The sequence below is a fragment of the Sminthopsis crassicaudata genome, chromosome 1 (genome assembly GCF_048593235.1).
Source record: "Sminthopsis crassicaudata isolate SCR6 chromosome 1, ASM4859323v1, whole genome shotgun sequence".
Classification (NCBI taxonomy): Eukaryota; Metazoa; Chordata; class Mammalia; order Dasyuromorphia; family Dasyuridae; genus Sminthopsis; species Sminthopsis crassicaudata.
In genome coordinates this window covers 520,278,347-520,566,704 of record NC_133617.1, presented here as the reverse complement: position 1 = coordinate 520,566,704, position 288,358 = coordinate 520,278,347, and the positions used below count along the sequence as shown (strand labels likewise).

General features: G+C 33.4%; 1 pseudogene; it reads right to left on the bottom strand.

The window, feature by feature from the left end:
* Window positions 1–85,644: 85,644 nt before the first annotated feature.
* On the bottom strand, window positions 85,645–87,997 carry LOC141550739 (pre-mRNA-processing factor 6-like; annotated as a pseudogene).
* Window positions 87,998–288,358: the final 200,361 nt, after the last annotated feature.

Sequence of the window (288,358 nt, the reverse complement as noted above, 5' to 3'; positions counted from 1 at the left end):
ACTCCGTCTTGGCAGCAAGCCAGGAGCAACAAAGAAGGTTTAATTGCCCGAGGTAAAGAATAAAACCCTGGAAAGCTAGAGTCTCTTGGGACCAGCCACTCCCCCCCCCCCCCCCCAGAGTGACTCAGCCCATTCTTAGAGCCTCAGAGCACAGATGCAGCATAGCCATAGCTGTCCTGCTAGTGCCTCACTACTGGCTCCCTCAGTCTGTAAAGGAAGCCCAGTAAAACCATCCAGCACCATCCCCCCAGAAACAGACCAATTGTTTCTCTTGTCAATTTGTTTTCTTTGATTCTGCTCTGACAAAATGAAGAAAAAATTAAAAAGGGCTCTAACCATTGATAGCTTCTATATATAGAGAGAGCAGACTTCAAATATTGAGGGCCCTACAAGCAGACTGTCTCCAGAAGAATTCCCTAAGGGGGATATGAGCTGCTCCTCAATACAAAAGAATTTCATAGAGGAAATCAAAAAGGCTCTCACAAGAGAATTAGAAGAGAAATGGAAAAAGGAATGGGAAGCTTGGCAAGAGAGCCTGGAGAAGTCATTCCATGCATTTAAAGACAGAGTGGATAAAGAAAACAAATCATTGAGAAATAAAATTAGTGAATTAGAAAAGGTAAACAACTCCAAGGAAAACAGGATTAGTGAGCTGGAAAAAGAAAACAGCTCTCTAAAAAAATAAAATGGATGAAATGGAAAAAAAAAATTCCATAGAAGAAAAAAACTCACTTAAAAACTCAATTGGACAATTACAAAAAGATATAAAAAAAAAGTGAGTGAAGAAAATACATCATTGAAAATTAGATTCGAACAAGTAGAAATGAATGACTCAAAGAGAAACCAAGAAGTAGTCAAGCAAAACCAGAAAAACAAAACAATTGAAAAGAATGTCAAGTACCTTATTGGAAAGACAACAGACCTGGAAAACAGATCCAGGAGAGACAATTTGAAAATAATCAGACTCCCTGAAAAATGTGAGAAAAAAAAGAGCTTGGACACTATTTTCCAGTAAATTATCAAAGAGAATTGCCCAGATGTTTTGGAAACAGAGGGTAAAATAGACATTGAAAAAATGCATCGATCACCCACTGAAAGGGACCCTAAAATCAAAATGCCAAGAAATATATTTGCAAAATTCAAGAACCGTCATACAAAGGAAAAAATACTGGAAGCTGCTAGAAAAAAGCAATTCAGATATGGAGGAGGCACAATAAGGATAACCTAGGATCTAGCAGCATCCATGTTAAAAGAACAAAGGGCCTGGAACATGATATTCCAAAAGGCTAAGGAACTTGGTATGCAGCCAAAAATAACTTACCCAGCAAAAATGAGCATGGTTTTCCAGGGAAGAAGATGGACATTTAACTAAATAAATGAATTCCATCTATTCTTGATGAAAAAACCAAACCTACACAAAATGTTTGATCTTCAAATACAGAACTCAAGAGATTTCTAAAAAGGTAAAAGGAAATCATGAGAACTATATTTCTGCCATAAAGATATATAAAGAACACATGTATAATTTGTCCTAGAAACTAGAGGTAGAAAGGAAATTATATCATAAAAAAGAGTAAAGTGGTGGTATTACATCGCATGAAGAGGCAAAGGTAACCTATTATATCTGAGAGAAAGAAAAGAGGGAGATGAACATAGTGTGTATCAATAGACATATTCGATTTATGGTGAAACTTCTTCCACTTCATTGAAAAGTGAGAGGGAAGGAGTAAGCTAAGGGGAAGGCAATACAGAAATTGTGAGGAAAGGGGGTAAAATAGGAAGAGGAACTTTAAGGTGGGGGAGGGATACTAAAAAGGGAGGGCTATGTAAAGCAAGTGGTGTTCACAAGTTTAATACTGGGTAAAGGGATAAGAGGGAAGGAAAGGAGAAAAGCATAAGCAGGGGTTAATAGGATGGCAAGCAATATAGAATTAGTCATTCTAACCATGAATGTCAATGGAGTAAACTCCCCCATAAAGAGGAATTATTTAGCAGACTGGATTAAAAGTCAGAATCCTACAATATGTTGTTTACAGAAAACACACCTGAAAAAGGTGATACATTCAAACTAAAAGTAAAAGGGTGGACCAGAATCTACTGTATTTCAGGTGAAGCCAAAAAAAGCAGGGGTAGCCATCCTAATCTCAGATCAAGCAAAAACAAAAATTGATCTAATTAAAAGAGATAAGGAAGGGCATTATATCCTGCTAAAGGGTAGCATAGATAATGAAGCAGTATCAATATTACACATATATGCACCAAGTGGTGCAGCATCTAAATTCTTAAAAGAGAAATTAAGAGAGCTGCAAGAAGAAATAGACAGCAAAACTGTAATAATGGGAGATCTCAACCTTGCACTCTCAGAATTAGATAAATCAAACCACAAAATAAATAAGAAAGAAGTCAAAGAGGTAAATAGAAAAATAGAAAAGTTTGATATGATAGATCTTTGGCAAAAGCTAAATGGAGACAGAAAGGAGTATACATTCTTCTCAGAAGTTCATGGAAGCTATACAAAAATTGATCATATACTGGGACATAAAGACTTCAAAATCAGATGCAGTAAGGAAGAAATGGTAAATGCATCCTTTTCAGACCACAATGCAATGAAAATTACATTTAATAAAAAGCCAGGGGGAAATAGACCAAAAATAATTGTAAACTAAATAATCTTATACTAAAGAATGACTGGGTAAAACAGAAAATCCTAGACATAATTAATAACTTCACTGAAGAAAATGACAATAATGAGACATCATACCAAAATGTGTGGTATACAGCCAAAGCAGTAATAAGGGGAAGTTTTATATCTCTCGAGGCCTACTTGCATAAAAAAGAGAAAGAGAGGGTCAATGAATTGGGCTTACAACTAAAATTGCTAGAAAAGGAACAAATTAAAAACCCCTAGAGAAACACGAATCCTGAAATTCTAATACTTTTCTCAACTTTATGCCAATAAATTCGATAACTTAAATAAAATGGAAGAATACCATCAAAAATATAGCTTGCCCAGATTAACAGAGGAAGAAGTAAGAAATCTAAATAGTCCCATTTCAGAAAAAGAACTGGAACAAGCTATTACCCAAATCCCTAAGAAAAAATCCCAGGACCAGATGGATTTACATGTGAATTCTACCAAACATTTAAAGAACAACTAACTCCAATGATATATAAACTATTTGAAAAAATAGGGATTGAAGGAGTCCTACTGAATTCCTTTTATGACACAGACATGGTACTGATACCTAAACCAGGTAGATTGAAAACTGAGAAAGAAAACAATAGACCAATCTCCTTAATGAATATTGATGGTAAAATCTTAAATAAGATATTAGCAAAAAGACTTCAGAAAATCATCCCCAGGATAATACATTATGATCAAGTAGGATTTATATCAGGCATGCAGGGCTGGTTTAATATTACAAAAACTATTAGTATAATTGACCATATTAATAATTAAATTAATAAAAACCATATGATCATCTCAATAGATGCAGAAAAAGCATTTGATAAAATCCAACATCTATTGTTACTAAAAATCCTTGAGAGTATAGAAATAAATGGACTTTTCCTTAAAATAATAAGCAGCATATAATTAAAACCATCAGTAAACATCATATGTAATGGCAATAAACTGGAACCTTTCCCTGTAAGATCAGAAGTGAAACAAGGTTGCCCATCATCACCATTACTATTCAATATAGTACTAGAAACGCTAGCCTCGGCAATAAGAGTCAAGAAAGAGATTCAAGGAATTAGAATAGGAAATGAGGAAATCAAACTATCACTCTTTGCAGATGACATGATGCTATACTTAGAGAACCCTAAAGACTCTGCTAAAAAGCTATTAGAAATAATTTAGAACTTTAGCAAAGTTGCAGGATACAAAATATATCCACATAAATCCTCAGCATTTTTATACATTACCAACACAATCCAAGAGCAAGAGATACAAAGAGAAATTCCATTCAAAATAACTGTCAATAGTATAAAATATTTGGGAATATATCTACCAAAGGAAAGTCAGGAATTATATGAGCAAAATTATGAAACGCCACAAAAATAAAGTCAGATGTAAATAATTGGAAAGATATTGCGTGCTCTTGGATAGGCTGAGCAAATATAATTAAGATGACAATACTCCCTAAACTAATCTATTTATTTAGTGCTATACTAATCAGACTCCCAAGAAACTATTTTCATGACCTTGAAAAAATAACAACAGAATTCATATGGAACAACAAAAGGTCGAGAATTTCAAGGGAAGTAATAAAAAAAAAAAACAAAAAAAAACAAAACATTAAATGAAGGTGGTCTAACTGTACCTGATCTAGAACTATATTATAAAGCAACAGTCACCAAAACCATTTGGTATTGGCTAAGAAATAGACTAGTTGATCAGTGGAATAGATTAGGTTCACAGGGCAAGACAGTGAATAATAATAGAAATCTAGTGTTTGACAAACCCAAAGATCCCAACTTTTGGGATAAGAATTCATTATTTGACAAAAACTGCTGGGAAAACTGGAAATTAGTATGGCAGAAATTAGGCATGCACCCACACTTAACACAACATACCAAGACAACATCAAAATGGGTCCAAGATTTAGGCATAAAAAACGAGATCATAAATCAATTAGAGGAACATAGGATAGTTTACCTCTCAGACTTGTGGAGGAGGAAGGAATTTGTGTCCAAAGGAGAACTAGAGATCATCATTGATCACAAAATAGAAAATTTTGATTATATCAAATTGAAAAGCTTTTGTACAAACAAAACTAATGCAAACAAGATTAGAAGGGAAGTAACCAATTGGGAAAACATTTTTACAGTTAAAGGTTCTGATAAAGGCCTCATCTCCAAAATATACAGAGAACTGACTTTAATTTATAACAAGTCAGCCATTCTCCAATTGATAAATCGTCAAAGGATATGAACAGACAATTTTCAGATGATGAAATTGAAATTATGTCCACTCATATGAAAGAGTGTTCCAAATCATTATTGATCAGAGAAATGCAAAATTAAGACAACTGTGGGATACCACTACACACCTGCCAGATTGGCTAAAATGACAGGAACAAATAATGATGAATGTTGGAGGGGATGCGGGAAAACTGGGACACTGATGCATTGTTGGTGGACTTGTGAAAGAATCCAACCATTCTGGAGAGCAATCTGGAATTATGCCCCAAAAGTTATCAAAATGTGCATACCCTTTGACCCATCAGTGCTACTACTGGGCTTATATCCCAAGGAAATACTAAAGAAGGGATAGGGACCTCTATGTGCCAAAATGTTTGTGGCAGCCCTTTTTGTAGTGGCTAGAAACTGGAAAATGAATGGATGTCCATCAATTGGAGAATGCCTGGGTAAATTATGGTATATGAATATTATGGAATATTATTGCTCTGTAAGAAATGACTAACAGGAGGAATACAGAGAAGCTTGGAGAGACTTACATCAACTGATGCTGAGTGAAATGAGCAGAACCAGAAGATCACTATACACTTCAACAACAATACTGTATGAGGATGTATTATGATGGAAGTGGAAATCTTCAACATAAAGAAGATCCAACTCACAATATATTAGGACATAAGACCCTCAAAATCAAATGAAGGAAGAGAGAAATAGTAAATGTGCTTTTTTCAGATCATGATGCAATAAAAATTTCATTCAATAAAATGCTAGGGGAAATATAGCAAAAAGTCATTGGAAACTAAATAATCTCATCCTAAAAAATGAATGGGTGGGGGCGGCTAGATGGCAGAGTGGATAGAATGCTGGCCCTGAAGTCAGGAGGACTTCAAATCTGAGTTCAAATCTGACCTCAGGCACAATACTTCCTAACTCTGTGACTCTGGGCAAATCACTTAACTCCAATTGCATCAGGGGAAAAAAAAAAAGAATGAATGGGTGAACTATTGGCAGATTGTATATTTTTTGAAAACAAAGTCACTTTATTATAAAATTTTTGACAGTATATATGCATGAGTAATATATGGTCAACTTTTGTATAGGTTCCATGAGTCACTGAGAAGAATGTGTATTCCTTTCTGTCTCCTTTCAATTTTCTCTAAAGATATACCATACCTAACTTTTTAGTATTATTTTTACCAGCTTAACTTCTTATTTATTTATTTATTTATTTATTTTTGGTTTGTTTTATCTAGTTCTGAGAGAGCAAGGTTGAGATCTCCACTATTTTAGTTTTGCTGTCTGTTTCTTCTTGTAGCTCTCTTAACTATTTCTTTAGGAATGTAGACACTATACCAGTTGGTGCATATATGTTTAGTATTGACATTGCTTCATTATCTATGGTACTCTTTAGAAAGATATAGTTTCCTTCCTTATCTCTTTTAATTAGATCATTTTTGCTTTTGCTTGATCTGAGATCAGGATAGCTAACCCTGCTTTTTTTACTTTACCTGAAGCATAATAGATTCTGCTCCAGCCTTTGACCTTACTCTGTATGTACCACTCTGCTTTAAATGTGTTTCTTTTTTTAAATTTTTAATTGATTTATTTACAAAGCATATGCATTGGTAATTTTTCCAACACTGACCCTTGCAAAACCTTTTGTTCCAAATTTTTCCTCACCTTCCCCTCACCCCCTTCCCTAGTTCACAGGTAGTCCAATACATATTAAATATGTTGAAATACACATTAAATCATACACCCACACACACACACATACACACACAATATTTATACACACATATTTGTACAGTTATCTTTCTGCAAAAGAAAATTCAGATCAAGGAGTTTCTCCAGCCAGCACAAAGACTGAAGTGGGAATGAATGAGTATGGGGTTGTGGATTTCTGCCTTGTGAATCTCCCAGAAGTCAATCCTAGTTGCAAATCTCCTGGGAGCCCATGAGCAGGCTTTTCCTTTAGACTTGTGACTCTCCTGGACTTGTGAATCCATTGAATCCTGGCTCTGAATCATCTCTCACAGAGTGAGCTTGTCTTTAAAAGTATGAAGTCTAATGTGTAAATCAATGAGCGAACTCCTTTAAAGGTGTAAACTACTTTAAATGTTTGAGCTCCTCTAAAGATGTGAACCAAGTACATTACCTTGTCTCAAGTTCTGGCCCAAAACATCTATAAGAATCCTAATAGCCGTGTATAATGATCTCCTGGTTCTGCGCATTTCTTTTAGCATGAGTTCATGCAGGCCTCTCCAAGCCTCTGTGATAGTTTCTTACAGAACAATAGTTAAATGTGCTTCTTGTAAATAACATTGTAGGGTTCTGGATTTTAGTCCATTCTGTATCCAATTCTGCTTTATGGGAGGGTTCACCCCATTTACATTTATGGTTAAAACTACTAATTCTGTATTTCCTGCCATCTTATTGATCTCAAATTATACTTTTCTCTTTCCTTTTCCCCTTTTCCTCCTCCCCAGTTTTTTTTTTTTCCTTATGAGCACTACTTGCCTCAAGCAGTGCTCCCCCTTTAGAATTCCTCCGCCTTTATTATAACTTTCCCTATTATTTCCATTTTCCTTTCTCTTTAGCCTATCCCTTCCCTTTTCCCCTTTCTATTCCCACTTTTCTATCCAGTGAGAGAAGTTTCTCTGTGAAACCAAATATGTCTAATATTCTTTCTTTGAACTAAATCTAATGAGAGTAAGATTCACACAATGTTGATTCTCCTCCTTTCTTTCTCTCAATTATTATAGGTTTTCTTTGCCTCTTAATGAGATGTAATTTCCCTCATTTTACCTACACTTTCCCCCTTTTCCAGTACAATTCTCTTTTCACCTATAGTTACATTTTTATTAATCAAATTATATATGCACTTTCTAAGTATGCCCATAATAGAAATAAAGTTGTCAAGGGTTCTCTTCTTTTTACCTTTCTATGCTTCTCTTCAGTTGTATATTTGGAGTTCAAATTTTTTATTTAGCTTTGGCCTTTTCATCAGAAATAAATGGATTTCAACTATCCACTGATCACCTCCTGAAAGAGATCCCCAAATGAAAACTCCAAGGAATATTGTAACAAAATTCCTATTTGGTCAAGGAGAAAATATTGCAAACAGCCAGAAGGAAACTATTCAAATATTGAGGAGCCGTAGTGCAGATCACATAGAATCTAGCAGAAAAAAAATGGATTTGTCAAATGTCCATCTTCTTCCCTGAAATAAAATGTTCAGTTTAATGGGATAGTTTATTCTTGGCTGCATTCCAAGTTTCTTTGCCTTTTGGAATATCAGATTCTAGACCCTTTGATCCTTTAAGGTGGAAGCTTATAGGTCGTGGGTAATCCTTATTGTGACTCCTTGGTATTTCATTTTTTTTTTCTTCTGGCTGCTTGTAATATTTTTTTCCCTTGGCCCAATTATTCTGAAATTTAGCCACAATATTCCTTGGAGTTTTAATTTTTTAGTCTCTTTTAAGAGGTGTTCGGTGCATTCTTTCAATGACTATTTTACCTTCTGATTCTTTCACATCAGGGAAGTCTTTTTTGATGATTTCTTGGAAAAGTGTCTAGCTCTTTTTTTTCATCATGGTTTTTAGGAAGTCAATAATCCTTAGATTGTCTTTCCTAGATCTATTTTCAAGATTCCAGTTGTTTTCTCGAGTAGGTATTTAATATTTTCTTCTATTTTTTTTCACTTTTTTTGTTTGACAGATTCTTGATGCTTCATTAAATCATTCATTTCCATTTGTTCAGTTCTGATTTTTAGTAAATTATTTTCTTCATTTATTTTTTTAACTTCTTTTTATATTTGTCCAATTGAATTTTTAAATGAGTTTTTTGTTCTATGGATTTTTTTTTTCCATTTCACAAATTCTGTTTTTCAGGGAGTTGTTTTATTTTTCTATTTTGTCATTAAATCTACCTTTTAATGACCTTTTAATAACTTCTATGCTTTTTCCATTTCACTAAGTTTATTTTGTAGTGAATTTACTGCAGATAATTAGTGTTGCCTTTTCCAAACTCTTTTGCATAGTTTTATTTCCTTTTCCCATTTTCTTTTAACTTTCTTTTAAGATCCTTTTCTCCTAAGAGACCCTTGTGTGGTGGGGACTAGATTATATCATCCATTGGGGATTCATCTGTAGACAATCTGCTTTTAATCTCCTCAGTATTTGAAATCTGTTCTTCACTGTTCTTCACCTAAAAAACTATCTATGATTGGAGTTCATTTTGTTTTTGTACTCATTTTTTAAAAGTTGAGATCTGCTTTTAAGGCAAGGGAGATTTCCCAAGTTTTTACTATAAATAGCAGTGGCTACACTGGGTCAGTACTGACTGTACTGAGTCAGTGCTTACTGACTTCTTGTGGTGGCTGAGTGAGGCCGGATCCCATGAATTTCTGGCATTTTGGGCTTCACTATTTACCTTTTGTATTTGTGTTGGATGTTTTTTAACTTCTCTGCTGAGCTACTGACTTGCACCCAGGGCAGAATGGCCAACACTGCTGTGAATTTCTCACAATACATTCCCTTGGCATGGGGAGCAATCACAACCCCAGTGTATGCTTTCTGCATTCAGCTTTTTTGCTTGGCCTGCTGGTGCTTGACCTGCCTCCCTCGGTACATGATTGCAACAAAGCTTTTCTGAAGAGCTTCAAAATTATATTTTGTTGCTACCTTGTTACACTCTCAATATTCATGAGTTCTGACATTCCAGAACCAATTCAGAGGTTAGATTTGGTAATTAGTTTGAGGCATAAGAGCAACAGTCAGAAATATGTATCCTCTCCTCCATCTTGGCTCTGCCCCTCTGTGTGTGTTGTGTGTATCTGTGTGTGTGTGTGTGTATACATATATATGCATATATATGTATATATATATGCATATATATGTATATATATATATATACATGTATACACACGCAGAGGGACATGTATATATATATATATATATATATACACACACACACACACACACATATAAAATAATAAAATAAAAGTGCATAGAAGAGGACAAAAGATAACATAAAAGAAAGCAAAATAGGGCAGTTTTGAATCCAATGGATCATTATTATCATTATTATTATTTTATATGCACTCCTTACATGCACTCATTTTTAGTCCTTTTTTATGTTCTGTTGTACACATGAGAATTTTTTTCTTTTTTCTCTTATTTTATTTTTCTATTTTGTTTTCTTTCCATTTTTATTTGTTTTTAATTTAAAAAGTAATTATTGGAGTACCTGAAAGCCTTGATCAAAAATAATAAATAAATAAATGGGAGTCTGAACAGCAGCTTTCAAGAAATCATCAAGGAGAAGTGCTGTGATATCCACAAATCAGAAGGCAAAATAGTCATGAAAAAAATCCACTGATCACCTCCTGAAAGAGATCCTCAAATGAAAACTCCAAGGAATATTGTAGCAAAATTCTTATTTGGTCAAAGAGAAAATGTTGCAAACAGCCAGAAGGTAACTATTCAAATATTGAGGAGCCATAGTGCGGATCACATAGAATTTAGGAGTTTGTACATTAAAGGATGAGAATGCCTGAAATGTGATATTATGGAAGGCAAAGGAGTATGGACTACAACCAAGAATCAACCACCCCAAAAAATGTAACATACTTTTTTCTGGAAGAAAGATGGATACTTAAGAAAATAAGGGATTTTCAATAATTTCTGATAAAAAGACAAGAAGTAAACTGAAAATTGGATCTCCTAATACAAGATTTAATAAAAACATAAAAAAGATGAATAGGAAAGAAAAAAATTGTATAAAAGTTAAACAGTTTACATGACTACACAGGAATATGATAATAACAAGTCTTGAGAATTGTTTCATTAATAGGACAATTAGAAGGGGTATACATAGAGAGTGTAGTATAAGTTGACTTTGAGATAAAATAAAAAATAAATTAAAGGGTGGAAAATAAGCATTGTACTGGGAGAAGAGGAAAAGGGGAGTAAAATGGGGTAAATTACATTACACAAAAAGGTACAAAAAATCTATTACATTAGAGAGAAAGAAGGGAGAAGGATTAGCATTGTTTGTTTGTTTGTTTAAAGCTTTTTACTTTTAAAACGCATGCATGGATAATTTTTCAACATTGGCCCTTGCATAGCTTTGTGTTTCAAATTGCCCCCTTCTTCTCCCCACCTTTTCTTCAGATTGTAAGCAATCCAATATGTTATTCTTGTTAAAACATATATTAAATACTATCTATCTATCTATCTATCTATCTATCTATCTATCTATCTATACACATTTATAAAAGTATCTTGCTGGATAAGCATTACATGAACCTTAATCTTATCAGATTTGACTCAAAGAAGGAATAAAATACAAACTCAGTTAGTTCTAGGAACTTATCTTACTCTAGAGGGAAGTGGAAGAAAAAAAAGGAAAGAAAATAGAATGGTTGGATAAAAGTGAGAGCAAAAATAATAGTCAAAAGGGGAAAGAGAAAAGATGGGGGTGATGAAAGGAAGGGCAATTGGAAGGAAGTGATCATTAGAAGCAAATTATTTGGAAGGAAGGAAGGGGTGAAAAGAGAGACAAAAGTATAAATAAAAAATAGGATGAAGGGAAATGCATAATTGTTAATCATAACTGTGAATGTCAAGGAAATACACTCTCCCATAAAGTGGAATCAGAAGAGTGGATAAGAAAGATATACACAGTGTAAAGGTAAAGGTTGGATCAGCAATCCCAATCTCAGATAAAGCAAAAGCAAAAATAGATTTAATTAAAAGAGTTAAGGAAAGAACCAGATCTTACTAAAAGATATCAGAAACAATGAAATATTATTTATATTAAACCTATATGCACCAAGTGATATAGTATCCAAATTCTTAAAGGAAGAGAAACTGACTTATAGGAAGAAATATATAGCAGAAAGTGATCTAGTGGGGTAACTCAACTTTCCTCTCTCAGAATTAGATGAATCTATCTAGAAAATAAACAAGAAATAAGTTAAGGAGGTAAACAGAATTTTAGAAAAGTTAAATACTATAGGTGTCTAGAGAAAATTGAATGAGGTATAGAAATAGAGAAAGAAGAGATCTAAAAATTGAACATGCAATTAAAAAGTTGGAAAAGGAACATATGAAAATGTCCTGATTTAATACCAAATTAGAACTTCTGAAAACCAAAGGAGAGATTAATAAAATTGAAAGTAAGAAAATTATTGAACTAATGAATAAAACTAGATATTAGTTAAATTTGTTTAAAACACTTTATTTTAAATATTTTAAAAATATTTTTACTAAAAACAATACAATTGTTATTTTTGGATACTTTAAGAAAATCAAGGTATAAGTATCAAAAATATAAAAAGTGAATTTACTATCAATAAAGAGTAAATTAAAACAATCATTATGAACTTTTTAACTAATTGTACGTGAATAAATCTGACAAACTAAGTGAAATGAACAAATAATTACAAAAATATTAATCATCCATATAATAAGAGTAAATAAAATACTTAAATAATATCAATTTAGAAAGAGAAAATGAATAAGTCATCAACAAACTTCCTATAAAAAAATCTTTATGGCCAGGTGGATGTTCAAGTGAATTCTACTAAACATTTAAAGAACAATTAATTACAATAACATTAACTAATCTAAAAAAATAGATGAGATAGTGCTAATAAATTATTTTTATGACATAAATATAATGAAAATACCTAAACTGGGAAGGATTAAAAGAGGAAAATAAAATTATAAACCAATCTTTTTAATTAATCTTAATATAAATATTGAAATAAGATATTAGCAAAGAGATTACAGTAATTTATAGCTAGGATAATATAGTATGACTAAGTAGGAATTATACCAGGAATGCAAGGCTGCTTCCATATCAGAAAAAAAAAAACATTAAGAGAATGGACCACATTAATAAGAAAACCAGTAGAAATCTGATGATTATCTCAATAAGATACAGAAACAACATTTGACAAAAATACACTACCTACTCCTATTAAAAACACTAGAGAACACAGAAATAAGTGAAGTTTTCCTTAAAATGATAAGCAGTAACTGGGTGAAACCATCAGCAAACATTATATGTAATTAGGACAAGCTAAAAATCTTTCCTGTAAGATCAGGAGTCAAGCAAGGAATAACCATTATTATTCAATATACTAGTAGAAATTTTAGCTTTAGAAACAAGAGAAGAAAAATATCTGTAAGAATTCTAATAGACAATGAAGAAAAACTATACCTCTTTGCAGATATGATGATATATTTAGTGAATCCTGGAGAATCAACCAAAAGTCTCCTTGAAATAATTAAGTTTTCCCAAGTTGCGGGATATAAAAATAAACCCACATAAATCATCATGTCTAAATATTAGTAACAAAACACAGCAGCAAAATATAGAAAGAGAAATTCAATTTAAAATAACTATAAAGAAAACATACCACTATAACTATGTAACTATGGAGACAACAATGCAAAACCTATGGGATAGAGTCAAAGCAGTTCTTAGGGGAAATTTTTCAACATTGCCCATTGCAAAAACTTCCTTTCCAACATTTCCCCTCTTTCCCTATACCCCTTTCTCCCCTACACCCCCTCCTCTAGATAGCAGGTAGTCCTATACATGTAAAATATATTAAAGTATATGTCAAATGCAGTATGTGTATACATATAAGATTATGTGTATACATAAGATTATCTTGCTGCATGGGAAAAATCGGATTTAGAAAGAAGCTAAAAATAATCTGAGAAGAAAAGCAAAAATGCAAGCAAACAATAACAGAAAGAATGTAAATGCTACGTTGTAGTCAACACTCATTTCCCAGTGTTCTCCCTGGGTGTAGCTAGTTCTGTTCATTACTAATCAGTTGGAAATGATTTGGATCCTTTCATTGTTAAAGATAGCCACTTACATCAGAATTGATCCTCATATAGTATTGTTGTAGAAATGTATAATAATCTCCTGGTCATTTCACTTAGCATTAGTTCATGTAAGTCTCTACAAGCCTTTCAGTATTCATGCTGCTGGTCATTTCTTATACATCAGTAATATTCCATAACATTCATATACCATAATTTATCCAGCCATTCTCCAATTAATGGACATCCATTCAATTTCCAGTTTCTAGCCACTATGAAAAGGGCTGCTACAAACATTTTTACACTTATAAGTCCCTTTCCCTTCTTTAATATCTTTGGGATGTAAGACAAGTAGTAACATTGCGGGATCAAAGGATATGCACAGGTTGATAACTTTTTGAGTATAGTTTCAAATTGCTCTCCAGAATTGTTGGATCCATTCACAACTCCACCAGCAATGCATCAGTGTCTCAGTTTTCCCACATCCCCTCCAACATTTGTCATAATCTATTCCTGTCATCTTAGCCCATCTGATAGGTTTGTAGTAGTATCTCACAGTTATTTTAATTTTCATTTTTCTGATCAATAGTGATTTGAAACACCCTTTCATATGAGCAGAAATAGTTTCAATTTCTTCATATGAGAATTGTCTGTTCATATCTTTTGGCCATTTGTCAATTGGAGATAGGCTTGATTTCTTCTAAATTAAAGGCAATTCTCTATATTTTGGAAATGAGGCCTTTATCAGAACCTTTAACTGTAAAAATATTTTCCCACTTTATTTTTTCCCTTCTAATCTTGTCTGCATTAGTTTTGTTTGTACAAAAGCTTTTCAATTTGATATAATCAAATTACTATTTTGTGATCAATAATGACTTCTAGTTCTTCTTTGGTCACAAATTCCTTCCTCTTCCACAGGTCTGAGAGGTAAACTATCCTATGTTCTTTGGACTTATTTATAATTTCTTTCTTTATACCTAGATAATGAACCCATTTTGACCTTATCTTGGTGTATAGTATTAAGTGTGGGTCAATGCTTAGTTTCTGCCATACTAATTTCTAATTTTCCCAGAGTTTTTGTCAAACAGTGAATTCTTATCCCAAAACCTGGGGTGTTTGGTTTGTCAAGACTAGATTATTAAAGTTATTGACTATTTTGTCCTGTGAACTTAATCTATTCCACTGCTCAACTAGTCGATTTCTTAGCCAATACCAAATGGTTTTGGTGACTACTGCTTTATAATATAGTTATAGATCTGGTACAGCTAGGCCACCTTCAATGCCTTTTTTTTTTTTTTTTTTTTTTCAGTAGATCCCTTGAAAGTCTTGATCTTTAGTTCTTGTAGATGAATTTTGTTCTTACTTTTTCCAGGTCTTTAAGATAGTTTTTTGGGGGGGAGTCTGATTGGTATAGCACTAAATAAATTAGTTCAGGTAGTATTGTCATTTTTATTATATTTGCTCGACCTATACAAGATCACTTAGTATTTTTCAGATTTACAAAAGGTTTATTTATTTTATTGGTTTTTTTTCATAAAACCAAGTATTAGTTTTATTTATTAATTAAATAGATTTTTTTTTTACTTTAGATTTTATCAATTTCCCCTTTTAATTTTAAAATTTCAAGTTTAGTATTTGATTGGGGGTTTTTAATTTGCTCTTTTTCTAATTTTACTAACTTAACTAACTTTCTAACTTGCAAGCCCAATTCATTAATCCCCTCTTTCTCTATTTTATTCAAGTAACACTATAAAGATATTAAAATTCCCCTTTTTACCACTTTGGTTGCATCCCATAAATTTTCATATGTTATTTCATTGTTGTCATTCTCTTGGGTAAAATGATTAATTGTGTCTATGATTTCTTGTTTCACACATTCATTCTTTAGAATGAAATTCTTTAGTTTACTTTTTTAGTTTACTTTTTGATATATTTACCTCTAATGTTTCTTTTGAATGTAGTTTTTATTGCTTTATGATCTGAAACAAATGCATTTACTATTTCTGCCTTTCTGCATTTAATTTTGAGGTCTTTATGTCTTAATATATGGCCAATTTTTATAGGTTCCATGAACTGCTGAGAAGAAAATGTATTCCTTTCTGTCTCCATTCAGTTTTTTTTCCAAAGATCTATAATACCTAACTTTTCTAATATTTTATTTACCTCTTTAACTTCTTTCTTATTTGTTTTGTGGTTTGATTTATCTAATTCTGAGAGTGCAAGATTGAGATCTCCCACTAATATAGTTTTGCTGTCTATTACTTCTTACAACTCTCTTAAGTTCTCCTTTAGGAAGTTAGATGCTATACCACTTGGTGCATATATGTTTAGTATTGATATTGCTTCATTTAGTATTGATAAAGTATACTGCTACTCTTTAGCAAGATATAGTTTCTTTCCTTATCTCTTTTAATTTGATCAGTTTTTGCTTTTGCTTGATCTGAGATAAGGATGGCTACCCCTGATTTTTTTTTTTTTTACTTCACCTGAAGCATAAGAGATTTTGCTCCAGCCTTTTACCTTTACTCCTTATGTATCAACCCGCTTTAAATGTGTTTCCTGCAAACAATATATTGCAGGGTTCTGGCTTTTTATCCAGTCTGCTATCTGCTTCTGCTTTATGGGAGAGTTCATCCCATTCACATTTATAATTAAAATGACTAATTCTGTATTTCCTGCCATCTTATTATCCCCAGATTATGCTTTTCTTTTTCTTTCCCTCCTTATCCCCCTCCCCAGTATTAAACTTATGGGCACCACTTGCCTCATGTAGCTCTCCCTTTTAAGAATCCTGTCCAACCCCTTTGAGTCCCTTACCCTTTCTTATACTCTTCCCTTATTACTCTTTTCCTTTTCCCTTTTCCTCTCCCACTTTTTAATGAGGTGAGAGAAGTTTCTCTGTAAACCAAATATGCTTATTGTTTTTTTCTTTGAGCCAAATCTGATGAGAATAAGATTCACAGAATATTCCTGTCGCCTACCTAAATTCCCTCAGATATGATAGGTTTCCTTTGCCTCTTCATGGGATGTAATTTTCCTCTTATTATCTCCCCTTTTCCCTTTTTCTGATACTATCCTCTTTCTACTTCTACTTCCCTTTTCATATTATATCAGTAAAATCAAATTATAATGCACTATTTATGTAAATCCATAACAGAATTACAGCTCTCAAGAGTCCTTCTTCCCTTTTTCTGCTTCTCTTGAGTCCTATATTTGGAGGTCAAATTTTTTGTTTAGCTCTGGTTTTTTCATTAGGAATAAATGGAATTCACCAGTTTAATTAAATGTCCATCTTCTTACCTGGAAGAACATGTTCAGCATAGCTGGGTAGTTTATTATTGGTTGCATTCCTAGTTCTTTTGCCTTTCAGAATATCAGATTCCAGGCATTTTGAGTCTTTAATGTAGAAACAATTAGATCCTGAGTGATCCTTATTGTGGATTCTTGGTATTTGAATTTTTTTTTCTGGCTGCTTGTTATAATTTTTCTGTAGTCTGATAGTTCTGAAATTTAGCCATAATATTCCTTGTACTTTTTTATTTTAGCAGCTCTTTCACAAGATATTTGATGAATTCTTTCAAAGCCTATTTTACCTTCTTATTCTACCATCTGGGCAGTTCTGTTTGATGTTTTACTGTTAAATGGCATCTAGGCTCTTTTTTTCATCATAATTTTCAGGAAGTCCAATAATTCTCAGATTTTCTCTCTTAGATCTATTTTCCAGGTCTGTTGTTTTTCCAAATAGATATTTAACATTTTTTTCTATTTTTTTCATTTTTTTTTTTTTTGGTTTTGCTTGACTGATTCTTGATGCCTCAACAAATCTTTCATTTCTATTTCTTCAGTTCTGATTTTTAATGAGTTATTTTATTCATTATCTTTTTTACTTCTTTTTGTATATATCCAATTGAATTTTTAGAGTTGTTTTGCTGTATGGAATTTTTTTTCCCATTTCACTAACTTTTTTTTAACTGTGCTATTTTCTTTTTCCAATTCAAAAATTCTACTTTCCTGGGAGTTATTTATCTTTTCCAGGTCACAAATTCTGGTTCCCTGGGAGTTCTTTACCTTTTGCAATTCACATTTCAGGAAGTTGTTTTTCTTTTCCACTTTATCAAAATTTTCTTTTAGTGAATTATATGTCTTTTCTGTACTCTCTTGCAGATCTTCTCTTTCCTTTCCCCATTTTTCTTCTATCTCTTTTTTAAGATATTTTGTAATTTCTTCTTGGAAAGCCTTTTGTGATGAGGACCAGGTTACATCCCTAGTTGGGGTTTTGTCTGGAGACTGTCTGATATTAGTCTCCTTAAGGATGAAAACCTACTTGCTTTTTGTAAAGAAGCTATCAATGGTTAGAGTCTGCTTGGCTTTTTTACTCCTTTTTTAAAAGCCCTTAAGGTCTGTCTTCAGGGCAAAGTGCTCACCAGCTTCCTCTACAGAACAGGAATAGATATATAGACAGTAGCTGTCCTGCAATCGGGCTGCAAAGAGCTGCCAAGCTGTGGAAATACCCTGTGAAAAACCCCACAGAGGAAGTGTCTCTGTTTTTGGAAGCACTGCCTGCCACACTGTGGAAGTTCTACTGCCCTGGGCAGAGCCCTCTCCCTTCTCTGCTATGCAGAAGTGTGGCTGCCCTGGGCAGACCCCCCCTCATGCACAGAAGTGTTGCTGCCCTGGGCAAAATCCCAGCACTGCAGAATGCAGATGCACAACTGTTCTGTGGTCCATGCTGTATCACTTTTGGTGCTGGGTAGGTATAGCCAGGCCCTGTTAAATTCTGGTGTTTTTTGGAGTACACTCTACCTTTGGCATTTGTGTAACTTCTCTGCTTTGCAACCAAAACAGAGCAGTCAAGCTGTGATAGAGTCCTCTCTACAAATTATCCACCCTCAGAGACCACCCCAGCCCCCAGTCTGCTCAGTGTGCTAGCCTCTGTGTTCTGCCTCCCTGAAAGCACTGCCCTTTTCCCACTGATCAGGACAAATCTTTCTGGTGATCTTCCCAATTACCTTCAGCTGGTGATTTGTTGTCCTCCAAATATTCATGGATTTTACCAGTCAGGAACTTTTTCTGAGGGTGAATTTGGTAATTAGTAGTGAGCATAGAAGGGGAGCTTAGAATGGCATATTTGTCTTCTCCACCATCTTCCAAATAGTGCATTTATATCCCCAAAGTTGGGATCTTTGGGTTTGTCAAACACTAGATTTCTGTAGTTATTGACTATTTTGTTCTGTGAATCTAACTTATTCCACTGATCAACTAGTCTATTTCTTAGCCAATACCAAATGATTTTGATGACCGCTGCTTTATAATATAGTTTTAGATCAGGTACAGCTAGGCCACCTTCATTTGATTCTTTTAATTAGTTCCCTTGAAATTCTTGACCTTTTGTTCTTCCACATGAATTTTGTTGTTTTATTTTCTAGGTCATTAAAATAGTTTCTTGGGAGTCTGATTGATAATAAATAGATAAGGTTAGGTAGTATTTTCATCTTTATTATATTTGCTTAACTTATCCAAGAGCACTTAATAGTTTTCCAATTGTTTAGATCTGACTTTATTTATGTGGAAAGTGTTTTTTACTTTTGCTCATATAGTTTTTGATTTTTCCTTGGCAGATAGATCCCCAAATATGTTATACTATTTACAGTTATTTTAAGTGGAATTTCTCTTTGTTATCTCTTGTTGTTGAATTTTGTTAATGATGTACAAAATTGCTGATGATTTATGTGGATTTATTTTGTATCCTGCAACTTTGTTAAAGTTGTGGATTTTTTCTAATAGCTTATAATAGGTCTGTGTGAGGCAAGTGGTGCTCATAAGTTTAATACTGGGCAAGGAGGGAAGGGGAAATATAAAGATTAAAGCATAATCTGGAGATAACAAGGTGGAAGGAAACACAAAACTAGTAGTTTTAACTATAAATGTGAATGGGGTAAAAAACCTCATAAGACAGAGGCAGATAGCGGACTGGATTAAAAACCAGAATCCTACAATATTTTGGTTACAGGAAACACACTTGAAGCAGGGCAATAGTATAAAGATAAAAGACTGGAGGAAAATCTACTATGCTTCAGGTGAAGTAAAAAAAAAAAAATAAAAAAAAATAAAAATAAAAAGTAGGAGTAGCCATCCTGAGCTCAGATCAAGTAAAAGCAAAAATTTAGTTTAATTAGTAGAGATAAGGAAGGAAATTATAACTTGCTAAAAGGTAGCATAGACAATGAAGCAATATCAATACTAAATATATATGCACCAAGTGGTATAGCATCTAACTTCCCAAAGGAGAAGTTAAGAGAGTTGCAAGAAGAAATAGACAGCAAAACTATAATAGTGGGAGATCTCAACCTTGCATCTCAGAATTAGATAAATCAATTCACAAATAAAAAAGATGTTAACAAGGTAAATAAGAGCATTAGAAAAGTTAGGTGTGATAGACCTTTGAAGAAAACTAAATGGAATCAGAGAGAAGTACACTTTCTTCTCAGCATTAGAAAAGTTAAGTGTGATAGATCTTTGAAGAAAACTAAATGGAATCAGAGAGAAGTACACTTTCTTCTCAGTAATTCATGAAACCTATACAAAAAATTGACCATATATTAGGACATGAAGCTGTCAAATTCAAATGCAGAAATGTAGAAATATTAAATACATCCTTTTCAGATCACAATGCAATAAAAATTATATTCAATAAATGCCCGGGCAAAATAGACCAAAAAGTAATTGGAAACTAAAAAATTTCATCCTAAAGAATGAATGGGTGAAAAAGCAAATCATAGACACAATTAATAATTTCACCCAAGAGAATGACAACATACCAAACTGTGTGGGATATAGCCAAAATGGAAATATAGGGAAATTTTATATCTCTAGATGCTTACTTGAATAAAATGAGAAAGAGAAAATCAATGAATTAGGCTTGCAAATTAAAAAAAAGCTAGAAAAAGAACAAATTAAAAACACAAAATCAAACATCAAACTAGAAATTCTAAAAATAAAAGGAGAGATTAATAAAATTGAAAGAAAAAAACAAAACAAAACAAACAAAAAACAACTATTGAATTAATAAATAAAATTAAGAGTTGGTTCTATGAAAAAACCAACAAAATAGATAAATCTTTGGTAAATTTGATTAGAAAAAGGAAAGGAAAGAGGAAAATGAAGTTGTTAGTCTTACAAATGAAAAGGGAGAGCTTGCCACTAATGAAAAGGGAATTAGAGCAATAATGCAAAGTTACTTTGCTCAACTTTATGCCAATAAAGAGCTGTTCTCTGTGCTCTCACTGACTATCTGCCTGAGTCTGTGCCTGGCCTAGCCCTGTTCTATCCTGACAATGAACAAAAACAGACTTTTTCTGGCGAATTTTGAGGGTATCTTCTGTTGGTAACGTGTTGTACTCTTACTATCCTAGAATTCTGACAGTCCAGCAGTAATTCAGAGATTGAGTTTTGTAAAATAGTTTGAGGGTAGAGGAGAGGTCAGACAGACACTTGTGTCCTCTCTACCATCTTGGCTCTGTCCCCGTGCCCCAATTTTATATCTTTAAATGCTTATGTGAACAAAATAAAGAAAGAAGAGAACCATAAACTGGGCATGTAATTAAAAAGCTAAAAACTAAGAGTTGTATTTCAGGGTGCAGGAGGGAACAATAAAATAAATAAACCTTTAGTTAATTTGATTTTAAAAGGAAAGAAGGTAACTAAATTACCACTATCAAAAATTTAAATGGTGAACTTATCATCAAATAAGAGGAAATTAAATCAAGAATTGGGAGTTGTTTTGCCTAATTGTATGTGAATAAATCTGACAATCTAAGTGAAATGGATAGCTATTTAGAAATGTATTAATTGCTCACATTATCAAAGGATAAAATATAATACTTAAATAAACCAATTTAGGAAAAGAAATTGAACAAGCCTTCAATGAACTCCTAAGATAAAATTTCCAAGGCCAGATGAATTTACAAGTAAATTTTACCAAAATCTTTAAAAGTAATTAATTCTAATAGTAGAGCAACCATTTGAAAAAAAAATATTTGAAGAAATCCTACCAAGTTATTTTTTATGACAGAAATTTGGTGCTGATTCCTAAACCAAGAAAGGGCAAAACAGAGAAAGACAGTTACAGACCAATCTCCCTAATGAATATTAATGCATGACCAAGTGAGATTTATAGTAGGAATGCAAAGAAAAATGTATCACATCAACAACTGAACCAAAGGAAATAATATATAATATATAAATATAATTATTTCCCAAGTGACAAATGGTCAAAAAATATGAACAATTTTCAGATAATGAAATTAAAGCCATCTATAGTCATATGAAAAATGTTCTAAATCACTATTAATTAGAGAAATGCACATTTAAAAACTAGAAATTAGAATGGCAAGAAGTAGTTATTGAACAATATCTCTCACCCTATACCAAGATCAGGTCAAAAGTGGAAATATAATAAAGGTTAATAATACCATAAGCTTATTAGGAGAGCAAGGCACAATTTACCAGTCAAATATATGAAGGTGTTAAGAATTTATGACCAAACAGGAAATTCAGAACCTTATGAAATACAAAATGGATAATTTTAATTATATTAAATGTAAAAGGTTTTATACAAAACCAATTCAACCAAGATTAGAAGGAAGTAGACAACTGGAAACAATTTTTTTTTTTTTTTTACAGCTACTGCTTTTTTAATGAAAGCTTCATTTCTAAAATATATAAAGAATTGAATCAAATTTCTAAAAATAGAAAATTGATAAATGGTCAAAATATATTATATTCACTTTTTTCTTTCTCATTATTTTCCCATTTGTTCTGAATCCTCTTTTACAATATGACTAATATGAAAATATATTTGGTATATACAAACTATACATGCTATATAACATATATATCATGTAACATATATACCTATGTCTTTGCCCATAAATTATAAATCTTCTGTAACCATCATTAGTTTGTTACATATCTATATCTCATGTACTATGTGAAGTGAACAGCAAATCACTTTAGGCAACTGTTTCATAAATCAGAACTAGAAACAGAGTAACAGGTTTGTGAAGTGTTGGGCCATTCATCGAAGCATGCAAGGGAGTCATATTGAATTGCCTTAGGTTGTTTAGCCTTTATAAATAGCAACACTATTGCTTTTATTGGTTTCTTTGTCCACATTGGAAGAGTCTGAGTGTCTTATTTTAAAATAGAGATAAAACTTCTTTTCTTCAATTTTCTTCTCTCTCTCTGATTTCCTCTATTGCAGGTAGAAGGATTTGAACTGGCATGAGTCAGTTCAAACTCAGGGCTCCCCCTTTTTAAAAGTGAAACTGACATTTCAACGACTTCACTTACCTTTGGTCAATATATCTTTTGGACTTTTATTTCTCATTTTTTGTTTTTTTCACATTGGCTTTAAATAACAAATTCTCAAAAGTGATGATTGAGTGAATAAGCCATCAAATAATTAATTAGTATTTCTTGAGCATCTCTAATAGATCTAACTTAATTTCAGGGGATGCAAAAGAGAGATGATATAGCCTTGAGTATAGAAGAATTTATGATAATGTTGAAAAAAGATTAACTACCATGAACTAAAAAATTTTAAATGAAACATTACAAGCAAAGTATTGAATTATGTGGACCAAATAAAATGCTCAGCAGTAAAAATATCAAAAAGATTCCTTTTGGTTATGACATTTCTATAAAAAAAGCACTTTTGTAACTGATATTTCAGGAGCTCTGCTAATATAGTTATTCTTTGGGTGACCTGTGGCTTACTGATCTGATAAAATTTATAGCAGTTAAAATTTTTCCAGTGTTTCAGAGAGAATATGAACAAAACTATAGATGTAATTTAATTCATACAAGTATTATATAATCAACTTACCTTTCCTTCCTTTAATTTGAATCTACTTGGGAGTATTGTTTTTCCAAGGGTTTTTTAGTTTGTTTAAATTTAAATAAATTTTATTGTATGCCTGCTAGATTCTTAATACAGTGGTTTAGAGCACTGAGTTTGAAATCAGAGACACTCATCTTCCTGAATTAAAGTCTGGTCTCAGACAATTTTTAGTTCTGTGATCCTAGTTAAGTCATTTACCTTGTTTACCCCATCTGTAAAATAATCTGGAGAAGGAAACTGCAAACCACTCCTGTATTTCAGTTAAGAAAATCCTAAACAGGATCATAGAGAGTCACACTTGACTGAAAAGAAAAACACAACTCTTTCTCTTTACTAACTAGTTTCTAAGAATTCAAAGATAGAAAATGAGAAATAGTCCTTGGAGGGATGGATATTCATACTGGGAGAAATATCATGTAAAAATAAGGAAATACAGGAAAATTTGAGGAAGAGAACATGAACAACTTAGGGAGAATGGAGAAAGCTTCAGGTACAGTTAGAAACTGAGTTGAATATAATTATAGTATTATCATAAGCTGAATGTTATTGTAAATTAATCATTATATAATAATGTAAGACAGCTTGTTCCAAGGCACAGAACTAGGGCTCAGGAATGTTAAGTTTATTATCTTGTGAGAAATACAATGCAATGTTGTTTTAGAGGCAACTAGATATCCCAGTAGAAAGAGAACTGGAACTGGAGTTACTAAGACCTGAAGTCAAATCCAGCTCTAGATAACTAGTTGCTTTGTAACCCTGAACAAGTCACTTAAACCCCTACTTCTGTTTCCTCATCTGTACTGTGCATATAATGATGGCATCTATTTCACAGAATTAGTGTGAGGATCTATAATGTGCTGTTGTCTCCAGAAGCTGCCGCTCGCTCTCTGGGAGGAGATCTGCTGTGTCAACTCAAATCTCTCAGACAGATTCTTCTTCCTGTAGAGAACCGTTGTCTCCAGACAGTTGCCATTAACTCTCGTCCAGAGAAGTGACTTCCCTTCCTGCAGAGAGCCGTGTCAAGCCTGGTCTAAAGCAGAGACTGACTATCTCTGGAGTGCTGCCCTCTTTATCCTCCCAGAGAATGGGTGTGGGATAATGCAAGGGCTTCTGGGAAGAACCACTTCAACCAATGAACTTGCTCCTCCCAAGCACACAAGCTCTTCCCCAGGAATTCACAAGTCAAACTACCAGGAAAGGCCAGAACTAGAAAACTGTCAAGTACTGACTTAGCACTTAGTAAAAACCCAATATCTCATTATCTCATTAGCACTTAGTAAGAACCTAACAAGGATCAAATGAGCTAATATTTAAAAATGCTTTGCAAATTTTAATGGCTTATAAAAATGATATATATATATTTTTTTCTGTTGAATCTTTGTGTTTCTGATATTATTAAATATTTTGATCCATTAAAAATGAAAAGTTTAGATAAGAGCAAAGAGAATTGTTTAGTTATAGCAAAGATTCTATGAGGGAGAGTAAACTTAATTGTGTCTGGAAAGGATTGTGCTAGTTGATGTACCTGCCTCAAAGTGCTCCCCATGCCAATTTGTTTTCCACTCAGCTGTCAATTTGATCTTCCTAAAACACTCTCTCAAAGCATATATTGAATAATATAGAAGTATACATTATTACCTCCAGAATCAAGTATAAATTCATCTATTTGGCTTTTTAAATCTTTTGTGACCTGGCCCATTTCCATCTTCCTACCTCTTCTTTCACTCTTTTCCCTTTCATGTACTTTGCAAGTCAGTGACATTGATTTCCTTAATTTTTCAAAAAAATGCATTTTAGGTGATGATTAGAAATTTATATTTTATCTTATGGGAAATTTCTGAAGATTTTTGAGTATGGTCAGAAGAGTGCTGAAATAAGATTACTTAACTAGCTGTGTAAAGGTTGTCTTAAAGAGGGGACAAACTGAAGGTAGAGAGATCAATGACAATGCTATTGCAAAGGTAAAGGTAAGAATTGATTATAAATGTCTGAAAAGAAGTGATGTCTATGAAAATGGCAAAAAGGTGATGGTTATGGATGTCATGGTGGTAGAATTTGTAAAACTTTGAAACTAAATGTTGATAGGGAATATCAAAAAGGGAAATGTCAAAAATAAATTGTTGATTTGTTTTTGGTAAACTGGTGGCTTTACTAAAAAACAACAAGTTGATTCTATTAGTTTGTACCATTTTACCCACTTCTTTTAACAAAGAACACTTTCTAGTTGTTTTAAAATTATATAGATATATGATTATATTATTATTAATTTATTTAGTGCATTAAGGTTGGCCAAGTAATTTATAAATATTTCATTTGATCTTCACAACAACTCTGGAAGAGAGATGTGATCATTATCCCCATTTTATACATGACAAAATTTAGGCAGATGGATATTAAATTACTTTCCCAGTATCAAACAACTAGGAATTATTTTTGGCTACATTTAAAGTCAGGTCTTTCTTACTTTTGTTCTAGTAATCTATTCACCTATTTGCCATTTAAGTGTCATGAAAAATATCACAAGACAGAAGTAGGTAATAATGTAACAAAATCATAGTTATAGGAAATAATCTAAACTTTTCATTTTACAGATAGGTTTGAGATTCTAAAATCTGAATTAAGGATGCACAGTAGAACAAATTGAAAGTCAGATGTTCTTACTCTTAAGTTAAGTTATCTTTCCATTATATAACACTTCTTTCTGAGTAACTGTATTTTTATTATTTTAATAAAATAATCCCCACTGATAAAGATATTATTCATTATTCAGAGTATTGTAGAACTACCACAAATTTAGCTGACCTAATTCCCGCTATAATTTTAAAGAAAGAAAATGGGAATGTGAATCTTCAACCAAAATTGTTGTAAACATTTCCATCAATAATGCATCTTATTAAGTGAAATGCTTAAATTTTGGTCTGTCTTCAAAGTCACCAGAGGTTTGATTGAAACCACGAAAGATATAAACAGATCAATACTTAGAGTACTAAGAAATGAACATTACCACTGTGAGGTTTTCAACATGAAGACATAATTATTCTTACCTACTATAAATTATTAATAACATATCCTTGGACCTTGGAGCACTCCTACCTAGTAATCATGTGCTATATCTCACCTTAATAATACTCCTAAGGAGCATGCAAGTAGAAAGCACAGGAAAAGAAAAAAAGAAAAACCAGTTGTGGAAAGGAATCAAAAAATGAAAGTCTTTTCTTCAATTTGAAACTGGTAAAAATAAAAATTATATTCTGTATAATTTATCATAACATGATAAGTCATTACCGAAATGCATCTATGAGTTGTTTTAACCACATCAATCAAATATACAAATGTCAGCAAAGTGTTAATATTGTCTTTCTTCTCTCTCTCTCTCTCTCTCTCTCTCTCTCTCTCTCTCTCTCTCTCTTCTCTTTCTCTCTCTCTCTCTCTCTCTCTCTCTCTCTCTCTCTCTCCTTCTCTCTCTCTCTCTCTCTCTCTCTCTCTCTCTCTCTCTCTCTCTCTCTCTCTTTCTCTCTCTCTCTCTGTCTCTCTGTCTATGTGTGTATATATATACATACATATATATATATTGCTTCAATATTCATTTCTTGATTTATATGGAGATGTTGTGTGTGTGTGTTTTTAACTGATAAAATTATGTTTTTATGTAGAAAAAGGAAAGGCAATTAGATCCAGAAAAAAAGAAAAGCAGAATTACAGAAATGTAGTGTACTTAAGGAATATATTTGAATCATATCCAGAACATATCATGGGCTATAAATGTTTTAGCCCCTTAGATAAAGCTTTAAGGTGTTAAAGTCTAGTGGGATCATACTTGGTCAGTAGAGGCTATAATCATACTGAAACTTTGTATCCTTGTATCACTGATATATTAGACTCTAGCTGTCTCTTCCTCCCTTTTTAATTCTCAAAAAAGATATCCCATATCTTCAACATAAAGAAGATCCAACTCACTTCCAGTTGATCAATGATGGATAGAAATAACTACACCCAGAGAAGGAACACTGGGAAGTGAATGTAAATTGTTAGCACTACTGTCTATCTACCCAGGTTACTTATACCTTTGGAATCTAATACTTAATGTGCAACAAGAAAATGGTATTTACACACATTAAAAAAAAAAAAAAAAAAAAAAGATATCCCAGTTGTAAAATACTTGGGTATTTAGTGACACAAAGAAAGCTTGTTTCTAAATGTTTTACTTCTTTCTTCAAACATTAAATAGGAGAAAGAGTAAATTGCCTTCAATATTCCAATTTTATCTAGGTCTTTAGATGGCACTAAACTTGAAAAGAATCAAGACAAACCCACAGTCAAACCCTTGTCACTGCCCAATAGATTGTTCTTTTCTGGAAAAGCCACTTTGATCAATTAATACATACATCTTCATTTTCTTTGTAATTTTCCCTCAAAGTTCCATTTTGCTTTTTTTGACATAAAATTTGACACTTGCCAAGGAACTCTTACTACTTTGTCACTTTGACTTTTTCTCTTCAAATTTTAATTCAAATTTTAAATCACTTAAGACCCAAACTGAACAACTTCTAGGAGAAGAGATAGCTTATTTTAATATTATTTTGCATTTTTCTAATCAAAATTTTGCATTTGTCTGATCAATAGTAACATTTTCATATGACTAGAAATTCATCTGTTAAATATGATTTTTAAAATTTTAATTTACCTCTATTCCTACATTGACAGAATATTAATATAAGTATTGATAACTTAAGGTTGGAGGGTATTAATATTTATAATAGTACTTATTATATGGGAGATAGCATGCAAAGTGCTTTTTATAAATATCATATTAGAGCTTCACAACAAAAGGTGGGTACAATTATTATCCCCATTTTATAGTTGAGAAAACTGAAGCACAGATCTTTTTGACTCCAGATCAAGAGCTCTATCTACTACATTTCTAGTACACATATAATATTTAGAACAAAGGCCAAAGCCAAAATGATTGATTACCTTGGTTGTAGTTACACAAATACCAAGTTATTTAAAATATTTTATACTATTTTTCTCTTTATTATTATTAGTATTAGTATTATATCTTTTTATTTGCAAAACATATTTATGGGAATTTTTTGAACATTGACGCTTGCAAAACCTTCCATTCCAAATATTCCCCTCCTTCCTCCCACACACTCCCCTAGATGGCAGGTAGTCCAATACATGTTAAATATGTTAAATTATATGTTAAATCCAATGTATGTATACATGTTTATATAGTTATATTCATGCACAAAAAAATTGGATATAGAAAGAAAACAAACAAACACTTGAGAAGGAAAAGCAAAATGCAAGCAAACATTAACAGAAAGAGTGAAAATGTTATGTTGTAGTCCACACTCAGTTCCCGTAATTTTTTGTCTGATTGTAGCTGACTCTCTTCATTACTGAACAATTGGAACTGGTTTAAATCAACTCATTGCTGAAGAGAGCCACATTCATCAGAACTAATCACCATATAGTCTTTTGCCATGTATAATGATCACTTGGTTCTGCTCATTTTGCTTATATGCTATTTTTTTCAGTGAGAATAAACCTTTTTTTCCCTTTCTTTTTTAATTTTAATTTATTATTATTTTTTTTTTATTTTTACAAAAAATTTATGCATAGGTAATTTTCCAGCATTGACAATTGCAAAACTTTTTGTTTCAACTTTTCCCCTCCTTCCCCCACCCCTTCCCCCAGATGGCAGGTTAACCAATACATGGTAAATATGTTAAATTATAAGTTAAATACAATATATGTATATATGTTCAAACAGTTATTTTGCTGTACAGAAAGAATCAGACTTTGAAACAGTGTACAATTATCCTGTGAAGAAAGTAAAAATGTAGGCAGACAAAAATATAGGGATTGGGAATTCTATGTAGTGTTTCATAGTCAACTCCCAGGGTTCTTTTGCTAGGTGTAGCTGGTTCAGTTCATTACTGCTCTATTAGACCTGATTTAGCTTATCTCATTGTTGGAGAGGGCCTTGTCCATCAGAATTGATCATCATATAGTATTGTTGTTGAAGTATATAATGATCTCCTGGTCTTGCTCATTTCACTTGGCAGCAGTTCATGTAAGTCTTTCCAGGCTTTTCTGAAATCATCCTGTTGGTTATTTCTTATAGAACAATAATATTTCATAATATTCACATAAAACAATTTATTCAGCCATTCTCCAATTGATGGGCATCCACTCAGTTTCCAGTTTCTGGACACTACAAAGAGGGCTGCCACAAACATTTTGGCACATACAGGTCCCTTTCCATTCTTTAAAATCTCTTTGGGATTATAAACCCAGTAGTAATGCAGCTGTATCAAAGGGTATGCACAGTTTGATAACTCTTTGAGTATGGTTCCAAATTGCTCTCCAGAATGGCTGGATGTATTCACAATTCCACCAACAATGTATCAGTTTCCTAATTTTCCCACATCCCCTCCAACCTTCTGCATTATCTTTCCCTGTCATTCTAACCAATCTGACAGGTGTGTAGTGGTATCTCATTGCATTTCTCTGATTAATAATGACTTGGAGCATCTTTTCATATGGCTAGAAATAGCTTCAATTTCTTCATCTGAGAATAATCTGTTCATATCTTTTGACCATTTATCAATTGGAGAATGGATTGGTTTCTTATAAATTAGAGTCAATTCTCGATATATTTTGGAGATGAGGCCTTTATGAGAACCTGTAGCTGTAAAAATGTTTTCCCAGTTTATTGCTTCCCTTCTAATCCTGACAGCATTAGTTTTATTTGTACAAAAGCTTTTTAACTTAATATAATCAAAATTTTCTATTTCATGATCAATAATGACCTCTAGTTCTTCTTTGGTCATGAATCCCTTCCTTTTCCACAGGTCTGAGATATAAACTATCCTATGCTCTTCTAATTTATTTATAATCTCATTCCTTATGCCTATGTCATGAACCCATTTTTACCTGATTTTGGTTTATGGTGTTAAGTGTGGGTAAATGCCCAGTTTCTGCCATACTAATTTCCAATTTTCCCAGTAATTTTTCTCAAACAGTGAGTTCTTATCCCAAAAGCTGGGGTCTTTGGGTTTGTCAAACACTAGATTATTGAAGTTATTGGCTGTTTTTTTTTTCCTTTGAGCCTAACCTATTCCACTGATGAACTCGTCTATTTCTTAGCCAGTACCAAATGGTTTTGGTAATTGCTGCTTTATAATATAATTTTAGATCTGCTAGAGCTAGGCTACCTTCATTTGATTTATTTTTTTTTTCATTAATTCCCTTGAAATTCTTGACCTTTTGTTTTTCCATATGAACTTTGTTGTTATATTTTTCTAGGTCATTAAAATGGTTTTTTGGGAGTGTGATTGGTATAGTGCTAAATAAATAGATTAGTTTAGGTAGTATTGTCATCTTTGTTATATTTGCTCACCCAATCCAAGAGCATTTAATATTTTTTCCAATTGGTTAGATCTGACTTTGTTTGTATGGAAAGTTTGTAGTTTTGCTCATATAGTGTCTGATTTTCCCTATTCAGATAGATTCCTAAATATTTTATACTATCAGTAGTTACTTTAAATGGAATTTCTCTTTCTAGCTCTAATTGTTGGATTTTGTTAGTGATATGTAAGAATGCTGATGATTTATGTGGGTTTATTTTGTATCCTGCAAATTTGTTAAATATATGGATTATTTCTAATAGCTTTTTAGTAAAATCCCTGGGGTTCTTAAAGTATACCATGATCTGTAAAGAGTGATAAATTGGTTTCCTCATTACTTATTTTAATTTCTTTAATTTCTTTCTCATCTCTTATTGCCAAAGCTACCATTTCTAATGCAATATTGAATAGTAATGGTGATAATAGGCAACCTCGTTTCATTCCTTATCTTGGAAATGGTTCAAGTTTATCCCCATTACATATGATGCTTACTGATAGTTTCAAATAGATGCTACTAATTATTTTAAGGAAAAGTCCATTTATTCCTATACTCTCAAGTGCTTTTAATAGGAATGGATGTTGGATTTTATCAAATGCTTTTTCTGCATCTATTGAGATGATCATATTTTTTTTTTGCTAATTTGGTTGTTAATATGGCCAATTATACTGATAGTTTTCCTAATATTGAACCAGCCCAGCATTCCTGGTATAAATCCTACTTGATCATGGTGCATCATCCTGGGGATGATTTTATGTAGTCTTTTTGCTAATATCTTATTTAAGATTTTAGCATCAATACCCATTAAGGAGATTGGTCTATAGTTTACTTTCTCCATTTTCAACCTACCTAGTTTGGATATCAGTACCATGACTGTGTCATAAAAGGAATTTTGTAGAACTCCTTCATTCCCTATTTTTTCAAATAGTTTATATAACATTGGGGCTAATTGTTCTTTAAATATTTGGTAGACTTCACATATAAATCCATCTGGTCTTGGGGATATTTATTTAGGGAGCTGATTAATAGCTTGTTCTATTTCTTTTTCTGAAATGAGATTATTTAAGCAATTTACTTCCTCCTCTGTTAATCTGGGAAGCCTATATTTTTGGAGGTAGTCATCCATTTTACTTAGGTTATCAAATTTATTGGCATAAAATTGGGCAAAGTAACTCCTTATTATTGCTCTATTTTCTTCTTCATTGGTGGAAAATTCCCCCTTTTCATTTTTAAGACTAACAATTTGATTTTCCTCTTTCCTTTTTCTGATCAGATTTACCAAAGGTTTATCTATTTTATTGTTTTTTTTTTTTTCATAAAACCAACTCTTAGTTTTATTTATTAATTCATTTAATTTTTCTTTCAATATTATTAATCTCTCCTTTTAATTTTAGAATTTAAGTTTAGTATTTAATTAAAGGTTTTAATTTTTCTTTTTCTAGCTTTTTGAGTTGCAAGCCCAATTCATTGATCTTCTCCTTCTATATTTTATTCAAATAAGCCTCTAAAGATATAAAATTTCCCCTTATTACCACTTTAGCTGCATCCCACAGATTTTGGTATGATGTCTCATTATTTTCATTATCGTCAGTGAAATTATTAATTGTGTCTATAATTTGTTGTTTCACCCAATCATTCTTTAAGATGAGATTATTTAGTTTCCAATTACATTTTGGCCTATTTACCCCCAACTTTTTGTTGTATGTAGTTTTTATTGCATTGTGATCTGAAAAGAAAGCATTCACTATTTCTGCCTTTCTGCATTTAATTTTGAGGTCTTTATGTCCTAATATATGGTAAATTTTTTATATAGGTTCCATGAACTGCTGAGAAGAAAATGTATTCTTTTCTGTCTCCATTCAATTTTCTCCAAAGATCTATCATACCCAACTTTTCTAATATTCTATTTATCTCTTTAATTTCTTTCTTATTTGTTTTGTGGTTTGATTTATCTAATTCTGAGAGTGCAAGTTTTAGATCTCCCACTATTATAGTTTTGCTGTCTATTTTTTCTTGCAACTCTCTTAATTTTTCCTTAAGGAAGTTAGATGCTATACCACTTGGTGCATATATGTTTAGTATTGATATGGCTTCATTGTCTATACTACCCTTTAGCAGGATATAGTTTCCTTCTTTATCTCTTTTAATTAAATCAATTTTTGCTTTTGCTTGATATGAGATAAGGATGGCTACCCCTGCTTTTTTTACTTCACCTAAAGCATAATAGATTCTACTCCAGCCTTTTACCTTTACTCTATATGTATCTCCCTGCTTTAAATGTGTTTCCTGTAAACAGCATATTGTAAAGTTCTGACTTTTGATCCAGTCTGCTATCTACATCTGCTTAATGAGAAAGTTCATCCCATTCACATTTACAGTTAAAATGACTAATTCTGTATTTCCTGCCATCATATTATCTCCAGATTATGCTTTTTTTCCTTGCCCCCCTGAACCTCTTCCCCAGTATTAAACTTATGGGCCCCACTAGTGTCACACAGCCCTCCCTCTTTAGAATTCCTCCCTCCTCCCTTTAAGTCCCTTTTCCTTTCTTGTACCCTTCCCTTATTACTCTTTTCCTTTTCCCTTTTCTTCTCCCACTTTTTAATGAGGTGAAAGAGAATTCTCTGTAAAACAAATATGTCAATTATTTTCTCTTTGAGCCAACTCTGATGAGAGTAAGATTCAGCCAATGTTCCTCCCCCTCTCTAAATTCCCTCAGATATTATAGGTTTTGTTTACCTCTTTGTGGGATGTAGTTTCCCTCTTTTTATCTTCCCTGGGGTGTTTGGACTGTCCTGGGATAAAAGGGGAAACAGGGCCAGATCCCAAATTCCTACCAGGGAATAAAACGCTTGGGGGCCAGGTCAACCCCTCTGGTGTTTGCTGTCATGATGAAAAGGCAGTTCCTCCTGCTCGAACTCAGGACAGAGACTGAGGTCTTCTAAGGCCTTAGTCTGGAAGAGATTTGCATTGATAAGGCACCTTTGCTCTGAGTGTCAGGAGGTAGAAGTTGCCCTGAGAAGGAAAGAGCTGAGAGCTCAGGTTAGAGTTCAAGAAAAAAACCCAACAACTGTTTCGAGGCTGAGGAGGTAGGTGAGTCCTAGTTCTCATTAGGCTGGAGTTTTTCAGCTTTGAAAGAGACTAGTCTACTGGGTGTCTCTAGATAGCCACTTTTTATTATTATTATTATTATTATTTTATACAGTTAGAACAAGACAAGCAACCCCAAACTATTAAGAGTCATGATATCAAAATGCTAAAATAGTAATTAAGGAACTGGGGTAACAGGAGGGGAGAAACAGAGCAGAGAGACTGCCAGTCCCAGGACAGGTGTCTGATTTCTGGTTGTTTCTAAATAATCCCCAAAACTGAGTTTGCCAGGGAAATTCTAGCAGAATAAGGGAATTCAAAATTAAAACATAAATCAGCAAATCATAGTCCAATAAACTTTAAGCAAGGAATAAAATAATTTCCAATTCAATCTGAACTAATTAAATAGGGGGCAGAGCAGAAGTGCCTAAGAAAAATACATCAGTTTCCCAATTTTCTGACCAGTTTCAATCAGTTTCTTTCCTCCCCTCTTTACACAGAAAAGAAATTAACAGATTACCATTCCACATATAAATCCCAAGAGTGAATCAAAATTCATATACTGTAGCAAGCTGTCATCTCCAGAAGCTGCCGGATCGCTCTCTGGGAAGAGATCTGCTGTGTCTACTCAAATCTTTCAGACAGATTCTTCTTCCTGTAGTGAACCGTTGTCTCCAGGCAGTTGCTGTTAACTCTTGTCCTTAGAAGTTACTTCCCTTCCTGCAGATAGCCCCGTCAAGCCATATGTAGTGCAGTCTTCTCCTCTTCCTGGAGTGCTGTCCTCTTTTATCCTTCCAGAGAATGGGCGTGGGATAATGCAAGGGCTTCTGGGAAGAACCACCTCAGCCAATGAGCCTGCTCCTTCCATCAAGTCAACCTGAGTTCTCACCTTGTAATTGTCCAAACAACCTTTCTCACCTAGTAATCCTAACATCTCCCCCTTTCTTTTGATTTAGAACATAGGACAGTCATGATCTTGAAACATAAATCCATCAATATGGGAAGTATTACAGATAATTACATAAATGACCTTGAAACATAAATCCATCAATATGGGAAGTATTACAGATAATTACATAAATTACATAAGCACATAGTAACATAGTAACGTAACACATGCTAGAAGTATATAACATAATCATAAATTGAAAATTTATAAATGTCCATAAGTCCATTGTCCATTAGTCTCATCTTGTGTGAGGAAGTCCAATGATTCCTGCTGGTTTTAAAGTTCTTTAACAGTCTTCTTATTATCCATGCTCTTTCAGTGTAAGATGTTTCTTAGATCTTCTCCTTTATTTTGAAGTCTTTCTCTTTTTCTGTCTCTCTCTGATGGACAAGGCGAATATGACTCGTTGGCACCCATCTAATTCCTTCTCCTGCTGAAGAAATACAAGCAAACTCTCTCTCCCAGGCAGTTAACCTATCTAATTACCTTCTATTTACCACTTTTAAAATCTCTTCTCATCATCTGGCAATTACATTGGAGTTGTTTGCACTGGACACAGCCCTGTTGGTTTAAAAGGCCTGTATTCTCCCCAAGTGTAATCCATTTTTGCAATCTGATTGCCTTTTGGCTCACTTATCAGGTAATCCCTTTCTGCCATGTGATTGCTTTTCTGCTGGTTGATCAAATCAGAGTCCTGACCTTCTAAAGGCTCTTTGGGTGTAACATCAGCTGCCATCATGCCCCAAGTCTTTTTTGCCAGGGGCCCTGGAACTGGGCCCCTCATCCCATTTCCCTGAATTATTCTACACTCTGATGCCCAATGGAGTCCTCTGTTGCATTTTGGACATGGGGTTTTAGGTCTTCTTTCACCCTGTCTTCTCACTGTATCTCCATACCTACACTGAGCTCTTAGATGTCCAATTTTTCCACATTGAAAACATCGCCGAGTTTCTCTAGAAGTCCCTTGCCAGGAGGGACCCTGTCTTTCCACATTCATCATTGTCCGGGTGTAAAAAGCATTTGTTCCCACTGTAGCACAGCGTCTTATGATCTCCTCTAAAGGAGCATCTTTGTCTAATCCCCATATAATTCTTTTGCAAATCTCATTGGCATTTTCCTTAGCCAGATGTCTGGTCATTATTTCTGTAGCTGAATTTTCTCCACTAGTTCTTTTGACAGCAGTTTGCAAACATCCCACAAAATCTGCAAAAGGTTCATTGGGACCTTGCTGTATTTTAGTGAAAGCCTCTCCACGATCTTTCTGTCCAGGAAGGACACCCCAAGCTTTTATTGCAGCCTTAGCAATTTGTTCATATATTGTCATGGTATAATGAATCTGTTCCAAATTCTCTCCATACTGACCTTCACCAGCTAAGTGCTCAAAAGTGAATTGTGTGTTAACTCCTATTTCCAAATTGCATCTGACTTGAATTTTACATAATTCATGAAATTCCGCAAGCCATAATAAATTTTCTCCAGGTTCCAGACATGTCCTTGCTATGGATTTCCAATCATTCGGGGTTAGGACTTCATAAGACAAACCATCTAGTAACATTTTGACATAAGCTGATGTAGCCCCATAAAGGGTACAACCTTTTTTCAAATCCTTAATTTTATTCAAATCTAAAGGTGCATATCTTCTCCTTTTTTTACCTACAGAGTCAATATTTTCAATCACAGGATATGCATGTATAAAATCACTTATATCCTGTCCTTCTCTCTTAGCTTTAACCAATGCTTTTTCTAATCTTGTCATAGGCTTAGGCTGCTTCACAGGCAATTCTGTTTGTGTTTCTGCCTCTTCCTCTCCTCCTTCTTGCTCCACCCATGAAGGGTTAATTGAGGGAGGAGATGGGAGGTGCTCCTGTTGCTGTTGCTCAGAATTGTACTTAACTTCATTGTTATCTGATTCATCCTTTTCACCTAGTTTAGTTGACACCTCCCCATTTTGCTCCTTCATCTCTTCCTTTAGAATAACATTTTTTAAAGCCATTTGGATTAAATTGTAGGTATGAATTGTATCTTTGGAAACTGAGTTTGGTCTGGAACCAAAGGGTAAAATGTCACAAAGACAATTGTAGTGTTCACCTAATTGCTCTCCTACTAATTTCCACTCATCTGGATCCAATTCTTTTTCCAGAGAGAAACAAGGATATATGACCTTCACAGTTCTTAAAAGTTCAGTAATCTCTTCCAAAATTATAATCAATCCTTGGCTTTTCATAACCTTGATGATGCTCTCTAAACATTTTCCTTGAACAGAAGGTGTTTGCCCCATTTCACTAAAAGAGATTCCTGGTTTAGCCCTTAACAAGTTAAGTTCCTTATTTATCTATTAGCACGCTCACTTAATCTTTAACAAAGTTTCCTTGTTACTCACGGTTCTGGGTCAGAGAGACTGAGATCTGGATGGGAGGCTTTTCCACTGGAATCAGGACGTGTCTGTCCCTGTTCGGGTGCCAATTGCGAAGGTCTGGTCTAGCTCCTCTTGTCAGGATAAGCAAAAGTCCTTGCCCCACGTTGGGCGCCAAATGTAGCGAGCTGTCGTCTCCAGAAGCTGCCGGATCACTCTCTGGGAAGAGATCTGCTGTGTCTACTCAAATCTTTCAGACAGATTCTTCTTCCTGTAGTGAACCGTTGTCTCCAGGCAGTTGCTGTTAACTCTTGTCCTTAGAAGTTACTTCCCTTCCTGCAGATAGCCCCGTCAAGCCATATGTAGTGCAGTCTTCTCCTCTTCCTGGAGTGCTGTCCTCTTTTATCCTCCCAGAGAATGGGCGTGGGATAATGCAAGGGCTTCTGGGAAGAACCACCTCAGCCAATGAGCCTGCTCCTTCCATCAAGTCAACCTGAGTTCTCACCTTGTAATTGTCCAAACAACCTTTCTCACCTAGTAATCCTAACAATATACATAACAGACTAGTAAATTTCCTAAAATCCCTCAAACATATAGCAATAGTTAGTTTCCCTCATACAGCAATAGTTAAAATTTTCCTCAAACATACAGCAATAGTTAAACAGTTTTAACAAGTCCAAGTTTTAATAAATCTTAAAAATAGATCAATTAACTTAAAGGCGGGCCTATCTCTTGAAATGTTTTGTCAAAGCCAAGCCTCTGTGGAAAGGAGGCTGGAACCCACTTAATGAGTGTGGGGGGATTCCATGTGGCCGCCCTTTCCCCCCCCACTCCACTTCCCAAGAGGCAGAGGGGGAGGGAAGACATCTAACCTTCACCCCAGGATAGCTAGGTGCAAGCAGAAAGCAGTGAGTGAACTTAAGTCAAAAGATCCCTACCCCACCCAACCTTTAGTGGGTTGGTTGTAGGGGTGTTGAAGCTTTTAGAAAAGTTGGACCCTAATTGGAGATATGTGACCCCTTTCAAGTTAGTTAACAGAAATTCACCCCAACAAGTTCTTAAGATCTTTCGTTCAAAGATAACCAAATCTAGCCTGCAAAGGAAACAGTAAAATTATTTAGACTCCGTGATACAGTTAGAATGTTAACAATAATTCAACCACTTTCCCACTCCCCAATGTCAGTTCAAAGAGCAATGATCTTCTAAAGTGGTTAAGGAGTTTTCAAACAGGTTCAATCTTTCATTCTAACTCAGTTTCTGCTGCACTCAGGAATTGAGAAGGGAAAAGAAAGAAAGAAGCTATCTTTACTCTCTTAACAAAGTAATTTGTCCTGATTCAGAATTTTATTCCCCAGTCATCATTCCAAAGGTCTTTCTTGAAGCTGCAACCTGGCCAGAGTTGTAGCTTAGAAAAGAAATATTTAATTGTTGTCAGGGGCATAGAATACCAATCCAGAAAAATAGGAGAGTGTGCTAAGAGCAAAAGGTCTTAGGAATGAAAACATTAGGAGTGAAAAAATTCCCACCTCTAAGGTTAGGTAGGTAAATGAGAGAGCAAGAGTGAGAGTGAGAGCAAGAGCAAAAGCCAGAGAGAGAGATAGAAAGAAAGGGAGAGACAGAGACAGAGAGAGACAGAGACAGAGAGAGACATAGACAGATTTCAGAAGATAGCTAGGCTATTACCTCTCCAGGAGCAGGTGAGGAGAGGTTTAAGTAAGTGCCCTGAGGCCAGGAAAAAAACAGAACAGTTTGAAATCCCCTGCCTTTGTAGACAGCTTCATTAGCATGCAAAAGTGTAATTTTGAGGCTTCTACAGTTAAAAGGCTGTGACAGGAAGCACTGCTTTAAGGCAGGATGACTAAATCATGGAAACAGAGCCCCATTTTAAGATGTATGGGACAAGCTTGCTTTCCCAGGGCTGGAAGCTGTGGTTCTTAAGAGACAAAAAGTCTGAGAGGCTGTGGCCTGCTTGTCCAGATTGCTGGTTTTAAAAGTTTTAAAAGTTGGTGGAAAACTTTTCTGGAGATTTGAGAAGATTAAGATTGAGTCCCCAATCTCCCCCCTGTATAGTACCCCAAGAAGGGGACAGGATAGGAGCATTTAAATGGCAGGTTGCTAAATCATATGGGAGAGGTCTGAAAAATGCCTTGAGTTCTGTGATCCCCACTCCATGGGGGAGGGGGAGGAAAGGCCAGAGTGAAGGTAGGGGAGAAAGAGATGCCATCTTACCCGGTGGGGTGTGTCCCGAATGGCAAGGACTCCTCTAGAGATTTCATGCTGAAACTTGAGGGCATGTAGCTTGTCCAAGCTCCCCACATCTTGCTGGAAGAGCAAGACCCCACATATACATGTTTACATACATAGACCAACATACATAAATATCAACATATACTCAGAAAACACAAACATACATATAGATAGATAGATAGATAGATAGATAGATAGATAGATAGAGGTAAATGTGAGATATATATAGATATAGATATATCTATATCTATATCTGTCTATCTATCTATCTATCTATCTATCTATCTATCTATCTATCTATATCTCACATTTACCCGTATGTAAACATGCATTTAAAAAAATTTTAATATGGTTGATATATAATGTAGATTTCTCTTTTAATTGCATCTTTAAGTTTGACTTTGTCTAAGATCAAAGATCACTAACCATAAATTTTTCTAGTAAATTTTACTCCTGATCCTTATTGTAGTATTTGTTTTATCTCTTCTTTCCTATCCTTGCTAAATCTTCTGCTTTAATTTTGCTCCTTAATTTGCCTTACTATTACTTATTTTCCCCCAACTCATGGATCCATACCTTGTCTTCTTCTCCCACCCTTTGCTTCTCCTTTGATCCATCCCTTCCAGTTTATTTCCTTATAGATGCTGGAAGTTGCTATATCTTTCATAGTATATCTGTAGTATTACTTATTTAATCCATTCATGAAGTAAATAAGTTTTCAGAATTACAAGCCCTATTCTCTCCTCTAATGTCTCTGTGTCTACTCTTCCTTTATATCTCATTTTTATTACATAATTACTATTTTATCCTGACTTTGTCTCATCTTTGTTTTGAGTTATCTTATTGTTGATGTCAATCTTAAACATAAACAATTTTTCCATGGCAAGTTCTTCAAAATTGATAAAATGAAATATTTATAAACAAACACTGAAAGGGTTTGTGGTTATTCAACAAGAATAAACATTAAGAACTACTTGAGTTGATTTGAATGATTGTAGCTCCCTTACCTAAATTTACATGATAATCCATTAGCCATGCATTAGAGTACCTGAAGTCCTTCAGGAATACTTGTACTTTAGTTACCCTGAAGTGATGTTAATAACCTGATCCAGCCAAGAATTGATGGTGATGTCATTACCTTTTAGAACAAAACTATCTTATCTTACATATAAGGACAAGAGTTATAATATTTCTCCTAACACTGATCTCCAACAAATAAGATGAGAGTAACATAATAGCAGGACAACAGAGTATAACACTGCACAATTGGAAAGACAAAAGTTGATTAGATATATGTTGGTCTTCAAATGAAAAGGTAAAATTCCTGGGGAATGGAAAGGTGGAAAGAGGGAATCCAAATGTACATATGAATAAAAACAGTAGATATATTCCAAATCAAAGTAAGGATTGTAGGAATCTTCGGATTAAGTATGTTCTAAAAGGTTATAGTTTTTTTTTTGTTTGTTTGTTTTTGTTTTTTCCCTTGAGATATTCATTGTATTCTAGTTCACCTCTGTTTTTTTTTTTAATTAAAATTTATTAAAATAAGGTTTGGGGAGCTTGAGAAATAGGTTCACAGAATGGTTTTTATTACTAGATTAGTAATAACTATGTAATGAGAAGGATGGCATTATAGTTGTTCAGCATTTAATTTTATATTAGTTCATGTTCTTGTAACAAATTCATTCACTATCAAATGATAATACTCTTGTAACACATTTCCCAATAGCATTAAAGGTACAAATTATAATTGGCAATTTTTGCCATCTAGTCAAGCATCACAGAATGAACTTAGGACAAGAAACATGAAATATTCCATCAAATTAATGTCTTAAGGAAAAAAAAATAATAATTCAGCCTTTTTAAGGATAGAGAATCCAGGGCAGGGGATCCTGTAGGTAGAATTTGTGAGAATGTTAGAGAATCTATCAGTAGGGGTAGAAAACACAATAGGGTTTTGACAAGACTGAAAGGACTATGTCTGGTATGTGACAATCAGAGATAGCACGTGCACTGTCTTGGAGCTCACTATTTAATTGATTATTCTTTTAAAATTCAATGGTTTCCCTGTTGATGGAATGAATGCAAGTACTATCAGCCCTAAGTCACATGGATACTGGATGATTTAAATGATTGATATTACAGTTAGGGGTATTTTTAAGTCTTCAGAAGAAAGTAACACATTATTGTAATTCATGCTTATTACTTTCTTAGATTTCTCTTCTGCCTTCTCTCCCTAGGGTTTCCAAATAAAATTTCATCATAAAATATGTAACACTTTACACTACATATTTTGAAAAAGCAGGCTGCAAGTCAAAGGTAAATTTGTACTGTAATACAAATGAAGATGAAGCTCCTCGCCTTGTCTCTAAGTCTGGGATCCATTGAATGTCATTGAAACACCTTGAATAGTCTAGTAGTCTTTCACAATGTAGTGTGTACATTCCTTTGTACTTTGTCAACTATGCAGATTTGTTAATTGATAGTTTTCATGTCATCTCTTGTCATCTTGTACACAGTTATACATGGAGATGAGTTAGAATAAAGACAACAGTGACAGGAAGAATTATTTTTTAGTATATACAAACATTCATGTTATCACTAAGTTAGTACTGAAAATAATACAGAATAGTTAGGACAAAGTATCAAAATAAAGGAAAACTAACTGAATTGACTCTTCATTTGACTGACAGTTGAAAAATATTTCTCAAAAAGAATATAACCAAGATAAGACATATTTAGATGAAATTCTTCCCAGCTGAGTTCTACACTCTTTTTTGTCCTTCTCTCCTCTCCTACTCAGAAGGTGAAAAGAGAGAGATATAGAAGAGAGACAGAGAGAGAGAGAGAGAGAGAGAGAGAGAGAGAGAGAGAGAGAGAGAGAATACAAAAAACAAGAGACAGAAACAGATACTGAGACTGAAAGGCAGAAACAGAGAGAATATGCTCAATTATAATAAAGCAATCACTTCTTTTCATAAAAAAAATTGAAGCTATATAAGAAAATGTATAATTAGTACAAAAACTTCTTGAGTTGCTTTTTTTTTTTTTTTTTTTTTTTTTTTTTTTTTTTTTTTTGCAATTATTGCCATAGAACAATGATAAGTGCACTGAATTTGGGTTTGGACCATACAGCCCCAGAAGGCATATGATCTTTTGATCTAACCCTTTAAATTAAATGTCAAAAATATTATAACAGGATCTGACATCTAAGACAGTAAACCTTGAAACTCGGTTCTGCAATGTTTCTTCTATTTTTTTTAACCTGTGTATCAGACTAATTTGTCAAAATAGTAGAAACAGGAACCAGAAACTGATGCCTATTTGGACATTCTAACTTGTTCTTCACTAAATGATACAGCTCATAGCATTTGATACACAAAGAGTCTATTAAAATCATGAACTGCATCTTTACCATTGGTATGTGGAACACAGATCAGTTATCTTTGGGTGGATGGAAACTTGATGGTGCAGCAAATTTTGTTCTCTTCCTTTGATTTTCCACAATCTGTCCTCCAGAAAACTGTCTACCTTTACACTCAGGCATTTTATACTGGTTTAGTTAAAATGATCAGTTAATATTGCACATTGGAAAGCAAGTGTTAATTCTCTTTACTTATTTGTGCTCTTTTAATTTCCCTTTTAGAAGATTTTAGTAACATCATCTCTTTTTTTTTTTCTTGGAGGAGGAAAGATTGATCTTTTCTTGCTTCAAAAATATAAATCAAAAACAATTTTTGCTTTTAATTTTTTTCTTACACATATTCATTAGGTGTTTATTTTTGGCAGAAGTTTAACCTTCAAAGCTTCCAGGTGAAATTCCTTGGAAATACATTATTCATAAAACTTTATAATAAAACCCAGCATTTTGCCTGGGATTATCCTTGCATTTATCACATTTTCCCATTACAAATTATCTTAAGAGTTATTTAAGTACATGTCTTATCTCATTTATAAATTGTAAACAATTTGAGAGTAACCTCTTTGTCATATATGTCTCATATTTTCAGGGACTGGGCACTTTCATACACAAAAGGTATTTAAATGCCTTTTGAAATGGATTAAATTTAATTTGATTAAAGTATATCACTTTTTAAATTCTTCAAATGCATAAAGTAATGCTTTGTGTCTTCAAATATCTTAGAAGAATAAAATCAACCAATTAGAGAGGCAAAAAATAATAAATTGTCTGTGAATACTGTAGATAGTAAATCCTCATCTTATATAGTCAGGCTTTGAAGACAATTTCACTATACACCTATTTATATTTTCTCTTTTTGCACTTATTATAAACCATAAGAGTAGCTATAACCCAACTATGATCTAGGTAAATCAGAGAAGTAGTTATTCAGATGCCATTGAAAAACTCTGTCCTATCTTTTGTTCTTAATGTCACCTTATGGTTGGTGTGAAACCTCTTCAGAGGTTAAATTCTGTTGAGTAATAAAACTGATAATGAATAATAAGACTACACCCAATCCTCAAAGAGCAGAATGATGAGCAGGCATGGATGTGGTGCATAGGTAATCTCACTTTATCTTTCTCCCTAAATATACTGTTCTTTCAAACTTTTCTAAAACTGTTACTTCTACTTCAAATGTTACTGCTACTTAAAATGAAGCAGATTCAGACTCTCAGTGTATCTGTGAATGGCTCCTCATTTTTAGTTATTACATATATCCAGTTATACATATATACATTGTCCCTTCAGTTTCTTAATTACAGAGTTAGAGGTGTCCATAACTATAAGATAGCTAATTTGATTTAACATATAAATGCAGCCAAGAACATGGGACTTCTGCCTGAATGTGTAGCATACTGAGGATAATGATCAATGTTTAACCTCAATTACCGTTAAGGAATAAATAACAAAAAATAAATATATGATATTAAAATAAATATATTTTTAATTACATAATACATAAAGAGAGGTATTGATCCTCCAGGGACTCAAAATTCATTCTCTGGAAAAGAATATAATTGTTAAAAGAGTAGGGAATGTTGGAACTCTGCCATGGAAAGTTGTATTTGACTATAACTGAGCTTATACATCAACTTCTTTTTTACCCCAATACCCATTTTCAGGAAGAAAAGAGTATTTGCTCCTGAATTAGAATAGACAACCTGACTTATTTGCCAGCTCTGAGTTTTCATTGCAATGACATTAATACTTAAATATGTAAACAATATAAGTTAAAAGGAAGAAATTAATTTGACATGAATAGGAAAATAAATTGGAAAACTTCATTTCTTTGATAAAGATGTTCTTATGTTAGCCTTTGTTAACATCTGACATTTTTACGACCATATTTCAATATAATTGGTTAATTTTGCAATCTTCTACATTTTTTTGTAATTTAAAAACATTATTTTGAAGGAATCATGTACAAAGATGTTAGTAGCAGCTCTATTGGAAATTTAGGGAGATGCCCATCAGTTATAATAAATTATGATTTATGTATGTTATGGGAATATTATTGTTCTATAAGAAACAATCAGCAGAATTATTTCAGAGAAGCCTGGAGAAACTTACATGAACTGATGCTAAGTGAAGTAAGCAGAACTAGGAGATTATTGTACATGGCAACAACAAGATTATGTAAGGGTCAATTTTGATGAATGTGCCTCTTTTCAACAATGAGATGAATCAGACCAGATCCAGTGGTATTGGGATGAAGAGAGCAATATACACCCAAAGAGAGGACATAGTATTTTCATTCTTTTTGTTGTTGTTTGTTTGAATTTTGTTTTCTTTCTCTTTTTTTTCCTTTTTGGTCTGACTTTTTCTTATTCAGCATGATAATTATTGAAATATGTATAGAATAATTGCACATGTTTAACATATATTGGGATTACTTGCCATCCAGGGGAAGAGACTGGGGAAAAAAAGGGAAAAATTTAGAACACAGTTGCAGGATGAAGGTTGAAAATTATCCGTGCATAAGTTTTGAAAAGGAAAAGCTTTGATAAAAAAAAACACATTATGGTATATGAATTGATGGGATATATTTGTTCTATAAGAAATGTTCAGCAGAATGACTTCAGAAAAACCTGGAGAAATTTACATGAACTGATGCTAAATGAAGTAAATAGAACCAAGAGGACACTGTGTACACTGTACACAAAAAGATTAAATGATTAACTATGAAAGACTTAGCTCATTTCAACAGTGAGGTTAATGAAGCCAATTCCAGTAGATTTATGATGTAAAGAGACATCTTCATCCAGAGAGAGTACTGTAGGTACTGAAGATGGATCACAACATAGTATTTTCACCTATTTTGTTGTTGTTTGCTTGTTTATTTATTTTTCATTTATTTCCCCTTTTTGATCTGATTTTTCTTCTTTAGCATGAAAAATGTTTAGAAGAATTGCACATATTTGACCTATATTGGATAATTTACTGTGTAGTAAGGTTGGGAGGGGAGGGGAGAAAAGAAGTGAGAAAAATTTGGAACACAAGGTTTTCCAAAGATGAATGATTAAGAACTATCTTTGCATGTATTTTGAAAAATAAAAAGCTATTATAAAAATGTTATTTTTAGAATGTTTTGGTACATTGTTATAACAGACTGCAAAAGGAAACATCTTAGAGTCTGATCTGACAGATCACTATGAATTTGCAACATCCAAGGAGAAATACTTGATGGAAAAACTCTCTAGTATATCCCTGGCAATAAAAAGAATATTTCAATAAATGATGGATTGTTTTCCATAGTGGAAAACAAATCCATTATTCTGCTTTTTCTCTCTTCTCTCTCTCTCTTTCTAAACTTGCTTTCTCACACAAAACTACATAAAAATTGGTAGTTTAAGAATGTCTTGTAAGGGATAGTTCATGGTTACAACTCAGTCTCAGAATCCTGGTGTTTAGGGAGCTAAATATCTATTATTCCTAATTACAATTCCTAAGCTCTCAGTTGTCTTCCAAGATGATACTCTTAACTCTTAGTAAGGTTTATTTTTGTTTACCTTTTATTTTTACATCACCCAGATTTACATTCACATACCTCTCTTGCTTTAGATTGACATCCTCCTGATAGTCAAAAAAAAAATAAATAAATAAAAACAAGAAAGAGAAAGAAGTAAATAAATCAGCAAAATCAATTAATAAGTAAAAATTTGATGTTATATTTACTGTTCCATATCAGTAGTCCTCTTTAGGAAAAAAACCCTTAGGGAAGATTTTGAGTCTAGCTTTTTAAAATAATATTACAACATTCAGTTTCCAATTTACAACAGAAAATGGAAAGGGAAAATAATATTAAAATGATAATACATCATAATGTGAGACAACATTCCCACTACTGGAAACAGTTTATACAGGAGAGTTGGGTCAAACTCACTTAAACTTATTGGAGTAGTATCTAAATCAGGAAACTCAAGTTCTCAGGATGATTCACAATTCTGGGCTACAGTACTTGTTGACCTTAGTTTCTTTAATTTTCACCAAAGTCACTTGCTGTCTGCTTTACTTATATATGTTCTTGGCTGACCTCTGAAGCAGAGTTTTTGTTTTTGTTTGCTTTGTATTTTGTTTTGTCTCTTTTTAGCAAAAGTTCCCCTAAACCTGGAATACACAAAGTTATATAGGTAGGATTTCTTGACTTATGTTTGAGGGTTTTTTCTCCTCACTTTGTGAATGCAGTAAAGGGCAAGACAAACAAATCTTTAATGGGATTTCTCTTTCTCATATACTAGGCATGAGTAATAGACAAATGAAATAATGTATTTCTTTTTCCCACCCTTGGTTAAGCAAGACAATTCTTCCTTAAATCAATAATATTTATTTATCCAATCAGCTCAATTCTTAGCAATAGTTGTAAATTCTGTCACCATAAAAGTAAAAAGTGGGTCAAGGAGAATCAGAGGTAGAGGGGAGGAATGGTAATCTTTAAATTCTTCTCTTGTCTGTTAATTTCTCTGCTTTTCATTGACCTATCTGCTCAGTTGATCTTGGATGAAACTCAAATCTTCTCATAAAGCAGAAATCAGGCTTAGCTATTGTGACTGTTAATTTGGGTTTAGTTTACTTTATTTCCCTTTTACCACACTCCTTCTCTCTCTACTTTTTTTCTCTCTCTGTCTCTTTGTTTGTCTGTCTGTCTCTCTTTCTCTCTGTGTCTTTCTCCTGAAAACAGAAAGAGGGCTGTAGTTTGTTTTTTCAGTTTCTCTTTTTTGCCCCCAAAAGCATTTTTTTGTATAAAATAATACATCCTTATCTTAGGTTGAGAAACTTAAATATACATTTCCATTAACCATGGAAAAATAATCTCTATGAAATTGTTTTACATTAAAAAGAAAAATCTAGTTATATACATCAGAATCTTCATAATATATGTAAATTAGCTGCTGGAAAACAAGATATTTCAGTCACCTTTTACTTTAGTATATAGTTTTTTCCCCCCATTTCTTCTAAGGGCTGGCTACTTAGTCTTCTCATAATTATTGTGAACTTTAAAAAAGTACTTTTCTTTGAGAAGTTTCCTTTCTTAGAGTTTCTCAATAGCTGTTATTGTTGTCCCTGTAAATGTCCCCTAATTTCAAAAATTTCCAAATGTTTCTAGTATCCCTTATTAATTCTGTTTGACCTTTTAGGTCATTCATCACGTGGTCGAAATTTATATTACCAAAAGGAGCATTACAATACACAATTTGAAATAGTTCACAAAAGTTTATATTATAAATTCTTTATGTAAGCACTTACATAAATTTGTAGCAAATACTACAAATCAAGGCTTTACATAATTTTTGTTGTTAAGATTAAAGAAAGTAATAGAAAAGATATCAATAATTGAGCTAAAACTTAATGTTATATGGACATTTTTCTTGAAAGATGAAGTTGTAAAATATTTAATCACACACCCCTGCTTACCAGTCAATATGGTTCACTCCAAATGGTCTACTTGGTATTTCTCACATTTTATGTATTAAAATCACTTAGAATATATAAATTGGAATAGAAATCGATACATGGTGCCATTCATCAAATAAAAATATGTAAATAAATAAATGGATTTATAGCAAAAATTTATAGCTGAAAAATCAGAGGGAATTTTGCTTGTTATTTTTGTACTACAGAGAAATATCTATAAAGAAACAGGATCCTAAAAACTGTTATTTTCATTGACTTTTTATCTATTATTTGATTTACATATTATTTTGTATGTTGATTAATATTGAATATATTTAACAAAAAGTCTAAAACCAGAAATCAATCTGCTTTTCTTTATATAATATATAAATATATAAATAGTTCATTACTAATGCACTATTATTTACAAATTTTCTGCTAGGGAAGCAAAGGGTATTTTTAAAAACATAAAGCATATTCAATTATTTTTTAACCAAAATTATTAGTAATAAATTTAAGGTAAAAGCCTGAAGCAAATATTATTGCTATTTTCAGTTTTGTTATTGTTGTTTTTTTTTTTTGTGAGAACAAAAAGGTTTTATAGCAATAAAATGTTTTGAAGTATTTTATACCATCAAACATTTTAAAATATTGCTTATTTGATTTCCTCACGTACTTTTAAAATTTATGTTTTTGTACATTTTATGACAAACAGTGAAAGAGGCATAGATACAAATCATTTATTAAGTATAAACATAGACTTGGAGAAAAAATTATCTGAGTTCAAATGATATTTCTTACATTAACTATGTGATCCTAGGCAAATCATTTAACTTTTTGAGGACCTCTATGACAAAAATTTCAAAGAAGGTTCTAACATTTATACTAGTAGAGGAAGTTTGTTCAACTGATTTTGCTATACTTTTTTTATTTAAGCATCTGTAAGATACTCCCCTTTGTTTTTTTAAATCCATTTTTAATAATAAACAATAAGTAGAACTTTGAAATGTTATGTTTCTTGCATAATTCATTTACTTGTAAAATACTAAATGTAAATTTATTGTTGATTATAATTTATGCTTGATTATTCTCCACTAATACCTTCATCATTGAAAATGTCCTTGGTTTATGTATGGATGATTTCCATGAAGATTTTATATACAGAAAGCCAGAATCCTACAACACATTGTTTACAAGGAAAACAATTGAAGCAGAGAGATACACACAGAGTAATGGAAAAGACTGGAATATATTATGTGTGTCTACACACACATACACACACAGACACACACACGAGCGTATGTATGTGTGTGTGTGTATAAAACTGAAATATATTATGCTTCAGCTGAAGAAAATACAAAAAGCAGGCATAACAACCATGATAACAAGGTAAAAGCAAAAATAAATCTAATTAAAAGAGAAAAGAAAAGAAACTACCTTTTGTTGAAACATACCTTAGACAATGAAGTGATAATGATTAAATGTAACAACAAATGGGATAGCATCCTAATTCTTAGAGAAGTTTTGTGAGTTACATGATGAAATAAATTTTCACTTTCTTCATTTCACTTTAACCAGTGAGGGTCATCAACCTCCCCCTCTTTGAGCTAGATGGATCAAACTTCAAAACAAACAAGAAATAAGTTAAGAAAGTGAATAGAATTTTAGTCATCTTTGCATTTTAAAGAATTTTAATAGCTTTTTTATTTCTCCAAACACATACAAGTATAGTATTTTACATCTACCTTTGGAAAATTTTATGTATCAATTTTTTTATTCTTCCCTTCCTCTTCTGTCCCCAAGAAAGTAAGCTATTTAATATAGGTTAAATATATGCAATTTTTCTAAAAATATTTTCCTATTCATCATGTCATCATACAAAAAAAGTCAGATCAAAAGGGGAGGGAAGCATGAAAAAGAAAAAAAAAATAGCAAACAACAACAACCCTTTCAAAAAAGTGAAAATACTATGCTCTGATGCATATTAATTTACCACAGTTTTCTCTGAGAATATGAATGGCTTTTTTCATTAAAAGTCTAAAGAGCCAAGTCCATCACAATTATCATATAATCTTATTGTTGTTGTATACGATGTTAATTTGCTTTTAACATCACTTAATGTAAGTTTTTCCAGACTTTTCTGAAATCAGTCTGTTCATCATTTCTTATAATACAATAATATTCCATGACATTCATATATCATAACTTTTTCAACCAGGCCTTAATTATTCAATTTTCAGTTCTTTGCCATTAAAAAAAGGGATGGGTATAAATATTTTTACACATCTGAGTTCTTTTCCTGCTTTTTATGATCTCTTTGGGATATAGAACTAATAGAAACACTGATGAATCAAAGGATATGCATAATTTTATAACCTTTTGAGCATAGTTCTAAAATGCTCTCCACAATGGTTGGATCAATTCACAACTCCACCAACAGTATATTAGTGTCCCAGTTTCCCAGCATCCCCTCAACATGTATGATTGTATTTTCCTGTTATCTTAGCTAATCTGAGAGGTATAAAGTGGTAACTCAGAGTTATCTAAATTTGCACTTCTCTAATCAGTAATTATTTAGAACATTTTTTGTTAGGCTAGAAAAGACTTTAACTTCTTCATCAGAAATTGTCTCAAAGGATATGAACAGACAATTTTCAGATGATGAAATTAAAACTATTTCCACTCATATGAAAGAGTGTTCCAAATCACTATTGATCAGAGGAATACAAATTAAGACAACTCTGAGATATCATTACACACCTGTCAGATTGGCTAAGATGACAGGAACAAATAACGATGAATGTTGGAGGGGCTGTGGGAAAACTGGGACACTGATGCATTGTTGGTGGAGTTGTGAAAGAATCCAACCATTCTGGAGAGCAATCTGGAAGTATGCCCAAAAAGTTATCAAAATGTGCATACCCTTTGACCCAGCCATACTAGTACTGGGCTTATATCCCAAGGAACTACTAAAGAAGGGAAAGGGGCCTGTATGTGCCAAAATGTTTGTGGCAGCCCTTTTCATAGTGGCTAGAAGCTAGAAGATGAATGGATGTCCATCAATTGGAGAATGATTGGGTAAATTATGGAATATGAATGTTATGGAATATTATTGTTCTGTAAGAAATGACCAACAGGAGAAATACAGAGAGGCTTGGAGTGACTTACATCAACTGATGCTAAGTGAAACGAGCAGAACCAGAAGATCATTATACACTTCAACAATGATACTGTACGAGGATGTATGCTGATGGAAGTGGATTTCTTCAACATAGAGAAGAGCTAATCCAATTCCAATTGATTAATGATGGACAGAATCAGCTACATCCAGAAAAGGAACACTGGGAAATGAGTGTAAACTGTTATTTTTACCTTCTGAATCCAATTCTTCCTGTGCAACAAGAAATTTGGTTCTACACACATATATTGTATCTAGAATATATTGTAATATATTTAATATGTATAAGACTGCCTGCCATCTGGGGGAGGGGTTTGGGGGAGGAAGGGAAAAAATCTGAACAGAAGTAAGTGAAAGGGATAATGTTGTAAAAAATTACCCATGCATATGTACTGTCAAAAAAAAGTTATAATTATAAAAGAAAAGAAAAGAAAAGAAAAGAAAAGAAAAGAAAAGAAAAGAAAAGAAAAGAAAAGAAAAGAAAAGAAAAGAAAAGAAAAGAAAAGAAAAGAAAAAAGAAATTGTCTCTTCATGCCTTTAACCATTTATCAATTATGGAATAGCTTATAGTGAATAGAATTTTACAAAGGTTAGATATGATGGATCTCTGGATTAAATTAAACAGGGGTAGAATTGTTTTTTCTGAACAATACATAGAATCTACACAGAAATTAGTCATGTATTAGGGCACAAGTACCTCACAATCAAATGAAGAAAAGTTAAATTAATCCTTTTCGAGTCTGGATGTGATAAAAATCATATGTAACAAAGGTCTGTGAAAAGATAGATTAAAAAGTAATTGAAAAATAATATGATCCTAAAGAATGACTGGGTCAAACAACAAATCATAGAAACAATGATTTCATTTAAGAGAATAACAATAATGAGACAAGATACCAAAACCAATAAACTGAAGCTATAGCAGTTCTTCGTAGGAATGCTGTATCTCTAAATGCAATTTAAAAAGCTAGAAAAAGAACAAATTACCTCCCCAATTAAATAACAAATTAGAAGTTCTGAAAATCAAAGAAGTGATTAATAAGCTTGAAAGTAAGAAAATTATTAAATTGATAAATGTAACTAAAAGCTGGTTTTCTGGAGGAAAAATAAATAGATAATTCTTTAGTTAATTTGATTTTAAAAAGAAAGAAGAAAACCAAATTACAGTATCAAAAATGAAAATTTATTTTAAATAAAATTTATATAAAATAAAATTTATTTTGAAATGGTGAATTTACCACCAAATAAAAGGAAATTGAAACAATAATTAGAAGTTGTTTTGCCTAGTTGTATAGCCATAAATCTGACAATTTAAGTGAAATGAAATGCCTATTTACAAAAATATAAATTGCCTAGATTATCAGAATCTCTGATGATGATGATGATGAAATATAATACTTAAATCACTTCCATTTTAGGAAAAGAATATGAACAATCCCTCAATAAATTACCTAAGAAAAAAATTTCCAAGACCAGATGGATTTACAAGTCTCTTTTATTAAACATTTAAAGAACAGTTAATTCCAGTACTATCACAAATATTTGAGAAAGAAAATAGTTGTAGAACTCCTATCAAATTTTTGAATTCTGAAATCTAAACCAGGAAGTGCCAAAACAAAGGAAGACAAAGACCAATGTCCCTAATGAATATTGATGCAAAAATTTTAATAAAATATTATCAAAGCGATTACAGCAATTTATGACTAGGATAATATATAATGACCAGTTAGGATTTATAATAATGCATAGAAAAACTATCATTAATTAACTGCATCAGTAATAAAACCAATAGAAAGTATATGGTTATCTCAATAGATGAAAAAATAACCTATAATATACTCTAAAGAAAATCTTACTTGAAATAATTGCCTTTTGCCAAATTGCAGGATATAAAAATAAACCCACATAAATGATGAGCATTTCTATGTATTATTAACAAACCTCAGCAGGAAGAGATAGAAGAGACATCCCATTTAAAATAACTATAGACATTATAAAATATTTGGAGTCTACTTGCCAAAACAAACCCAGAAACTATATAAATAAAATTATAAAACTTTTCACACAACATCAGGTCTAAATAATTGGAAAAATATCAATTGCTCTTAGAATAAACCAAGCTAATATAAAAATTACAATTCAAACTAAATAAATTTATTTATTCAGTGTTATGCCAGTCAAACCATCTATAAATTATATGATGGAACTAGAAAAAAATAGTTACAAAAATAGTACCAGAATCCATCTGTAGGAAAAGAAAGTCAAGAATAACATATCTAAACTATATTATAAAGCAGCAGTCATTGACATTTTTTGATACTGGCTAAGAAATATAATGATGAATCAATGGAACAGGTTACGTATACCAGATGCAGTTATCAATGGTGATAACAATTTATTGATTGACAATTATTATAGAAATCTTTAACCTCTCTCATTATTCTTTCCAATTTATTTACTATCTTTCTCCCCAAATTCATTTTCTGAGTTTTCATTGAAGTCATCAAATATCAATTTATATTGATTTTATTTTGAGAGTGTTGATAAGTTTTTCATAGAAATCTCTGCCACATCATTCTTAGCAACCAATGCTTGTCACATATTTTCACAGTTGTATTTTTGCAAATACTTATTATTAGTATCACAATATTTGATAAGTAAATATTGTAATATATAATATTTTGATTGTTTCTGAAAAATAATATAAAAGCTTTTCTGTGTTTCAAGTAGCATATCTGAGTCATTCTTTAAATTAATTGAGAAAATTTTCTTTCATCTAGTTTGATTTATAAAAAAGATATAGATACTGATATGACTCAGATTTTTGGTCACTATATCAAATTATTAATCATTGGACAAAAAATTTACTTTTGGAGTTCCAAGAGTGAAATGATTTATTGATAACCTATGACCTGGGATTCTTAGCATCCTTTGCCTTTTTACCCACCACTATAACATCACATAGACACAAATTGAGCCCAGAAAGGACTAGGAGATCCTTTTACCTATTTTTTTCTGATGGATTGGCATAGGCAAACTACTTATCTAGCCCAATTTAATGTAATTCTCTATAGTAAATTAATTGACTTTTAGGAAAGGACCATTTTCAAAGCCTTTCCAACAAAGTACCATATGTAAATACTTATTGTATTTGTATACATTGTAACTTTCAGTTACCTTTCTGCCATTGTGAGTCATCAAAGTAAAACTTTGTAGAAGAGCATATATACACAATTGAAATGTATACATACACATAAAATTTTACGTGTATGTGTACACATGTAGTTTTATATGTATATTATGCTATTATATAAATATATGCTAATATATATATATACATATATATATATATATACACATATATATTCACTACATACTGAAATAATATCTGTCCATCTTTATCTATCTATCTACCTATCTGTCTGTCTGTCTGTCTATCTATCTATCTGTCCAATAGTCTTCTCAGTCTCTTTTTTTCTGATAGAAGTTCCTAATCAACAAAGTATGAAGACCTCTAATCTAGAGAATGAAAGAATTCTAATTTATTGTACTATGAATTGTTATGTTATTATATATTCTTCTATCATGCATTCTATTTTTTTCTGTATAATGAATGATGTGAACTAGTTGACATTTAAGTCCACCATTCTATAAGACACAAGAAGTTGGGAGCAGAAGGAAAAGTAGAATCAAGAACTTCTCTTTCCCAATCCTTTGTACTTTCCTTTATACTTTGTCTGTTAACCAAGGCAGTGATAAACTTATGCTGTTTCATCTACATATCATTGTGATTTTGTAAATACACATACACACATATTTTGACTTTCACATACTCCAGTTTTGAGTATCACTTCCACATTTTTGACATCGATTTTGCTGTAGAAGTCTGCAACATGCATTTTCTAAAGAGTAATGAAAGGGAAAGTTAGTAGGCCATAAAAGTCAAATTTCAACTATACCATATTTCTTTTGTCTAGAGTATTTATATCCTAGTTCTCTATTCTTTACAATCATCTTCAAATGTATTCTAATCTTAAGTTAGTACTTCCTTCGAGAAATATAGTTTGTGATTCTATTTTATCATTACTCATTTGCTTTGAGAATTGTGTTTTCCCAGTGCCATGTTCCTTTACTATTATGTTTTACTGGCCTTTGAATGTTGCATGAGGACTTTCATTACCCTTTCAACAATCAATTCAGTACTTCCAGTCAAAGACTTTGTGAAACAAAGACAGTCTAAGAAAATAATGTTTTGTTTTGTTTTGTTTTATAACTTATCTGTCAAGTAATAGAGTATTTTGCCCCCCACTATGCACATTTTCTAAATTCAAGACACAGCATACTATTGAAACAGCAAATGCCCTTATTTCAAATGTTCATTATAGCAAAGTTAATGTTTTTAAATGTAATTTCTTGTTTATTGATTCTAGGCAATGACCTTCAAATTTCTCTTTTAAAGTGTTATTTGCTCTTTAATATTAATTTGAATAAAATCATGGATTGAGTGTATTTGCTTAAATGCATTATTCATAAAAAAAGATGTTTTATTTACCACAGGGGGGCTTATCTTTATATGATAATGTTTTAATCTTAATAAACACTGTGTTCTTTTCTTATACAATTCTAATGGAAGATAACACAAGCATGGAGAACAAAGAAGTACACTAATATTTTGTTTGGTTTCCAATAAGGCCAAGGTTGTGACACAGATAAAACAAGCATGGAAAGGTATTAATTCTGTCACCACACTTGAAAGACACTGGGACTTTAAGGTTTCTGTGTCCCTAAATGTAGTGGGTTTTTAACTAATAATATCTTGAATATATATATATATATATATATGTATGTATATATATATATATGTATGTATATATTTGCATATATACATATTTACATATAGTGGCTTATTCTTACAAATAATTTTATCAATATCAAATTGTTTTTCAATTCTCTCAGTTGTTCTTATCAGAAACCCTCTCCAAGTAGCTTGCATTCTTAGGTTGATGTAATATAATCTGCTAGACAACATTGGATTTTAAAGCACATGCCCCATTCACCCCATAACCTTTCAAATATTTTTAATTAGTTCTATTATTTTCTAAATTTATGAGGACTTATATTATTCTTGCATTATATTGCTCATGTTTTTTTCAACTTATTCTCTTGGAGACTGTTTGAACTTAAAAATGGCTCTATTAAACTGTTCTTCAAGATCTATATGGTTTGTTTTTATAGCTTTTATACATTTGTTCAATATTACAATTTCAGTAACAATTAGCAAATTCTGTAGATGAAAACAAGAAGGACCTTAAAATAATGTGTATATATATGTATACACACATATATATGTATATAAGTATAATATATATGAAAGCAATTCAAGTAAAATAAGACTTACACTCATCATACAGTATTACAAATAAAATATATATTCTAAATAACCAAAAAATTTAAGATAGGATCTAAAATAATATGCCCTAAAATCTGACCATAATCATCAATATAAACAAATTCAGATGTTTAATATATGGTGGCATTAGGATTACTGCAAAAACCCAAAATATTTATAAATGGATTAATTTGTAAATTTTCAAAAACCAGAGATAAAAAAGCTAGATAAATACAACTATTGAGGAAAACACAGATAATAATGGCATCTCTAGAAACTAAGTATATAAATATATAGTTAGATAGATCTATCTATCTATACAGTTATATGGATAAATCTATCTGTATCTGTATCAATATGAGTGAGAAAGAGAAAGAGGAAGAGAGTGAGAGTGAGAGAAAGAAAGAAAAAGAGAGAGAAAGAAAGAGAAAAAGAGTGAAAAAGAGAAAGGGGGAGAGAGAGAGAGAGAGAGAGAGAGAGAGAGAGAGAGAGAGAGAGAGAGAGAGAAAGGAGAGGAGCAATATTCTATTGGTTAATCAGCATATTACAAAAAATCAATAAGACAGGAGATTATCAAAGGTTTAACATTTCTATTCAGTCCTAAAGATAATCCTCTTAGAGGTTTTGACAACAAATGGAAAAATTATTATTATTATTATTATTATTATTATTATTATTATTATTATTAGCTAAGAATTATTTTAAGGTTTAGGAATTATTTACTAGTCACATTAGAATGAAAAATAAAAGGGAGCCAAAAATTTTGTATTTTGTATTGGTCTTTAAACAGATTTGGAGTCATATGTATCAGTATAAGTTTCCCTAAATGTTTCTACTCCAACTTGTGGGTGGAGTAGAATTATGACATTGTATTAGACTTGAATTTTCACCATATTAGTAATCAAATTTCAATATACTTAGTTTGTAAACAGAATTGTAGAAGCCTCAAGAATAAGTAGAAACAATGTCAGATTTATATTCCTAGGCTCAAAAATCATTGTAGACAATGACTGTCGTTTTGGAATTAAAAGATGCTTGTTATTTGGAAGAGAAGCTATGGCAAATACTGAACAGCATACTAAAAAATCAGAGACATCATCTTGCTAACAAAATTTGTATAAACAAAACTATGTTTGTCACTAATGTTGTTAGCAATGTATGTCTGGGAAAGTTGGATTGTAAGGAAAGTTGAGTACTACAAAATCAATGCCTCCAGATTGCGGTGCTAGAGAAAGCTTTGAGAATCCATTGGACAACAAGGACATCAGATTAGCCAATATTTAAAAAAATTAATGTAGGTTATTCACTGAAAGGTCAGATATTGAAGCTGTAGCATAAGTGGTTTGGCTACATAATGAGAAAATGAAACTCAATGGAGATTATATCATAAAAAAGTGTAAAGTGGTGGTACTACATCTCATGAAGAGGCAAAGGTAACCTATTATATCTGAGAGAAAAAAGGAGGGAGATGAACATAGTGGGTATCAATAGACATATTCAATTTAAGGTGAAACTTCTACTTCATTAAAAAGTGAGAGGGAAAGAGTAAGCTAAGGGGAAGGTAATAAAGAAATTGTGAGGAAAAGGGGTAAAATAAGGGGAGGAACTTAAAGATGGGGGAGGGATACTAAAAAGGGAGGGCTGTGAAAAGCAAGTGGTGTTCATAAGTTTAATACTGGGTAGGGGAGTAAGAGGGAAGGAAAGGGGAAAAGCATAAATAGGGGTTAATAGGATGGCAAGCAATATAGAATTAGTCATTCTAACTATAAATGTGAATGGTCAAACTGTCTCATAAAGAGGAAGCAGTTAGCAGACTGGATTAAAAGTCGAGAATCCTACTATATGTTGTTTACAGGAAACATCACACTGAAACAGGGTGATACATTCAAAATAAAAGTAAAAGGGTGGAGCAGAATCTATTATGATTCAGGCAACGCCAAAAGAGCAGGGGTAGCCATCCTCATCTCAGATCAAACAAAAACAAAAAAATGATCTAATTAAAAGAGATAAGAGAGGGCATTATATCCTGCTAGAGGGTAGCATCAATAATGAATCAGTATCAATATTAAACATATATGCACCAAGTGGTGCAGCATCTAAATTCTTAAAAGAGAAATTAAGAGAGCTGCAAGAAGAAATAGACAGCAAAACTATAATAATGGGAGATCTCAACCTTGCACTCTCAGAATTAGATAAATCAAACCACAAAATAAATAAGAAAGAAGTCAAAGAGGTAAATAGAATACTAGAAAAGTTTGATATGATAGATCTTTGGCGAAAGCTAAATGGAGACAGAAAGGAGTATACTTTCTTCTCAGCAGTTCATAGAACCTATTCAAAAACTGATCATATACTAGGGTATAAAAACCTCAAAATCGAATGCAGTAAGGCAGAAATAGTAAATGCATCCTTTTCAGACCACAATGCAATCAAAATTACATTTAATAAAAAGCCAGGGGAAAATAGACCAAAAAATAATTGGAAACTAAATAAACTTATACTAAAGAATGAATGGGTAAAATAGCAAATCATAGACATAATTAATAACTTCACCCAAGAAAATGACAATAACGAGACATCATATCAAAATGTGTGGGATACAGCCAAAGCAGTAATAAGGGGAAGTTTTATATCTCTACAGGCCTACTTGCATAAAATAGAGAAAGAGAGGGCCAACGAATTGGGCTTACAACTAAAATTACTAGAAAAGGAACAAATTAAAAACCCCCAGACAAACACAAAACTTGAAATTCAAAAAATAAAAGGTGAGATTAATAAAATTGAAAGTAAAAAAAAAAAAAAAAAAAAAAAAAAAAAAACAAAAAAAACTATTGAATTAATTAATAAAACTAAGAGTTGGTTCTATGAAAAAACCAACAAAATAGAGAAACCCTTAGTAAACCTGATTAAAAAAAGGAAAGAGCAAAAGCAATTGTCAGTCTCAAAAATGAAAAGGGAGAACTCACCACTAATGAAGAGGAAATTAGAACAATAGTTAAGAACTACTTTGCCCAACTTTATGCCAATCAATTCAATAACTTAAATGAAATGGAAGAATACCTTCAAAAATATAGCTTGCCCAGATTAACAGAGGAAGAAGTAAGTAGTCTAAATAGTCCCATCTCAGAAAAAGAAATAAAACAAGCTATTAAGCAAATTCCTAAGAAAAAATCCCCAGGACCAGATGGATTTACATGTGAATTTTACCAAACATTTAAAGAACAATTAACTCCAATGCTATATAAACTATTTGAAAAAATAGGGATTGAAGGAGTCCTACCAAATTCCTTTTATGACACAGACATGGTACTGATACATAAACTAGGTAGATCAAAAACTGAGAAAGAAAACTATAGACCAATTTCCTTAATGAACATTGATACTAAAATCTAAAATAAGATATTAGCAAAAAGACTTCAGAAAATCATTCCCAGGATAATACACTATGATCAAGTGGGATTTATACCAGGAATGGAGGGCTGGTTTAATATTAGGAAAACTATTAGTATAATCGACCATATTAATAATCAAATTAATAAAAACCATATGATCATCTCAATAGATGTAGAAAAATCATTTGATAAAATTCAACATCCATTCCTACTAAAAACGCGTAAGAGTATAGGAATAAATGGACTATTCCTTAAAATAATAAGGAGCATATATTTATAACCTTCATTAAAATCATATGTAATGGTGATAAACTAGAACCTTTCCCTGTAAGATCAGGAGTGAAACAAGGATGCCCACTATCACCATTACTATTCAATATAGTACTGGAAAGGCTAGCCTCAGCAATAAGAGCTGAGAAAGAGATTCAAGGAATTAGAGTAGGAAATGAGGAAATCAAATTATCACTCTTTGCAAATGACATGATGGTATACTTAGAGAACCCCAAAGACTCTGCTAAAAAGCTATTAGAAATAATTCAGAATTTTAGCAAAGTTGCAGGATACAAAATAAATCCACATAAATCCTCAACATTTTTATACATTGCCAACACAATCCAACAGCAAGAGATACAAAGAAAAATTCCCTTCAAAATAATGGTCGATAGTATAAAATATTTGGGAATATATCTATCAAAGGAGAGTCAGGAATTATATGAGCAAAATTACAAAATACTTGCCACAAAAATAAAGTCAGATTTAAATAATTGGAAAGACATTCAGTGCTTTTGGATAGGCCAAGCAAATATAATTAAGATGACATTACTTCCTAAACTAATCTATTTATTGAGTGTTATACCAATCAGACTCCCATGAAACTATTTTAATGACGTAGAAAAAATAACAGCAGAATTCATATGGAACAACAAAAGTTCGAGAATTTCAAGGGAAGTAATGAAAAAAAAATTAAATGAAGATGGTCTAGTTGTACCTGATCTAGTACTGTATTATAAAGCAACAGTCACCAAAACCATTTGCTATTGGCTAAGAAATAGACTAGTTGATCAGTGGCATACGTTAGGTTCACAAGGCAAGATAGCGAATAAAAATAGCAATCTAGTCTTTGACAAACCCAAAGATACCAACATTAGGGATAAAAATTCATTATTTGGAAAAAAAAACTGTTGGGAAAACTGGAAATTAGTATGGTAGAAATTAGATATGGATCTACACTTAACACCATATACCAAGATAAGATCAAAATGGGTCCATGATTTAGGCATAAAGAATGAGATCATAAATAGATTAGAGGAACAGAGTATAGTCTACCTATCAGACCTATGGAGGAGAAAGGAATGTATGACCAGAGGAGAACTAGAGATCATTATTGATCACAAAATAGAAGATTTTGATTACATCAAACTAAAAAGTTTCTGTACAAACAATACCAATGCAAACAACATTAGAAGGGAAGTAAAAAATTGGGAAAATATTTTTAAAGTTAAAGGTTCTGATAAAGGTCTCATTTCCAAAATATAGAGAGAACTGATTCTAATTTATAAGAAATCAAACCATTCTCTAATTGATAAATGGTCAAAAGATATGAACAGACAATTCTCAGATGATGAAATTGAAAGTATTTCCACTCATATGAAAGAGTGTTCCAAATCACTACTGATCACAGAAATGCAAATTAAGACAATTCTGAGATACCACTACACACCTGTCAGATTGGCTAAGATGACAGGAACAAATAATGATGAATGTTAGAGGGGCTGTGGGAAAACTGGGACACTGATGCATTGTTGGTGGAGTTGTGAAAGAATCCAACCGTTCTGGAGAGCAATTTGGGACTATGCCCAAAAATTTATCAAACTGTGTATACTCTTTGATCCAGCATTGCTGCTATTGGGCTTATATCCCAAAGAAATACTGAGGAGGGAAAGGGATCTGTATGTGCCAAAATGTTTGTGGCAGCTCTTTTCATAGTGGTTAGAAACTGGAAGATGAATGGATGTCCATCAATTGGAGAATATTTGGGTAAATTATGGTCTATGAAGGTTATGGAATATTATTGCTCCGTAAGAAATGACCAGTAGGAGGAATACAGAGAGGCTTGGAGAGACTTACATCAACTGATGCTGAGTGAAATGAATAGAACCAGAAGAATGCTGTATACACTTCAATGTTGTATGAAGATATATTTTGATGGAAGTGGATATCTTCAACATAAAGAAGATCCAACTCACTTCCAGTTGATCAATGATGGACAGAGGTAGCTACACCCAGAGAAGAAACACTGGGAAGTGAATGTAAATTGTTAGCACTAATATCTGTCTGCCCAGGTTGCATGTACCTTCGGATTCTAATGTTTATTGTGCAACAAGAAAATGATATTCACACACATGCATTGTACCTAGACTATATTGTAACACATGTAAAATGTATGGGATTGCCTGTCATCGGGGGGAGGGAATAGAGGGAGGGGGGGTAATTTGGAAAAATGAATACAAGGGATAATGTTATAAAAAAATTACTCATGCATAGATACTATCAAAAAAATTTATAAATAAAATTTTTTAAAAAGCTACTAAATCCAATTCTGAGTTTCGTAGAGCAGATGGGATATACTGATCCTTTGCTAAGGATGGTTTTGAATGGCCAGCATCTTGCCCTTCTCAAATATCGCTAGCATAAAATCTTATATCTTTATTCACATAACTACTACATTAATAAAATTATTGTCACCTATAAAAGAATTTTATCTAAGAGTCTCTTAATTGGTCACTTTGCCTCAAGTCTCTCTACTTCCATTTACCCTTCATAGAACTGCCAAATAATTTTAAAGTTATATCATTTCCCTGCATAATAAAATCCTGTAGCTGCAGTTGTAGCTAGGATTTGTTATACTCTTCTTTTAAGCTATGAAAGCCCTTTAGAACTTTACTTCAATTATCTTTCCAACCTCAGTATACAACATTCCCCTGACTATTCTCTGGGACTCAGAAAAACTATCAAACCATCATTCTATTCTGTTTTATAAATAATGCTCCATTTCCAGATACTGTGCTTTTACTATGCAACCCATGTCTACTGCACATTCCTTTCCCAACTTTATTTCAAATATTTTCTTTGTTTTTTCAAGATTTAATTAAAGGATAATCTTCTAGCTTGAAGCATTTCTAAATCCTCAGACTTCTAGAATTCCCCCTCTCAAACTACCTGGCATTTAACTGCATTTTACTTAATTGTATTATTTATTTCATATTTTCTTTATTGATAGATAGATAGATAGATAATCTATATTTCACATCTAATGATATCAGGTAATTTTTAAACTAATAATTGTTGGAGGAAGAGTCAAGATGATAAAATAAAGTTACCTACCCATTCAATCTCTCCCAAATTTTCCTCCAAGCATCTTAAAGCTAATGTCTTAAAATGAATTTGAAGCAGGAAAACCAAAAAGAAAAAAAAAAGTATTGAATAAAACAATATAAAGATTGGCAGGAAATGTTTGTCCATATGGGTTAAAGGGAGCACAATCCAGCAAATATTGTTCATGGCAAGTCAGCAGTGAGACCCTAAATTCTTATTTAAGCCACCAACAGGACTTGGGGCAACTAATCTGCTGCATTGTTGTCAGCCCACAGAAATTTGATCAGAAGATTACAAGAGGCAAGGATGGTGGAATAAAGCCAAGAAACTGCTCAAGTTTTCCCAGTTTCCCTTGAAAAACATCTGAAACCAAGCCTCAGAATTGTCTGAGGAAAGAAATCACTCTGCTGTTCAAGATAAACTGGATAAACTCCAAGAAAGGTCAGTCTCACCGGAATGAATACAAAGGGTTTTCAATTCAGCTCAGACGGACTCTGGGAAAAACAGTGAGAAGGTCTTAATCACACAAATAAGCAACCAATACCTTCAGTCTTGGCTCAGTCAGGGGAGCAAATTGGGGGGCAGCTTCCAGTCCCAGCTCAAAAGGCAAATTCTGGGAAGCCAGGGAAGCCAGGATGTTTACTCAACAGAGAAGGCAAAGCTACACCCTGCAAACAAAAGGGGTCACTGTGCTCAAAGCCAAGGCTCAGAGCTGCACAGGAAGATTGGGACAGCACCTCCTATATCCCAGGAGCAGAGTTCCACCTTAAAAGAAAAAAAGAAAAAAAAATGAGGAAATGCCAATAGAAAAGTATAGAAAATGAGCAAGAAACAGAAAAGAACCTTGACCATCAAGCTACTATGGTGACAGGGCAGAACAAAACACAAACTCAGATAAGGACAGGATATCCACAGAAGAAATCTCAAAGAATAAAATAAATAGGTCTGAAGCCCAAAGAAGCTTCTCAGAAGTGCTCATAAAAGACTTCAAAAGCCAAATAAGAGAGGTAGAAGAAAATATGAGAAAAGAAATGAGAGATGTACACTAGAGAGTCAACAGTTTGGAAAAGAAAGGAAAAAAATGTCCAAAGAAAACAACTACTTACACAAGAGAATAAACCAAATAGAAAAGATATACAAAAGATAACTGAAGACAATCACACATAAAAACTAGAATGGAGCAGATGGAAACTAATGTCTCTAAGAGATGTCAAGAATCAGTCAAACAAAATAAAAAAGAATGATAAAATGGAAGAAAATGTGAATTGTCTCATTGGCAAATTAGCCAACCTGGAAAGTAGATCCAGAAGAGATAATTTAAAGATTACTGACCTACCTGAAGACTATGACCAAAAAAAAATACCATAACTTATTCGGCCATTATCCAACTTATGAGCATCCATTCAGTTTCCAGTTTCTTGCCACTACAAAAAGAGCTGCCACAATCATTTTTGCACATGATGGTCCCTTTCTCTCTTTTAAGATCTCTTTAGAATATAAGCTCAGTAAAAACACTGTTGGATCAAAGGTTATACCCAGTTTAATAGGTCTTTGGGCATATTCCAAATTGCTCTCCAGAATGGTTGAATCACTTCTCAACTACACCAACAATGTATCATTGTCCCAGTTTTCCCACATCACTTCCAACATTGTCATTATCTTTTCTTGTCATCTTAGCCAATCTGAGAAGATTGCAGTGGTACTCAGAGTTGTCTTAATTTGTATTTCTCTGATCAGTAGAAATTTAGAGCACATTTTCATCTGTCTAGAAATGTTTTTAATTTCTTCATCTGAAAATTGTTTGTGTACTTTGATCATTTATCTGTTGTAGAACATTTTTTTCTTATAAACTTGAGCAAATTTTCTATATATTTTAGAAATGAGACCTTTATTAGAACCTTTGAATGTAAAAGTATTTTCTAGTTTATTGCTTCCCTTCTAATTTTGTCTGCATTAATTTTGCTTGTACAAAGACTTTTTAATTGAATATACTCAAAATTATATATTTGGTGCTCAATAATACATTTCAGTTCTTTGGACACAAATTCCTTTCTTCACAGATTTGAGAGGTAAACTATCCTAGGTTCTTCTAATATGCTTATAATATCACATTTTATGTCTAAATCACAGACCCATTTGGAATTATCATATTATATGTTGTTAGATACAAGTCAATGCCTCATTTCTGCCATCTAAGTTTCCAATTTTCCCAGCAGTTCTTATTCCAAAAACTGGAATCTTTGGCTTTGTCAAACACTAGATTACTAGAGTCATTGACTATACTGTCCTGTGAACATAACCTGTTCCACTGATCAACTACTCTATTTTTTAGCCAGTACCAAATGGTTTTGATGATCACTGCTTTGTAATATAGTTTTAGGTCTGGCACAGCTAGGTCACCTTCATTTGCATTTATTCCATTGATTCCTTTGAAATTCTTGGCTTTTTGTTTTTCTTCCAAATGAACTTTTATTATTATTATTATTATTATTATTATTATTATTATTATTATTATTATTATTTTAGATTAGTAAAATAATTTATTGGGAATTTTATTTATATGCCACTGAATAAGTATATTAATGTGGGTAGTATTGTCATTTTTATCATATTTGCTTAGTCTACCCATGAGCATATGATAACATTCTACACGAGGTCATTAAGGACTACTGCCACAATATTATAGAAACAAAAGAGGTAATATTTATAGAAAGAATCCATTGGTTACCTTTGGAAAGAGATCCCACAAGGAAAACTCTAAGGAACATTATTGTGAAATACCCAAACTACAGTCTCAAGTAAAAAACACTGCAAAGTGCCAGACAAAAACAATTCAAATATCAATGAGAAATATCTAGGATTACCCAGGATCTGGCATCTTCTACAGTAAAGGATTGAAGAGCATGTAATACTGTATTCTGTAAGGCAAAGGATCTAGGGTTACAACCAAGAATTAATTACCCAGAAAGACTTAACAGTATCAGTCAGGGGAGAAGATGGAGTTTCAACTTTCAATCATTTTTATTGAAAAAATGAAACTAAACAGAAAATCTACAAATAGATGACTCAAGAGAAGCATAGAAAAGTAAACAGGGGAAACTAACCTTTTAATAATATAATTGTTTACATCCCTAAAGAGGAAAACCATAGCTGTACCTCTTAATTGTATCTTTCACTGGAGCAGACAGAAAGGGGCATAATATGGACTGAGGGTGTGGTTTGTGAATAAATTCTGATGTGATGACTTCAAAGAAAGAGACATTAAGGTGTGGAAAAAAGGTCTACACTGAAAAAAGAGGAAAGGGGAGGTATAAGGGGATAATTACTTCACATGAAGAGATGAAAAAGACCTATTACAATTGAGGGGAAGGATTTGAACATTGTCTGAAGCTTGATCTCATCAGTTTGGTCTCTAAGAGGGAATAATTTAATCATTCAGTTGGTTATAGATTTTTTTTCTAAAAGAATTAGGAGTTAAAAGAGTAAAGAAAAGGCAGGGACAGGATAGATAGGATAGAGGCAGAAATACTAAGTGAAAAGTTAAGAGAAGGGGGAAGGGATAATAGGAAATAAGGTAGTAGGGCAGAGTGGAAAGAGAGAACAAAAGTGTATATATAGGAAAGAAAACAGGTGGAGGGAAATACAGATCTGTTAATCATAACTGTGAATGGGGTGAACTCTCCCCTAAAAATGAAAGCAAACAGCATATTGGATTAAAAAACAGAATTCTACAATATGCTATTTACACAAACACATTTCACACAAAGAGACACATACAGAGTAAATGTAAAAAGCTGGAACAGAATTTATTATATTTAAGCTGAAGGAAAAAAAAACAGAGGATATCAATATTGATTTCATATAAAACAAATTTAAAAATGGAACTCATGGAAAGGGGTAATGAAGCAAAGTACATCTTGATAAAGAGTATTGTAAACAATGAAGTTATAAAAATACTAAATGTGTTATGCACTAAGTGGTAGCACAGCCAAATTCCTAGAGATGTAAGCCAATTATAGGAAGAAATAAACAGCAAAATTATTTTAGTGGGGGACCTCAATATTCACCTCCCAGAGTCAAACAAATCTAATTACAAAAGAAACAAGAAAAAATGTAGGTTAATAGAATCATAAAAATCTAGATATGATAGATCTCTGGAGAAAATTGAATAGGAACAGAAAGGAATACACTTTTGTTTCAGCAGTACATGGCATGTACACAAGAATTGACCATAAAAAAATCTTATAACCAAATGTAAAAATACAAAAATAGTAAACACTTCTTTTTCAGACCAAGATGTAATAAAATTATATTCAATAGAGGGGCAGTGAAAGACTAAAAACCAAATGGAAATTTAATAATCTAATTTTAAAAGTGAATGGGTCAAACAACAAATCACACAAACAATCCATAATTTCATCTAAGAAAAAGATAATAATAAGACAACATACCAAAAGCCATGTGATTCCACCAAAGCAGTTATGAGAGAAATTTTCATATTTCTAAATAGCTTTATAAATAAAACAGATAAAAAAAAATTAATGAATTGGATATGGAACTAAAAAATCTAGATAAAAAAGAAATTAAAAACTCCCAAGTAAAAACCAAATTAGAAATTCTGAAATTTAAAGGAGAGATTAATAAAATTTAAACTAACATAACTATTGAACAAATAAATAAAACTAAGAGTTGGTTTTATGAAGAAAACCTAACAAAGTAGATAAACCTTGGGTTGATCAGAAGGAAAGAAAAAAGCAAATCACCAGTATCAAAAATAAAAAGGGTGATCTTACCACAAATAAAAAAAAATAAAGCAATAAAAAGGAGCTATTTTGATCAACTGTATAGCAGGAATTCTGATAATCTAACTGAAATGGATGACTATTTACAAAAATATAAATTGCCCAGATTAACAGAAGAAAAAATAAAATATTTAAATAGCTCCATTTTAGTAAAAGAAATTTAACAAGTTATTAATGAAGTCCCTAAAAAAACTCCAGGGCCAGATGGATTTACAAGTGATTCTACCTAACATTGAAAGAACAATTAATTCCAACTCTATGTAGATTATTTGGAAAAATAGGTAAAGAAGGAGAGTGTTAAATTCCTTCTATGACAGAGATAAGTTTCAATTAAAGTCATCTTTATTAGAAAAAATGCAAAATAAAATCGTGGTACCACCTGTACCTCTCAGATTGGTTAAGATGACAGGAAAAAATATGTGTTGGAGGGGATATGGGAAAACTGGGGCACTAATCGATAGTTAGTGGAATTATGAAATGACCCAACCATTCTGAAGAGTAATTTGGAACTATGCTGAAAGAGTTATAAAACTGTGCAACTTTTGACCCACCAGTGACATTACTGGGTCTGTATCCCAAGAAAATCATAAAGGAGGGAAAATGACTCACATGTGCAACAAATATTTGTAGCAGCTCTTTTTGCATCATTAAAGAATTGGAAAAATAGTGGATGCCCATCAATTAGGGAATGGCTGAACAATGAAGGTAATGGGATATTATTATTCTATTTTAAAAAATGATGAAGTTAGTTTTAGAAAAGCCTGGAAAGACTTACATGAATTTATTCTAAGTGAAACAAGCAGAACCAGAAAATACATTATACATAATGACAGTAAGAGTGTGCAATGATCAATTATGAAAAGACTTGGTTCTTCTCAGCAGTTCAGTGATCCAAAGCAGACATAATAGATTTTGACCAGAAAATGCCATCTGCATTCAGAAAAAAAGAACTAGAGAGACTGAATATAAATCGATATGTTCACTTATTTTTTTCTGTTATTTTTTAATCTCTTCCATTTTTTCCCATTTTGCTCTGATTGCTCTCTCCCAACAAGAAAATTAAAAAAAAAAAAAAAAAAAAAAAAAAAAAAAAGATTATAAGAGCTCCTTTGCTAGCATTGCTTGAAGGACCCTATACAGATTTCTGGGTTCCATTCTCAAAATGATTAGGAGCATTGCACACTAAAACTCCCAACTACAGGGAAATGGGTAACCTGATTTAAACTACAGACAGAAACATGATAAAAAGGAAAAGCAATACTTGTGATTCTCACAAGGCAGCATGTGGTGCACATACACACACATATATACAAACATGAATACACACATATATGTGTACTTTACTTATACACTATATAGATATAGATATAGATATAGATGCATGTGTATGTGTGTATGTCTATCTATTTCTATAGAAAAATAAATGAAAGTGATACACAAAGACAATAATACCTTGAAAAAACAGTAGTTCAAGTGGCAAAAGAGGCACCAAAATCCATTGGGGGTTAGGGGAGTTTAAAAAATTGAGAAAAAAAAATATAAAATTACCAAAATAAATTTCACTAAAGAATAAAACTACTTAAATAGTAAAAATAGAAAAATACATCAAAAAGCTCATTGAAGAAAATAATTTCCTAAAAATTAAAATTAAGCAAGTAGTAAGGTCCTATAACATCAAAAATCAATCAAAGAATATAAAAAATGTACAATATTTCATTGGAAAACACAAATGTGTGGGAAAAATAAATTTAGTACAAATCACTTCAGAATTATTAGACTACATAAAAGCCATAATAAAAAAGAGTTCTTATAAACCATTTTAAGAAATTAAAGTAGAAAAACTGTCATGATATACTAGAACCAGAAAATAAAATAGAAATCAAAAATATACACTGATAACCTCCTGAAAGAGATCTCACAATGAGAACTTAAAGAAATATTATAGACAAATTTCAGAATTCCTAGGTCAAGAGGGACTGCAAGGAGCCAGAAAGAAAATAATAATAATAATAATAATAATAATAATAATAATAATAATAGTAATAATAATAATAATGTAGAACCACAGTAACAATAATTCAAGTTTTATCAGCTTCTACATTAAAAGACTTCAAATATGAAAGACAAAGGATTACAACCAAAAATTATCTATCTAGAAAAACTAAGTAAAATCTTCCAGGGCAAAAATTGACATTTGATGAAATTTAGGATTTTAAGTATTGCTGTTGAAAATAGCAGAACTGGAGGGGGGGGGAGGAGGGAAGCAGAGCCAAGATGGTGGAGAAGCCAGATGGAACTTTCTAAACTCTCTAATTCCCTTTCTACCAAGTATTTAATTCAGCCTCAAAAACAGCATTTGACAGCTAAAACCCACAAAGATTGGAAATACAAAAACTTACCAGTGGAAGAGCATCTGGAATATCGCCAGAAAAAGTTTGACCTGAGGTGGCGAGAGCAGACCAGCGCAGAGGAGGGAGAGAAACAGGAGCTGGGCAGCCTCTGTCATGGGAAGGTTTACACAGAGCTCTCTGCAGTAGCCTGACTGCTCTGCTTTGGTGGCAGAGTAGGGGATCAGCAGTGAAGTTGGAGCCGGGGTAGTAGGTACTCTGAGGGATGCCAGAGCCTGAGAGGATCTGACTGTGCTCACCCAGCCCCAGAAGTGACCTAGCGCAGACCATAACACAGCTCTTCATGACATTTGGCAGTGAGGGGCTCGTGGTGGGGGGCAGTCACACACAGCAGCGGCACAATCCAGGGCAGCCTTTCATCTGTATAGTGAGGGGCTCACCAGGGTTAGTGGAATTTCCCCAGCTCAACTGCACTCCCCCAGACATGGACACTTCCAGTGTGGTGAGGGGCAGGGCGATTTGCAAATATTCAAAACGGGCTTTTATGGAGGGGCAGTGATACCTTTGCTCCTTAACCACTAGGCTCAAGGCGGTCACTAATCCTCACAGTGGGGCTCCTCTAAGGGCACTTACACAGCCCCGCCTGTGATACCAGGCATAATCACTTCCCAGTGGAGCCTTCCCGCAGCTCTGCCTTTCCTTGCAGCCCATTGAGAGGGTAAATACTGTCCTTAAACCCATCCTTGCTCTGCTGAGGAAGCTGGTAATCTCCTTGTCTGAGGGCAGACCCTGAAGGCTTAAAAAAAAAAAATGAGCAAAAAAATGAAGAAAACGATTGAAAGCTTCTATGCAGAAAAAGAGCTGGCTTCCAAACCTGAGGAGGCTACTAGCAAACAACTTCCACACAATTCCCCAAATAACACTCTCTTAGAAGAAACTATTAAAAATCTGAAAAGAGAATTAGAAGAAAAATGCGGAAAGGAAAGAGAAGCTATGCTAGAGAATAAAAATGTCCTAAAATGTGAATTAGAAAAAGTAAACAACTTCCTGAAATGCGAATTGGAAAAGGTAAAGAATTCACAGGAAGGGCAGGGAAACAGAATTAAGGAGTTGGAAAAGGTAAAGAAATCACAGGAAAGTAGGATCTGTGAATTGGAAAAGATAAAGAACTCCCAAGAAAGTAGGATTTGTGAATTGGAAAAAGAAAATAACTCACTAAAAAACAAAATTAGTAAAATTGAAAAAAAATCCATGGAACAAAATAACTCATTTAAAACTCAATTGGACACATACAAAAAGAAGTTAAGAAAGCTAATGAAGAAAATAATTCATTTACAATCAGAATTGAACAAATAGAAATGAATGATTCACTGAGACACCAAGAATCAGTCAAGCAAAGCCAAAAAAATGAAAATCTGCAGAAAAATATGAGCTATCTACTTGCCAAAACAACAGACCTGGAAAATAGATCTAAGAAAGACAATCTGAAGGATTATTGAACTTCCTGAAAATGATGATGAATAAAAGAGCCTAGATACTATTTTACAAGAAGTCATCAGAGAACTGTTAATAGAACCAGAAGGTAAAATAGACATTGAAAGAATTCATCGACCACCTTCTGAAAAGAGACCCTAAAAAAAAAAAAAACAACAACAAAAACAAAACAAAACAAAACAAAACAAAACAAAACAAAACAAAAAAACAAACAAACAAAAAAAAAAAAACTCCATGGAACATTGTGGCCAAATTTCAGGACTATCAGACTAAGGTAAAAATATTACAAGCAGCCAGGAAAAAACAATTCAAATACCAAGGTGCCACAATAAGAGTCACTCAAGATCTGGCTCCCTCTACATTAAAGGATCGAAGGGCCTGGAATCTGATATTCTGAAAAGGCAAAAGAAAGTGGAATGCAGCCAAGAATAAACTACCCAGCTAAGTTGAGCATTTTTTTTCCCATGGAAGAAGATGGACATTTAATGAAACAGATAAATTCCATATGTTTCTTTCTTTCTTTTTTTTTTAATTTTAATTTTATTTTATAATTATAACTTTTTTTTGACAGTACATATGCATGGGTAATTTTTTACAACATTATCCCTTTCACTTACTTCTATTCAGATTTTTTCCCTTCCTCCCCCAACCCCCTCCCCCAGATGGCAAGCAGTCTTATATATGTTAAATATATTACAGTATATTCTAGATACAATATATGTGTGTAGAACCAAATTTCTTGTTGCACAGGAAGAATTGGATTCAGAAGGTAAAAATAACAGTTTACACTCATTTCCCAGTGTTCCTTTTCTGGATGTAGCTGATTCTGTCCATCATTAATCAATTGGAATTGGATTAGCTCTTCTCTATGTTGAAGAAATCCACTTCCATCAGCATACATCCTCGTACAGTATCATTGTTGAAGTGTATAATGATCTTCTGGTTCTGCACGTTTCACTTAGCATCAGTTGATGTAAGTCACTCCAAGCCTCTCTGTATTTCTCCTGCTGGTCATTTCTTATAGAACAATAATATTCCAAAACATTCATATACCATAGTTTACCCAACCATTCTCCAATTGATGGACATCCATTCATCTTCCAGCTTCTAGCCACTATGAAAAGGGCTGCCACAAACATTTTGGCACATACAGGTCCCTTTCCCTTCTTTAGTAGTTCCTTGGGGTATAAGCCCAGTAGTAGTATGGCTGGGTCAAAGGGTATGCACATTTTGATAACTTTTTGGGCATAATTCCAGATTGCTCTCCAGAATGGTTGAATTCTTTCACAACTCCACCAACAATGCATCAATGTTCCAGTTTTCCCACAGCCCCTCCAACATTCATCGTTATTTGTTCCTGTCAACTTAGCCAATCTGACAGGTGTGTAATGATACCTCAGAGTTGTCTTAATTTGCATTTCTCTGATCAATAGTGATTTGGAACACTCTTTCATATGAGTGGAAATAGTTTTAATTTCATCATCTGAAAATTGTCTGTTCATATCCTTTGACCATTTATCAATTGGAGAATGGCTTGATTTCTTATAAATTAAAATCAATTCTCTGTATATTTTGGAGATGAGGCCTTTATCAGAACCTTTAACTGTAAAAATGTTTTCCCAATTTGTTACTTCCCTTCTAATCTTGTTTGCATTAGTTTTGTTTGTGCAGAAACTTTTTAATTTGGTGTAATCAAAATTTTCTATTTTGTGATCAATAATGGTCTCTAGTTCTCCCTTGGACACAACTCCTTCCTCCTCCACAAGTCTGAGAGGTAAACCATCCCATGTTCCTCCAATTTAATTCCATATGTTTCTAAGCAAAAAACCAGATCTAAAGAAAAAATTTGATCTCCAATCGCAGGACTCAAGAGAAGCAGAAAAAGGTAAAAGGGACTCTTGAGAATTGTATTTCTGTTGTAGAGATACATTAAGATTATATGTATAATTTGATTTTAAGGATATAACCAAAAAAGGGGGGAAGTAGAAATGGAAAGGGGATAGTGTAAGAAAAAGGGGAAATAGAAGATACAAAGAGGGAAACTACATTCCACAAAGAGGCAAAGAAAAAGTATCATATCTGAGGGAAGTTAGAGAGGGGCAAAACATTGTGTGAACTTTACTCCCATCAGAATTGGCTCAAAGAGAAAATAATTAACATGTTAGTTTTACAGAAAATTCTTTCTCAGCTCATTAAAAAAGAAGAAAAGGAAAAGAGCAATAAGGAAAGGGAATAAGAAAGGGAAAGGGATTTAAAGGAAGGAGGTAGGGATATTAAAGAGGGAGGGCTGAGTGATGCAAGTGGGGACCATAAGTTTAATACTTGGGAAGGGGTTCAGAGGGGTAAGGGGAAAAAAAAGCATAATCCGGGGATATTATGATAACAAGAAATACAGAATTATTAATTTTAACTGTAAATGGGAATGGAATGAACTCTCCCATTAAGTGGAGGTGGATAGCAGATTGGATCAAAAGTCAAAACTCTATAATATGTTGTTTACAGGTAACACATTTAAAGCAGGGAGATACATACAGAGTAAATGTAAAAGGCTGGAGCAGAATCTATTATGCTTCAAGTGAAGTCAAAAAAGCAGGGGTAGCCATCCTTATCTCAGATCAAGCAAAAGCAAAATTTGATCTCATCAAAAGAGATAAGGAAGGAAACTATATCTTGCTAAAAGGTAGCATAGAAAATGAAGCCATATCAATACTAAACATATATGCACCAAGTGGTATAGCATCTAACTTCCTAAAGGAGAAGTTAAGAGAGTTGCAAGAAGAAATATACAGCAAAACTATAATAATGGGAGATCTCAACCTTGCACTCTCAGAATTAGTTAAATCAAACCACAAAACAAGAAAAAAAATTTAAAAAGTAAATAGAACATTAGAAAAACTAGGTATGATAGACCTTTGGAGAAAACTGAATGGCGATAGAAAGGAATATACTTTCTTCTCAGCAGTTCATGGAACCTATACAAAAATTGACCATAGATTAGGACATAAAGATCTCAAAATTAAATGCAGGAAGGCAGAAATAATAAATGCCTTCTTCTCAGATCACAATGCAATAAAAGCTACATTCAGTAAGAAGTTAGGGGTAAATAGACCAAAAAGTAATTGGAAACTGAATAATCTCATCTTAAAGAATGTATGGGTGAAACAGCAAATTATAGAAACAATTAATAATTTCACCCAAGATAATGACAATGATGAGACATCATACCAAAATCTGTGGGATGCAGCTAAAGTGGTAATAAGGGGAAATTTTCTATCTTTAAAGGCTTATTTGAACAAAATAGAGAAAGAGAAGATTGATGAATTGGGCCTGCAACTTAAAAAGCTAGAAAAAGACCAAATTAAAAACCCGCAACCAAAAATCAAACTTGAAATACAAAAATTAAAAGGAGAAATCAATAATATTGAAAGTAAAAATACTATTGAATTAATAAATAAAATCAAGCGTTGGTTTTATGAAAAAGCCGATCAGAAAAAGGAAAGAGGAAAATCAAATTGTTAGTCTTACAAATTAAAAGGGGGATCTTTCCACCAATGAAGAGGAAATTAGGGAAATAATATGGAGTAACTTTGCCCAACTTTATGCCAATAAATTTGATAACTTAAGTGAAATGGATGACTTCCTCCAAAAATATAGGCTCCCTAGATTAACAGAGGAGGAGATAAATTGCTTAAATAGTCCCATTTCAGAAAAAGAAATAGAACAAGCTATTAATCAACTCCCCAGGAAAAAATCCCCAGGACCATATGGATTTACATGTGAATTCTACCAAACATTTAAAGAACAATTAGCTCCAATGTTATATAAACTATTTGAAAACATAGAGGATGAAGGAGTCCTACCAAACTCCTTTTATGACACATACATGGTACTGATACCCAAAGCAGGTAGGTTGAAAATGGAGAAAGAAAACTATAGACCAATCTCCCTAATGAATATTGATGCTAAAATCTTAAATAACATATTAGCAAAAAGATTACATGATCAAGTTGGATTTATACCAGGTATGCAGGGCTGGTTCAATATTAGGAAAACTATCAGTATAATTGGCCATATTAATAATAAAATTAACAAAAATCATATGATCATCTCAATAGATGCAGAAAAAGCATTTGATAAAATCTAAGATCCATTCCTACTAAAAACACTTGAGAGTATAGGAGTAAATGGATTTTTCCTTAAAATAATCAGTATTATCTATTTAAAACCATCAATAAGCATCATATGTAATGGGGAAAGATTTCAACCATTCACATTAAGATCAGGGGTGAAACAAGATTGTCCACTATCACCATTCCTATTCAATATTTTATTAGAAATGCTAACTTTGGCAATAAGAGTGGAGAAAGAGATTAAAGAAATTAGAGTGGGTATTAGGGAAACCAAGTTATCACTCTTTGCTGATGATATGATGGTATACATAGAGAATCGCAAAGATCCAACTAAAAAGCTATTAGAAATAATCCACACCTTTAGCAAAGTTGCAGGATACAAAATAAATCCACATAAATCATCAGCATTCTTATATGTCACTAACAAAGTCCAACAGTTAGAGTTACAGAGAGAAATCCCATTTAAAGTAACTACTGATAGTATAAAATATTTACAAATCTATTTGCCAAAGGAAAATCAAAAATTATATGAGCAAAACTACAAATCACTTTCTACAGAAATTAAGTCTGATCTAACCAATTGGGAAAATATTAAATGCTCTTGAATAGGGTGAGCAAATATAATAAAGATGACAATACTACCTAAACTAATCTATTTATTTAGCGCTATACTAATCAGACTCCCAAAAAACTATTTTAATGACCTAGAAAAAATAACAACAAAGTTCATATGGAAAAACAAAAGGTCAAGAATTTAAAGGGAATTAATGGAAAAAAAAATCAGATGAAGGTGACCTAGCTATACCAGATCTAAAATTATATTATAAAGCAGCGGTTACCAAAACCATTTTGTATTGGCTAAGAAATAGACTAGTTGATCAGTGGAATAAGTTAGGTACAAAGGACAAAATAATCAATAACTCTAACAACCTAGTGTTTGACAACTCCAAGCACCCAGTCTTTGATACTTGGTCAAAGGATATGAACAGACAATTCTTGGATAAAGAAATTGAAACTATTTCTAGTCATATGAAAAGATCCTCCAAATCATTATTAATCAGAGAAATGCAAATTAATACAACTCTGAGATACCACTACATACCTGTCAGATTGGCTAGAATGACAGGGAAAGGTAATGCAGAATGTTGGAGGGGATGTGGGAAAACAGGGACACTGATACATTATTGGTGGAACTGTGAATACATCCAGCCATTCTGGAGAGCAATTTGGAACTATGCTCAAAAAGTTATCAAACTGTACATACCCTTTGACCAAGCAGTGTTGCTACTGGGTTTGTATCCCAAAGAGATCTTAAAGAAGGGAAAGGGATCTTTATGTGCAAGAATGTTTGTGGCAGCCCTCTTTGTTGTGGCCAGAAACTGGAAACTACATGGATGCCCATCAATTGGAGATTGGCTGAATAAATTGTGGTATATGAATAGTATGGAATATTATTGTTCTGTAAGAAATGACCAACAGGATGATTTCAGAAAGACCTGGAGAGACTTACATGAACTGATGCTGAGTGAAATGAGCAGGACCAGGAGATCATTATGTACTTCAACAACAATACTGTATGATGATCAATTCTGATGGATGTGGCCCTCTCCAGCAATGAGATGAACCAAATCAGTTCCAAAAGAGCAGTAATGACCTGAACCAGCTACACCCAGAGAAAGAACTCTGGGACATGACTATGAACCACTACATAGAATTTCCAATCCCTCTAATTTTGTCCACCTGCATTTTGGATTTCCTTCGCAGGCTAAATGTACACTATTTCAAAGTCTGATTCTTTTTGTTTAGCAAAACAACTGTTTGGTCATGTATACATATATGGTATTTAATTTATACTCTAACATATTTAACATGTATTGGTCGACCTGCCATCTGGGGGGAGGGAAGGGAGAGATTGGAACAAAAGGTTTGGCAGCTGTAAATGTTGTAAAATTAAAATTACCCATTCAAAAAATAATAATAAAATAAAAGAGGATTGTAAGATAAAAGGAAGGAAGGAAGAAAGAAAGAAAGAAAGAAAGAAAGAAAGAAAGAAAGAAAGAAAGAAAGAAAGAAAGAAAGAAAGAAAGAAAGAAAGAAAGAAAGAAAGAAAGAAAGAAAGAAAGAAAGAAAGAAAGAAAGAAAGAAAGAAAGAAAGAAAGAAAGAAAGAAAGAAAGAAAGAAAGAAAGAAAGAAGGAAGGAAGGAAGGAAGGAAGGAAGGAAGGAAGGAAGGAAGGAAGGAAGGAAGGAAGGAAGGAAGGAAGGAAGAGAGGGAGGGAAGGAGGGAGGGAGGAATTAAGAATGAATAAAGAAAATAGCAGAACTGAATAGAACATTTTAAAATAGCAGCTTCAAAAGAAATATAAAAAAGTAAACAAATAAAGAGAAATCCTATGGATTCAATAGGTTTAAAATATTTTCCTTGTTATATTGAAAGATAATATATACCACACCTAAAAGTCATATCATTATTAGGGCAGTTAGAAGGAGTGTACCTAGGTAGAACTGAGTGAGAGTTTACTAGAGTAAAACATTATTTAAAAATAAAACAAAAATTAAAAATTAATTGGCAACTACTTAATCTAATCCTAAAGAATGAGTGGATTTAAGAATAAACCATGGCAATAAAATAATTTCATTAAAAAGAATGATACATAAAACAATAAAACAAAACATATGGGATGCATCAAAGCCATACTTATGAAGGAGATATGTATGTTTGTCTGTGTGTGTCTAAATGCTTACATTAATAAAATAGAATGCAAACATGACTCTATTAGGCACACAACCAGGAAAAAAAATTTAAAATCTCCAATGGAAAAAAAATGTTGAAAATCTTGAAAATCAAAGAGAGATTAATAAAATTGTTAATAATCATACTTTACTAACAGATAAGACTAAACATTTGTGTTAGAGGGGGAACCCACTGAAATAGATAAACCATTGATTAATTTCAGTTTTAAAATATAATAAAATTACCAGCTATTAAAAATAAAAACAATGAATTTGCCACCCTTGAAGAAGAAATTTAAGGGATTATTAGGAGTTTATAAATAATTTTGCCCAATTATATGCTAATAAATCTCACAGTCTATGTGAAATGGATGAATATTCACAAAAAAATGTAGGTTTATCACATTAACAGAAAAGGAAAGTAACACAATTATATAATTATATTTCATGGAGAAAAAAAAATGAGCCATCAATAAGCTCATTAAGAAAAAATCCCCAGGAGCAGATGAATTCACAAGTCCTACCAAATTCATTTAATGATAATATGTATATAGTAATGATACCTTAACCAGGGAGATTTAAAATGATAGATCAGTTTTTGTAATTAATATTGGGGCAAAGGGTTTAAATGAAAAATAGCAAAAATGGGTATAAAAATAAGAAAAAAAATAAATTGAAGGAAGTAAAATAAGGAATAAGGAAGCAAAATTTTCACTCTTTGTCAGTGATATGTTATACATAAAGAATCCCAGAGAATCAATCAAGAAACCAGTTGAAATAATTAATGACTTTAATAAAGTCACAACATATTAATAAACCCTCTTAAATTATTACCATTACTGCATATTACCAACAAAGACCAGGAACAAGCAATAGAAATAAAAATCCCATTAAAAATAACCATAGACAATTTAAAATACTTGGGAATTAACATGCCAATTCAAACTCTGAAATCTATGAACACAATTATAAAACTCTATTTACAGAAATGGAGTTAGCTGACAGCTCAGTGAATAGAACAATAAATCTGGATTCAGGAAGATCTAAAGTCAAATCTAGCCTCAGAAAATTCCCAGCTGTGCAACCAAAGGAAAATCATTTAACCTCTATTTCTATGACAAAATAGATGTACTGTGGAAAGAAGTGGCAAATCACCTATTATCTTTGCTACAAAAATCCCAAATTGGGTCACAAAGCACTAGATATGACTGATATAACTGAATAATGAGAACAAACAGCATTCATATGAATAAAAAGAGAAATAAACCACTGGAAAACCAATAAGTGCTCATGTGTAGGCAAAACTAACAATAACAAATACTTCATTATTTAAATTAATGTGCTTATTCCATGCCATACTGATAAAATTATTTTTAGGGTTTTTTTTTTTTTTACTATTTTTACAGTTTTTATTTTTTCATAAAAATATTTTATTTAATTTCCTCAGTTACATTTAGAACAACTTTTTACATTTGTTGTTAAAAACTTTTGAGCTCCAAATTCTCTCCCTTATCCCCACACCCAATCTCCATTAAGAAACCACATGTGAAATTATACAGAACATTTACATGTCACTTTATTAAAGAGAACATAGAGCTCTCATCCTAAAAAAACAAAAATAAAAACACTCAAAAAATAAAGTACAATAGAGTAAGAAAAAGAAAGAAATAATATGCTTCATTCTGTATTCAGACACCATCATTTTCTGCTCTGGATATGGACTGGATTTTTTTTATCATAAATCCTTTAGATTATTCATAGATCATTGCATTCCTGAGCATAGAAAAATTATTTATAGATGATCATCCCAGAACATGGCTATTACTTTGTGTATAGCATATTTCAGTTGGTTTGAATTCATGGAGGACTTATTTTTTCCTGAAAACAACCTGCTTATTATTTCCCAAAGAATAATAATATTTCATTGTAATTATATACCACATTTTAGGCAGCTATTCTCCAATTGATGAGCGTCCTCTCAATTTTCATTTTTTTTTGCCCTGAGAATTTCTATAAATATGTTTGTACATATAGATCCTTTTCCTTTTTTTTTTTTTTTTTTTTTTTTTTTTTTTTAGTATTTATTATAAAGGCTTTCTTGAAATGGAAATTTATTGTTTTATTTTTTGAATCTTACCCTAACTTCTTCTGCAAACATGGCAATGGATTATTTTTTTTTCTATTTTTAATTTGTTTACAATATATTTTCAAAAACATACCTGCTTATGCTAAATTTGTTACATGTATTTCTCCTGATTTTGTGGGAATACTTTTTTTTTTATATTTTTATAATATTATCCCTTGTATTCATTTTTCCAAATTATCCCCCCCTCCCTCTATTCCCTCCCCCCGATGACAGGCAATCCCATACATTTTACATGTGTTACAATATAGTCTAGGTACAATACATGTGTGTGAATATCATTTTCTTGTTGCACAATAAACATTAGAATCCGAAGGTACATGCAACCTGGGCAGACAGATATTAGTGCTAACAGTTTACATTCACTTCCCAGTGTTACTTCTCTGGGTGTAGTTATTTCTGTCCATCATTGATCAACTGGAAGTGAGTTGGATCTTCTTTATGTTGAAGATTTCCACTTCCATCAGAATACATCCTCATACAGTATTGTTGTTGAAGTGTACAGTGATCTTCTGGTTCTGCTCATTTCACTCAGCATCAGTTGATTTAAGTCTTTCCAAGCCTCTCTGTATTCCTCCTGCTGGTTATTTCTTACCGAGCAATAATATTCCATAACCTTCATATACCACAATTTACCCAACCATTCTCCAACTGATGGACATCCATTCATCTTCCAGTTTCTAGCTACAACAAAAAGAGCTGCCACAAACATTTTGGCACATACAGGTCTCTTTCCACTCTTTAGTATTTCTTTGGGATATAATCCCACTAGTAGCACTGCTGGGTCAAAGGGTATGCACAGTTTGATAACTCTTTGGACATAATTCCAGATTGCTCTCCAGAATGGCTGGATTCTTTCGCAACTCCACCAGCAATGTATCAGTGTCCCAGTTTTCCCACAGCCCCTCCAACATTCATCGTTATTTGTTCCTGTCATCTTAGCCAATCTGACAGGTGTGTAGTGGTATCTCAGAGTGGTCTTAATTTGCATTTCTCTGATCAGTAGTGATTTGGAACACTCTTTCATGTGAGTGGATATAGTTTCAATTTCTTCCTCTGAGAATTGTCTGTTCATATCCTTTGACCATTTATCAATTGGAGAATGGTTCGGTTTCTTATAAATTAGGGTCAGTTCTCTATATATTTTGGAAATGAGACCTTTGTCAGAACCTTTGTTTTTAAAAATATTTTCCCAATTTGTTACTTCCCTTCTAATCTTGTTTGCATTAGTATTATTTGTACAGAAACTTTTTAGTTTGATGTAATCAAAATCTTCTATTTTGTGATCAATAATGATCTCTAGTTCTCTTCTGGTCATAAATTCCTTCCTCCTCCACAAGTCTGAGAGGTAGATTATCCTCTGTTCCTCTAATCTATTTATTATCTCCCTCTTTATGTCTAAATCATGGACCCATTTTGATCTTATCTTGGTATATGGTAGATCCTTTTCCTTTTTAAAAATCTATTTTGGGTTTCATGCCTAGCAGTGCTATTATTTGGTCAGAAGATATATGTGATTTTGTAGCCCTTTGGACTTAATTCATATTTTTTGGATAAGTTATCAATTAGGGAATGGCTCTTATATTTTATAAATTTCCCTCACAAAGGAAATGAAGAGACAGTTTTCAGATGATGAAATTAAAGTCAACTCTACTTATATGAAAAAAAAAATGCTGAAAATCACTAGTGTTTAGAGAAATGCAAATTAAAACAACTCAGTGGTTCCACCTTGCATCTTTCAGATTGGCCAAGATGACAGGAAACAATAATGATAAATATTGGAGGTGATGTGGGAAAACTGGGACATTAATGCATGATTAATAGAGTTGTGAAATGATACAACCATTCTGGAAAGCAATCTAGAATTAAGCCCAAAGGGCTATAAAGTATGCATAATGTTTGACCTAGCAGTGACTTTACTGGGTCTGTATCCCAAGGAAATCATAAAGAAGGGGAAAGGATCCATATGTACAAAAATGTTTATAACACTTCTTTTTGTGGTAGCAAAGAACTGGAAAATGAATAGATCACCATCCTTTGGGGAATGACTGAAATAGTTGTGAAGTATGAAGATAATGGAATATTATTGTTCTATAAAAATGATGAAGAAACTGATTTTAGAAAGGACTGGAAAGAGTTGCATAAACTGAAATAAGCTGAAGGAGATAAGCAGAATCAGCAATACATTGCACAAAATAACAGCAATAATGTGCGATGATCTGCTATGAAACACTTGGTTCTTCTCAGTGGTTCAGTGATCCAAAGGAATCCCAATAGATTTTGAAGAAAAAATGCCATCTGCATCCAAAAAAAAAAAAAAAGAATTAAGGATACTGACTGTAAATCAACTCATGCTTTATTCACTTCTTTTTTCTGTGTTTTTTTTTTTAATCTCTCCCAAGGTTTTTCCCTTTTGTTATGATTTTTCTCTCCCAAAATGATTCACCAAAAAAAAAAAAAAATGAAAGTTCCCTCTATGTTTGAGAAATGAGGTTTATAGGAGAAACTTGCTTCAATTTTTTTAATTACTATTGTCAACTGCATTTCCCCCAATTTGTTATATTCTCTCTCTCTCTTTTCACCCAGTCCCTCTTCAAAAGAGTTTTGCCTTTGACCACTCCCTCCCCCAATAAGCCCTGTCTTTTATCATCCTTTCCCCTTTCCCCTCCTAATTTCCTGTTGAGTAAAATAGATTTTTATACCCATGTTGAGTGTGTAGGTTCTTTTCTTTTGAGCCAATTCTAATGAGAATAAGGTTCATTCACTTAACCCCTTCTCCCCATGTTCCCCTTTATTATTTTCTTACCTCTTTTTTGTGGCAGATAATTTAAACCATTCCACTTTTCCCTTTTAATTTTCCCCAGTATATCCCTCTCTCACCTCAATGTTTTTTGAAAGTTATTATTCCTTCATATTCAACTCACATCTGTGCCCTCTCTCTATGTATACTTCTTCTAACTGTCATAATCATGAGAATGTTCTGAGTTACAAGTATTATCCTTCCATATTGGAATGTAGACAGATAAACCTTATTACATCCCTTATGGTATATCCCTTTCTTTTTTTCTTATGCTTCTCCTGAGACCTGTAACTGAAAATAACATTTTTATTCATCTCTGGTCTTTTCTATTTTCTCATTCTTTATAATATATTTTGTTATTTCTTGGTCTCTCTTATCTGCACTGTCTTCTCTTTATCCAATTCTAATTTTCAGAGTTATTTTCATCTTTGAGATTCCATACCTCCTTTTCTAACTGGTTAATTTTTTTTCCATAATTTTGGTTTTCTTGGATGGTTGTAATTTTTTTCTTTAGTTTTTCCTCATTTGATTTCCTCATCTCCTCATTTGATTTTTGATTTTTTTTTTGAGTTCCATAAATTTTCTCTGGGAAGGGAGCCATTTCACATAACTCTTTGGGTAGAAGCCTTTTTTTTTTTAACTAAAGTATCCTTCTCTGAAAATTAATCCCAGTCTTTGCTGTTCCCATAATATGTTTTATTGGTAGGATTCTTTCTTCTTTGCCAGTTCGTTTGTTTTTAATAAGAGATTTCAGTGTAAATACCTCTAATCATGGGGTGGGGAGATGTTACCTCCAGCTTCCCTTCAGCTCTCCACTCTGAGTAGGAACCCCCAAACCAAGAGCTCTCTCCTCCTGCAAGTGCCGACAGCCAGCAGTTCCCCTGTCCTGCTGCTTCTGCATTCACATAGTGATGGCTCCTTCACACCTAGGGCCATGGCTCAGCAGAATAATTGGGCCTGGAGTTCCCAATCAGTTGAGGTTCATTCTGTCTTCCCAATCACAAATTGGACATTGTCTGGGACAAATTGGACATTGGACAGATAGTCCAGGAGGTGAAAGTTTTTGTGGCTTCTGATGAGGCTCTAGTCACAACCAACTAGTCCAAGATTCTCTTCCACTCATGTTTTTTCAGAGGTATCCTGGAAGTGCTTGTACTTCATACAGGTTAATTCTGGCTTGGGGTCTTTCTTCAGATTTTGTCTGGTTGTATCTGGATGACAAGTGTTCTGCCCTAAATCTTGTATTTTTCACCAGTCTATCTTTGCCCTGAGGGACAAATTTATTCTGAGTTGGGGCATTCCTTCAGGTTTTGCCATGAGTGTATTGGCAATGTTCTTCAATCCAGTTCAGTATTCTAATTTACATATTCTAATCACAAATCAGAGTTCTTTGGTTTCTTCAAAAGAGACTTCTCCAAAATGGCTCTTGCTCTGATTAACTGTCCAACCCTTTCCTCCAGTCTTGAAAGTAAAAGCTGTAGATATAGAGTAAGGACGCTTCTTCAATCCTTGATTATAAATTTCCCCAGCTTTTTTCAGTTAGCAATTCCTGCTCCTCAGTCATCCACAGTCTGGGGAAATGTTCATAGTCCTTTAAAGCTTCTTCACAGAGATCTTGAACAGTTGCAATGTTCCTCACCACCTATTGAAGTTTCACAGATTTCATCATGACCCTCACAGTAAGAGCCTTAGCTAGCAGCCTCTCTGCTCATATTCATTGTTCTTTGACTGAAGCTTTATAGCAGCCAACTAGATCTCCTCGCTTTTAGGCCTGGCCTGAAAAACCAAAACCAAGATACATCTCATGGTAGGCACATCTCCACCAACCACATGGACTTGGTCCCCATGAGCCAGCAATCTAGGGTAGTGGGTTACTGCTCTCTGGCAGGAGTTCTTTGAAGAGTTCCCCAGTCCCATGGTTCTTCACAGAGTAAGCAGCTTACAACCATATGTTCTTCTTGTTTGGGAAAACTTGCAAGGCATAAACAGAAGTAGCTCAGTTACACTGCAATGCATTGTGAGCAACAGAACTATCTGCATGCTATCTCCAGCTATGTTTTCTGTCTTCTTCCTCAGTCCCAATTCCAATGACTGCATTCATAATAGCCTGGCAGGTGGCCATATCCCCAGCTTTATCACAATCCTCATCATCCTGGATCCATTGCTCTCTGTTGATTTCTACACCATTTACTCTAAGTGATGTGATGGCTCTGTTGATGATTTTCTACACCATTTGAGTATTTCCATTTTCTTCCTCTAGTTTCATTACAGTGAATCAAATGTGTGCATATGTAAGAATGCTCTCACATACATTATTTGAGACTTTTTGGGCACTGTCATAGGTCTCCAGCCTTACCAAAGCAAGCCAAAGCTCCACACTAGTAGGGCAGCTTTCCACAGCTTGGCTTAGCATTATTCTAGCATCTTCTGGCTCTTCCAAATCCACAGCTGCCTTCCACAAGTGAACAGAGTTTGGAACATGTTCAAGAGTTTTCATAACACATTTCTTTGCTCCATTGTGTTTCTAGCTCTGATGCTCTGATATAAGTCCAGATAGACTGTTTGAAATTGGGCAACCACATCCTTAGTTATATCACCAAGCTGTAGACAACCTGCCCCCACCTTTCCATGTTCACTCTTGGGACACATTTCTATCCCTTTCCTAATAAGGTTTCTTGGTTCTTGTAGTTTTCTAGTGACTACTTTCAAGCGAGCTGAAGCAATCCATGCTGGAGGATAATGGTGATATAATTTTTTAAAGAAGTAAAATTTTTTTTTGTTGTTGTTGTTTTGTTTTGTTTTGTTTTATCTCAATGGTATTTCCTCCATGTGTGGGAATCATAGAATTAAAATCCTTAGGATCCACCAGTCTTCCTACTCACAGAATCATAAACCTGACACAATCACATATGCATAAAAGTAATACTGGTTTGACCAATCTACCTCATGTTCAATTCACCTGTTCCAAGTCTCCCAGGTGTCATTATACCTGGTTATATAGTATTTATCCTCCTGGGAAAGGTGTATTAAGACTTCAAAATTGTGTTTGTCAGGGATTCACTGAAGTGTGGTTCTCTCCTGTCTGTAAATGTTTAGCAAAGAAACTGTCAGGAATAAGGATAAGTTTCTCACGTCATGGATTCTGCTGGCATTTGTTTCTAGCATACCAACTGTAACTTTTGCCAGTTTTCTTTTCAAGTCTGATGCTGATTTGATGCTGAATTTCAGGACATTCCAAATAATATTTTTCAATTTCTTCTTTCTCCCTTTATTTCCTTCTTTCTTTTCTTCTTTTATCCATCCTTTTGTCCAGTGCTGAATAAATAGCATCTGTTTCCTCATCATCTTTTTTCATAAGGACCACTTTATAAAACATTTCCAGCATAACCATTGAACTCATCATAGTTAGTGTCATTCAAATCTTCATGATCATCATCTGCAGCCTGATTTTTCTTCATCTGGTCACTTACATTCCTCTTGCCTGGTGAAGTATATCAATCATCTAGGATCATTGCCATCCCTAGCAGGTCCAATATCTGACTAAGTGGTAAAATCAGTGGCTCTGTGGCCTATCCCTGATACATAGCCAAAGGACATGAATATTTCCAGGAATGGCTTATTCCTTTTGTTCATGGTAGCAGCTGGAAGCAGGAAGGCTGAGGTTCACTGGGAACTCCTCTGTTATTGAGGTATCATAAAACAGTGAACCTGAGGCCAGTTTTATAATATCTTAAAAGATGATGTCCAGGCTCTTTTTTTAATCATGACTTTCAAGTAGACCAATAATTTTTAAATTATTTCTCCATGATTATTTTTTCAGATCAGTTATTTTTCAATGAGTTATTTTACATTTTTCTATTTTTAATTTTTTTTATTCTCCTTTATCGTATCTTGATTTCTCATAAAATCTTTAGCTTCCATTTGCTCAATTCTAATTTTTAAGGAACTATTTTCCTCAGTAAGATTATGTACCTTTTCTCCCATTTGGTCAGTAAGCTTTCATTTTGTTATCTTCTTCTAAATGTATGTTTGAGTTCCTTGTCACTATGGTAACTTCTATGGTCAGAAAATTTTTGTTGTCTTCATTTTCCTAGTCTATTACTTAACTTTTAATTCTTTATTTGTATAAGGTTTTGTTTCCAGGACAGAGGGTGCATTGAGCCAAGCATCATTATCGTTGTGCAGCTGTTTTCAGAAATATGTCCAGGGATTTGACCACAAGAACACTTTTTTGACCTGGAACTTTGTTCACTGTAGCTGTAAAATCTAGTGTGTAAATCAACAGAATCCTTTTTTCAATATTAATACAGACTTCCTGGAAGCTGAAGCCACAAGAAGCTACCCAACCAGTAATGCCCATTTCTACCTTTTGGTTTGTTGATTTCCTGAGACCCTCTTACCCTACTGACAAACTTTTTCAACTGACTTTCCTCTTTGTCTTTTGTGTCTCTTGGCATAGAAACTGCCAGTACCACCACTGATTCAGAGGCTCTTAGGTCAGTTCCTGCTTTACTGGCCCAAAGCCGAGGTTATACTGATATGGCCTTCATGAAGACCATATGCTGAAATCCCACCCTAACATCATACAAATATTTTATCCTGACCTTCTGAATTCTTGTCATCCAGAAAATGTGCAACTTCATTGGGGGTGGGGCATTTTGATGCTCTAAAATTTGTTTAGGGCTATTATTTAAATGAATTTGGAGAAGTGTGGGAGAATGTTTGGGTGAGATTCTGCCTTTACTGCAGCATTTTGGTTCTGCCTCCTGAATTTACTCTACATTTTTTGCTTTATTAATTTTACAGCTTAAAAAAATGACAAAATTCCTCTGGAAGAATAAAAGTTCAAGGATACCAAGGAAATTTCTGAAAAATAAAATGTGAAGGAAGTAGCCTAGATATATGACATCTCAATCTATATTAGCAAGCAATAATTAACAAAACATTCTAATATTGGCCATGATGGTGAGTTAAACAGTATTATAGATTACATCCATAATACACAATAGAAAATGGCCATAATAAATTTGTGTTTGGCAAAAGCAAAAATCTAAACTTTTGGGACAAGAATTCCCCATTTGACAAATATTGCTTCAAAAATTAGAAAACATTTTGGCATAATATATGTATGAAACAACAGCTCATTCTCTATTTGAGGTAAGGACAAAATGGATACATGGTTTAGATATAAAGGATGATGGTGTAAGCAGATTAGGGGAGTATGGAAGGATATACTGTCAGTTCTATGTATAAGGGAAGAATTTATTACCAATTGAAGGTAGAATGTATCATCATAAGATATAAAGCAGATCATTTTGAGTGCATTAAATTACAAAGGTGTTGAGACCCTGGATATCTTAGAATCAGCCAGAGTCGGGATAAGCAAGAGTCTTTATTCTTGGTCTTTTAGGGACACTCTCAGGGGATTAGATCTAGAAATCTCCACACCTCCTTTCTCTCTTCCTCTACCTCCAAAGAATGACCCTCCTCCTCCTACTCCACTCAATGATATCACTTCCCCTTCTTTATCCACACCCACCAATCCAGCCAACACAGTTAAGTAGGTCATCTTCCAAACATGTTAATAGAGAATTGTCCAATCAGTAATTAGCCTCATGTGCCAAGTTACCTTGCATCTGCTCATTTGTAGCCCTTGACATCTCCCACTTCCTTTTATTTTAGGACACAGGTGGTCACACCATCCCTGACTTCTCAGGGAGGTGAGAACCCCAAAAAGGAGATGATCACACCCTCCCTGACTTCTCAGGAATGAAAATGAAAACACTGAAAAGGAGGTGATCACACCCCACCGACTTCTCAGGAAGGGAGATGAAAGCACTAAAAAGGAGATAATCACAACCTTCCTGACATCTCAGGAAGGGAGATGAAAAGCACCAAAGGGAAGTGGGGATTGCTAGCGGGTTTCTGGGCTGAAAGATCTTATTAGAGACAGGTATGCATAAACCTATCAGCATGGGAGGTATTACACAAGCACATAGCAATAACGCACAGGCTATTAGTGATGACTCTCCCCACAGTCAATGCAGGTTCAATGGGGTGTAACAAACATGAATTGTACATGCAAGTAGTGGTATAATAAACAATATAAATCAACATGGTATTGTAAAAGATTTCCAGAAGTCCTAGAAGGAGGGTATGTAAACATCAGTCATACATACACCTTCTTCAGCAACCAAGAGATAATCCAAAACCAATCTATTGTCCATTGCTTCACGTGGCAGAGAATCCAAAGATCCCCATAAGTTTTTGAAGTCCTGCAACAGTCTTTTTATATTTAGGAAATCCAATGATTTCTACAGATTTTGAAGTCCTGCATCAGTCTTATATCTCAGAGAATCCAATAATTCCTGAGGGCTTTCAAGTCCTACTACAGTCTTATGATGTCTCAGAGAATCCAATGATTCCTGAGGGTTTTCAAGTCCAACAATTTTTGATGTCCATAAGTCAAAAGCCATAATTGCCAGGCTTTTTCAGTGGTGGGCACAGTCAGCAACAGAACCACCCAATGTTTCTTGGGTCTTCTCCTTTGTTTCAAAGGTCCGATCCGTCTCTTTCTAATGGACAAGGCAAATATGGCTCATTGGCACATATCTGATTCCTTCTCCATCTGTAGAGATACAAGCAAACTCTCTCCCTCAAGCAGTTAACCTATCTGGTCCCTTCTATTCACCACTTTCTGGGTCTCTCCACATCACCTGGCGATTATCTAAAGACAGTGGAGCTGCTCAAACTGGACACTGTCCTTCCAGTGGGTTATAAAACCTGTCTGCTGGAGCCAGTGCATCTTTGTCAAAAATTTAAAAATTAATGGTATAGAGAACTAAATTTAGAAGTTCTCTATGGTTACCCGTGGCTTCCCCTTTCTTTTACTTTTGGAGGAGCATCTTAATATCTCTGTTTATTGTCTCTACAATTGCCTGACCTTGAGGATTAAATGGTATGCCAGTGGTATGTAAAATCTTATACTGTGCACATAATTGTGCAAAATGTTTAGAAGTATATGCAGGTCCATTGTCTGTTTTTATTGCTAGTGGCACACCCATAATTGCAAATGCTTGTATAAGGAATTCAGTGACCACTTGGGCTCTCTTTTTTGCTGCTAGTATTGCAAAAGTGAATCCTGAAAAAGTGTCTACCACAATGTGGATAAAAGATAGATGACCAAAAGATTTATAATGGGTCCCATCCATTTGCCAAATTTCATTGGGTCTCAAACCACAAGGGTTCTTCCCTGGAGGGAGTGTAGGAGCATGGAAAGGAAGGCAAACAGTACAGAGTTTTATTATACTCCTAGCTTCTTCTCTTGTTATTCCAAATTGTAAACATAAAGCTCAGGCAGACTGATGATATTTAGAATGAGATTCTAGGGCTTCTTGAAATAAAGGAGTATTGGCCAACATAGTTATAAGGTTATCTGCTTTTGAATTACCATAAAAATTAGGACCTGGAAGTCCACTATGAGAGTGGACATGCAAGATATAAATCTTACCTGGATTCTTTCTCACTTGCTCTTGAAGTTCCTTAAAGATCTGATAAATATTAAAGGCTGCAAATTTTATTTGGGCAGTGGCAATCCTTTGTACCACACTTATTGAATAGGCCAAATCAGATATTATATTTATGTCTCCTGGACAATAAGTAAAAGCATACAATTCATTCTTCTGAGTGGACTGAAAAGGAATTCTGACTACTCTCTTTATAATTAACTCACGAGAGTATACAGCACAAATATTATTTTTGGATGCATCTGTAAAAACAGTTGGTCCTTTAAGAGAAACTTAAGAAAACTTTTCTTCAAGAAATCATCGCCAATTATGTAACAGTCTGGTTATCTTTAATGGAGACCCGTGTGTAAAATTTGGAGCATGGCTAATAAAATTTGCTACTCTGAGATGGTTTCACAGCACACATTAACTTGTGCATTAGTATAAAAGGTGTATGTTTTGTCAGGTCTTATCTCAGATAATTGTACTAATTGCTTAATGGCCTTTAATAAAATTCTAGCCACAAGCACTGGGTAAGGACTAAGGCTTTGTTCTGGTTGTGCTTGGAGGTTCACCCACTCTATCACACTGTCTCCTTGATGAAGGATCGCTGTGGGTTCTTCTTGTTTAGCAAAAACTGATATTTCCAAGGGTTTTTGAGTGACTCTTTCAACCACATTGGATAAATCCAGTTCAACTTGTCTTAAAGCTTCTTGAGCTTCTTTTGTAAGCTGGTGTGGTGAATTTAAAGCACTGTCTCCCCTTAAAATATCATATAATGGTTGCAATTGACAGGTAGTCAAGCCTAACACAGGATGCATCCAGTGAATACCTCCTATCAATTTCTGGAATTCATTTAAGGTGTTTAGCTTCTCTGTTCTTAAGGAGAGTTTTTGTACTGTAAGCACCTTAGAATATACTTCATATCCTAAATATTGAAAAGGAGCATGTCTTTGAATTTTTTTCTGGAGCTATGTGCAATTGACAATTCATTAATGTTTCTATTTTTTTTGGTAGACATGCATGTAACATTTTTCCCTCAGGTGCACATCCCAATATATCATCCACGTAATGTAATAACATTACTTTTGGAAATACTTTTCTTACTGGAGTAAGAGCAGCAGCAACATACATTTGACACATAATAGGGCTGTTTTCCATTCCCTGTGGCAAAACTGTCCATTCATATCTTTTACAAGGCTCAGCTAAGTTAATGCTGGGCACTGAGAAGGCAAATCTTTTCATACCCTCCTTATCTAGAGGAATAGAATAGAAACAATCCTTAATGTCTATAACCCAAAGAAGCCATTCTCTAGGCAATTGAGTAGGAGATGGGAGTCCAGGTTGAAGAATACCCATAGTTTCCATCTGTCCATTTACCTTTCTTAAATCAGTCAACATCCTTCATTTTCCAGATTTCCTTTTTACAACAAATACTGGGGAATTCCAAGGACTTAGAGAAGATTTTAAGTGTCCTTGGTCAAGTTGCTCCTGTACTATGTCTAATAAGGCCTGAATTTTATTGCTACCTAAGGGTCACTGTTCTATCCACACTGGTGTATCAGTTTTCCATTGGATAGGAACAGGTGAAATTATTGGCAGGCCTTCAACAGAAGCCCTGCCTAAAAAACTGAAGTACTCATTTTTAACCCTAATTGTTGTAAAATGTCTCTTCCCCACAGATTGATGGGGATTTTTTCAACTATAAAAGGAGTAAACATTCATGTTTCACCTTCAAATATCCATCTCAAACGGGTCAGCTGCTATTGATCCTTCTACCCAAGACATATAAGACATTACCCAAGTATGCCTTAATCTTTGACCAGTGACTGGGCCAGTTGGCACCTCTAATGACTGTGCAATTTGCTCCTGTGTCTACCAGTCCTTCTAGTGATATGCTATTTATATAGATTTATATATGATATTTATATAGATATGCTATTTATATAGATTTATATAGATGGAGCACAGATTAATGAGCTGTCACAGCTGCTGTCCGGTATATTCCTGGGTTTTTCTGCTTAGAGTCAGAATCTGGGTGACCATCACCAGGTTGCTTATTAGGGGTCTGTATCAATAAACCTGATGCTACTACTTTTACTTTCTTGACCTGAAGAGTTAAACTGTTGAATCACAGGAAAAATTTGGACTCTCAGGTCCCCTATATTCCTCCCTTCTTCAGTGGCTTTGATTAGTGCCTTTTGCTATCTAGTTATAGGAGGTAGTGTTTGTTGTGGGGGAGGTGCTGGTGATATCACCTCTCTCCCAATACTCCTCCTCCCTCCATCCCTGAAGGTAGAGTTGATGGGGACCTGTCAATAATCTGCTCCCTAGGCGGGGTTGAAGCTGCCTCAAGAGAGCCAGAATCACCATGCTCTTGAACCTCTTTTAAGTCCCATTGCTCTTGGGCAAGGTCTTGAGACTGTTTATTGTCTTTCTTTTTTCCCTGACACTTCCTCATCTGGCCATTTCTAAAACTTTTCCTTTTTCTATAACTTGCAAGATTGTTTAAGGCCAATTGAATTATATTGTATGTATAAAATACCTCTGTGGAAATTGAATAAGGGCCTGTATTATTGAAGAATTCTTTAAGTTGCTCTCCCACTAGTTTCCAATTATCTACACTTATTTCTTCCTCCTCTAAGAACCAAGGGGATGTGCATTTTAATGTACCCAAGAGTCTAGCAATCTGTTCCCAGGTTATAATTAAACTTTGCTGCTTAATTAAGTTAAGCATGCTTTCCATAGTGCCACTTTGGGGTGGGGGGTGGGGCTTGGGCTGAGGATGGGAGAGAATCTTTTCTTAACATCTGCCTCATTTCAGCTATAAAAGATTACTAGTTTAGCCCTTAATGAAGTAAGTCCCTTGTTTGTCTATGAAAATACTCATATAATTTCCTGGTCACTGGAGGACTTCAGTGGAAGTAGGGTGTTTGGCCCACACATTGGATGCCAAATGTTGAGACCCTGAATATCTTAGAATCAGATGGAGTCAGGATAAGCAAAAGTCTTTATTCTTGGTCTTTTGGGGTCGCTCTCAGGGTAATTAGCCTCACGTGCCAAGTTACCTTGTATCTGCTCACTTATAGCCCTTGACACAAAGGTTTTGCATAAACAAAAACAATGCACCCAAAATTAAAAGGAAAGCAGAAAATAGAGGAAAATATACATAAGAAGTTTCTTTGATAAAAGTCTCATCTTTCAAACACATAGAGATCAGAGTCAAATTTATAAGAATAGAAGTAAGTCCCCAATTGAAAAATGGTTAAAAGATACAAATAAGCAGTTATTAGGTGATGAAATAAAAGTTATCTGTAGTCACATAGAAAATTGTTCTATATCATTAAAATAATTTTGAAGTACCATCTCAAATCTAATAAATTAATTAATAGTAGAAAAAAAAGGAGAGAAATGTTGGAGGAAAGGTAGGAAAATAAAGACATTAATGGTGTATTGATGGAGTTGTGATCTTATCAACTACTTCTGAAACTATCCCCAAAGGGCTATAAAACTGTGCATGCCTTTGGATTAGGAAATAACACCACTAGGTCCATATATGATAGATATTTTTCAAAATGTAAAAGCCATTTTTGAAGTATTTTTGTTTATTTTTTTGTTATGAAAGAATTGGAAATCAAAGGGATGTTCAACAACTGTGGAATGGCTAGCTAGATTATGGTATGTGATTATAATGACATATTGCTGTGCTTTATGAAATGATAAGCAGGATACTTTCAGATATGCAAGATGATGCTTAGTGAATATAGTAGAATCAGGAGAACATTGTACACAGTAGCCACAATATTGTATAATAAACAACTGTGAATGACTCAGCTATTCTCAGCAATAGAATGATTTAAGACAATTCCTTAAGACTCATGGTGAGAAATACAAACCACCTGCAGGAAAAGAAAACAAAAAATTATATATGAATGCAGATTGAAGTAGATTTTTTAAATTTTTTTAAATTTTTATTATTAATATGAATATATATGTTCCATGATATGTACAACCTTTATCAATTGCTTGCCATATCAATGATGGATGAGGTAGTTGAGTGGGAGAGAATTTGCAACTCAAAATTGTTAAAATTAATTTCATTTTTTTTTAGGGCAAGGAAGCAGAGCCAAGATGGTGGAAAACAGACATGACTTTCTGTGACCTCCTCTGATCTTTTATCAAATCAACAGAAGACTGAGATTTTAAACTAGTTTTTGAAGTGACAGAACCAACACATATTTGGAGTACAATACATTTTCCAGAAGAAGAAACCTTGAAAGAACTTCAGAACATGTCTGTTTCAAATGGGCAGAGGGACAGTCTGTGAGCACAGAAAGCAGCACAATGAGGACAGGGCAAGGAGCTGGGGTGGGAAGCTAGAACATTGTGCATCCTGAACAAGAGAATCTTCTATGAGCCTCTTAGGCTACTCTGTCCTGGTTGCAAGCAAGTGATTTTGCAGACTTACTAGAAAAGGCAAATTGTAAACCACTGAGCCCTGGAAGAAAACCTGGACAGGATTACCCAGCATGGGAAGTCAATCAACAGAACTGTCCCAGGGAAAACAAATTAACTCTCATTCCTTTGTGTTAAGAGCAGACCTCAACACTTTAAAAAAAATGATGAACAAAAAAGAGAGAGAGAGAGAGAGAGAGAGAGAGAGAGAGAAAGAAAGAAAGAACTCTAACCATAGAAAGCTTTTGTGTAGAGAGAGAAGAACAGACTTTAAATCCTGAGATTACTAAAGGCAAATCAACTCCACATGAAGCCCCAAAGGAAGATATGAGTTGGTCCCAATTTCACAAGTCTTTCTTGGAAGATTTAAAAAAGAATCTTAAAAGACAGCTAGAAGAAAAATGAGAAAAGAAAATAAGATCTATGCAAGGGGGTCAAGGGGGTTTGGGAAAGGAAAAACAGAAATTGTCTGGGAAAAAAAAAACTTTTTAAAAATAGATTTGATGAAATGGGAGAATCATGTAACTCCTAACAAAACAGATATGAAAAAGATACCAACTTTTTGAAAAACAGAATTTGTGAAATGGGAAAAAAAATGCAATGAACAAAACAATTCATTTAAAAATGTAATTGGCCAAATACAAAAGGAGCTAAAAAGGTAATTGAAGAATATAATACATTAAAAATTAGAATTGAACAAATAAAATTGAAAGACTCAATAAGACTTCAAGAATCAGTCAAACAAAACAAAAAAAGAAAAAAGAAAAAATAGAAGAAAATAAATAAAAAGAAAATTAAAAAAATAAGAAGAAAAAAGAGGAAAAAAACAACTGACCTGGAAAATAGATTTAGGAGAGAAAATATAAAAATTATTGGATTTCCTGGAAACCATGATGAAAAAAAGAACCTAGACATTATCTCATAGGAAATCATAAAGGAAAACTGCCCTGATATCCTAGAATCAGAAGGTAAAATAGGAATTGAAAGAATTCATCAATCACCTCCTGAAAGAGACCCCCAAATGAAAACACCAAGGGATAGTATAGCTAAATTTCAGAAGTATTGGACCAAGGAAAAAATATTGTAAGGAGCCAGAAAACAAAACAAAACAAAACAAAACACAATTTAAATACAGAGGAGCCATAGTAAGGATTATCCAGGACCTAGCAGCTTCCACCTTAAGAGACTGAAGGGTCTGGAATCTGATATTCCAAAAGGCAAAGAAACTTTGATTACAGACAAGAATAAGCTGTCCAGCTAAAATGAGCATTATCTTTTAGGGAAGAAGATGGACATTCAATAATACAATTGGATTTTATCTATTTTTTAATGAAAAGATGAGAGCTGAACAAAAAGTTTGATCTCCAAACACAGAACTCAAGAGAAGCATGAAAAGGTAAAAAGGAAATAGCTCTTGAGAACTACATTTCTATTATGGGTACACTTAGAGAGTATATGGGTATAATTTGATTTTATTATAATATGAAAAAGATACTAGAGGTAGAAAGGGGATTGTATTGGAAAAATAGGAAAAAAGAGGTAAAATAAAGGACACTACATCTCATGAAGATGCAAAGAAGAATTATTAAAAATGAGGGAAAGAAAGGAGGAGTATGAGCATTGTGTAAATTTTACTCTCATCAGATTTGGCTGTGAGAGAGAATATCAGACATTTGGTTTCATAGAGAAACTGGTCTCACCTTATACTTCTATAGGAAAGAGAAAGGGGAAAGGGGACAATAAAAGGGAAGGGTAATAAAAGGAAAAACAGAAGTAATAGGGGAAAGGTGTAAAAGGGGGGAGGGGATCTAAAGATAGAGGGTTGTTTGAGGGAGGTGGTGGACAGAAACAAACTCTTGAAAGGAGGGAAAGTGTGAAAGGAAAAAGAGAAGCATAACGGGGTAAATAAGATGGCAGGAAACACAGAATTAGTTACTTTAACTGTAAATGTGAATGGGATGAATTCTTCTCCAAAATTGAAGCAGATAGCAGACAGGATTAAAAATCAGAACCCTACAAAATGCTGTTTACAAGAAACACATTTAAATCACAGTGATACATATAGAGGGAAGGTACAGGGTTGGAGCAGAATTTATTATACTTCAGGTGAAGCAAAAAAGGCAGGGATAGGTAGAGATGCTGATTTCAAATCAAGTAAAAGCAAAGATAGACCTGACTAAAAGTGATAAGGAAGGAAACTATATCTTGCTAAAAGGTTCAATAGATATGAAAGCAATGTCAATACTAGCATATATGAACCAAGTGTTATAGTATCAAAATTCCTAATGGAGAAGTTAAGAGAGATGTAAGAAGCAATAGATCACAAAACTATACTAGTCAGGGATCTCAAACTTGCTCTCTTAGAACTAGATAAAGTGAACCACAAAATAAATAAAAAATAAGTTAATGAGATAAACAGAATGTTATAAAAATTAGGTATGGTAGATCTCTGGAAAAAATTGAATGGAGACAGAAAGGAGTTTTCTTTTTTCTCTGTAGTTCATGGACCCTTTGAAATAATTGGCCATATTTTAGGGCAGGAAAACCTAAAAATCAAATAGAGAAAGACAAAAATAATAAATATATTTTTTCAGATCATGATGCAATAAAAATCACAAGCAAAAAAAGGTCAGGGGAAAATTTGATCAAAAATAAATTAAAAACCAAATAATCTAATCCTAAAAATAAATGGGTAAAACAAGAAATCATAGACACAATCAGTAATTTCACACAAGAGAATAACAATAATGAGTTAATATACCAAAATTTGCGGGATGTAACCAAAGTAGTTTTTAGGGGAAATTTTATATCTCTAGAGTCTAATTTGCATAAAAGAAAGAGAAGACGAATGAATTGGACTTACAACTAAAAATAAAACTAGAAAAAGAATAAAAATTTTAAAACCTCATATAAATACCAAATTTGAAATTCTGAAAATAAAAGGTGAGATTAATAAAACGGAAAATAAGAAAATTATTGAATTAATAAATAAAACTAAGATTTCAATTTATGAAAAAATATGGATAAAACTTTAGGTAATTTGAATAGAAAAACAAAAGGAAAAAATAAAATAACATCTCAAAAATGCAAAGGGAGAACTTTTCACCAATGAAGAGGAAATTAGAGCAATAATTAGAAGTTATTTTGCCCAAAATATATCAATAAATTTGATAATCTAAGTAAAATAGAGAAATATCTCCAAAAATATTTGTCCAGTTTAACAGTCCATTTTAGAAAAAGGAGAATAAGCATTTAATTAACTCCCAAAGAAAAAATCTCCAGGGACAGATGGATTTGCATGTGAATTTTACTAAACATTTAAAGAACAATACTGAATAAACTATTTGAAAAAAATAGGAAAAAAGCCCTCCTACCAAATTCTTTCTATGACACAGATATGATGCTGATAACTAAACCAGGTAGGATGAAAACAGGAAAAGAAAATTATAGACTAATTTCCCTAATGAATATTGATGCAAACATCTTAAATAAAATATTAGTAGAGAGATTATAAAAAGTCATCCCCAGGATAATACACTATGACCAAGAGGATTTAGACCAGGAATGCAAGATTGGTACAATATTAGGATACTATTAGAATAGTTGATGATATGGTTAACCAAATTAACAAAAAAATCATATGATTTTCTCAATAGATGCAGAAAAATAATTTGATAAAATTCAACACCCATGTCCACTAAAAGCCTAGAGTATAGGAATTAATGGACTTTTCCTTAAAATGATCAGTAACATCTACTTAAAAACACTAGCAAGGATTCTATGTAATAGGAACAAATTAGAACCATTCCCAATAAGATTAGGAGTGAAACAAGGTTGCTCACTATCACCACTGCTATTTAATATTGTATTAGAAATATTAGCTTTGGTTATAAGAGAAGAAAAATGGAGTAGTTAATGAGGAAACCAAATTATCACTCTTTGTAGATGATATAGAGAACCCTAGAGAGTCAATTAAAAAACTACTAGAAACAATTCACAACAAAGTTGCAGGATACAATTCCATTCGAAATAAATATCGACAATGTAAAATATTTAAGAAACTATCTGCCAAGGGAAAGTCAGGAACTATATGAATACAACTACAAAACACTTTTCATATAAATAAAGTTAGTTCTAATAATTTGGAAAATATCAAGTAGGTTGAGTGAATATAATAAAAATAATAGTACTACCTATATTAACCTACTTATTTAGTGCCATATCAATCAAAATTCCAAGAAATTATTTTATAGATCTAAAAAGAAAATGATAATTAAGTTCAGAACAAAAGGTTTATAATTTCAAGAGAATTAATGACAAAATGCAAATGAAGGTTGCCTAGCTGTGCCAGACCTAAAACTATTTTATAAAGCAGTAGTCATCAAAACCATTTGGTACTGGTTAAGAAATAGAGTAGTGAGTGGATCAATGGAATAGGTTAGGTTCACAGGACAAAATAGTCAATAACTATAGCAATCTAGTGTTTGACAAACCCAAAGACCCCAGCTTTTGGAATTAGAACTCACTATTTGACAAAAACTGTTTGGAGAATTGGAAACTATTATGGCAAAGACTAGGCATTGACCCCATACCTAACAACTTATACTAAGATGGATCAAAATGAGTTCATGATTTAGACCTCATGAGTGATGTCATAAGCAAATCTGAAGAATATAAGATAGTTTACCTCTTAGATCTGTGGAGAAGGAAGGAATTCGTGACCAAAGAAGAACTGGAACTCATAATTTAATACTGTTAGGATTACAAGGTGAGAACTCAGGTTGTCTGGGCAGTTCTCTAGCTCAGAATTCACACCTTTAGTTCCGGCCTTTGGGGGAGTTTACACCTTTGGACTTTTGAGGAGGAGTTTACATGTTTAAAGAAGTTTGCACCTTTAAGAGGAGCAAGTTCATTGGTTGAAGTATTTCCCCAAGCCCCGTTGAGTTCTCACATGCCCATTCTCTTTGAGGATAAAAGAGGCAACATTGACTCTGGAGAACAGTCTGGCTGGGAAATTGAGTTGAGACAACATTCTGGAAGGATAACTTAGAAACTACAGGACCTTTACAGAATACCAAATAACAAAACTAATACAAACAAGATGAGAAAGGAAACAATAAATTGGGAAAACATTTTTATATTTAAGTGTTCTGATAAAGGCTTCACTTCTAAAATATATAGAGAATTGACTCAAATTTATAAGAATTCAAGCCATTTTCCAGTTGATAAATGGTCAAAGGATATGAATGGACAATTTTCAGATGAAAAAATTAAAACCATTCCTAATCATATGATAAGGTGCTCTAAATCACTATTGATCAGAGAAATGCAAATTAAGACAACTCTGAGATACTTCTCAGATTGGCTAAGATGATAGGAAAAGGGGCAGCTAGGTGGTGCAGTGGATAGAGTATCAGCCTTGAATTCAGGAGGACCCAAGTTCAAATCTGGTCTCAGACACTTAACACTTCCTAGCTGTGTGACCCTGGGCAAGTCACTTAACCCCAGCCTCAGGGGAAAAAAAAAGATGATTGGAAAAGATAATGATGAATTTTGGAGGGAATATGGGAAAACAGGGATGTTAATACATTTTTGGTAGAACTGTGAATGGATCCAGCCATTCTAGAGAGCATTTTGGAACTATGCTCAAAAACTTATCAAACTGTGCATATCCTTTGATCCAGCAATGTATATCCTTGGGCCTATATCACAAAAAAAAATATTAAAGGAGGGAAAGGGACCTACACATGCAAAAATATTTGTGGTAACTCTTTTCATAGTGGCCAGAAACTAGAAACTGAGTGAATGCCCATCAAATGGAGAATGACTGAATAAATTATGGTATATAAATGTTATGGAATATTATTGTTCTATAAAAAATGAACGGCTGAATGATTTTAGAGAGGCCTGGAGAGACTGACATGAACTGATATGAAGTGAAATGAGCAGAACCCAGGAGATCATTATACATGGCAAAAACAATATCACATGACAATCCTGATGGACATGATTCTTTCCAAAATGAGATAATTCAAATCAGATCCAACTGTTCAGTGATGAAGAAAGTCATCTGCACCCAGAAAGAGGACTATGGCAACTGAGTGTGGATCATAACATAATATTCTCACTCTTTTTTTGTTGATCATTTGCATTTTGTTTTCTTGTTCATTTTCTTTCCTTTTTAATCTGATCTTCCTTGTGCCTGCAAGATACTTGTACAAAAATATTCCTTATATGTTTTTGAAAATAAAAATGTTTATAAAGAAAAAAAAACAACAAAAAATTAATTTCATTTGTAATTGGGGAAAAACATAAAAAAATTTAAAAGAAAAATGTTTCATTAACAAAAAATATATCAAGAAACAAAAACACAATTCCAGCCCATCCTATACAAATCAAGAAGTACATTCTCTTTTCTAAGAGCAAGTTCTCTTATAATACTTCAATTGCCTGAGAGCATTTGATCCAACCTAAGGCTGAGGCAGTAAGATTGTTGTCTCACTGCATCACTTCTGAATTGGTATAGTCACTAGAAAACTCATTCTTCTACTACAGGAGATGGAATCTCAGTTGGTGAAATGATTTTCTATTAAATTGGATTCTTCTGATTATGTACTTCTGTTATGTACTACCATGACTAAACATATACAGACCTTTGGAATACTACAAATTTTTCATTATTGTATCTGAGTAAAAAGTACCAGACACAAGTGGGACAGTAGCAACAACTGGACCATGAACTCACAGCCCACATAAAATTAGGCTAAGTAGAAAGGTAAAAGTTTCAGAATTCTCTCCCAACTTCAGGGGTCACAGCACCTAAAATTTTTTATTTTTGAAACATTTTTAGAGAGAAATTGTTTTGTTAATAATAAAAATGACCATTAATATAGTACTTGCTATGTGCCAAACACTTTGCTAACCACATTAGAATTACTATATCATTTGATCATCACAACAATCCTTGGAGATAGATGCTATCATTATTCTCCTCTTAAGTTCAGGAGACTGAGGCAAAAAGATGTGAATTGACTTGCCCAGGTTCAGAGGAAGTAAGTATCTGAAATCCAATATGAACTCTAAGGTTAGTGTTTTCTGTCTGAATATTCAGTCATTGCTCATCAGCAAACCCAAAGATCTTTCTTTCCTGCAAAATGACCACTTATCCTTAAATTCTTTATAAGCGTACAGAAAAAAAGTTAACAAAACCCACACGTTGTGAAGTAAACAACAACAACAACAACAACAACAACAACAACAACAACAACAACAACAGACAGTCCTTGTATTTCAAATCATTAGATTACAAATGTTCAGAAGCTGACTAAGCTACAATCTTTACTTGTGGTACTGCACTAGAGCTTGTTCCTAGGGATTATAATGTCACTGATCTATCCCTTAATACAAAAATTTCTTAGGACTTCCTGGAAACAAGGGACCAACTAAAATGTTGATAAAATATTCCCATTTTTTAGAACAAAAGGATAAAGTGAAAATTTAAAACAGAATAATAGATCCCTTCCTGAAAGAAATTCCAAGATAAAATTCTCATGAAATTTCATTGCCAAGGGCTAAAGGGACAGGAAACAAGAAAGTCCTAAGAATCATTAACACAATCACATAACACTACCCTACAACTAGAATAAAGAAAATAAAATCTTGGAAAATGATGTTTAAAGGGTAAAAGAAAAAGGATCATAGACAAGAATAACTTATTCTATAAAACAGAGCATAGTTCTACAAGAAGAAAGATGACCTTTAACAAAATGGAGGACTTTGAGATATTTCCAATGAAAAGGTTAAAGTTTAGTAGAATCTTTGTGTTGTAAGCAGAGAAGACAATAGAAACCTGGAAGGGTAATTAAATTTAGAACAAGTACAATGAACTAAATGATGTAAAAACTAGTGTCATTTTTAGAGCAGGCAAGGATTATATCCCTTTGGGTATAAAGATCAGTTGTAAATGCTCACACTGAAAATCTGACAATTAATTCTCACAAATAGATTAGAGCTGGTTCTGGCATATCCATGGTATCACCTCTCTCCACAGCTGACCAAATGATTTTATCTCTATTGAGAAAAATACACATACATATACATTTTTATATTTACCCTGGTATAAAGTTACTGACACACATCATATGGCATCTTCAGAAACAAAATAATTTTTACTTCTGTTTGCTTGTTTCTTTGTTTTGTTTTTCATGTATTATATGCCATCATAGTTGTCAGAATATTGTTTGTTCATAATATCGTTTGAGATCAACAGCAGGGTCTATATTTATTCTAACTTAAGAGGGACATCCAGTTCACTTTCTAAAAAATCTAATTACATCCATGTATTGATAAGTGTGGTCAATATGTATAACCAAAAAGAGAGCACATCAAATTAGCTAGCCTGGTATGTTTATAAACTCAACTGTGCAGAGGTAAAGAATCAAATCAGATATTTATAAAAACACCTAACAGTGCATGCAAAAAAGTAGAAGATATATAAGTACTCATTCCCTTTCCCCCTTTCCTAAGAAAAGTTTTATAGCCATGATTTTATAATGTGCTTCTTATATTTTAAAAGTGCATAATAAAAAGAAGGTCCCTAAGAAATTCTTTCAGCAACTGAAAAATTTGAGAAATATCTGACTTTCCACGTTAATGCATGATTTAAATAACAATTTCCCACACATTCGAATTCTCTAGTAGAAACATTTTAAAGTATTTCAAGCATGAGTATAGAGAGACAAATAATTCAGAACAGCAAAAGAGGAAATAAATTTTTGGTACAATGAAGTTTATTGGAACGTTTGGCAAAGTGGATTTGCAAATAGACAGAATCACTTGTCAACTATCATGTGACTTTATATATTATGCCAAGCAGGACAGAGTATGTTTTCCACTGAGAATATCTGTCACCAGAAAATCTATTTTTACTTGGCATAAGTCATTTGAGTAGTAAAAAAAAAAAAAAATCCTTTTAGGTTTTTTTCAGAATATCTTAGGCTAAAATCAGAAAAGAATATAAATGTGTTGTTGTTTTTTTTTTTTTTTTTAATCTATCAAAATCTTTAAAATGTATTATTGTAAAAAGAGAGAAACATGTTAACCATTTTGGTGGAAATTGTTTGACAAATGACTCAATAAATGTATGTATATATCATGTATTGTGCTCTTCTATTTGAGGATAGATCCACTCTTTATCTAATGTGTAAAAACCTTCTCCTCAACTTTGCCCTAATTGTCTCATTCCTCTGTAAGACTTTGCTCATTGGGCTTATATCCCAAAGAAATACTAAAGAAGGGAAAGGGACCTGTATGTGCCAAAATGTTTGTGGCAGCCCTTTTTGTAGTGGCTAGAAACTGGAAAATGAATGGATGCCCACCAATTGGAGAATGGTTGGGTAAACTATGATATATGAATGTTATGGAATATTATTGTTCTATAAGAAATGACCAACAGGAGAAATACAGAGAGGCTTGGAGAGACTTACATCAACTGATGCTGAGTGAAATGAACAGAACCAGGACATCATTATACACTCCACCAACAATACTGTATAAGGATGTATTCTGATAGAAATGGATATCTTCAACAAACAGAAGATATAATTCAGTTCCAATTGATGGACAGACTCGGCTACACCCAGAGAAAGAAGACTGGGAAATAAGTGTAAACTGTTTGCACTTTTGTTTTTCTTCTCAGGTTATTTTTACCTTCCTAATCCAATTCTTCCTGTGCAACAAGAAATTCGGTTCTACACACATATATTGTATCTAGGATATACTATAACACATTTAATATGTATGAGACTGCCTGCCATCTAGGGGAGGGGGTGGAGGGAAGGAGGGAAAATTTGGAATAGATGTGAGTGCAAGGGATAATATTGTAAAAAATTACCTATGCATATGTATTGTCAAAATAAAAGTTATAATTATAAAATTAATTTTAAAAAATTAAAAAAAATAATTAGAAAACATTTTTAATTCTCTCTTCTGTATATATTTTCCAAGTTGGCTGTTTTGCCAATGAGACATTTCACATTTTCTTCTATTTTTTCATTCTTTTTAGTTTGTTTGACTGATTCTTGCCATCTCTCAGAGACATTAGCTTCTATTTGCCTGTTGTAGTTTTTAATGTGTGATTGTCTTCAGTTATCTTGTATATTTCTTTTTCTACTTGGTTTATTCTACTATGCAAGTAGTTGTTTTCTTTAGATAATTTTTTTCTTCCATTCAGAAGCTGTTGAATCCCTCATGCATACCTCTCATTTCTTTTCTCATTTTTTCTTCTTCCTCTTATTTACCTTTTAAAGTATTTTATTAACATTTCCAAGAGGCCTCTTTGGGCTTGAGCTCAATTTATATCATTCTTTGAGATTTCTTCTGTGGACATTCTACCCTTAACTGAGTTTGTGTTTTGGTCTGGCCTTTTGCCATAGTAGCTTTCTATGGTCAATATTATTTTCTATTTCTTGCGTTCTTTCCTTTTCTTTTGGTATTTCTTCTTTTTTAACTTTTTAGGTGAAGCTCTGCTCCTGGGGCAAAGGGAGTACTGTCCCAAGCTTCCTCTGCAGCTCTCACCTTTGGCTTTAAGCAAAGGGACTCCTGGTTTTCATAGGGGGTAGCTTTGCCTGATCTCTTCAGGAAACATCCTGGTTTACCAGAATTTGTCTTCTGAGCTAGGACTGGAAGCTGCCCCTCTGAGTTGCTCCTTGACTGAGCCAGGACTGAAGGTCTTCATTACTGATTTGTTGTGATTAAGACCCTCTCACTAGCTTTCCCAGAGTCTATCTGAGCTGAACTCACCCCAGTAAGTCTAACTTTTCTTGAAGATTTTTCAGTCTATCTTGACCTGGAGAGTGGTTTAGTTCTGTTGACTCTGTTCAGAGTCTTGGTTTCATGTTTTTGAGGGAAGTTTTTGGAGTTTTTCTTTTTTTCTTTCAGAATGGAGTAGTTACGTGGAATTTTCCCAAGTATCTCAAGAATTTTTCTTGCTATATTAAAATTACTTATTGCCAAACTTCTTAATCAATGCCCTCAAAACCTTGAGAATCTGCTTAGATATTATTTTAGCAATTCTATAATTTTAATTAACTAACTTTATTTCTGTAGCCTCCTGCTAGATCTTAACTGGGAAATAAACATGACACAGACATTCTGAACAGTGATACAGTGACAAACAAAAATGACTTGGAAGAGAACTGTCACATCTTTGCCAAAAGCCTTAAAATTTCTTTGCCATAAGTCACACTAAAAAACTCTTCTCTTATTTCTCAAAGAAGGTGAAAATCTGGCAAAGTTTCCCTACAAACTTTGCTGAAAATTGCAAGAATTTCCTAATCCATGTATCACCAGTTAAGGGAAATTTGCTGACCAAAGAGCTCAAGACCTAGACAAACCTTGTCCTAGTAGTTTGGAGTGTCCCAGCTATAGAATGAAAGAGGGAAATAATGGGAGAAGCCTGCTTTTACAAGGAGGATATATATATATATATATATATATATATATATATATATATATATATATATATATGTATATATATAATCATATTATTATATTTCTAAAATCAGACAGACAGAGTGTTAGAATAATAGCATTCTAAGGTTAGGGGTCATCAAAATTACTGCTATATTTCCCCTATAAGCTTCACCCCATTAGAGAGTAAAACATATATTTTTTTCTCAACTTTGTCACTGCTAGAGAAAAGATAGACATTAAACACATAGACATTTTTGCCAGGATTTTATCTTTTAAAAACCATCCTGGAAAATAATTTGGAAGTATATGAAGGCAACTAAATAGGCACTGGTCAATATGACCTATAATATAATACAATATCATTTTGTTATAAGAAATTATGATTATGATGAAAACAGAGATGGGAGGAAAAATGTGTATGAGCTCAAGTAAAATAAAGTTTGTACATCCAGGAAAACAATGTACAAAATGAACACAGCAACAAAAATGGAAAACTGAAGTATATATGATGGGGGCTGTAGCCCCCTTTGATATTCCTTATTTGATCTTTGATTACAAGATCTGGTCAAACCAGTTTGGGCTATCTGAGCTGCCTTGGGTTTTCAGCCCCCAATCTAATGATCTGCTCAGATAGGCCAAATACAAGCAGGAAATTCCCTTATGGGAGAGGCAGAAAGAGATAACAACAGAGAATTCCTGTCTTATTTACCACAAGAGAATTCCTGTCTTATTGACAAATATCTCCAGAACCTCTTGGATAACATCTCTGTGCAAAAGTTGTTTTGATGACTCTAGTTATGTATAAAAGGAAGGTTGAAAAATGGAATATTTGCACTTGGTGTATAGCAGCCTAGTGCCTGCCTATTGGCGTCCCCTTGCCAAGCTAGCTAGGCCTTCCTGAAGGCCAAATGCCTGTCTATCCTTTTACTATCAATAAAGACTTTGTTTCCATACAGCATTAAGTGGCGAATTCATTTGCTACTGAGCCCGCCTGGGGAAGGAAAGGGATGATCAGACCAAGGAGAAAAGGAACTGACCCATCTTGGTTTAGAACCTCAGTTTACTCCTCATCATATAGACAGTAACCAGTGCTAAATGATGATATTTGTTATTATTTAATTGTATGTTACTCTTCATAGTCCCATGGACCATACTGTTCAGGTTTTCTTGGGAAAGATGCTGGAATATTTTTTTTTTCATTTCCTTTTCCAGTGGATTAAGTTACTTGCCCAAGGTCAAGCAGTTAATGTTTAATTTGAACTCAAGTTTTCTTTACTCCTGGCCAAATCCACTATTCACTGAATCATTTGATTGCCTTAAGTGATGATAATACAACTAATTAAAAAACACATAATCCCTATCCTTAATCCATTAACAATACAATGGAAAAAGACAATGTAAAAGAAGGATGAAAAGAGATGGGATTACCAAAGGGTACTGAGTGAGTGTCTTTTTCTTTTTCTTTCTTTGGAGGCCATAAAGTTCAGAAGTCTAAAGGAAACAGAGTAGCTGATAATAAATGCAATTAGCTGCAAAAGTTTTAGGCCTTGTATGGAGTTCATTGCTCTGTCTTCCAAAAGAAGATCTGCATAAAATTAGGTAAAATGAAGTAAACATAATCAGGAAAACAATATATACAATGAGAATAGCAGTATAAATAATAAGAACAACAAAACAATTAAAAAGAATGTATAGTTGATATAAAATAAAAGATATCTAACTTTAATTTGGAGAAAATTGTATTTTTGTATAATATCAATTTTTAAAAAAAATTTGTATAACTCTGTGTATGTCTATACATTCATATATACATAAATTATGTATCTATATGGATATGTGTATTTGAGTAATATATCCTGTAATTTAGATCTCAATCAAATTGAAATAATAAAAAGTAACAATTCTATATGAGCTATGTACTTTAATTTTAAGACGCACTAATCTAGTTATATTAATATATGTTACAGATATAATAGAATTTAAAAGCAGTGTAAATTTATTTAATTTAGGCATTGTTATAAAATTAAGTTAAATATATTAAAATTGTTATTTAATTTATGATTTTTTTAAAAATGTGAGTTTCAACATATGATATGCAATCAATTATCAAAATTTTTTGCATTTAAATTTTGCAAATTCAAGCATTTGTGAAAATAAATAACCTTATTTTCACTTTCTATTGGCAATCATGCTCATTGTTGGCTATGAACAATAGAGAGGGGGAAAAAGTGATGCATATTGGAGAAGATGATATACTACTAGTTTTGATGAGAACTAGATAAGGGATGCCTAAATGAAATTAGGTTTAATTGAGGTCTAGTGGCAGGTTTGGGGTACAGGGAGTCAAATAGAGCTCCCTGCAACCCCTTTGGATTCGGCACAAGGGCACAAAGTTAAATGAGGTCTAGTAGCAGCACAAGAGTCCTCTGTAAAAGAATTTACAGACCCAAAAACCTAGATTGATAAAAGAGGTTTATTATGGGGTTTGGAAGTAAAGTTTAGTTAGTAAAGTTGAGGGTAGACATAAAAGGACACTGGAACCACAGGTCCAGTGGGCAGGAATCTTTGACATGGCCGGCATAAGGATGCCATGTTTGGGATCTCTGCAAAGAATAGACTCCAGTTTGGCCCTTTTTATAATAGGGGGGCTTTTGATAATCTGAAGGGGCTCATGGGTGGAGTCCCATATTGGCTTTGGGTTTGAGTTCCAGCCAGGGTTAGAATTTGAATAGAATTCAATGGGTTTTTAGGTAAGGAGGAAACTGTTTGTGCTTGGGGTGGGGCAGAATCCAAGGAGATTTTAAGAGTTTTGGGATTTCCTCATCAGTTTCAGTGGTCTTGTTTACCTTACCATTGTAATGAGCTCCCTGAGCATGCACTAGGCATTTTCATTATTTGCCTTTAAAATTCAAATTGTTCACTAAAACATTTTGGTGCAAGTCCTTTGGGTTTTTAATCTAAGTAAGCAAAAATACTTATTGTGGCTTATTAAGAAAATAAAAAGTATCGGATGAACCTCATGTCAGAATGTCTGCAGTGACTGTAGGCCTAATTGACCAGCTAACTAGAAATTTCAAGGCTGAAAATCTCATCAATCTGCATTATTGTTCAAATCTCATCATCTACAGCTTTAATATTAAATGTCAACTTGCCCCTGCTAAGCTTCCATACTTGTAAAGCTCTCAAATGGCATATGAAGCAGATATCTGACCTATTATTTCAAGTTTCCCTGACAGTGTCTGCCCCCTACCAGCATAACTGGCTCTTCCCACGTCAGACCTGCAGCTGGTCCAGGAAGGGCAAGCTGCCTTGGGTTGGACTTCAGAGCTCAGATTCACGGGAGCGGGGACTCATGCAAGAATGTGCTTTGCATCAGGGAATAGTTCAATCATAAAGTCAAAGGGGAGATTACACATGGCAGGTTGCTACTTTCCCTTTTTACTTTACAATTCTTCTTACATTGCCATTTCTCTCCAATCCCATACAGTCCAACACTTCCCTTTCTTTCCCTTGCATGTTATGACTTAGTTCATGTAATTATGTTTGGAAAGGTGTGTAATGTTCTTGGTGGTTTTCTGGAGATCTTTGAGCAGCTTTTTTTTCAACAGATTAATCACCATAAGAGTAGTCAGGTGTAAAAGTCCAAATCCTTTATTATCTCCTTCAAAGTTCTATCTCCTTCACTTGGGGCTCAGCTAATTTTCTTAGAGGCTATATATATGCGTGTATATATATATATATATATATATATATATATATATGATTTGGAAATGACTGCAAAATTTTATTTATATACATTTTTAATGACATTAATTTTCCCTTTTGTAATTCTGGAAAAGTATACTTGAAACAAGGTGTTAACTCAGTGGAATTGATGAAATAATGCTTCTTTAGTTCACATATATACTTAGTACTTAGGATGGTGATGTAATGGTTCTCTATTCACACATATTCAGTATACTGTAATGATATAATTATAACAGAGTATTTAAACTGGGGATTAAGTCAAACTCAGAGAGAGACTGGTTGAGACTGGCAGACTGTTTGACTGCTGAATCAGACTGAAACTGGGTCAGAGTATGACAGACATAGACTTTGTAAGAAACAATAAAGACTTTGGACTTTATTCTTCTCCTTTCTTATGGTGTCTATTCTGCTAAGACCAAAGTCCTTCCAGAGGACCTCCAGAAAGCTAGCCTGAACATTACACCCTTTCACTAACAATTTATAAGATTTTCATGTAATAATAAGATCTAACATTGTTGTTTTATATCTCTTGTTCTCTTCCACATTTTCAGAATTGGTTATTTATAACACTTAACTATACATAGTAAATTGATCATTTGTAGGAATTCTGATACAAATAATATTTATAAAACCAATTTTAATTTTATACTTTGTATAACTATTACTAATTTTAAATGTGAAAATTGTAAACAAGACATAGTTTTGTAAGTTGCAAATGTTGTCCATTTGTGTTACATGTATGTATTCATATGGATTTGTCTAAATTTGCTACAGGGAGATATCCGTATATAATGCTGGTATCTGACACTCCTTAAAGTTTTTTTGGGAGACAAACTGGAAATCAAGGACAAGTTGAGTTCAGGTTCAGTTCTTCTAAAAGTTTGATGCTCACTCAGGCAGTCACATATCATTGAAAAGGAATTATTTATTAGAAAATGTCTATATAAATACACCAGTTTAAAATCCCATTATACTTGTACTCATCAGAATAATACAAAATCATAATATTTGAGTTGAAAGACCATTTAAGAGTCTACTATTTTGAACTTTTTTTTCCCTTGAAATACCAGAAAATTAATGTCCAGAGTTATTGGGATATATGTATTGTGTAACAAACCTCAGGCAACTCACACCACCTGTTGTCTTTAGTTTGTAGATTAATTCCTCTACTCAAACAAATGTAGACAGAACACTGATAGATACGGGGTAGAGGTGGAATGTGAATGACACAAAACCCATGCTTTCAGGGAATGTAACCCTAAAGTGATGAGTCACAAACACAAATAAAGTACACAATGTTGTGTGAAAATTTATTAAAGAGTTACAAAATAAAATATAGATGAATGTTGGTATAAGTGAAAGAAATTAATTTAGATTTAGAAGGCAATGTATCAAATTTTGATTTTGCCATTTTCAAGACTTCATTCAATCCAGGAACTGCCTCTGAACCTCAATGTTCTTACCTATAAGACCAGAGAAAAAGGATGATTTCTAAAGTATCTTCTAGGTCTGCATCCTAGTATCCTATGTTACATGAGTTTCTAAGTTCTTATAACTTCTACTTATCAGGGATAACTTTGTGGAGACATAGTTGATTTTGACTTTAAAAGATAGCAAAGAATTAAATACAAAGACAATATATTGCAAGAAGGAAAAAATAGTATCCCTTGTTTTCTTTCATCATTATATTTATAATTTTCTGAGTGACTCAGTATCATATCAAGCAAATTGTACTTAATAGGATTTCTACTGTAACATGCTGAATAGTGCTTATCTAGTTGTTATTTGAGCACTTCCAAAAACAGGGAACTCACTATTTCTCCAAGCAGCATATTTGGACTGCTGTAATTGTTAGGTATTTAAGTAGTAAAGTTTAGATATTGAATAAATCACTTATTTTTATAACTTTCACTTATTGCTCCTAATTCTTCCTTCCTAAAAACAAGCCTTATGATAACTGACATTTATATTGTATTTACATGACATCCCTTCAAATGCTTGAAGACAGCTATCGTGTTACATCATAAGTCTTCTTTCCTCAGGCTAAACATTTATTTATTGTTTTTTCAACAGATCTCATATGGTAGGATTTTGAAGATTCTGATAACTTTTGTCTGGAAATGTTCCAGCTTGTCAATATTGCTTCTAAAACGTGACACTTGGACTAAGCACAATATTTCAAATATGGCTTGGCAGAACTAAAATGCTACAAGATCGTTTCCTCCTTTATTCTAGTCACTGTATTTATATTAATGTAACCCAAGTTCCAATTACTTTGCTTTATGGTTACATAAATTACTTCATTTGGTTATACAAAAATAGGAATTGGGATACCTAATAATGTAGATATTGTTATCATACTCAATTATCTATCATATTTATCACCTAGGTATTTATTTTTCTATACATTTGTTTCTCTATTTTTTTATTTGTTTACACATTTATTCATTCATTAATTTCTTTTTTAACTTAAAATACACATTTTAAAGTTTCTTTCAAAAAGCTAGAATATGAAATAAAAGGAATCGGGGGGGAAAATCCCTGCTTGCAGGTCTTCTTTCCAAAGTTTTTGAACTTCTGAGAGCATTTCAGCCTTTGAGTGAGGGCATACTACCCAGAGTAACACTGATGCTTAATTTATAGGAACTAGGGCATTATCTTTCTAATACCATAATCTTTTTTGAGAAGGAAGAACAACAACCTCTGCTGGAAAGGGCTTGCATGTAGGAGACATAGGAACCAGGGTAAACAAGTGAGATATGAAGAAGTAAGCAAGACTGACCAGAGATTTTGAGTTTACAAACAGAGAATGGTAGGAGACTAATACCAGTAGAATATAGCTCATTTTAGAAAAGCAAATAATTTCATTTGCTTTCATTTCATGTAATACAACAGCTAGTTGGTAGAATGGCTAAAGCAACAGAGGTGATGTTGGTAGACTCATCTTCCCAAATTTAAATCTGTCTTCAGGCACTTACTAGCTGCATGACCTTGAGGGAATCATTTAACTCTTTTTACTTCAATTTTCTCATCTGTACAATAAGGTATAGGAGAAAATGAGAAAGCAAAACATAATTAATATAAAACCAATCCAGACAAACAAACAAACAAACAACAACAACAACAAAAAAAACCAAAAACCAAAAACAAACAAACAAACAAACAAAACAAAACAAAACAAAACAAAACAAAAAAACCAAGTCCCTTCAGAGGGAACTGGCAGATAAGATCCTTACTTATTGCTCTACAGAGCAGCATAGACTTTTTGAAGTTGGAAGAAGAGCTAGAAAGCCATTTTTTCACGTGCTCACCATTGTTATGTAAGGTGGAAAGTATCATATTTATTATTTTCATTATTTTTTAAAAATTTCTTGTTTTGGCAAGATTATTGTGATACTGAAGATTGAAAAATCATACTTGTAGCTATTTTTTCCCATTCAACACCTCACCAAAGTCATTGTCAAAATAAATATAGATTTGCCTATAAGATCTGGGCATCTTTATACTGTAACCCTCTCAAACCTTCAAAAAAAATTTTTTTTTAAATTTCCAGTAGTAAGAAAATATTGTTCCTACTGAAAGAATGAAGGGTTTTGATAAATATATTGACATGCTGATGTAGCTGTTTGAAAGAAACACACTGAATCTTTCATGTTTAGCAGACTTAATGCGGCATAGCAGTCTGATAAAATTATTTTACTTGACCAAAATCAACTTCAGCCTGTTCCATATGCCATTTTTATATATTTAAATGTTTTATCTTCCCAGTCTCTATGGAAAGTTAGGGATATAATGGACAACTTATTTCTTATTAATAAACTTGTAATCTCTTTCTTACTAATTAATAAGCCAAAGTTCCCCCACCTCATTCAAAATATCAATTATTTAATGACACAGAAAAATGTCCTTGCTCAATAGTAATTATTTCTTATTTATCTATAATTAAATATTTAAATGATATAAGATCCAATCAGCCCTCATGTTCACACCTCATCTGTATCCTTTGCCACTTACATTAGACTGATTACCTCCTTTAAAAGAAAAGGGTACAAGACAGAAATCTCATTTTATTACCTGCTGCACATGCTAGACTTCTTTACTTTCTGTCCATCCTTTCTCAATACTTTCCCCACCTTCTTATTTTCTCATCATCTCTTTTATTCTCTTTCCCCATCAAATTGTAAGACACTTCAGGGGAGTGACTATTTTTTTCATATCTAGTGTTTATATAGTTTAAGCTTGGCACATAGCTAAAACTTAAGAAATATTCATAAATTATTGATTAATATATAAATTTTAAACAAGTATAATTGATAAAATAAAGATAAAGATAGACATCTGTATCTCTACCTATCTATATAACCATTTCAGTATTTGACAATGATCAAAGTCATAGTTTAAGTCATTTCACACCCTTAACAAAATAGTAGTTATCTCTTTCCTCTCTTCATATATATGTTTAATAATACCACATTTAAAGTAATCACAATAAGGGACTTCTGTTACTTTTCATTTTCCCTCTATTTATTTTCTTCAATTTCTCTCCATAACTTTCTCTTAAGTTTTTCATAAAATTCCCAACTTCTTTTTATTTTTTTTCACAAAATAAAATGTTAGCCAGTTGAACACAGCTTGCCCAAGCTAGGATCATAAAGGCAAGAAGTTCAATCTCCAACAGCTTACTGGGCAATTTATGACATATTCCCAGTACAAAGAGATTTGGAAGAAGCCTGCCAACCTGACATGAAGTACTGAAGACCTAAAAATCAATAGCAAAATTTAAGAGTTTTTTTTTGTTGTTGTTGTTTCCCAGCATAGTTCCATATTGCTCTCCAGAATGGCTGTCTCTGTTCACAGCTCCACCAACAATGCCTTAGTGTCTCAGTTTTTCAACATCCCTTCCAACATTCATCATTATTTTTTCCTGTCATCTTAGCCAATCTGAGAGGTGTATAGTGGTATCTCATAGTTATCTTAATTTTCATTTCTCTGATCAATAGAAGTTTAGAGCACCTTTTCATATGACTAGAAATGGTTTTAATTTCTTCATCTGAAAATTGTCTGTTCATATCCTTTGACCATTTATCAATTGGAGAATGGTTTGAATTATAAATTTCAGTCAATTCTCTATGTATTTTAGAATTGAGGCTTTTATCAGAACCCTTAAATCTAATACTATTTTTTCCAATTTATTGCTTCCCTTCTAATCTTGTCTGCATCAGTTTTGTTTGTACAAACACTTTTTAGCTTAATATAATAAAAATTATCTATTTGATTTTCATTTATGATTCCAGTTCTTTTCTGTCACAAATTCCTCCTTATCTACAGACTAAGATCTATTTATTTAATGTCTTCATGGTAGAAGATGACATGTCAACCCTGAAGAAGAGTCCCAAGGATCCTGAGTATTCTTACAGAAATTATTAGAGATATAATAGGGCTCTCTTGTCTTTACTTATGCCACATGCCATGAAATATTGGCAAATTTATACCAGGAATTGGGATAAGCATGCTAAAGGAACTTAGAACTTTCCTTTTAAAATCAGTTAAACAATATAGGATAAAAAAATTTAGTCTATGGAAAATGTTTTATTTTTGTGGATTCATTTTAAAATATGTATTAAAATGGATGATACTTTAAAAAGTTATTGTACCAAAAGGAGCACATTTCATTTTAAATGGTTTTTAATGATATAAAAATGATTTAATGTACATTCAGTTAATAAATGAAATTATTTTGTTTTGTTCCTATTTATTTGTATTGCATTGAAGCTGTCTTTAAATAATTAAATAGCTATTATTTGGAAGAGTCTTTTGTATTACTTGACATAGCATAAAAATCTATATGTAGATTAAGAGATAAAAATGTAATGAATACAATTTTAGTGAGAATAAATAACACATTAAAAGAATTCATGTCACCCACAAGTAAATTGCATTGCCTCAGTAAATATTCACTCAATATCTTTAGTGTCTAGCTGTCTACTTTCCAAAAATTTTGTAATGAAGTGTATACTTCATGTATGTGTTGGAATAGATAATCTCCACTATTTCTATATAAATCTGGGATCTTATATTTTGTGCATGAAAATATGAACTTCTTTTCAGTGAAAGTTGTTTTAATGATTTCATTTGTATCTAATGGCTGAATGTTATGGTATATGTATACAATGCAATAGTATTATTGTATAATAAATGATCAGTAAGCTGATTTCAAGAATGCCTGGAGAGATTTACATGAACTGATGCTGAGTGAATTGAATAGAACCAAAAGAACATTGCACACAGTAGCAACAAGATTATGTGATGATCAACTGTGATAGACTTGGCTCTTTTCAACAATGAGGTGGTTCATTCCAAATCTAAAAAAACTTGTAATGGAGGGAGTCATCTGCATCTTTGAATGTGGATCTCAACATAATATTTTCACCTTTATTGTTGTTGTTGTTTGCTTGCTTGTTTATTGTTCTTTCTCATCTTATCCCCCTTTGATTTGATTTTTTTTGTGCAGCATGATAAATATGGAAATATGTTTAGAAGACTTGAAAATGTTAAACCTATATTAGATTACTTGCTGTCTAGTGAAGGGTAGGGGCCGGTATGGAGGAAAAACTTTGGAACACAAAGTTTTACAAGGGTAAATGATGGAAACTATCTTTGCATGTGTTTTGAAAAATAAAAAGCTAATATTTAAAAAAAATAATTTTTATTCTCAGCATCTACCACAACAATTGACATTAGGATTTATTAATTAATATGTTTTAATTAATAATACTGTTTAGTTCAATAATTAATCATTAATGATGTTAATGATTAATATTAATAGATATGCATTGTAAAGTTGTTAGAAGAGCATTGTAATTGTTTATATAAGATCTATGCTTAACTTCTAGCTCTGACACTTAATTGATGCATCATTTTGGATAAATCAGGTGGCTTCTCCAAATCAAACTTTCTCCATTTATAAAATGTTGTCTGAAAATTTTTGCATTTCCTCCTTATTTGTAATACATATGAGGATATGGATATATGCATATACTTTGGCAAATTCTTAATTGCATTTTTTCGAGATCTATTAATCTATTTTTTTTATTTCTATGTTTTTGCCCTTCTTTCAAAACCTAGCCATTTCACACTGATTTTCACATGCAGCAGTTTCCTGATTGCCCATAATAAGGCTCCCTGTGGCAGTTTTTGTTATGACCTTACTAGTTTTCTTTTCTCCTTGAGTAATAATGCTTTTCTTGAATGTTCAGAATATTTTTTTATGTGTGGCATTTTTTTTTTTTTTTTTTTTTTTTTGCTGCAGCCATTGGAGTTAAGTGACTTGCCCAGAGTCATACAGCTAGAAAGTGTTAAGTGTCTGAGACCAGATATGAACTCAGATCCTTCTGAATTCAGGGATGGTGCTCTATCCACTATGCCATCTCCTGCCCCAAGGATGTACAGAATATTAAGGAAGGACTAGCATATCGATTTCTCTAGTTGCTCCATTCTCACTTGTGGCTCAAAGAAGCTGTAGCATGTGCAACAGCCATTTGCTGGTGAAACTGTCTCAGAGGTTGAGGATAACCAAAATGCCCCAAATACTGTCCTGGAATAGATATGTTTATCCCAATTATGTGAAAAAATTTCCCTAATGCAATGGTCATGAAGTTTGCTGAAGGAAGTACTACTCAGGGCTTAGAGCTTGTCAGATATCAAAGGCACCAACATCATACACTACATCCTGGGTCATCACAAGTCATTCAGACATGTCTTGCGGCTGAACTTGATGATACAGAGAGAGAGAGAGATTGAAGCTGGCAACTTTGTGCATCACTTAAATCCACTTTATGTACAAGTCAAGAAAACATTGTGTTGTAATCAGTCTTCTTTGAAAATAAAGGTAAAGCAAAAACAAGAACAATATATTCATTAATTAAGTTTTAATTTTTCTTTAATTATATAAATACAGTTAGGAAACATATACATGGGTTGAATCATATTAACCAAATATCCATTATATTCATCAGACTATTCTTAACAATAAAATTATAATTTAATTTATAATTAAAATTCCATAACTTCAGTTTCTTTAGTTATTATTATTATTTTTTTTAGTAATTATGCTTTTAATATGTGAATATTGGCTTTGTCACTTGAATTTCATTGAAAAATACCTATTAAAGACTTTTGAACAGCAAGTCAGGTTCTTGCAAAGAATAAGACACAGCTTCAACTAACACATATGAATCCAAACTAGGACTTAAACTCAAGTCTTTCTAGTTGCTAATCTGGTTCTCCTTACAATCTAAAATATTTTCTATATTTTATAAACAGTAGGCACTTAAATGTTTGTGGAAAGATTTGTTCATATCTGATGATTTTAGAAAATGGGACTTTTTGAGAAAACATATAAGTCTATTTAGATAATATTTATTAGATCATGAATAAAAATGTATTTGAGACCTTAGAGATGATCTAGCTTATCTGTCTCATTACATAAAGGAAGAAATTGAAGCTCCAAAAAGTGAAGTGAATTGGTCCAAGCTCATAAAGACAATCATAGTGGAACTAATTTGAAACTCACGGCTTCTCTGTCCAAATCCAGAATATTTCTCATGACATCCCAGTATTTTCCTCTTAGATCACTTTAAAGGATAAAAGGAGTATCAGATTGAGCTTTTACTTCTCTCTTTTTTCTGTCTCTTTCTATCTCTGTTCCTGTCTCTCTGTCTCTGCCTTCTCTCTGTCTCTTTTTCTGACTTCTGTGTCTTTTTCTGTCTCTCTATTTGCTGTGTGTGTGAGTGTGTACCTTTGAAAGAGCTATGCATTACAGAAGAATTAGTAAGACATGGAGTTTCTGATAATTGTTCTATCCTATATTTGAGAGTATTGAAGGGAAACTAATTGAGATGTTTCCTGAAGATTCACAAGCTCCTGGAGACTTCTGGCCAAGATGGTGGAGAGGACACACACATCTACTTAAGCTCCATGTTTTTTTCTCAGAATAATTTATCTCATGCCAAGCCTCAGAATTAGTGCTTGACTGAAACAAACAAACAAACAAACAAACAAACAAACAAACAAACAAACAAACACAAATAATTACCAGGAGAAGATTACCTCGAAATTCACCCAAAAAGGCCTATTTTTGCTCTTGGGTAGGGAGAGTTTTAGATCGGGCACAAACTGAAGGCAGGCAGAGGCAGCACAGCAGACAGAGTAAGGCAGGCAGCTAATAGCTAAGCAGACCAGAGAGGGGTGGGATGTAATTTCAGCTGTTTCTTTGGGGAGAGTTTTAACACAGTGTTGGCTACATTGCTCTGGAAGCAAGCCAGTAGACAAGCAGAGAAGATAAAAAGACAAGAGGTGAAAACTATAACCACCAAAAACTAGAATCTCTCAGGCCCTGACCACACCCACCCACAGTGTCTCAACATGCTCTCAGAGTCTCAGAGTTTCAGAGAACAGCCATTGCTGTCCTGCTAGTGCCTACCCCCTGCAGTCTGTAGAGGAAGCTCAGTAATACCATCGAGGAACACCCCCCCCCCCAAGATCATTTGTTTTTCTTGTTAGTTTGTTTTCTTTGACTCTTTGACTAAATGAAAAAAAAAAAAAATTAAACCACACTCCAACTATTGGTAGCTTCTATATGGATAGAGAGCAGACTTTAAAAGCTGAGGATACTAAAAGCAGACCATCTCCAGATGAATCTCCAAAGGGGGATATGATCTGATCCTCTATACACAAGACTCTCATGGAAGAAATTAAAAAGGCTCTCACAAGAGAGCAAGGAAAAAAATGGGCAAAGGAAAGGGAAGCTTAGCAAGAGAGTCTGGATAACTCATCCCACTCATTTAAAGATAGCGTGGATAAAGAAATCAAATCCTTGAAAAACAGAATTAGTGAGTTAGAAAAAGAAAATAGCTCTTTAAAAAATAAAATTGGCAAAATGGAAAAAAAAATCCATTGAATAAAACAACTCCCTTAAAAACTCAATTGGAGGGGGCAGAACGAAGACGGTGGAGAAGATACACGTGATTTTGTGAGCTCCCTTCTTCCCTCAATACCAATTACTTAAATCAGCTTCAAAAATAACGCTGGACTGATAGAAACCACAAGGACTGGAAGCACGACTTACCAGCTGAAGAGAATCTGGAGTTTCAACAGAAAAGGTCGGTTCCCAGGGGAAGAAAAAAAAAGGCCAGCACAGACAGGGTTCTGTGCTAGCACACTGCACAGATCAAGCTGGGGAGAACTCTGGAATAAGAGAAGCCACTGAGATAGAGGAATCAGGCACAGGCTGTTAGCTCTTCTCTGCTTATAAAACAGCAGTTCAGAAGAGAAATCAAGCCACTTTAAAATATAAAGCCAGATACTAGAACCACCCCAATCTGGGAGTGACATAACAGATCTTGGCATGGCTGTGAAGCCTCCATCTGCTGTCCCGGGCTTCACCTGGGGGTAGTTAAGAGCTTGAAAAGCGGGGACACAGACCAAGGCAATAACTAATTCACATAGTGCTTGGCTTGGCTGGAGGCTGTGGAATTCAGCCACAGACGTCGAAGAGAAGCGGAACCTTTGAAATAGGGACCAAGATTTCTGGACAGACACTTCCAATTTGAGTGCAGGGGCTTTTCATATAAGCTGCTAATATCCATGCCCCACAGGATGCATTGGCTGGGCTTTGTGTCGCCTTTACTGTTCAATCTTAAACCTCAGGGAAGTCTCTAGGACACACAGTGGGATCCTTCATTGGGCAACCCTCACAGTGCAGCCTCAGCCGTATTAATCACCTCTGAGGCACTCCGGGAGGGGGAGGGGAACTCTCTCCCAGAGCTCTCTCTTAGCTCAGGCACAGGAGCCGCTGCATCCATCTGGTCTGGGAGGAAGTTGGTAAAGAAAGAAATAAATAATTGCGTACCCCAAGAACTGACCCCAAAAGATTTTTTAAATATGAGTAAAAAGCTAAAGAGAACCACTGATTCCTTCAACATAGAGAAAGAGCAGGTATCCAACCCCGAGGAAGTTAATAGCAGAGAGTCAGCAGATGCCAGCCTAAAGAGGAACTATACCTGCCCCCCATCACATAACTCTCTCTTAGAAGTGATTATTAAAAAGTTAAGAGAGTTTGAAGAAAAATGGGAAAAGGAAAGAGAAGTTACGATAGAGAATAACAACGTTCTGAAATTTGAGTTGAAAAAAGTAAAGAATTCAGAGGAGATTCAGGGAAACAAAATTTGTGAATTAGAAAAGGTTAAAAAATCAGGTGAAAGTAGGATTTCTGAATTGGAAAAGATAAAAAAACTCTCAAGAAAGTAGGATTTCTGAATTGGAAAAAGAAAATAATTCTCTAAAAAAATTAGGGAAATGGAAAAAAAAATTCAATAAAGCAAAATAATTTATTTAAAAACTCAATTGGGCATATACAAAAAGAACTAAAACATGTGAATGAAGAAAATAACTCCTTAACAATCAGGACAGAACAAATAGAATTGAATGATTCATTGAGAACCCAAGAATCAGTCAAACAAAAAAAAAAAAATATATAAATAAAAAAAAAATGAAAAGCTGGAGAACATCAAATACTTACTGGGAAAATCTATAGACCTGAAAAATAGATCTAGGGGAGATAATCTGAGGATCATTGGATTTCCGGAAAACTATGACCAAAAAAAGAGCCTAGATTCTATTTTATAGGAAATCATCAAAGAGAATTGTTCAGAAATAATAGAAACAGAAGGGAAAATAGGTGTTGAAAGAATTCATCGAACACCTTCTGAAGAAGACCCTAAAAAAAGAACTCCACAGAACATTGTGGTTAAGTTGCAGAACTAACAAACAAGGCAAAAAAATGTTGCAAGAAGCTAGAAAAAAGCAATTCAAATATCAAGGGGCCACAATAAAGGTCACTCAAGATCTGGCTGCCTCCACATTAAAAGATAGAAGGGCCTGGAACCTGATATTCCAAAAGGCAAAAGATCAAGGATTGCAACCAAGAATAAACTACCCAGCTAAGTTTAGCATCTTTTTCCATGGAAGAAGATGGTCATTCAATGAAATAGAGGAATTCCATATGTTTCTAAGAAAAAAACCAGACTTAAACAAAAAATTTGATCTACATCCACAAGACTGAAGAGAAACAGAAAAAGGTTCACAGAACCCTTGAGAACTATATCTCTGTTGTGGATATATAGAAAGTCCACATGGATAATTTGATTTTACTGATATAAAAAAAGGGGGGGAGTAGTAAAGTGAAGGGGGTAGTATCAGAAAAAGGGGAAGGAGTGATAAAAAGAGGGAAACTACATCCCAGGAAGAGGCACAGAAAATATACCCTATCTGAGGGAATTTAGAGAGGGGGAGAAACATTGTGTGAATCTTACTCTCATCAGACGAGGCTCAAAGAATAAATAATTGATATATTGGTTCTTCAGAGAATTCTCTCTCACCTCATTTAAAGGGGAAAGAGGAAAAGGGAAATGGAAAAGGGGAATAAGGGAAGGGACTGGGAAGGAGGGGGGAGAGATACTAAAACAGGGAGGGTTGCACATCACAAGTGGGGTCTATAAATTAAATATTGGGGAAGAGGTTCAGGGGGGTAAAGGGAAAAAGCAGAATCTGGGGAAAATATGATGGCAGGAAATACAGAATTAGTCATTTTAACTGTAAATGTGAATGGGATAAACACTCCCAACAAAGAGAGACGGATAGCAGAATGGATCAAAAGTCAGAACCCTACAATATGTTGTTTACAGAAAACACACTTAAAGCAGGGAGATATATACAGAGTAAAGGTAAAAGGTTGGAGCAGAATCTATTATGCTTCAGGTAAAGCCAAAAAAGCAGGGGTAGCCATCCTTATCTCAGAACAAGCAAAAGCAGAAGTTGATCTAATTAAAAGAGATAAGGAAGGAAACTATATCCTGCTAAAAGGTAGCATAAACAATGAAGACATATCAATATTAAACATGTATGCACCAAGTGGTATAGCATCTAACTTTCTAAAGGAAAAGTTAAGAGAGTTACAAGAAGAAATAGATAGTAAAACTATAATAGTGGGAGATCTTAACCTTGCACTCTCAGATTTATACAAATCAAACCGCAAAACAAACAAGAAAGAAATTTAAAAAGTAAACAGAACATTAGAAAAACTAGGTATGATAGACCTTTGGAGAAAACTGAATGGTGATAGAAAGGAATATACTTTCTTCTCAGCAGTTCATGGAACCTATAAAAAATTGACCATATATTAGGACATAAAGACCTCAAAATTAAATGCAGGAAGGCAGAAATAATAAATGCCTTCTTCTCAGATCACAATGCAATAAAAGTTACATTCAGGAAGAAGTTAAGGGTAAATAGACCAAAAAGGATTTGGAAAATGAATAATTTCCTCTTATAGAATGAATGGACGAAACAGCAAATTATAGAAACAATTAATAATTTCACCCAAGATAATGACAATGATGAGACATCATACCAAAACCTGTGGGATGCAGCTAAAGTGGTAATAAGGGGAAATTTTCTATCTTTAGAGGGTTATTTGAACAAAATAGAGAAAGAGAAAATTAATGAATTGGGCCTGCAACTTAAAAAGCTAGAAAAAAAACAAGTTAAAAACCCCAACCAAAAATCAAACTTGAAATACAAAAATTAAAGGGAGAAATCAATAATATTGAAAGTAAAAAAAAAAAAAAAAAACAATTGAATTAATAAATAAAACCAAGAGTTGGTTTTATGAAAAAGCCAATAAAATAGATAAACCTTTGGTAAATCTGATCAGAAAAAGGAAAGAGGAAAATCAAATTGTTAGTCTTACAAATGAAAAGGGGGATCTTTCCACCAATGAAGAGGAAATTAGAGAAATAATAAGGAGTTACTTTGCCCAACTTTATGCCAATAAATTTGATAACGTAAGTGAAATGGATGACTTCCTCCAAAAATATAGGCTTCCTTGATTAACAGAGGAGGAGATAAGTTGCTTAAATAGTCCCATTTCAGAAAAAGAAAAAGCTATTAATCAATTCACCAGGAAAAAATCCCCAGGACCAGATGGATTTACATGTGAATTCTACCAAACATTTAAAGAACAATTAGCTCCAATGTTATATAAACTATTTGAAAAAATAGGGGATGAAGGAGTCCTACCAAACTCCTTTTATGACACAGACATGGTACTGACACCTAAAACAGGTAGATCAAAAACTGAGAAAGAAAACTATAGACCCATTTCCTTAATGAATATTGATGCTAAAATCTTAAATAAGATATTAGCAAAAAGACTTCAGAAAATCATGCCCAGGATAAAACACTATGATCAAGTAGAATATATACCAGGAATGCAGGGTTGGTTTAATATTAGGAAAACTATTAGTATAATTGACCATATTAATAATCAAATTAATAAAAACCATATGATCATCTCAATAGATGCAGAAAAAGCATTTGATAAAATCCAACATCCATTCGTACTAAAAATAAGAATAATCAGGAGCTTATATTTATGACTGTCAGTATGCATAATATGCAAAGGAAATAAACTGGAACCTTTCCCAGTAAGATCAGGAGTGAAACAAGATTGCCCACTATCACCATTACTATTCAATATAGTACTAGTAATGCTAGCCTTGGCAATAAGAGCTGAGAAAGAGATTCAAGGAATTAGAGTAGGAAATGAGGAAATCAAACTATCACTCTTTGCAGATGACATGATGGTATACTTAGAGAACCCCAAAGGCGCTGCTAAAAAGCTATTAGAAATAATTCAGAATTTTAGCAAAGTTGCAGGATACAAACTAAATCCACATAAATCCTCAACATTTTTATATATCACCAAAAAAATTTTATATATTACAAAAAAAATGTAACAGCAAGAGATACAAAGAGAAATTCCATTCCAAACAAATGATGAGAGTATCAAATATTTGGGAATCTAACTACCAAAGAATATTCAGGGATCATATGAGCAAATTTTGAAACACTTGCCACAAAAATAAAGTCAGATTTAAATAATTGGAAAGACATTCAGTGCTCTTGGGTAGGCCGAGCGAATATAATATAGATGATAATACTCCCCAAACTAATCTATTTATTTAGTGTTATACCAATCAGACTCCCATGAAACTATTTTAATGACCTAGAAAAAATAACAACAAAATTCATATGGAAGAATAAAAGGTCGAGATTTGCAAGGGAACTAATGAAAAAAAAGTCAGATGAAGGTAGTCTAGGTGTACCTGATCTAAAGCTATATTATATAGCAGCAGTCACCAAATCCATTTGGTATTAGCTAAGAAATGGACCCGTTGATCAATGATACAGATTAGATACAAAGGATAAAAAAGGGTACATCTGTAGCAATCTAGTCTTTCACAAACCCAAAGATACCAACATTAAGGATAAAAATTCATTATTTGGAAAAAAAACTGTTGGGAAAACTGGAAGTTAGTATGGCAGAAATTAGATATGGATCCACACTTAACACCATATGCCAAGATAAGATCAAAATGGGTCCATGATTTAGGCATAAAGAATGAGATCATAAATAGATTAGAGGAACAGAGAATAGTCTACCTCTCAGACCTGAGACCTGTGGAGTTGGAAGGAATTTATGACCAGAGGAGAACTAGAGATCATTATTGATCACAATATAGAAGATTTTGATTACATCAAACTAAAAAGTTTCTGTACAAACAATACTAATGCAAACAAGATTAGAAGGGAAGTAACAAATTAGGAAATTATTTTTAAAGTTAAAGGGTTTGATAAAGGTCTCATTTCCAGAATATATAGAGAACTGACCCTAATTTATAAGAAATAAAACTATTCTCCAATTGATAAATGTTCAAAGGATATGAACAGACAATTCTCAGATGATGGAATTGAAATTATATCCACTCATATGAAAGTGTTCCAAATCACTACTGATCAGAGAAATGCAAATTAAGACAACTCTGAGATTACCACTACACACCTGTCAGATTGGCTAAGATGACAGGAACAAATGATGATGAATGTTGGAGGGGATGTGGGAAAAGTGGGACACTAATATATTGTTGGTGGAGTTGTGTAAGGATCCAGACATTCTGGAGAGCAATTTGGAACTATGCCCCAAAAGTTATCAAACTGTATATGCCCTTTGATCCAGCATCGCTGCTATTGGGCTTATATCCCAAAGAAATACTAAGGAGGGGAAAGGGATCTGTATGTGCCAAAATGTTTGTGGCAGCTGTTTTTGTAGTGGCTAGAAACTGGAAGATGAATGGATGTCCATCAATTGGAGAATGGTTGGGTAAATTATTTTATATGAAATTATGGAATATTATTGCTCTTTAAGAAATGACCAGTAGGATGAATACAGAGAGGTTTGGAAAGACTAACATCTACTGATGCTGAGTGAAATGAATAGAACTAGAAGATCGCTGTACACTTCAATGGTGCATGAAGATGTATTCTGATGGAAGTGGATATCTTCAATAAAAAGAATATCCAACTCACTTCCAGTTGATCAATGATGGACAGAAACAACTACACCCAGAGAAGGAACACTGGGAAGTTAATGTAAATTTTTAGCACTACTGTCTATCTACCCATGTTACTTATACCTTCGGAATCTAATACTTAATGTGCAACAAGAAAATGGTATTTACACACATTTATTGTATATATGTTGTATTGTAACACATGTAAAATGTATGGGATTGCCTGTCATCAAGAGGAGGGACTTAGGAAGTGAGGGGATAATTTGGAAAAATGAATACAAGGGATAATGTTATTAAAAAAAAATTACTCATGCATATATACTGTCAAAAAATTATAAGTAAAATAAAAAAAACTCACTTGGACAATTAAAAAAAGATATGAAAAAGTGAATCAATAAAGGAACTCATTAAACATTAGAATAAACAAATGGAATTGAATAACTCAAGGAAACACCAAAAATCAGTCAAACAAAACCAAAAAAAAAAAAAAAAAAAAAAAAAAAAAAAACCAATGGAAAACAGTGTCAAATACCTTCTTGGGAAAACAACAGACCTGAAAAATAAATCTAGAAGATATAATCTGAGAATTATTGGACTTCCTGAAAAATATGGTGAAAAAAAGAGCCTGGACACTATTTTCTAGGAAATTATCAAAGAGAACTGCCCAGATGTTATAGAAACAGAGGATAAAATAGACATTGAAAATATTGATTGATCACTTACAGAAAGGGACCCTAAAATCAAAACTCTAAGAAATATAGTGCCCAAATTCTAAAAAATATCAGATGAAGGAAAAAATACTGCAAGCTGCTAGAAAAAATCATTTCAAATATAGAGGAGGTACAATAAGGATTACACAGGCTCTAGCAGCATACACATTAAAATATCAAATGCCTGGAATATGCTATTCGAAAAAGTTAAGGAACTTGGTATGCGGCCAAAAATAATTTAGCCAGCCAAAATGAGCATCTTTTTCCAGGGAAGAAGATGCACATTCAACAAAATAAGTGAATTTCATCTATTTTTTATGAAAAATCCAGACCTAAAAAAAGAAAAGTTTAATCTAAAAATATAGAACTTAAGAGAAACCTAAAAATTTAAAAAGAAATCTTGGGAAATACATTTCTTCTAAAAAAAAAAAATATATATATATATATATATTAACAACACATGTATACTTCATTCTAGAAACTAGATATAGAAAGGAAATAGTACCCGGAAAAGTAGTACTACATCTCACAAAGGCGCAAAGAAAACATATCATATCCGAGAGAAAGAATGTAGAGGGGATGAACATAGTGTGTATCTTACTTCCATCAGAATTGGCTTAAAGAGAAAAATGTTAAACATATTAGATTTGTGGTGAAACTTCTCCCACATTATTGACAAGTGGGAGGGAGAAAGTGAAAAGGGAAGAAGTAACCTAAGCAAAAGGGAATACAGAAATTGTGAGGAAAAGGGGTCAGGTAGGGGGAGGAACTCTAAAGTGATGGAGGGATACTAAAAAGGGAGGACTGTTAGAAGCAAGTGGTGTTCACAAGTTTAACATTGGTGAGGAGGGGTAAGGAGGAAGGAAAGGAGAAAAGCATAAGCAGGGGTTAACAAGATGGCAAGTAATACAGAATTGGTAATTTTAACCATAAATGTGAATGGGGTAAACTTCCCCATAAAGAGGAAGTGGTGAGCAGACTGCATTAAAAGCCAGAATCCTACAATATGTTGTTTACAGGAAACACACTTGAAGCAGGGTGATACATACAGAGTGAAGGTAAAAGGTCGGGAACAGAAGCTACTATGCTACAGGTGAAGCCAAAAAACCAGGGGTAGCCTTCCTCATCTCAAATCAAGTAAAAGCAAAAATTGATCTAATTAAAAGAGATAAGGAAAGGAACTATATCTTGCTAAAGGGTAGCATAGATAATGAAGCAATATCAATATTAAACATACATGCACCAAGTGATATAGCATCTAAATTCTTAAAAGAGAAATTAAGAGAGCTGCAAGAGGAAGTAGATAGCAAAACTATAATAGTGGGAGATCTCAACCTTGCATTCTCAGAATTAGATAAATCAAACCACAGAATGAATAAGAAAGAAGTCAAAGACGTAAATAGAATATTAGAAAATTTAGGTATGATAAATCTTTGGAGAAAACTAAATGGAGAAACAAAAGAGTAAACTTTCTTCTCAGAAGTTCATGGAACCCAAACAAAAATTGATCATTTATTAGAACATAAAAACCTCAAACTCAGATGCAGTAAGGCAGAAATAGTAAATGCATTCATTTCAGACCACAGTGCAAGGAAAATCACATTCATTAAAAGCCAGGGGAAAATAGAACAAAAAATAAATGGAAACTAAATAATCTCATACTAAATATTGATTGGGTGAAATAGCAAATCATAGACATAATTAATAATTTCACCCAAAAAAATAACAATAATGAGAAGTCATACCAAAATATGTGGGATGCAGCCAAAGGAGTAAAAAGGTGAAATTATATATCTCTAGAGGCCTACTTGCATAAAATAAAGACACTAGAAAATGCTAGAAAAGGAACAAAAGGAACACATTCAGTCAAACATTGAATTTGAAATTCTAAAAATAAAAGGAGGGATTAATAAAATTGAAAGAAAAAAAACTATTGAATTAATTAATAAAACTAAGAGTTGGGTCTATGGAAAAAGCAACAAAATAAATAAACAATTAGTAAAACTTATTTTTAAAAAAGAGGAAAATCAAATTGTTAGTCTTAAAAATGAAAAGGGAGAACTTGCCACTGAAGAAGAGAAAATTAGAGCAATGATTAAACATTATTTATCCAGCTTTATGCCAATAAATTCTATAACTTAAATGAAATGGAAGAATAGTTTCAAAAATATAGTTTACCTGATTAATAGAAGAAGTAAATTGGTTAAACAGTCCCATCTTAGAAAAATAAATAGAGCAAGTGATTAATCAACTCTCTAAGAAAAAAATTCCCAGGACCAGATGGATTTACATGTGAATTCTACCAAACATTTAAAGAACAATTACCCCCAAATGACATATAAACTATTGCAAAAAAAATAGACAATGAAGGATTCCTACCAAATTCCTTCTATGATACAGAGATGTTACTGACACCTAACCAGGTAGGTTGAAAACAGAGAAAGAAAATTATAGACCAATTTCCCTAATGAATATTGATGCTAAAATTTTAAGTAAAATATTAGCAAAAAGGTTACAGAAAATCATTCCCAGGATGATACACTATGACCAAGTAGGACTTATACCAGGAATGCAGGGCTGGTTCAACATTAGGAAAACTATTAGCATAATTGACTACACCAATAACCAAATTAGCAAAAAATCATATGATCTTCTCAATAGATGCAGAAAAAGCATTTAGTGAAATCTAATATCCATTCCTAATAAAAACACTTGAGAATATAGCAATAAATGGACTTTTCCTTAAAATAGTCAGGAGCATATATTTAAAACCATTAATAAGCATCATATGTAATGGGGATAACTGGAACCATTCCCAGTAAAATCAGGAGTGAAACAAGGTTGCCCATTATCACCACTATTATTCAATATTGCATTAGAAATGCTGAGGCATTAAGATTTGAGAAAGAGATTAAAGAAATTACAATAGGTAACGAGGAAGCCAAATTATCACTCTTTGCAGATAATATGATAGTATTCTTAAAGAACCCCAGATCTTCTACTAAAAAGCAATTAGAAATAATTCACAACTTTAGTAAAGTTGCAGGATACAAAATAAACCCACATAAATCATCAGCATTTTTATGACAATACCAACAAAATCCAACAGCAAGAGATACAAAGAGAAATTCTATTCAAAATAACTGTCAATAGCATAAAAGATTTGGGAATCTACCTACCCAAGTAAAACCAGGAATTATATGAGCAAAATTACAAAACACTTTCCACACAAATAGATTCAGATTTAAAGAATTGGAAAAATATTAAATGCTCTTAGATAGGCTCTGCAAATATAATAAAGATAATAATACTCCCTAAACTAATATATTTATTTAATGCCATACCAATCAGACTCCCAAGAAACTATTTTAATGACCTAGAAAAAAACAACAACAAAATTAATATGGAAGAACAAAAGGGATTTTCAATTTCAAGGGAATTAATGAAAAAAAAATCAAATGAAAATGGCCTAGCTATACCTGATCTAAAACTACATTATAAGGCAGCAGTCATCAAAACCATTTGGTATAGGCTAAGAAATAGATTAGTTGATCAGTGGAATAGGTTAGGTTTATAGGACAAAATAGTCAATAACTATAGCAATGTAGTGTTTGGCAAAACCAAAGATCTCAACTTATGGGATAAGAATTCATTATTTGACAAAAACTGCAGGGAAAACTGGAAATTAGTATGACAGAAATTAGGCATGGACCCACACTTAACACCATATACCAAGATAAGATCCAAATGGGTCCATGATTTAGACATAAAGAACGAGATCATAAACAAAGGAATGTAGGATAGTTTACCTCTCAGACTTGTGGAGAAGGAAGGAATTTGTGACCAAAGACGAATTAGAGATTGTTATTCAGAACAAAATAGAAAATTTTGATTATATCAAATTAAAAAGCCTTTGTATAAACAAAACTAATGCAAACAAGATTAGAAGGGAAGCAACAAACTGGGAAAACATTTTTAGAGTTAAAAGTTCTGATAAAGACCTTATTTCAAAAATATATAGAGAATTGACTCTAATATATAAGAAATCAAACCATTCTCCAATTGACAAATGGTCAAAGGATATGAACAGACAATTTTCAGATGATGAAATTGAAACTATTTCCACTCATATGAAATAGTGTTCCTAATCACTACTGATCAGAGAAATGCAAATTAAGACAACTCTGAGATACCACTACACACCTGTCAGATTTGCTAAGATGACAGGAACAAATAATGATGAATGTTGGAGGGGATGTGGGAAAACTGGGACACTGATACATTGTTGGTGGAGTTGTGAAAGAATTTAGCCATTCTGGAGAGCAATTTGGAACTATGCCCAAAAAGTTATCAAACTGTGCATACCCTTTGACCCAGCATTGCTGTTATTGGGATTATATCCCAAAGAAATACTAAAGAGCAGAAAGGGACCTGTATGTGCCAAAATGTTTGTGGCAGCTCTTTTTGTTGTAGCTAGAAACTGGAAGTTGAATGGATGTCCATCAATTGGAGAATGGTTGGGTAAATTGTGGTATATGAAGGTTATGGAATATTATTGCTCCGTAAGAAATGACCAGCAGGAGGAATACAGAGAGGCTTGGAGAGACTTAAATCAACTGTTGCTGAGTGAAATGAGCAGAATCAGAAGATCACTATACACTTCAACAACAATACTGTATGAGGATGTATTCTGATGGAAGTGGAAATCTTCAACATAAAGAGGATCCAACTCACTTCCAGTTGATCAATGATGGACAGAAACAACTACACCCAGAGAAGGAACACTGGAAATTGAATATAAATTGTTAGCACTACTGTCTATCTACCCAGGTTACTTATACCTTCGGAAGCTAATAATTAATGTGCAACAAGAAAATGGTATTTACACACATATATTGTATCTAGGTTATATTGTAACACATGTAAAATGTATGGGATTACCTGTCATTGGGGGGAGGGAGTGGAGGGAGGGAGGGATAATTTGGAAAAATGAATAAAAAAAAAAAGAAGACAGGAAAAATGATGATTAATATTTGAGGGGATGCAGGAAAACTGGGGCATTGATGCATTGTTGGTGGAGTTGTGAACAAATCTGGAATTATTCCCAAAAAGTTATCAATCTGTGCATACCCTTTGATCCAGCAGTGTTACTACTGGGCTTATACCCCAAAGAGATACTAAAGTAGGGAAAGGGACCTATATGTGCCAAAATATTTGTGGCAGCCCTTTTTGTGGTGGCTAGAATTGGAAAATGAATGGATGCCCATCAATTGGAGAATGGTTGGGTAAATTGTGGTATATGAATGTTATGGAATACTATTGTTCTGTAAGAAATGACTAGCAGGATGAATACAGAGATCCTTGGAAAGACTTACATGGACTGATGCTAAGTGAAATGAGCAGATCCAGGAGATCATTATACGCTTCAACAACAATACTGTATGAGGATGTATTCTGATGAAAGTGGATATCTTTAAAAAAGAGAAGATCAAATTCAGTTCTAACTGATCAATGATGGACAGAATCAGCTACACCCAGAGAAGGAACACTGGGAAATGAGTGTGAACTGTTTGTATTTTTGTTCTCCTTCTCTGGTTATTTTTATCTTCCAAATCCAATTTGTCCTGTGTAAGAAGAGAACTGTATGGTTCTGCACACATATATTGTATCTAGGAAACACTTTTCCATATTTCATATGTATAAGACTGCCTGCTATCTAGGGGAGGGGATGGATAAAAGGAAAGGAAAAGTCAGAACAGAAATTAGTGCAAGGGATAATGTTGTAAAAACTTACCTATGTATATGTATTGTCAACAAAAAGTTATCAAAAAAAAAAAAGATTCACAAGTTCCCATAGATTATTGCTAATTTTTTGATGGCATGATGAATGAATATATTAAACATACCATTTTTCATCATAGTTGTAGGCAAATTGACTTTTGAAATTGTATTTAATATGACAATTTTAAAGATAAATAGATTAGTTTTACAAGTCTATTTTCTCTATCCCAGTTTTAATGTCTATTATTCTGCCTGTTTTCTGATTCCTAGCTAATAATAATTATTATTAGTAACATAATTAATGAGAATTTAAGTCATATATTGTTAGGTTCTTACTAAGTGCTAAGTCGGTACTTAACAATTGAATTAGTAGGAAGGCAATTAGGTGAACACTACAATTGCCTTTGTGACATTTTGCCCTTTGGTTCCAGACCAAACTCAGTTTCCAAAGATACACTTCATACCTACAATTTAATCCAAATGGTTTTAAACAATGTTATTCTAAAGGAAGAGATGAAGGAGCAAAACAATTGTAGCGTGCTGTTGTCTCTAGACGCTGCTGATCACTCTCTGGGGGGAGATCAAATCGCAATTTGGCTCCCGAATAGGAACAGACACATTCCTGATTCCAGTGGAAAAGCCTCCCATTCAGATCTCAGTCTCTCTGACCCAGAACCGTGAGTAACAAGGAAACTTTGTTAAATATTAAGTGAGAGTGCTAATAGATAAATAAGGAACTTAACTTGTTAAGGGCTAAACCAGCAATCTCTTATAGTGAAATGGGGCAAACACCTTCTGTTAAGTAAAATGTTTAGAGAGCATCATCAAGGTTATGAAAAACCAAGGATTGATTATAATTTTGCAGGAGATTACTGAACTTTTAAAAACTGTGCAGGTCATATGTCCTTGTTTTTCTCTGGAAAAAGAATTGGATCCAGATGAATGGGAATTAGTAGGAAGGCAATTAGGTGAACACTACAATTGCCTTTGTGACATTTTGCCCTTTGGTTCCAGATCAAACTCAGTTTCCAAAGATATGCTTCATACCTACAATTTAATCCAAATGCTTTAAACAATGTTATTCTAAAGGAAGAGATGAAGGAGCAAAATGGGGAAGTGTCAACTAAACTAGGTGAAAAGGATGAATCAGATAAGTACAATTCTGAGCATTTCCCATTTCCTCCTTCAATTAACCCTTCAGGGGTGGAGCAAGAAGGAGGAGGGGAAGAGGCAGAAACACAAACAGAATTGCCTGTGAAGCAGCCTCAGCCTATGACAAGATTAGAAAAAGCATTGGTTAAAGCTAAGAGAGAAGGACAGGATATAAGTGATTTTATACATGCATATCCTGTGATTGAAGAGATTGATTCTGTAGGTCATAAAAGGAGAAAATATGCACCTTTAGATTTGAATAAAATTAAGGATTTGAAAAAAGGTTGTACCCTTTATGGGGCTACATCAGCTTATGTTAAAATGTTACTAGATGGTTTGTCTTATGAAGTCCTAACCCTGAATGATTGGAAATCCATAGCAAGGACATGCCTAGAACCTGGAGAAAATTGGCTATGGCTTGCGGAGTTTCATGAATTATGTAAAATTCAAGTCAGATGCAATTTGGAAATAGGAGTTGACACACAATTCACTTTTGAGCACTTAGCTGGTGAAGGTCAGTATGGAGAGAATTCAGACCAGATTAATTATACCATGACAATATATGAACAAATTGCTAAGGCTGCAATAAAAGCTTGGGGTGTCCTCCCTGGACAGAAAGATCGCGGAGAGGCTTTCACTAAAATACAGCAAGGTCCCAATGAACCTTTTGCAGATTTTGTGGGACGTTTGCAAACTGCTGTCAAAAGAACTATTGGAGAAAATGCAGCTACAGAAATAATGACCAGACATCTGGCTAAGGAAAATGCCAATGAGATTTGCAAAAGAATTATATAGGGATTAGACAAAGATACTCCTTTAGAGAAGATCATAAGACGATGTTCCACAGTGGGAACAAATGCTTTTTACACCCAGATGATGATGAACGTGGAAAGACAGGGTCCCTCCTGGCAAGGGACTTCTAGAGAAATTCATCAATATTTTCAATGTGGAAAAATTGGACATCTGAGAGCTCAGTGTAGATATGGAGATAGAGTGAGAAGACAGGGTGAGAGAAGACCTAAAACCCCATGTCCAAAATGTCACAGAGGACTCTATTGGGCATCAGAGTGTAGAATAATTCAGGAAAATGGGATGAGGGGCCCAGGTCCAGGGCCCCAGGCAAAAAAGACTTGGGGCATGATGGCAGTTAATGTTACATCCAAAGAGCCTTTAGAAGGTCAGGACTCTGATGAGATCTATCAGCTGAAAAACAATCACATGGAGGAAAGGGATTACCTGATCAGTCAGCCAAAAGGCAATCAGATTGCAAAAATAGATTATACTTGGGGAGAATACAGGCCTTTTAAACCAACAGGGCTGTGTCCAGTGCAAACAACTCCAATATAATTGCCAGATGATAAGAGATTTAGAAAGTGGTAAATAGAAGGAAATTAGATAAATTAACTGCCTGGGAGAGAAAGTTTGCTTGTATTTTAATAGAAAGAAGGAAACAGATGGGTGGCAACAAGCACCTGGAAAGAGACAGAAAAAGAGAAAAAACCTTAAAACAAAGGAGAATATCTAAGAAACATCTGACACTGAAAGAGCATGGCTAATAAGAAGACTCTTAAAGAACTTTAAAAACCAGCAGGAATCATTGGACTTCCTAACACAAGATGAGACTAATGGACAATGGACTTATGGACATTTATAAATTTTCAATTTATGATTATTTGATCATGTTATTTGTTACATACTTCTAGCATGTATTATGTTACTATGTTACTATGTGCTTATGTAATCTATGTAATTATGTATAATGCCTCCCATATTGATGGATTTATGTTTCAAGGTCATGACCACCCTATGTTCTAAATCAAAAGAAAGGGGGAGATGTTAGGTTCTTACTAAGTGCTAAGTCGGTACTTAACAATTCTCTAGTTCTGGGCTTTCCTGGTAGTTTGACTTGTGAATTCCTAAGGAAGAGCTTGCGTGCTTGGGAGGAGCAAGCTCATTGGTTAAAGTGGTTCTTCCCAGAAGCCCTTGCATTATCCCATGCCCATTCTCTGGGAGGATAAAAAGAGGCAACATTGAGCCTGGAGAGCAGTCTGGACTGGGGAAGGACAAGAGGAGATTCAGAGCTAGGATTCAGGAAGAAGAAGAGGCTGGCTGGAGGCTCCAGAAGCCTCCCAAGAGACCTGCTCATAGAGGAAAAGATTATACAGAAAAGAAACCTCCTCCCAGAGAAGGATTACAACTGAGAGACGATCAGAACATTACAATATATCTATCATCTAAATTAGTTAGGGGCGAAAGCATTAGACCACGTATTTGGGGATTCAGAAATTATTAAAGTCTAAAAGAAAAGAAAATGAAATTTTTGTCTTCTTGTTAATTTATTTTTGTTTATTATTCATGACGATCTGTGAAGTAAGATGTAGCTCATAGAAGAATTCTTTATTTTTAGATAATATTTCATGTTCTCTTATCTAGTACTATCTCAAAAAAATGAAGGAAAATTTAAGATTTGAGAAATGTAAAGCAATAGTACTATAGGGGACAAACTTACATTTAATTTATCAACTAAACCTTTTGCAGGCTGAATATCTTTTGAAAATGTCCATATAAAGGCCTCATTTCTTAAATATGTAGAAAACTGAGCGAGATTTATAAAAATACAAGTAAATTCCCCAAATATTCAAAGGGTATTAATAGGCAGCTTTAAATTGTAGAAATCAAAGTTTTTTATAGGCTTGTAAAGGAAAAAAAATTCTGTCACTACTGATTAAACAAATGGAAATTAAAACAAGTCCGAAGCACTACCTTACACATATCAGACTAATATGGCTAATATGACAGAAAAGTCAAATGATCAATATTTGAGAGGCTGTGGGAAAATTGGTACATTAATTCGCTGTTGGTGAAGTTGAAGATTGTTTCAACCTATTCTGAAAAGCAATTTGGAATGATGCTCAAAGGCAACCAAAACTGTGCACATCCTTTGATCCAGCAATACCATTTCTAGGCCTACATCCCAAACAGATCATATTTGTATAAAAAAAATATTTATAGCATCTCCCTCTTCTCCCTCTCTTTCCCTCTTTCCTATTCTCTCTCTTCTCTGTCTCTGTCTACATCTGTCTCATGTGTCTGTCTGTCTGTCTCTCTCTCTTTTTGGTAATAAAGAATTGAAACATAAGATGTTCATTAATTTGGAAATAACTGAACTGAGACTATTGTGTTATAAGAAATGAAAAGAAGGATATATTTATAACATCCTAGAAAAAACTTACATGAATTCATGCAAAGTGAAGTGAGCAGAACCTATTGAATATTGTACCAATGATAAAAATATTGTACAATTATCACATCATTAATGACTTTGTTATTTTCAACAATACATTAATGTAAGGGAATTCTGAAGTACTGGTGATGAAAAATACTCTTTATATCTAGGAAAAAAAAAAACCTGATATAATCTGAATGGATATCAAGGATGTTTTTACCTTTATTTTTCTTACTCCTCTCCCCATGTTTTCTTCACTGCATGATTTACATGGAAATGTGTTTGCACAATTACACATATGCTTCCTAAAAGGGTATCTCATTCATATTGTACTCTAAGTTTTTGTCAGTTCATCTTTCCTCAAAGTCTCTCCATTTGAATGTGAAAAACTGAATTCCAGATTTAAAGTGGGGAGTATTTTATTGCTACTGTTTTCTTTTACAAAGTCATTTTATTAAATTATTTTGAGATAATTTTATTTATTCTTTTACTTATTAAAGGTAATTTTACCAGTAGTAGTATGTGATTTATACTTTTAAGAGTACAGTCACAGAATAGTTTTGATCTTAGAATATTCACACATACATGCATACACACAAATGCATACAAGGCCATATCTCAAGTATCCAACTAGCACAATTCTGGATTTGAGTTAAAATTGCAAAGAGCAAACCTTGAAAAGGTACAGAATTTAGAATTTAACCTTTTTCTCATTCTCTATTATTAACTTATCTATTCTTTGAACTTTTTCATGGACTTCAAATGTCCCTTCCCAAAGATGACTTCCCAACTTTGACATGTTTTGTATCAGTCACATTATGAAATTGCTCTCACTCTCTTCTAGAATAATTCAACTTCATTTCTATGTCATCAATGATCCATTAGTAACATTTCAGCATTATAGAATAAAATTAATTATATTGCTCTCTTTTTTAATATTAATGATTTTTGTTGTGTGAAAATATATCTAGAAAGATGACCATTATTCAACATACTGGAATTGGGTCTTGAAATAGTCTCTGCTACTGCTTTCAAAATAGTCTATGACTGAAACTTTTAGGAAGCAATGTTAGATACAATACTCCACTTTTAAAGCTAAATCTAAATTATTTGATTTAAATGGAACAACTTTACTGACCTTTAAATAGAATCAATGTCCTTTGTAGAAAATAATTAGATATGCTAATGTTACTCCATAAATCTGAAATGTGACTTTATGAAACTTATGGTAAAACATTTCAGGTTTTTGTAGATGTCCATCTATCTTTCTTAAAAATCTGTCCCAAGCAAATAGGATATTTTCTTTTATTGTCAATGAAGCTACATTCATGTGGTTAAGAAATTTCCTGACATTCAGTCATAAAAGAATGACCATTCAGAATGATGAACATCTCTGGTGCAAGATATTTCAGGTTTTATCTTATATGAGGGCAGAGATCATACCAACTCTGTGTACTTACTGAGCATGAATTAATAATAACAGTGCTTTTTAGTGAAACAGAAAATCAAGGATGCACTTTAGATATACCATCATAAGTAAGCATTTGACTTCAAAACAAAGTCTACATGTACCTTAATATCAGTGAATTTACTCTAGTCCTCACTTGGGAATCTTTACAGTGAAGAAGTTTTTAAATTGGTCTTATATTCTAATAGAAAACAACAAATTATAGAGGAGATTCTAGCTATAAGCATTTTTAAGAATGTGCATGAGGTTAGAGAAAAATATCAACTAAAAAAAGATAAAGAAATGAATCCATCAAAAACATAACTACATAGTAATGAACTGAACCAGCTACACTTGGCAAAAGAACTCCGAGAGATGACTATGAACCACTACACAGAATTCCCAATCCCTCTATTTTTGTCTGCCTGAATTTTTTATTTCCTTCATAGGCTAATTGTACACTATTTCAAAGTCCGATTCTTTTTGTATAGCAAAATAACTGTTTGGACATGTATACATATATTGTATTTAATTTATACTTTAACATATTTAACATGTATTGGTCAACCTGCCATCTGGGGGAAGAGGTGGGGGGAAGGAGGGGAAAAACTGGAACAAAAGGTTTGGCAATTGTCAATGCTGTAAAATTACCTATGCATATATCTGGTAAATAAAAACTATAATAATAATAAAAAAAACATAACTACATATTTTAGAATTAGAGGGATAAGGTGACCTTACATTGAACTGATTTCATAGTTGCTAGTAATGTTTTCCTTCTCTAGCAAATTAGTAGACCAGATAAAAATACTGAAAAGATATTCTATCTCTTGAGAAATTTTCCCTAGAACTGTTTTTAATGAGAGAGTGAGATTACAGGATAGGAAAAACTTTTCATTAAGAAAGTTTCTTTGAGTGCTTGTTTCCATTATATGGTTCAGAAGTTTTCTCCTTAAATATCTTCTTTTCTTCTCTCCTATACTGAAATTTCTTTATTTTTCCTTTATCTACTCTTTTCTCATTCTCTTTCTTCTTTGCTCTCCTTTCCTTTCTCTGTTTTTCTACTTCAGCAAGTTAGATAAAGATTTGGAACATATTATAGAGTCACTATACTTTAGGGGAAGATCTCATACAAGATACATACACACAAGAATGGCTAAAAGAAGACACTAAAAGTCAAACAAAGGACACTAGTTTTCTGGGACAACTTCCTGTTTCAAATCATGTGTTAATAGATGGCTTCCAAGCTGAAGAGGTCAATGAAACAAAAACGGGAAACCTAAAGAGCAAAACAGAATGTTCCTCAGAGTACAATATCTAATGCTCTAGCTACGGAACATGAGGTCATAATAAGACTTGAAAAGGTAGGAGAATGGAATCTTAGGATAAGAAAAACACCCAAATGAAGAGTTCATAGGACTTTAAAATGATTCAGTGATTAGGCTAACAGGGTATGAAAAGCATAATTTCAATAATGCCTCTTTCTCCTATTTTTGTCTTTTCTATCTGTTTTTAAAATCAAATTAAATGACATCTTATTAGTTTCTTTATAAAAGGAGAACCTAAATTTATTAAATATTTTATTTTAATTAATTATTTTTAATTTTCAACCTTATTAAGCTCATTTGTGATTTTCAGGATTTTATATTTTGTTCTCAGTTGGCGAATTTTGAATTTGTTCTTTTTCAAGGTTTTTTATTTTCTTTTAGTTGCATGACAACTTAATTAATTTCTTCTTTTTTCTTCCCACATTTAGAGAAATAAAAATTCCTGTAAATACTGTTTTGCCTGTGTAATATAAATTTTATATGCTATCTTATTTTTTTCACCCACTTTAGTTAAATTGTTGAATATTTCTGTATTTTCTTTGATCCATTTATTTTCTATTAAAGCTTTTTAATTTTCAAAACACATGCTTGGATAATTTTTCAACATTAAGCATTACAAAACTTTGTGTTACAATTTTTTTCCCACCTTGCCCCCACTCCCTTCCCTAGATGGCAAGTAATCCAATATATGCTGAACATGGTAAAATGTATGTTAAATTCAATATATTAATATATATATATATATATATATATATATATATGTATAGATATAGATATAGATAGATAGATAAACAATTATTTTGCTGCACAAGAAAAATCAAATTAAAAAAGAAAAGAAATGAGAAAGAAAAAAATGCAAGCAAACAACAACAAAAAGACTCAAAAAGCTATATTGTGATCCCACACAGTTCCCACAGTCCTCTCTCTGGGTGTAGATTTGTCTCATCATCATGAGATAATTGGAACTGGCCTGGAACATCTCACTGTTGAAAAGAGCCATGTCTATCAGAACTGATCATTATATAATTTTGTTGTTGCCATGTACAATGATCTTCTGGTTCTGCTCATTTCACTTAGTATCAGTTCAAATAAGGCCTTTCTGAAATCATCCTGCTGATCATTTCTTTTAGAATGATAATATTACATAATATTCATATACCATAACTTATTCGGCCATTATCCAACTTATGAGCATCCATTCAGTTTCCAGTTTCTTGCCACTACAAAAAGAGCTGCCACAAGCATTTTTGCACATGATGGTCCCTTTCTCTCTTTTAAGATCTCTTTAGAATATAAGCTCAGTAAAAACACTGTTGGATCTAAGGTTATGCCCAGTTTAATAGGTCTTTGGGCATATTCCAAATTGCTCTCCAGAATGGTTGAATCACTTCTCAACTACACCAACAATGTATCATTGTCCCAGTTTTCCCACATCACTTCCAACATTGTCATTATCTTTTCTTGTCATCTTAGCCAATCTGAGAAGATTGCAGTGGTACTCAGAGTTGTCTTAATTTGTATTTCTCTGATCAGTAGAAATTTAGAGCACATTTTCATATGTCTAGAAATGTTTTTAATTTCTTCATCTGAAAATTGTTTGTGTACTTTGATCATTTATCTGTTGTAGAACATTTTTTCTTATAAACTTGAGCAAATTTTCTATATATTTTAGAAATGAGACCTTTATTAGAACCTTTGAATGTAAAAGTATTTTCTAGTTTATTGCTTCCCTTCTAATTTTGTCTGCATTAATTTTGCTTGTACAAAGACTTTTTAATTGAATATAATCAAAATTATATATTTGGTGTTCAATAATACATTTCACTTCTTTGGACACAAATTTCTTTCTTCACAGATTTGAGAGGTAAACTATCCTAGGTTCTTCTAATATGCTTATAATATTACATTTTATGTCTAAATCACAGACCCATTTGGAATTATCTTATTATATGTTGTTAGATACAAGTCAATGCCTCGTTTCTGCCATCTAAGTTTCCAATTTTCCCAGCAATTCTTATTCCAAAAGCTGGAATCTTTGGCTTTGTCAAACACTAGATTACTAGAGTCATTGACTATATTGTCCTGTGAACATAACCTGTTCCACTGATCAACTACTCTATTTTTTAGCCAGTACCAAATGGTTTTGATGATCACTGCTTTGTAATATAGTTTTAGGTCTGGCACAGCTAGGTCACCTTCATTTGCATTTATTCCATTGATTCCTTTGAAATTCTTGGCTTTTTGTTTTTCTTCCAAATGAACTTTGTTATTATTATTATTATTATTATTATTATTATTATTATTTTAGATTAGTAAAATAATTTATTGGGAGTTTTATTTATATGCCACTGAATAAGTATATCAATGTGGGTAGTATTGTCATTTTTATCATATTTGCTTAGTCTACCTATGAGCATATGATAATTTTTCAATTGATTTAGATCTAACTTTATTTGTGTGGAACCTGTTTTGTAGTTGTGTTCATATGATTCCTGATTTTATCTTGGCAGGTAGACTCCCAGATATTTTATATTATTAACAGTTATTTTAAATAGAATTTCTTTTTGTGTGTCTTCCTGTGGAATTTGTTGGTAATATTTAAAAATGCTGATGATTTATGTAGACTTATTTTGTATCCTACAACTTTGCTAAGTTGTGAATTGTTTCTAGTAGTTTTTTAGTTGATTCTCTAAGATTCTCTAAGTATACCATCATATTATCTGCAAAGAGTGATAATTTGATTTCCTCATTACCAATTCTAATTCCTTTAATCTCTTCTTCTCTTATTGACAAAGTTAACATTTCTAATACAATATTGAATAGTAATAGTGATAGTGAGTAACCTATTTTCACCCCTGATCTTATTGGGAATGATTCCAGCCTGTCACCATTATATATAATGCTTGCTGATGATTTTAAATAGATTATACTGATCATTATAAGGAAGTTTCCTTTTATTCCTATGCTTTCTAGGTTTTTTTTTTTGTTTTGTTTTGTTTTGTTTTTGTCTTTGTTTTTGTTTTTGTTTTTTTTTTTTAACAGGAATGGATGTTGAATTTTATCAAATGGTATTTCTGCATGAGATAATCATGTGATTTTTGTTAATTTGATTATTGATATAATCAATTATTCTAACAATTTTCTTAATACTGAACCAGCCCTGGACTCATTTGTTCTTTAGGATTAGATTACTTTGTTTCTAATTAATTTTTAATCTATCTTTCCAATGCACTTTGTTAAATGTAATTTTATTGCATGTAGTCCTGAAAAAAATACACATTGTATTTCTGCCTTTTAAAATTTGATTTTTATATTTTTATGACCTATTATATGATCTAATTTTTGTGGATGCTATAAGCTGCTGAGAAGAAGAATCATTTCTTTCTCTATTATTTAATGTCATATCTACATTTTCTCATAGTCTACTTAATTTATTTTTAACTCTATCTTATTTATTTTTGTTTGGATTTATCAAGTGCTGAGAGGAGGGAGACATTTGAGGTCCTCCACTAGCACAGCATGATGTACTGTAAAATCACAGGCCTACAAAGGCATTAGATTTACACAACCTATGACAATTCCTATGAGAATTCATGTGGTATTCTATTACAAGAGAATAATGAGATAGTGGCACAGCAACACTGACAAAACATGAATTTACATTAACATGAGATGTTCTATTCCCAGATTTAATTATAATTAATTCTATCTTTTATTTTATTATTTAATCTTGTTTTACTTCTCTCAAGAAATATGATCTCAAACCCATGTACCTTTCTTTCTCTCAAATGGTATCAATCCTTGTTATAGTTGTTTTATAGGCTGCCAAATGTGTGTTCAAAATTATCCACACAGGGATAAAAAAGTTGTTTTTCTGACATTCTGCTATCTCTTGTAAGCTATTTAGGATATTGTTGTTTACTATCTAAATCATATAAAAAGACAGACACACATAGATACACAGATAAATAAACACAAAATATAATTTACATCCTGGTTTTAGAATCAAATAATAAACTATTTTTGAGAAAATTTCAAAACAAAGTTCATGTTTCCATTAAGATTTCTTACTCTCAAGATCTGAGTTTATAATTTTTATATGCCTAAAAATCCCAAGGAATTAAAAACTTTCAGATTTAAGCTTCTTAGTATATTAGTTTGATTAATGCTTATTCTGAGTAAAAATTTCCAGTAACAACTGAGAAATAATTATTTAATGTTAAGAATTGCAAATAATTTATTTTCCTAAACCTTGTAAATTTTTATGTTACAATCATATTTATTATGAATTAATTATACCTTTAGGTATCATAGAAGAAAACTTATAGACTTCTGTCTTGACTTTTTTTTTTCCTGAAATAAAGGTCATATAGATTAAGGTCCCTTAAATATTATTTCATGCATTTAAAGCACATACTTACTTTGCTTCTCTTATATTCACTAAATTGTTCTTGATTCTGGAAGAAGGTGACAAATCACATAGACAAATCTGTACTACTATTAAACTTATATAAATGTTAAAGAAAGTTGTTTTCAATTCTTTCCTTTCATAAATATGTATACTGTAGCTTAGGGCAAATGAGTGACTTGTCCAAGACACCAGAAGTAAGTAATAAATAGCAAATCTGGATTTCTGTGAAGCACTTTCTTTCTTCAAATAAGGTTTGTTTGTTTGTTTTTTGTTTTTGTTTTTGTTTCTTTTTTCTTTTATGTTCTACAAGGTTAGGCACAATGGTGTGGCAAAACCAAGAGTTGTCTACCATCAATAAACATTTACTAATATTTAGTTACTAAATTAGTAACTAATGTTACTAATGTAAAGTTCTGAGGATATAAAAGGAAATAAAAGAAAGTTCTTGCCTTCTAGTATCCTCAATCTAATGGGGAGAGAATGTGTAAACAAATATATACAAAGCAAGCTATACAAAGGTTAAATAGGAAATAATTAACAAGAGACAATGCAACAGCACTAAAAGGGATTAGGAGCCTCTTCCAGTAAAAGATGGGATTTTAGCTGGCTATGTCTAGCAAGTGAAGCCCATCCCTTAAAATACAGAGGAGTCCAAACTGAGTTGAAAGAAGAAAAGTTTTGTTAGGAAAAAAAAAAATCAGACACTAGTATGGAAGCCCCAATAGATATTACAAAGGGGCTCTCTCTCTCTCTCTCTCTCTCTCTCTCTCTCTCTCTCTCTCTCTCTCTCTCTCTCTCTCTCTCTTTCTCTCCTCTCTCTCTCCTGCAAGGGGCCTACAACCCTTTGAGAAGCAGGAAATATTTATACTTGAAAACTAAAAGGGGGAGGTTTAGAGAAGGAATGGGACAAGGAACGGACAATATTTCCCAGGAACAAGTGGACATAAATGCGGGATGTTTTCCAGAAACAGTTGAGCAAGGTTGGGCCAGTTTGGGTGGAATGATCTTTCAGCAAGGTTGGCCAGTGAATACCAGCAAAGGCCACTGGGAATGAGAAGACTTTACCTCACTGCAGGCTCCTGATAGGTTTCTTTTAGCAAACAAACTTTCTCTGTATGTAATGCATCTATCTGACAAGGTAACTTGTAGAAAAGAGACTTTACTCTCAAGGACACTTCCACAAGAGTAAATTGAGGCCAAAGAGGTCAGTAGCTGGAGCAAAACATGGAGAGTGTTCCAGATATAGGGGAAATCTAGAGATAGACTGGAACCATGAAATGGAGTACCATAGTTGTGGACCAGGTAGGAGATTAATTTCATTGAATCAAAAAGTATTCAGTGGGAGAATAAGGGATAAGAAGACTGAAAATTTAAGAGGGGGCTAGATTGAAAAGAGCTTTGAATGTCAAATGTTTTGTAACTTGTCCTGGAGACAAGAGTAGATGGTATGCTCTAAGAAATGGGGAATCCCCAAAAGTCTTTTATGGGGATGGGAAGTGATCAAGATTATAAATTAATAAAGATTACCTAGGCATCTTTCAACACAAAGAATAGATTGTATTAACACCTTAAGGAAGGCAGACCAATCAGCAATAAACAGCTGCTTTCATAATCTGAGAATGCCTATAGGCAATATATTTACAAACCTTTAAAAGTTCTTTATCCTCTATGCTCTTAACTCAGAAATTTCCTGCTGATCACAATCTCCTGGATAACAGAGATAAAATAAAGATAGAATCATAGAATTTGATGATATTTGTGATCTATAAGAGGCAAAAAATTTTATACATACTGAAAATCTAATATTAAAGTTCTTGATTATACTTGTGAGAGATGAAATTGAAAGGAAAATTACAGTAGAATTATAAGTAAATGAGTATTGTGAAAATTCTTCCCATTTCAATACATTCTCCAACCTGGAATAAAATCCACAATCTTTTTTAAAATTCTTATTCTTCTTCACCTCTCTACAATGACTATTATCTCTCTGTGTGTGTCTCTATCTGTCTCTCTCTATCTCTGTCTTTCTTTGTGTCTCTGTGTCTGTTTCTTTCTTTCTCTCTCTCTACCCCTTCTCTTCTTCCCTCTCTCTTCCTTCTCTCTCTTCCTCTCTTCTTTCTGTTTCTCTCTCCCTCCCTTCCCCCCTCTACTTCTCTCTCTCTTTCCCCTTTTTTCTTTCTTTTTGTTCTTGTTTCCTTTTCATTGTTGTGGCTATTTGGTGGGGGTGGAAGGTTTATATAAGAGTGTCTTTCAAAGTTTTCTACCTATCTGCTCTACCAGTAAAGTTAAATTTATTAAAATGGGATCACTAAACTGTACACAATGATCCCTGCAGGCTTCATATCAAGAGTTTTAAATATTTATTTTTTTTTCTTTTTGATTAAAAAAAATATTATTATATTTTAGCGTGGGTTAGGTTGCATTCAGGAATATCAGGGGCTGCATAATATATATCTGATCCCTCTGTGAGAGATCATTCTATCTTGTATTCAGTTATAGGTCCACCTCTACATCTCACCTGTATGAATAAGAAAATATAAGAATATTTATATCTACCAGAATCCTTTTCTCCTTTTATAATTTTAATCATCTTATGCATTCATGCACATTGTAGATGATTATTTCTGACTCCCAAATTTATTGAATCCTTATTTTTCTCCTGAATTCCAATCTTTCAACCTTTAACTACTTGCTTGATATGATTTGAGTTTCATAACTGCCTCAAAAGCAACATTTCCAAAGAAAAAGTCATCTTTCCCTCTAAACTCACTCTTCTTGCTAATGGCTCTATTTCTTTCTAGAATATATGCTATTATTCTACTACTAACTGAATTTATTGAAACAAGTACTCTTCCTGAACTTTTCACACTCTCCCTTATCAACTTGTGTGCAATCTTTTATCAGATAAGTTGGTTTCACCTTCTTTTTTTAATGTTTATTTTTAATACAAAATTTTTTATTGTATGAATTTAATATTTTATTGATAATACACATTACTTTATGAAATCCAAACAAAAGATAAAAACCATGGGAGAGAAAAAACAGAATAAGAAGATGAACATAATGTGTATTAATTTATATTCAATCTCCATTTTTTTTCTGGATACAAATGGTATTTTCTGTCTAATGTCTATTGTTATTGCTTTGGACCATTGAACCAATGAGAAAAACCAAGTCTTTCTTATTTAATCATTTCACATTCTTGCTGTTATTGTGTACAGTGTATTCTTGGCTCTGTTAGTTTTGCTCAGCATCAAATTTTTCCAAGTCTTTCAGTAATCAGCTTGTTCATCATTTTTATAGAACAATATTCTATTACCTTCATATACCACAATTTGCTCAATCATTCCTCAATTGACTGGCATCTACTCCTATGATTCTTTGTCATTACAAAAAGAGCTGCAAATTTATTTTTTTTTTCCTTTTTAGCAGATATGGGTCCTTGTCCTTTCTTTATGAATTCCTTGGGATAAGACGAGTAATGGCACTGCTGGGTGACATAATATGCAAAGTTTTATAGCCCTTTGGGCATAGTTCTAGATTGTTCCCCAGAATGGTTGGATCTTTTCACAACTCCACCAACAAGGTATTAGTGCCCCACTTTTCCCACATCCCCTCCAACATTTATCATTACCTTTTCCTGTCATCTTCATCATTCTGGGAGGTGTGAGGTGGTACTTCAGAGTTATTTTAATTTGTATTTCACTATACAATAGTGATTTAGAACATTTTATTCATATAAATATAAATGTCTTTAATTTCATTATCCTGAGAATTGTCTGTTTATATTCTTTGACCATTTCTCAACAGGAGAATGGATTGTATTTTTATAAATTTGACAGAGATCTTTATATATTTTAGAAATGAGTACTTATCAGAAATACTGGTCATACAGATTTTTTCCAGCTTTGCTTTCATAGAATTTGGCAAAATAGCTCCTAATTATTGCTTTAATTCCTTTTTTATTTGTGATTAATTTACTCGTTCCCATTTTGATGATGGTGGGTTTTTTTCATCCATCCTTTCTGATCAAATTAACCAAAGGTTTATTAATTTTGTTATTTTTTTCATAAGAACAACTCTTGAAGATGACAGGGAAGATACACGTGAATTTGTAAGCTCCCTTCTTCCCTCATTACCAATTAGTTAAATCAGCCTCAAAAATAACGCTGGACTGATAGAAACCACAAGGATTAAAAGCACGACTTACCAGCTGAAGAGAATCTGGAGTCTCTACAGAAAAGTTCAGTTTCAAGGGGAGGAAGAAAAAAGGCCAGCACAGACGGTTAGGTGCTAGCACACTGCACTGAACAGGCTGGGGAAAACTCTGAGATCAGAGAAGCCACTGAGATAGAGGAATCTGACACAGGCTGAAAGCTCTTTTCTGCTTATAAAACAGTAGTTCAGAAGAGAAATCAAGCCACTTTAAATATAAAGCTAGATCCTAGAACCACCCCAATCCGGAAGTGAACTAACAGATCTCAGCACAGCTATGAAGCCACCTTCTGCTGTCCAGGGCTGCTCATTGGGGTAGTAAAGAGCTTGAACAGCCAGGACACAGGCGGAGGCAACATCTAATCCACATAGAGCCAGGCTTGGCCTGAGGCTGGGGAACTCTAGCAGCCCTGGAATTGCCAGAGAAGCAGAACTCACAGAGAAGTGGAACCTTTGAAATAGGGACGGCAGTTTACAGGCAGACACTTCCAGTTTGAGTGCAGGGGCTTTTCATGTCAGCTGCTGATATCCACAGTGCACTGGACGCATTGGCTGGGCTTTGTGTAACTTTTACTGTTCAGTCTTAAACCTCAGGGAAGTTGCTAGGACACACAGCAGGGTCCTTCATTGGGAAACCCTCACAATGCAGCCATATCACCTCTGAGGCATTTCTGGGGAGGGGGAGGTTAACTCTCTCCCAGTGCTCTCTCTTAGCTCAGGCACAGCAGCCGTTACATCCAACTGGTCTGGGAGGAAGCTGGTAAATAAGTAAATAATTAAACTTCTTACCCCAAGGGCAGACCCCAAAAGATTTTTAACAATGAGTAAAAAGATGAAGAGAACTATTGATTCCTTACACACAGAGAAAGAGCAGGTATCCAACCCTGAGGAAGGTAACAGCAGACAGTAAGCAGATAACACTCTAAAAGGGAATGATACTGCCTCCCATCACATAACTCTCTCCTAGAGGTGACTATTAAAAAGTTAAGAGAGTTTGAAGAAAAATGGGAAAAGGAAAGAGAAGCTTTGATAGAGAATAACAATGTCCTGAAATTTGAGTTGGAAAAAATAAAGAATTCACAGGACATTCAGGGAAATAAAATTTGTTAATTAGACAAGGTTAAAACATCACAGGAAAGTAGGATTTCTGAATTGGAAAAGTTAAAAAAAAGTCTCAAGAAAGTAGGATTTCTGAATAGGAAAAAGAAAATAACTCTCTAAAAAAATTAGGGAAATGAAAAAAAAATTCAATAGAGCAAAATAATTCATTTAAAAACTCAATTGGGCATATACAAAAAGAAATAAAAATGTGAAGGAAGAAAATGACTCATTAAAAATCAGGACAAAACAAATAGAAATGAATGATTCAGTGAGAACCCAAGAATCAGTCAAACAAAACAAAACAAAAACAAAAAAAAAAAAAAAAGAAAGAAAGAAAAGAAAGAAAAGCTAGCGATTAACGTCAAATACTTACTGGGAAAATCTATAGACCTGGAAAATAGATCTAGGAGAGAAAATTTGAGGATCATTGGACTTCCCTAAAACTATGATCAAAAAAGAGCCTAGATTCTATTTTACAGGAAATCATCAAAGAGAACTGTCCAGACATAATACAAACAGAAGGGAAAATAGGCGTTGAAAGAATTTATCGAACACCTTCTGAAGAAGACCCTAAAAAAAGAACTCCACAGAACATTGTGGTTAAGTTGCAGAACTAATAAACAAAGCAAAAAAATGTTGCAAGCAGCTAGAAAAAAGCAATTGAAATATCAAGGGGCCACAATAAGGGTCACTCAAGATCTGGCTGCCTCCACATTAAAAGATCGAAGGGCCTGGAAACAGATATTCCAAAAGGCAAAAGATCAAGGATTGTAACAAAGAATAAACTACCCAGCTAAGTTTAGCATTTTCTTCAATGGAAGAAGATGGTCATTTAATGAAACAGAGGAATTCCATTTGTTTCTAAGAAAAAAAACAGACTTACACAAAAAATTTGATCTACATCCACAGGACTGAAGAGAAACAGAAACAGGTAAAAAGAACTCTTGAGAACTGCATCTCTGTTGTGGATATATAGAAAGTCTGCATGGATAATTTGATTTTACTATATAAAAAAGGGGGAGTAATAAAGGGAAGGGGGTAGTGTCAGAAAAAGGAGATGGAAGAGGCATAGAAAATATATCATTTCTGAGGGAATTTAGAGAGGTGGAGAAACATTGTGTGAATCTTACTCTCATCACAATAAACTCAAAGAGTAAACACTTGACAGATTTGTTTTTCAGAGAATTCTCTCTCACCTCATTAAAAGGGGGAGAGGAAAAGGGAAAAGGAAAAGGGGAATAAAGGAAGAGACTTGGAAGGAAGGGGGAGGGATACTAAAATTAAATATTGGGAGACGGGTTCAGGGGGTTCAAGGGAAAAAAGCATAATTTGGGGATAATATAATGGCAGGAAATACAGAATTAGTCATTTTAACTGTAAATGTGAATGGGATAAACACTCCCAACAAACGGAGACGGATAGCAGACTGGATCAAAAGTCAGAACCCTACAATATGTTCTTTATAGGAAACACACTTAAAGCAGGGAGATACATACAGAGTAAAAGTAAAAGGTTGGAGCAGAATCTATTATGCTTCAGGTAAAGTCAAAAAAGCAGGGGTAGCCATCCTTATCTCAGATCAAGCAAAAGCAGAAGTTGATATAATTAAAAGAGATAAGGAAGGAAACTATATCCTGCTAAAAGGTAGCATAAACAATGAAGACATATCAATACTAAACATATATTCACCAAGTGGTACAGCATCTAACTTTCTAAAGGAAAAGTTAAGAGATTTGCAAGAAGAAATAGACAATAAAATTATAATAGTGGGAGATCTCAACCTTGCACTCTCAGATTTAGACAAATCAAACCTTAAAACAAATAAGAAAGAAATTTAAAAAGTAAATAGAACATTAGAAAAACTAGGTATGATAGACCTTTGGAGAAAACTGAATGGCGATACAAAGGAATATACTTTCATCACAGCAGTTCATGGCTCCTATACAAAAATTGACAATATATTAGGACAAAATTAAATGCAGGAAGGCAGAAATAATAAATGCCTTCTTCTCAGATCACAATGCAATAAAAACTATATTCAATAAAAAGTTAGGGGTAAATAGACCAAAAAGTAATTGGAAACTGAATAATCTCATCTTAAAGAATGACTGGGTGAAACAACAAATTAGAGAAACAATTAATAATTTCACCCAAGATAATGACAATGATGAGACATCATACCAAAATCTGTGGGATGCAGCTAAAGCGTTAATAAGGGGAAATTTTCTATCTTTAGAGGCTTATTTGAACAAAATAGAGAAAGAGAAGATTAATGAATTGGGCCTGCAACTTAAAAAGCTAGAAAAAGACCAAATTAAAAACCCCCAACCAAAACTCAAACTTGAAATACAAAAATTAAAAGGAGAAATCAATAATATTGAAAGTAAAAAAACTATTGAATTAATAAATAAAACTAAGAGTTGGTTTTATGAAAAAGCCAATAAGATAGATAAACCTTTGGTAAATCTGATCAGAAAAAGGAAAGAGGAAAATCAAATTGTTAGTCTTACAAATGAAAAGGGGGATCTTTCCACCAATGAAGAGGAAATTAGAGAAATACTAAGGAATTACTTTGCCCAACTTTATGCCAATATATTTGATAACTTAAGTGAAATGCATGACTTCCTCCAAAAATATAGGCTTCCTAGATTAGCAGAGGAGGAGATAAATTGCTTAAATAGTCCCATTTCAGAAAAAGAAATAGAACAAGCTATTAATCAACTCCCCAGGAAAAAATCCCCAGGACCAGATGGATTTACATGTGAATTCTACCAACATTTAAAGAACAATTAGCTCCAATGTTATATAAACTATTTGAAAAAATAGGGGATGAAGGAGTCCTACCAAACTGCTTTTATGACACAGACATGGTACTGATACTAAACCAGGTCGAACTAAAACTGAGAAAGAAAAATATAGACCAATTTCCTTAATGAATATTGATGCTAAAAACTTAAATAAGATATTAGCAAAAAGACTTCAGAAAATCATCCCCAGGATAATACATTATGATCAAGTAGGATTTATACCAGGAATGCAGGGCTGGTTTAATATTAGGAAAACTATTAGTATAATTGACCATATTAATAATCAAATTAATAAAAACCATATGATCATCTCAATAGATGTATAAAAAGCATTTGATAAAATCCAACATCCATTCCTACTAAAAACGCTTGAGAGTATAGGAATAAATGGACTATTCCTTAGAATAATCAGGAGCATATCTTTACGACCATCAGTAAGCATAATATGCAATGGAGATAAACTGAAACCTTTCCCAGTAAGATCAGGAGTGAAACAAGGTTGCCCACTATCACCATTACTATTCAATATTGTATTAGAAATGTTAGCCTCAGCAATAAGAGTTGAGAATGAGATTAAAGGAATAAGAGTAGGTAATGAGGAAATCAAACTGTCACTTTTTGCAGATGATATGATGGTATACTTAGAAAACCCCAGATATTCTAATAAATAGTTATTAGAAATAATTCACAACTTTAATAAAGTTGCTGGATACAAAATAAATTCACATAAATCCTCAGCATTTTTATATATCATCAACAAAATGCAATAGCAAGAGATACAAAGAGAAATTCCATTCCAAACAAATGTTGAGAGTATCAAATATTTGGGAATCTATCTACCAACAAAAGTCAGGAATCATATGAGCAAAATTATGAGACACTTGCCACAAAAATAAAGTCAGATTTAAATAATTGGAAAGACATTCAGTGCTCTTGGATAGGCCAAGCGAATATAATAAAGTTTACAATACTCCCCAAACTAATTTATTTATTTAGTAATATACCAATCAGACTCCCAAGAAACTCTTTAAGTGACCTAGAAAAAATAACAACAAAGTTCATATGGAAAAATGAAAGGTTGAGAATTTCAAGGGAATTAATGAAAAAATAAGTCAGATGAAGGTGGTGTAGGTATACCTGATCTAAAGCTATATTATATAGCAGCAGTCACCAAAACCATTTAGTATTGGCTAAGAAATGGACCAGTTGATCAGTGCAACAGATTAGGTACAAAGGACAAAAAAGGGTACAACTATAGCAATCTAGTGTTTGATAAACCTAAAGTTACTAACATTAGGGATAAAAATTCATTATTTGAAAAAAAATGTTGGGAAAACTAGAAATTAGTATGCCATAAATTATATATGGACCCACACTTAACACCAAATACCAAGATAAGATCAAAATGGGTCCATTATTTAGGCATAAAGAATGAGATCATAATTAGATTAGAGGAACAGAGGATAGTTTATCTCTCAGACCTCTGGAGGAGGAAGGAATTTATGACCAGAGGAGAACTAGAGATCATTATTGATCACAGAATAGAAGATTTTGATTACATCAAACTAAAAAGTTTATGTACAAACAATACTAATGCAAACAAGATTAGAAAGGAAGTAACAAATTGGGAAAATATTTTTATATTTAAAGGTTCTGATAAAGGTCTCATTTCCAAAATATGTAGAGAATTGATCCTAATTTATAAAAAATCAAACCATTCTCCAATTGATAAATGTTCAAAGGATATGAACAGACAATTCTCAGATAATGAAATTGAAAGTATATCGACTCATATGAAAGAGTGTTCCAAATCACTACTGATTAGGGAAATGCAAATTAAGACAACTCTGAGATATCACTAAAATCTGACAGGAACAAATAATGATGAATTTTGGAGGGGATGTGGGAAAACTTTGACACTAATACATTGTTGGTGGAGTTGTGAAAGAATCCGTTCATTTTGGAGAGCAATCTGGAACTATGCCCAAAAAGTTATCAAACTGTGCATCCCCTTTGATCCAGCAGTGCTACTACTGGGCTTATATCCCAAAGAAATACTGAGGAGGGGAAAGGGACCTGTGTGTGCCAAAATGTTTGTAGTCGCTCTTTTCATAGTGGCTAGAAACTGGAAGATGAATGGATGTCCATCAATTGGAGAATGGTTGGGTAAATTATGGTATATGAAGTTTATGGAATAGTATTGCTCTGTAAGAAATGACCAGCAGGATGAATTCAGAAAGGCTTGGAGAGACTTGCATGAACTGATGCTGAGTGAAATGAGCAGAACCAGAAGATCACTATACACTTCAACAACAATACTCTATCAAGATGTATTCTGATGGAAGTGGATATCTTCAACATAAAGAAGATCCTACTCACTTCCAGCTGATCAATGATGGACAGAAACAACTACACCCAGAGAAGGAACACTGGGAAGTGAATGTAAATTGTTAGCACTACTGTCTATCTACCCAGGTTACTTATAACTTCAGAATGTAATACTTAAAGTGCAACAAGAAAATTGGATTTACACACATATATTGTATCTAGGTTATACTGTAACACATGTAAAATTTATGAGATTGCCTGTCATCTAGGGGAACGAGTAGAGGGAGGGAGAGGAAAATCTGGACAAACGAATACAAGGGATAATGTTACAAAAAATTACTCATGCATATATACTCTAAAAAATTAATAAAAAAAAGAAAAAAATAAGAACAACCCTTACTTTTGTTTATTAGTTTAACAGTTTTCTTAATTTATATTTTGTTATTCTGTCCTTTTAGTTTAAAAATGTCTAATTTGGTATTTAATTGGGGGGTTAATTTGTTATTTTTCTAGCTTTGTTAGTTGAATACCTAATTCATTTATCTAATCATTTATTTATGAAACTTTTTAGAGATATATAATTTCCCCTAAGAACTGCTTTGGCTGTATCTCATAGGTTTTGGCATGTTGTCTCATTTTTGTTAATTTCTTGGATGAAATTATGGATTGTTTCTGTGATTTGTCGTTTGATCCATTTAATTTTTAGGATTAGGTTATTCAATTTCCATTTGGTTTTAGTTTATCTTTCCCTCGTCCTTCATTGAATGTAAAGTGCAGTAACTTTCATGAAATATACTTAAGGCTCATCATGATTGATTTAATTCTACAACAAAGTGTTAATTCAGTGTAATTGATGACACAATGATTATTTAGTTTACATATACTTAGTACTTAGCATGGTGATGTAATAGTTCTACAATTGATGTAATTGTAATAGCATATTTAAATTGAGGACAAAATCAGCCACAGGATTTCCATATTTGATCAGCCTCTTGGCTCTCCTACCTCCTGTATTTCTCCACTGAAAGCAAAGCCCATATGAAGGTTCCCCCAGAAAGCTAGCCCAGCCCCAGGCAAAGGAGACAGACTGTGAAGGAGATGATAAAGATTTTGGACTTTATCCCTGACTATTCTCATGGTGATTATTCTGCTGAGACCAAGACTGTTCTGGAGACTTCTAGAAAGCCAGTCAGTACAGTACAATTGAATATATTGATGATACAATTGAATATAATTTTTATTGCATTATGGTCTAAAAAGGAAACATTTACTATTTCTGCATTTTTGTATTTGATTATGAGGTTTTATCCCTTAATATATAGCTAATTTTTGCTGTCTATTTCTACCTGTAACTGGCTTTAAAATCTCCTCTAGGAATTTTCCTGTTTTATCAATTGGTGCATACACATTTAGCATCATTACTATTTCATTATTTACTTTACCATTCATCAAGATGTACTTGCTTTCCTTATGTCTTTTAATAAGATCTATTTTATCTTTTGCTTTATCTGAGATCAAAATTGATACCCCTGATTTTTTTTTACTTCCACTGAAGTATAACAAATTATTTTCCAGCCTTTGTCAGTGTATGTGTCTTTCTGTGTCAAATGTATTTCATATAAACAATATAGTGTAGAATTCATTTTTTTTAACCCACTCTGCCATTTGCTCTGTTTTATGGAAGAATTCAATCCATTCACATTAACAAACATGATTACCAGTTCTGTATTACCTTCCCTCCTATTTTCTCCCCTTTGTATCTTTTGTTGTTTCTTTCCATCTTGTCTTTTATCTTATGTTTTTTTTAATCCACTCCACCATCCATCTTATCTACTATCACTTCTTCCTCCTTCACATAGTAGTGTTGTTTTTTTTAACCACCCAATTCACTACCTTATCTTCTATCAATCCTTTGCTCCTTTTCTTACCTTTTCCCTAGTGTTTATGGCCTTTCTTCTATCCTGTCTCTCCCTTTTCATAACTCTTTCTCCTACTATTTCTTTATAGAGTTAGATAAATTTCTATGCTCTGTTGAATGATTAAATTATTCCCTCTTATACCCAAAACTGATGAGAACAAGCTTCAGACAATGTTCATCCTCCTCCCTTCTTTCCCACTTTTTGTGAACTAATAATACCTCCCTGTATCTCTTTTTTCCAGGACTGACTTTTTCCCACCCCTTAATGTCTTTTTCTTTGATGTTTTCACATCAGACCTCATTCACAACACCCTCTCTTCTTGTGATGCCCCATTTCTGTCTGCCCCAGTGATATATGCACTTCTCATGAGTTACAGATATTGGTTTTCCATCTATGGATATAAACAGTTTATCCTTTAAATATATATATTTTCTCCCTCTTTATCTTTTTTGGTTCTCTTCTAATCTGTTTGCATATTGTATATGTATATATATATATATAATATTTTATTATATATTATTATTATTATTATTTATATAATATATTATTTCTGTTTAGTTTTTTTTTTTTAAATAAATTATTAAAAGTCTCCTACTTCATTGAAGATCCATTCTCCTCTGAAAGATGATGCTGAGACTTGCTGGGTACTTGATTCTTGTCTGCAGTGCCAGATACTTTGCATTTTGAAATATGGTATTCCAGACCCTCCAATCCTTTATTGTAGAAGCTGCCAGATTCTGAATTATCCTGATTGTGGCTCCTACGTAAATTGTTTTTATTATTTTTTTTTCTGAAAGCCTGCAAAAATTTTTCCTTGAGATTATGATTCTGGAGTTTTGCCACACTAATTTATACTTTTATACACATGTAATACCTATATACAATATACTATGCAAATAAAATATGTTTATACATACATGTATATGTGCATAGATATACACACAAATTAAATTGTACATACATGTACATATATATACATATATATGTATATATATATATATTTGTATATGGATGCATGTGTGTAAAATCTACATTCATATTTCATTACCCAAATCATGCTTCTATGTAATACTCCTAATGCTTGCTGTGACTTAGCTTTCAAAGACTTTATTTTTTAAAATATATAACATAAAAACATATCTTTTCATGTATATTTCTCATCATTTTAAAATTAATTTTATTTTCTATGTCTGTGTTTTAATTTTTTTATTAGAAACTGGAATAACGGATCTCTATAACATTATACAGAATATGGGACATTTTCTTTTGTTAAAAATTAAAAGGTACAATCTGGTGTTATGAGACTCAAATATGATAATGGATGTATATCACTTTACAAATAAAATTAAAGAATTACATTATATATACTTCAAATGTCATGAGGGAGATCCTCTTTCTGCTTTCTAACTGTAGTGGTCCCACAGAATTCTGTCCACGGCCATCTTCTCTTCTCTCTACTCACTATTTCATTTGGTGACCTCATAAGTTCCCTTGTATTGAATTACCAACTCTATCTGGATAATTCTTAGGTCTACTTATCCTGTCCTATCTTTTTTTTTTCATAATAAAAATTTTATTTAAAAAAGAAAAAATTGAGAATGGGAAAGATGACATATATTTGGAAATTAAAAAAATCCTGACTTTTTTCTTTTCTTTCTTTCTTTCTTTCTTTCTTTCTTTCTTTCTTTCTTTCTTTCTTTCTTTCTTTCTTTCTTTCTTTCTTTCTTTCTTTCTTTCTTTCTTTCTTTCTTTCTTTCTTTCTTTCTTTCTTTCTTTCTTTCTTTCTTTCTTTCTTTCTTTCTTTCTTTCTTTCTTTCTTTCTTTTTTTAAATTGTAATAGTTTTTATTTACCAGATATATGCATGGGTAATTGTACAACATTGACAACTGCCAAACCTTTTCTTCTAATTTTTCTTCTCCTTCCCCCCTCCCCAGATAGCAGGTTGACCAATACATGTTGAATATGTTAAAGTATAAATTAAATACAATATATGTATACATGTCCAAACAGTTGTTTTGCTGTACAAAAAAAAAAAAAAAGACGGACTTTGAAATAGTGTCCAATTAGCTTGGTTCATAGTCATCTTTCAGACTTCTTCTGCTGGGTGTAGCTGGTTCAGTTCATTACTGCTCTATTGGAACTGATTTGGTTCATCTCATTGTTGAAAATGGCCACATCCATCAAAATTGATCATCATATAGTATTGTTGTTGAAGTATACAATGATCTCCTGGTCCTACTCATTTCATTCAGCATCAGTTCAAGTAAGTCTCTCCAGGCCTTTCTGAAATCATCCTGTTGGTCATTTCTTACAGAACAATAATATTCCATAATCTTCATATACCACAATTTATTCAGCCATACTCCAATTAATGGGCATCCACTTAGTTTCCAGTTTCTATCCACTACAAAGAGGGCTGCCACATACATTCTTGCACATACAGGTCCTTTTCCCTTAAGATCTCTTTGGGATATAAGCCCAGTAGCAATACTTTTGGGTCAAAGGGTATGCACAGTTTGATAACTTTTTCAGCATAGTTCCAAATTGCTCTCCAGAATGGCTAAATGTATTCACAATTCCACCAACAATGTATCAGTGTTCCTGTTTTTCCCACATCCTCTCCAACATTCTGCATTATCTTTCCCTGTCATTCTAGCAAATCTGACAGGAATGTAGTGGTATCTTAGAGTGGTCTTAATTTGCATTTCTTTGATTAATAATGACTTGGAGCATCTTTTCATATGGTTAGAAATAATTTCAATTTCTTTATCTGAGAATTGTCTGTTCATATCCTTTGACCATTTATCAATTGGAGAATGGCTTAATTTCTTATAAATTAGAGTCAATTCTCTATATATTTTGGAAATGAGGCCTTTATCAGAACCTTTGACTGTAAAAGTATTTTCCCAGTTTATTGTTTCCCTTCTAATCTTATCTGCATTAGTTTTGTTTGTACAAAAATTTTTCAATTTGATATAATCAAAGTTTTCTAGTTTGTGATCAGTAATGATCTCTAGTTCTTCTTTGGACATAAATTCATTCCTCTTTCACAGGTCTGAGAGATAAAATATCCTATGTTCCTCTAATTTATTTATAATTTCATTATTTATGCCTAGGTCATGAACCCATTTTGACCTGACCTTGGTGTATAGTGTTAAGTGTGGGTCAAAGCCTAATTTCTGCCATATTAATTTCCAATTTTCCTAGCAATTTTTGTCAAACATTGAGTTGTTATCCCAAAAGCTGGGGTCCTTGGGTTTGTCAAACACTAGATTATCAAAGTTATTTATTATTTTGTCTTTTGGACCTAGACTATTCCACTGATCAACTAGTCTATTTCTTAGCCAATACCAAATGGTTTTGGTAACCACTGCTTTATAATATAATTTTAGATCTGGTACAGCTAGACCACCTTCATTGATTTTTTTTTTCATTAATTCCCTTGAAATTCTTGACCTTTTGTTTTTCCATATGAACTTTGTTTTTTTTTTTTTTTGTTTGTTTTTTTTTTCTAGGTCATTAAAATAGTTTTTTGGGAGTCTCATTGGTATAGTGCTAAATAAGTAGATTAATTTAGGTAGTATTGTCATCTTTATTATATTTGCTCACCCTATCTAAAAGCATTTAATATTTTTCCAATTGGTTAGATCAGACTTAATTTTTATGGAAAATGTTTTGTGGTTTTGCTCATATAGTTTCTGATTTTCCCTTGGCAGATAGATCCCCAAATATTTTATACTATCGGTAGTTACTTTAAATGGAATTCTCTTTGTAACTCTAACGGTTGGATTTTGTTAGTGATATATAAGAATGCTGATGATTTATGTGGGTTTATTTTGTATCCTGCAACTTTGCTAAAGGTGTGGATTATTTCTAATAGCTTTTTAGTAGAATCTTTGGGGTTCTCTAAGTATACCATCATATCATCAGCAATATCCTGTCCTATCTTTACTAACTTCCAACCCATCTCCAACAGTCTTCCAGTTATCTCTAAATATATGTCCAGTTAAAATTTAAAATCGACATATCCATAATCTTTCTCTCCTTAAGTATTCCCCACTCCTATCTTCTCTATTACTGTAGTAGACAATACCATCTTCTCACTTTCTTAGGTTTGCTAACTCGGTGTCATTTTGGATTCCTTTATATATTTTATTCTCTGAATTCAATCCCATGATATACCTACTCAAGCAATTTCTGTCTTCCTATCTTCTCTAGGATCAAATAGAAAATGTTCTGTGTCACATTCGAATCTATCCATAATCTAACATCCTTCTGTCTATCCAGTATTCTCATGCCTTACTTTTCACAATGTACTCTTTGATTCAGTGAGATTATTCACCTTATTCTGTGAACAAGAAACACCATCTCTTTGCTTTGGGCATGGGATTTCCCTTTTTATTCATATGTTTTTACTAACTTCCTTGACTTCCTTTAATTCCTAAATATTTATCTTGTACATAGTTGGTTTGTACATACTTGATTACTTGTTGCCTCACCTATTCAATTTTGAGATCCTTGAGGGCAGGGATTATTTTCTTTGTTTTTTGCATATTAAATATTTAGCACAGTATCTTGCATATAGCAAGAGCTTAATAATTTTAACTAACTAATTGTGTACCAGTTATCATGATCATAATTTTCTTTTATTCTCCATTATTACCATCTTCATCATCAATTTATAGTCATTAAACTCTAAGTATTCTGATGATTTTCACTGAGTCTTCTGCTACACTCATACCAATATCAATTACTGTTCACTAAGCCTTCTTTTGAGTTCCTACTTAGCTCAGTAACTGAGAAATTTTTAACAATTTGCTTTCCATAGAAGAAAAAAGAAAAATGCACAATTTTAAATTTAATCTTCATTATAACACTTCTACAAGTCTACCAATCAACACCACAATAATAAGCAAGTCCCAAAGCATAGTGATTTCTAAGGTGTATGTGCTAAAAATTAAAACTCAATAACTTGCTAGCAGACGGTAGGTAGTCATGTTTGTCATGTTTTCATGGAGAATACCTGGATTAGATTGCGTGAAATATTATCTCGTTTCAGTCCATTGTCATGAGTCTACCGAACTTTTTTATTTTCAAAATCTTGGAGGTACTAATTTCAGCTTTTCTCAAAGTTATAATAGGGCACTATAGCTAATCAAAATACCACTGCATCTTTTCTTCACTTTAATTCATGTGAAAAGAGCAAAGAACCAACCTCAAAGTGAATGTCTGTTAAAGCCTTGGAGTCTCTTACTATTTGCATTTTCTCATTTCATCTCCTCTTTGCCTTTGAAATCTCCTTGCCTTAATAATCTCTTTTGCATTTGATTTCTTTAAAGCTTGAACATGTGATCTTTCTTCATTTCCAAAGGTTTGAACAAATGATCTCTCTACTTTTAGAGTATATCCCACCCACCCTGTAAGAGGTACTATTATCTTTTTTAAATGGTGGCAATTTAATGGTTCCTTAAACCCTATTATGCAGTTACTTATATATCTCATAGTATGTATATATTTATGTCTTACCAAAAATAGCATTTAGCTAAAGAATAGAAAAAATTTAAACTCTGCATTTAAAAAAAAATGAGCATCTACAATTAAAACATCTAAAATAACACAATAATAATATGTTAACCTTAGCCTTTTTGTAAACCTTATGTGAGAGGTATAGGTATAGGAATTCACTCCATTGGCCCACCTCATTACTTATCTGTAAGTTACATCCTTAATGAAGTTTAAAATTAGTCTCATGGAGTGAATCTGAATCTAAAACTTGTCACTCAAGTAATAATTATGAATATCAATTGAGGTCTTTCTGATTGCAAATGAAATTATTTGCTTCATCACAATATCTTTCAAAGTTTGAAATGTTCCTGTACAAATATAAGAGTTTTTAATTGTTATGTTGATTTATTAACATGGGTCTCCATAGGAATATTAAAGAATGGTCACTGGAATAAGTCTTATAAAGATGAATCAGTTAAATCATCATTCCTTATCTCTTTTCAGGCTCTCTTCTGAATTGGAAGCCTTTCCATTTCTTCTTCCCTTGTCATTCTCCCTCAATTTATTATCATTTTTTATTTAAACCAAGCCCCTTTGCCAAATGTCATAGGTCTTTTATAATTGAGAATAAAAACTATTTCCTAGAGACTTTCTCTGTTTTCAGACCACTTTACCTAGAAAAGAGTATTATGGGGGCAGCTAGGTGATGCAGTGGATAGAGCACCAGCCCTAAATTCAGGAGGACCTGAGTTCAAATCTGGTCTCAGACACTTAACACTTTCTATCTGTGTGACCCTGGACAAGTCACTTCACCCCAGCCTCAGAAAAAAAAAAAAAAAAAAAAAAGAAAAGAGTATTATGTCCATAAAAGAGCACTCTTAATCCTTTTCTCAAACTATTTTGCATAACTTGGAAAATCCAAATGATGCAATATGCTTTCTTTCTTTAGGTGCACAGACAACTTCAATCTTTCTTTTATATAGTACTATCTGTTAATATTGTTACTTAACAAAGGGACACTATGTGAAAAATCAATATTTAAATCAATAGTTATACAGAATCAAATAATTGTAAAACACATTTTAATATTACATAATTACACATATTTTGTACTTTCTAGCCATTATGTATCATTGTACTTTCTGTGTTTCCCACAGATAAGTAATAATATGAGTGTTAACTGATCTCTGGAAACATCTGTTGAACTGTCTATCCCAAATATAACATTTCTTCTTTTGATCAAAGAATCTTGTCTGGAAATGTTAGAAAAAATATACATCCTTTTTTTTCCCTTTAGAAACTTCCATTTACTAAAAGCAAACTTTCTACTGGTCTCTTTATTGATTAACTCTATAAAGGGACTCATGCCATATTATTGATATATATATATATATATATATATATATAATTTTTTTCAATCTAATGAAAAGTTTAGCATTCAGAACTCCCAATTGCACTTGGATATCCAAAGAAAGTGACACAAGAATCTAAGCACTCTGTATCAATCTCTAATCAAAACTATAATTTATAAGTCCTGCCTGATATGCTTTCTGTTTTTAAGTTAGCCAGAAGATACTCAGTTCAAAGCAAAAACATTAAACAAAAATCACAATAAATTAAAGGAATACATATAAGTACACACTCATAAGGAGGGTAAATGATTAATGTGACTTCTGCTCAAGATCCCTATATAATTGGAAAATTCACACATATTACTATCAATGTCCTTTAATGATATATTTTATTAATCTTTTGCTATTTTCTCATACCATGTGTTGAAAAAACAGAATCAAACAGCAGTTTCCACAAGTAAAAGTGTAAATTCCCCAACGATAAAGATGAAACATCTTTTCTGGATATCACATTTCTGTTCTTTTCTAGCTTTAATCTTTCCTCTGACATCTATGACAGGTAGCCACAAAAAGAAAGTCAGTTGGTGTAAGATTGGTTGTTGATTTAGTCACCTCTTTGTTCTTGTTCCTTGAAGCCTCTTGTTCCACACAGCTCTTACACACACACACACATACACACACACATTTTTTTCTGTTTTAGAAAGTCTTGCTAAAGTTTATTGCCTTGAATTATTAAAAGAAATTCACCTAACAAAATTTCAAAAAAATATTTATAGCACTGGGGCTAAGATGATCTAATCAAGCTGCCCTCATGCCTTCCATTTTCTTAGAGACAAAACATGATAATAGCAGCAGCCTCCATCCTAGATCTCTCTTTTCTAAATTCCTGCTTTTAGAGATTTCAGAAAGTCATCCGCAGAATAATACACTATGATGAAATAGGATTTATGGCAGAAATACAGAGCTGGTTCAATATTAGGAAAACAATTAGCATAATTATCTATACCAGTACCAAACAAACAAGAATCATATGATTATTTCAATACATGCAGAAAAAAGCATTTGATAAAATCCAACACACATTCCCTTAAAAACTCGCATAGTGGAGAATCTATGGGGAGGAAATAGACCAGAAAAGGTTTGTTTAAATCTGAAATGGGAGGAAGGCAGCAAAACACAAGCAGTTGGCCACAAATAATAGCCAAGACAGTGCAGAGTCCTGGAGTCTTCCTGACTTCACATGGCAGATAATCTACAGGGAGGAATCTACTGGAATCTATGGCAGTGTTGGCCACTCTGCCCTGATTGCAAGCCAGCAGATAAGCAGAGAAGTTATAAAACATCCAACACAAACAAAAGATATGAGCCCCCAAAAAGCCAGAATCTAATGGGATATGGCCACACTTACCCAGCACCAGAAGTGACCCACTCCAGCCCTGGCCCCTTGGAAAACCTTCCCTGCCCTAAAAGTAGACCTTAACATTAAAACAAAATAGTAAAAAAAAAAATGAAGAAGACTTTGATCATAGACAGTTTTATGGTGAAAGAGAAGAATAAATTTCAAAACCTGAGTAGACTAAAGACATATCATCTCCAAATAAACTCCAGAAGGTGATGTTCCCCATCACACAAGCCTCCCCTAGAAAAAATTAAAAAGAATATTAAAAGAGAGTTAGAAGAAAAATAGAGAAAGAAAATAAAAAATTTGCAAGAGGATTTGGAAACTCATTGAAAGGTAGATTTGATAAAATGGAAAAAGAAAGCAACTCCTAGAAAAACAGAATTTGTGAAACAGAAAAAGAAAATGACTCCTTAAAAAAAGAATTTGTGAGATGAAAAAAAGAAAATAATTCCTGAAAAAAACAGAAATTGTGAAATGGGAAAAAAAAATTTCTGTAGAACAAAAAAATTCGTTTAAAAATTCTTTTTTTTTAAAAAACAGTCACTTTATTATAAAAATTTTTGACAGTATATATGCATGAGTAATTTTTTTATAACATTATCCCTTGCAATCATTTTTCCATATTAGCCCCTTCCTCCCTCTACTCCCACCCCTAGATGAAGGCAATCCCATACATTTTACATGTGTTACAATATAATCTAGATACAATATATGTGTGTAAATCCAATTTTCTTGTTGCACGTTAAGTATTAGATTCCGAAGGTATAAGTAACCTGGGTAGATAGACAGTGGTGCTAACAATTTACATTCACTTCCCAGTGTTCCTTCTCTGGGTGTAGTTGTTTCTGTCCATCATTGATCAACTGGAAGTGAGTTGGATCTTCTTTATGTTGAAGATATTCACTTCCATCAGACTACAACTTCATGCACCATTGAAGTGTACAGCAATCTTCTGGTTCTATTCATTTCACTCAACATCAGTAGATGTAAGTCTTTCCAAACCTCTCTGTATTAGTCATGCTGGTCATTTCTTACAGAGCAGTAATATTCCATAAACTTCATATACCATAATTTACCCAACCATTCTCCAAGTGATGGACATCCATTCATCTTCCAGTTTCTAGGCACTACAAAAAGAGCTGCCACAAACATTTTGGCACATACAGGTCCCTTTCCCCTCCTCAGTATTTCTTTTGGATATAAGCCCAATAGCAGCAATGCTAGATCAAAGGGTATGCACAGTTTGATAATTTTTGGGGCATAATTCCAGATTGCTCTCCAGAATGGCCGGATTCTTTCACAACTCCACCAACAATGTATTAGTGTCCCAGTTTTCCCACATCCCCTCTAACATTCATTATTATTTGTTCCTGTCATCTTAGCCAATCTGACAGGTGTGTAGTGGTATCTCAGAGTTGTCTTGATTTGCATTTCTCTGATCAGTAGTGATTTGGAACACTCTTTCATATCAGTGGATATAATTTCAATTTAATCATCTGAGAATTGTCTGTTCATAACCCTTGACCATTTATCAACTGGAGAATGGTTTGATTTCTTATAAATTAGGGTCAGTTCTCTATAGATTTTGGAAATGAGACCTTTATCAGTACCTTTGCTTTTAAAAATATTTTCCCAATTTGTTACTTCCCTTCTAATCTTGTTTGCATTAGTATTGTTTGTACAGAAACTTTTTAGTTTGATGTAATCAAAATCTTCTATTTTGTAATCAATAATGATCTCTAGTTTTCCTCTGGTCATAAATTCCTTCCTCCTCCACAGGTCTGAGAGGTAGACTATTCCCTGTTCCTCTAATCTATTTATGATCTCATTCTTTATAAGTAAATCATGGACCCATTTTGATCTTATTTTGGTATATGGTGTTAAGTGTGGATCCATATCTAATTTCTGCCATACTAATTTCCAGTATTCCCAACAGTTTTTTCCAAATAATGAATTTTTATCCCTAATGTTGATATCTTTGGGTTTGTCAAAGACTAGATTGCTATAGATGTACCCTTTTTTGTCCTTTGTATCTAATCTGTTCCACTGATCAACTGGTCCATTTCTTAGCCAATACTAAATGGTTTTGGTGACTGCTGCTATATAATATAGCTTTAGATCAGGTACACCTAGACTACCTTCATCTGACTTTTTTTTTTTTCATTAGTTCCCTTGCAATTCTCGACCTTTTATTCTTCCATATGAATTTTGTTGTTATTTTTTCTAGGTCATTAAAATGGTTTCTTGGGAGTCTGATTGGTATAGCACTAAATAAATACATTAGTTTGGGGAGTATTGTCATCTATGTTATATTCGCTCGGCCTATCCAAGCGCAGTGAATGTCTTTCCAATTATTTAAATCTGACTTTATTTTTGTGGCAAGTGCTTCGTAATTTTTCTCATATGATTCCTGACTATTCTTTGGTAGTTGGATTCCCAAATATTTGATACTCTCAACATTTGTTTGGAATGGAATTTCTTCTTGTATCTCTTGCTGTTGCATTTTTTTGGTGATATATAAAAATGCTGAGGATTTATGTGGATTTATTTTGTATCCTGGCACTTTGCTAAAATTCTGAATTATTTCTAATAGCTTTTTAGCAGAGTCTTTGGGGTTCTCTAAGTCTACCATCATGTCATCTGCAAAGAGTGATAGTTTGATTTCCTCATTTCCTACTCTAATTCCTTGAATCTCTTTCTTGACTCTTATTGCTGAGGCTAGCCTTGCTACTACTATATTGAATAGTAATGGTGATAGTGTGCAACCTTGTTTCATTCCTGATCTTGCTGGAAAAAGGTTCCAGTTTATCTCCATTGCATATTATGCTTACTGACGGTTGTAAATATATGCTCCTGATTATTCTAAGGAATAGTCCATTTATTCCTATACTCTCAAGCATTTATACTAGGAATGGATGTTGGATTTTATCAAATGCCTTTTCTGCATCTATTGAGATGATCATATAGTTTTTATTAATTTGATTATTAATATGGTCAATTATACTAATAGTTTTCCTGATATTAAACCAGCCCTGCATTCCTTGTATATATCCTACTTGATCATACTGTATTATCCTGGGGATGATTTTCTGAAGTCTTTTTAAAGATTTTAACATCAATATTCATTAAGGAAATTGGTCTATAGTTTTCTTTCTCAGTTTTCGATCTACCTGGTTTAGTTATCAGTACCATGTCTGTGTCATAAAAGCAGTTTGGTAGGACTCCTTCATCCCCTATTTTTTAAAATAGTTTATATAACATTGGAGCTAATTGTTCTTTAAATGTTTGGTAGAATTCATATGTAAATCCATCTGGTCCTGGGGATTTTTTCCTGGGGATTTGATTAATAGCTTGTTCTATTTCATTTTCTGAAATTTTTCTAGCTTTTTAAGTTGCAGGCCCAATTCATTAATCTTCTCTTTCTCTATTTTGTTCAAATAAGCCTCTAAAGATAGAAAATTTCCCCTTATTAACGCTTTAGCTGGATCCCACAGATTTTGGTATGATGCCTCATCATTGTCATTATCTTGGGTGAAATTATTAATTGTTTCTATAATTTGCTGTTTCACCCGGTCATTCTTTAAGATGAAATTATTCAGTTTCCAATTACTTTTTGGTCTATTTACCCCTAACTTCTTATTGAATGTAGTTTTTATTGCCTTGTGATCTGAGAAGAAGGCATGTATTATTTCTGCCTTCCTGCATTTAATTTTGAGGTCTTTATGTCCTAATATATTGTCAGTTTTTGTATAGGAGCCATGAACTGCTGAGATGAAAGTATATTCCTTTGTATCGCCATTCAGTTTTCTCCAAAGGTCTATCATACCTAGTTTTTCTAATGTTCTATTTACTTTTTTAAATTTCTTTCTTATTTGTTTTGAGGTTTGATTCGTCTAAATCTGAGAGTGCAAGATTGAGATCTCCCACTACTATAGTTTTATTGTCTATTTCTTCTTGCAAATCTCTGAACTTTTCCTTTAGAAAGTTAGCTGCTATAACACTTGGTGCATATATGTTTAGTATTGATATGTCTTCATTGTTTATGCTACCTTTTAGCAGGATATAGTTTCCTTCCTTATCTCTTTTAATTATATCAACTTCTGCTTTTGCTTGATCTGAGATAAGGATGGCTACCCCTGTTTTTTTGGCTTTATCAGAAGCATAATAGGTTCTGCTCCAACCTTTCACCTTTACTCTGTATGTATCTCCCTGCTTTAAGTGTGTTTCCTGTAAAGAACATATTGTAGGGTTCTGACTTTTGATGCAGTCTGCTATCCATCTCCGTTTGATGGGAGAGTTCATCCCATTGACATTCACAGTTAAAATTAGTAATTCTGTATTTCCTGCCATCATGTTATCCCCAGATTATGCTTTTTTACCTTGAACCCCCTGAACACCTTCCCCAATATTTAATTTATAGACCCCACTTGTGATGTGCAGCCCTTCCTTTTTAGTATCCCTCCCCCCTCCTTCCAAGTCCCTTCCCTTTTATTGTACTGTTCCCTTATTCCCCTTTTCCTTTTTCCTTTTCCTCTCCCCCCTTTTAATGAGGTGAGAGAGAATTCTCTGAAAAACAAATATGTCAATTATTTACTCTTTGAGCCTACTCTGATGAGAGTAAGATTCACACAATGTTTCACCCCCTCTCTAAATTCCCTCAGATGTGGTATATTTTACTATGCCTCTTTCTGGGTTGTAGTTTCCCTCTTTTTATCACTCCTTCCCCTTTTTCTGATACTACCCCCTTCCTTTAACTACTCCCCCCTTTTTATATTAGTAAAATCAAATTATCCATGCGGACTTTCTATATATCCACAATAGAGATATAGCTCTCAAGAGTTCTTTTTACCTTTTTCTGTTTCTCTTCATTCTTATGGATGTAGATCAATTTTTTTTGTTTGTTTCAGTCTGGCTTTTTTCTTAGAAATAAATGGAATTCCTCTGTTTCATTAATGACCATCTTCTTCCATGGAAGAAAATGCTAAACTTAGCTGGGTAGTTTATTCTTGTTTGCATTCCTTGATTTTTTGCCTTTTGGAATATCACTTTCCAGGCCCTTCGGTCTTTTAATGTGGAGGCAGCCAGATCTTGAGTGACCCTTATTGTGGCCCCTTGATATTTCAATTGCTTTTTTCTAGCTGCTTGCAATATTTTTTCCTTTGTTTGTTAGTTCTGCAGCTTAGCCACAATATTCCCTGGAGTTCTTTTTTTAGAGTCTTTTTCAGAAGGTGTTCAATGAATTCTTTCAACGCCTATTTTCCCTTCTGTTTCTATTATTTCTGGACAGTTCTCTTTGATGATTTCCTGTCAAATAGAATCTAGGCTCTTTTTTTGGTCATAGTTTTTGGGAAGTCCAATGATTCTCAAATTATCTCTCCTAGATCTATATTCCAGGTCTATAGATTTTCCCAGTAAGTATTTGACATTATTCTCCAGGTTTTTTTTTTGTTGTTGTTTTTTTTGTTTTGTTTTGTTTTGATTGATTGATTCTTAGGTTCTCAATGAATCATTCATTTCTGTGTTTTCTATCCTGATTTTTAATGAGTTATTTTCTTCCTTCATATGTTTTAGTTCTTTTTGTATATGCCTAATTGAGTTTTTAAATGAATTATTTTGCTCTATTGAATTTTTTCCCATTTCCCTAATTTTTTAGAGAGTTGTTTTCTTTTTCCAATTTAGAAATCCTACTTTCTTGAGACTTTTTTATCTTTTTGAATTCAGAAATTCTACTTTCTTGAGAATTTTTTATGTTTTCTAATTCAGAAATTCTACTTTCCTGTGATTTTTTAACCTTTTCTAATTCACAAATTTTGTTTCCCTGCATCTCCTGTGAATTCTTTATTTTGTCCAACTCAAATTTCAGAATGTTGTTATTCTCTAACATAGCTTCTCTTTACTTTCCCCCATTTTTCTTCAAACTCTCTTAACTTTTTAATAATCTTTTCTAGGAGAGAGTTATGTGATGGGGGCAGGTATTGTTCCCCTTTAGGCTGTTATCTGCTGACTCTCTGCTGTTAACTTCCTCAGGCCTGGATACCCCTCTCTTTCTCTGTGTAGAAGGAATCAATAGTTCTCTTAAGCTTTTATACTCATGGTTAAAAAAATTTTGAGGTCTGTCCTTGGGGTAACAAGTAAATTTATTTATTTCTTTACCAGATTCCTCCCAGACCAGATGGATTAATGGCTCCTGTGTCTGAGCAAAGAGATAGCTCTAGGAGAGAGTTCCCCTCCCCTCCCTGGAAGTGCCTCAGAGGTGATTAGTACAGCTGCACTGAGAGGGTTGCCCAGTGAAGGACATTGCTGTGTGTCCTAGAGACTTCCATTAGGTTTAAGACTGAACAGTAAAGTCGATACAAAGCCCAGCCAATGTGTCCTGTGGGGAGTGGATATCAGCAGCTGACATGAAAAGCCCCTGCACTCAAACTGAAAATGTCTGCATGGAAACCAGGGTGCCTATTTCAAAGGTTCTGCTTCTCTGGGTCTTCTGTGGCTGATTTCTACAGCCTCCGGCCAAGCCCGGCACTATGTGGATTAGATATTGCCTCAGGTTGTGTCCCCGCTGCTCAGGCTCTTACCTACCCCAAGGTGAAGCCTGGACAGCAGAAAATTGCTGAATAGCCATGCCAAGATCTGTTAGGTCACTTCCGGATTGGGGTGGTTCTAGTATCTGGTTTTATATTTTAAAGTGGCTTAATTTCTTTTCTGAGCTGCTGTTTTAGAAGCAGAGAAGAGCTAACAGCCTCTGCCAGATTCCTCTATCTCAATGGCTTCTCTGATCCCAGAGTTCTCCCCAGCCTGATCAGCACAGTGTGCTAACACCTAACCCTGTCTGTGCTGGCCTTTTTTTTTTCTTCCCCTGGGAACTGACCTTTTCTGTTGAAATTCCAGATTCTTTTCAGGTGGTCAGTCATACTTTCAAACCTTGTGGTTTCTATCAGTCCAGTGTTATTTTTGAGGGTGATTCAACTAATTGGTAATGAGGGAAGAAGTAAGCTTACAGATTTGTGTGTATCTTCTCTACCATCTTGGCTCTGCCCCCTTAAATATTTAATTGGACAAATAAAAAAGAAGTTTAAAAAAAGGATATTAAAGAATATAATTTGCTAAAATTCAGAACAAATGGTAAAGAATAACTCAATGAAACAACAAGAATCAGTCAACAAAACCAAAAATATTAAAAATAGAAAAAAATAGAAAATACCTTATTAGGAAAACAAGTGCCCTGGAAAATAGCTCTAGAAGAAACAGTCTAAAGATTATTTAACTCCCTGAAATGCATGATGAATAAAAGAGCCTAGAGAATATCTTTCAGGAAATCATCAAAGAAAATAATTCATGAAAGAGATGCCAAAATTAAAACCTCAAGGAAATCATAGTAAATTTCAGAACTATCAGATCAAAGAAAAAAAATATTACAAGCAGCCAGAAAGAAACAATTCAAATACCAAGGATCCACAATAAGAATCACTAAGGACCTAGTAGCTTCCACCTTAGAGGGTTGAATGTTCTGGAATCTGATATTCTGAAAGGCCAAGGAACATGGAATGCATCAAAGAAGATATTACCCTACTAAACTGTGCATTTTCTTTCAGGGAAGAAGATGGACATTCAATGAAACTGGTGATTTTCGTTTATTTTTTATTAAAAGACCAAAGCTGAACAACAACAAAAAACAAACAAAAACAACAACAACAACAACAACAACAACAACAACAACAACAAAACACAAAACAAAAACAAAAACTTTCAAATATAGAACTCAAGAGAAGCATAAAAAGGTAAAAAGAAAAAGAAAAGAAAAAACCTTGAGAATTTCTGTTATGGGTATACATAGATAATACATGTATCATCTGATTTTACTGTTATAATATTTAAAAAAAATAGAGGTGTAATGGAGATGATAACAGAAAAAAGAGGAAAGTCAGGTAAAATAAGCAAAATTACATCTCAGGAAGAGGCAAAGAAAACATACTATAACTGAGGGAATGAAGGGAGTGTGATGAATAGTGTGTGAATCTTACTTTTATCAGATTTGTCCTGAAGAAAGATTATTAGATAAATTAGGTTTCACCAAGAAAATACCTCATATAGGAAAATTAAAGAGGAAAGGCAAAAAGGGAAGGGGTAGGCTAAATGGAAGGGAAAACAGAAATAATAAAGGAAAAGTATAAGAAAGAGGGAGGGTCTCTAAAGGGGGAGGACTCCTTAAGGCAAGTAGTGATCATAAGTAAAATTCTGGGGAAGAAAAAAAGGGGAAAAGGAAAGAGAAAAGTATAATTTGGGGTTAATAAGATGGCAGAAAATACAGAATGAGTAATTTTAACTGTAAATGTGAATGGGCTGAACTCTCCCATAAAATGTAAGCAGCAAGCTGACTGGCTTAAAAGCCCGAATCCTACAATATATTATGGACAAAAAATACATTTAAAGCAGAGCCTTTACAGTAAAAGGCTGAAGCAGAATCTATTATGCTTCAGGTAAAGTTTTAAAAAGTTAAAAAAAAAATTTAAAAAAGGAGGGGTAGTCATCCTGATGCCAGATCAAGCAAAAGCAAAAATTGATGTAATTAAAATAGATAAGGAAAGAAATTATATCTTGCTAAAGGATACTATAAATAATGAAACCATATCAATATTAAATAATTTTTTTAAATCTAGATATGATAGATCTTTGGAGAAAATTAAATGAAAACAAAAAGGACTACACTTTGTTCTTGGCAGTTAATGGAACCCACACAAAAAAATTGACCATATATTAGGACATAAAGGCTTCAAAATCAAAAGACAGAATGGCAGAAATAGTAAATTATTTTTTCAGGTCACAATGCAATAAAAATTATATTCAATAAAGGGCAAGGAGAAAATAGACCATAAAGCAATTGGAAGCTAAATAAACTCATCCTAAAGAATGAATAGGTGAAACAGCAAATTATAGATACAATCAATAATTTCATCCAAAAGAATGACAAAAATGAGACAACATACCAAAATTTGTGGGATGCAAAAGCCGTAATAAGGGGAATTTTTATATCTCTAGATGCTTACTTGCATAAAATAGAAAGATGATCAATAAATTGGGCTTGCAACTAAAAAAAAAAAAAAAAACTTAGAAAAAGAACAAATTAAAAACTCCAATCAAATACCAAACTTGAAATTCTAAACTCCCAAGAAACTATTTTGCTTAACTAGAAAAAATAACAACAAAATTCATCTGGAAAAACAAAAGGTCATGAATTTCAAAGTAATTAATGAAGAGAAAAGCAAATGAAGGTGGCTTATTTGTACTAGACCTAAACTGTGTTATAAAGCAGTGGTCAGTGGAACATGTTTAACAATCTAGCATTTGACAAACCCAAAAGACCTAGCTTTTGAGATAATAATTCACTATTTGACAAAAAAACTGCTGGAAAAATTGGAAACTTGTATGGTAAAAAGTAGGCATAGACCCACACCTAACATTGTATACCAAAATAAGGTTGAAATAGGTTCAGGATCTACACAAAAAGAATGATATAATAAACAAATTAGAAGAGCATAGGATAGTTTGCCTTTCAGATTTGTGGAGGAGAAAGGAATTTGTGACCAAAGATGAATTAAAGATCATTACTGATGATAAAATAGATAATTTTGATTATATTAAATTAAAAAGGTTTTGTATAAACAAAACTAATGCAGACAAGATTAGAAGGGAAGCAATAAACTGGGAAAACATTTTTACATTAAAAGGATATGATAAAGGCCTCATTTCTAAATATATAGAGACCTCACTCAAATTTACAACAGTTCAAGATATCCTCCAATTGATAAATGGTCAAAGGATATTAACAGACAGTTTTCAGATGAAGAAATGGAAGTTATTTTTAGCCATATGAAAAGGTGCTCCAGTTCACTGATCATAGAAATGCAAATTAAGAAAACTCTCTACTCATCTCTCAGATTGTCTAAAATGACAGGAAAAGATAATAACAAATGTTGAAGGGAATGTGGGAAAAGTGGGACATTGATATATTGTTGGCAGAACTGTGAATGGATCCAACAATTCTGCAGAGCAATTTGGAACAATGCTCAAAAAGTTATCAAACTGTGCATACCCTTTGATTCAGCAGTGTTTCTATTGGGATTATATCCCAAAGAGCTATGAAAAGAGGGAAAGGGACTCATATGTGGAAAACTGTTTGTGACAGCCTTCTTGTAATGGCAAGAAACAGGAAACTGAGTGGCTGCCCATAAATTGGAGAAAAGTTTAATAAATCATGGCATATGAATGCTATGGAATATTATTGTTGTGTAAGAAATGACCAGCAGGGATGATTTCAGAGAGGCCTGGAGAGACTTACATGAACTGATGCTAAGTGAAATGAGCACAGCCAGGAGATCATTATATATGACAACAACAAGATTATAAGATCACCAATTCTGATGGGTGTGGCTCTCTTCCACATTGAGATGATTCAAACCAGTTCCACATGTGCAGTGATAAAAAGAGCCATCTACACTCAGAGAGAGAACCATGGGAACACAACATTTTTACTCTCTGTTGTTATTTGCTTGTGTTTTATTTTCTTTCTTGGTGTTTCTTTTTCTTCCTTGTTGATATGATTTTTCTTGTGCAATAAGTATAAATGCATCAGATCTAACATATATTTCAACATGTATTTAACATGTATTGAACTACCTGTCAGCTTGGGGAGGGGAGAGGGGGAAAGGAGGGAGAAATTTGGAACAGAAGATTTTGCAAGTGTCAATGTTGGAAAAATTACCCATGCATAACCTTTGTAAATAAAATCTTTAATAAAAAAATAAAATAAAATAAAATATCTATCAATAATATAACATAACTGGAATTCTATTTGCTAAGGCAAATTCAGGAATTATATGCAAACAACTACAAAACATTTTCCACACAGATAACATCTGATCTTATAAATTGCAAAAATATCAAATGCTCATGAGTGGACTGAACAAAGATAATAAAAATGACAATACCACATAAATTAATCTACTTATTCAGTTCTATATGAATAAAACTCCCTAGATATAATTTTACAGATTTAGAAAATAATAAAAAAAAGTTTATCTGAGGGGCAGCTAGGTGGCACAGTGGAGAGAGCATCAGACCTGAATTCAGGTGGACCTGAGTTCAAATCTGGCCTCAGACACTTAACACTTCCTAGTTGTATGACCCTGGGCGAATCACTTAACCCCAATTGCCTCAGCAAAAAAAAAAGAAAAAAAAAAAGTTCATCTGGAAGAAGAAAAAGGCAAGAATTTCAAGAGAATTAATGGGAAAAATATAAATTAAGGTAGTCTAGCTCTACCAGACCAAAAACTATATTACAAAGCAGTTATCATCAAAAACATTTGGTATGGCTTTTAAAATATAGTGGTCAATCATTGGAATAGGTGAGGTTCACATGATAAAATAGTCAATGACTAAGCTAGTGTTTGACATACCCAAGGACCCCAGCTTTTGGAATAAGAACTCACTAATTGATAAAGTATGTTGAGAAAATTGGGAACTAGTATGGCAGAAATGAAGCATTGACCCACATCAAACACTGTATACCAAGATAAGGTTGAAATGGGTTCACAATTTAGACATAAAGAGTGATATTATAAGCAAATTAGAAGAACATAGTGTAGTTACCTCTCAGATCTGTGAAGAAAGAAGGAATTTGTGACCAAAGAAGAACTGGAGTTCTTTTTTGAATGCAAAATAGTTAATTTTGACTATATTAAGTAAAAAAGTTTTTCTACAAGCAAAACCAATGCAGACAATATTGGAAGGGAAGCAATAAATTGGGGAAACATTTTTACATTCAAGTGTTCTGATAAAGGCATCATTTCTAAAATACATAGAGAATTGTCTCAAATTTACAAGAATTCAAGCCATTCCCCAATTGATAAATGGTCAAAGAATATGAACAGACAATTTTTAGATGAAGAAATTAAAAACTATTTCTAGTCATATGAAAAGGTGCTTTAAATCAGTATTAATTAGAGAAATGCAAATTAAGACAACTCTGAAATATCACTAACACTTCTCATATTGGCTAAGATGACAGAAAGAAAGAGATAATGATGAATTTTGGAGGGCATATTGCAAAACTGGGACAAATACATTTTCAGTGGAATTGTGAATAAATCTAGCCATCTTGGAGAGCAATTTGGAATTATGCTCAAAGGACTATCAAACTGGATATAACCTTCGATCCAGCAGTGTTTCTATTGGCATTATATCGCAAGAAGTTCTTAAAGAAGGGGAAGAGACACACATGTTCAAAAATGTTTGTGGCAGCCCGTTTTGTAGTGGCAAGAAACTGAAAACTGAGTGAATGCCCATCAGTTGGAGAATGGCTGAATAAGTTATGATATGGTATGGAAGTATGTTATGGAATATCATTGTTCTATAGGAGATACTCAGCAGGATGATCTCAGACAAATTTGGAGAGACTTATATAAACTGATGCTAAGTAAATTGAACAAGACCAAGAGATCATTGTACATGGCAACAGCAAGATCATATGATAATCAATTCTGCTGTACATGGCTCTTCTCAACAGTAAGATGCATCAGACCAGCCATTGATCAATGATGATGATCCACACCTAGAGAAAAGACTGTGAGAACTGAGTATGGATCATTTTCACGTCTTTTGTGGTTTGCTTGAATTTTATTTTCTTTCTTATTTTTGTTCTTTTTTGATATATTTTTTCTTGTGCCACAAGATAATTGTATTAATATGTATGCCTATATTGTATTACGTGTATTTTACCATGTTTAACTTATATTTCATTGCTTGCCATCTAGGGAAGGGGGTGGGAGGCAGCAGAGAAATTGGAACACAAAGTTTTTCAAGGGTTATTGTTAAAAATTATACTTGCATATGTTTTTTAAAAGCTTAATTAAAAAAATATATAAAAATAAAAAATGGAAAAATGGAAAAAACCAGATCCTGCTTTTGTTATTTTTGCTGGTCTGTACCAAAACTGCTTATGTTTGTCAAGCATTTTTATTTCTTGAAAATAAACCTGTTTTCCTTACAAAAGCATTATTTGTTATAAACTTACAAAAGTTGAAATTTGGAAATTTAAGAAACACAAAAATTATAACTTTATTTTTTTCCTATTATATATTTATGAATTAAAAGTAATTCTTTCCTTTTATATATTTTTTTCATGGAAAATCTAGGAAATGAGTAAGAGATGAGAAAAGCTCATGGTGTTAAAATTAAATAGTCTGAATTTATTTTTATTGAATATAAAAGAAAAAGCACATGAATTATAAAGTCATCATGCTGGCTAGTAAACACATATTGTTCTCACTACTAGATAAGCATGTTTAGAGTTTTGAAATGTACAGTTTTATAGGTGGTATTTCAACACCATGAAAAATAAATATTCTTAAAATGTTATTATTATTATGCTTTCAGTGGATTTCCCTTTCAGATCATTGCTATGTCTAGTCGGGTCATTATTCTTAGTGATATAGCATTAAAATGGAAAAGATTAGCTTCTTGGTAAAAAGAATTACTATAAAACCATTTTAGGTCCATTGACTGGGGAAAAAATACAGAAAACATCTTTGAAATTCACTAGAATAAGTCTGCTTTTGCTCATGAGTGGGGACAGCCAGATCAGGAACAGACTGCTTACACTGAGCAGACCAGAGGATATGATTTCTGACATTTCTGTGGCAAGAACTTTCCCACAGTGTGGATATTTTGTCTTGGCAGCAAGACAGGATTAGCAGAGAAGCTGTAAACACAGGAGGTAAAGACTATAACCCCGAAAAGCTAGGGCCCTTCATGACTTGGCCAACCCCACCCAAGTGTCTCAGCAGTCTCTTAGAGCCTCAGAATCTCAGAGAGCAGATGCTGCTCAGCCATTGCTGTCCTGCTAATGTTGTCCCCCATAGTCTACAGAGGAAGCCAGGTAACACCATCCAGCCCCACCCCCTCAAAAAAAAGCAGACCATTTGTTTTTCTTGTTAATTTGTTTTCTTTGATTCTTCTCTGACAAAATGAGCAAAAAATTAAAAAGGACTCTAACCACTGATAGCTTCTATATATAGAGAGAGCAGACCTTAAACTCTGAGGAGACTAAAACCAGACTATCTGCAGATGAATGCCCAAAGGGGTTTATGATCTGGTTCTCAACACACAAAACTCTCATAGAATAAATTAAAAAGGCTCTCACAAGAGAGCTAGAAGAAAAATGGGAAAAAGAAAGGGAAACTTGGCAAGAGAGTCTGGATAAGTCATCTCAATCATTTAAAGATAGAGTGGATAAAGAAATCAAATATTTGAAAAACAGAATCAGTGAGTTGGAAAAAGAAAATAGCTCTATAAAAAATAAAATTGGAAAAAGGGGAAAAAAAGTCCATAAAGCAAAACAATTCACTTAAAAACTCAATTGGGCAATTAGAAAAAAGATATTAAAAAAGTGAGAGAAGAAAATAATTCATTGAAAATCAGAATTGAACAAATGACACCAAGAATCAGTCAAGCAAAACCAAAAAAAAAAAAAAAAAAAAAAAAACTGAACAATGGAAAAAATGTCAACTATCTTCTTGAGAAAACAACAGACATGGGAAACAGATCTAGGAGATATAATCTGAGAATTATTGGACTTCCTGAAAAATATGATGAAAAAAAAAAGAGCCTTGATACTATTTTCCAGGAAATTATCAAAGAGAATTGCCCAGAAGTTATAGAAGCAGAGGGTAAATAGACATTGAAAGAATTTGATCAATCACTTACTGAAAGGTACCCTAAAATCAGAACTCCAAGAAATATAATGGCCAAAATTCCATAACCATCAAACCAAAGAAAAATATTACAAACTGCTAGGAAAAAAAATCAATTCAAATATAGAGGAGCCATAATAAGGATTATCCAGGATCTAGCAGCATCCACATTAAAGGATCAAAGGGCATGGAATCTGATATTCCAAAAAGCTAAAGAACTTGGTATGCAGTCAAAAATAACTTACCCAGCCAAAATGAGCATTTTCTTCAAAGGAAAAAGATGGACATTCAGGAAAATAAGTTAATTTCATCTGTTTTTTTTTTATGAAAAATGCAGATCTAAACCAAAAGTTTGCTCTCCAGATATAGAACTCAAGAGATTCCTAAAAAAGTAAAAAAGAAATCTCGGGAACTATATTTCTGCTATAAAGAAATATAAAGAATACATGGATAATTTGTTCTAGAAACTAGAGGTGGAAAGTAAATTGTACCAGAAACAAGGTAAAGTGGGGATAATACATCTCACAAAGAGGAAAAGGTAACCTATTATATCTGAGAGAAAGAATGGAGGAGGATGAATATAGTGTATGACATTCTCATCAGAATTGGCTTAAAGAGAAAAATATAGACATATTGGGTTTATGGTGAAACTCTTTCTACTTCATTTAATACTGGGAGGGTAAAAGTGAAAAGGAAAAGAGTAAGCTAAGCAGAATGGAATACATAAATTATGAAGAAAAGGGTTAAAATAGGGGGAGGAATTTTAAGATGGGGAAAGGGATATTAAAAAAGGAGGGCTGTGAGAAGCAAGTAGTGCTCACAAGTTTAATATTGGGGAGGGGGGTAAGAGAGAAGGAAAGGAGAAAAGCATAAGCAGGGGTTAACAAGATGACAAGTAATACAAAATTAATAATTTTAGCCATAAACCTGACTGGGGTAAACTCCCCCATAAAGAGGAAGCAGTGAGCAGACTGGATTAAAACCATATTCTTACACTATGTTGCTTACAGGAAAGACACCTAAATAAAGCAGGGTGATACATACAGAATAAAGGTAAAAGGTTGGAGCAGAAACTACTATGCTTCAGGTGAAGCCAAAAAACCAGGGGTAGCCATCCTCATCTCAGCTCTAGTAAAAGCAAAATTTGATCTAATTAAAAGAGATAAGGAAGGGCATTATATCTTACTAAAGGGTAGCATAGATAATGAAGCAATATCAATATTAAACATACATGCACCAAGTGGTGTAGAGAAATTAAGAGAGCTGCAAGAAGAAATAGACAGCAAAACTGTAATAATGGGAGATCTCAACCTTGCACTCTCCGAATTAGATAAATCAAACCAAAAAATATATAAGAAAGAAGTCAAAGAGGTAAAGAGAATACTAGAAAAGTTTGCTATGATAGATCTTTGGAGAAAACTAAATGGAGACAGAAAGGAGTACAATTTCTTCTCAGCAGTTTATTGAACCTATATAAAAATTGACCATATATTAGGACATAAAAACCTCAAACTCAAATGCAGTAAGGCAGAAATATTAAATGCATCTTTTTCAGACCATGATGCAATGAAAATTACATTCAATAAAAAGCCAGGGGAAAATAGAACAAAAAATAATTGGAAACTAAATAATCTCATACTAAAGAATGATTGGGTGAAAAGGCAAATCATAGACATAATTAATAACTTCACCCAAAAAATGACAATAATACCACATCATACCAAAATGTATGGGATATAGCCAAAGCAGTATTAAGGGGAAGCTTTATATCTCTAGAGGCCTACTTGCATAAAATACAGAAAGAGAAAGTCAGTAATTTGGGCTTGCAACTAAAAATGCTAGAAAAGGAACAAATTAAACCCCCCTAGACAAAAACTAAACTTGAAATTCTAAAAATAAAGGGAAAGATTAATAAAATTGAAAGTAAAAAAAAAAATTTTGAATTAATTACTAGAACTAAGAGTTGATTCTATGAAAAAAATGACAAAATAAACAAACCCTTAGTAAATCTGATTTTAAAAAAGGAAAGAGGAAAATCAACTTGTTAGTCTTAAAAATGAAAAGGGAGAACTCACACTAATGAAGAAGAAATTAGAAAAATAATTAGGATTTACTTTGCCCAATTTTGTGCCAATAAATTAGATAACTTAAATGAAATGGAAGAATACCTTCAAAAATATAGCTTGCCCAGATTAACACAGTAAGAAGTAAATTGTTTAAAGAGTCCCATCTTAGAAAAAGAAATAGAACAAGCAATTAACCAGCTCCCTAAGAAAAAATCCCCAGGGCCTTATGGATTTACAGGTGAATTCTACCAAACATTTAAAGAACAACTAACTCCAATGCTATGTAAACTATTTGAAAAAATAGGGATTGAAGGAGTCCTACCAAATTCCTTTTATGACACAGACATGGTACTGATACCTAAACCAGGTATGTTGAAAACAGAGAAAGAAAATTATACATCAAACTCCCTAATGAATATTTATACTAAAATCTTAAATAAAATCTTAGCAAAAAGAACACCCCCTGGACAATACACTATGTCCAAGTAGGATTTATACCAGGAGTGCAGGGCTGGTTCAATATTAGAAAAACTATTAGCATAATTGACTATATCAATAACCAAATTAACAAAAAACATATGATCATCTCAATAGATGCAGAAAAAGTATTTGACTAAATTCAACATTCATTCCTAATAAAAACATTTGAGAGTATAGGAACAAAAGGACTTTTCCTTAAAATAGTCAGGAGCATATATTTAAAACCATCAGTAAGCATCATATGTAATGGGGATAAACTGAAACCTTTCCCAGTAAGATCAGGAATGTAACAAGGTTGCCCACTATCACCATTACTATTCAATATTGCATTAGAAATGTTAGCCTAGGCAATAAGAATTGAGAAAGAGGTAAAAGGACTTAGAGTAGGTAATGAGAAAACCAAATTATCACTCTTTGCAGATGATATGATGATATACTTAGAGAAGCCCAGAGATTCTACTAAAAGCTATTAGAAATAATTCAGAACTTTAGCAAAGTTGCAGGATACAAAACAAATCTACATAAATCCTTAGCTTTTTTATACATAACCAACAAAATCCAACAGCAAGAAATACAAAGAGAAATTCTATTCAAAATAACTGGTGATATCATAAAATATTTGTGAATCTACCAAAGGAAACTCAGGAATTATATGAACAAGATTAGAAAACACTTTACACACAAATAAAGTCACATTTAAGTAATTGAAAAAATATTAAGTGCTCTTGAAATAGGCCAATTGAATATAATAAAGATGACAACACACCCTAAACTAATCTACTAATTTAGTGCTATAACAGTCAGACTCCCAAGAAACTATTTTAATGACCTAGAAAAAATAACAACAAAATTCACATAGAAAAACAAAAGGTCAAGAATTTCAAGGGAATTAATGACAAAAAAAAAAAAATCAAATGAAGGTGGCCTACCTGTACCAGATCTAAAACTATATTATAAAGCAGCAGTCACCAAAACCATTTGGTATTGGCTAAGAAATAGACTAGTTGATCAGTGGAATAGATTAGGTTCACAGGGCAAGACAATGAATAAAAATAGCAATCTAGTGTTTCACAAATCCAAAGATTCCAACTTTAGGGATAAGAATTCATTATTTGATAAAAGCTTCCGGGAAAACTGCAAATTAATATAGCAGAAATTAGGCATGGACCCATAAGTAACACACTATACCAAGACAGGATCCAAATGAGTCCGTGATTTAGGCATAAAGAATGATATCATAAATAAATTAGAGGAACATAGGATAGTTTACATATCAGACTTTTGGAGGAGGATGGAATTCATGATCAAAGAAGAACTAGAAATCATTATTGATCACAAAATAGAAAAATTTTATTAAATCAAATTTAAAAGCCTTTGTACAAACAACTCATGCAAAGAAGATTAGAAGGGAAGTAACCAATTGGGAAAACATTTTTACAATTAAAGGTTCTGATAAAGGCCTCATCTCCAAAATATACAGAGAATTGACTTTAATTTATAAGAAATCAAGCCATTCTCCAATTGACAAATGATCAAAGGATATGAACAGACAATTTTCAGATGATGAAATTGAAACTATTTCCACTCATATGAAAGAGTGTTCCAAATTACTATTGATCAGAGAAATGCAAATTAAAACAACTCTGAGATATCACTACACACCTGTCAGATTGGCTAAGATGACAGGAAAAAATGATAATAAATTTTGGAGGGGATGTGGGAAAACTGGGACACTGATGCATTGTTGGTTGAGTTGTGAATGAATCCAACCATTCTGGAGAGCAATCTGGAATTATGCCCAAAAAGTTATCAAACTTTGCATACCCTTTAATTCAGCAGTGCTACTACTGGGCTTATATCCCAAAGAAATGCTAAAGAAGGGAAAGGGACATGTATGATGTACCAAAATGTTTGTGGCAGCCCTTTTTGTGTTGGCTAGAAACTGGAAAATGAATGGATGCCCATCAATTGGAGAATGGTTGGGTTAATTGTGGTATATGAATGTTATGGAATATTATTGTTTTGAAAGAAATGACCAGCAGAATGAATACAGAGAGGCTTGGATAGACTTATTTGAACTGATGCTGAGTGAAATGAGCAGAACCAGGAGATCATTATACACTTCAACAACAATACTGTATGAGGATGTATTCTGATGGAAGTTGATATCTTCGACAAAGAGAAGATCTAATTCAGTTCCAATTGATCAATGATGGATAGAATCTAGCTATACTCAGAGAAGGAACACTGGGAAATGAGTGTAAGCTGTTTGCATTTTTTTCTTCCCAGGTTATTTTTACCTTATGAATCCAATTCTTCCTGTGCAACAAGAAATTCAGTTCTGCACAATATATTGCATCTAGGATATACTATAACATATTTAACATGTATAAGACTGCCTGCCATCTAGGGTGGAGGTAATGAAGGGGAAAATCAGAACAGAAGTGAGTGTAAGGGATAATGTGGTAAAAAAAAAAAAAATTACCCATGCATATGTACTGTCAAAAAAAGTTATACTTATAAAATAAAAAAATTAAATTAAAATTTAAAAAGGATGGTAAAAGTGTATGGAAACCTTACTAAATTAAACCCAAATTATTATGAATAATGTCAGAGATAGAAATCATATTTTAGAAAGCATTAATAGTCTCACATTACTTATATAAAGCCTAGGCAATCTATTTTATGGCTTCACCAAGATAAGGAACAGTTATTGTAAGGGGCATGACAATTTTGTTCAGTTTTCTGTAAATGGACCTGGAAACTTCTAATGGACTAGGCTGGTTATTGAGTACAAATATCATTTAAGGTTAGAAAAGTTTTCTTGTAATGAGAGTTGTTATTAAAAAAAAAAGTATTTCAGTTTCTTTCATCTCAATCATAAGATAAAAAATTCAGCTGACAAACTACTTCTTTTTCAGGGAGACCCCAAATTATTTTTGTTAGGTACAGAAGATGGTTCATATAACTCCAAGAGATTCCATTTGGGCCTATTCATGATGTGTGTGTGTGTGTGTGTGTGTGTGTGTGTATGTGTATGTGTGTGTTTGTTTTTGAAAAAAAAAAGATTACTTGAAGAAATATGGACACCATGGACCCACACTTAAAACCATATACCAAGATAAAATCAATATGGGTCCATGGTTTGGGCATAAAGAACGAGATCATAAATAAATTAAAGGGACATAGGATAGTTTACTTCTCAGACTTGTGCAGAAGGAAGGAATTCATGACCAAAGAAGAACTAGAGACCATTATTGATCACAAAATAGAAAATTTTGATTAAATCAAATTAAAAAGCTTTTGTATAAACAACTCATGCAAACAAAATTAGAAGGGAAGCAACACACTGGGAAAACATTTTGACTGTTAAAGGCTCTGATAAAGGCCTCATTTCCAAAATATATAGAGAACTGACTCTAATTTTAAAGAATTCAAGCCATTCTCCAATTGACAAATGGTCAAAGGATATGCACAGACAATTTTCAGATGATGAAATTGAAACTATTCCCACTCATATGAAAGAGTGTTCCAAATCACTATTGATCAGAGAAATGCAAATTAAGACAACTCTGAGATATCACTACACATCTGTCAGATTGGCTAAGATGATAGGAAAAGATAATGATGAATGTTGGAGGGGCTGTGGGAAAACTGGGATACTGATGCATTGTTGGTGCAGTTGTGAAAGAATCCAACCATTCTGGAGAGCAATCTGGAATTATGCCCAAAAAGTTATCAAACTTTGCATATCCTTTAATTCAGCAGTGCTACTACTGGGCTTATATCCCAAAGAAATACTAAAGAAGGGAAAGGGACCTGTATGTACCAAAATGTTTGTGGCAGCCCTTTTTGTGTTGGCTAGAAACTGGGAAATGAATGGATGTCCATCAATTGGAGAACTTTTGGGGTAAATTATGGTATATGAATGCCATGGAATATTATTGTTTTGAAAGAAATGACCAGCAGAATGAATATAGAGAGGCTTGGAGAGACTTATATGAACTCATGCTGAGTGAAATGAGCAGAACCAGGAGATCATTATACACTTCAAAAATGATACTGTATGAAGATGTATTCTGATTGAAGTGGATATCTTCAACAAAGAGAAGATCTAATTCAGTTCCATTTGATCAATGATGGATAAAATCAGCTACACCCAGAGAAGGAATACTGGGAAATGCGTGCAAACTGTTTGCACTATTTTCTTTCTACCCAGGTTACTTTTACCTTCAGAATCCAATTCTTACCATGCAACAAGAAATTCAGTTTTACCCACATATATTGTATCTAGGATATACTATAACATATTTAACATGTATGGGAATTGCCTGTCATCTAGGGGATGGGGTAGAAGGAGGGAGGGGAAATTTTGAAAAATAAGTGAGTACAAGGATAATGTTGTAAAAAAAATTACCCATGCATATGTACTGTCAAAAAAATTATAATTATAAAATTAATGAAAAAAAGAAAATAAAAAAAAGAAATACTGACACCTCAGAGTTCATAAAACCCTCATCTTCCATTGTCTAATAATTATAGCTTCACCTATTTAAGCAAATGGGGAACAAATTCCAGAGATAAGGTCAAAGAATCTTTAAAGCCCTGATACTGAATTTCTTTTTTATCATTTCACTAGAACCTCTAGTAAGTTGCCCATATATTGCTGCTATTGAGTCAAAGACATAAAACAACAGTTTTGAAAATTATTTATTTCAACCTTCCTTTTACATTGAAGAATTTTGAATTTTCCAAAATAGAAAACAAGTCAAATTTTGAACCTCAATCAGTGCCCTGTCAACCTTTCCTTAGTATCATTTCAGCCATTTTGTTTATTGTTATTCATTATTTTTCAGTTGTGTCTGACTGTCTGTGATCCTATTAAATGTTTTCTTGTCAAAAATAATGCAGTGATTTTCCACTTATTTTCCTGCTCATTTTGTTGTAGAGAAAACTGAGATGAACAGGGTTTAGTGACATGCCAGAGTTAAATACCTAGTAAGTATTTGAAAACATGTTTGAACTCAGAAAGATGCCTTCCTGACTTCAGGCCTTGAATTTTATCCACAATTACCTAGTTGTCCTTTTTGTTTAGCAGCTTTGTAAGACCTATAATTAAAAGAATGTAGTGAGAGGGTCACTAGTTTTTTTAGTAAACACAGAGAACATTTTATTGCTAAGCACTACATCATTCTAGAGAAGTCATTTATGGGATAATCTGCCACTGAAATTGTTATGAATAATAATGATTGTGCTTTGAAAAAAATAGTTTTTCAGAGCAAGTAGAAATTGATGTCAAATGAGCAATGTAGAAAAGAAACAGGCTTTCATTCATTGTATCAAAAGCATTTAAATGGAAGAGAAGAAGGGATGGTTAAAATAACATCTTTCTGATGTATTTTGATCTTAATAACAAGTCTTCGCTTGAAGTATTTTTTTAAATAATCCTGTCCAAAAAATATGAAATTTGTCCAACATGTTCTTTTCCTAATTGATCAATCATAGGTTTTTGTAAGCATGTTTTTTTAAATATTCATATATTTGGTGATCCATTTAAAAACATTAGCTCAATGAACTCAATATCACTGATCTAAAGGATATAAAGTTTTATTTCTTCCCTTTTTAAGGCAAATTGGAACAATATTTGCTAATCTCCAATTTTGTACTTAAAACTACATTTTTGATAATTTTTGAATATTGCTGAGGAAGCTCAGAAATTATATGTTATCTCTTTTAAGATGTTAGGATATATAGTTTATTTGGACCAGGTGAATGGAATTCATTGAAGGTGCCCAGATGCTTTCTTATTCTCTTTTTATTTATTTTGAGTATTAGTCCATGTTAATATGTTTATTTTTTTTTCTTTATAAAACCATCATGATTTGAAAATAAAGCAGAAATAAAGTTTGAATTTGGCAGTTCTGGCTTCTCTCTGTTGGAAATTATCATTTAAGCTGTCTCTCATGGTGAAGTTCTATCATTTTTAGTCACCCTTATTTACTCTGTATCTAGCATTAATAAACATTTTTTTCTTATTTCTATTTATCAGCCTCAGCTCATTAAAAGGTTTATGATTCTTGACATCATGATTCTTGATAAGAATCTATAAGATTCTTGTTTTGATCCAGTTACTTGATTCTAGATCTATATTATGTAAATATTTTAATCAAACTTTATTGGTGTGTTCTCTACAAATTGTTTTATGTTCTAATAAGATTTAAGTCTCAAGTCCCAAGAAAAAATGATAAAAATTAGTAGACTTTTCTCTTATTATGTGCTTTTTTTTTTAGCATTTTCATATTATTATTTTTTGAAGATAAGAAATAAATACCTGTCTTATAACTGATTTAAATTGTAGCATTTTCTCCTCCTTGTGTAAAAAGAATAATAAACACTGTAAGTTAAATTACTGCATTTGTTTTAAGGCTTTGGTAATTGTGTGAATGTAAGTATTTGGCAATTCTTTTGCACATATGAAATAATTGTATCTTATATTGTATATTTTTATCATCCTCTTTGAAGAAACCCTAAATATTATCCCAAACTTTAGCTTTGAGTAATTTTTTTTCCTTAGTGATGCCTGAATGCTATTGATTCAAACTGCAGAGCATGAGAAAAAATGTAATGTTCTTCTCTAAAATATAAAGTTCTCTGGGAGCAGGTTTCTTGGGGCACTTCTGGATAATAATCACCTCAAATGCAGCCAGGAGTTAAAGTCCAGCTCCTTTATTGTCTCTTTCAAAATAGCCACTTAGCTTTCTTAGAGGCCTATCTCTCTCTTTAGTTCTGAGAGCTCTTAGCACTAGTCCTTTGTCTCTTCCAGCTTCAGCCTCTCCTCTTCCAAATCTCCAGCCAACACAAAGGTGGAATATGGAATGAATCTGCCTCTGCCTCTGAGAGACTGGGCTCCTGGGCTTCTGTCTTCCCTCATTCTGCCCAACTTGTGAATCTCCTCAACTGAATCCTGACTTGTGAATCTCCTTGATTGAATCCTGGCTCTGAATCTCCTGAAGTCTATAGCCAGCACAAAAATGGAAGTTGGAATGAATCTGACTCCGCCTCTAAGAGTGCCTATGTGGGTTGCTGTGGGCTTGTGGGAGCTCTTCCTTATATATGCTCTCTTAAAGGTGTGAACTCAAATAAGTATTAAGTACACAAGTATTGTCTTTATCAATTCCAGTGACTTAGCACCTTGTTTCCAGTTCTGGCCCATAACACCTCCCGCTTTCTTTTGATTTAGAACATAAGGTGTCCATACATAAGTCCAACTGCAACCATTATATATCATCCTCTCTGGGACAAACTTTGGTCTAGAGCAAATAGACCTCTCATGAACGAGATGCTTGAGTTTATGATACTTCTTATTGTCAAATATCAGCTTTCTTCCTTTTCTATGTCCTCAAAGACTACCAGTATTTATGAGTCTGTTACTTCAAAACGTGTAACCTTCTATAACTCTACAAAGTAGATAGTTGCTAAGTATTAAATATAGACATGCAAGCATAAAACATTGATTTGTGGTCCTCCATGGGAAAATTCAGGGGGAAATGCAAATTATATCCTTCAGTCACTTCAGAAAGAAAATTGTGTTAATATCTCAAACTAAATCTGTTAGAATTATTTAACTTAAGTATATTTCAAAGATTGAATTTGTATCCAAGTTCAGTATTATACTTGAATATTACAAAGCTCTAGTGATCTATTCTATGAAGAGTTGTTGATATAATGGTTCCAAAAGTTGAATATAGCCACCAAAAATGGCTGACCTTTCTAATGAAAGGTGAATATCTCCTTCATTTGTACCACAGAAAGGTCAACATCTGCTTTATAGCATTCTTCCCCTTCTCTATGGAATTAAAGGGAATCTTGTGGACAATATTATCATTAACCTTTTATTGCAATTTCTGTTTATAGAGTTCATGGCATGTTTATTGCTTTTTACATGGTCTACTGGTGATTACAGTTTAAGAGCTGTTAAATACTTAAACTGACATTTGCAAAGTAACATTTGTCACAATGTTTATTGGGAAATTTTCCTGTTGTTTAATGAGAAGCCTATATTATTAAAGGTTGAAAATGATTAGAGTATTAAAGGAAATCTACCTTTTTCATCATGACACAGAGGTGCTATACAAAACTATTACACAAAATAAGTATATCTCTATAGAAGTCTGATTAATTTTTTGAATGAAAGAAATAAACATCTTTAAATAAAAAAAGATATTTTAAAATGTTCATTTAAAACTTTGTCTTTCCAATGAATCAATTCCTTATAGCAAAAAGAACTTGAATTTATATTTTTCCCATTTATTTTGAAAATTGATTAATCACTAAGGGGCTGATACAAATTAATCTTTTATTCATTGTCATTCAATCTTTTATTGAATCAATAATTGCATAGGCTTAAAAATGCATATACTGAAGTAATACTAGTTATGATAAAGACTTGATCTTAGTCCAATTGAGAATTATTACCAAATTTCAGCACCATAGAAGACTGTTATTGTTCTATAGTTAATTGAAAAAAAATAGATGTAGTTTACTGTTCTCAGAGACTTGTCACGGAACTTGAAATTAATGCTTGTTTCTAATTATACATGTAGACCTTAGATTTATGATAAACTAAGTAAATTAGAAAAGTATCCAATGTGATGTTCTCTTTTCTCTAGATTGTCAATCATTTTCTTGGGAGGCAGTTTTCTTGGGATGCTTCTTGAGGCAGCCTTCCTTTCAGTTCTGTTCCAATAATCACTAAAATGCAGCCAGGAGTTAAAGTCCTTTACTGTCTCTTTCCAAATCTTCTCTTTAGCTCCCTCTGGATCCAAAGCCTCCAACCAGCAGGAAGGTAGACATGGGAATGAAATCTTGACTCTGCTTCCAAGAGTGTGATTGTGGGCTTCTGTGTGCTTGACCCTGAGAGTTTCTTGCACATGGTACACACTGAGTATACACCAATCATTTCATCACTAGGAAACCATTATTTGTTGTAGGATTAAATCAATGTAAATTAGATTTAATCATTGTCTCCTCAATTCCACTCAGTACCTTGTTTCAAATTCTGGCCCATAAGATCTCCTTTTAGGATCAAATCAACTGTCTCTATTCATTCCAGTGACTTAGCACCTTGTAAAAATCCTAACAATTCAATTTTTGTCCAATAGGTAGAAAAGAAACATTTTCCATTCGTCTTTCTATGGTTAGAATTTCATTCTAAATTATCTATAAATATGTTTTCTTTTTGATCTTTTAATTATAACTGATTATAAATTTTGCCTAAGAAGATAAATGTCAAGGAGTAAAATTGTCATTATATATATATAGTTACTAGTAAGATAAGGTGAAAAAAATCAAGTATTAAAACTAGGAGAAGCCAGGAGTGGAGCTCAAGTTTTCAGTTGAGTACATGTTGTCAGGAAGGTGATAGTGAGGATAATTTGAGAAGTGATATAGACTTTTAGCTATAGTAAAAAATTAGTCAATTTTTTTTCTAGTGATTATTGTGTGGGAGGAAAAAAGTGGATAGACTTTGTAGGGGTAAAAAGGACAAAATTTGAAAACTGATGTAAATGAAGAAGTTAAAAAAAAAAAGAGAGAGAGAGAGAGACAAAACAAGAATGACCCTGTGGTTCCAAACCTGTGGAAATGAAATCATGATGGTGAATTGATAGGAATAAGGCAATTTTGAATGGGATGGGTATGAGTGGAAACAATAGCATATTTTATTTTGAAGAGATTGAGTTTGAGTGTCTATAGCATATTCAGTTTAAAAATGACAATAATGCAGAAAGGCAGAGTCAAGATGTTATCCCCCAAATCTCTCCTAATACCTTTTAATAATAACTCAATATAAATTCTAAAATAGAAGAATCCAGAAAATGAAGATTTTTCCAGCTCAAAATCTGTTTCACCATGGTGAGAGAGGAGTGCAGTCTCACATAGGCCTTTGGGCAGAGCAGGCTTCACCAACTAGGAATAGGCCTTGGGACCAGTGAAGCAGTGGTAACAGTGGTGGTTTTCAAATGCCTTAGTCTTCACATTGGTAAGAGTATTGGAAGAAAGGTCAGAATATTTATAAAGAGCCCTTGCTGGTACCAGAGACAGGATTCTGTTGCATTGTCTATACTTGGATATCAATCAAAGTACTGAGTCTTAATCCCAGTGGAAGGAGGAGAACTAGCACAGTAAAACTTGTGGCCAGAGGAGCAGAGAACCCAGTCATAGTTACAGTGATTAAAAAAAAAGTGCTTGCAGTCAGTCGCAACACAGTACAGGAAATTAATAAATTTATTATTATTACCTCACCTAGATCACACCACCTGGGAGGAGCCAAAGACTTATAGAACTCCAGGAGTACCTCTGAAAATAACTACCCCAAAAAACTCATAATGGGGCAAAACACCCTGTAATTGGGGAAAAAAGAGCCTCCCTTTAACATAGAATTAAAAAATCAAGAAATGGGCTGGAAAATAAACAAAGAAAAAAACAACAATTTGTTCATAGAAAATTACTATGATAACAAGGAAGCTCAAAACACACTCATAAGACAAAGTCAAAGGATCCATATTCTCAAAAAAAAGTACAAATTGGTCTCAGTCCATAGAGAGATAGAAGGAAAATGATAAAAGAGAAGGATGCAAGAAAATAATGAAAAAGGATCAACAGCTTGATAGAGACAGGAAAATTACTGAAGAAAATAACACCTTAAAAATAGAATAGGTCAAATGGCAAAAGAAGCATAAAAATCCAATGAGAAGAAAAATGCTTTGAAAAGAAGAATGGAGGTCTACTCAAGGCACTCTTCATTCTCCACAGTGATTAGCTATGAACATGTACAAAAGACCTACAATTGGCAGTGACCTTGGTAATACTTACTCCTGTGTGGGAGTCTTCCTCTGTGGGAAAGTGAAGATAATTACTAATGGTTCCATTCCAAGCTACATCACTTTTAACTGACACAAAATATTTAGTCAGTGATGCTACAAAGAATTAAGTTGCAATAAAATCCACCAGTTTTTGATGTCAAATATCTGATTCAAAGTTCCATGGTGAGATATGAAGCACTGTCCTGTTATGGTGATAAATGATGCAAGCAAGCAAAATCCAAGTGGAGTATAAAGAGAAAAGTCAAAGTTTCTATTCAGAAAAGTGCACTTCTATGGTTTTGACTAAGATGAAAAATTGCTGGAATTTACCTTAGGAAAATTGTTACAAATGCTGCAGTCACAGTAACAGGTTATTTCAATGATTCCCATGGATAGGTCACAAAATATGCTGGAGCCGTCACTGGTCTTAATATGTTCTGAATCATCAAGGGCTCAGTTGCTGCTGCTATTGTTTATGCTTGGACAAAAAGGTTGTTGCTGATAAAAATGTGTTAATCTTTGACTTTGTAAGTGTTAACTTTGATATTTCCATTCTTACCATGAAAGATAGTATTTTTGATGTCAAGTCCACATCTGGGGACACCCACTTGGCTGGGGAGGACTTTGACCACTCTATCACCAACAATGTCATTGCCAAGTTCAAGCAAAAGCACAAAAATGACATCAGTGAGAACAAGATGGTTCTTTAGTGTACTTGTGAACTTGCAAAGTGAACCCGTCTTCCAGCACCCAGGTCATTATTAAAATTGATTCCTTCTGTAAATGTATTGACTTCTATATATCAATCACCTGAGCTAATTTTGAAGAGCTGAATGCTGATTTTTTCCATTGCTCACTGCATCAATGGAAAAGGTACTGAGATACCAAACTAGAGAAATCTCAGATTCATAACAATTCCACTTGCATGATCCAAACCCAGAAGACTTCTTCAATGGAAAGGAATTCTTCAAGAACATCAGTACTGAAGGAGCTTCCATTTTTTTCTGAAGATAAATATGAAAATATGCAGGGTTTGTTGGCATTGGATATCATTCCACTTTCTTTGAGAATTGAAACTACTGGAGGAATTGTGCAAGTTCTGATCAAAGATAATGTCACTACACTAAGGAGATAGAGATTTTTATTTAGACAACCTATTTAGACAACCAGCCTGGTGTGTTTATTCAAGTTTATGAAAGCAAGAGAACAATGACAAAGGATAATTATCTATTTGGCAAGTCTGAGCTTACAGGAATTCCCCAGCACACCACTTCAACCAATGAGCTTGCTCCTCCCAAGCACGCAAGCTCTTTCCTAAGAATTCACAAGTCAAACTACTACCAGGAAAGGCCGGAACTAGAAAATTGTCAAGTACCGACTTAGCACTTAGTAAAAACCCAATATCTCACTATCTCATTAGCACTTAGTAAGAACCTAACATCTCCCCCTTTCTTTTGATTTAGAACATAGGGTGGTCGTGACCTTGAAATATAAATCCCTCAATATGGGAGGCATTACACATAGTTACATAGATTATATGAACACATAGTAACATAGTAACATAATACATGCTAGAAGTATGTAACAAATAACATGATCAAATAATCATAAATTGAGAATTTATAAATGTCCATAATTCCATTGTCCATTAGTCTCATCTTGTGTTAGGAAATCCAATAATTCCTGCTGGTTTTTAAAGTTCTTTAACAGTCTTCTTATTAGCCATGCTCTTTCAGTGTCAGATGTTTCTTAGATTTTCTCCTTTGTTTTGAGGTCTTTCTCTTTTTCTGTCTCTCTCCAAGGACAAGGCAAATACGACTCATTGGCACCCATCTGATTCCTTCTCCATCTGAAGAAATACAAGCAAACCCTCTCCCCCAGGCAGTTAACCTATCTGGTCCCTTCCATTCACCACTTTCTGGGTCTCTCCATATCACCTGGCGATTATCTAAGGACAGTGGAGCTGCTCTCACTGGACACTGCCCTTCTGGTGGGTTATTATAAAACCTGTCTGCCAGAGCCAGTGCATCTTTGTCAAAAATTAGAAAATTAATGGTATAGAGGACTAAATTTAGAAGTTCCCTAGGGCTACCTGTGGCTCTCCCTTTCTTTTGTTTTTGGAGGAGTGTCTTAAGGTCTCTGTTTCTTCTCTCTACTATTGCCTGACCTTGCAGATTAAAAGGTATTCCAGTAATGTGTAATATCTTATACTGCACACAGAAGTGTGCAAAATGTTTAGAACTATATGCAGGTCCATTATCTGTTTTTCTTTCTTGTGGCACACCCATTCTCAGATTGAAGGCATTCTCAGATTGAAGTAACATTTGACATTGATGCAAATGGAGTACAGGCAAGGAGAGCCAGATCACCATCACCATCATCACCAATTATAAAGATTTTCTGAGCAAAGAAGACATTGAATGAATGCTTAAACAAGTTGAAACATTAAAGGCTGAGGATGAGAAGCATTTTCCACAGTGGTCAACTATGACAGGAAGCAGAGAGATGAGTTGAATGTGATGGTATAATTGTCTTTAAAAAATTAAATTGAGGGATAAAGAACAATGACATCATGAAATAATGTCTTCCTATGTATTAATTGGATTTAAGTGAGTCAGACTTGCATGAAGTCATCAGCCTTACTCTCTTATCCAGAGTCACAAAAGTTCAGTGGCAAAGCAAAAGTTGGTGATAGCTCAGATTGCACTGGAAGTTATCAGTGTCTTTGATGTTTCTTCAAGCTCTAAGCACTCTACAAAGCTTGTTTCAAAAACTATCTTCAGCTCTCCATTGTATGGAGGAGAAATATTCACTTTCTTGGGATAGATATTCCCCTAACTCCCCAAAGGTTTTGAGACCTGTTAGTTACCTTCAATTTTGTTTTAGCTATTGAGAAAATTTGTTGATATGTTGCTGCTGTGCATTTGACAGCTTCTTAGAACCATGAATTTAGGTAAACCAGGTGAATATCAAAGATGCAACATACTTGATTAAAGACTTTCTCAATTTGTCTCTTCATAATGAGTAATCGCATTTTAAGCATTACAGTTGTTTTTTTTTTTTTTTTTTTTTTTTTTTTTTTATCGTTTTTGTTTTTGTTTTGTTTTGTGATCCATTCCCTTATGACTATGGGCTTCTGGCTGTGTGTGGATTTGGGAGCACAAAATCTATTTACTATAGTTTCTTCTCACATAACTACATTATTTTTCAGTAAGGATTAAAAATCCTTGTGAGAGTCATTCTTAAAAAAAAATCCTTGCAAGAGTTATTCATATAGATATCAGGACTGTCCTGCTTTGATTCACTTTGCCATTTAAAGGGAACCACTTAACATTTTCAAAAGATATTGTCATATAAGATTTATGTAATTTACAAGCTACATGGAATGAGACATTTTCATTGTAGAGAGCTAGTAGAGGAGATCAAAATCATGTCAAAATAGGATGAGGCAGATGGAATCCCTGTAGCTGTAATGATACTGGAGTTTTACTGACAATGCTTTCAAAAGGATGCATTCAAACTCTACAAATTTTTATCCTGTTACAAAAAGCAGTATGTTTATACAACTATTTAAAATATTATTTGAAAAAAATATTAATGTTGGGGAAGAGGTGTAGCCAAGATGGTGGAGAGCAGACATGACATTATGTGACCTCCTCTGACCTCTCAAACTAACAGCAAATTAAGTCTCTACACTGCTTTTGGAATCACAGAACTCACAAATATTTGAAGTATACCACATTCCCATATGAAGATATTTTGGAAAAACTTCAGAACAGGTTCATTTCAAACAGGCAGTGGTACAGTCTGCCAAGCCCAGACCACAGCACAAGGAGTTCCATGCAAGGAGTTGAAAAGGGGAGTCAAAGCATTGCAGTGTCCCCCCATCCAAGAATCTTCTGTGAGCCTCTTAGGCTACTTTGTCTTGGTTGCAAGTGGGTGATCTAGGAGATTTGCTACAAAAGTCAAATGTAAACTACTGAGCCCTGAAAGAATGTGAAACCTAGCCACAATTTCCCAGCAACAAAAGTCAATTAGCGGAACTGCCTCAGGACAAACTAAAGCAGGTGTTGCTCCTTTTAGTAAGAGCAGACTTCAAGCTTTAGAAAAATGAGCAAAAAAAAACAAAAAACAAACAAACAAAAAAAAAGAACTCTTAACATAGACAGCTTTTATGAAGAGACAGAAGAACAGACCTCACATCTTGAGATTTCTAAAGTAAAATCCATCCCAGATGAAGCCCCAAAGGGAAATATGACCTGTTGTCCATTTCACAAGGATTTCTTAGAAGATTGCATAAAAAAATTTAAAAGAGTTAGAAGAAAAATGGGGAAACTAAATGAGATTTTTGCAAAAAGAAATGGAAAAGGCATATAATTCCCTACAAAATAGATTGGATGAAATGGGAAAAGCATATAAATCTTTACAAAATAGATATGAAAAAGATATCAAATCACTGAAAAAGAATTTGTGAAATGGAAAAAAAAGCAATGAACAACACAAAATAACAAAAAAATGGTCAAATATAAAAGGAGTTAAAAAAAGGTAAATGAAGAAAATAATATACTAAAAATTAGAATTGAACAAATGAAGTAAATTTCTCAATAAGACTTCAAAAATAGGCCAAACCATAGCAAAAAAAATGAAAAAAAAAATAGAAGAAAATGTGACATAACTCCTGGAAAAAGCAACTGACCTGGAAAATAGATCTAGGATAGACAATCTACAGATTACTTGGCTTCCTGAAAGTCTTGATAAAAAAAAAAAAAAAGAAAGAAAAAAAAAGAAAGGAAAAAGAAAAAGAAATAACCTAGAATTTCATCTATTTCTGATCAAAAGAAGAGAACTGAACAAGAAAATTGATCTCCAAACACAGAACTAAAGAGAAGCACAAAAAATTAATAGAGAAAAAATTCTTGAGAACTACAGTTCTGTTGTGGGTACACATAGAGAGTGTGGGTATAATTTTTTTTCTTTTTTTAAATTTAATTCTTATTTTATTTTATAACTTTTTTTTTGACAGTACATATGCATAGGTAATTTTTTACAACATCATTCCTTGCACTTACTTCTATTCAGATTTTTTCCCTTCGTCCCCCAACCCCCTACCCCAGATGGCAGGCAGTCTTATACATGTTAAATATATTACAGTATATTCTAGATACAATATATGTGTGTAGAACCGAATTTTTTTGTTGCACAGGAAGAATTGGATTCAGAAGGTAAAAATAACAGTTTACACTCATTTCCCAGTGTTCCTTTTCTGGATGTAGCTGATTCTGTCCATCATTAATCAATTGGAATTGGATTAGCTCTTCTCTATGATGAAGATATCCACTTCCATCAGCATACATCCTCGTACAGTATCATTGTTGAAGTGTATAATGATCTTCTGGTTCTGCTCGTTTCACTTAGCATCAGTTGATGTAAGTCTCTCCAAGCCTCTCTGTATTTCTCCTGTTGGTCATTTCTTATAGAAAAATAATATTCCATAACATTCATATACCATAATTTACCCAACCATTCTCCAATTGATGGACATCCATTCATCTTCCAGCTTCTAGCCAGTATGAAAAGGGCTGTCACAAACATTTTGGCTCATACAGGTCCCTTTCCCTTCTTTAGTATTTCCTTGGGATATAAGCCCAGTAGTAGCACTGCTGAATTAAAGGGTATGCAAAGTTTGATAACTTTTTGGGCATAATTCCAGATTGCTCTCCAGAATGGTTGGATTCTTTCACAACTCCACCAACAATGCATCAGTGTCCCAGTTTTTCCACAGCCCCTCCAACATTCATCGTTATTTGTTCCTGTCATCTTAGCCAATCTGACAGGTGTGTAGTGGTATCTCAGAGTTGTCTTAATTTGCATTTCTCTGATCAGTAGTGATTTGGAACACTCTTTCATATGAGTGGAAATAGTTTTAATTTCATCATCTGAAAATTGTCAGTTCCTATCCTTTGACCATTTATCAATTGGAGAATGGCTTGATTTCTTATAAATTAAAGTCAATTCTCTGTATATTTTGGAGATGAGGCCTTTATCAGAACCTTTAACTGTAAAAATGTTTTCCCAATTGGTTACTTCCCTTCTAATCTTGTTTGCATTAGTTTTGTTTGTGCAGAAACTTTTTAATTTGGTGTAATCAAAATGTTCTATTTTGGGATCAATAATGGTCTCTAGTTCTCCCTTGGACACAAACTACTTCCTCCTCCACAAGTCTGAGAGGTAAACCATCCCATGTTCCTCCAATTTATTTGTGATTTCATTCTTTATGCCTAAATCTTGGACCCATTTTGATCTAATCTTAGTATGTGGCGTTAAATGTGGGTCCATGCCTAGTTTCTGCCATACTAATTTCCAGTTTTCCCAGCAGTTTTTGTCAAATAATGAATTCTTATCCCAAAATTTGGGATCTTTGGGTTTGTCAAAGATTAGATTGCTATTTTTATTCACTATCTTGCCCTGTGAACCTAACCTGTGCCACTGATCAACTTGTCTATTTCTTAGCCAATACCAAATGGTTTTGGTGACTGTTGCTTTATAATATAGCTTTAAATCAGGTACACTTAGACCACCTTGCTCTGACTTTTTTTTTCATTAGTTCCCTTGCAATTCTCAACCTTTTATTCTTCCATATGAATTTTGTTGTTATTTTTTCTAGGTCATTAAAATAGTTTCTTGGGAGTCTGATTGGTATAGCACTAAATAAATAGATTAGTTTGGGGAGTACTGTCATTATTATATTCGCTCGGCCTATCCAAGAGCACTGAATGTCTTTCCAATTATTTAAATCTGACTTTATTTTTGTGGCAAGTGTTTTGTAATTTTTCTCATATACTTCCTGACCCTCCTTTGGTAGATATATTCCCAAATATTTTATACTATCGACTGTTATTTTGAATGGAATTTCTCTTTGTATCTCTTGCTGTTGGATTGTGTTGGTAATGTATAAAAATGCTGAGGATTTATGTGGATTTATTTTGTACCCTGCAACTTTGCTAAAATTCTGAATTATTTCTAATAGCTTTTTAGCAGAGTCTTTGGGGTTCTCTAAGTATACCATCATGTCATCTGCGAAAAGTGATAATTTGATTTCCTCATTTCCTACTCTAATTCCTTGAATCTCTTTCTCGGCTCTTATTGCCCAGGCTAGTGTTTCTAGTACTATATTGAATAGTAATGGTGATAGTGGGCAACATTGTTTCACTCCTGATCTTACAGGGAAAGGTTCTAGTTTATCACCATTACATATGATGTTTACTGAAGGTTTTAAATATATGCTCCTTATTATTTTAAGGAATAGTCTATTTATTCCTATACTCTTAAGCGTTTTTAGTAGGATTGGATGTTGGATTTTATCAAATGCTTTTTCTGCATCTATTGAGATGATCATATGGTTTTTATTAATTTGATTATTAATATGGTCAATTATACTAATAGTTTTCCTAATATTAAACCAGCCCTGCATTCCTGGTATAAATCCCACTTGGTCATAGTGTATTATCCTGGGGATGATTTTCTGAAGTCTATTTGCTAATATCTTACTTAAGATTTTAGCATCAATATTCATTAAGGAAATTGGTCTATAGTTTTCTTTCTCAGTTTTCAATCTACCTGGTTTAGGTATCAGTACCATGTCTGTGTCATAGAAGGAATTTGGTAGGACTCCTTCAATCCCTATTTTTTCAAATAGTTTACATAGCATTGGAGTTAGTTGTTCTTTAAATGTTTGGTAGAATTCACCTGTAAATCCATCTGGTCCTGGGGACTTTTTCTTAGGAAGTTGGTTAATAGCTTGGTCTACTTCTTTTTCTGAGATGGGACTATTTGGACTACTTACTTCTTCCTCTGTTAATCTGGGCAAACTATATTTTTGAAGGTATTCTTCCATTTCATTTAAGTTATCGAATTTATCGGCATAAAGTTGAGCAAAGTAGCTCCTAACTATTGTTCTAATTTCCTCTTCATTAGTGGTGAGTTCACCCTTTTCATTTTCAAGAGTAACAATTTGCTTTTTCTCTTTCCTTTTTTAAATCAGGTTTACTAAGGGTTTGTCTATTTTGTTGGTTTTTTCATAAAACCAACTCTTAGTTTTATTAATTAATTCAATAGTTTTTTTACTTTCAATTTTATTAATCTCACCTTTTATTTTTTGAATTTCAAGTTTTGTGTTTGTCTGGGGGTTTTTAATTTGCTCCTTTTCTAGCAATTTTAGTTGTAAGCCCAATTTGTTGGCCCTCTCTTTCTCTATTTTATGCAAGTAGGCCTCTAGAGATATAAAACTTCCCCTTATTACTGCTTTGGCTATATCCCACACATTTTGGTATGATGTCTCATTATTGTCATTTTCTTGGGTGAAGTTATTAATTATGTCTATGATTTGCTGTTTTACCCAATCATTCTTTAGTATAAGATTATTTAGTTTCCAATTATTTTTTGGTTTATTTTCCCCTGGCTTTTTATTAAATGTAATTTTGATTGCATTATGGTCTGAAAAAGATGCATTTACTATTTCTGCCTTACTGCATTTGATTTTGAGGTTTTTATGCCCTAGTATATGATCAATTTTTGTATAGGTTCCATTAACTGCTGAGAAGAAAGTATATTCCTTTCTGTCTCCATTTAGTTTTCTCCAAAGATCTATCATAGCAAACTTTTCTAGTATTCTATTTACCTCTTTGACTTCTTTCTTATTTATTTTGTGGTTTGATTTATCTAATTCTGAGAGTGCAAGGTTGAGATCTCCCACTATTATAGGTTTGCTATCTACTTCCTCTTTCAGCTCTCTTAATTTCTCTTTTAAGAATTTAGATGCTGCATCACTTGGTGCATATATGTTTAATATTGATACTGCTTCATTATTGATGCTGCCCTTTAGCAGGATATAATGCCCTTCCTTATCTCTTTTAATTAGATCAATTTTTGTTTTTACTTGATCTGAGATGAGGATGGCTACTCCTGCTTTTTTGGTTTTGCCTGAAGCATAATAGATTCTGCTCCACCCTCTTACTTTTAGTTTGAATGTCTCACCCTGTTTCAGGTGTGTTTCCTGTAAACAACATATAGTAGGATTCTGACTTTTAATCCAGTCTGCTAACTGCTTCCTCTTTATGAGGCAGTTTGCCCCATTCACATTTATGGTTAGAAGGACTAATTCTATATTGCTTGCCATCCTATTAACCCCTGCTTATGCTTTTCCCTTTTCCTTCCCTTTTACCCCCCTACCCAGTATTAAACTGGTGAACACCACTTGCTTTTCACAGCCCTCCCTTTTTAGGATCCCTCCCCCACCTTAAAGATCCTCCCCTTATTTTACCCCTTTTCCTCGAAATTTCTGTATTCCCTTCCCCTTAGCTTACTCCTTCCCTTTCACTTTTCAATGAAGTGGAAGAAGTTTCACCATAAATCGAATATGTCTATTGATACACACTATGTTCATCTCCCTCCTTTCTTTCTCTCAGATATAATAGGTTACCTTTGCCTCTTCATGAGATGTAGTACCACCACTTTACACTTTTTTATGATATAATTTCCTTTCCACTTCTAGTTTCTAAGACAAATTGTACATATGTTCTTTACATATTTTTTTTGGCAGAAGTATAGTTCTCTAGATTTCTTTTTACCTTTTTAGAAATCTCTTGAGTTCTGTATTTGAAGATCAAACCTTTTATGTAGGTCTGGTTTTTTCATCAAAAATAGATGGAATTCATTTATTTCGTTAAATGTCCATCTTCTTCCCTGGAAAACTATGCTCCTTTTTTTGCTGGGTAAGTTATTCTTGGCTGCATACCAAGTTCCTTAGCCGAGTGTGGGTATAATTTGATTTTATTATTATAATATGAAAAAGAAACTAGAGATGCAAAGGAGATCATACTGAAAAAGGAGGTAAAATAAAGAAAATATCTCATAAAGAGGCAAAAAAGGCTTATTATAATTGAGGGAAAGAAGGGTGAGGATTAGTATTGTGTGAATCTTATTTTCATCAGATTTGGCTCAAAAATAGAATATCAGTCATATTTGATTTCACAGAGATACTTGTCTTACCTTATAGGAAATTGGGAGGGGAAAGGAAAGGAAAAACTAATGAAAGGGAAAACAGAAGTAGTAGGGGAAAGGTGTAAGAAAGGGGGAGGAACCCTAAAGGGGGAAGACTGATTAAGAGAGTGGTCATCAGAAGCAAAATACTGAGGAGGATGGAAGGAAGAAAGGAAAGAACAAAACATAATTTAGGGTAAATAAGAAAGCAAGGCATACAGAATTAGTTATTTTAACTGTAAATGTGAATGGGATGAAATTTCCCATAAAACAGAAGCAGATAGCAGATTAGATTAAATACCAGAATCCTACAATATGTTGCTTATAAGAAACACCTTTAAAGCAGAGTGATACATACAGAGTAAAGTTAAAGAACTGGAGTGGAATCTATTATGCTACAAGTGAACTAAAAAAAGCAGGGATAGCAATCCTGATAACAGATCAGGTAAAAGCAAAGAAAGATTTAATGAAAAAAAAGATAAGGAAGAGAATTCGATCTTGCTAAAGGTTACCATAGATAATGAAGCAATATCAATACTAAACATTTATGCACCAAGTGGTATAGCATCCAAATTCCTCGAGAAGTTAAGAGAGCAGCAAGAAAAAATAGACAGCAAAACTATACTAGTAGAAGATCTTAACCTTGCTTTCTCAGAACTAGATGAATTGAAACACAAAATAAATAAGAAAGAAGTTAAGGAGATAAATAGAATATTAGAAAAGTTAGGCATGATAGATCTTTGGAGAAAAGTGAATGGAGACAGAAATGAGTTTGCTTTTTTCTTAGCAGCATGGAACCTATACAAAAATTGACCATGTATGAGTGCATAAAAACCTCAAAATCAAATGCAGAAAGGGAGAAATGATGCTAATGAATGCATCATTTCAATATCATGATGCAAGAAAAATTACATGCAATAAAAAGCCAGGAGATAATAGACCAAAAATTAATGGGAAATTAAATAATCTAATATTAAAGAATGAATTGGTGAAACAACAAATCATACACACAATCAAAACTTCATCAAAGAGAATGACAATAATGAGACAACATACCTAAAAAACAACCAGCCAAGTCAGTTATTAGGGGAAATTTTATATTTCTAGTTGCTTACTTGCATAAAATAGAGAAAGAGAAGACCAATGAATTGGGCTTACAGCTAAAAAAAAGCTAGAAAAAGAACAAATTAAAACCCCTCAATTCTGTACCAGATTAGAAATTCTGTAAATAAAAGGAGAGATTAATAAAATTAAAAATAAGAAACCTATTAAATTACTACAAAAAACTAAGAGTTTTTATTAAAAAACAACGAAATAGATAAATCTTTTTTAATTTGATTAGAAAAAGGAAAGAAGAAAATCAAATTGCTAATCTCAAAAATGAAAAGGGAGAATTTTCCACCAATGATGAGGAAATTAGAGAAATAATTAGGAGTTGTTATTGCTCTGTTTTGTTTTTACTAATTTTATGGTAATAAATATAATAACCTAAGTGAAATGGAGGAATATCTACAAAAATATAGATTGCCCAGGTCAACATAAGAGAAAGTAAGTTATTTAACTAGTCCCATTTTAGAAAAAAACATAGAACAAGCTATTAATCAACTTCCTAGTAAAAAAAAATCTTCAGAGCTAGAAAAATTCTCACATGTATTTACATGTGAATTCTACCAAACATTTAAAGAACAAGTAATTCCAAGGCTATCTAAACTATTTTTAAAAATAGGGAAATAAAGAATCTTAAAAAAATTCCTTTTTTGACACAGAAATGGTGGTGATACCTAACCCAGTTAGAGTGAAAACAGAGAATATATGCAGTTACAGAGTCACTATTTTGCCTAATGAATATTGATGCAAAAATATTTTATTATAGCTTTTTATTTACAGATATATGCATGGATAATTTTTTCAGCATTGACCCTTGCACAACCTTCTGTTCCAATGTTTCCCTTCTTTCCACCCACCCCCTGCCCTAGATGGCAGGTAGACCAATACATTTTATATATGTTAAAGAACATGTTAGCTACAATATATGTATAAATATCCATATAGTTATTTTGCTGCACAAGAAAAATCATTGCATTGGTAAAGAATGTTTTCTTATAGAAATTTGTTATAAATGAAATCATAAGTCCAAAACATATCTATGAGTGAAACTGTTAGCCATATAAGAACACTAAAATAGAACTAAAACCAAATAAAAGGAAAAAAAAAAGTGATGATTGCTTGCTCAATTTATACTAAATGGAGTATAGTTCTAAGATAAAGTTATATATGTTGACAGGGAAAGTGCAGGCCTCCTCTCCCTTTGACTCAATACTTCCTTTCTTTTGGTTTCAAACTTGATAAAAAATAGTTCATAAAATATGAATTAAACAAGATCAGAGTCCTGGCAGACTAATTTAAGAAGTGAAAGATTAAAAAAAATTTAAATGCAGATAAATGTATATTAGTATACAGAATAATAAACAAGCATTATTGATTGAATGATTTCAGATAATTTTTGGTGTATTTCTTTGATCTTGCATTTCTTCTGAAAAATCATTTTTTTTTACCATAGCTTCATTTAATGACTTAAATATGTGATTGAATATTTTTAACTTTCCTGTGTCAATTTCTAGCTTCTAAAAGTTGTTATATGCATAATAACATGCTAAAATTTGTTCTAGTCATCATTTAGTATTGCTCCCAATGAGATATCTTGGATTTATGAGAGCCACATATTGGTTCTGGGGAATGAATGGAATAAAGGGGAACTGCGATAACCACAAAGCCTTGGTATCCTCTAATTACCCTCATGGACTAAATTGTTTTTCTTTAATGAATTCTACATCATATATCCACATTATTAAATGTAGAATATATATATATATATATATATATATATATATATATATATATATATATATTTAATATAACATTTATGAAATATCTGATTCTAGTGAGAAAACTTTTTACTTCTATAACTGTATTACTATGAATTCAGGTGTAGATCATTTCTTTGTGAGTACTCTACACCATGTATGTTAAGTCAGGTCCTCTTTAAAAGTTAATGAGACTATCCTTTAAATTAATGGCTCATACTATTGACTTCAATTCATATTCACCAGAGTATAAAACAGTGTATAAGACTTGTCTTTCTGATCCTTGACTGATGGATTGTAATGGGCAACTCAGAGAAAGGAAAAAAAAACTCAATTAAATTAGGTCCAAATATGTCCACTGAATATTCTTGTTGCAAGTCCTCCAGGAATGGCTTAAGTAAATCCATTGTTAACTATTGAATAATCTATGTCTAATTTTGTCTTGATATTGAATTTAATAATATAGTGGCTTCCTGTATTAGATCTTTTGTTGTTTAGTCATTTTCAATCATCTCTGACTTTCCAAAACCACATTTAGTGTTTTCTTAGCAAAAAATACTGGGGTAGTTTGTCACTTTCTTTTCCAACTCATTTTTCCAGGTTAAAAAAGTGAGGCAAGCAGGGTCAAGTATTTTTCTCTGGGCTACATAGCTAGTAAATGTTTGAGTCCAGATTTGAACTCAGGAAGCTAAGTGTATTCAGGCCTACCACTCTATCTTTTAAAAGGTATTGTCCTTGAAGATTGTCTCACTCAAAGTAGTCAAGTCTTTCAGAGTTTATCATCATTATAACACAATATTGCTTTTAAGTGTGTAAAATGATCTTTTGTGTTTGCTCATTTCACTCTGCATTAATTCATACAGTTCTTGCCAGGTTTTTGTGAAACCATCTCCCTCTTCTTTTCTTTTAGTACAATAGTGTACCGTACTGCAACTTGTTTAGCCATTCCTCAATTGATGACCATCCTCTCAATTTCCAATTCTTTGTCACCAACAACAAAAAAGAGCTTCTATAAATATAGTAAATGTAGATCTTTTTTTCTATTTTGTCTCTTTGGGAATATTCCTGCAGTGATAATGCTAAATCACAAGAAATACATAATTTTATAATCCTTTGGGCATAGTTTCAAATTGTTCTTCATAATGGTTGGACTAGTTAATATTCTACCAATAATGCATTGATTAGTATACCTATTTTCCTTACAGCATTTTCCAGCATTGTAATTTGTGATGCATATAAAGTGGTATCTCAGAATTACTTTAGTTTATATTTTTCAAATCAATAGTGATTTTTATATGATTAGAGATCATTTTGGTTTCTCCCATGTAAAACTGCCTGTACATATCTTTATTCATAAATAAGTTGGGGACTTGCTCTTTTTAATAATTTGATTCTCTATATATTCGAGAAATGAGGTTTTTATCAGAGAAAGTATATATATCTTTTAAAATATCATTTCATTTTATGGGACATTTTAAAAAATATATAATTTATTTATCTCTTTTAATTCAAACTATTTTTTGCTTTTCCTTTGTCTTAGATTATGATTACTACCCCTGCCTTTTTTATTCAGCTTAAGCATATTAGAGTTTGTTCTAGTTCTTTATTTATCCTTGTATTTTTATATCTTTCTTTTTAAAGTGTGTATCCTTGTAAACAACATAGTATTGGATAAGGCTTTCTAATTCTTTTTGCTATCAACTTTCATTTTACAGGTGAGTTCATCTCATTCACATTTGCAATTATGAGTATTTTCTATGTATTGTCCTCCATTCCATTTACTTTTGGTTATACTTTTTACCCAATCTCTACTCAACAATCTGTTTTTCTTTGGACCACCACCTCCCTTAATCCATCATGCATTTTTTAAAATCATTACTCTCCTTTTTTTGTCATTTTCTTTTCTTTTACTTGCCTCTTGGTGAGAGATTTCTATACTCAATTGGAAGTGGTTATGTATCCTTCCTTCTTTGGGCCAATTCTGATGAATGTGATGTTTAAGCACTACACAAATTACAATTTTCTTTACCCATGTAAATGCTCTTTCTTTTTGTGAGATAAATTTACCCTTCCTTTCCCTTCTTCTTTCTCCCACTGTATCTCGCTTACATTTTATTTTTCAAGAGTAGCCCAATATAATTTATTCCTACACAAGCACTCTCTCTCTGTGTATGTGAACATCTTTAAACTGACCTAATAATAAAATTCTTGGAAGTTACATGCATCATCATTCTATATGAAGATGTAAACAGTTTAACATTATGATTTGAATACTTTATGATTTATCTTTCATTTGTATATTTTATACTTGTCTTTAGTCTTCTGTTTGACACAGAAACATGTTGAATTTTTTATTCATCTCTGCTTTTTTCATCATAAAGACTTGAAAGTTTTCTATTCAATAAATATCCCATTGAAGGATCATGCTCAGTTTTTCTGGGTAGATAATTCTTGGTCATAACTTTTTTATGTTCTGAGTATCACATTCCAAGTCCTCCAGTCCTTTAATATGAAACCTAATAAAATTTGGGTCATCCTATCCCTTTCCAATATTTGAATTATTTCTTTTTGTAACCTTGCAATATTTTCACCTGCACTTGGGAACTCTTTCTCAGAGAGTTTCTTTTTTTTGGGGGGGGGAATCTCTTTCAAATGATATGGATTCTATCAATTACTATTCTATGCTCTGAAGTTAAAATGTCAGGATATTTTTGTTCTAATTTCTTGAAATGTGATATTTAGCCTCTGAGATTTTGATCATGATTGGGAAGTCCAATTAGTTTTAAATGATCTCCCCTTGACATATTTTCCAGATACATTATTTTTTCTGATGAGATATTTCACATTGTCTTTTCTTTTTTCATTCATCTTTTTTGTTTCCTAAAATTCATAGAGTAATTAATTTTTATTTGCTCATTTCAAATATTAAAATAAATCTTTTCTTCAATGAGTGTTTGTCTCTGCCTCCCTCCCTCCCTTTCCCCCCTCTCCCTATAATCTCTCTGTATGACTTTGTAATTCTCTCTGTCTATGTCTCTCACTCTCTGTCAATTCTATTTTTAAGGAGTTTTTTCTTTATATACACATGTAATCATAAACAGTCTGATAATGAGGAAGTGAAATAAAACCTTTGACTAGCTGACATATATCAATTTAATCACATTTTTACTTAAATCAAAAGTGACCTGATATAATTTTAAAATTATCATTGCATTAAATTTACTTTATTTGAACTTACACTGATCCTTCAAGATCTTATTTTATGCAAAACAAACAAACAAAACAATAAAGTACATTTTTCTCAAAAAAGATTCATGGACTTCACTAGACTACCAAAAGCTTTAAAGATGGATACACACACACACACACACACACACACACACACACACACACACACACACAAATTAGCAGCTCCTAGTTTAGAGGATCATGTTAAGAGGGAAAATGGTTCTATAATTATATGATATAATTATTAAAGCTTGGATTATGAATGTTATGTACAAACTTTTGGTTTGCTCCTGAATTTTTTCTTGGAATTGCTGGATAGCAAACATCATATTTCCAGATGAAGGCCAATTAAATAAGGAAGACTCTGGTAAGAATCTTGCCAACAATGTCTAAGATAGAGTACTTCCCTCCCCGAATGTGACCAAGGGTTTCATTATCATCGTCATGAGAGCTTATGGAAGATTAAAACAAAATGTGATTTGCCAGAGAATTAATCAATATTTTAATCCAGTTTCATGATGGCATGTTTGTATGAGTTCTGGATATAGGATGATGCTTTCAGTCTTTCCCTGTTATCAATTGAGTTAGACACAGCTGCATAGTTGCTCTTATTTATGTTTTTTTTAGCATTGAACCTCTTCAATGTGGACAAATGTGACATAAAGTCACCACACTATTGGTAAATTATGCAATTTGAAAATGCTATAAGTCAAGATGAAAGAGAAGGGATACCTGTTGCTCAACTTTTTGTTTGTAAAGGATTGTGTACTTAATTCATCCTTTGAAGTTGAACCTTAAGAGTGTGATTTTTTGCTGCTTCTGCTAATTTTGGCCTAACAATTGAAACCAAGAAAACAATGGTTATCCATCAGCCAGTTTGTGGGATCATTTGTTACAGCAAGTGGGGAAAATGTACATGATGTGGATAAGTTCATTTACCTGGAGAATATATTTTCAAGGGATAACTACATAAATATTATGCATTGCCAGAGCTAATTCAACATTTAGGAAGGTCAAAAAATAGGAGAGAAGAGGTAATGACTGACTACCAAACTGAAGGTCTACAGAGTCTTTGTATTTATATTATTGCTATATATCTATAAAACCGGGACATTCTATTAGTGCCATGCAAGACAATTGAATTACTTCCATTTGACTGTCTCTGAAAGATTCTGAGGATTACCTAGCAAAATAAAGTACAGGAAATTTAGGTTTTCTTGGCCTGAACCCCCAGACATTCAAACTCGTCTATAGGCAACACATCTCCAAAGGGCTGGTCCCATATCCAGGATGCCAAAAGTCATTTTCCTTACATGCAGTTAAGAAGAAGCAATAGAATGATATCCTCAAGGTTTATGAATAGCTTCTATATTGATTGTGAGAAAGAAGAGATACTAGCAAAGAACTGACCAGAATAATATGTCTGGATCATAGAAGATCTGAATAATCTGATGATGTCTCTTTTAGCAGACTTCTAGATATTCTCTTATAGAAGAGATTTTAAACTCAAAAGTACAAGATTTTATTTTTATAATAATATCAAAGTCTTACAGAAAATGAAAAAGTTGGCATAGGATATGAATGCAATTACTTCCTTATTAAATATTCTAGAATGGTCACTACCCCATCTTTTAGAAGGGAGAAAATTTAGAACTTAGATCCCTTATCTAGTTGAATACAATTACAAAATCCAGTAACTTTTTTTAATTTAATAAACTAATCTATTGGTTACTATGAATTTGTCAAAGTGATTCTCTGATTCAATTAATTATTCAGCTTTAAGTAACTTTGAGGAAAAAAAGATTACTAAGATGCTACATAGCAAAAATATACAATATAAAATATCTTTTTAAATTTCTATGACATATGTCTCACAGATAGATAGAAAATGCAAAGGAAGTTTAGCTCAAACATGAAAGATATATGGCAAAAGAGTAGCTCAGCTCCTGCTTTATAGAAGAAGTCATTTTCTCCCATTTATGAAGTGCTAACAAAGTTCCTTTTAAATATGGTCTGTCTATATCCAATGTGCTTTTAGATAAAGATGCTATCTGATAATCTTGCAATTTTTTTTAGGATACCAACTGGAAAATGAGAAGTCTAAAATTCTCCTCTCATCAAAAGGAAAACCAAAATTTAACACAAAAACATTTGTCTTTCAATACTACAAATGAGTTACTTCCCAGAAATACACTAAAAAGCCACATGGCCAAATTTACAAAATTCCTCTCCCTTCACAATTCCCTTGATAATTTATGTGATTCCTGGATGTGTGATCATGTTTCAAAGCACATAGAAATGAATATCCTTTCTTCATTTCAGTCAATGATTTTCAAAGATTTTTCAAGGTTAATCATATAGTCTTTCTATTGATAATTATTTGAGATATTCATAACTAGTTAAGGTAGCTACAGCATAAAGCTGCTTCAATGATTAAGTAATATCACACACACACACACACACACACACACACACACACACACACACACACAGTCCTACCTTGTTAACTTTCTTATGCCTTAATCCTTTTCAGATACTTTTGATCCAGGGATGTTGGAATTTTTGCTGTTCTTTTAATAAAATACACCTTCCAACTTAACATTTTCACTATCCCTTCATGTCTATTATATTGCTTTTTTTTTCATCTCCTCCTCATGGCTTCTCTCTTTTATGATCCAAAAACAATCACATCAACCAGAAGAGTGTCCTCATCACTCTTAATGCTAATGTTTTCCCACTCTCCAATTTCTACTGTATTTTCTTTTTTTATGAATAATTGATTACATATTCTCTTCCCGAAAAAACTATAAGCAAAGATACTTTTCCCCTTCCCTTTATAGTCTTAAGGCTTAATACAATACATGGCATATAGCAAGTATGTAATAAATGGTCGTTGACTTATTGTGGTATTAGGAAATGTTTGCCCAAAACATTTTTGATATCATGTAGGGATATTTGCATAACTTTGACAGCCTCACGTGGATCAAGAATTTTTGTTTATTTTAAATAAATGTCAAATTTGACATAAAAATGGATAAAGGCAACTACAGCTAAACACATTTTGTCTTGATTAATCATCAAAGCATTGTTTATAATATTATAAATGAGAAAATTTCTAAAATTTCCTAAATAAAATCAACACCCATTCCATTAAAATCAAACTCTATTGAGGAGGTTCAAAATGATGTTGCTGTTTGAATATATTTTGTAGAAATGCAACATTTTGCATTTGAAATGCTTCACATTTGCTTAAGCATTCATCAGCATTAAACACTCATTCTATTTTTTTTTCCTGTACTAAGCATTATACTATATATTGGATGAGCAAACATTGTAGAGATAAAACAGTTAACCTTGAGGTCAGGAATAATTTGCTTCAAGTCTTATGTCTTATATATCCTAGTTATACGATACTGGTGAACCTTTCACATAAGAAGAACCTTTCAGTTAAATATTGTTCTAGCTGCTGAGGAAAATATGGAATTTGAATGAGATATGTCTCTTGATCTCTTGGAAATTATAGTAACATGGAGAAATATGACATGAACAGAAACAAATATGCTATGCAATAATACGATTCAATTCAAATCATTCAACATTTATAAAGCACCTAATATTTTCAAAGTATAATGATAATGATAAGCATATGAAGACAAATTTGAAGCAGCCCTTTTCTTCAAGTAACTTATAGTCTACATATGGGATTTATGTTAAAGAAAAGATAATTTCAGGAAAAAGCACTAAAACTCGGATTTAGGAAAGATTCTGTAGGATGTTATATCTGAGCTTAATCTTGAGGGAATCTAGTGAGTCTAAAAGACAAGGATTGCATTCCTGGCATGTATAGTACACTCTGCAAAAGCATAGGAAAGGAAAATAATCAAGTATAAAGAATAAATAGCAAATTAAATTTGTGGAACTGTGAATTCCATTATTCATTTTATATATACTTTTAAATGTGCTTATAGTTTGCATATTCAAATCTAAGTTCCATGGAAGTAACAATTGTTTCATTATTTTATTGTATGAGGATACGAATCTCAAATAAAACAGCACACAGTAGATACTTAATATATTATTTTTGATTGATTGAATGAACAGAAACAATATGAATTAAACCTAAAAACATGAGTTGGAATCATATTACATAAGACTTCAGATAGGCTGTGATTTTTGTCTTTTAATCCTGAGAAAAGAGGTGCAAAAGATTTTTAAGCAATAAGTTTTAAAATTTTAATTTCTCATCTATGTGAAAATGAAATGAAGATAACTAGGCTAATGGAAGGGGAATTATTGCAATAATTTAAGTAAGAAAGGATGAGGGTCATAAATAGTGTAATGGTCATATACACAGAAAAGAGAATGGATGATAAAGATATGGAGGAAGAAGCTGCAAGAATTGACAATTAATTTTACATGAAGGAAGAATAAGAAAGATTCAAAAATGAACTTGAAGTTATGTTTTAAATGTCTAGAAAGGTGGTGCTTTAGCAGAAATAGAAAAGACTAGAAAATGTCCCATTTGGGGAGGAACAGATTATGAATTTGTTTTTTAATTTAGTGATTTTGAGATTCATAATATGATAATGTTTAGGATTGAGGTTAGAACTATATATTATATATTTGTTGGTCATTTCTTTTTTTTTTTATTCATTTTTTCAAATTATCCCCTCCCTCCCTCCACTCCCTCCCCCCGATGGCAGGTAATCCCATACATTTTACATGTGTTACAATATAACCTAGATACAATATATGTGTGTAAATACCATTTTATTGTTGCACATTAATTATTAGCTTCCGAAGGTATAAGTAACCTGGGTAGATAGACAGTAGTGCTAACAATTTACATTCACTTCCCAGTGTTCCTTCTCTGGGTGTAGTTATTTCTGTCCATCATTGATCAACTGGGAGTGAGTTGGATCTTCTTTATGTTGAAGGTTTCCACTTCCATCAGAATACATCCTCATACAGTATTGTTGTTGAAGTGTATAGTGATCTTCTGGTTCTGCTCATTTCACTCAGCAACAGTTGATTTAAGTCTCTCCAAGCCTCTCTGTATTCCTCCTGCTGGTCATTTCTTACAGAGCAATAATATTCCATAACCTTCATATACCACAATTTACCCAACCATTCTCCAATTGATGGACATCCATTCAACTTCCAGTTTCTAACTACAACAAAAAGAGCTGCCACAAACATTTTGGCACATACAGGTCCCTTTCCGCTCTTTAGTATTTCTTTGGGGTATAATCCCAATAACAGCAATGCTGGGTCAAAGGGTATGCACAGTTTGATAACTTTTTGGGCATAGTTCCAAATTGCTCTCCAGAATAGCTGGATTCTTTCACAACTCCACCTTGTTGGTCATTTCTGAAGAGACGGTGAATATAACATTATATTATCATATGAAGAGTGAGAGAGAGGGAGGAGGAGATTATTAATGAGCTTCAGAAACCCTCACCCAGGGGATAACTAGAAGCTTTATGACATACTCCCACAACACCCTAAGGTTCAAGGAAAGATCCCTGACAGCAAGCTATTTTATGTGTCTTGGCCTCATATCTGCTGACTATTCCTTTGATCTTATCACATATTTTACACTTGAAAGCACCCTCATTCATTATCTGGACCATCAGCCAACTTGGATACCTTCTAAAAATTCCCCTTACAAGCTCTCCCACTCTTCAGATATTTTGCTGGATCTCAATTGTACTCCTCTGAGTCTAGCCCACTTTTCTTTGGTGTTAATAAAGATTTGTTCCTGCAAGAAAATGTTCTTGAATTCTTTTACACCACCTCTAAACCATTTGGAGAACACATCATTTTGGTTCTGAAATCCAGGATATCCTTTGCAATTCTCTTGGATTCATTCAAAATAATTTTTTTTTTCCTCTCCTTCTGTTGTAGTTATCTCTTGTCCATTCCTGTGTAGGTTCCTCTAGGCTTCAAAGCACGACATCTTTCTGTTTGTTACCCATTCTCTCTGCCTTTCTTGCCAACAATGCTTGTATTGAGAATATATAGGAAACCTCTGGAAGGCCTGCTAACTTCCAGAACAGATTTAGGGATTTCACAGCTGTAGGCAAATGTGCATGAATCTGGGACCCCTTAGACAAAAGTATTTAAATACTGGTCTGAGAAGAACCTCTTTCACCATGGCCAGGAACAATCTACAACAAAGAATTCATCCCCAAGAGGCATTTTAGGACACTAAGGAAAAAAAGGTCAAGGGCAATTCAAGAAAAAAAAAGCCTTCTTTTTCATAATACTACCTTATTCCAATATGAAAAAAAAGAAAATGGGGGGAGGTCTTACATATTCATCCTTCATGGCCCTCTCTCAGAATATCCCCTTTCACAAATCCTGTAAAATGCTTTTAGCTAGATTTTCTTTTCAGCCTATTGTAAGAAAGAAACCCTTGAAACCAGAAGATCTCAATTCTAAGTACCTGACTACATTACAACTTGGAGTATCAGCATGGATCTCTCAATGAAATAATGTAACTGTAATTTTTTTCTATATCAATATTTGTAGAATACTTGTCATGTTTGTGCTTGAGCAAGATTCTGTTACCTTGAAAGATTTAAGGGCTGCAGTTAGAGAGAACACTGCACAAGACTCATTAACATCCCTAATAACCATGTTTAAAAAGGGAAAAGCCTATCTTTTTTTGTGGTCCCAGTATTGGCCAAGTTGAGGCTATCGAAATAAAGTTAGATAATTAAAGTTGTAGAAACACTAAAACTTCTTAGCAGATTTTGTAGGTTTTGAGATTAATCATTAAGGAGTTTGGAAATTAAACATTTTAAAATTTCAGGAAAGAACTCCTGAGACTTTGGCTAATCTCATGAATTTACCCTTTTCTGAAACATCTTGCTAAGTTTTGAGTTTAAGAATCAAATTTTAGAAAAAGCTTAAAAAGATTTTTTTATTTAGAATTTTTCCACAGTATATATGCATGAGTATTTTTTAAAATAATATTATCCCTTGTATTCATTTTTCCAAATTATCTCCCCCTCCCTCTACTCCCTCCCCCCTATGACAGGCAATCCCATATATTTTACATGTGTTACAATATAACCTAGATACAATATATGTGTGTAAATACCATTTTCTTGTTGCACATTAAGTATTAGATTCCGAAGGTATAAGTAACCTGGGTAGATAGTAGTGCTAACAATTTACATTCACTTCCCATTGTTCCTTCTGTGGGTGTAGTTATTTCTGTCCGTCATTGATCAACTGGAAGTGAGTTGGATCTTCTTTATGTTGAAGATTTCCACTTCCATCAGAATACATCTTCATACAGCATTGAAGTATACAGCGATCTTCTGGTTCTATGAATTTCACTCAGCATCAGTTGATGTAAGTCTCTTCAAGCCTCTCTGTATTCCTCCTGCTGGTCATTTCTTACAGAGCAATAATATTCCCTAACCTTCATACACCATAATTTACCCAATCATTCTCCAATTGATGGACATCCATTCATCTTCCAGTTTCTAGGCACTACAAAAAGAGCTACCACAAACATTTTGGCACATACAGGTCCCTTTCTGCTCTTTAGTATTTCTTTGGGGTATAAGCCCAATAGCAGCAATGCTGGGTCAAAGGGTATGCACAGTTTGATAACTTTTTGGGCATAATTCCAGATTGCTCTCCAGAATGGTTGGATTCTTTCACAACTCCACCAACAATGCATCAGTGTCCCAGTTTTCCCACATCCCCTCCAACATTCATCGTTATTTGTTCCTGTCATCTTAGCCAATCTGACAGGTGTGTAGTGGTATATCAGAATTGTCTTAATTTGCATTTCTCTGATCAGTAGTGATTTGGAACACTCTTTCATATGAGTGCATATAGTTTTAATTTCATCATCTGAGAATTGTCTGTTCATATCCTTTGACCATTTATCAATTGGAGAATGGTTCGGTTTCTAATAAATTAGGGTCAGTTCTCTATATATTTTGGAAATGAGACCTTTGTCAGAACCTTTAACTTTAAAAATATTTCCCCAATTTGTTACTTCCCTTCTAATCTTGTTTGCATTAGTATTATTTGTGCAGAAACTTTTTAGTTTGATGTAATCAAAATCTTTTATTTTGTAATCAATAATGCTCTCTAATTCTACTCTGGTCATAAATTCTCTCCTCCTGCACATGTCTGAGAGGTAGACTACTTTCTGTTTCTCTAATCTATTTATGGGGGCGGAGCCAAGATGGCAGAGAGGAAACACACGACTCAGTGAACGTCCTCACTCCCTCACAACCAATTAGATAAATTAAGTCTCAAAATTAGCTCAGGACTGATAGATACCACAAGGACTGGAAGCACGACTTACCAGCTGAAGAGAATCTGGAGTTTCAACAGGAAAGGTCAGTTCTCAGGGGAGGAATAAGAAAGACCAGCACAGATGGTGGGGTAGGGGCACACTGCGCCCATTGCGCTGGGAGGGGCTCTGGGATCAGAGAAGCCACTGAGGTAAAGGAATCTGGCACAGGCTGTTAGCTCTTCTCTGCTAATTATTTAGCAGTTCAGAAGAGAAAGCCAAAATATTTTAAAACTCAGATTAGATTTTCCCCGGACCCTGGGGGTGACTCAGGCACAGATCTCGGCACCAGGGGGTGTGGCCTCAGCTACCTCCTGAGAATAGTTAAGAGACTGACAAGTGGGTGGATATGGCCCAAGGCAACACACACTGCCTAGCTTAGCTGGAGGGAGTGGAACTCAGCTCCAGGAAGTCCCAGAGAAGCGGAACCTTTGAACTAGGGACCGCGGTTTCTGGCAGACACTTCCAGTTTGAGCACAGGGGCTTCTTACGTCACCTGCTGCAGACACCCACTCCCCACCCGGACACATAGGCTGGGCTTCTTGCTGTCTTCACTATTCTACGCCCTCGAAGCACAGTAGTGCTAATCACCTCTGAGGCACTCCCAGGGAGAGGGTGGGGAACTCTCTCCCAGAGCTCTCTCTTAGCTCAGGCTCAGGAGCCGCTGCATCCATCCGGTCTGGGAGGAAGCTGGTAAAGAAGTAAATAATTTCCTACCCCAGAGACAGACCCCAAAAGATTTTTTTTAAGTATGAGCAAAAAAGCTAGAAAAACCATAGATTCCTTCTATACAGAGAAAGAGCGGGTGTCCAACCCCAAGGAAGTTGACAGCAGAGAATCAGATAACAACCTAAAGGGGAACGATTCCTGCCCCCCATCACATAACTCTCTCCTAGAAGAAGCTCTTAAGAAATTGAGGGAGATCGAAGAAAAATGGGGAAAAGAAAGGGAAGTTATGATAGAGAATAACAATGTCCTGAAATTGGAGTTGGAAAAAATAAAGAATTCACAGGAGATGCAGGGAAACAAAATTAGTGAATTAGAAAAGGTTAAAAAAACACAGGAAAGTAGGATTTCTGAATTGGAAAAGATAAAAAAGTCTCAAGAAAATAGAATTTCTGAATTGGAAAAAGAAAATAATTCTCAAAAAAAAAAAACTTAGGGAAATGGAAAAAAACTCAATAGAGCAAAATAATTCATTTAAAAACGAAATTGGGCATTTACAAAAAGAACTAAAAACTGTGAAAGAAGAAAATAACTCCTTAAAAGTCAGGATGGAACAAATAGAAATGAATGATTCACAGAGAACCCAAGAATCAGTCAAACAAAACAAAAAAAATGAGAAGCTGGAGAACAACGTCAAATACTTACTGGGAAAATCTATAGACCTGGAAAATAGATCTAGGAGAGATAATCTGCGGATTATTGGACTTCCAGAAAACTATCACCAAAAAAAGAGCCTAGATTCTATTTTACAGGAAATTATCAAAGAGAACTGTCCAGAGATAATAGAAACAGAAGGGAAAGTAGATGTGGAAAGAATTCATCGAACTCCTTCTGAAATAGACCCTAAAAAAAGAACACCACGGAATATTGTGGCTAAGCTGCAGAATTACCACACAAAGGAGAAAATCCTGCAAGCAGCTAGAAAAAAACAATTTAAATACCAAGGTGCCACAATAAGGGTCACCCAAGATCTGGCTGCCTCCACATTAAAAGATAGAAGGGCCTGGAACCTGATATTCCGAAAGGCAAAAGATCAAGGACTGCAACCAAGAATGAACTACCCAGCTAAGTTTAGCATCTTTTTCCATGGAAGAAGATGGTCATTCAATGAAACAGAGGAATTCTATATGTTTCTAAGAAAAAAACCAGACTTAAACAAAAAATTTGATCTACATCCACAAGAGAAACAGAAAAAGGTACACAGAACCCTTGAGAACTGTAACTCTGTTGTGGGTATATAAAAAATACTCAAGGATAATTTGATTTTACTGATATAAAAGAAAAAAAGGGGGGTGTGGTAAAGGGAAGGAGGTCGGTTCAGAAAAAGGGGAAGGAGTGATAAAAAGAGGGAAACTACATCCCAGGAAGAGACATAGAAAATACACCATATCTGAGGGAACTTAGTGAGGGGGAGAATCATTGTGTGAATCTTACTCTCATCAGAAGAGGCTCAAAGAGTAAATAATTAACATATTTGTTTTTCAGAGAATTCTCTCTCACCTCATTAAAAGGGGGGAGAGGAAAAGGGGAAAGGAAAAGGAGAATAAGTGAAGGGACTTGGAGGGAGGGGGGAGGGATCCTAAAAAAAAAAAAAAAAAAAAAAGAGGGAGGGTTGCGCGTCACAAGGGGGGTCTGTAAATTAAATATCGGGGAGGGGGATCAGGGGGGTCAAGGGAAAAAAGTATAATCTGGGGATAATACGATGGCAGGAAATACAGAATTAGTAATTTTAACTGTAAATGTAAATGGGATGAACGATCCCATCAAACGGAGACGGATAGCAGATTGGATCAAAAAGCAGAACCCTACAATATGTTGTCTACAGGAAACACACTTAAAGCAGGGAGATACATACAGAGTAAAGGTAAAAGGTTGGAACAGAGCTTATTATGCTTCAGGTAAAGCCAAAAAAGCAGGGGTAGCTATCCTTATCTCAGATCAAGCAAAAGCAGAAGTAGATCTCGTTAAAAAAGATAAGGAAGGAAACTATATCCTGCTGAAAGGTAGCATAAATAATGAAGCCATATCAATACTAAACATATATGCACCAAGTGGTATAGCATCTAACTTTCTAAAGGAAAAGTTAAGAGAACTGCAAGAAGAAATAGACAGTAAAACTATAATAGTGGGAGATCTCAACCTTGCACTCTCAGATTTAGACAAATCAAACCACAAAACAAACAAGAAAGAAATTAAAAAAGTAAATAGAACATTAGAAAAACTAGGTATGATAGACCTTTGGAGAAAACTGAATGGCAATAGGAAGGAATATACTTTCTTCTCAGCAGTTCATGGATCCTATACAAAAAGTGACCATATATTAGGACATAAAGATCTCAAAATTAAATGTAGGAAGGCAGAAATAATAAATGCCTTCTTCTCAGACCACAATGCAATAAAAGCTACATTCAGTAAGAAGTTAGGGATACATAGACCAAAAAGTAATTGGAAACTGAATAATCTCATCTTAAAGAATGACTGGGTGAAAGAGCAAATTATAGAAACAATTAACAATTTCACCCAAGATAATGATAATGATGAGACATCATATCAAAATCTTTGGGATGCAGCTAAAGCAGTAATAAGGGGAAATTTTATATCTTTAGAGGCTTATTTGAAGAAAATTGAGAAAGAGAAGATTAACGAATTGGGCTTACAACTTAAAAGGCTAGAAAAAGACCAAATTATAAACCCCCAACCAAAAATTAAACTTGAAATACAAAAATTAAAAGGAGAAATCAATAAAATTGAAAGTAAAAAAACTATTGAATTAATAAATAAAACCAAGAGTTGGTTTTATGAAAAAGCCAATAAAATAGATAAACCTTTGGTAAATTTGATCAAAAAAAAGAAAGAGGAAAATCAAATTGATAGTCTTACAAATGAAAAGGGGGATCTTTCCACCAATGAAGAGGAAATTAGAGAAATAATAAGGAGTTACTTTGCCCAACTTTATGCCAATAAATTTGATAACTTAAGTGAAATGGATGACTTCCTCCAAAAATATAGGCTCCCTAGATTAACAGAGGAGGAGATAAATTGCTTAAATAGTCCCATTTCAGAAAAAGAAATAGAACAAGCTATTAATCAACTCCCCAGGAAAAAATCCCCAGGGCCAGATGGATTCACATGTGAATTCTACCAAACATTTAAAGAACAATTAGCCCCAATGTTATATAAATTATTTGAAAAAATAGGGGATGAAGGAGTCCTACCAAACTCCTTTTATGACACAGACATGGTACTGATACCTAAACCTGGTAGATCGAAAACTGAGAAAGAAAATTATAGACCAATCTCCTTAATGAATATTGATGCTAAAATCTTAAATAAGATATTAGCAAAAAGACTTCAGAAAATCATCTCCAAGATAATACACTATGATCAAGTAGGATTTATTCCAGGAATGCAGGGCTGGTTTAATATTAGGAAAACTATTAATATAATTGACCATATTAATAATCAAATTAATAAGAACCATATGATCATCTCAATAGATGCAGAAAAAGCATTTGACAAAATCCAACATCCATTCCTACTAAAAACTCTTGAGAGTATAGGAATAAATGGATTATTCCTTAGAATAATCAGGAGTATATATTTAAGACCGTCAGTAAGCATAATATGCAATAGAAATAAACTGCAACCTTTCCCAGTAAGATCAGGAGTGAAACAAGGTTGCCCACTATCACCATTACTATTCAATATAGTACTAGAAACGCTAGCCTCGGCAATAAGAGCCGAGAAAGAGATTCAAGGAATTAGAGTAGGAAATGAGGAAATCAAACTATCACTTTTTGCAGATGACATGATGGTATACTTAGAGAACCCCAAAGACTCTGCTAAAAAGCTACTAGAAATAATTCAAAATTTCAGCAAAGTGGCAGGATACAAAATAAATCCACATAAATCCTCGGCATTTTTATATATCACTAACAAAATGCAACAGCAAGAGATACAAAGAGAAATTCCATTCCAAACAAATGTTGAGAGTATAAAATATTTGTGAATCCATCTACCAAAGAAAAGTCAGGAATTATATGAGAAAAATTACAAAACACTTGCCACAAAAATAAAATCAGATTTAAATAATTGGAAAGACATTCAGTGCTCTTGGATAGGCCGAGCGAATATAATAAAGATGACAATACTCCCCAAACTAATCTATTTATTTAGTGCTATACCAATCAGACTCCCAAGAAACTATTTTAATGACCTAGAAAAAATAACAACAAAATTCATATGGAAGAATAAAAGGTCAAGAATTGCAAGGGAACTAATGAAAAAAAACTCAGAGGAAGGTGGTCTAAGTGTACCTGATCTAAAGCTATATTATATAGCAGCAGTCACCAAAACCATTTGGTATTGGCTACGAAATAGACCGGTAGATCAGTGGAACAGATTAGATACAAAGGACAAAAAAGGGTACATCTATAGCAATCTAATCTTTGACAAACCCAAAGATTCCAACATTAGGGATAAAAATTCATTATTCGGAAAAAACTGTTGGGAAAACTGGAAATTAGTATGGCAGAAATTAGATATGGATCCACACTTAACACCATATACCAAGATAAGATCAAAATGGGTCCATGATTTAGGCATAAAGAGGGAGATAATAAATAGATTAGAGGAACAGAGGGTAATCTACCTCTCAGACTTGTGGAGGAGGAAGGAATTTATGACCAGAGGAGAATTAGAGATCATTATTGATCACAAAATAGAAGATTTTGATTACATCAAACTAAAAAGTTTCTGTACAAATAATACTAATGCAAACAAGATTAGAAGGGAAGTAACAAATTGGGAAAATATTTTTAAAAACAAAGGTTCTGACAAAGGTCTCATTTCCAAAATATATAGAGAACTGACCCTAATTTATAAGAAACCGAACCATTCTCCAATAGATAAATGGTCAAAGGATATGAACAGACAATTCTCAGAGGAAGAAATTGAAACTATATCCACTCACATGAAAGAGTGTTCCAAATCACTACTGATCAGAGAAATGCAAATTAAGACCACTCTGAGATACCACTACACACCTGTCAGATTGGCTAAGATGACAGGAACAAATAATGACAAATGTTGGAGGGGATGTGGGGAAACTGGGACACCAATACATTGCTGGTGGAGTTGTGAAAGAATCCAGCCATTCTGGAGAGCAATCTGGAATTATGCCCAAAAAGTTATCAAACTGTGCATACCCTTTGACCCAGCAGCGCTACTACTGGGATTATATCCCAAAGAAATACTAAAGAGCGGAAAGAGACATATATGTGCCAAAATGTTTGTGGCAGCTCTTTTTGTTGTAGCTAGAAACTGGAGGATGAATGGATGTCCATCAGTTGGAGAATGGTTGGGTAAATTGTGGTATATGAAGGTTATGGAATATTATTGCTCGGTAAGAAATGACCAGCAGGAGGAATATAGAGAGGCCTGGAGAGACTTAAATCAACTGATGCTGAGTGAAATGAGCAGAACCAGAAGATCACTGTACACTTCAACAACAATACTGTATGAGGATGTATTCTGATGGAAGTGGAAATCTTCAACATAAAGAAGATCCAACTCACTTCCAGTTGATCAATGATGGACAGAGGTAGCTGCACCCAGAGAAGAAACACTGGGAGGGGAATGAAAATTGTTAGCACTAATATCTGTCTGCCCAGGTTGCATGTACCTTCGGATTCTAATGTTTATTGTGCAACAAGAAAATGATATTCGCACACATGTATTGTACCTAGACTATATTGTAACACATGTAAAATGTATGGTATTGCCTGTCGTCGGGGGGAGGGAATAGAGGGAGGTGGGGTAAATTGGAAAAATGAATACAAGGGATAATATTATAAAATATATATATATATATAATAAAAAAAAATCTATTTATTATCTCATTCTTTATGCCTAAATCATGGACCAATTTTGATCTTATCTTGGTATATGGTGTTAAGTGTGGATCCATATCTAATTTCTGCCATACTAATTTCCAGTTTTCCCAACAGTTTTTTTCCAAATAATGAATTTTTATCCCTAATGTTGGTATCTTTGGGTTTGTCAAAGATTAGATTGCTATAGATGTACCCTTTTTTGTCCTTTGTATCTAATCTGTTCCCCTGATCTAGCGGTTTATTTCGTAGCCAATACCAAATGGTTTTGGTGACTGCTGCTATATAATATAGCTTTAGATCAGGTACACTTAGACCACCTTCCTCTGAGTTTTTTTTCATTAGTTCCCTTGCAATTCTCGACCTTTTATTCTTCCATTTGAATTTTGTTGTTATTTTTTCTAGGTCATTAAAATAATTTCTTGGGAGTCTGATTGGTATAGCACTAAATACATAGATTTGTTTTGGGGAGTACTGTCATCTTTATTATATTCGCTCAGCCTATCCAAGAGCACTGAATGCCTTTCCAATTATTTAAATCTGACTTTATTTTTGTGGCGTTTTGTAATTTTTCTCATATAATTCCTGAATATTCTTTGGTAAATGGATTCTGAAATACTTTATACTCTCAATATTTGTTTGGAATGGAATTTCTCCTTGTATCTCTTGCTGTTGCATTTTGTTGGTGATATATAAGAATGCTGAGGATTTATGTGGATTTATTTTGTATCCTGCCACTTTGTTAAATTCTGAATTATTTCTAATAGCTTTTTAGCAGTCTTTGGGTTTCTCTAAGTATACCATCATGTCATCTGCAAAGAGTGATAGTTTGATTTCCTCATTTCCTACTCTAATTCCTTGAATCTCTTTCTTGGCTCTTATTGCCAAGGCTAGCATTTCTAGTACTATATTGAATAGTAATGGTGATAGTGGGCAACCTTGTTTCACTCCTGATCTTACTGGGAAAGGTTGCAGTTTATTTCTATTGCATATTGTGCTGACTGATTGTCGTAAATATATGCTCCTGATTATTCTAAGGAATAATCCATTTATTCCTATACTCTTGAGCGTTTTTAGTAGGAATGGATGTTGGATTTTGTCAAATGCTTTTTCTGCATCTATTGAGATGATCATATGGTCCTTATTAATTTGATTATTAATATGGTCAATTATACTAATAGTTTTCCTAATATTAAAGCAGCCCTGCATTCCTGGTATAAATCCTACTTGATCATAGTGTAGTATCCTGGGGATGATTTTCTGAAGTCTTTTTGCTAATATCTTATTTAAGATTTTACCATCAATATTCATTAAGGAAATTGGTCCATAATTTTCTTTCTCAGTTTTCGATCTACCAGGTTTAGGTATCAGTACCATGTCTGTGTCATAAAAGGAGTTTGGTAGGACGCCTTCATTCGCTATTTTTTCAAATAGTTTATATAGCATTGGGGCTAATTGTTCTTTAAATGTTTGGTAGAATTCACATGTAAATCCATCTGGTCCAGGGGATTTTTTCCTGAGGAGTTGATTAATAGCTTGTTCTATTTCTTTTTCTGAAATGGGACTACTTAAGCAATTTATTTCCTCCTCTGTTAATCTAGGAAGCTTATATTTTTGGAGAAAGTCATCCATTTCACTTAAGTTATCAAATTTATTGGCATAAAGTTGGGCAAAGTAACTCCTTATTATTTATCTAATTTCCTCTTCATTGGTGGAAAGATCCCCCTTTTCATTTGTAAGACTAACAATTTGATTTTCCTCTTTCTTTTTTCTGATCAGATTTACCAAAGGTTTATCTATTTTATTGGCTTTTTCATAAAACCAACTCTTGGTTTTATTTATTAATTCAACAGTTTTTTTTTTTTACTTTCAATATTATTGATTTCTCCTTTTAATTTTTGTATTTTAAGTTTAATTTTTTTTGGGGGGGTTTTAATTTGGTCTTTTTCTAGCCTTTTAATTTGCAAGCCCAATTCATTAATCTTCTCTTTCTCTATTTTCTTCAAATAAGCCTCTAAAGATACAAAATTTCCCCTAATTACTGCTTTAGCTGCATCCCACAGATTTTGGTATGATGTCTCATCATTGTCATTATCTTGGGTGAAATTATTAATTGTTTCTATAATTTGCTCTTTCACCCAGTCATTCTTTAAGATGAGATTATTCAGTTTCCAATTACTTTTTGGTCTATGTATCCCTAACTTCTTACTGAATGTAGCTTTTATTGCATTGTGGTCTGAGAAGAAGGCATTTATTATTTCTGCCTTCCTACATTTAATTTTGAGATCTTTATGTCCTGATATATGGTCAATTTTTGTATAGGATCCATGAACTGCTGAGAAGAAAGTATATTCATTTCTATTGCCATTCAGTTTTCTACAAAGGTCTATCATACCTAGTTTTTCTAATGTTCTATTTACTTTTTTAATTTCTTTCTTGCTTGTTTTGTGGTTTGATTTGTCTAAATCTGAGAGTGCAAGGTTGAGGTTTCCCACTATTATAGTTTTACTGTCTATTTCTTCTTGTAACTCTCTTAACTTTTCCTTTACAAAGTTAGATGCTATACCACTTGGTGCATATATGTTTAGTATCAATATGGCTTCATTATTTATGCTACCTTTCAGCAGGATATAGTTTCCTTCCTTATCTCTTTTAATTAGATCAACTTCTGCTTTTGCTTGATCTGAGATAAGGATAGCTACCCCTGCTTTTTTGGCTTTACCTGAAACATAATAGATTCTGCTCCAACCTTTTACCTTGACTCTGTATGTATCTCCCTGCTTTAAGTGTGTTTCCTGTAAACAACATATTGTAGGGTTCTGATTTTTGATCCAGTCTGCTGTCCATCTCCGTTTGATGGGAGCGTTCATCCGATTCACATTTACAGTTAAAATTACTAATTCTGTATTTCCTGCCATCATATTATCCCCAGATTATGCTTTTTCCCTTGATCCCCCTGAACCCCTTCCACAATATTCAATTTATAGACCCTCCTTGTGACGTCCAGCCCTCCCTTTTTTTTTTTAGTATCCCTCCCCCCTCCCTCCAATTCCCTTCCCTTATTCCCTTTTCCTTTTTCCTTTTCCTCTCCCCCCTTTTAATGAGGTGAGAGAGAATTCTCTGAAAAACAAATATGACAATTATTTACTCTTTGAGCCTCTTCTGATGAGAGTAAGATTTACACAATGATTCTCCCCCTCTCTAAATTCCCTCAGATATGGTGTATTTTCTATGCCTCTTCCTGGGATGTAGTTTCCCTCTTTTTATCACTCCCCTTTTTCTGATACTACCTCCTTCCCTTTACTACACCCCCTCCTTTTTTTTTCTTTTATATCAGTAAAATCAAATTATCCATGTGTACTTTATATATACCCTCAACAGAGATATAATTCTCAAGGGTTCTGTGTACTTTTTTCTGTTTCTCTTCAATCTTGTGGATGTAGATCAAATTTTTTGTTTAAGTCTGGTTTTTTTCTTAGAAATATATGGAATTCCTCTATTTCATTGAATGACCATCTTCTTCTATGGAAAAAGATGCTAAACTTAGCTGGGTAGTTTATTCTTGGTTGCAATCCTTGATCTTTTGCCTTTTGGAATATCAGGTTCCAGGCCCTTCTATCTTTTAATGTGGAGGCAGCCAGATCTTGTGTGACCCTTATTGTGGCACCTTGGTATTTAAATTGTTTTTTTTCTAGCTGCTTGCAGGATTTTCTCCTTTGTGTGGTAATTCTGCAGCTTAGCCACAATATTCCGTGGTGTTCTTTTTTTGGGGTCTATTTCAGAAGGAAATCTTCTCCGCCATCTTGGCTCCGCCCCTTCTAAGGCTTCTCTTAATAGGGAGAGCTCTACCTCCTCTTCTAGCATGGAGCAAATCCAGAAGATTTGAGATCAGCATACCTACTCCCCAATTCTCTACCCCTGCAATAATAAAAGGGGGAAGATGATGGGCCCCTGATACTCTCAGCCAGGGGCCTCTAACTCAGAGCTGTGTTATAATCTAACTAGGGGCCTTATAACACACTGTGGAAACACTCTAAGGTACAAGGAAATGTCCCCCTCAGTAGGCTATTTTTGCGTGTTTTGCCCCCATGTCTGCTGATGATATTCCTTTGAACTTATTACATACCTTACTCTTGAAAGTAGACAAGGACCCACACCCTCATTTACAATGTGCACCATCAGTCAGCCGGAGTATTGTCTTCTCTGTTTTTCACTGAAGTTAATAAAGATTTGTGACTGAAAGAGAATTTCCTTGAATTATTTCAAGCCACTTCTTAACCATTTGGAGGGTACATAAAAACAGAGAGACAGAGACAGAATAAGAGAAAGACATACAGACAGAGAGAGATCATGTTTTTTTTAAATAGTTTTTATTTACCCGATATATGCTTGGGTAATTTTACAATATTGACAATTGCCAAACCTTTTGTTCTAAGTTTTCCCCTTCTTCTCCCTTCCCCCAGAGGGCAGGTTGACCAATATATGTTCAATGTGTTAAAGTATATGTTAAATACAATATATGTATACATGTCCGAACAGTTGTTTTGCTGTACAAAAAGAATTGGACTTTGAAATAGTGTACAATTAGCCTGTGAAGGAAATCCAAAATGCAGGCCAACAAAATTAGAGGGATTGGGAATTCTTCAAAGTGGTTCATCGTTATCTCCCAGATTTCTTTCATTGGGTGTAGCTGATTCAGTTCATTGCTGCTCTATTGGAACTGATTTGGCTCATCTCATTATTGAAAACGGCCACATCCATCAGAATTCATCATTATATAGTTTTGTTGTTGAAGTGTACAATGATCTCCTGGTCCTACACATTTTACTCAGTATCAGTTCATGTAAGTCTCTTCAGGTCTTTCTGAAATCATCCTGTTGGTCATTTCTTACAGAACAATAATATTCCATAATATTCATATACCACAATTTATTCAGCCAATCTCCAATTGATGGGCATCCATGTAGTTTCCAGTTTCTGGCCACCACAAAGAGGGCTTCCACAAACATTCTTGCACATACAGGTCCCTTTCCCTTCTTTAAGATCTCTTTGGGATTTAAGCCCAGTAGTAACGCTGCTGGGTCAAAGGGTATGCACAGTTTGATAACTTTTTCAGCATAGTTCCAAATTGCTCTCCAGAATGGCTGGATGTATTCACAATTCCACCAACGATGTATCTGTGTCTGTGTTTTCCCACATCCCCTCCAACATTCTGCATTATCTATCCCTGTCATTCTAGCCAATCTGACAGGTGTGTAGTGGTATCTCAAAGTTGTCTTAATTTACATTTCTCTGATTAATAATGACTTGGAGCATCTTTTCATATGACTAGAAATAGTTTCAATTTCTTCATATGAGAATTGTCTGTTCATATCCTTTGATCATTTATCAATTGGAGATTGGCTTGATTTCTCATAAATTAGAGTCAATTCTCTATATATTTTGGAAATGAGGCCTTTATCTGATCCTTTGACTGTAAAAATGTTTTCCCAGTTTATTGTTTCCCTTCTAATTTTATCTGCATTCGTTTTGTTTGTAACAAAAATTTTTCAATTTGATATAATCAAAGTTTTCTAGTTTGTGATCAGTAATGATCTCTAGTTCTTCTTTGGACATAAATTCATTCCTCTTTCACAGGTCTGAGAGATAAACTATCCTATGTTCCTCTAATTTATTTAAAATCTTATTCTTTATGCCTAGGTCATGAACCCATTTTGACCTGACCTTGGTGTACAGTTTTAAGTGTGGGTCAATGCTTAGTTTCTGCCATATTAATTTCCAATTTTCCCAGCAATTTTTGTCAAACATTGAGTTCTTATCTCAAAGGCTGGGGTCCTTGGGTTTGTCAAACACTAAATTATTAGAGTTATTGATTATTTTTTTCCTTTGGACCTACCCTATTCCACTGATCAACTAATCTATTTCTTAGCCAATATCAAATGGTTTTGGTAACTGCTGCTTTATAATATAGTTTTAGATCTGGTACAGGTAGGCCACTTTCATTTGATTTTTTTTTCATTAATTCTCTTGAAATTCTTGACCTTTTGTTTTTCCATATGAACTTTGTTGTTATTTTTTCTAAGTCACTGAAATAGTATTTTTGGGGAGTCTAATTGTTATAGTGCTAAACAAATAGATTAGTTTAGATAGTATTGTCATCTTTATTATATTTGCTCACCCTATCCAAGAGCATTTAATATTTTCCCAATTGGTTAGATCAGACTTAATTTGTGTGGAAAGTGTTTTGTAGTTTTACTCATATAGTTTCTGATTTTCTCTTGGCAGATAGATCCCTATCTTTTATACTATCAGTAGTTACTTTAAATGGAATTTCTCTTTGTAACTCTGTTTGATTTTGTTAGTGACATACAAGAATGCTGATGATTTATGTGGGTTTATTTTGTATCCTGAAACTTTGTTAAAGTTGTAGATTATTTCTAATAGCTTTTTAGTAGAATCTTTGGGGTTCTCTAAATATACCATCATATCATCAACAAAGAGTGATAATTTGGTTTCCTCATCACCTACCCTAATTCCTTTAATCTCTTTCTCCATTTATACGATGAACTTTTAAAGTAATAGAAAAGAGTTACACAGCATAGATAAGCAAGGAAGGACTACAATATGCATGAAATGTCAGGAGTATATCAATATTTGTTAGACAATGTGCAAAATGCTCTACACAAAAATTTTCTCATTTAGTCCTCACAACAAACCTGAAATTAGGTGTTATTGTGCTATTATACTATTATTGTAAAGGAAACTGAAGTAGACAGAGACTAAATGATTTGTCAAGAATCAAATAATAAATAATTGTCTGAGGTCATATTTGAAATGTTCTTTTCCTGCTTCTAGGCTCAAAGCTCTGTCCACTGTACTACAAATCTGCCTTTTTAATAATTGAATTTCATAATTATTTGTTTTTCTTTTTATAAAACTCTTTGTAATGATTCCTTGTATACTGAAATGTTTATGTCTGTTCACATTTAAGTCATCTCTTTGGCTTATAGTTGCAGATATGTTTTGCTTCCTCAAATAAACACAACAAATAGTAAAACAATTGTTTTGTCCTATAGCATCTCCTGCTGTCTTTAATTATTCAAACATTACTTTAAAGTCACATTTTCTAGTTCTTTCAGTAACTTAGTAATCCTGCTTTCTTTTATTTTAGAATACAGATGGTCACACACTTCCAGACTTCTTAGGAAGGGAGGTGAGAACCAAAGGGAAATGGGGAATCAAACCAGATATTATTAGCAAATTTCCTTTGGGTTGAAAGGTTTTACTTAAAACAGATATACATAAATCCACCAACATGGGAGGTATTACAAAAGCACATAATAATATAACACAGGCTAATAGTGATGTAACAAACAACATGAATCAACATGACGAATTATACATGTCCATAAGTCCTAGAAGGAGAATATATAAATAACATTTACACATACACTTACTTCAGCAGTGAAGAGATAGTGCAACACCAATCTATTGTCCACTATTTCATGTGTCAGGGAATCCAATCATTCCTGCAGATTTTGAAGTCCTGCATCAGTCTAATTAACAATTTTGGATGTTCATAAGTCAATTGTCATACACATTGGATTAACAGCCATGCTATTTCGATGGCACATGTAGTCAGAGATGGAACCACCTGATATTTCTTCAGTCTTGTCCTTTGTCTCAGGGGTCTTCTCCATCTCTCTCCAATGGACAAGGTGAATACAGCTTGTTAGATCCAATCTGATTCCTTCTCCATCTATATAGATACAAGCAAACCTTCTCCCCCAAGCAGTCAACTTAACTGGTCTCTTCCATTCACCACTTTCTGGATCTCTCCATATCATCAGGTGATTATCTGAAGATAGTGGAGCTGCTTACACTGGGTAATTCTCTTCCAACAGGTTATGAAACCTGTCTGCCAGAGCCAGTGCATCTTCATCAAAAATCAAAAATTAATAGTATAAAGAGCTAAATTTTAAAAGTTCTTTAGCATTACCTGTGGCTCCCCCTTTCTTTTATTTTTAAAAGAGTGTCTAGATATTTTTGTTTCTCCTTTCTACTATTGCCTGTCCTTGAGGATTAAAAGATATACCAGTGGTATGTAAAATCTGATACTGAGCACCTACACTATATGCAGGTCCATTATTTGCTTTTATTGCCTGTGGCACACCCATAATTGCAAAAGCTTGTGTAAGGAATTCAGTGACCACTCAGGTTGTCTTTTTGCTGCTGGTATTGAAAAAGTAAATCCTGAAAAGGTGTCTACTACAACATTGACAAAAGACAGACAACCAAAAGATTTATAATGGGTGACATCAATTTGCCAAAATTCATTGGATCTCAAACCACAAGAGTTCTTCCTAGAGGAAATGTAGGAATATGGAAAGGAAGGCAAGCTGCACAGACTTTTACTATGCTCCTACCATCCTCTTTTCTTATCCCAAATTGCAAACATAAAGTTAGAACGACATGAATATATTTAGAATGAGATTTTAAGGCTGCCTGAAATAAAAGAATATTAGCTAAATGGTTATCTGCTTTTGAATCTCCATGAAAAATATAGGACCTGGAAGATCACTATGAGAGTGCACATGCAAGATATAAATCTTATATTGACATTTTCTTAATTGCTCTTGAAGTTCCTTGAAGAGCTGATATACATTAAAAGCTACAAATTTTATTTGGGCTGTGGCAATTCTTTGTACCACACCTACTGAATAAGCTGAATCAGATAGTATATTTATATCTCCTGAATAATAAGTAATAGCATAATTGTATACAATTTATTCTGCTGAGTGGGCTGAAAAGGAGTTCTGATTATTTTATAGTTGAGTCATGAAAGTATACAGCACAAATTTTACATTTAGATGCATCTGTAAATATAGTTGGTACTTTAAGAAGAATCTTAGAAACCTTTTCTTCAAAAACCCATCATTAATTATGTAATAGCTGGGTTATCTGTAATGGGGACCCTTGTGTAAAATTTGGAGCTGTGGCCAATAAAATTTGCCACTCTGGGATGGTTTCACAGCATACATTAATTTGTGTATTGGCCAGATAATTGCAGGACTCACTTAATGGCCTTTAATAAAATTCTAGCCACAAGCACTGGGTAAGGAGTAAGGCTTTGTTCTGGTTGTGCTGGAGGTTCACCCACTGGATCATTCGGTCTCTTTTATGAACGACTGCTGTGGGTACCTCTTTTGTAGCAAAAACTGATATTTCCAAGGATTCCCAAGGTTGAGTAACTCAACCATATTGGATAAAGTCAGTTCAAACTCTCTCAAAGCCTCTGGTACTTCTTTTGTAAACTGGCGTGGTGAGTTTAAAGCAGTGTCTCCTCTTAAAATGTCATCTAATGGTTGTAGTTGATAGTTAATTGAGCCTAACACTGGACACATCCATTGGATATCTTTCATCAATTTTTTAAGTCATTTTAAGTTGTTCAACTTTTACATTCTTAAAGAAAGCTTTTGTACTGCAAGCAGCTTGGGATATACTTCATAATCTAAATACTGAAAAGGAGCATGCCTTTGAATTTTTTCTGGAGCTATATGCAATTTGTAGTTCCTTAGTGTTTCTATGGTCTTTTGTAGAAATGCGTCTAACATTTGCTCCTCAGATTCAAGCCCCAAGATATCCATGTAATGTAATAATGACTTTTGGAAATTCCTTTCGTCCTGGAGTAAGAGCAGCAGCCATGTTCATTTTACACATAGTAGGGCTATTTTTCATGCCCTGTGGCAAAACTGTCCATTCATATCTTTTATAAGGCTCAGCTAAATTAACACTGGGTTGTAATGGGCCAGAACTCTGTCCTAGAAACAAGGATTCTTATAAAGCATTAACTCTCAGTGGAACTGATAAGACAATGGTTATCTAGTTTAACATGATGATTAATAGTTCTCTAGTTTACTATGATTGAATTAATCTTACAACAAATAATTGTTCCCTGTAGCGAGCTGTCATCTCCAGAATCTGACGGATCGCTCTCTGGGAAGAGATCTGCTGTGTCTACTCAAATCTTTTGGACAGATTCTTCTTCCTGTAGTGAACCGTTGTCTCCAGGCAGTTGCTGTTAACTCTTGTCCAGAGAAGTGACTTCCCTTCCTGCAGAGAGCCGACTTCCCTTCCTGCAGAGAGCTGTGTCAAGCCAGATGTAGTGCAGAGTCTTCTTCTTGAATCCTGGCTCTGAATCTCCTCCAGCTCTTATCCTTCTCCAGGCAGACTGACTTTCCAGGCCTACTGTTGCCTCTTTTTATCCTCCCAGAGAATGGGCGTGGGATAATGCAAGGGCTTCTGGGAAGAACCACTTCAGCCAATGAGCTTGCTCCTTCTATCAAGTCAACCTGAGTTCTCACCTTGTAATTGTCCAGACAACCTGAATTCTCACCTTGTCACTGTCCAGACAACCTGAGTTCTCACCTAGTAATCCTAACAGTTCCCAAGTGATATGATGATTGGCTTATATTCAGTATGATGAATGGATTTAATTGTAATAGAGTATTTAAGAGGTCAGAGTCAGACCTAGGAGAGGGATCTGAGGGATTTGGATTCAGAATTGGAGAAGACAGAGGACTGGAGGCTGGAGTTCAAGCCCTTGGACTTAGAGAGACATTCCATCTTCATCATCCTCGTGGTAGCTGGCCTGTGGTCCTGCTTTCCCCACTGAGACCAAGGGCTGTCTGATGAACTTCCAGAAAGCTATCCAGGCCCCAAGTAAATTAGACAGACTGTGAAAGAGATAATAAATAATATGGACTTTTATCTCTGGCTATCTTCATGGTGAAATGGAGATTGGTCCCAAGACCTCCAGAAAGCTAACCAGAATACTACACTGGGCACTAAAAAGGCAAATCCTTATCTAGAGGAATAGAATAGAAATAATCCTTAATGTCTATAACCCAAAGAGGACATTCTCTAGGCAATTGAGTAGGAGATGGAAGTCCAGGTTGAAGAGTTCCCATAGTTTCCATCTGGTCATTTACTTTTCTTACATCAGTCAACATTCTCCATTATTCATATTTCTTTCTTACAACAAGTACAGGGGAATTCCAAGGACTTAGAGAAAGTTATAAGTGTCCTTGGTCAAGTTACTCCTGTACTATATCTAATAAGACCTGAATTTTTTCACTTGTTAAGACCAATGTTCTACCCAAACTGGTGTATCAGTTTTCCATTGAATCGGGACAAATGAAAGTGCTGCCATGCCTTCAATAGCAGCCTCGCCTAAAAAGCCAAAGTACTCACTTGTAATCCTAATTGTTGTAAGATGTCTCTTCCCCATAGATTGATGGAGATTTTATTTATTAGAAAAGGAGTAAAAACTCTTGTTTCATCTTCAAATATCCATGTCAAAATGGTAGCACTAACTTCAGCTGTTATTGATCCTCCTATGCCAGACATATAGGCATCTATGGTAATCTTCAGCCCATGCCTGGGCCAATTGCCACCTCTAAAGATTGTATGATTTCCACCTGTGGTTGCCAACCCTTTCAAAGGTATATCATCTGTATAGATAGTGAGCATATGTTGGTCAGCAGTAAAAGCTGCAAGTCCAAAATATTCTTGGATTCTGTTTCTGGGAGTCAAAATCTAGGTAAATATCACCAAATTTCCTATTAGAATTACATCTCAGTAAACCTGATGCTGCTATTTATCCTGGTTGATAAGTCACACATTGTCTACCTGTATTAGTGACTGGAATATTAGCTACAGATTCCTCAGTTTCCCAAATCAGTGTATGTATGAACATTGTTTTATAAATACTCTCAGAAGGTGAAATGGTCAAGCCTAGTGTGCCTGGAGGCAAAGGACCTATAAGTTGTACAGTTCTCCAGAGGATATCTCAGTAGTGCTGGCTGCATACAACTTTATTCTCCCCAATTGTAATCCCTTTCTCCCATCAGGTTGCTTCTTGGCTTATTGATCATGTGGAGTACTGAACTTTTAAACACTCTCTGGGTGTAACATTGGCTGCCATCATGATCCAAGTGTTTTTTGCCTGGGACCCTAGAGCCAAGCCCCACTTCCCATTTCCTTGAGTTAATCACATTCTGATGCCTAATGGAAGCCTTTGTTGCATTTTGGACATAGGATTTTGGGTCTTGTTCTCCCACTCTGTTTTTTAAGCCAACACTTAAGATTTCAGATGCCCTGTTTTACCACATTGAAAGCATTGATGAGTCTCTCTGGAAGTTCCTTGCCAAAAGGGATCCTCCCCTGTCTTCCCATGTTCAGATCTTTAAAAGTCTGCATCATAGCCTGGGATAAAAGGCATTTGTGCCCACTGTGGCATAGCATCTTATGATTTCCTCTAAAAGAGCATCCTTGTGTAGTCCTAGTATAATTCTTCTACAATCCTCATTAGCATTTTCCTTAGCTAGTTGTCTTATCTTAATTTCTGTTGCTACTCTTCACCAATAGTTAGTGTGATGTGCTGTCTGATGATATCCCACAAAAGCACCAAGGGTTCATTTGGATCTTGTCCTATTTTTGTGAAGGCTTCCCCTCTATCTTGTCTTCCTGGGAGGATACCCCATGCTTTGATAACAGCAGCAATAATTTGCTCATATGCTGCTATAGGGTAATTAAACTGCTCTAAAGTGTCTGCATAAGGCTCTATATATGCTAGTTGATCAAAGGTGACTGGTATATTAACTCCAGGTTGCCTTTTTCATTGGGCTTATATTCTATAGAGTTCACTATACTCAGAAAGCCACAAGTTTTGTCCAGGTTCCAAATACGTCCTTGCTATAGATTTCTAGTCATTAGCGGTTAAAATTTCATAAGCCAAATTCTCTAATAACATCTTAATATAAGATGATATAGACTCATAAAGATTACAAGCTTTTTTCAGATCTTTGATAATTACCATATTAAAAGGAGTGTATTTTCTTTCTTGACCTGAAGAGTCAAACTCCTCAATCATAAGGCACACTTCTGTTCTCAAATCAGATATATCCTGTCCTTCCTCTTTAGCTTTAACTAATGCCTTTTGTAATCATGTCATAGGTGTGGATAAAATTGCTGCATAGGTGGTGCTGATGATGTCACTGCCCTTCCCCCTCCTCCTTCTACCTCCAACCAAGAGAGCGAAATTGAGGGGGGAGGATAAGGAGAAGAGGAATGCCCTAAGCATGCCTGCTTAATATAGGCTGAAATGAAACTGAATTGTGAAAGTGAGAAGTACCACACCCCTTAAATTTATCAGCACTATATTTCACTCCTTTCTTGTCCATGCCTTTCATGCCTTTCAGCTGCTTTGTCAATACCATTCCCCTCCTGCTCTTTCTCCTCACACTTCCTTGTCTGGATGAACACATTAAAATTTTTCCTTTTTTTTTTTTTTTTTTTTTTTTTTTTTTTTTTAGAATTTGTGGGCTCCTTTAAAGTATTATATTTTGCATAAGGAATGTTTCCTCAGGAATTGAATCAGGACCCTTAGCTTCATAATATTCAATCATTACTTAATAATATTCAATCCCACTAGTTCCCACATATCTGGCTCTAATTTTTCTTCCTTAGAGAGCTAAGGAGACCTGCACTCTAATATATTTAAGATTCCAGTGATTTGCTTCCAAGTTACCAACAATCCTTGCTTCTTTATTAACCTAACTATGCATTGTACACACTCCTCTTGGGGTGGGGGAGGCTCTTTTCTTAGTTTTTGCACATTTCAACTTAGAAATGAAAGTGATTAGTTTAGCCTAATCAAAGTTTCCCGCCATCTGTTTTTGTACTCACCCTATTTCTGGGTCACAGGGACTTCTCCAGTGAACTTATGATCACATCAGTCAAGCTGCTGAGTGTAGGAAGTCAAATCCCAAGCCTCAAAATGTAGTGTGTTTCTTTCAGTGTCAAATGTTTAGGCACCAAAATATAATGTCTGAACTGGCTTTCTGGAGGATCTCTGGATGGAAAAAGTGATGAAGGCAGGAGAGCCACCATGATGTTGTTCAAGGATGGAGTCTGGAGTCTGGGGTCTAGAGTCTGGAGTTTGCAATCAAGCTTGAGTGCACACTCACTCTTCTCCAGTCCTCTCAGCCTTTAAATATCTCAGTATGATTATATCACTTCAACACACTCAGCATGTGCCAACTGTAGAACCATTACATCACCATATCACATTAAGTATATGTGAACTAGAGAACCATTATATCATCAATCACACTGAGAAAACACTCTCTTATAAGTATCCTTCTTTCAAGTATACTTTTCCAGAGTTCTGGTACTCTACATAATAATTAATTGGATATGGGTGACTAAAATCCATCAAGGTCTATCAGCTCTTTTTTTTACTAACTTTCTACTTAATACATCTGGAGGTTTTGAATTTCATAGTAATGGATTTGCTGGAAATTAGAAGTTGTCAATCAATTCACTGATAATACATAGAAGTTTTGTATGGTTCTCAATCCAGTGATTTCATTAGGAGCTGTCACTATAAAAATTTCAACTCTCTTTCTTGAGATTGTTTTAGGGAGAAATCTTTCCAAGTCCTTAGGCACAATAGAAATATGTGCTGCTGTTATTATCATCATCATCATCACCACCATCTTCATTATTATATCAAAGACTAGGAAGACCATATTCAAACTAGTAACTCCTCAACTTCATAAAAAACCAGGAATTTATATAGTATTAAAGTGGAAATGATACAAATATTAATCTTCATATTAATAATTCTTTATATTGTCCTAACAAAAAAAAATTAGCTTGGTGTTCAAAGAATGTCACCAAAGAATAAATACTAGAATTTCATTGCATAATAACATTTTTGAGTGGTTATGTGTCCTCTAAACCTTTGTAAAAGCTAAAATAGCCTTCCACATTAAGGACTCTTTATGTGAATTTGAAATCATTCTTGTGCACATAGGATATTTCTTACCAGCAGTTATAGTTAAATTTTTGACAACATTGATTTATAGAATTTATAGACACATGTAAGAAAAGGGTGCATTTATATTTTCCAAAGAAATGATTTAGATGTATTATAAAAAACATACATTTTTGTTTAAAAAGTCCTCCAGATTTTGAACTTCAGATATCAACAAAAATTAATATTTTCTTATATGAAAAAGAATATAAAATAAAGACTACATAAGAAAATATGAAACTTTATTTTATATACATAGCTATTTTAACACGCAAATTTAAAATTTAAATTGCAATAATTTTTCTAACTTTTCTGTGTCAATTTCTAAACTCCCTTTTGATCTCTTTCTTTTGACTTTAATGATTAATCTATGTGCATTTCTTCAATTTTGGGTTTAACTGGAATTAATTTTCCATCTATCATTGTTTCCCACTCCTGCTCTCTATTGCCCAATTTCAATAAAAAAGCTATCCCTTGTAACAAATAACTATACATGCAAATGGTACATATATTGACTCAGTTTTTAAAATGTATCTCATTCTATACCTCTAGATCGCCTTTTTACTCTGAGGAGAAAGGCATGACTCATCATCAGTCTTCTGGAGTCATTATTTATAATTATGTTTACTTAAGTCTCTCATAAGTGTTTTCCATTTCGTAGGTAAGTGATACAATAAATGAATGCTACTGTAGAAAACAGAAAGACTTCAGTTCAAATGTATCTCAGACATACACACTAGCTATGTGAACTAGAAAAGTTTGCTTTAGTTTTCTCAACTGTAAAATTGGGATAATAATAGTATCACCTCCCAGGATACCAATGGGGTGAGGGGGATTAACTGACATCTGTAAAGCACTGAGCTAAATGCTGGGATCATTGGAATAAATAAATAAATTCCAAATAACATATATATATATATTTATACACACATACATATATATACATATATATATATTTATACACACACACACACATATATATATATTATTGGTATGGGTACTGCTCATTTCACTTTGATTTAAGTAGTGGCAGCTAAGATTAATACTAGACTTGTTGAATCAAAGGATAAATCCACATAGTGAATAATTTTTATGGTTTTAGTTACAAAGTGCTTTAAAAAATTGTTAGACCAATTTACAGTTCCACCAATGATAAATTAGTTTGTCTATATACCTTCAGAAACCTTCTGCCTGGAGACTGATATCAGTTGATCTTTACTATTTTTAAACTAGTTCTAAAATGTTTTGATAACTAGAATCACTTCCTTTCTATTTCACTATGCTCTCCCTCTTATTTTTTTGATATCATAGGAACATTATTCCTCCAGGTAAATTCTGTTATTATATTCATAGTTCTATAAATTAACCCATTAGCAGTCATATTGGTTTGACACTGAATCTATAACTTAGGAAGTACTGTAAATTAGAAAACAATTTAGAATATAGTCACTTTTACTACATTGACATATTTTTAGGAAATTAACATGAGTAACTGCTGTCTTCAAATTAACTAGGATTTCTTAATTGCCTTTTATTACTCTTAATATTTTCTGTGTGCTATGTAACTTTTAACTTGTTTCATGACTTTGTCCTCCTCACTAATTTCTTACCACTAAGTATTTTTGACATTGTTCTCAATTAGCTCATCTTTCACCTGCATTCCCACTTCTCAATTTCCTCTGCTGAATTCCTAGTAATCATTCTTATCATATAATTTCAGATGAATGGATATAAAGATAGTTACATAGATAGAAAAGAGATGATTGATCTAAATATATGTGCACATATATATCAAAACACACACATATACATATATGTATATGATTACCCACAAATTTGCCTGGATGTATGTAAACAGAATCTGCAATGTATGTATGTATGTATATATATATATATATATATATATATATATATATATATATATATATATATATATGTCTGTGTGTGTGTATACATATATTCATATATATATATATATATATGTCTGTGTGTGTACACATATATTCATATATATATATATATATATGTCTGTGTGTATACATATATTCATATATATATATTCATATATATATGTATAGGTACGTATGTATACATGCACACATATATTTATATACACATAGAGTCTCAGACCAGGATCTAACTCCATGATCTCAATAATGGGAAGTTGTTTTGGCTTGCAGTCACCTTTTCAGAATGCTTAGATAGACTGCAGGTCAGATAGAGCTCACATAAATTTTATGTATTTATAATTATTTTTTCTCATCAACTTTCATTCTTAGCTGAGCTTGATTTGTTTTCTTGATATGATCCCTCTTCTGGCATCCTACTGTATTTGCCCATACTTTTGTACAGTTCTGGGTTTGATGGAAGGAAGCACTTATTTCTTTGTTGTTGTTGTTTTGTTACGTCCCTTCAGCAGTCTTTCAGAAGTTGTTTCCAGATGTGATCTAGGATATATGCAAGAGAACTAAACATTTGACAAGCCATAGCATTTGGAAGAGACTTTAGAAATCATGTTGTCTGATGCCCTTCATTCTATAAGTGAGGAAAATAGAACCCAGAAAATGAGATCCAATTGGTGTAAATATGTCACTCAAAGTTGCATAAGATAGAAATAACACGGCCAGTATTAAAATCTAGTTCTTCTGTTGAAAAATTATTTTCATTTACCATTGTTGGAATCATTTTTCCAAGTTGACTAACAAGTTAGGAGCATGTAGCATAAATAGCTCTTGAATAAAATATAGATAAGTAAATTTAGAAAAATATAATTTAAAAATTATTTTAGTTTCATCAAAGTATACATTAAAATATGTATGTATATGTATTTCTTTCCTCCTCCTACTTTTCCTTCTTAATAAATACACACATCCATCTCCCTGCAGCTGGGATTAACCACTCCCTATTTGCATATTTTCTGTAGTTAATTGCCCTCAAAAGGTTTGGCAAAGCTTATAAGTAATTATATCTTCACTGAATACATGACTGGGATTATAAGCATTCTCTGTGAGGTTGTTTTTTAGGTAGTTTCATAACCTAATCACATTCATGTTGCAAACCCTCCTTTTAAAGAAAATATTTATTAGATAGCCTTAAATAAAATATTGATGCTTGACCAACTCTTTCTAGATCACTGATGTGAAAAGTAACACATACCTGTTTATATAGATAGATAGATAGATAGATAGATAGATAGATAGATAGATAGATAGATATGTATATATATATATATATATATATATATATATATATATATATATATATATATATATATATATATATATGTAAACTTAGACCACTAATCACTTCCCTCCCCCCAAGGATTATATATACATAATGTTATTTTAGATATATATTTTTCATTTTAAGAATTATACTTTCTTTTTATCCTCCATTATCCTGAGAAAGAGTACTCTCAAGGATATACATATGTATACATATATTCATGTGTATACATACTCATATATTCTAAACACACATGCTCATATACATGAATATATAATGTGTTTGTGTGTGTATATATACATATAATATATATATATATATATATAAAATCAGAAAAAGAAAAAAAAATGAAAGAATGAAGGAAATAGTTTTTTTTGTTGTTTTTTGTTTTTTTAGTTCATACTTTGATCCTTACAACAACCCTAAGAAATAGGAACCATTATTACATAGTTTAGAAAACAGGCAGATAGAAGTTAAACAATTTTTCCAGAGTCAAAAACTAATAAGTATCTGAATGTGAATTTGACCTCAGATTCCCCTGACTTTGGGCCCAATGCTTTAGTCTTTGTATGATTTCTATCAATATTAGATAGGTAAAATAGAAATTTAATTAGCATCCATGTAATATGAAAAGAATTGTAGAAAGGATGATCATGTATTGATCTTTCATGGACTATTCCAGAAAAAATTGAGATCAAACTTTTACAAAAAAAGGAACTATTTTGGAGTTTTCATTTAAAAGAATGAGTGAATATTACATTGTTAAGATTAATAATGAATTTAAAAGTTGAAGTATTTTTCACTTAAATCCTTGGGGGGAGGGAAGTGATTAGTGGTCTAAATTAACATTCTTATAATTGGAGGCAGGTAAACAGAACTGTGGGTAGGATACAGGATTTATATCACAGGAAAAAAAAAAGGATTTCAAATTTTGCAAGAGGCACCTACAAATTGTATAACACTAGGTAAGTCATTTAATCCCTTTAGACTTCTGTTTCTTCATTTATAAATACTTTATGGCTTCAAGGTTTCTTCAAGCTCTAAATCTATGATTTTATTAAGTATATTCATAAGTGAAAGGCTTCATGCTATAGTGTAAAGAAGACAACTTATAAGTAGAAGGTTTTTGCTCAAGTATAATACTGGAATGCATTCATTGTGTGACTCTTCTTTAAACAGTGTAAATAATTTATTAAATATATGATTGTTATAAAAATTAAAAGTTACAAAGAGGCAAATAAATATGTAATTAAATCACCAAATGTAATAGAAAGACAAACTTTTAGTTTGGTTTCAGCTTTTTAAATGATTAGATGCTAGAGATGCAAAAAACCAGGGCATATTTCTTGTTTTAATTTAGTAGACCAAAACAGCTTATTCTTTCCTAAAGTCCTTTGTATGTAATATGTTGGCCTTTCATTTTATATACAAAAAGTTTAGAATGAAGTAGTTTTTTAATAGATATTAGCTTTTTTTATTTTATAGGATAATTGTATGATTATTTTAAGTACCAGTTCAATTTTTATCTTATGAGTTGTCTCTGAAATCAAAGCTGAGATCATTGCATAACTTTTCTGAAAATTTATTTTTAAATGTTACATAAAGATTATAATTTATACAAAAAGAGAAGGCAAGAAAAGTTATAATTTTGTTGTTCAGTTAAGAAAGAAGTTTGACAAAATAGTACTTTCTTTTTAATGGAGATATACAATATGGAATCTTACATTTTTATGGTTCACTGATTACCAGAGTAATAGAATATGAATTTAAATGAAGTAATTTAAAACACTGCTGACTTGAATAATCGGAGCTAAAATGAAATGCTGCTACCTGTAAAATCTTGAGCAAGTCAGATTTCTAGGAGCTCAGTTTTTGTGTTTTTTTTTTACTTTCACATAATTTTACCCATCATTGCTTCATAGTGTTTCAAGATAGTATATCTAGCATAAGACAAAGAAACAAAGCAATAATGATCCCGGTTATAGGATTTTGGAATGAATTGGCAACATATTCTTGTGTGTCTGTAAAAAAAGAAAGACAAAACTTGAAAAAATTTCTTGCCAAGCTTTGATTCCCTCTATAGTTTCTGAGGTAATGAAAGTATAAAGTGTGTTTGAGTTCTGGTAATTTCTGCTTGTGTTTTCAGAAGTCTTCTGAGAGAGGAGGAGACAAGGAGAGAGGGTGAGAGTAACTGAGATAGAAAGACAAGAGTCCAAGAGACAGAGAGAGACATATAGAAACAGAGACAAAGTCAGAAGCAGAGATAGAGACAGGAAGTCATTTATGTAGATGATTTGCCTTTCAATTTCAAACATATTTTGAAAAGAACATAATTGCATATAATGAAGATTTCCTATTTTCTCATGAATGAATTTCATCTTAGATGCTATGAAATGGCACTAAGAATATGTCTAGATTTTATTTTTGTTCTTTTAATGTTATTCAATTCAACAGTTATTATGCATTTATAAAGTATCATCATGGAGTTAGGTATTAGATATACAAAGATAACAGTTTCACAAATAGGAACTGGAAAGTTGCTGCCTTCAAGGAACTTCAATTCTCCTGGTGATATTATAAATATATAAGTAACACATACACATTTTATAAATTAACATAAAATAGAGAAAGATATAATACTTTTTTATTATTGTAGCTTTTTATTTACAAGATATATGCATGGGTAATTTTTCAGCATTGACAATTGCAAAACCTTTTGTTTCAATTTTTCCCCTCCTTCCCTCCTCTTTATCCCCCAGATGGCAGGTTGACCAATACCTGTTAAATATGTTAAAGTATGTTAAATACAATATATGCATACATGTCCATACAGTTATTTTGCTGTACAAAAAGAATCGGACTTTGAAATAGTATACAATTAACCTGTGAAGGAAATCAAAAATGCAGGTGGACAAAAATAGAGGGATTGGGAATTCTATGTAGTGGCTCATACTCATCTCCCAGATTTCTTTCATTGGGTGTAGCTGGTTCAGTTCAATACTGCTCTATTGGAACTGATTGGGTTCATCTCATTACTGAAGAGGGCCCCGTCCATCAGAATTGATCATCATATAGTATCGTTATTGAAGTATATAATGATCTCCTGGTCCTGCTCATTTCACTCAGCATCAGTTCATGTAAGTCTCTCCAGGCCTTTCTGAAATCATCCTGCTGGTAATTTCTTACAGAATAATAATAGTCCATAATATTCATATACCACAATTTATCCAGCCATTCTTTAATTGATGGGCATCCACTCAGTTTCCAGTTTCTGGCCACTACAAAAAGGGTTGCCACAAACATTCTTGCATATATAGGTCCCTTTCCCTTCTTTAAGATCTCTTTGGGAGATTATTTTTACCTTCCGAATACAATCCTTCCTTTGCAACAGCAACAACAACAAAATTCGGTTCTGCACATAGTACCTAGGATATACTATAAGATATTTAATATGTATGGGAATGCCTGCCATCTAGGGGAGGGAATGGAGGGAAGGAGGGGAAAAAACTCGGAACAGAAGGGAGTACAAGGGAAAATGTTGTAAAAAAAATTTTTTTAATCTATGCATATGTACTGTCAAAGAAAATGTTATAATTATAAAATTTTTTTGTGATGATTATCCAATTTCCCATTGATGTTGAAAGAATTAAGTGATTTGTAGTTCATACAACTACTAAGCTAGAATCAGGATTTAGATCCACATACTCCTGACTCCAAGTTGAAGGCACTGTTTATCATAACACTATGTCTCAATTTAGCAGAAACATTTTTCTAGAGGGTCTCTTTGATAGTCATTCTTGGAAAAAACAGCACAATCTTTGAATGATGTAAGTTTCAAACGTTTCAAAAAGCAGTCAAATTTTTCATAGAAGAGATAAGTACAATACACTTCTAGTGATAGTGTCTATGGAAGAAATACTATAAGGAAAATAGAGGAAAAGTAAGAAAAGAAAGAGATGATTGGACTGTATGTCAAAAGAAAGACAGACTGAAAAGGGACTAAAAGAAGATCTCTAACACATTAGGCAAGTGCTCTGTGAAAAATCTATGGCAGGACATGGAATAAACTCACACAGGGCAAGAACATCCTGCACTAGGATCTATACTGATTGGGGGACATCTTCTCATCTAGAAAGTCATAGATGGGGGCAATTAGATGGTCTACGAGTTCTGAAGTTAGGAAAATGGAACTTCAAATGTGGACTCAGACACTTACAATCTGTGTGGAGTCACTTAACTTCAATTGCTTCCACAAAAACAATACAAACAAAATAAAATTTATAGATCCATGGAAATATGGAAATTCTTTTTTTTTATTAATAATTTTTATTATATATATATTTTATAATATTATCCCTTGTATTCATTTTTCCAAATTATCCCCCCCTCCCTCTATTCCCTCCCCCCGATGACAGGCACTCCCATACATTTTACATGTGTTACAATATAGTCTAGATACAATACATGTGTGCGAATATCATTTTCTTGTTGCACAATAAACTTTAGATTCCGAAGGTACATGTAACCTGGGCAGACAGATATTAGTGCTAACAATTTACATTCACTTCCCAGTGTTTCTTCTCTGGGTGTAGCTACCTCTGTCCATCATTGATCAACTGGAAGTGAGTTGGTTTTTCTTTATGTTGAAGATTTCCACTTCCATCAGAATACATCCTCATACAGTATTACTGTTGAAGTGTACAGTGATCTTCTGGTTCTGCTCATTTCACTCAGCATCACTTGATTTAAATCTCTCCAGGCCTCTCTGTATTCCTCCTGCTGGTCATTTCTTACAGAGCAATAATATTCCATAACCTTCATATACCATAATTTACCCAACCATTCTCCAACTGATGGACATCCATTCATCTTCCAATTTCTAGCTACTACAAAAAGAGCTGCCACAAACATTTTGGCACATATATGTCTCTTTCCGCTCTTTAGTATTTCTTTGGGATATAAGCCCAATAGTAGCGCTGCTGGGTCAAAGAGTATGAACAGATTGATAACTTTTTGGGCATAATTCCAGATTGCTCTCCAGAATGGCTGGATTCTTTCGCAACTCCACCAGCAATGTATTAGTGTCCCAGTTTCCCCACATCCCCTCCAACATTCATCATTATTTGTTCCTGTCATCTTAGCCAATCTGACAGGTGTGTAGTGGTATCTCAGAGTTGTCTTAATTTGCATTTCTCTGATCAATAGTGATTTGGAACACTCTTTCATGTGAGTGGATATAGTTTCAATTTCTTCCTCTGAGAATTGTCTGTTCATATCCTTTGACAATTTATCAATTGGAGAATGGTTAGGTTTCTTATAAATTAGGGTCAGTTCATTTTCCCAATTTGTTACTTCCCTTCTAATCTTGTTTGCATTAGTATTATTTGTACAGAAACTTTTTAGTTTGATGTAATCAAAATCTTCTATTTTGTGATCAATAATGATCTCTAGTTCTCCTCTGGTCATAAATTCCTTCCTCCTCCACAAGTCTGAGAGGTAGATTATCCTCTGTTCCTCTAATCTATTTATTATCTCCCTCTTTATGCCTAAATCATGGACCCATTTTGATCTTATCTTGGTATATGGTGTTAAGTGTGGATCCATATCTAATTTCTGCCATACTAATTTCCAGTTTTCCCAACAGTTTTTTCCGAATAATGAATTTTTATCCCTAATGTTGGTATCTTTGGGTTTGTCAAAGATTAGGTTGGTATATATGTACCCTTTTTTGTCCTTTGTATCTAATCTGTTCCACTGATCTACCGGTCTATTTCGTAGCCAATACCAAATGGTTTTGGTGACTGCTGCTATATAATATAGCTTTAGATCAGGTACACTTAGACCACCTTCCTCTGAGTTTTTTTTCATTAGTTCCCTTGCAATTCTCGACCTTTTATTCTTCCATATGAATTTTGTTGTTATTTTTTCTAGGTCATTGAAATAGTTTCTTGGGAGTCTGATTGGTATAGCACTAAATAAATAGATTAGTTTGGGGAGTATTGTCATCTTTATTATATTCGCTCGGCCTATCCAAGAGCACTGAATGTCTTTCCAATTGTTTAAATCTGATTTTATTTTTGTGGCAAGTGTTTTGTAATTTTTCTCATATAATTCCTGACTTTTCTTTGGTAGATGGATTCCCAAATACTTTATACTCTCAACATTTGTTTGGAATGGAATTTCTCTTTGTATCTCTTGCTGTTGCATTTTGTTAGTGATATATAAAAATGCCGAGGATTTATGTGGATTTATTTTGTATCCTGCCACTTTGCTGAAATTTTGAATTATTTCTAGTAGCTTTTTAGCAGAGTCTTTGGGGTTCTCTAAGTATACCATCATGTCATCTGCAAAAAGTGATAGTTTGATTTCCTCATTTCATACTCTAATTCCTTGAATCTCTTTCTCGGCTCTTATTGCCGAGGCTAGCGTTTCTAGTACTATATTGAATAGTAATGGTGATAGTGGGCAACATTGTTTCACTCCTGATCTTACTGGGAAAGGTTGCAGTTTATTTCTATTGCATATTATGCTTACTGAAGGTCTTAAATATATGCTCCTGATTATTCTAAGGAATAGTCCATTTATTGTTATACTCTCAAGAGTTTTTAGTAGGAATGGATGTTGGATTTTGTCAAATGCTTTTTCTGCATCTATTGAGATGATCATATGGTTTTTATTAATTTGATTATTAATATGGTCAATTATATTAATAGTTTTCCTAATATTAAACCAGCCCTGCATTCCTGGAATAAATCCTACTTGATCATAGTGTATTATCCTGGAGATGATTTTCTGAAGTCTTTTTGCTAATATCTTATTTAAGATTTTAGCATCAATATTCATTAAGGAGATTGGTCTATAATTTTCTTTCTCAGTTTTCGATCTACCTGGCTTAGGTATCTGTACCATGTCTGTGTCATAAAAGGAGTTTGGTAGGACTCCTTCATCCCCTATTTTTTCAAATAGTTTATATAGCATTGGGGCTAATTGTTCTTTAAATGTTTGGTAGAATTCACATGTGAATCCATCTGGCCCTGGGGATTTTTTCCTGGGGAGTTGATTAATAGCTTGTTCTATTTCTTTTTCTGAAATGGGATTATTTAAGCAATTTATCTCCTCCTCTGTTAATCTAGGAAGCTTATATTTTTGGAGGAAGTCATCCATTTCACTTAAGTTATCAAATTTATTGGCATAAAGTTGGGCAAAGTAACTCCTTATTATTTCTCTAATTTCCTCTTCATTGGTGGAAAGATCCCCCTTTTCATTTGTAAGTCTATCAATTTGATTTTCCTCTTTCTTTTTTTTTGATCAAATTTACCAAAGGTTTATCTATTTTATTGGCTTTTTCATAAAACCAACTCTTGGTTTTAATTATTAATTCAATAGTTTTTTTACTTTCAATATTATTGATTTCTCCTTTTAATTTTTGTATTTCAAGTTTAATTTTTGGTTGGGGGTTTATAATTTGGTCTTTTTCTAGCCTTTTAAGTTGTAAGCCCAATTCGTTAATCTTCTCTTTCTCTATTTTCTTCAAATAAGCCTCTAAAGATATAAAATTTCCCCTTATTACTGCTTTAGCTGCATCCCACAGATTTTGGTATGATGTCTCATCACTGTCATTATCTTGGGTGAAATTGTTAATTGTTTCTATAATTTGCTCTTTCACCCAGTCATTCTTTAAGATGAGATTATTCAGTTTCCAATTACTTTTTGGTCTATTTACCCCTAACTTTTTACTGAATGTAGCTTTTATTGCATTGTGATCTGAGAAGAAGGCATTTATTATTTCTGCCTTCCTACATTTAATTTTGAGATCTTTATGTCCTAATATATGGTCACTTTTTGTATAGGATCCATGAACTGCTGAGAAGAAAGTATATTCCTTTCTATTGCCATTCAGTTTTCTCCAAAGGTCTATCATACCTAGTTTTTCTAATGTTCTATTTACTTTTTTAATTTCTTTCTTGTTTGTTTTGTGGTTTGATTTGTCTAAATCTGAGAGTGCAAGGTTGAGATCTCCCACTATTATAGTTGTACTGTCTATTTCTTCTTGCAATTCTCTTAACTTTTCCTTTACAAAGTTAGATGCTATACCACTTGGTGCATATATGTTTAGTATTGATATGGCTTCATTATTTATGCTACCTTTCAGCAGGATATAGTTTCCTTCCTTATCTTTTTTAACGAGATCTACTTCTGCTTTTGCTTGATCTGAGATAAGGATAACTACCCCTGCTTTTTTGGCTTTACCTGAAGCATAATAGGCTCTGCTCCAACCTTTTACCTTGACTCTGTATGTATCTCCCTGCTTTAAGTGTGTTTCCTGTAAACAACATATTGTAGGGTTCTGCTTTTTGATCCAGTCTGCTATCCGTCTCCATTTGATGGGATCGTTCATCCCATTTACATTTACAGTTAAAATTACTAATTCTGTATTTCCTGCCATCATATTGTCCCCAGATTATGCTTTTTCCCTTGCCCCCCCTGGTCCCCCTCCCCAATATTTAATTTACAGATCCCCCTTGTGACGTGCAACCCTCCTTTTTTTTTTTAGTATCCCTCCCCCCTCCCTCCAAGTCCCTTCACTTATTCTCCTTTTCCTTTTCCCTTTTCCTCTCCCCCCTTTTAATGAGGTGAGAGAAAATTCTCTGAAAAACAAATATGTTAATTATTTACTCTTTGAGCCTCTCCTGATGAGAGTAAGATTCACACAATGATTCTCCCCCTCACTAAGTTCCCTCAGATATGGTGTATTTTCTATGCCTCTTCCTGGGATGTAGTTTCCCTCTTTTTATCGTTCCTTCCCCTTTTTCTGAACCGACCTCCTTCCCTTTACTACACCCCCCTTTTTTTCTTTTATATCAGTAAAATCAAATTATCCTTGAGTACTTTTTATATACCCACAACAGAGTTCTGTGTACCTTTTTCTGTTTCTCTTCAGTCTTGTGGATGTAGATCAAATTTTTTGTTTAAGTCTGTTTTTTTTCTTAGAAACATATAGAATTCCTCTGTTTCATTGAATGACCATCTTCTTCCATGGAAAAAGATGCTAAACTTAGCTGGGTAGTTCATTCTTGGTTGCAGTCCTTGATCTTTTGCCTTATGGAATATCAGGTTCCAGGCCCTTCTATCTTTTAATGTGGAGGCAGCCAGATCTTGGGTGACCCTTATTGTGGCACCTTGGTATTTAAATTGTTTTTTTCTAGCTGCTTGCAGGATTTTCTCCTTTGTGTGGTAATTCTGCAGCTTAGCCACAATATTCCGTGGTGTTCTTTTTTTAGGGTCTATTTCAGAAGGAGTTTGATGAATTCTTTCAACATCTACTTTCTCCTCTGTTTCTATTATCTCTGGACAGTTCTCTTTGATAATTTCCTGTAAAATAGAATCTAGGCTCTTTTTTTGGTCATAGTTTTCGGTAAGTCCAATGATCCGCAGATTATCTCTCCTAGATCTATTTTCCAGGTCTATATATTTTCCCAGTAAGTATTTGACGTTGTTCTCCAGCTTCTCATTTTTTTTGTTTTGTTTGACTGATTCTTGGGTTCTCTGTGAATCATTCATTTCTATTTGTTCCATCCTGACTTTTAAGGAGTTATTTTCTTCTTTCACAGTTTTTATTTCTTTTTGTAAATGCCCAATTTCGTTTTTAAATGAATTATTTTGCTCTATTGAATTTTTTTCCATTTCCCTAATTTTTTTTGAGAATTATTTTCTTTTTCCAATTCAGAAATTCTATTTTCTTGAGACTTTTTTATCTTTTCCAATTCAGAAATCCTACTTTCCTGTGTTTTTGTAACCTTTTCTAATTCATAAATTTTGTTTCCCTGCATCTCCTGTGAATTCTTTATTTTTTCCAACTCCAATTTCAGGACATTGTTATTCTCTATCATAGCTTCCCTTTCCTTTCCCCATTTTTCTTCAAACTCCCTTAATTTTTTAAGAGTCTCTTCTAGGAGAGTGTTATGTGATGGGGGGCAGGAATCGTTCCCCTTTAGGTTGTTATCTGCTGTCTCTCTACTGTTAACTTCCTTGGGGTTGGATACCCGCTCTTTCTCTGTGTAGTAGGAATCTATGTTTTTTTTGGCTTTTTTGCTCATATTTAAAAAATCTTTTGGGGTATGTCCCTGGGGTAGGAAATTATTTATTTACTTCTTTACCAACTTCCTCCCAGACCGGATGGATGCAACGGCTCCTGCGCCTGAGCTAAGATAGAGCTCTGGGAGAGAGTTCCCCACCCCTTCCCTGGAAGTGCCTCAGAGGTGATTAGCACTGCTGTGCCCCAAAGGCGCTGTGTTTTAGTGGCTTCCCTGAGGTTGAGACTGACCAGTAAAGGCAGCACAAAACCCAGCCTATGCGTCCCGGTGGGGCATGGATGTCTGCAGCAGGTGACGTGAAAAGCCCCTGTGCTCAAACTGGAAGTGTCTGCCAGAAACCTCAGTCCCTACTTCAAAGGTTCCGCTTCTCTGGGACTTCTGGGGCTGAGTTCCACTCCCTCCAGCTAAACTAGGCAGTGTGTGTTGCCTTGGGCCGTATCCACCCACTTGTCAATCTCTTAACTATTCTCAGGTGGTAGCTGAGGCCACACCCCCTGGTGCGGAGATCTGCTGAGTCACCTCCAGGATCCTGGGAAAATCTGAGTTTTTAAAGTATTTTAGCTTTCTCCTCTGAACTGTTAAATAATTAGCAGAGAAGAGCTAATAGTCTGTGCCAGATTCCTTTATCTCAGTGGCTTCTCTGATCCCAGAGCCCTTCCCAGCGCGATCGGCAGAGTATGCTAGCACCCAGCTGTCTGTGCTGGCCTCTCTTCTTCCTCCCCTGGGGACTGACATTTTCTGTTGAAACTCCAGATTCTCTTCAGCTGGTAAGTCATGCTTCCAGTCCTTGTGGTATCTATCAGTCCTGGGCTTATTCTGAGGCTGATTTATCTAATTGGTTATGAGGGAGTGAGGACCTTTACAGAATCGTGTGTTTCTTCTCCGCCATCTTGGCTCTGCCCCTATAATTATAAAAATTAATAAAAAAGAAAAATAAAAGATCTCTTTTGGATATAAGCCCAGCAACACTGTTGGGTCAAAGGGTATGCAGGTATGCAAAGTTTGATAACTTTTTTTTTTTCTCCTGAGGCTGGGGGTTAAGTGGCTTGTCCAGGGTCACACGGCTAGAAAGTGTTAAGTGTCCAAGATCAGATTTGAACTCGGGTCCTCCTGAATTCAGGGCTGATGCTCTATCCACTGTGCTATCTAGCTGCCCCCAGTTTGATAACTTTTTCAGCATAGTTCCAAATTGCCCTCCAGAATAGCTGGATGAATTCACAATTCTACTAACAATGTATCAGTGTCTGTGTTTTTCCACATCCCTGTATTATCTATCCCTGTCATTCTAGCCAATCTGACAGGTGTGTAGTGGTATCTCAGAGTTGTCTTAATTTACATTTCTCTGATTAATAATGACTTGGAACACCTTTTCATATGACTAGAAATAGTTTCAATTTCTTCATATGAGAATTGTCTGTTCATATTCTTTGGAGATTGGCTTGATTTCTCATAAATTAGAGTTAATTCTCTATATATTTTGGAAATGAGGCCTTTATCTGAACCTTTGACTGTAAAAATATTTTCCCAGCTTATTGATTCCCTTCTAATCTTATCTGCATTAGTTTTGTTTGTAATAAAAACTTTTCAGTTTGATATAATCAAAGTTTTCTACATTGTGATTCTTCCATAGGTCTGAGAGGTAAACTATCCTATGTTCCTCTAATTTATTTATTATCTCATTCTTTATGCCTAGGTCATGAACCCATTTGGACCTTAGCTTAGTATATGATGTTAAGTGTGGGTCAATGCCTAGTCTCTGCCATACTAATTTCCAATTTTCCCAGCAGTTTTTGTCAAACAGCAAGTTCTCTGGTTCTATCCCTGCTTGCCCTGGTCTGCTCCCGTTGCTCAGGACAAACCTTTTCTGACAATCTTCCAGATTATCTTTGGCTGGTAAGTTGTTGCACTTTCAATCTTCATGAATTTTACCAGTCAAGCACTATTTTTGAGGCTGAATTTAATAATTAATAGTGAGGGTATGAGAGAAGCTCAGAAAGTCTTGTGTGCCTTCTCCACCATCTTGGCTCCACCAAGAAAGATAGTACTAAGGAAAGGAAGAATCAGAAAAAAATTTCATGGAAGAGGTGGCACCTACAGTGTGCTTAAAGGAAGTTAGAGATTCTGCAAGGTATATATATAGGTACAGAGATGAGATATAATAAATCACTATTTAGATAGGCCATTTGGATTGGAATGGAGAATTTATAAAGGGGAAAGATAATGGACTCAGTTTTCCATACTACTGATAGGTTTGGTTCCATCTACTTAGGTGAGTTGTCTTCAAGGAATAACACTGAGGGGCTGTTATTGTTTCTCCTCTATCAAATGTCATGAGAACCCATCTGTTATCTTCCTCCTAATATCAATATGCACTTAAGATCTATCTAATATCATCTAAACAATGAATATGACCCCAATAAACTTTAAATATTAGGTTTTTCTTCAATAAAATTAACAAATAAGATGAATTTATTTTTTACAGAAAAATATTTGCTGAGTAGAAATGAAAAGAAGTGAAAATAAACAAAACAATAATGACAACTAGAAACATAGCAGCTTACTCTCCCTTTTACATATTTTTGGTCCCTGGGAGAGGGTACTTAAAATTAGATGACTGCCAAAATTTTCTCTTACATTTTCAATTTTTGGTATGATATAGCTGATAGATGTGACAGTTCCTTCCTTGCAAAATACACCATCTTAGTTTCTTGGGTAAATTATTGCTGGGACCAGTTCAAATAAGAAATTTTCAAAGATGACTTCTTGCTGGTCAAGTCAATTGGGGCTGCCAAGTGATTACTATGAACTTTAGTTACTGGACCTCTAGTAGCTCTTATAAACTTTTAAGTTCATAAAACTGGAATTTGATTTGTCTTTCTCTGATATTAATTTATATAATATTAAGAAATGATAAAACAACAGAAAAAAACATAAATATATGTATTTTTAAAATCACATTTCACTAAGCCTATATATAAATTGATATCATACAGAGCATAATGCACAATGGCTTCTTCCTTCTGAGAGTTAGCTAGTAGGGGTGTGCAAAAGCTGAAAAATGGTAAAAACAAACAAACAAACAAAACAAATAAACAAACAAACAAAAAAAGGTTAATTTTAAATGTCAACCAAAGCTTGTATTTTATCCATAAAGGAACCACTGTTTATCTGCTTGTTTGGGAAAGTACACCCTACAGCATTTTTTTGAGAATTTTTATCTGGCAGTTTTCATTTGAAACTGAGCAAAATGTTACAAAATTCAGTATACCTTTTGAATCAACAATAATACTTTTAAGTCTATATCCCCCCCAAAAAAAAAAAAATCACAGAAAAGGGAAAAGGTCCTATTTGCAAGTAAATATTTACAGTAGGTTTTTTTTGTGATAATAAAAAAAATCAGAAATTTAGGGGATGCCTCAATCATTTGGAGAATGGATGAACAACTTATCTTGTATGATTCAGATGAAATGCTATTGTGCTATAAGAAATGATAAGCACTATGATTAATGCTTCCAAGATTCCAAACTTATCTTCCAAGAAGATAATTCTTCCAAGTCTTATATGAATAGATGCAAAGTGAAAAGAACAGAACCAGGAGAACATTTTACACCAATAACAATATTAATTAAGAGTACAATACTTAACTATTTAGAATAATACAGTGGTCCAAGATAATTCCAAAGGATTCATGATATAAACATGTTATATACCTCCAGGAAGACTAATGAGGAATTTTGAATTGTTGATTCATACATTATTTTCACTTTATTTTATTAGCGTGCATATGTGTTTTCTTTTGCAACATGGTAATGTGAAAATATTTTGTAAAATTTCACATGCACAATTGATTCATTCAGCTTGCCTCTTCAGTGTATGGGGAGGAGGAAAAATGGAAAGAGAGAATTTGGAACTCAAAAAAAATTAAAACATGAACATAAATAAAGAAGCTATTGTGTTTCATGAGAAAGGCAAGGAAAGCTGGAATTACCATAAAGTATGCATGAGTCAAAAAGAAGAGATGGGGAAGAGGTTTTTGAAGAAATATTCATAGGAATTTCTAAATTTCTTTGAAGAAGATGTAGAATCAATAACTGTTTTTCCACATTATGTGTGTATACATGTTTATCCATTTTATGTACTTTTATACATATTATGTATATATATATATGTATATACATATACATATATACATATTTATGTATCTATAGTCTATTTTATTAGAATCTTTTATATTTTCAAAACATAGGCAAGGATAATTTTTCAACACGACCCTTGAAAAACCTTGTGTTCTAATTTTTTTCCTCCTTCCCCCCACCTCCTCCCCTAGCATGTAATCCAATATATGTTAAATGTTAAATGCAATACAGGCATACATATTTATACAATTAATCTTCCTGCAAAAGAAAAATTAGATGAAAAAAGTAAAAAAAAATGAGAAAGAAAATAAAATTCAAACAAATCACAACAAAAAGATTGAAAATACTATGTTGCAATCCACCCTTAGTTGCCACAGTCCTCTCTGTAGCTTTCTTTATCACAAGATCATTGGAACAGGACTGAATCATCTTTTGTTGAAAAGATCCACATCCATCAGAACTGATCATCTTATAATCTTGTTGCTGTACAATGATGTCTTGGTTCTGTTCATTGCACTTAGCATTAGTTCATGCAAATCTCTCCAAGCCTCTCTGAAATCATCCTTCTGATCATTTCTTATAGAACAATAATTTTCCATAACATTCATATGCCATAACTAATTCAACCATTATCCAAATAATGAACATTCATTCCATTTCCAGTTTCCTGCTACTACAAAAAGGGCTGCCACAAACATTTTTGCACATGTGGGTCAATTTCCCTCCTTTAATATATATTTTTTGGGATATAAATGCAGTAGAAATACTGCTGGATCAAAAAGTATGCACAGTTTGAGAACAATGTGGGCATAGTTTCAAATTGCTCTATAGAATGCTTGGATCTGTTCACAATTCCACTAACAATGTATTAATGTCCCTGTTTTATCACATATCCTCCAACATTTGTCATTATCTTTTCCTGTCATCTTAGCCAATATGAGAGGTATGTATGATATCTCAAAGTTGTCTTAATTTGCATTTCTCTGATCAAGAGTGATTTAGAGCCATCTTTTCATATGACTAGAAATGGTTTCAATTTCATCAAAATTTGTTCATATCATTTGACTATTTATCAATTGGAGAATGGGTTGAATTCTAATAAATTTGAGTCACTTCTCTATATATTTTAGATATGAGGTCTTTATCAGAAGCCTTGAATGCAAAAATGGTTTCCAACTTTATTGCTTCCTTTCTAATCTTGTCTATATTTGTTTTGCTTGTACAAAAACTTTTAAACCTAATATTATCAAAATTATCTATTTTGTGTTTTTTTAATGATTTCTAATTCATTTTTGGTCAAAATTTCCTTCCTTCTGCATAGGTCTGACAGGTAAACTGTCCTATTTTTTTTTTCTTTTTTTTTTTTTTCTAATTTGCTTATAATACCACTCTTTATGTCCAAATCATGAACCCATTTCAACCTTATCTTGATATACAGTGTTAGGTGTGGGTCAATGCCTAGTTTCTGCCATACTAGTTTTCAATTTTCTCAGCAGTTTTTGTCAAATAGTGAGTTATTCCAAAAGCTGGATTATTTGTGTTTGTCAAACACTATATTGCTATAGTTATTGACTACTTTGTCCTATGAATCTAATCTATACCAATAATTGACTACTCTATTTCTTAGCCAGTACAAAATTATTTTGATGACTGCTGCTTTATAATATAGTTTTAAATCTGCCAGAGGAAGTACTTCTGGCCAATATGGTGGAGAGGATGAACATATTCATTTAAGTTCTATATTTTCTCTCAGAATAATTTATTTCATGACAAGGCTCAGAATTAGTGCTTGAATGGAAAAAAAAAAAAAAAACACAAATAATTACCAAGAGAAGATATCCTCGAAATTTGCTAGAAAAGGTCTGTTTTTGCTCAGAGGTGGGGACAGTTTTAGACCATGACCAGACTGAAGGCAGGCAGCTGCAGCACAGCAGAGTAAGGAAGGCAGCTCACAGCTGAGCAGACCAGAGGTAGGTGGGGTATGATCTTAGCCATTTCTGTGAAGAGAGCTTTAACACAGTGTTGCCTACTTTGCCCTGGCAGCAAGCTAGTAGACAAGGAGAGAAGCTAAAAACACAAAGGGGCGAAGACTATAACCTGAAAAGCTAGTGTCTCTTGGGACCTGGCCACACCCACCTGGAGTGACTGAGCACACTCTCAGAGTCTTAGAGCATAGATATAGTGCAACCATTGCTGTCCTGCTAGTGACTTGCTGCTGCTTCCTGCAATCTGTAGAGGAAGCTCGGTAATACCATCCAGCCAAAAAAAAAAAAAAAAAAGCAGATCATTTGTTTTAATTGTTAGTTTGTTTTCTTTGACTCTTTTTTTGACAAAATAAGCAAAAAATTAAAGCGCACTCTATTGATAGCTTCTATATGGATAGAGAGCAGACTGTAAACCTAAGGGATACTAAAAACAGATTGTCTCTACATGAATTCCCAAAGGGGGAGATCATTTGGTCCTCAACACACAAGACTCTTATAGAAGAAATTTAAAAGGCTGTCACAAGAGAACTAGAAGAAAAATGGGAGAAGGAAAGGGAAGCTTGGCAAAAGAGTCTGGATAAGTCATCACTCATTTAAAGATAGAGTGTGTAAAGAAATCAAAGCAGAATTAGTGAGTTGGAAAAAGAAAATAGCTCTCTACAAAATAAAATTAGCAAAATGGAAAAAAAAATTCCATAAAACAAAACAACTCACTTAAAAACTCAGTTAGACAATTGGAAAAAGATATAAAAGAGTGAGGGAAGAAAATGCTTCATTGAAAATCAGAATTGAACAAATGGAATTGAATGACTCGAGGAGACACCAAGAATCAGTCAAGCAAAAGCAAAAAAAAATTAAACAAAGAAAAAAAATATCAAATACCTTTTTGGGAAAACAATAACTGGAAAATAGATCTGGGAGAAACAATCTGAGAATTATTGGAATCCCTGAAAAATATGATGAAAAAAAAGAGCTTGCACACTATTTTCCAGGAGATTATCAAAGAGAACTATCCAGAAGTATAGAAACAGAGGGTAAAATACAAATTGAAAGAATATATCGATCACCTACTGAAAGGGATTCTAAAATCAAAACACCAAGAAATATAGTGGTTCAATTCCAAAACTATAAGATGAAGGAAAAAATACAGCAAGTGGCTAGAAAAAATGAATTCAAATATGGAGGAGCCACAATAAAGTTTACCCAGGATTTAGCCAGTGTCCACATTAAAGGATTGAAGGGCCTGGAATATGATATTCCAAAAGGCTAAGGGACTTGGTATGCACACAAAAATACCTTGCCAGAAAAAAATGAGGATTTTTCCCCCCAAGGAAAAAAATGGGCATTGAATGAAATAATTAATTTCATCTATGTTTGATGAAAAAACCAGGACTAATCAAAAAGTTTGATCTACAAATATAAAACACAAGAGAAACCTAAAAAGGTAAAAAGAAATCTTGGGAACTATATTTCTGCTATAAAGATATATAAAGAACACATGTATACATTGTTCTAGAAACTAGAGATGGAAAGGGAATTGTACCCCAAAAAGGGTAAAGTAAGACTACTACATCTCACAAAGAGGCAAAAGAAACCTATTATATCTGAGAGAAAGAATGGAGGGAGAGGAAGATAGTATCTTACTGCCATCAAAATTGGCTTAAAGAGAACAATATAAGAAATATTTGATTTGTGGTGAAACTTCTCCCATTTCATTGCAAAGTGGGAGAGGAAAAGTGAAAAGGGAAGGAATAAGATAAATGGAAGGGAATACAGAAATTGTGAGGAAAAGAGCTAAGATACGGGGAGGAACTCTAAGGTGGCGGGAGGGATACTAAAAAGAGAGGGCTGTGAGAAGCAAGTGGTGCTCACAAGTTTAATACTGGGGAGGTGAGATAAGGGGAAAGGAAAGGAGAAAAGAATAAGCAGGGGTTAACAAGATAGCAAGTAATATGGAATTGGTAATTTTAACCATAAATGTGAATGAGGTAAACTCCCCCATAAAGAGGAAGCAGTGAGCAGACGGGATTGAAAGCCAGAACCTTGCAATATGTTGTTTACAGGAAACACACCTAAAGCAGGGTGATACATACAGATTAAAGGTAAAAGGTTGGAGGAGAATCTACTATGCTTCAGATGAAGCCAAAAAACAGGGGTAACCATCCTTATCTCAGATCAAGTAAAATCAAAAATTAATCTATTTAAAAGAGATAAGGAAGGGCACTATATCTTGCTAAAGGGTACCATAGATAATGAAGCAAAATCAATGTTAAAAATATATGCGCCAAGTGGTGTAGCATTTAAATTCTTAAAAGAGAAATTAAGAGAACTGCAAGAAGAAATAGACAGCAAAACTATAATAGTGGGAGATCTCAATTGCACTCTCAGAATTAGATGAATCAAACCACAAAATAAATAAGAAAGAAGTCAAAGAGGTAAGTAGGATACTAGAAAAATTAGATATGATAGATCTTTGGAGAAAACATAAATGGAGACAGAAAGGAGTCAACTTTCTTCTCAGCAGTTCATGGAACCTAAACAAATTTGACCATATATTAGGACATAAAAACCTCAAACTCCAATTCAGTAAGGGAGAAATAGTAAATGCATCCTTTTCAGAACACTATACAATGAAAATTACATTCAATAAAAAGCCAGGGTAACATAGACCAAAAAATAATTGGAAACTAAATAATCTCATAATAAAGAATGTTTGGGTGAAACAGCAAATCATAGATATAATTAATAACTTCATCCAAGAAAATGACAATAATGTGTGGCATGCAGCCAAAGCAGTAATAACGGGAAATTTCATATCTCTATAGGCCTACTTGCATAAAATAGAGAAAGAGAAGTTTAATGAATTGATCTTGCAACTAAAACTGCTAGAAAAAGAACAAAATAAAATCTCCCAGTCAAATACTATACTTGAAATTCTAAAAATAAAAAGACAGACCAATAAAATTGAAAGTAAAAAAGATTGAATTTATTTTAAAATTAAGTGTTGGTTCTATGAAAAATATAGACAAACCCTTAGTAAATCTGATTAAAAAACAAAAGAGAAAAATCACATTGTGAGTCTTAAAAATGAAAAGAGGGAATTTGACACTAATGAAGAGGAAATTAGAGCAATAATTAGGAGTTACTTTGCCCAACTTTCTGCTAATTCAATAACTTAAATGAAATGGAAGAATTCCTTCAAAAATATAGCTTGCCTAGATTAACACAGTAAGAAGTAAATAGTCTAAACAGTTCCATTTTAGAAAAAGAAATAGAACAAGCTGTTAACCAACTGCCTAAGAAAAAATCCCCATGTCCAGATGGATTTCCAAGTGAATTCTACCAAATATTTAAAGAACAATTAGCTCCAATGCTATATATATATGTATATATATATATATATATATATATATATATATATATATATATATATACATATATTTGAAAAAAATAGGGATTGAAGGAGTCCTACAAAATTCCTTTTATGACACAGACATGGTACTGATACCTAAACCAGGTAAGTTGAAAACAGAGAAATAAAATTGAAGACCAATCTCCCAAATGAATATTGATCCTAAAATCTTAAATAAAATATTAGCAAAAAGATTACAGAAAATCATCCCCAGGAAATACACTGTAGTGAAGTAGGTTTTATATCAGGAATGCAAGGCTGGTTCAATATTAGGAAAAATATTAGCATAGTTGACTATATCAATAAAGAAATTAACAAAAACCATATGATCATCTCAATAGATTCAGAAAAAGCATTTGATAAAATCCAACATCTATTCTTAATAAAAACACTTGATAGGATAGGAATAAATGAACTTTTCCGTAAAATACTCAGGAGCATATATTTAAAATCATCATTAATCATCATATGTAATGGAGATAAACTGGAACCTTTCGCAGTACGATCAGGAGTGAAACAAAGTTGCCCACTATCACCATTATAATTCAGTATCATATTAGAAATGCTAGCCTTGGCAATAAGAGTCACAAAAGAGATTAAAGGTATTAGAGTAGTTAATGAGGAAACCAAACTATCACTCTTTGCAGATTATATGATGGTATACTTAGAGAAGCCCAGAGATTCTACTAAAAAGCTATTAGAAATAATTCCGAACTTTAGCAAAGTTGCAGGATACCAAATAAATCTACATAAATCATCAGCATTTTTATACATCACCAACAAAATACAACAACAAGAGATACAAAGATAAATTCCACTCAAAAATATCTGTCAAAAGCATAAAATATTTGGGAATCTATCTAACAAAGGAAAGTCAGGAATTATATGAGCAAAATTACAAAACATTTTTCATGCAAATAAAATCAGATTTAAATAATTGGAAAAATATTAAATGCTCTTGGATAGGCCCAGTGAATATAATAAAGCTAACAATACTCTCTAAACTAATCTATTTATTTAGTGCCATACCAATCAGACTCCCAAGAAACTATTTCAATGACCTAGAAAAAATAACAACAAAATTCATATGGAAGAACAAAATGTTGAGAATTTCAAATGAATTAGTGAAAAAAAAAAAAGTCAAATGAAGGAGGCCTAGCTGTACCTGATCTAAAACTATATTATAAAGCATTTTTATAACAAAATTGAATTTTGTTGGTGATGTAAAAAATGCTGAGGATTTATGTGGATTTATTTTTTATCCAGCAACTTTGGTTAAGTTGTGAATTATTTCTAATAACTTTTTATTAGAGTCTCGGGGGTTCTCTAATATACCATTATATCATCTGCAAAGAGTGATAATTTGATTTCCTCATTACCTACTTGTATTCCTTTAATCTCTTTCTCGACTCTTATTGCAGAGGCTAGCATTTCTAATACAATATTGAATAGTAATGGTGATAGTGGGAAAACTTGTTTCACTTTTGATCTTACTGAGAAGGGTTCCAGTTTATCCCCATTACATAAGATGCTTACTGATGGTTTTACATATATGCTCCTGACTATTTTAAGGAATAGTCCATTTATTCCTATACTCTCAAGTGTTTGTAGTAGGAATGGATGTTGTATTTTATCAAATGCTTTTTCTCCGTCTATTGAGATGATCATATTTTTTTTGTTAATTTGATTATTAATATGGTCAATTATACTAATAGTTTTCCTAATATTAAACCAGCCCTGCATTCCTGGTATAAATCCTACTTAACCATAGTGTATTATCCTGGGGATGATATTCTGAAGTCTTTTTTCTAATGTCTTATTTAAGATTTTAGCAGCAATATTCATTAAGGAGATTGGTTGATAGTTTTCTTTCTCAGTTTTCGCTCAACCTGGTTTAGGTATCAGTACTATGTCTGTGTCATAAAAGCAGTTTGGTAGGACTTTTTCATCCCTTATTTTTTTTTTTTTTAGTTTATATAACATGGGGGCGGAGCCAAGATGGTAGAGAAGATACATGCCACTGTGTAAGCTCCTTTCTTCCCTCACTACCAATCAGATAATTTCAGCCTCAGAAATAGCGCTGGACTGATAGAAACCACAAGGACTGGAAGCACAACTTACCAGCTGAAGAGAATCTGGAGTTTCAACAGGAAAGTTCAGCTCCCAGGGAAGGAAGAAGAAAGGCCAGCACAGATGGTTGGGTGCTGGCACACTGCGCCGATCGCGCTGGGGAGGGCTCTGGGATCAGAGAAGCCAATGAGATAGAGGAATCTGGCCCAGGGTGTTAGCTCTTCTCTGCTTATAATACAGCAATTCAGAAGAGAAATCAAACCCACTTTAAAATTTAAAACTAGAGACTGGATTTTCCCGGAGCCTGGGGGTGACTCAGCAGATCTCAGCACTGTGGGTGTGGCCGACATAGGCAATCCAGGCTTTCACCTTGGGATAGTTAAGAGATTGAAAAATAGGCGGGGTGGTAACTCATATTGTCTGGCTTGGCTGGAGGCTGTGGAACTCAGCCCCAGGAAGTCCCAGAGAAGCGGAACCTTTGAACTAGGGACCTTGGTTTCTGGCAGACACTTCCAGTTTGAGTGCAGGGGCTTTTCACCTCACCTGCTGCTGACATCCATGCCCCACTGGGATGCATAGGCTGGGCTTTGTGTCGCCTTTACTGTTCAGTCTCAAACCTCAGGGAAGCCGCTAGAACACAGCGCCCTCAAAGCACAGCAGTGCTAATCACCTGTGAGGCACTTCCAGGGAAAGGGTGGGGAACTCTCTCCCAGAGCTCTCTCTTAGCTCAGGTGCAGGGGCCCCTGCATCCATCCAGTCTGGGAGGAAGCTGGTAAAGAATTAATAAATAATTTCCTACCCCAGGGACAGACCCCAAAAGAATTTTTAAGTATGAGTAAAAAGCCAAGAAAAACTATAGATTCCTTCTAAACAGAGAAAGAGTGGGTATCCAACCCCAAGGAAGTTAACAGCAGAGAGTCAGCAGATAACCACCTAAAGGGAAACGATTCCTGCCCCCCCATCACATAACTCTCTCCTTGAAGAGACTATTAAAAAATTAAGAGTTTGAAGAAAAATGGGGAAAGGAAAGAGAAGCTATAATAGAGAATAACAACGTTCTGAAATTGGAGTAGGAAAAAATAAAGAATTCACAGGGGATGCAGAGAAACAAAATTAGTGAATTAGAAAAGGTAAAAAAAAACACAGGAAAGTAGGATTTCCGAATTGGGGACAATAAAAAAGTCTCAAGAAAAAAAGGATTTCTGAATTGGAAAAAGAAAATAATTCTCAAAAAAAAAATTAGTGAAATGGAAAAAAATTCAATAGACCAAAATAACTCATTTAAAAACGAAATTGGGCATTTACAAAAAGAAATAAAAACTGTGAATGAAGAAAATAACTCCTTAAAATTCAGGATGGAACAAATAGAAATGAATGATTCATTGAGAACCCAAGAATCAGTCAAACAAAACAAAAAAAAAAAAAATGAAAAGCTGGAGAATAACGTCAAATACTTCCTGGGAAAATATATAGACCTGGAAAATAGATCTAGGAGAGATAATCTGCGGATCATTGGACTTACCGAAAACTATGACCAAAAAAAGAGCCTAGATTCTATTTTACAGGAAATTATCAAAGAGAACTATCCAGAGATAATAGAAACAGAAGGGAAAGTAGAAGTTGAAAGAATTCATCAAACTCCTTCTGAAATAGACCCTAAAAAAAGAATACCACGGAATATTGTGGCTAAGCTGAAGAATTACCACACAAAGGAGTAAATCCTGCAAGCAGCTAGAAAAAAAACAATTTAAATACCAAGGTGCCACAATAAGGGTCACTCAAGATCTGGCTGCCTCCACATTAAAAGATAGAAGGGCCTTGAACCTAATATTCCAAAATGCAAAAGATCAAGGATTGCAACCAAGAATAAACTACCCAGCTAAGTTTAACATCTTTTTCCATGGAAGAAGATGGTCATTCAATGAAATAGAGGAATTCCATATGTTTCTAAGAAAAAAACCAGACTTAAACAAAAAATTTGATCTACATCCACAAGACTGAAGAGAAACAGAAAAAGGTACACAGAACCCTTGAGAACTGTAACTCTGTTGTGGGTATATAAAAAGTACTCATGGATAATTTGATTTTACTGATATAAAAGAAAAAAAGGGAGGGTGTAGTAAAGGGAAGGGGGTAGTATCAGAAAAAGGGGAGGGAGTGATAAAAAGAGGAAAATTACATCCCAGGAAGAGGCATAGAATATACACCATATCTGAGGGAATTTAGAGAGGAGGAGAATCATTGTGTAAATCTTACTCTCATCAGAAGAGGCTCAAAGAGTAAATAATTGTCATATTTGTTTTTCAGAGAATTCTCTCTCACCTCATTAAAAGGGGGGAGAGGAAAAGGGAAAAGAAAAGGAGAATAAGGGAAGGGACTTGGAGGGAGGGGGGAGGGATACTAAAAAAAAAAAAGGGAGGGCTGCGCATCACAAGGGGCGTCTATAAATTAAATATTGTGGAAGAGATTCAGGGGGGTCAAGGGAAAAAGCATAATCTGGGGATAATATGATGGCAGGAAATACAGAATTAGTAATTTTAACTGTAAATGTGAATGGGATGAATGCTCCCATCAAATGGAGAAGGATAGCAAACTGGATCAAAAATCAGAACCCTACAATATGTTGTTTACAGGAAACACACTTAAAGCAGGGAGATACATACAGAGTCAAGGTAAAAGGTTGGAGCAGAATCTATTATGTTTCAGGTAAAGCCAAAAAAGCAGGGGTAGCTATCCTTATCTCAGATCAAGCAAAAGCAGAAGTTGATCTAATTAAAAGAGATAAGGAAGGAAACTATATCCTGCTGAAAGGTAGCATAAATAATGAAGCCATATCAATACTAAACATATATGCACCAAGTGGTATAGCATCTAACTTTCTAAAGGAAAAGTTAAGTGAGTTTCAAGAAGAAATAGACAGTAAAACTATAAGAGTTGGAGATCTCAACCTTGCACTCTCAGATTTAGACAAATCAAACCACAAAACAAATAAGAAAGAAATTTAAAAAGTAAATAGAACATTAGAAAAACTAGGTATGATAGACCTTTGTAGAAAACTGAATGGCAATAGAAATGAATATACTTTCTTCTCAGCAGTTCATGGATCCTATACAAAAACTGACCATATATTAGGACATAAAGATCTCAAAATTAAATGTAGGAAGGCAGAAATAATAAATGCCTTCTTCTCAGACCACAATGCAATATAAGCTACATTCAGTAAAAAGTTAGGGATAAATAGACCAAAAAGTAATTGGAAACTGAATAATCTCATCTTAAAGAATGACTGGGTGAAACAGCAAATTATAGAAACAATTAACAATTTCACCCAAGATAATGACAGTGATGAGACATCATACCAAAATCTGTGGGATGCAGCTAAAGCAGTAATAAGGGGAAATTTTATATCTTTAGAGGCTTATTTGAAGAAAATCGAGAAAGAGAAGATTAATGAATTGGGCTTGCAATTTAAAAGGCTAGAAAAACACCAAATTAAAACCCCCAACCAAAACTCAAACTTGAAATACAAAAATTAAAAGGAGAAATCAATAATATTGAAAGTAAAAAAAAAAAAAAAAAAACTATTGAATTAATAAATAAAACCAAGAGTTGATTTTATGAAAAAACCAATAAAATAGATAAACCTTTGGTAAATCTGATCAAAAAAAAAGAAAGAGGAAAATCAAATTGTTAGTCTTACAAATGAAAAGGGGGATCTTTCCACCAATGAAGAAGAAATTAGAGAAATAATAAGGAGTTACTTTGCCCAACTTTATGCCAATAAATTTGACAACTTAAGTGAAATGGATGACTTCCTCCAAAAATATAGGCTTCCTAGATTAACAGAGGAGGAGATAAACTGCTTAAATAGTCCCATTTCAGAAAAAGAAATAGAACAAGCTATTAATCAACTCCCCAGGAAAAAATCCCCAGGGCCAGATGGATTCACATATGAATTTTACCAAACATTTAAAGAACAATTAACCCCAATGCTATATAAACTATTTGAAAAAATAGGGGATGAAGGAGTCCTATCAAATTCCTTTTATGACACAGACATGGTACAGATACCTAAACCAGGTAGATCAAAAACTGAGAAAGAAAATTATAGAACAATTTCCTTAATGAATATTGATGCTAAAATCTTAAATAAGATATTAGCAAAAAGACTTCAGAAAATCATCCCCAGGATAATACACTATGATCAAGTAGGATTCATACCAGGAATGCAGGGCTGGTTTAATATTAGGAAAACTATTAGTATAATTGTCCATATTAATAATCAAATTAATAAGAACCATATGATCATCTCAATAGATGCAGAAAAAGCATTTGACAAAATCCAACATCCATTCCTACTAAAAACTCTTGAGAGTATAACAATAAATGGATTATTCCTTAGAATAACCAGGAGCATATATTTATGACTGTCAGTAAGCATAATATGCAATGGAGATAAACTGGAACCTTTCCCAGTAAGATCAGGAGTGAAACAAGGTTGCCCACTGTCACCATTACTATTCAATATAGTACTAGAAACACTAGCCTCAGCAATAAGAGCCGAGAAAGAGATTCAAGGAATCAGAGTATGAAATGAGGAAATCAAACTATCACTCTTTGCAGATGACATGATGGTATACTTAGAGAACCCCAAAGACTCTGCTAAAAAGCTATTAGAAATAATTCGGAATTTCAGCCAAGTGGCAGGATACAAAATAAATCCACATAAATCCTCAGCATTTTTATATGTCACAAACAAAATGCAACAGCAAGAGATACAAAGAGAAATTCCATTCCAAACAAATGTTGAGAGTATAAAGTATTTGGGAATCCATCTACCAAAGAATAGTCAGGATTTATATGAGAAAAATTACAAAACACTTGCCACAAAAATAAAGTCAGATTTAAATAATTGGAAAGACATTCAGTGCTCTTGGATAGGCCGAGTGAATATAATAAAAATGACAATACTCCCCAAACTAATCTATTTATTTAGTGCTATACCAATCAGACTCCCAAGAAACTATTTTAATGACCTAGAGAAAATAACAACAAAATTCATATGGAAGAATAAAAGGTCGAGAATTGCAAGGGAACTAATGAAAAAAACTCAGAGGAAGGTGGTCTAAGTGTACCTGATCTAAAGCTATATTATATAGCAGCAGTCACCAAAACCATTTGGTACTAGCTAAGAAATAGAACGGTAGATCAGTAGAACAGATTAGATACAAAGGACAAAAAAGGGTACATCTATAGCAATCTAATCTTTGACAAACCCAAAGATACCAACATTAGGGACAAAAATTCATTATTCAGGAAAAAACTGTTGGGAAAACTGGAAAGTAGTAAAACAGAAATTAGATATGGATCCACACTTAACATCATATACCAAGATAAGATCAAAATGGGTCCATGATTTAGGCATAAAGAATGAGATAATAAATAGTTTAGAGAAACAGAAAATAGTCTACCTCTCAGACTTGTGGAGGAGGAAGGAATTTATGACCAGAGGAGAACTAGAGATCATTATTGATCACAAAATAGAATATTTTGATTACATCAAACTACAAAGTTTCTGTACAAACAATACTAATGCAAACAAGATTAGAAGGGAAGTAACAAATTGGGAAAATATTTTTAAAAGTAAAGGTTCTGACAAAGGTCTCATTTCCAAAATATATAGAGAACTGACCCTAATTTATAGGAAACCAAACCATTCAATTTATCATCAATTGATAAATGGTCAAGGGATATGAACAGACAATTCTCACATGATGAAATTGAAACTATTTCCACTCATATGAAAGAGTGTTCCAAATCACTACTGATCAGAGAAATGAAAATTAAGACAACTCTGAGATACCACTCCACACCTGTCAGATTGGCTAAGATGACAGGAACAAATAATGATGAATGTTGGAGGGGATGTGGGAAAACTGGGACACTGATACATTATTGGTGGAGTTGTGAAAGAATCCAGCCATTCTGGAGAGCAATTTGGAACTATGCCCAAAAAGTTATCAAACTGTGCATACCCTTTGACCCAGCATTGCTGTTATTGGGATTATATCCCAAAGAAATACTAAAGAGTGGAAAGAGACCTGTATGTGCCAAAATGTTTGTGGCAGCTCTTTTTGTTGTAGCTAGAAACTGGAAGTTGAATGGATGCCCATCAATTGGAGCATAGTTGGGTATTGCTCTGTAAGAAATGACCAGCAGGAGGAATACAGAGAGGCTTGGAGAGACTTACATCAACTGATGTTGAGTGAAAAGAACAGAACCAGAAGATCGCTGTACACTTCAATGCTGTATGAAGAGGTATTCTGATGGAAGTGGATATCTTCAACATAAAGAAGATCCAACTCACTTCCAGTTGATCAATGATGGACAGAAATAACTACACCCAGAGAAGGAACACTGGGAAGTGAATGTAAATTGTTAGCACTACTGTCTATCTACCCAGATTACTTATACCTTCGGAAACTAATACTTAATGTGCAACAAGAAAATGGTATTTACACACATATATTGTATGTAAGTTATATTGTAACACATGTAAAATGTATGGGATTACCTGTCATCGGGGGGAGGGAGTAGAGGGGGGAGGGGATAATTTGGAAAAATGAATTAAAAAAAAAAAGAATAGTTTATATAACATTGGGGCTAATTTTTCTTTAAATGTTTGGTAGAATTCACATGTAAATCTATCTGGTCATGGGGATTTTTTCCTGGGGAGTTGATTGATACCTTGTTTTATTTCTTTTTCTGAAATGGTACTATTTAAGCAGTTTACCTTCTCCTCTGTTAATCTAGGAAGACTATGTTTTTGGAGGAAGTCATCCATTTCACTTAAGTTATCAAATTTATTGGCATAAAGTTGGGCAAAGTAACGCCTTATTATTTCTCTAATTTCTTCTTCATTGATGGAAAGATCCCCCTTTTCATTTGTAAGACTAAAAATTTGATTTTTCTCTTTCTTTTATTCTGATCAGATTTACCAAAGGTGTATCTATTTTATTGTCTTTTTCATAAAATCAACTCTTAATTTTATTTATTAAATCAATAGTCTTTCTTTTTTACTTTCAATATTATTGATTTCTCCTTTTAATTTTAGAATTTCAAATTTAGTATTTGGTTGGGAGTTTTTAATTTTTTCCCCCTAGCTTTTTAAGTTGTAGGCCCAATTCATTGATCTTCTCTTTCTCTATTTTATTCAAGTAAGCCTCTAAAGATATAAAATTTCCCCTTACTACCACTTTAGCTGCATCTCAAAAATTTTGGTATGATGTCTCATCATTGTCATTATCTTGGCTGAAATCATTAATTGTTTCAATAATTTTCTGTTTCACCTAATCATTCTTTAAGACAAGATTATTTAGTTTTCAATTACTTTTTGGTCTTTTTACCTGATGATATCCCCTTTCTCTTTCTACTTCCCCCTTTTTTATGCTATATCAGTAAAATCAAATTATACATGTGGACTTTCTGTATATCAACAACAGAAATACAGTTCTCAAGAGTTCCTTTTACCTTTTTCTGCTTCTCTTGAGTCTTGTGGTTGGAGATACAATTTTTTGTTTAGATCTGTTTTTTTTTTTCTTAGAAACAAATGGAATTCCTCTGTTTCATTAAATGTCCATCATCTTCTATGCAACAAAATGCTAAACTTAGCTAGGGAGTTTATTCTTGGCTGAATTCCAAGGTTTTTTTGCCCCTCAGAATATCAGATTCCAGGCCCTTCCATCCTTTAATGTGGATGCAGCCAGCTCTTGAGTGACCCTTATTTTGGCACCTTGATATTTGAATTGTTTTTTCCTGGCTGCTTGCAACATTTTTTCCTTAGTTCGATAGTTCTGCAGGTTAGCCACAATATTCCGTGGAATTCTTTTTTGTTTTGTTTTAATCTTTTTCAGAAGGTATTTGATGAATTCTTTCAATGTATATTTTCCCTTCTGTTTCTATTATCTCTGGATAGTTCTCTTTGATGATTTCCTGTAAAATAGAATCTAGGCTCTTTTTTTCATCATAATTTCTGGGAAGTCCAATGATCCTTAGATTATCTCTCCTAGATCTATTTTCTAGGTCTATAGATTTTCTCAGTAAATATTTCACATTATTCTCCAGCTTTTACTTTTTTGATTTTGTTTCACTGATTCTTGGTGTCTCAATAAATCATTCATTTCTATTTGTTCAGTCCTGATTTTTATTGAGTTATTTTCTTCATTCACAATTTTTAGTTCTTTTTATATATATCCAATTGAGTTTTAAATGAATTATTTTGCTCTGTGGAAATGTTTTTTTTCCATTTCACTATTTTTTGTTTAGTGACTTATTTTCTTTTTCCAATTCAAAAATCCTACTTTCTTGAGAATTCTTTATCTTTTCCAATTCAGAAATCCTACCTTCCTGTGATTTTTTAACTTTTTCTAATTCACAAATTTTGTTTCCATGCATTTTTTGTGAATTCTTTATCTTTTCCAATTCAAATTTCAGGACGTTGTTACTCTCTAGCATAGCTTCCCTTTCCTTTGCCCATTTATCTTCTAACTCTCTTTTCAGGTCTTTAATAGTCTCTTCTAGGAGACTATTAAATTATGTGATGGGGGCCAGGTAACATTCCCCTTTAGGGTAGTATCTGGAGACTGTCTGCTGTTGGCCTCCTCAGTGTTAGAGATCCACTCTTTTTCCATATAGAAGCTGTAAATCATTCTCTTCAATTTCTTACTCATTTTTAATAACCTATGGGGTCTGCTTTCTGAGTAAGGGTTTCCCAGCTTCCTCTACAGAACAGAGATATGAAAGGCAGTTGTCTTGTGAACGGGGTGGAAAAGATACGAGTGTGCTCTGGGAGAGAGTTTCCGCCCCCCCTACCGGAAGTGATTCAGAGCCAGGTTATAGGTGTGCCCAGTGAACAACCTCTGCTTTGTAACCTAGCAATTCCCTAAGGTTAGAGGCTGAATAGTGAAAGTGTCACAACCCCAAGCCAACCCCCCCCCCCCCCCGGGGCCCTGGATATTAGCAGCTGATTGGCAAATAGCCCTGGCGCACAGACCGGAAGTGTCTCTGGCCCATAAGCACAGTCACTGTTGTGGGAGTTTCTCTGCTGTGGAAGTTCCACTGCCTTGGGCTGAGCCCCCCACTGTGAGATTAGAGGCTGCTCCAGGCTCTGTCCCCACCCTCCACTGACTTGCATGTTCTTAATTGCCTGAAGGAAAAGCCCAGACAGCAGAAGGCTTGCTGAGATTTATGCTATCTCACTTCCAGTTTGGGGTAGCTATAGGCAGTTTCTGGTGTTTTTTTATTTTTATTTTTTAAAGTGGCTTGACTTCTCTGCTAGTCTGCTCTTTTGCAAACAGAGTAGAGCTATCAGCCTATGCCAGAATCCTCCATCTTGGTAGCTTTTCTAACCCCAGAGGCCTCTCCAGCCCAATCAGCACAGTAAGCTAGCCTTTAGTCTATTACTGTCTGTGCTGATCCTTTTCCCCCTCCCTTCATTAGAGACCTTTTCTGACAAAGTTCCAGATTCTCTTCAGCTGGTAAGTTGTTGTGTTTCTAATCTTTGTGATTTTTACCAGTCCAGTGTTATTTTTGAGGCTGAATTAAATCGTTGGTATTGAGGATAAGAGAGCTAAGAAGTTCGTATGTATCCTCTCTAACATCTTGGCTCCCAAGACATTATTTTCTTGATCCTATATTTCTGAAATGTAGGTACTAGATTCCCTGACATTTTCATTTTCAGATCTCAGGAGGTAATCAGTGAATTCTTTCAATGGCTGTTTTATCCTCTGGTTCTAGGACATCAAGGCAGTTGTCCTTGATGATTTCCCAAAAGATGATGTTTTGGCTCTTTTTTCAATCATGGTTTTCAGGAAGTCCAAAAATCCTTAGATCGTCTCTCCTCAATCTATTTTCCAGGTCAGTTGTTTTTTTCAAGTTGGTATTTTACATTTTCTTCTATTTTTTTCACTTTTTAGTTTTGACTTGTTTCTTGATGTTTTACTGAGTCATTCATTTCCATTTGTTCATTTTTTGTGACTTTACTATTGCAACTTTAATGAATTATTTTCTTCAGTTATTTTTTTAAAATTCCTTTTGTATTTGACCACTTGAATTTTTAAATGAGTTGTTTTGTTCATTGCATTTTTTCCATTTTACAAATTCTGTTTTTCAACAAATTTATTTCTTTTTCCTCTTTATTTTGTAAGGTGTTATATGCCTTTTGCTATTTCATCAAATCTACTTTTGGAGATATATGCTTTTCTCATTTCATCATATCTATTTCTAATGAGTTTTCTTCAAATAATTTTTGGTTTTCCTTTTCCATTGCAAAGATCTCATTTCTTTCCCCCATTTTTCTTCTAGCTCTTTTTTTTAAGATCTGTAATGTCCAGACTAGCTTTGCAGAAGATTTCTGGACAAACCTTGGTCTTTAGATGGAGAAGTGATGAAGGCAGGAGGCTGGTCAATGATGACGTCCTAAGTCTGGGGTCTGGATTCTCTTCTCTTATGTCTATGTTTGAGACTCTTAATTCCCAGTATTTTCAGCCTTTAATATCTCAGTACAGTTGCATCATTACAGCAACTGAGCATATGCAACCATAATACCACCAAATCACCCTAAGTATATGCCAACTAGAGTGATTACATCAATACAGCACATTGAGTATAAGTTCAATTAGAGAACTATTATCCCATCAATCACACTGAGTAAGTGCTTAACTATAAGCACCCTGCTGTCCTTGATTCAAGTATATCTTTTCAGAGTTCTGATCCTCTACAAAGATCCTTTTTGATTTCTTTTATGTGAAATGTGAACCAGTTCATATCACTCTTTAGGACTTCATCTGAACATCTCAAGCTTAGGAACCTCAGGGTTTGAGATTTCTCTCTCTCTCTCTCTCTCTCTCTCTCTCTCTCTCTCTCTCGCTCTCTCTCTCTCTCCGTATGTGTGTGTGTTTGTGTATATATATATACTCTCTATGGTCAGATTTCTTTTTGCTTTCTTACCCATTTTTTAAAAGCTTGAGGTCTGCTCTTAAGGCAAAGGGTTGACAGCCAGTTTAGTTTGCCCTAGAACTCGTGTTTTAGACTGACTTCTGGTGCTGGGTATTTGTGACCATGTTCCATGTTCTTATGAGGCTCAATGTCTTATGATTTCCTTTTTGTATTGGCTTTTGGGTGTCTCACAGCAAATGTGCAAAACCACCAACTTGCAATCAGGACAGAGTAAACTAGAGCCTCACATTAAATTCCCTGGTGTGAGGACACTGTAATCCTCTGGCATCCCACCCCAGCTCCTTATTCTGTGCTCCCTATGCTGTGTTCTCAACTTGTCAGCTTCTCCCCCTTCAGGATTGAAACCTACCTGTTCTGAAGTTATTTAAAAGTGATTTTTTTTTTTAGAAATCTGTTGAGGTTCAAATATTCATGTGTTCTTTCACTCCAACACCATTTCACAGGGTTAATCTACTGTTGATTTGAGGGAAGGTCAAAGAAAGTCCCATAAAACTGAGTCTACTCTCCACCATCTTGATTAAGTGCCTCCCCTTCCCCTACCACCCTAGTCTATTTTTAAAACTCCATTTCTTAACTAACCCTTTCCAATATATTATAATCTTTTCCTAATCATCCACAATTCAGTGAATATGGACTCTGTGCTGTTCATCACATGCAATAATTCAACTTTTGACTTTAAGAAGTTTAAATGGATTCCTCTCAGGATTGTATTGAAATCTCTTTTTCATTTCTGTCTCAAGGCATCTCTGGGTTTCTTTAATTCTTAATTAAAGCCTCATCTTCCATGAGAATATTTTCATTTTAAAAACTCAGAGGAAGGTGGTCTAAGTGTACCTGATCTAAAGCTATATTATATAGCAGCAGTCACCAAAACCATTTGGTATTGGCTAAGAAATAGACCGGTAGATCAGTGGAACAGATTAGATACAAAGGACAAAAAAGGGTACATCTATAGCAATCTAATCTTTGACAAACCCAAAGATTCCAACATTAGGGATAAAAATTCATTATTCGGAAAAAACTGTTGGGAAAACTGGAAATTAGTATGGCAGAAATTAGATATGGATCCACACTTAACACCATATACCAAGATAAGATCAAAATGGGTCCATGATTTAGGCATAAAGAGGGAGATAATAAATAGATTAGAGGAACAGAGGATAATCTACCTCTCAGACTTGTGGAGGAGGAAGGAATTTATGACCAGAGGAGAACTAGAGATCATTATTGATCACAAAATAGAAGATTTTGATTACATCAAACTAAAAAGTTTCTGTACAAATAATACTAATGCAAACAAGATTAGAAGGGAAGTAACAAATTGGGAAAATATTTTTAAAAACAAAGGTTCTGACAAAGGTCTCATTTCCAAAATATATAGAGAACTGACCATAATTTATAAGAAACCAAACCATTCTCCAATTGATAAATGGTCAAAGGATATGAACAGACAATTCTCAGAGGAAGAAATTGAAACTATATCCACTCACATGAAAGAGTGTTCCAAATCACTACTGATCAGAGAAATGCAAATTAAGACCACTCTGAGATACCACTACACACCTGTCAGATTGGCTAAGATGACAGGAACAAATAATGACAAATGTTGGAGGGGATGTGGGGAAATTGGGACACTAATACATTGCTGGTGGAGTTGTGAAAGAATCCAGCCATTCTGGAGAGCAATCTGGAATTATGCCCAAAAAGTTATCAAACTGTGCATACCCTTTGACCCAGCAGCGCTACTACTGGGATTATATCCCAAAGAAATACTAAAGAGCGGAAAGAGACATATATGTGCCAAAATGTTTGTGGCAGCTCTTTTTGTTGTAGCTAGAAACTGGAAGATGAATGGATGTCCATCAGTTGGAGAATGGTTGGGTAAATTGTGGTATATGAAAGTTATGGAATATTATTGCTCAGTAAGAAATGACCAGCAGGAGGAATACAGAGAGGGTTGGAGAGACTTAAATCAACTGATGCTGAGTGAAATGAGCAGAACCAGAAGATCACTGTATACTTCAACAACGATACTGTATGAGGATGTATTCTGATGGAAGTGGAAATCTTCAACATAAAGAAGATCCAACTCACTTCCAGTTGATCAATGATGGACAGAGGTAGATACACCCAGAGAAGAAACACTGGGAGGGGAATGTAAATTGTTAGCACTAATATCTGTCTGCCCAGGTTGCATGTACCTTCGGATTCTAATGTTTATTGTGCAACAAGAAAATGATATTCACACACATGTATTGTACTTAGACTATATTGTAACACATGTAAAATGTATGGTATTGCCTGTCGTCGGGGGGAGGGAATAAGGGAGGGGGGGTAATTTGGAAAAATGAATACAAGGGATAATATTATAAAATATATATATATATATATATATATATATAAAATAAAAAAAATTAAAAAAAAAAAAAAAAAAAAAAGAATATTTTCATTTTCCTTTTTATTTTTAACACCTCCTTCTCTGATATTTATCCTGTATTTTGTTTGTACCCAGTTGTCATGTTTTCTCTTAGTAGACTTTGCAAACAGTGTCTGAATTTAAGTTAGTATGTTTTGCCTTTTTATCATCAGCTTTTGTCTTAGCTTATTACCTGAATATACTAGTTCAGTGTGGCTTCCATATATCACCTTGAAATATTTACATTTTATATGTAGTACATATATATTTATATACATATTTATGCTGGAGGAATTTTGGTGTCAATTGAAAATTATTCCATAGGATGAAGGAGCTGTTTAAGGGTTTTTTTTTTTAGTAAAAGCAAATAGTTTAATGTCATCTATATCTTCATAATTCAAATAATTAATAAGAACTTTGATATGACAAATTATTTTATTTGAAAATCATTCTTAATGTAATTTAGAAGTGATAATGGATCTAACACTAAACATTATCATAATGATCAGAAATTGTATATCTAAATTCTATGCTTAATATATTCTTGATGCTGTTGAATTGATTTGTTTTAAATAGATACTTTCGGGTCTGTTACTATTCTCATTGTGCCTAGGTCTATTTTGTATAGTGGAAATGCACAAATGAGCCATGAGTTCAATACTAAGTAAGACTTTGTGATAATCAATAGCAGTTGTACAGATGTTATTTTTATTATTTTTGTCCAATATATGCTGATTTATAAAAAGATAAGAACTATTGGGAATGGATCTCTCAGAAAAACCCACAGCTTTTTATACACATATCTGTATGCATACATACATATATAAACATATATGTATGTAGAAGAGCTTTATGTTTATTTACATGCTTATGGAAGAACTTAGTTTCTAGTGAAAATTAAAGAAAAATATATTGTTTTAACATGCAGTATTTATATGAACTGAATTTCATGTAGAATTTCTAATTTTTAAGATATTCTTGAGATCAGAAAACATATATTTTACTCATGTTTTTTGAGACAAGGCATTGTTTTTAACATATATATCAAAAATTGAATATATGTTTTTAGCTAAATTAAATAGGTTCATTGACACTATTTTTCTTCCTTCATTAATGTTTTCTTTCATAACCTTTAGTTACAGATATGAACTATGTTATTTATCTTTCTTAACTGAAGTTCAGTCCCCATTCCCCCTAAATCATTATATCTTCCTCTCTCTCTCTCTCTTTCCCTCTGTCTATGTCATTTTCTCTCTCTTTCTCTTTTTTCTATGTGTGTGTGTGTGTGTGTGTGTGTGTGTGTGTGTATGTGTGTGTAAGAGAATGCATTTTACATTATTTTCTCCCTGCATTATGGAAAAATCAGGATTAGTTATTACATATAGCATTTAAAAGGGTCCCTCTCTAATGAAAATCAACTTATTTGAAAGTTAGTTGGTTGACAAAGTTATTAAGCACTTTTTATATGTTGTGTATTGTGCTAAATTTGAGAGATTTACTAAAAATTAAAAAGCAAAAATGTTTCCCTGTTCTGAAATTTATATTCTAATGGAAGCAACACCATTTTAAAAAAGAAAAAGAAATAAAAGCAAATGCATTCTTTTAAAACTTTGGCTCTGAGTCCCAGATTTTAACTTAAGAAGGTATTGTAATATCTGAAGCCTCAAGAGAAATTTTGGTCTGGGGGCTGTTTTAGACCCTGCATACATGTTATCTTTTTTATCTTTAATCACAGTTTATTAAATTTCTATGGGTGACTGCTTAACAATAAGGAGCTATTCCAGCTGTTCATGAGAGAAATTACTCAGAGGATGCAAATAAAATACTGTAGAGAAATCAATATTCATGAAAACGTGTTCACAGTTTGATTCAGTCTTTTCAATAATAAAAAAGAAATAATCTTGTAATGTTAGAGGAAGGGTGAGAGACATATGATTAGGATATCTTCATTTCTCAAACTTTACAGGATAACTTTATTACTAATGCATGATGAAGTTCATCCCTTGGATCTTGTAAGAAGAAATGTTTAATTTCAGCAGCAGTATTTGGAGATTTAAAAAACAAACAAAATATGCAATTCTAATTGATTGTATTATAAAACAAACTTAGAAGTACCAAACTGAGTGGTCATTCCCTTCCCCCCCTCCCATTTTTTCTAATGATTACATAAAACTGAATGGAATGGAAAGGTCCAACATTCATGATCACATACCTAGATATTTCTGATAGAGTAGTGTGAAATCATTTTCCAGAATCAGATTGTTTAAGTTGCCTGTCAAACTGGTTACAATAAGAAAAAAAAAGTCATTCCAAAACGAGTAGCATAATGTAGCTAATGACACATTTGACAGCTGCTATAGAGACTATCTTCCCTGAAGAATCTTGAATAAGACTTACAGCTGTGTAAGGCATCTCCAGGGCTTAAATTCTGTTCTTTAGCAGATGTGGATATTACTTTGCTTTGATTCAAATTTTTAGCTTAGAAACTATAAAGATGGGGGAAGAGGAGGAATTTATCATTCAACTTACTACGTTATTCTGGAGTCAAAGTCTGAAAACTCTTGTGTCCATCAATATTTAGCAAATTATATTGTCATAAGCGTATTTTTTTATTCCAGATGACTTTTGATTCATCTACATATTCCTATATAAAGATACATACCCAAACCAGGAAGTATTCATGAAAACAGGAATCTAAGATGACAAATTTGAAATCGTTTCTGGCATACTTTTGGAATTTTAGAACTCCCTAAGAGACAAAACAGATAATTTCATGCCTGTAATACAAAGACATATTTATTTAGACCACTAATTAAGATAAATCTACTTCTGAGGTTGATCCTTGTCCAAAAACATAGAAAACAACATTAGTTCACCTCTAAATGCCCTCTTTTTCATTGATTATCCAATATTCCAATGAATGTTTGATTTCACTGATATAAATGAACAATATCTCCCCTAATAAGTTCTCTAGAAAATGTTTATCAATGGGACTTACTCGATTTCTCTTGGTAAAGGATACTAACGGAACATATGGTCATGGAATAACTGATAGATTGACCACATGTTCCCTTAGTATCACAAAATCATTTGAAATTTTCTTAGTAATATATTTGTAACTTGATCACACTCACCATTCTATGACCCTCTGGGTGTAATCCCTTTTTATTCTTCAAAGATGATACTATTCATTCAGCAAATATCCCTACTATGTAAAAATGTTATATTCTGTGGGGAGATTATGCATGAAATGTGGTAATTTTTTTTCAAGGAGAGAAAAGACAAAAAAGAAAGAATACAAAAACCTGTACTATATGAATTACATAATAGTATAAAGTGCTATGGGAAGAGTGAAAATTTATAGGTGGAATGATTAATGAAGGCTTCATAGATATATAGTTAGGGCCATGAAATTTGAGCCAGGTTTACTGAATGCTTAGTATGAGGACTTTGCAAAATAAACTATAACATTCATTGAGCTGTTTCCAGAAGTTAAAGAAATGTCTTAAATAAAATACTCCATATCTTAGAGGATGCAAAAATATCCTTTGAATGAAGAAACTAGGTTTTAGATTCTTATTTCAGAAAATTTGGCTGATCACGTAAGTTCATTCAAGAAAAAAAGATGTTAACTTTTTGAAAACATTGACTATTATATCATGTCTGTCTGTCTATCTATTTATCTACCTACCTACCTCACTTTGTCTCTCTGTTTTCTTCCTATATATCTGTCATTTGATCTACTTATTCATCATTCCTTCCTTCATTCATTTATGTATTTAAGCATACATCTCTAAAACAGTACTTGGTACATAGTAGAAGTGTAATCAAACTGAATTAAGCTGCTAATTGAAGTTTGTATCTGATAGCATCTGATAATTCAAACTAAATATCTACTTTTGAATGAATTTTTATACAATTTTCCTATATGAACTTTTAAATTTAAGAAATAAATTAATAATTTATCATTTTATTTTGCTTGTAGAATTGATGTCTTAAAAATAAGAAACCTCTCCATTTTACAGATTCAATAATGACTTCTGTATTGAAACTTATGTTTCACTAGTTATTATTATGAGATATAATAATGGACATTAATTCAGGAGGAAAATAATCCAGACTCTTATTTCTGATAGATCAACATATTTTTTTAAAAATTGAATTCACTTTAAACTTAATTTAGAGATTTGATCTAGCAACTAAAATGCAAATGCCTAGATTCTATTATTAATTCCCTAAGGCAACTGGTCTCTCAGGAAATTTTATTTTGTAATTGTTTTCATTTCCTTATGTAAATGTGAGTTGTCATTTTGCATACAAAATTGGGGTTTATTTCAGCCAATCCTATGCCAATATAAAGCAGACAATAGGTTCTACATGATAATTTTGTGACTAGTTTTGCAGATTATCATTTTCTTTACCATACATGGTTATCCTCTTTTTCATATTTTCTCATAAATAAGGAGTGGATATAAGACATTTTAAATAATAAGCATTATGGAAGATTTAGCAATTGTATAAGTAAAAAATTGATATAAATTTGATTTATTTCATTGTTAAGAATAATATTTTCTTCTCAAAGCAGTTAAAGCCACATATGAATGGAAACACAATATAACTTTCTAAATTGTATGTAACATACATAACTTAACCCTATCCAAGAAAAAGACAATTATAAAAATTGGCTGGAATGTTTTGACTTAGCAAAAGAGATCTTTTCAAGTGCAAAGACTAGTTTAATTCAGAGTTTAAAGAGGGAAAATCATTTGCAATATTTACATATGTACATTTATTTTTTTAATTTTATTTATAAATTTTTTGACATTATATATGCATGAGTAATTTTTTATAACATTATCCCTTGTATTCATTTTTCCAAATTATCCCCTCCCTGCCTCTACTCCCTCCCCTTGATGACAGGCAATCCTATATATTTAACATGTGTTACAATATAACCTAGATACAATATATGTGTGTAAATACCATTTTCTTGTTGCACATTAAGTATTAGATTCCGAAGGTATAAGTAACCTGGGTAGATAGACAGTAGTGCTAACAATTTACATTCACTTCCCAGTGTTTCTTCTCTGGGTGTAGTTGTTTCTGTCCATCATTGATCAACTGGGAGTTGGATCTTCTTTATGTTGAAGATATCCACTTCCATCAGAATACATCTTCATACAACATTGAAGTGTACAGCGATCTTCTGGTTCTATTCATTTCACACAGCATCAGTTGATGAAAGGCTCTCCAAGCCTCTCTGTATTACTCCTGCTGGTCATTTCTTACAGAGCAATAATATTTCATAACCTTCATATACCATAATTTACCCAACCATTCTCCAATTGATGGACATCCATTCAACTTCCAGTTTTTAGCCACTACGAAAAGAGCTGCCACAAACATTTTGGCACACACAGGTCCCTTTCCCCTCTTTAGTATTTCTTTGGGATAAAAGCCCAGTAGTAGCACTGCTGGATCAAAGGGTATGCACAGTTTGATAACTTTTTGGGCATAGTTCCAAATTGCTCTCCAGAATGGTTGGATTCTTTCACAACTCCACCAACAATATATTAGTGTCCCAGTTTTCCCACATCCCCTCCAACATTCATCATTATTTGTTCCTGTCATCTTAGCCAATCTGACAGGTGTGTAGTGGTATCTCAGAGTTGTCTTAATTTGCATTTCTGTGATCAGTAGTGATTTGGAACACTCTTTCATATGAGTGGATATAGTTTCAATTTCATCATCTGAGAATTGTCTGTTCATATCCCTTGACTATTTATCAATTGGAGAATGGTTTCATTTCTTATAAATTAGGGTCAGTTCTCTATATATTTTGGAAATGAGACCTTTGTCAGAACCTTTACTTTTAAAAATATTTTCCCAATTTGTTACTTCCCTTCTAATCTTGTTTGCATTAGTATTGTTTGTACAGAAACTTTTTAGTTTGATGTAATCAAAATCTTCAATTTTGTGATCAATAATGATCTCTAATTCTCCTCTGGTCATAAATTCCCTCCTCCTGCACATGTCTGAGAGGTAGACTACTTTCTGTTCCTCTAATCTATTTATGATCTCATTCTTTATACCTAAATCATGGACCCATTTTGATCTTATCTTGGTATATGCTGTTAAGGTTAGAATAATGAGTCTTATCCCATAATTCCCACCCATTGCTCATTTGCCATACAACTTATATTATCTCTTTCAGACTCCTCTATTCCTTGTTAATCTTTCTGGAACAAGTATCTCCTCTTTTCAATCTGTTCTACACACAACAGCCAAAATGATTTTTCTGACCCATAGTATAAACCCCTCCTTCCCACATATACTACATTCATAAATTCTACTTGTCCATTATTGATTCTCAAATTAAACATAAATTTCTCATTAGAGAGTTTTCAGATTTTTATTACCTAGTCTTGTCTTTAGCTTTATTTATCCATTTATGTGTATAAATACATACAAATTTGTAATATTCTTACTAATACTACAAACAATGCTTCATCCATTATTTCCTGAACTGTATGCTGCCAGCCTCAATTAAAATGCCTGAATATGAATTCAAAATTAAAGTATGATACCATTATTAAGGAAAATCATATAAGAAATAAAAAAGAATAAGTTGAAATTAGAGACAATGAAATGGGAACAAAAAATACCTAATTTTATTAATGGGTTGGTCATACCCAATAACTAATGTTGTTAAAGTACTAAGCGTAGTTTTTAAAATGTACTTCTTCATGTTAAAACAAAAATAACATATTTAATAATAAAAATAAGTATCTAGAAGCACTTTATATATAGCACTTTAAGTTTTGAACAAATATTTCAGATACAGCTCATTTTGTCCTCATAGAACCCTTAGATGTAAAAGCCATTATTATACTCAGTTTACCCATTTAAAAAACTAAAGCAAACATGATGTTAAAAGACATGTGCACAGTCTATTAAGACACTATTAAGTGTTCTAAGACAAGTCTTTATGTCCAGTGCTTCTTCACTGTGCTATCTAGTAACTACTATTTAAAATATAGATTAACACTTGTACCTTATTTTTTTCCATACACCAGAAAACCATGTGTCATATACAGTATATTATATATTGTGAGAAAAAAATGAGAAAGCCATAGTATGGTGAGGTGGAGTTATTCTCACTTATTCATCCTATTTTAACATTTCACTCAAGTTTATGTGTACAGAGCTAAGTGACTATATAGATTACATAATCTAGTTTTAACTAAGATCAACTTTATTAAATATACAATAGCTTTAAGATTCCTGAAAAGAAACCAGGATTTGAAGATAAAATGAATAATGTGAGCACAAGCCAGAAAAAAAAAAAGCCCAATGTCTGATATGATGCTTCTCATGATACTACTGATTTTCATTAGCCACATCAAAAAGTGTCAGTTTGCCAAAGATTAAGGGAGCAGGAAATAGGAGGAAGTGGAAAATGAATGAATTCACCAGTTTCCTAAAGCAGTTACAGAGAAACTACAGGATTATGTTCAGGGAGATGGTTTCTTATGTGGTTCAGTGAGCCAAACAAGTCTATTGCTCATGATTATAAACAGTTTAAGGAGAAGTGTCTTTCATTTTTGGTTTATAGGCATTTGACGATTAGCTCTGGTTTATGTCCTCTCTCCTTCACTCACCCTTTACTTTCTATATGACTAAAACCTTCCCTTGTCCTTATCTGCTTTGGTCTCCCTTGATCCTTCAGACCCTCTTAAAATCAGAATAAAAATGCAATGGCAATAATTCCTTTATAAACAATAGGATATACTGTTAATAGTATGACTGATGAATATCTTTGTGACTTCACAAGATTTCTGAAAAACTGTGTTTAACATAAATGAAAACAATGAAAAGAGAAGATGCCATACTCTGTGTTTTAAATATTACCTAATTAAAAATTATTTAGTTCATTCTAATTTAAATAGTTCTTCTCAGAAAGAGAACCAAAAACTGGCAGTTAAAGAATAATTTTGTATAAGTCTCCGATAAGTTATTTTTAGTTAAAATTTTTGAAATTCTTAAAAATGGACACGTTTCCAAAATAACTGAAATGGCATTCTAGGTAAATCAATTAAAAATTTGCTTTATCTAATAGAAAAAAGTTATTTAGTCTTTGGACTTCCTTTGGAGAATTGTTTTCCTAAAAGTATTCAGAACTTTTTTGATGACACCTTTCAAAGATTCTCTTTTCCATAATTAACAGTAAATTTAAGGGATATTTTATTAAACAAAATAATCAAAGATTTTTTCTATCTCTTAATCTGTTTATTGTTTGAATCTTGCCAAAGTCTGCAGATAGCCGATACTATTCCTGGTTGAATCACTTGAAAGGTCCCTTATTCTTCTCTAGTTATTTCACTGATGAGTTCATTCTTGGACTGAACCTGAATTGTTTTAGAATGACTAAAAAACCCAGATTCAAGTTTCCTTTTCAGTTTTGTCTAAAGGCTTCAGACTAAAATTATTTTAAAATATGTTTCTGATTTTTCTAAAGAAAGAAATGGGGACTGAGGAAGGTGACTAGTTTGGGTCTATACAAACCTGGTGCATTTGTAAGACATTTCAGTTACTTTTGATTAACCTAATGTAAAACCATTAGAATCTGTAGACCAGCAAATGGTCAGGTTATGTCTGGCAGTATGAACATCTTGGAATGGTTCTGTGAGTAACTTTATTTCCATGATCTAAAGCTGGATATACATTAGATAACAATTAAGCAAATGCATACAATATTTTCTTTTATCTATCCTTTCTATGCAAGCATGATCACAGGATAGGAATATAATTCAATTTACCCCAATTTTATATCAAATTACCATAATATTTTGGTAATTTTTTAAAATCTTAAACTTAAACACATATTGTATGGAGAACTATTTGACTTGCAAATACAGAAGATATCTAAGAATAAGGGATTGGAGCTAGCACATTTTTCACATTATAATGTATTTTTCAGATTCACATAGCTTCTGTAAAATCTATTCAACTAGACCTCTTTCAAGAAATAAGGAGTTTTTCTCTAACAAGCTAACTAGTGAAAGGGATCCAGCCTGTCAAGTCATAATAAGAAAAAAGATCTACATAATTATAAAACAAAAGCATGTAGCTGATTTGGGAAATATAGATAACCAAATCAGGCTATTAAAATTTTTTTTTCCTGCTTTAGTTGAAATG